General features: G+C 39.8%; 2 protein-coding genes and 1 long non-coding RNA gene across 17 annotated transcripts; 1 reads left to right on the forward strand and 2 right to left on the reverse strand.

Moving 5' to 3' along the window:
- Positions 1 to 5,676: 5,676 nt before the first annotated feature.
- Positions 5,677 to 19,924, reverse strand: PPM1K (protein phosphatase, Mg2+/Mn2+ dependent 1K). The gene is made up of 7 exons (XM_048942791.1): positions 19,682 to 19,924; positions 16,512 to 17,005; positions 15,840 to 15,940; positions 8,630 to 8,795; positions 7,987 to 8,131; positions 7,152 to 7,286; positions 5,677 to 6,833 (listed from the first exon to the last, which is right to left on the reverse strand). The coding sequence occupies exons 2-7, from the start codon at positions 16,949 to 16,951 to the stop codon at positions 6,702 to 6,704; spliced, it is 1,119 nt and encodes a 372-aa protein (XP_048798748.1). The 5' UTR covers positions 16,952 to 17,005; positions 19,682 to 19,924; the 3' UTR covers positions 5,677 to 6,701.
- Positions 17,012 to 218,564, forward strand: LOC125692373 (uncharacterized). 15 transcript variants are annotated; one of them, XR_007376620.1, is made up of 8 exons: positions 24,600 to 24,691; positions 25,169 to 25,259; positions 118,811 to 118,901; positions 182,428 to 182,484; positions 192,253 to 192,427; positions 197,798 to 202,563; positions 203,173 to 203,427; positions 218,270 to 218,564. XR_007376620.1 is itself a non-coding variant. In XM_048942792.1 (7 exons), the coding sequence occupies exons 3-7, from the start codon at positions 24,377 to 24,379 to the stop codon at positions 171,046 to 171,048; spliced, it is 606 nt and encodes a 201-aa protein (XP_048798749.1). In that variant the 5' UTR covers positions 17,012 to 17,352; positions 21,956 to 23,347; positions 24,264 to 24,376; the 3' UTR covers positions 171,049 to 171,264. The 15 variants fall into 15 exon arrangements, 2 of the variants coding, with proteins under 2 accessions (XP_048798749.1, XP_048798750.1); XR_007376617.1 differs by lacking the exon at positions 218,270 to 218,564 and adding an exon at positions 158,197 to 158,235 and having other exon boundaries at positions 203,173 to 218,248; XR_007376615.1 differs by lacking the exon at positions 218,270 to 218,564 and adding an exon at positions 189,027 to 189,154 and having other exon boundaries at positions 203,173 to 218,248.
- LOC125692374 (uncharacterized) lies at positions 175,143 to 181,967 on the reverse strand. The gene is made up of 3 exons (XR_007376626.1): positions 181,930 to 181,967; positions 181,073 to 181,185; positions 175,143 to 175,907 (listed from the first exon to the last, which is right to left on the reverse strand). It is a non-coding gene; the product is annotated as an uncharacterized LOC125692374 (long non-coding RNA).
- Positions 218,565 to 288,358: the final 69,794 nt, after the last annotated feature.

Raw genomic sequence — 288,358 nt, forward strand, 5'->3', positions numbered from 1 at the left:
TTGATGTGCTTGGTTCTGTAGCAACAAGTTCACCAGCAAATGCAGTAGTAAAAACACTGCTTTCCATGCAGTGTTTGTGAAATACATTCTGGGATTGCTCTTTTTAGCTAACGGGCACAGAGAGAGCTGTGCATTGAAAAAGCAAACTAAGTTTCAGCGTGAGCCAGGTTGTGGCCACGGGCAGTTGTTACTTACGCAAGCTTTCCAGGGCTTCCCAAACCTGTCAGAAACCACGTGTTGTCAACTTTTAATAACTTCTGGATTGGCTGCTGCCTTGCAGATTCTGGGAACTGGAGACTTTGACAGATTTTATTTCCTGAAGAACAAAAGCCCAAAGGCTTACTGTAGACACTCTGCAGTCATGGGGTCTGCTAGTTATAAGTGATTTACTCATAATGTCCAAGGAGGAGAGATGTCTTTTGATCTTCCCTGGAACTGGCTCACATCCCTAAGCAACACAGGACTGTATCTTCACTAGTAGCTCATACTGGCACTTGTTTGTTCAAATAAGAAGGAAAGGGTTGGAATCATAGAAATATTAGAAGCAGGAACGGAGAGCAATTTTACGGAGGAGATGGTCTTAGTAGAAATTTGTATTGGTGCTGAATTGCAAAGAGCCATTTAATATATTTACAGATAACTTGTGGGGTGTATGTGTTTAAAAAAAAAAAGAAACAATATCCAGCACTGGGGAGTCTCTGTCAGATGTTCAGTTTAGGGGAGGGCTGCAGAGGTCTTAAAGCTTCTCTGAGTGCCCTGTGCCAGAGCATGCATTGCCTTCTATAATGCCTGGCTGCTCTCCTCTGCTTGTCCTGGAGACATATGGCAGAGAGCTGCCATGCTGCTGCCAGCGCTCAGCCTCTCCCCTCCTGCCAGTGTGAATTAACCAGCAGGTCACAGGGGCACTCATTATGGGACAAATGTTCTGATTACAGAGTAACCTTTGCAGAGTAACCTGGTAGCTATTTCCCAACTGCTGCCAAATGGTGAGGAAAGGGCAGCAGCTTAAAGCTGTCCAGCAGGTTTCTTCACATGCTGCCTGAGCTCTGAAAATTCACCTACAGAAGCAGCAGGACCCTTAGCACTGTGTATTCAGTACATGTGGGTATCTTAAAACTGATAAGGTCCTAAACGAGATGAGAAATGGAATGGCAATAGAGGATAACAAAAAAGGACTTGCATTAGTCCTAAATGGGAGGGAAGTGTAAGGACTTTGTTCAAGTCTCCTTCAAAGAAAGTGAAGGTGAAAGGTGAGATTATGATCAAGGTAGATTTGAGTTCAGCTGTAGGAAAAGTAAAAATCAAAAATAAGTTGTCGCATTTCCCACAGTGTTGCTTCTGCAGCAAAACTAAAACTCTCGGCCAGTCTTTGCTTCCCCACCTTTTTTTTTTTGCTTTTGAGTAACTGAAAAGTTCTGAATTAATAGAATAATAGAATCACTAAGGTTGGAAAAGATTAGTAAGATCGTCAAGTCCAACCATCAACCCATCCCCACCATGACCAAATTGATGTAGAAGTCAAAACATCTTCTTGTGTTGACTGTGTCGCAGAGTGAAATCGCTCTCCTTGAAAGCTACTTCAAGTGCTTTCCTGGTTCACAAAATTATATTTCAAGGCAAACTTGTATTTAGAGAGATGGCATTTTGATTTCTTGGTATTGTAATACATGAAAGTATACGAGTCTGAAATATCAAGTTAGAACACATGGCCCTGATGAAGCAAAGCTGTAGTGAAGGCTGACAGAGCACAGAGATGGCTACTTCGTACCACTGACTGCTGGTGAATGCCTTTGTGTCGTATCATATCATACCACAGAACTACAGAATGGTTGTGATGGAAGGGACCTTAAAGCCCGCTCAGTCCCAACCCCCTGCTGTGGGCTGGTTGCCCCCCACCAGGTCAGGCTGCCCAGTGCCCCATCAAACATGGCCTTGAGTGTTTCCAGGGATGGGGCATCCACTGTTACTCTGGGCAGCCCGTGCCTCAGCACTAATTGAAAGGCAGAGCCTTGATGAATGTGTTTATGGCAGAGGTAAAGGCCTGAGGCTCACAGGACAGTCATGGCAGAGCCTGAGAAATAAAGTTTTGGTGGTTGGCAATGTGCTTGGAAAAGAAAAATACATTCAGAGTGAAAAGCCGATTATTTATTTAGAGGTCTTTATTTAAGCATTTCAGTACAGCCTTATCTGTCCCACTGTAGATTTGAGTCACAAATTTGAAGACAAACGAATGTTTAAAAAGAAAGAAAAAAACTTCAGTAAAATGAAGTAGTAGATTAATTATGGTCACTGATTACACCAAAAATAAACATCAGGAATTATAGACTGTCCTAAGGCAAAGTATGCAGTGAATGTACACAATTGCACTTCAGTCTGTAAAAGTTATGACACACTCCACTGCCCAAGCACTTAACATGCTGGGCAAAGGGGAATCCCCATTAGTACCTCTGCATTAAGAGCAGGAGAACAGCAGCTTCAGAACTAGGAAACTGCAGGGGAGTGCTCTGCCATATGCTCAGCTTATTGGGTAAGTGACCAATGGACCTAGAAGTTCCTACGTGATTCTATTCCACAGAAATTAATATTAAACCAGAGTAACTGGTATCTGTTTTGTGCTACTGCTTTAGCTAGAAATTCTGTGCCTTTGAAAACAGCACACTGTGTGTTGAGACAGAAATGCTGATCCAGTATCTGATTCCTCCATCAGCAGAAATCTTGCAGTGAGCCCCAGATCTTCAGAATTGGTCATTTCCCCAAATTGGTAAAAAGTGGTAATAATGCCAATTTCTCACTCCGCCCTTATTCTCAACCACAAACTCTGCTACACAATTCTTCACCAACCCCGAGCTTTTCAAACCAAAAGGGATTGACTAGTCAGAGGATGCCGCATTAAAGCTGTTCCAGCCCCTTCCTCCTGCGGCACCTCTACCATGAGAAACAGCACTGGTCCAGAAGGAGTGTCCAGGTAAGGAAATACTTTTAATAAGCTGTTTCCATTTGCCTTGGCATGGCTTTACTCCTTCAACTTCATACTTCACACAGGGAATGCTGGTGCCATACACCTACACTCATGGCTCACTCTGCCAGTGTCAGTGCCAAAACAGCCCCATGACTGAAATGCAATTCCTGTGACTTGTCCTAATGCTTCTTCATTAAGAAGTATCAAATGATGGAAAAACCAATCACACAGGAAAGTGCAGGTTTTTCCTGGTGACTTGGAGAAAAACAAGGCTTGGTACAGATAAATCTAAAGGGAGATTACTACATATGCAAGAAAAGGTGAGGCTGTTGTTTGGGAAGAGAAAGATTTTGGTAACAGAGGGTCTGCACCAAACGATGTTTCTGATGTACTCAAAGTCTGGCAGTGCACAGCATGAAGGCAGAAATTCATACGAACCAGTGAAAGCGACACTTAGCAATAGAAAGAGGAATGGGCAGACTAATGGGCCACTTGGCAAAGCAATCTGCCTTCATTAGTAGCTTGTTTACTTCAGAAACAGATGCAGAAAACTGTAGGGAACAGCCGGGGAATAAGAAATGTGTCTTTGTAGTCTCCTGTCTTATTGCTTTTTAGAAAAACCAGCTCGTATCTGTTAGATGAATGTGCTAATTTATTTGTGACATTTATTAGTAGCCATACAAAGTACCTGCAGGTTTTCACCTACTGGTAAGCTTTCACCAGAACACATTGAAGTTGGTTCTGCAGGCAGACTGCTCTCATGCCGATCTCTTTCTTCCCATCCCATTTCAGTCTATAGTCCAGTGTCAGTAGATGCACGCCCCTTTGCTGCAGCACATAATTCTGAAATGAGCCCTGCTTTGAGCAGTAGGCTGGATGGATGACATCACCATGTCCTTTCCAACCACAGCTTTTCTGTGATTGTTTAAAAGCAGTAATAGGAACTGCCAATGTATCTTTACCTAACTGCCTTCTATTTTGCAAAGCTTTGTCTTATCCCTTCCTTTCTAAAATATATGTGCATCTATAGGTGGATCCTTCCTCTGAGAGGACAGTCAGTCTGCTGGAGGAAATAGAAGCACTCAACCGCTTCCATTCTCTATGAAATTAGGCTACCATAGCATCATAGAATGGCTCAGATTGGAAAGGGGCCTCAAGCATTACCAAGTTCTAACCTCCCTGTCACAGGCAGGGTTACCACGTGTGAGATCAAGTTGCCCAGGGCTCCATCCAACTTGGCCTTGAACTGGATAGGGATAACACAAAAAATATGCTCCCAAACTCCCTCGAGTATAAAGATGACTTCTTTTTACATACTGATCAGTGCTCAGAAGATACTCCATCAGCCCAGGCCATTCCTCAGAGCACCTGCAGGTGCTATTCATTACCACCCTGCATTTGATACCACGTATTCAGGTTGGCGAGTACCCAGCACAGCTCAAAAAAATCAACGTATACTTGTTATAAACACCTCAGGGGAGGCCTGATATCTTGTCTGGCTAGCTGGATGGATGGCCAAACAGGAATGAGCAGCATTTGGCACCAAGCAGTGTTGATGAGACATGTCCAAATCCTGGCTCTGCTGCTCATGTTTGTCTGACACTTGAAACTAAAGCTGGCTATAGCCCTTCTTTGGCCCAGAATAAGGCTGTGGTGTGGTTAACCCTTAGCTAGGACCACTTGCTATTTCAGCAGGAGTCAGCTGTGCAGTGCAAACAGGTCATAATGGCATTGCTGGAACAGCTCACTGAGTCTCTGTCAGGTGCTGCCTCTCTGCAAGTGCTCAGGAGAGGATGCGTTCTGCTGCTTTTGCTACAAACAGGTTGTGCAGGGTGCAAATTGCAGGTTATCAATTAAAAGTGCCTTTTGCCTCCAGTAAGCAAGGCAGAGACCAAGACTGAAAACTTTGATCTCAAGTGAAGATAGAATTGGGGAAATCTGGAGAAGAAAGAAGGTATTATAACTGTAAACCAGTGATGGATGTGCTCATTAAACGTGCCTGCCTGGGCAACAGCGCCAAACACAATAGAGATTTACAAATATTGAGTCACAACCTCTTTATACTCATAAACTGAATATGCACATTATGTGCACCATATAGATACACCAAGTGATGGGACACAACCAAGGTACTGTCTATACTTAGAGCATTAATGCTGTCAGTACAATGCTGTGACCTGCAGGGTGTTCCCAAGCCTGTAGCCAGAAGAACACATGGAAATGACTGTGCTGTAACCATGGGCCTGGAAGGGGCTAGAAAAAGATGTAGATGACACACTGGAAAATGAGAATCGGACTTTTGTTCTTGTCAGTTGGCTTTTTTCTTCTTTTTAAATAATTGTGCTGTTGGAAACATGGAACAAAATCTACATGGGAAAAGCCTGACTTTTCTCTGCCCATATTTCCTCACAATGGGGAAATTTGGAGGCTACAGGAGATGCACGACTGATTTTGAGTGAGGGAGAACTAGGGCCGAAAGAGGTATGTGGAAAGCTGGACCTGCTGTTGATGTGTCACCAGCAGTTTGTATCACAGCAACACCGAGCTGGCTCAGGGCTCTGGCCTTTTGTGCCCCATTGGACACAGACTCCCACCAGAAAGAGAAATGAAATCTTTAAAGCTACTATTGGTGACCAACTATTTGATGCCTGGTGGAAACAACACCCAAAACTTCACAAAAATTGCCATATGTTATTAAAATATTCTCTTCTTTCTCTAGCTTTCTGGCTTTGGGCATTTTACAGCTGTCTTTATGCCAGCAGGAGACTGTAGCTAGCTGAAAAAAAAGGCAGAGGGCAGGAAAATCCTTGCATATGAAGAAATAAACTCTACTGCCTCATACATCCAAAGAATCTTGAACTGAAAGCTCTTTGAAACAGTTTCCTTTTCTTAGGAAAAAAAAAAAACAAACAAACAAATATTCAGATTGATTATGGTCTCTGAAATTATAAAGTGGGCTGCTTTTTTTTCTCCTCCTACGTGCTCTTTTCAGGCACCATTATGCTGAAGGAAGCATGGTGCCAGAGGCTGCATGGTCCACTGCGACTGTAGGGGCTTTGGGCCCAATGGGTTCCCATCTGTTCAACAGCACGTGGCTCCTGCTTGCTCTGTCTCTTTGGAGCTGAAGGATCACAGGTAATACCAGAGAGAGCCTAAAGCCCAGCAAAGTGCTCTATTGGGATGCCATTCAGCTACATGGAATGCCCCTGGCACCAGAACATAACCACAGGCTAATTACTTCTGATATTTCCCCCTTGTATTTCACCTGTTTCTCATGAAACATGGGGGAGCTGTGGATGGCTACATGACAGAGGAAAACAACAGACTCCCTTTTTGTCTTTCTAAGAACACTGCGTTTGTTCCCCTGTGCATTAACGTACAAAGAAGATGGCGCATGGCTCAGTCTCGGACTTTCACAGCTGCCAGGTAACTGAGTACTAGGTAACAAGAGTTGGGATGAAACTGATGTGTCATAACTCAAGCCCAGAGACTTATCCGTGCAAATGAAATGATGTGCAGAACTGCTGGGCCTAGAAACCCAATGCTGATCTGAATAAATAAACACAGTAAAATGTGATCAGCTGTAAGCAGCAATTACGCACCAAAGGAGCGGTTGCATCTTCCATAACTGGCAACAGAAAAGATGGACAAGACACTGAGTCAACCTATGAACAGATGGATGTGTTCTCTTATAGCACGTTGTATCCGTGTTATTGCAGGAAAAGATAGCTGTGTCAGGTCTTCACGCCCATCTCCCACTGGAGGCAAAACTGCGGCTGAAGGAAAAGTTGATCTCGCCATTTTTATACTTCCCCCACGCTCCAAATGGCACTATGACAACCGTGCTGTTATCTTCAGTGCCATACTGCATTGCCTGAAGGAAGAAATAATTTGTCAGCGTCACAGTCTTGCTCAGAAAGAGAAATAGCTCTCTGACTCCACATGGGACAGCATGCTCTGAGACTTCATTGCTTCTTCCCAGCTCCAACACTGCAGGCTCTTGCACACCTCAGAGCTTTCCATGGATATACCACTATCCAAAACCTCCAATATGAAACTGGTGGTTTCTGTCTACGCTGATTACATACTCAGCAGGTCTGTGGACCAAGAACTAAGCACATTAATTGAAATGATGTCCCTGTGTCCTTGCAAGGATCTGGCACTTTGATGCTTCAAGTAACCCTAGCATTACCTGCTCAGTAACAACGTGGGCAGCTTCAGTGGGATCGTGGCACTGGTTGATGAAGTCGCAGATCTCTTGACTGTTCACCATGAAGTTAATACCGTCTGTAGTAAGGACTAGGAAGCCGTCATCTGCATGGTGCAGCTGCAATAAAGGTAAGAAGTATGCACAACAGTGAAGAGAGTGCTGCCAGGTAAAACTGCTGCCTTGATTTCTTTTTTCTTTTTACCCTTTGTTGCAAAGTATTTTTCTCTGGGAGTGCTGCCTGTTCTCTTGCTTTTTGTATGAGCACTATCCTCATCCATTAGGGGAAAATGTCAAAACATGTGAGTTGAGAGGAGGTACTTTTCTTTTTTTTCTCTTTATGAAAACATGAATGCAGTTGTGCTGAATACCTTATGAGTGGTTGATCTGTTTCCTGGACAATTGCAAAGCTATGGTAAGATGCATGCAACTGCCCTTTCCTTCCCCCTTCCTCTCAAATATGTAACCCGCCACAAATTCTGCTATCCTTGGTGACCCAACTCTTCCAAATCCCACATAGTTCTCAGTGATTGCTTTGTACCAATATTAACATTGAAAGTAGGTTATACTGTGATAACAGGGATTCAGAAGTTAACCTTCTTGACTTTCCTGTCAGGACTTGATTCTCTTCTATCTTATTAGTGTCAATCTGAGATAACTTACGTAGAGCTGGTTGTGGGTTATTTCACCACAAGTGAAAACCAAAGCTTGGTCGTGTGGTTTCACCTGAGCAAACTGTGTGGGTACCACCACCTGCTTCAGATAGCTTTGTTGCCCCCTTAATCCAATTGCCGTCCCTGTAAACCAGGCTTTCTTTTACCTGAACCCTTTTTGTTTCTGGCTGGGCTATCACACCACTGTTTTTAAGATCCAAATCTCCTATGCTCCGCGTCATTGCAAGTCTACCATTCACATGAGGTTGTCCCAAACTGTTCCAGGCAACGAAGCCACCGCACTTCCTAATCCTGTCCGGAGGCACAAGAGAGAAAGCAAAGATGAGTTACAGATTCAGACCATTCCCCCTGTCTGTAGCTGCAGTTTCTACCACTATCTGCTGATGTGAGATGGAGTACCATGGACCTGAGCTGAGAGGCTATGTTTGAAGGGTTCCACAGAAGGGATAGGATTTAGAGGGCAGAGTGCTGCCCTGGGAACTACAGCACATTTCTTCACATCTTGGATATCTCTTGGAACTCTTGGATGAGTCTTTGAACCATGTGGTTACAGCTCAATACCCAGTCCTAGCTCTGCTGGTTTTACTGCAATGACAGTTTATGTTCATGTAGGCCTTTATAAATCCCCAGTTCTTGAAATGAAAATAAATGACTTAAATGGGGTTGTGCCACTTTTTCCAGCTTGGACTGTTATGTTCAGCTCTAGCCTTTTTCCCAGGACCAACCTGGCAGCAGGATAGCCTGACAGAGGCTGTTCCCCAGAAAGCCACAATACGAGCCAACAGGTACCTTTCCTTCTCCTCCTTCCTTTCTGGTGTATGGTCAATGGTGAGTTTCATGGCCTTTCCTTTTCGACACAGCAGGGCACGGCTGTCACCCACGCTTGCCACTACCAGCTCAATACCATCCCGCAGCAGGGCCACCGTTGCAGTGGTCCCAGAGTTCATCAGAGTTGCTACAAATGTCATATCAGAGAGAGAGGTTTTATCACTGCCTCAAAGCACAGGACCATTTATAACAGAGCAACAGTGTCGACTGGTTAAGACAAAGACAACTTGTGCTCTACATTACTAGTAAGTAATTGTTTTTAAGTTTAAACTAAAGCTATAGATAAGGATTTAAAAAAAAAAAAGCAAACAAACATGCATACAGGACTTGGGATGGGGAGACAGAGAGGGAAAAAAGTGGAGAGTGTCAGTGTTTCTGTGCAACAGCATGGCTCCATGCAAGAGGGCGAGTGGAGTTAAAGCAGGATGAGACACAGTGGCTTCTTTTCAGGTTGTAGCAAATAGCTTTTCAGTCCCACTAGTTCCTCTGAAGGTACAGGTTCTTGTCTTTATCCCTATGCACAGTGAGCTCATTGATAGCCCACCAGAATGCTGATGGTTCTCCCCTCCTGTGAGGCAGTGAAGTGGGTGGCTGAGTAATTGCAATTGGAGCTGCATGTAGTTCAGCAGAAGAAAACCTCCAGATCACTTCTTGGCCGCAGTCTGTGGGGTTCTCCTGTTGCTGTTGTTATTAATAATCTCCCTCTCATTCCCATTGGCTTGTCAAGAGACAAAGGGCTCTGCCAGCGAGTGCTGCCCTTTTTGAGAAGGGGACTCTGCTCTCTTACAGCCCTGCAGATTTGTTGGAGGTTGCAGCACTAAGGCGAAGCTGCATTCTGCCTTGCCTTGCATTGCAATGCAAAATGAGTGCAAGTCACCTGGCAGCTGTGCTTGCTTCCGGGTGATCTGCCCTTGTATGCTGGTGGGATCATTTGACATTTGCTGCCTAGAGGGCAAGCTGAAGCCCTAGCTGCTGGCTTGCTCCTCTTGCAGGGCACGGGAATGGTCTAAGCTGTCTGTTTTATGGACCTGGTTGCAGTGACTACTGCAAGCAAACTTGCTTAGGGGAAATAAAACCCGTGCTTAAAAAGAGGAAAAACGAGTCTGTCTGCCTGTTTCAGAGAAGTTGTGCAGATTTATCCGCAGTGAAAGAAATGCCAGAAGAACTGCCTAGCCCTCATTTTTTGCTTGCTTACTGTTTAAAAGGAAGAACCTACTTTTGTAGGTAGCATCTCCTCCTGCAAAACATGCTGCACTGGTTAGGGAGAGCAATCTCTCTGCTGGAAAGCACTAGCTCCTACTAACTTGAGTTTTTATAGTAAAAAGCCAAGTTGGGAACAAGTCTTGCCCAGAACTCACAGTCCATGCAAGTGCCTCTGAAAGGCCCTCTGGAGGCTTCTTGCACACTGAGGTGTTCCAGTAACAGGTTTTAAAAGCTAGCTTCCAGACAGAGGTTTGGGTCTTAGCAATGAGAATCCCTAGCTATATTGCTATTTTCACATGAGTAACAATTGAAGATCTTCCCACCACCACTTCTGCAGAGCTCTTCACTACACGTGCTCCTGCCTTTGGCTCTGTGGCACTGACCTGGGATGGTGGAAGGAACTGGGGTGGGCAGCACAACGCCCTGATGGGTGCATGGAGCCTTGCTGTCAGATGAAAGCAGTGCGTTGATGAAACAAAAAAAAATACCTCACAAAGCCATCTAAACTAAGCTTGTGTTATTATTAAAACAGGTATTATTACTGCTGCGGTGACTTGGTTAACTGACTTAACTAACAAGTCCACAGTGAATGTTCACCATGGTGACACAGGATGCACCTTGGTCTATGTTACAGCTGTGATACAGACTACAAGATTCAAAACCACGTAGATGCCAGTAGTCTGTTGAGCATTCAGGTAAGCACTGACATCTTGTTTCTACTTTAAAGCAAGGACTATGGAAGTACAGGCTCGTTTTAAAGTATTTTATAAAATAAGATAATAACAGGTAGTGGTGTGATCAGAAATTTTAGTAAATTCAGTAAAATACCTGTTTTAGCCAACAGCTAAAAGAAGTAAAATGAACTTAAAACTGCCTTTTTTACTTTGTAGAAAATATATTTTACTTAAACATTAAAATTAATGCCACTAGTTTCCCATCTCATCACTTGTTTTGGAACTATGCTGACAAACACATAAGGTTTCAGAATAGGTTGATCTGAGGTCTGTAATTTATGACTGAGCGCAAACATTTGGTCATTCTGGTGAGCGTACATCTTCACAGTGCCAAACCAGAAAGCCAACAGGCCTGCTATCAGGAAGCAGAGGATGGTACTGAAGACCCATCAAAGATACAACAAAGAGCTGTGGTAATGGCTATACCAACTTCTGTCTTATAAATGTTTGCTTCTTAAATTGCACTCTGAGGAAAACAAATGCCGCTCATGCTTTCTTCTCTGAAACTGAATCACCATTCACATAGGGATGAAAGAACATGGATCTGGTCAGACTGAAGGGATTATGTGACTTCTCTCACAGTTCCAAAACACAGCAGTGACGATGGGATAACATTTCTAATGCTTTACTATGACTGCTGCTAGGATATTTAATAACACAAAAATATATTGCATCAGCACGTGTACTCAATTTTAAAATTAAAAGAGTTTATCTTGTTTACCTAACAATATCACTATAAAACTAAGATCTTTCAATAGGTTCTTAACACTCACTGGACACTTTTTACTGCAAGTCATCTCAACTAATGTGACAAAGAGGATGTGGGAACCTTCCAGTAGTCCAGGCTAGGAACCGCCGGACTCCTTCACCTGGGACAAAATTAAGCAGATCTCTCTTTCCACTGAAGCCCAGCATATAGTGTCCAGGGCCTCCAGTTCTAGAGCTGCTGACCAGGTACAGTGTCTGCCACAAATAACACGTACACAGAGGCAAATAGGAAATTGACCCAGGGACTTTGTTCAAACAAAATAAACCTGCAACACTGGAGATGAAAGGACAAGGGCTGCAAAACAGGGCACATAGTCATTTTGGGTTTGCCCACAGTGTCTTCTACAGAGGAAGGGCCTGGATGAGCTGTGTAATGTTCCATTTGGCCATAGTAGAGACTGCATCTTTGGCCACAGATTTGTTTTGCGGGGCTGATGACAAGTGTCCAGTTAAAAAGTCATCCAAATAAACGTACTGATGCCAGATATGACTGTCTCATATGACAGCAGTCACCTTACAGAAAATGTTCAAAACATAATGTGGCCCAAGGTAGTTTGTATATGTAAATATATATATATAAATGAAATAAAAATTGAGAGTTCAAACCTGTGCCAACTAAAATGAGGCCATTTTAATGAAGACACTGAGTGACCCCTTCTGATCCATGGGCAAACATGCAATAACACCCCCATTATACCGTAATTAGTATCATCTAACTTGATTTGGTAATAATTGAGACCTTTGGATAAAAAAGTGGTCTTTGTGACATTGATGGCATTGTGAAATACGTAAGTAACCATTTCTGCAGCTCTCCCTTTTCCTCAGTGTTGCAGGTTAACATATTCAAAGAAAAAGTAATCACATGTTCAAACAGTAACTTAAAAAAATCTGAATACTACTTTGTAAATATAATTATTTTAAAAATACTTCTGCTGTTTGCTCAGCACATTAAATTTCCAGGAGGTCCCTTCAATCGTAGACACATCAGGTAACACCTGGCTATGTTTTAACAAGATGGCTATTCCAGAAGTGAGTGGTCAACGTGATTAGAGCTAGATGCACTGAACATGGAGGCTGATGGAAACATTGCCTGCCTGTTATTTTCCCTCAGTGGTGGATGGTGCCTGCGGTGAACAGAAGCAGCAGCATTTACACTTCAAGACCACCCTAGGCCAGGGCAGGGTTTGTTTTCCATTTCTCCAGAGCAATGTCCTGTTTGCCTCGAGCATGATAAGTTGTTTAGATCCATCCTTACTTAAGAAAGCTATTCAGCTTTTACATTTAGATTTTTACTGCTGGTCCAATGTAACAGAAAACTGTCCATCTCTGTTAGCGTTTGTTCCCTGGATAATAATGTATTTGTTGATTGGGAACTTCCTTTACTGTGTCCTGTATGTTAATTTGGCAGTGATTTGACAGTGACTGGGTACATCTGAATGTGTGGAAGTGAATGAAAATGAGTTTCTGAAGAGATATCGAACACCATGCTTCAAGACTCAGGCATGTCTCTGACCTCTTAATGATTAGAAATTATTTCTGTGGCACATGGCTTCAGAAAGAAAGTTTCTTATGCCTTTGTGTGAAACTGTCAGAGGGGATACAGGAACAACCTGCAGGTCAATACAGCAGTCCAACAGCACTAGTGAACGCACACAGCGAGCATGTAGCAGTACTGGAACACATGCATAGACCTTTATTTTTATTGAGAACTCAAATGAGGAATTATTCTACTTGTTTTTCAAATCTAATTTCAAATATTTTTCAATTGTAAATCTTCAGTGTCCTGGAAGACAAAGCTATGTTCTCCAACAATTCATGTTCTAGTCCTGTTAAATTTTTGCCATATGTTTTTTTTTCCCTCCAAATATCATCATAAGCATTGTGTTAGCCAAAATGTCATGGATTTTTGTTACAGGGATTTGTTACAGGGACTCCTGTATCTATGTCCTGGCAATTATGTTTCTTCAAACACCCAGGCATTCATTTTCAGAGCTGGTTGTGTGTTAGTAAAGATCTGGACACCCTGACCATCCACCCTGTCTTTTAAAGAATACAGAGAAAGGAGCCCTGGCAGGGCTGTCTGTGGGAACAAAACTAAGTAAGTTATTTTTCTGCACTTCATCAGCTGCGGCAGGGATTCAAAAGGAGGTTGGCCTTGAGCATCCAGTGTATGACAGATAACCTGTGTTACACCACTGACCACCATCTCTGAGAAACTTTGACCATCACATCTAGAACAGCCACAATTATTCAGAATTTTTGCTGGCAAACTGAATCAATTTGGAATTAGTCTTTTAACAAGGATACATGCAAAACATTGAATTTTACATAACTTTCAAAAGAGCAGCAATGACAAAAATATCCACACCAAACAGTCAATCAAGCATTTAATTTTTAATTTTTTTTTAATCAGCAGATACGCAAAAAGCTTGCTTTGTTCAGAAAACTGCACTTGTCTGCGCACCCTGTTACTCCACTCTTTGCCTTTTAGCTTTATTTTCAGCTGGGCAACCAGACAAGAGCACTGGGCACTTTTAGATCCCACCGGCTCCTGTGGGAAGAATATGCAGGCATTCAGCCTCCCTAAGAAACACTGAGTACTTTGTAGGACATGGCCCCTGTAAATGTTCAATGATTGCTTTTCCCTTCTATTTTGTTTGTCCTCAAGCTTTTTTAATGCAGAAGGCTTGTTCAGTATCTTGATGTTACATAAATTTGCTGGCATTTGCATTACGTTTCAGTGAGCAGCCCCGATTAGTCAGTTAAATGGTATGATAAAATCCTACAAGGAATTCCAAAATGCCCAGCTTGCTGTACAGCTTGTTTGTTAAATATTTTTCTTGTTCAGTTCATTATGTCTCAAGTACAGAATGCTATAATCAGAAACCACATTCAGAGTAACAGAACAGTATACCCAGTATGGTTCCCAAACATCCTTCTCAAGGAAATGCTCTGAAATTTGAACATGAGCAAAATAAAGAGCTGTCTTAACAACAAATAGATTGGGCAGGGTGCAAATAAAACAAATCACAGAAAATAAGAGGTCGTGATCTAGGGAAGCACATAAGCCTTCAGGTGCTTGTTGGTTTGTTGTTTTTTTTTTTTAAATCTGGGCTTACAAGGAGACTCTTGGATCCAAAGCTCATCTGCTCTAGTGATATCCCTATCATTAGCTCAATTAAAACTGACTTCACAGGTCAAAAATGACTTTGGATTTTTTACCCCATTATTATTCTTTTTAAACAATAGGACTGGTTTTCCATACCTAGAAATAAAATAGGTTATAATAGAAAAATGAGCTTTACAGATTAAATTCCTCCTTTTTAAAGGCTGTGTTTCAGAACTTGAGTCATTGTCTTTTCTGATACATTAGCTCTTACCATGTAAGAGGAAAGCTGTACATCCCTCACAGTGCTGCAACAGTCAGGCAACTTGTCCAGCCAGGAAATACTTGAGCCTAGGTAGGTTTGGTTAGCACTTTAAGAGCAGGAAACCACTCCATTACTAGACTGTTTTCACTGATTGTTTAAAGGAAGTGGAAGTAGCCCCAAGGACACAGTGCAACTTCATTCCCTAAACGTCCTGTTGCATCGCCAGTATCTGTAGCAGCACTGGGACAGGTTGTTTGGGTTTGGTTTTCTTTGTATTTATTTAAACACTAGGTGAACTAACTCCTCTATCTCCTTCCCAAATTACACCCTATAAGCTCCAGCTGCTGTGACTGGAATTTCAGATGTGCATAGTCTCTCTCTATATGTACACAAGAATTTGGTGAACAGCCAGGACTAAGGAAATCTAAAGGGGCTGGTGCCAGCTTTACCACAGCGAATCTTGTTTTCCTCTTGGCTGTTGTTTCCCCTTTCATGCTCAGCTGCTCTGGAGATTCTCTCTGTGCAGAAGTGGTACCGTTTGTATTACTTCTGGCTTATATTCCTCCTCAGCTGCAGCAGCCAAGTAAGAAAGGGGAACTTTGGACAGTGTTCCTTTCCACTCAAAGGAATAGCAACTTTTCAGAAAGAAAAGTTGGTTGGACTAGATGATCTTGTAGGTCATTTCCAACCTTATGATTCTATGATTCTATGAAAACAAAACAAAACAAAAAACAACCCAAAGAAGACAGTGTTTCTCACACAGGAAGATTTTGTTCCTTGCCAATTTAAATCGCTCCTTGCTAACTTGACAAACACCTTTCTTGACAGAATGATGTTAAGATAAATTCAGTGTGGATTATGCTGAAGCCCAGATTAATAACTCCACCAGTAAATTTGACCTAGACTTTTTAACAGCTTTTTCGTTTTTAGGGAAGTAAAGAACAATTGTTTAGTTTGCGGTAAGTGATTAGAGCAAAAACCTATATTAAGTAAAACAGTTTTCAGGCTGTTTTCGGAGTCTTAGTACAAAAATACTGAGAAATAACCAATCCCTTTTTCCCCACACACATAAGGGTAGAATATTTTTTTACCTACCATCAGCAGACAGCTGAGCATGCCTTTCGTATGCTTTGTTTATTTCTAGAAAAGCATCGTTCAAAACTTTTTCTAAGTTCTCTTCCTGAACAGCAAATTCCCTGGGTACAAATAATGAAAAAAAAATTAGACTTCTTACCAAGAAGCGTTCACATTAATCAATCTCTTTCATAGACTTATTTCCTCCCTGCATGCATTGAATAGTGCTAGATTACAGTAAAAAAGTAATACTGCTTTATTAATGACTTCCACTGAAAGCTTAACACTCTGATTTTGCGAACAGATAAAGTGCCTCTTCTAACACTCAGGCAAGTACCGGAGAGCTAGGGAGGAGTGTCAGCAAACTCCCAAATCTGTGATCACATAACCCCCATCTGACAACAGGCAATTCACATGCTCTGTATTCCCTGCTCTCTCCTGCAATCACATTTTCTTTTCTTGTCTTTCCAGGCTTGCTCCCCAGGCAGGGAACATACAGAGAAGTACATCACGCCACATCTGTTGTAATGGGAATTATTCCTTTGCTGTGTTCCTGCTGACCCTGTTGGAATAGACGGCTATACAACCTGGGACGATTAGCAGCAACATATGGTGCACAGATTCCCTTTTTGTTGTAAGGAGGGAGGCTCTACTGTAAGTCATTAACCACGCGTTCACTTGACGCACACTTACTTGATATATCTTTCCATGTTCTTAGCGCAGAAGTCTGCTGCTGCCGCCCCGCCATGTCCATCGTATACTGCAAAGTACAGGACATCCTCAGTCAGCTGAGCGTAATCAAAGCGGTCTTCATTTTCCTTCCGCTTCCCAATATGACTGGCACAGCCCACTTTGCTCAGGCTGACTTTTGGAATCGGCTTTCCATACTTTATGCTAGGTGGGAGGAGAATAGGTTCATCAATGCGATTGTCCCAGATGCCAAAGGTGTCCCACGTGGCGGGCCGCCCGCTCCCGTCCGGATCAAAGCGGGATGCCCGGCGTTCGGAGGTGGAAATGTAGCACTCGACTGTCAGACGCTTGTCGTCTTGCAAGAGGCGGGATGTCAGCAGGGCTCTCCTTCGTACTTGAGAACCTCCGTTTCTTACCAAATGGATTAAAGCAGCTGTTGACATAACTTGTCTTCGCAGAGATTCGTAGGGATAAAAGAGATGCAGCAGCTGGAATGTCTTCAAGAACAAAGAGAAAACTGATCAAGAATCAGCACAGGAAGGGGGACTATCAGTTACATCATTCAGGAAACAATTTCACAGTGGGAGCCCGCTAATCGTGCATAGCACAGCACTGCCTAGAAGAGGCTACAGAGCCACTGCATGACTCATCGAGAAACAATCCTGCACAGACCAGCCCACAGTTACAGTTCTGATGAGGAGTGCTGCAGATAAATTGAGGCAAGGCAGCTCCACTGGCCACCTCCATCGTGATACCCCTATTTTCAGAGGTTGCAATGGAGCTAATGAGAGTAATAATGACTTTGTTCTATCTCATCAAAACTAAGAAAATGTTGAAATATGAGGTAAGGTCGTTGAATGAGTTTATCATGCGTACAGCTCAAGCAATTGCTAAAGCATATGTGCTGTGAATCGTGGAGAGTGGGAAAAAATGGACTTGCTTTGATTTTAAAGAGCTGAATTCCTGCACAGGAGACATGATATTCAGTTCTGTCCCATTTCATCAGAACCTGAATAAGACTTCTCAAAGCAGAACTGGAAAGGGAATTATTATATATATATATATATATATATATATATACATATATATATATATATATATATATATATATTTAAGGCGAAGAGCAACCATTAAGTCTATCTGTAGATATGCACAATTGCTCACTTTAACTTCACAAAACACTGTCCATGCAGCTTTTAGCTATTCTGCCTGGTGTTCTTCACTACCCAACCCTGAAATCCTTGAGCTATCCCTGGAAGCAAGATCTTCCATTGACATTTCAGATGCCTCTTCCAGCTTGGATGTATTAAACACAGAAGTTGGCTCAGCACAGATACAATTCACTGACACTGATCCAACTAGCAAGCTGAAAAATGTAGAGCAATTTGCTTAGTTATTTGCAGAGTAACAGCCTAAATGATGAAACTTGAAAGAGCTGGGGTGCATTTGGTAGTAAGCCCATGTTGTTGCACCGGACAGATTTGACCTAGACCTTCAGATCGCTGTAACTAACCATGCTAAGAGTTAAGTGAGGGATTGCTCTTGTTATTGCTAAATGTTTGCTTGTACTGGAGAATTGCCAAGAGCAAAACTGTAAGTGAAAAGTATTCAATACCATAATAAAGAGATTAAGAATACATAAGATGGCAGAAGGCAGATGGTCTGACATAATCCAGCAGCAAAGAGTGAGCAATATGCATACCCTAAAGATACATAATTCTGGACTGGAGTGCCTTGCCATTGTGTTTTCCGGATTCAAATCATAACTGCATCTGTATTTTGAAATATGGCTTTACTCTAATTTCTTTAAATCACAGACAAAAACCGGGCGCTTGCAAAAACATTCATAAAGGTAACTTGGTGAGCACTTGTTTAATTAGAAAGTGGCTGTGATGTGAACATTCTGTAGGCATACAGTAAGCTTGCACAGCTCAAAGCACGTTGTTTTGGATGCTCTTGGTTTATCTTTAATGTAGTATCTTAGGTGAGGAAAGATTTGTTTATTTAGCATTTACAGACGAACAGTCAACTCAGTCAATGCCAAACACGCTGGGAATCAATATTGTTGCACTGGATGAATTTGGCCTAGACACCATGTGAATGAACTGGCACGTTTCCACTATGAGTGATTTTCCATTTTACTCCTGGACGTCTGCAACATCTCACCCTTATTACACTATACTCGCAGGTAGTTAATAGCTGATTTTCTTCCTTGAGATTTTTTGTTTGTTTGTTTCCTGTTGCCCTTGACTCGCAGCAAGAGCACGTTCATTTCCTCCTGCCAAGCACAGCTCAACAAAACTGAAAGCCTGCCAATTCGCAAAACCTGCACTTCTGTCAGCTCGAGAGATGAGGAAGAAACACTAACTATATTTAGAGCTCCCAGAATCCGTAGTGTGAATCAGAAGATACATCCAGAGCTAATTAACGGGTTTGTTTCCATCAGATATACCTCCTAAAAGCCCTTTTCCACCTTACTGGTGGTCGTGGTGGGGATGGGCTGAAAACTGGACTAGATGGTCTTAACGGTCTTTTCCATCCATAATGATTCTATGATTCTTGAACCCCAACGGTGCTTGGGCTCTTCAGCTGTCTCTGCAAGGAGGAACATGAAACCACGCTGTGGCTGCAGTGATGTAAATAGTTGTGCTTTTGGCTGGGGACAGCTTGTCCAAACCGATATGCCTACAGACACTGAGAAAGGCCAATGTGGGAAAAAAAACAGGCTGTGGGTGCTGCAGCCAAAAGGAGCCGGCTGCGGGGGGAAACCTGCTGCGAGGGGCTCCGTCTGATCCCGTCAGCCTCCGAGTATTTAACCTAAAGGAATGGTTTGTATACATAGACGAGGAAACGCAGCGCTTAGCGTTAATGATTAAGCCGTAGACCAAGCTGTAGGGTGGACCCTCTTTTCAGCGAGGCTGCCTTATGGGAGATGGAAACGTTCCATACCGAGAGGAGAAAAGAGCAGAAGCCTATTCGTGCCCCGGAGGACGCGCGGCTGCCGCCCCGCAGCGCGCAAGGCACGCTGAGCATCCAGCACAGCGCTATGGCCGCAGGACGATACCACGCCCGCCCGCCCGCCGCACCCGTTAGAGCTGCGGCCAGCGGTAGGGAAGGAGAAACGACGACCGAACCCGACTCCCTCCTCCCGTTGCGCCGAGGAGAGGCCTTACCTTCTCCTCTGCGTTCTCCTGCCGTACCCGGGAAGCCGGAGGCGAGCGGCGGAATCTCCCCAGAACCCTCCGGCCACTGCTCCCGCCCGCCACGCCTCTCCTCTCCGCGGGGCCGCCGGGCCAATGCGGCGCTGGGGGCCGTCCCGGCGCGGCCCGGCCCTTCGCGGGCCCCAATGGCGGCGGAGATGGCAGCCGAGCCCCCCCCGCCGCCCTCACCCCGCCCTGAGGGGAGCGGCCCGGGTGCGGGGCGGGAGGAGGGCGACTGTGGGATGCCGCGATGCCGTTCCCGCTGGCTTCTGCTCGTGGTTGACGCGGGTATCGGATCCTGGCACTCCGAGAAACACGGAACGTCGGGTGTTTTCCATTTCCATCCGACAGTCTCGCAGTGGAGCCAGTATTTAGACAAAACCTGCCTAGGTCAGGGGCCTTCTTAATCTTTCAGTTAATATTTATTCATAGAATCATAGAATCAAAGGATAGTTGGGCAGAAGGGCTCTTAAAGCCAGCCAGCCCCAACCCCCGTTGTGGGCTGCTTGCCCCCGCCAGGTCAGCCTGCCCAGCGCCCCATCTTCTGCTCATCCAGAAACTTTAAATGGCTTTGATTATTCAAGTAGTTTATTTGGAAACAGAAGTGGATTTTTGCTGTGTGTTTTGTTCTCTCACTGAAGGATCTTAGATATAGAACAAAGTAAGCCTAGGACAGAACGTTCCTAGTGGCTCACGCTGTGCTGCGAGCACTCTCCATTTATAGCACGTGAGTGACGCAATCTGAATTTGCCCTTGAACTGGAATCATTGTGAAGCATTGCACATTACAAGTTGCAATACTTGAAAACATTCACTGCTGTGCTGCGCCTGGCTCAGCTGTGCAGCGCCAGGCATGCGAGTGGAAATAATGCTCTGGTTGATCACAGTGCCCTGCGGGCCCAAAGATAGGAGTGAGGAGCAGCAAGGCTGCTGCCAGGCCTTCTTGCTGACACACCTCTTGCTCCTGGCAGAGCATAGGAGCCCTGATGGGTGGAGGAGCTGGCACCACTCACTGCTGGCTGTGTGCTCTCTGCAGCTGTGAGGAACAGGGTTTCCCCTTTCTTGTGCACCCACACGCTTCAGCCCAAAGGGTGGGGAAATGATTGTGGCTTTTTAGAATAATCAAGTACAGTTCTTATTCCTCTCTTGTTCTTTTCTATGTTACTTTGGGTACCACCTCCTACAAAATGTTAAGGATCAGCAGGAATATAGAACACGAACAGTGCTATCGCTGGAAAGTCATTTGCAGACTCATAAACGTAAAGAAGCACCACTTCAGCACTCCTCCAAAGCTTTACAACTATTTACTTATTCCAGTTTGGACTGCTTTTCCTGTTTGCTATGGGCACCTGGGATTTAAGACTCAGCAAAGAACCCGTCCTTTGCTCTGCCCTGGCTCACCAGATGCTTGGCTTTATGCATGAGGTGCACAATGCCAAGTGCTATCAATAGATGACTAAACAAAATGAAATCAGGGTGTTGCTTTGAGAGTCTGGCAGCTTCTCTGTGCCTGATCTAAAACTGAGTAGCTATTCAATAAAGAAGGAATGCTAGAGCCCATGTCTCCCAGACTCTGTGCTGTTGATCTGAAATGGCTCATGTGTTGAATTTCAGAGCTGGGCTGCAGTGGTCTTGTGTGGCTTGGAAAACAGAGCAGTGAAGTGAGGCAGTCTGTGGCAAGCATCCTTATGGACTTTAGAGCATTCTGATAGTGTATGTCCATAGGTGAGCCTGCTATCAGGATTGGTAGGAGCAGCTTCTTGCTAGCCTATACTTTACTTTTTGTAAATCTCAAGATAAAGACTTAACTAGCACCTGCATGGAATAAGAGTGTGCTTTTTGACAGTAGTTACTGTTTGCCCTCACTATTCATGCTTTTAAGTAGACCTGTGCAGATACCAGTATGTTACCTGGTCATTATTGTGCCTACTAGCAAATTTTATTTCCTACTGATACTGTTTCATCTTTGCTTAGTTATTGTTAATACAAACAAAGCCTGCTGTTATGGGAAGGCTACTGCTTCATCTTAAGAGCAAATAGGAAGAAAGGATATAACAGGCACGGAGCATTATAAACCCATGCCTCTCCTCTGAGAGAAAACCTGAGACAGTATTAAAGTTAGAATATGTCCTTAATAAAGAAATAAATACACAATTAAAAAAAAAATTACTGAATTCAAATGCAAAATTAGGTCTTATATCATAATTTGTAACAGATTTAATTAAATTCCGCTCCCATCTGCTTACAGAATTTGATCTAAAGCACAGTGAAACTTCTATGAACCTTCATGTCAGTCCATCATAGATGAGACTTGGTCTACAGGAAGATGGAACACTTTTGTGCACCGGATGAAAGCTTCAGCAATGTGTAATCTTTGTTAATTAGAAAGTGTTTCTTGTGTGATCTTTGCCGACTGTGCCATTAACATTCTGTATGAGCCCACTGAAGTAACTTAGAATCTGGGGTGCAGAGTTGTTGCTGTGATTCTGCCTTTGTAGACTGTGTGCTGCTAATATCTTCTGCTATTTGTGATTGTTTTAAAACTCAGATCAATCAGTGCATTAACTAAATGCTAATTCCTGGGGACAGCGTGAATGGTAGGGATGAGAAGCTGGATGCATAAAGAGGAACAGTGCTGAGAACAATCAGGACTGAGTCTGCCAATGAGATACAGGTAATTTAAGGAGGACTGCTCTTCTTTTTATTGAAGATGTGTATTTTGCCAGTTCAGTTGCAATGATAAATTCTTTTTCTAAGTTATCAGACATATGCTGTATAACTTAAATTTCCTTTGGTGAGGCAGTGCAGACCTGTGGCTGAGTCCTTGCTATACTTCTTAGTCATGGCTTTATCTCTATTTTTTGTCTGTGAAGTGGGGGCTGATGGGAGCAGCCATAAAGTTGATCTTGTCTTAATGGGAAAAATACAGAAAAAGTCTGAAAAAACCACCATCAGAAGATACCCTGTCTGGTAACAGGGGAGCCTGGCTTAGCAATCAGGAGAATCCTTGATATGTGCAACTGGTATCTTTGAAATGCAGCAGGATACCTAAAAATTCCAGGTAGTGATGTCCTATGAAACCTGTAATACAGAAAGGACTTGCTTTCTACCCAGAATGAGACCTCTCTCTGAGGCCTCCCTGTGCACAGAATTTTTAGATGTTTCTAAAACAAGACAGGACCCCTGTTGGGAATGCATGGTTGACTCCCAGCTTAGTGACACAGGTCACCTTTGGAATTAGTTTGTTGTTGATTGGCCCCACTCTTGGGACTGGCTTGGTGAATGCTATACCACTATTCCCTTGGCATACATGCACATACATATCTAGGTAGTCATATTTGTTGCTTTACTAATGGTAATTTTCAGTATAATATAGAAAGCTATATGCATTGTTACTGTGTAAATACATTTGCCTTCTAGGAGTATCTTGTAGTAACTTGTTATAGGCTGTGTGTTTAACTGTAAGTGTACTTGCTTTACTTATAGTAATTTGTAGTAATCTGTAACAAAAGAATTCAAGAATAAGAGCTCCACATTATTATGTATTACAGACTGCTGTTAGCTCACCATGCAGCCTTATGGAAACATAAAGGAGTTTTCCTTGCTGCTGTTTTTCAAGAACAGAATAAATGCCTCTGAGGTATTATGGTATATAATTAACGAATATTAAGATGTTACAATTACAAAATAAGAGAGTTTGGCAAATCAGCTAATGATAACAAAAAGAGAATAGACAGAAAGCTTACCCCTATCCTGGGCTCACTTACAAAACACCAGCAAAGCAGATCTCCAGAAGAGATCCTTCCCCATTGGTAGCCAGCTCTTAAATAGGTCTAGGAGGGGTGCAGCCTCTGGCAGCACAGCTGAATTGCCTTCACCTGTGCTCCTGTGGCTGACTCATTGCTCGCCTCAGGTGATCAGAGGTTCAGGCCGTGACTCAGCAGTTCCCATACATACGGTAGTTGTAGTACCAAGTAAGAATGCTTGCTCGTAGGCAAATAAACCCCCCAAATTGTACTGAAGCTAGATATACTTGCTAATGGCTAGGATAGCTTCTACAGAAATGTTTTGTCATTTTCAGAAATGAATATTCAACCTCAGGTCCAAATTCCCTACTGATGCAAGCACAGCTCTGCTGAAATCATCAGAGCTCCACCCCCTTATCTCAGCAGTAAATTAATCCCGTTTCTGCCTTTTCACTTAATTTCTTCAGCACAAGCAAACTAAACATACTATCAGCCTTTGAAGGAAAAAAGCTGTTTAGTTTTTGTAACAACAAATAACTCAGCAAAGACGAGCTTCTCTTAGCTTTGTCCAAGGGCTGGTGGGAGTGCCACAGTTACACTGTGACATGTCATGCTGTGCTCACTCAACTGGTGTCTATTTACCTGTGCAGGATTAAAGACCTACAGTGATACCATTTAAATATATTCAAGGTGAAGTGGCTTGTAATTCAAAAGCCAACTGTGAGGAGAGCTGGGCACATGACAGCAAAATACTGATGGAAACAAAGACGAAGAATGTCTCATTGGTTTTTGGCTCTCCTATGCCGACAGATGACAGAGCTTGCCCGATTCTGCCTACACCCAACGGGCACGCTCATCGCAAGGACGTCAGCACATCCATTCTGCAGCCTGCCGCGTTTAAAATCTAGGCAGCCCTTGCTTGGATGCAACCCTGGTTGAACACCACGATGCGAGAGACGGTGAAACCTCGTCAAACAGAAGTCCTCCCTCGTGCCCCCGCACGAGCCCCACAGCCTCGGTTTTCTACCCGCGGCGGGCGCTACGTGCCCAGCTGCGCTCTCCCTTCTCCTGCACGTTCTGAGAGCGCCGGGGCCCGGAAGCGGAAGGAAAAGCAGTGGCGGCGCACAGGGCGGAGCGCCGCGCCGCGCGGGATGCTGGGAGCGGTAGGCCTGGGGCAAGTCGGGTGCCAGTACGCCACGTTGGGCGGCAGGGCGTGCAAGGGAGTGCCATTTCTCAGGGTACGGCCGACACTTCTAGAGGCAGGCTGCAAAGCACAGCCTTTCCTACAGCCGCGGCAACTGTGTTAGAGCGGGGACGAGCGCGTTTATACGCATTTGTTGAGGTTTTCCGAGGGGCGGTCCGGTCGGAGCCTCGTGGGGCCCGCTCTTGCCGCCCGCTGGCTGAAAGGCGGTACTGCAGCTGCTGGAGGCGCGCGTGGCTCTACCAGAGTGTCCTGGGGCCCCCGGGCGTCGGCATGGTGCGCTGCACCGCAGCTCTGGGGCTGCCGCCTCTTCAGTGTGCTCCTGTTGGTTTTGCAAAGCTTCCCTTCCGTGTCGGAGCAGAACCAGCTCTAGCTGGAAAGGCTTATTTTGTCAATACAGCAGGAGAGAGAAATAGGGCTAAATTGCGTGGAAGGGATGTAGATTTTCCACCGTTGGAGGGTTGTTCGGATTTGTGTCACAAACAGCCTAAACAGATCTTTCTCTTCCTAACAGGGAAGGGGTGTGCTCTTTGGGATATCTTTGAGTGAAGTGAGATTCTCCATAACATCTAAGCTGTGGATCTCACTGCTGCAGGAGCCTGCAGGTAAATGAAAACTAAAGAGGGAGACAAAAAATGTGACTAACACAAGATCATATTGCAAAACCTATTTATATATGTAAAATAGTTGGGTGAATTCATTTTTGGGTGTTTTGTATAGGAAAAAAAAAGCCTACCAAATGCTAAAAAGATCATGAAACTCATATGCATGATGGGAAGATTGAGGAATTGTGTGAAGCAGAGTAAAGCCAATGCAAAGTGGATGTAAACCCAATTGAGATATGAGTGGATAATCTCAAGTTAGCAGACTTTGTAACACTTAGTGCTAACAAGAAAGGATGCTTCAAAGAAAAGTATTTGAGCAAAATGAAATATAAGCTAAATCCTGAGGTCATGAAGAGCTCTCACAAAGTTCCCAGAGTCCTCCAGCTCCTTCCAGAGCTTCAGGGCTTGAGCTCTGTGTCAGTCCAGTGTTTCTTTTCTAGGCACTGTACCAGGGACATTCCCAGCACTATTAGTCATACAGAGGGCAAAACAAACCCTCTCTTATACCCCAGCTCTTTCTTTTCTTCCTACCTGCTCAGTTTTGCTCCGTCCACACACGAAATACAATTGAGTTACTCTGACAAAAAATAAGTTTTTAATTATTATTATTTTTTTAATGACCAGACATTTTGTTCAGGTCTTGCCTGCAGCTTTGCTAAGGTATTTACTAAGAGGCTATACCCAAGAGGTGATGACTTCACTGAAGTTGCATTCACATGTGTTTCAAAAGTCAGCAGTTTGAAGTGTTTTTGAGCCAGTTTTCAGAACCACCTTGACTATGGGGTTATGAATGAGCTTGAAATGTGGGTGATGAGATGCAAGGGCAAATAACTTTGCTCTTGAACACAATGTAGAGAACCAAATTGTATTGCTCGAAAAGTACCGTGTTCTTCTAGATGACCCACTGAGTGCCTTTAAAAGTTGCTTGTTCAAACCTTCTCTTTGGTAGGAATAGTAATGTTGGGATCTAAGTTTTCCTGGAGGTGTGCTTTACTTTCTTACCTACGGGGTCCAGCTGCGTATTTCAAGCAGCATAAATATACGCAGCTGGCATTTTTTGGCTCAATTTCTGGCACAACTGGAATTACTTTATTATACAAGCTTTTGCCTACAGTGCTAGTGTTATATGTATTCATTAGATGCTGTTTAATTTAGAACCCATGTCCTTCTGAAAAACAATTCTCCTAAAATGGCTTTCTATTTTTTTAAAGTCTTCCCTTTAATTCATATTAATGAGACAGAGCCCTTTGGGTTGTATATTAATATTCATATGATGAACCTCGTAGCTAAAGAAGATTAAATTTAGATCTGTTAATAAAGAAGTATAACAACTAATATAAAATCTTCAAAGATGTCATTATCCTCCCTGAGAGTGAGTACTGCTGTACATATGTTGATGCTGAGCAAGAGAACAATATCAAATGAGTAAGCACTGTCATTTAGACCATCGTATCCACAGGAGAGGTTTGAGCATGTGCACAGAGATTCTCCTTTTAGGAAGATGTCTGGTTTACAAGGCGCTTTGGTTGTTTTGTGGCATTGTCAAAGAAAGAAGGATTTGGCTGTAAGTACCATGAAGTCCATGTGCGTAGATGAGATTATTCTACTGGATAAAACACTGAGCATTTCAGCAGCTGGAGGCTATTTAAATTGATTGATCAAATGGTTACCTTTTAACCACATTTGTATTTCTGTTTTTTGCCATATAATACTTTCTTTGGGTCGAATCAGGTATCCAAAAACAAATAGTAGGTGCTTCCATCCCTTTAATTACTTACATTATGAAAATTCTCTATAATGAGATGACATGGTATTTTGCATGGCAGATCCAGTCTCAGCCAGGGAACATGCTTTTGCGCCAATTCTATCTTCATTAAATTAGTGACTTCAGGTTTTACAGCCAAGACACATTTAGATTGCTGACACAAGTTTAAAGCTCTCCAGCAGCTTTTTATATTATATAAAATAATGATAGTCCCCACAGCAGCCTTGGCAGCCCTGGTTTGAAGGGGACTCTGCTGCCACTGTCTTAGCAGTGGGCTGTGGTCAGGTGATACGAGTCAGGCATTTGGGCTTTGTGCTGGAGCAGGCTGGGGGCATTCACCCTCATTCCTGGTGCTGCAGTGGTGAGGGGTCTGTTGTAGCTAGATCCAAAATAAGCTATTTGTCCTTCTGAACATTTGTGCACTGCTACAACTGATGTTCTTATTGTCATTACTGGTATATCTTTGCTTTCTTTGCAGAGTACATGTACTATAGTACTCCGTAGCAGAGGAGCAGTACTACTGTACAGTACCAAACATGCTGTAGGGAGTTTGTTTGTGCTTGGATGATGACAGTGCATGGAGAGAGAGAGACTAAATGTTTTAAGTGCTTTCCCACTGTGTAGTGCTGTAGTACTGAGTTTTCTCAGTACTTAGTATGACAGCATACATTCTTAGAGATGGCTAAACTCCTCCTGAGAAAACTTTTCCATAAAAATCAGAAGGAGGTAAGCAGCAAAGCAGGCTAAATTCAACATTACAACATGACAAAGTAGTAAGCTTATCAATTTGGGATGATAAGTCAGAAAACTGAGGCAGTCTTTGCAGGCTTTTGTATTATTCCTAGGGGAACACCAAAGTCAGACAAGAAATAATTACTGTATTAAAATATCCTCCAAAAGACCGAAGTGACATTTAAAGTCACTCAAGTTGCTCTTATATTTTGTCTTTCTGCTATTTCCCCTGACTCGTTAACAAATGATTAAATTAATGAAAGGTCATGATTGTAATTTCTGTTTCCATATATATGCATATGGAATCTTTGGCTTACCCATAAAGCAGCTAATAAGTACCACTATCATTAACAGCAGAGAATATATCCCCATACAGGAAACATTTTGGGAGAAGTTGAGAGGCCACATTCAGTCATTCGCCCCCTTTAATCCATCATTGCCTTCCCACTGCCTTGGCAGTCTGCCTGCTGCTCACTTCTCTCATTTTTGAGCTCCCAGATCAAAAAGTGTTTGTCATGGACATGCTTGGACTTTATATCACAATCCAACCATTTTTCTTCATTCTTCCTCCATTGTATCTGCCTCTGAGAGGAAACACTGATGTAGTAGTAGTTTCATTGATACTTTGTAGCTTTTAGTGGCTAATTCATATTTGTTCAGTGTCTTTCAGTTACTGTCGCTGCTTTCTACTCACTTTTTGTTCCTGCATCAATGTACAGGGCTTCCATAAAAGGGCATGCAATAACCTGTCTCAGTCACTTGAATTTGTCTCATAAAATTCTACAAGACGGTGCAAAATCTTCTGTTAGGTGATTATTCTGCAGGAAATGTCTTTCGTTCCATTTCCATGGGAATAGATTACATTATATATTGCCCTGATGAATTAAACCTTCTTAAGCTTCTCCCTGAAATCCATCACACTTTGCTTCTTTGTTGGTCTCTAGACAGCTTTTTCATCTGATACACCGAAGGCGGATAAGGGAAGACATAGTTTAGTAATATCAAAATATCTTTCTATCTCTTCTGTTTCTTTTTCTATCTCTTCTGTTTCTTTCCTCTGCTTCCCTTTCTGCCTGTGTGGAATGTGGTGAACTGAAAATGCTTTCTCAATACCAAACATCTTGCAACAGAATGAGGTTTTTGAAGTTGCTCAGCTTTGCAAAGGGATGGAGAGCTGTAGCTCAGCAGCCATCAACACCATATGTTCTCTTAGCTTTGTGGTGTGAGCTCTTCTGCAAAGGGTACTTTCCTCCAGCAAGATGAGGAACACTATCAAGTTCAGAGCAGGATGGACCAGAATTGCCAAGGGAATGAGGGTTGAATGCAGCTATAAAGGATGCCATTCATCCGCAGAATGCCACTAGGTGGCAGCTTGGCTTGCTGCTGTTGTTCTGCTAGATAATGGCCTGTTTGTGTAATACACAAACTGTATACCCTCAGAAACTGGGAAGCTGCTTAAAAAAAATGCATGCTCTCCACCTAGAGCAACAACACAGCAAATCTCTATGTGTATACCTGTATCCAAAAGCAAACTTCTCTTATTTTGTAGTGCTGTGAAGCTCATGCTTATTATCCAGAAAACAGATTATACTGGCTAGATAATGTACTATTTATTGCCTGCCGCACCAAGATTTGAGTTATTATCTGACTATTGCTCAAAATTTCTCCTGGCTGTATTTTCCTAAGTGAGGAAACACAAGCTCTGTACTTTATAGAGAGAATGTTTGCAAAATAAGATGTCTACAAAGGCAGTAGGGAGTTTAGAAGAACTGATAAAGGAACAGTCAGAAGCCCAGGTCTGTGTGGAAGTGGAATTTCTGAATGGTTTGTGCTTTCAGTATTACTAGTCCCTCATTCAACTTCTGATGTTGGCAGAGCAGTGCAAGAGGAAATTATTTGAACATATTCTACCTAGAAATAAAAATGGGGAGCACTGATATGGAGTCATCTAAAGGTATAGAGGCACTTGTGTTGCCTTATTATAAGATACATTATTACTCAAACAGACAGAATATTGGTGGGTTTTCATGTGTTAGCTTTGTAAAGGTGGAGTTCGTGTCACTTGAAGGATGGGCTGGAGAGCCGAGATGACCCCTGGAAACAAAAACTAGATCATAAAAGGCACTTACCTACACCTAGAGCAGGTCTTAGGAGGAACTGAGATGGCAAAGTTCAACTTCATCATTTTAACCAAGGAATGTTCAAGGAAAATATCTAATCCTATTGGAAAAAAAATCTTTTTTTTTCTTGTCAAAACCCTTGATTTTGCTCTTTTCCAACACAAAACAAAGCTAGTATTTTTAGCTAACAAACTGGTGTGTTCATCCTGATGGGCAACTGAACTCCACCACACCTCTCTTTCACTCCCCCCTCCTCAAAGGAAGAGGGGGATAAAATATTATAGAAATGGGCTCATGGATTCAAATGAGGACAGGAAAATTATCCACTGTCCTGGGCCAAACAGATGCAATGTCGGGAGAGTAACGTTATGTATTGCCTATTGCTAACAGAATAGAGTTGTGAGAAACTAAAAGCAAACTAGAACACCTTCTTCTCACCCACCCTCTTCTACCTCCTCTCCCCAGAAAGTGCCACAGGGGAACAGGGAATGGAGGCTGTGGTCAATCCATAATGCTCTGCTGCTCTTTCGCAGTAGCTCTCTGCCTGTGCTCCACTGTGGTCTTCTCCTGGGCTGCAGGGGACTTCTGCTCTGTGTCTAGAGCATCTCCTGCCCTTGTGCTGCAGTTTTTTCCCGTAAATCTGCTCTCCTGCAGCTTTGCTCATGGCTCAAGTCTGGCAGCGGTGGGTCCTTTATGGAGCAGCTGAACATAGGGCAGTGCTGGGCTCTGCTCACAGAGGCCACGCTGCTGCCCCCTGCCACCAAAACCTCTCCACATTAACCTAATAGAGGAACAAAGTGCTGTAACATCACGATAGTATCTCCTACTTTGAGAATTCTCTGGGGTCTAGGCTACCACCATGGGTTACATTATGCAGTATGCAACAGATTTTCAGGTTGTTGCTACTCTGTAAATGGAGAGAATAAAACTTAATTTCTTAAGCACAAGTTGTCTTTGTTTAACTCCAGCCCACTCCTCCACTTGCCAACTCCTAAGGATACTTATCAATTTCCACAGCCTCCAGACAGGAAACTTAATCAGGTTTGATATTTTGATTCTTTTGTGTCTTTCCCTGCCTTCTCTCTCCTTCTCTCTCATGCTCATCAGCAGCAGATCTCTGCTGTGTGGGAGCAGTGGGCTGACTTCCCAGTGGTCTGATGTAAGTTGTTTGGCAGGCTCTGGTGTTCCCAGGCTCCTTTAGCTTTGATAGTTCTCTGTGGTAGCTCTGCAGGTTTCCTTTGCACTGAACGTTATCCACCTTCCCTGCACTTGTCAGGGGTGTCTCCAAAGTCTCACTCACTTCCTATGGCAGTGAGCTGTTCTAACAAATCACTGACTCTATCATGAGGAGCACCAGTGCTCTGAAATCTTCCCCTGCCTTTGTATTTCAGTGGGCAAGTTAGGCCACAGTAGCTGAAAGTACAGTCTGAAAATTTTGATTCAGACACTCCAATGAATGAAGCAGGGCTTTCCTTCATTTGGCTGTGGAGACAATTACCTTGTGTGGTACTTATTGTTAACACCTCTCTGCCCTTTGCTACCCCAGGTGAAATTGCTCTCTGAATAATCTCTCCTGTCTTTCTAGTTATTTCTCTTCAAACAAATCAGATCTCTGATGCTGCTTTTCTTTGACTTTCATAAGGAGTTGGCTGAAGAAACGCTCAAGAGAAATGAGGAGAGAGAGGATGTGCTGTGTTTTCTGCTAATCACCTGTTCAGTCAGAAATCTTTGTCTGCTAAGTGCCATGTATTTCAGTGAAAAATGTGGAAAGTACATTTTAAAATGGATTAGTTTTTGTTGTTTCAACAAAGTGATTGGCATCTTCTTACTTCTGACTTCACAGAGCACTTTGCTTATTGTGGGTTTCTGTTTCCACACTCCGCCTCCCCACCAATTCACAACTGCTCATGCACACATAAAATAGCCTATTAATTTTAGTGTTGACATTCACACTGATGTTGTTAGGATTCTGCCAGACTTGGTTAAAAACCCATACCTGCCTCCTACTGCTATAGAGAAGTTTAGCAACAAATATGGCAAAATTAGCACATTTTTTTTTAGCAAGCATATTTGTGCACAACTGTGTTCAGGTAATGGAAAAGGGATCCTGAAAAATGAGAAAAGTTGATTTGGTAATCCCATAATTCAGCAATGGTTTGTACTGGAGATGAGGGATTATTTATATCTGGATGAGAAAGGCATGGGGTGTTTGGCGTTCAGAGAATCAGTGAGGTACCACCTCACTGTTATTTAGAAACAGCTTTTTATGGTCTATGTTACATTTTTGTTCTGCGTAACTTGGGGCTTCACCATGAGTCTGTCTTTGTGGGGCATCTTGAAATCTTTCTGTTTTCAACAAGTCCATACAAGAACAACTGTTTTGTGCTGAAAATGACCTTGCAGTTGTCATCATTTATCCTCCCAGGGTGATGTTCTCCTTCACTTGCCACCCTTTCTCTATTGTTCTAAGTTCTCTGTGCTTTACATCAGAGACACAAAGGCCTCTTGGAGGAAAGGATGTGGAGAAAACACTGTTGTTTTTCTTGGCTTTGTATTTGGAAATGGCTGAATGACATCAGCCTAAATGAGTCACCTTCCTCCCCCGAATAAGCAGTCTCAGAAAGGCCCTGAAAACTATCCTGCCAAATACTCCAGATTTGGTAAAGATGTAAATGCTTTAAGATGGGTTTGTAATGGGAAGTTTCAAATGTCATTCTGTAATAAATGCAGTATGCATAATTGTAGCATCATACAGATCTTTACAGAGGAGACTGCAATGATGCTTGGAGAGATGTGCTGTCTTCCTGTTCCTTCATGAGGAACATCTCATCTTGCTGAGGGCAATAACTGCTTTTGGTGGAAGGTGAAGCACAATGTCTTTCCTCAACGTGTGCGGCACAAATTTATGAAGAAAGACTTCATCTGCCAGGCTGATTTTCTTTTTCTTTAACTGTTCATAGAATTTTCTACTTGGATAAAAAATGGTGTATGTTGAGTGGAGCCAGAAGAAGAGATCAGGATCAGGAAAAGCCAAGGTTCACACATCAAAAGGAGTGGATGGGAATGTAGCAGATCTGAACATTTGTTTTTCTTCCTAATTTTGTGGGCGCTTTAGTGTGAGTTTTCAGTCTGCGATTTAACCATAGAAGACCGAGGCTGCTTGTGCCTTAAATTTTTCCCTGCAGCCCTCTAACCAAGTCCCACACATTGAAATCTTTTTTCTCATTGTAGCTTTGATTAGTCATGCCTATTTATCAAAGAAAGCAGCTTTTCAGAGAATGTATTTTAAAAATATAGATTAGATGTTCTTTTCCTAGATATTTCTTCTGTTAAAGCCGAGGATTCAATTCCACGTGCTATTGACTTTGTTTAGCATAGTTATTGTGCGGAGAGGGCTGGATAAAGGCATTAAAAATACTAAAAAAAACACCCAACTATCAGATAAACAACGATGACAACCAATAAGAATAATAACAAATTGCCAGCTCTTGCATTTTTTAGCATTAACCTTTGTAATCTGATTGGAAACCTTGAGGTAGTGGATACTTTTCTTGAAGTCCTGGTTACTGGAGTTATTTGAGGAGGGTCTCAGAAGTTAGATACTGGATTTTTTCAAATATACACCTGTAATAGGACTGCAGAAGGTACAATTTGCAAAGTGGTAGTCATTACTTTGGAGGAGCATGTTACTTTTTTTTATTATTATTTCTGTCATTTTTAAAAATTTTATACATTCAAAACAGGTTTATCTTCATAGAGGTCTTGATGGTACTGAGGCTTGCTTCATAAGGAGATACTCACAAATATTTAGTGGCACCAGGTAGAGAAATCATCTCAAATCCCTAGGTCCCTAATTCTTTTAGCTGTTGGAAACTTTCAGCCCTTAGATGTTGAAATCAAGGTAACTATGGATAAGGTAGCTCGGAAGTAGGACTTTTATGTGGTGTGAGTCTTGCTTCTGCTTACTGAATTCTACTTTGAAGACAGCCTTTTACCTTGGTAACTAAGGTGATCAAGGTATGTATATTGAGCCAGAGGTTGAATGGCTCACCAAAATTCATATTTTGCTTCAAAGGCACACATTATTTATCCACTTTTCCAAATAAACTGCATGGAAAAATGTAAATGAAGCATAAAGCTCTTATGAATTGAGCCCTAAGCATTTTTCTTTTTAGCATATAAACTACTAGTCAGGATGTGATAGGAATGCATTGAACGCTTTTTCAAACTGTAATTATGTTTCCCCAGTGAAACTCAAATACTCGATACGGTCCTGCTGCAGCTATACTAGACAGGTAATAATTGGAAAATGTAACTCAGAAGTTTTATCTCTTACATAGTAAAAGGTAAGGTTACATGCTGCATACGGAAGAGATTATGTTAAGTACAAAAAACTGTGCTATGTTAATTTTACATTTGTAGCCTGCTCCAGAGCTGTATTTTAAGCTGCTCTTCTGCTTCTTTTTCTTTCTTTGAAACTGTATGTGGTTTGGGTCCATGCAACTGCTGAGGAGAGAAATGGGGACAAAGGGGAGACGCTGCCCAAGTGTCCTCTATGAGGAACATAGTTCATAAAGCTTCTGCCTCCAACTGTACTGGTGTTATTTTGTACTTGGTGTCATGATGTTCCTAACAATTATGGTGCTGAAATTTAGCTAGTTCATTTTGTGCTACAACCAGGAAGAACTGTAGGCTATCTCTTCTAAACTCCAGGAGCCAAACTAAACAGGAAGGGGCCTTTTCTTTTTTTTTTGTTGTTGTTGTTGTTGTTGTTGTTATGGTGGGGCTTCGATGAGAATTGTTTGTAAGCTCTTTGCTGTACTTGGATGCTGCCATTTGGACTTCAAGTACAAATCAGTCCACAAACTTAAGCCTGGCTAAAGTAAGTTTAATTTTAATTGATGAATTTAGTGGGAAATCTTGACTTTTTGGTGAACATAAGGTCGTAATTTATTTGAGGTGCTTATTTCATTTGGTCTGCAATTGTTGGCAAATATCTGGTTAGTTGCATGTGTGCAAATATGAGAATGCTATTAGACATGAACCATTGACCAAGTCTAAGACTAAGGTTGAATCTAGCTGCACTTAGGTTCTGAAAGGAGTTTAGAAAGCAAGAGAGTCCATGCCAAATCTTGTGACTCAACAGGAAGGTTTTCCTTACCCTTCATACCTCCAGACTCTTCCACGCTAGCCAGAAGAGTCTGACCTTGCCCAGAATGGCCAGATCAGGCAGAGGTTATTGTGATGTTAGCAGGCTTCTGTTGTGCATTGTCTCCTTCCTTGCCCCATAGTCACAGCATATGCTACCTTGGCATTACTGAAAAGCAGGTGTGGCAACTCTGGGTAGGTCACTATTTTCGTGTGAGTAAAGCCTGGATCTGACTGAAACACAAGCTGGTGCCACTAGGTGGGTCACCATCTCAATGTGAGTAAATGATGTGTCTGATACCCTGGTGGGTATGCATATCCTCAAGATTAGCATTCCCTGAAACTTAACCCTGTGGTGTATGTGTGTGTCTGTGTGTGTGAAACTGGATATAGATGGGGATTGGACAGTCCAAAGTAAATAAGGCTCTCCTTAAGGGAAGCCTGGCCCAATTTATTTACAATTACTCCCATAAAACTTGCAAGCTTTTAGAAAACTGAAATTACAAGATCCATTATGAACCCACTACAAAAATAAAATAAAAACAAAATAAATTAACACTTTCAATTTTGATTTAAAAAATGAAAGAAAGAGAAAAAACAAACCCAAGTTATTAAAGACTCAGTTGCAGGACCCTTTAGGTGTTGATACAGTGAGGCTTCTAAACAGTGCACTGACTCTTAAACTCAGGGCCTAACAGTCCCCCCCCACCAAAAAAAAAATAAAGAAGTTAAAAGTTTTGAAGGAGAAATTAAGTTATCAACAAACCAATCCACCTCAGCATTTATGTCTTTCTGTTACACATACTGCTGAACTAATAGAACTAGATATTGTGAATGACCTTACTCATTTAGGTTATTTTTTCTTGTTGATCGCTGTATCTTCTGGGTTACTTGAGTGAACAGGAGGAGGAAATTGACTCTACCACTAGCCTTAAGCGTAGACCTTATCTAAACTGTCCTATTGCAGGAAAAAGTAACCTGATAGGGATTTCTTATTCTGCTTTATGTGCCTATGACTTCCCAGACATTATATAGTGTTCTGAAGTTATAAATGCTGTGGACATTGCAGGACAAACCGTCCCATATCCTGTTACAACTCTCCTAAGTGTTTCAATTGGTCCTATATCTGATTGTCACACTTTTTTCTCAAGTCCTACTGCTTGGTCCTTCAGATGAAATGTTAATGATATGCCAGAGACATGGCAGGATGAATTTATTTCTTTCTTTCATCTCTGGGAGTTTCACCCTTCATTGACACTGATCCCTCTCTAGATTTTTAACTGTCTCTCTCAATCTGCATCATGTTCTCTTTCAGAATTTTCATTATTGTAGCACAACACACTTGGACCTGAGAAGGACTTCTGTCTCTGCAGCATTTGGCCAATTAACACTCAGATTCTTTATGGCATTCTGGGTGTCTTCCTGGCAGCACTTCACTGTTTTACCCTAGCTTGCTCTTCTGTCACACTCCTTGGAACACACTAGCAAAGAGGGGATGATTGCTGCAATGACAGTGAGATCTTCCAAAATTTTCTATGACACACATCACTTCTGCATAACCATTCCCATTTGCCTGACCTGTAACATTGGCCATCATATATAAAGCAGCCCCGCAGCAGATCCCAAAGCCTGGGGACCTTTTACTAATCTGCAGACAGATTTCATCCCAGTGCCTATGTACTTGTAATTGTTGACATGTTTGCAGAATGGGCTGAAGCTTATTCCTGCTTCAGAATTTCAGAAGAGACTTGGTGTGCTGATTTGGCATTCCTCTTACATTAGGTAGTGCATGAGGCACTCATTTAACAAGACAAGTGATTGAAGATATTTGCAAAGCTTTAAATGTTAAGCAGCACCTGCATTGTGCATTGTGTCTACCATCCTCAATCCAGCAGTGCAGTAGAAAGAATACAGTCTGGACTGACAAAGAATTGTGCTAAGATGTGAAGAAACAGCACTGGAATGGACAGATGCAGTGCTGCTAGCATTGTATTATGTAGCACAGCAAATGGGAAACATCAGCTTTCTCTTCATCATATCCCCGTGAGGTGGCCTATGCTGTATGTATTCCTCACTCACCACCAGAAGCACTGCATAAATGTGAATTTTTATTTAAAAAAGAAGTCATGTCTGACTCAGTAGTCATTCCTGCCTACTGTACTTAATTTCAGACTCCGCTATCATAGTCTGGTTTCCTATCATCATCCAAGAAAATACCAGATCTTGCTGTGCAAAATATGTTGTAAACTCTTCTCAGCTGTCAAGGATGCTGGATGCTCTGTAAAGCAGAAAGAGCAAGGAGCCATAGGTGATGACTGGCAGGGAAGGGACCTCACCAGCCAGGGATCAGCCTACAGTGACCAAGCAAAGTTAGCAGGCCTACATCACAGAATCATAGAATCATGGAATGGCTTGGGCTGGGAGGGACCTCAAAGAATCATGAAGCTCCAACCCCCCTGTCGCAGGTAGGGCCACCAACCTCCATATCTAATAGTAGACCAGGCTGCCCAGGGCCCCATCCAACCTGGCCTTGAACACCTCCACAGACTGGGCATCCACAACCTCTCTGGGCAGCCTGTTCCAGCACCTCATCACTCTCTTGTAAAGAACTTCCCTGATATCCAACCTCAATCTTCCCTCCTTCAACTTACAACCATTTCCCCTTGTCCTGCCATTTTCTACCTTGCCGGTATCGTCTGAGCATCCAGGCTGCTGTACAACTCTGAGATAATAAGCAAGTTAGAATGCAAGTCTGTGAGTTAGGACTGGGGCCAGTGATAAGGTCAGACACAGTCCAGAGATCTTCAGGCAAGCCTGCAGTGATGGGTCAAGTCCAGAAGTGCACCTGTTGTTCAGAGGCTGGATCAGTGGTGTCCATGTCTCTCCTGGGCTCAGCTGCAACATGTCTGAAGATGTGCCCTCCAACAGTGCTGCTCAAAGGAGTGTTCAGGCCTGTGGGGCTTGTAGGATTACGGACAGGAGGTGGATGGTGGCCCAGGAGGCTAATCAAGGCTTTTGGTGTCCCCCTCCCAGGTCCTAACATCAGATTGTCCATTAGGGCTCCTGCTGGCATCACCTCTTTGCAATTACAGCTGTGCCTTTCTGATGTCTGAAATACCTGACTTCATATGTTGGTATTTAGTACCAAGATAAAGGCAGTATCCAAGAGTGAACTGAATGGGGAGTTGCCAGCAGCCTTCACTGGTAGCCTTCCCCTTCTCTGCTCGTCCTGTCTTGGCCCCATGCAACAAGTTAACACAGACAAAACCTCAAATGTGGATGAACAAATCAATATGTCTTAAAAAATGTTGCAAAGTTTATATTTTCTTTAAAGTAGAACGAATTCCCTGATCGGACTCCCTTTACTTGAAGCTGAAGTGCTGTAGCTCAGGGAATAAGCTTTGTAATGCAGAAATGTACAGTCACACCTCAATACATATTGCTCACGAATTCTGTAAGTGAAACTTTACAAGTTATGACACTAAAGCTTCTATGTTAAAATGCACGTACTCTTTTGGAAGCAGAATAATGGCAGTACAGTCTTCTTAGGGTATTTGAAACAAAAACATTAAGTGTCTTTGAGACTTGAATTTTCAAACTTAACCAAACTGATAATGTTATTGTATTTGTTTATTTATTTTACTGGCACTGAACTACTTCTTTCTTAGAGTGGGAGGAGGATTGAGAAATTTCAGCTTGACAGTTGAAAGGTCTGGGTGAAATCCACACTGAAAATATGGCTAGAGGGGAGCTGGAAGACTGCTAATTACTTGACATCACCACCAGAGGATAATTTTGCTTTGCCGATTTATTCAATCTGAGGCAAAAACAGATGTAACAATGACAATAAAAATAGCAGCTTCTCTCCTTGACTGTAATATTAGTAGGAATTATGTTGATTTTTCTGCACGGGTGTACCTGGCAGGTTTGGTCTTTCCCCAGAGCTGCTCCAGAGGGCACTCTTTACCTTAAATTCACTTATTGCCCAAGAAAAGCACAGAACTTTAGTAATGCAGACTTAAAAGTCTGTTTGCCACTGAAGTGCAAATGTCATTTTATCACTTCACTGGTCACAAAACCCTCTCTGGCCTTTCTAAGAAACAATATATCCCAGTGTTCCTTCTTTCCAACATATGCTCCAGAAGGAGCCAGATGTTTATTATGTTTAGTAAGATTGGCTGGAAGATTGAGATTGCTGTAGACAAAATATTTCAGAGAAAGAATTAGGTTGCATTTTAGCTGGAAAGTTGTGATAGGGTATGTCATAAAGAGGTTTTCTTGCTTATTTGTTTCCCCACCATTCAGGGCTGAGTGCTTAAGCCAGCCTTCATTCTGGCTGCATATGGTAATAGCTTCAGCTCTGTCTTATTAATAGGTGATGCCAGGAAGGGAGGACAAGGCAGAAATAAGTTGCCTGGTGCAGTGAGCTTTTTTATCTGTTCTAAAGGTGCCCCGGGATAGAGCGGTGCTCTGTTACCTAGATAGAAAAGAGGGATGAGTGTCCATAGGATGGCACTAAAACACAGTGTGTTTCCTAAATGTATGTGTTGAGCTTAAAAACGGATCATGTGGCTGTGACACACAAGCCTGCATTCAGCTCCTGGACTGTGTGTAAGCCCACAAATAAATTCTTTATCCTGTCAGGGCTTTGCTTTTTTGTCTGTGATGTGTATGTGTGTGTGCGTGCACAGGAAGGACATCTCACTGATCATTCAAGAGTCAGTGAGGATAAATGTTGCTGATGGAGTGCAGTAGCTGGGTCTGCATCAGGGGAGGATGTACACTGCAGCACACGGTACACCCAAACCATTTTTGCTCTCATAGGAAGTCTAACTAAACCTGTTTCCCTCTGGGAGAATTGCAAGAGTTTTATTTCTAAGTCAGTAGCAAAGGGGCAAATTCCTACTGTCTGCTTTTGACTTTGGCAAGAACGAATAAGCATGGGAGAAAGGGCATGCTATCGACTTGACAAACCTGAGTCCTGTCCACACACTCTAGCAGGAAAGTGCCTGACAAATGTGTTCTTTATTTCTTCCTCACCCCAATGTTGTGCAGCTGTTCTATTCCTCCAAGCCCAATGGCATGGTGGGAAAGAAAACAGCTCTCCCAGGGAAGGAATAAGGAACACTCTGGGGCAGGGACTGTTATTTTTCTGCATGTGTACTCATGGAGTGCTGTCCCTAGCCCATGGGGCCCAGGTGCTCACTGTAACAAAGTCGGTTCAATAAACCTGCCAAAAGGCTGGAACGAGCAGACAGAGGTATCAGGGCCATATGGGTGGTCAAGGGGACACTTAAGGGCTTGAGAACATTATCATCCATGCTGATGTCCCTAAAACTAGGCTCTGTCTCCCGCAGTCCTTTTCCCACCATCGGTGCCTTCTATCCTAACAGCTAGGAAGGCCTCCTTGGCCACTGTGTACATAGCAGTGAGTGGTCCCTGCCTCAGCTGGATGGAGAACACTGCCTAAATAAGAGAATACATAGGAAGAACCATGCAAAACAAACACAGAAGTGGGATTCCGGTAAACTTTGTGGTAGAAAAAGTGAGACGAATAGTGGGACAAGGAGGAAGAAGGATGGCTGTTCTTTGGGAAACAAGAAGTTTGATGTATAGGATTCACTGCCATACCTGGAACAGCCCTGAAATAGTGAATAGTGCTCAGCCCTTTTATGCTTAGTCCTGCTCAAGACGCCAGAATTTAGGCAGCAAGGTTGCCAGTCAGGAAACTGAAGTGTTTGGATCTGTATGGTTTTCAGGGACATCAGTGTGCAATCAAAGTGGGGCTTTTGTGCTCATGCAGGTACATGCAGGGAAAGGTACGTTACCTCACCCAGAGATTGAGTCTGGCAGCCCTACCATGCCCAAGGACTGTCCCAGTGAGCTGCCCCTGAATTCATCCTAAAACTAGGAGATTCACCAGGAGAAGCTGAATATCTGTTTGAGACTTTGCATCAGGGCAAAACATCTAGCTGTTTTCAAAGACATTAAGGGGTGATTTTACAACTAAGCTGGTTGTTCATGAGCTGTTTGCTTTGATAATAGGCTATTCATAGGGCGTTTCCTAACTTGTTTTATCTACTGCCTGATTTGATAATAGTGTTTTAGAATAAGAAAATTAATGACTAGTGGCTAATACACACTCAAAGGATGATTTCTCTGGAGAGTATCTTATGAAAGAATCTACAGACTTTGTTGTTTTGCTATTCCTTGCATTTTGTCTGCGTCATGCATCTGTGCTTCCCACGTAAAGGTCTTTGGAGACAACAAAGTCATGAATTCCTTGGTATTATTTGAAAACAAGAATGCAGGGATGTGGTAGGAAAGACAGACCTTTGCTTGCAGGAAGCTGCAGAATCTGCAGGGAATGTTGATGTCAGATGAGATGCAACTGACTTAGTGTGGCAAGAGTGTGCTGAACAGCAAGCTGTCTGGACTGATTGGCAGGGCTTTGAACTAGATTAGACAGGAGAAGGGGATGTACTTCTGAGTGAGAGAAAAGGAGCCAATGAGTACTGACATTTTTGGAAGCAGCAGGGAAAAATCTCTGATTTATCCCAGAGGAATTAGGGAGTATCCTCTAGAAGGGTAACATGACTTCTAGCCCAGCTGAAGTGCCTCTACACCAATGGGTAATAAGTAGGATGAGTTGGAAACCATAATGCAATTAGAAAACTTTGATTTAATTGATATCATGGAAATGCATTGGAGTACATCAAACAACTGGAAACTGCAACTGAGGGCTACAGGCTTTTTAGAAGAGAGAACCTCCAGGGAGAGCTCACTGTGGCTTATCAGTGCTTAAAGAGGACTCATTGAAAACGTGCAGACCAGCTTTTTACAAAGTCTAATAGTGACAGGACAAGGCTTTAAACTAAAAGAAGGGAGATTTAGGTTAGGAGGAAATTCTTTACTGAGAACAATGAGGTCCTGGCACTGCTGCCCAGGGAGGCTGTAGATGCCCCATCTTTAGAGACACTCACTACCAGGTTGGATGTGGCCCTGGGCAGGCTGATCTGGTGGGGATGCAACCAGTCCATGGCAGGGATTTGGGGCTGAGTGCACTTTAGGGTCCTGTCCAGTCCTATCTGTGTTTCTGTGATACTGCTAGAATTCTGTGATACTCAAGAATGCTGATCTCCAATCAGTGATCAAAGGGTAAAAGAACTATGTTTGTTCTGTCAGAGATTTTGGAATCTATCTCCAAATTTTTCAGATAGAGTTTAAGAATAGAAAACATCAGCAACAAAAACCTATTATCAGAAGTATGGCAATTTTGAAACATTATTTCTTTCTTAAGGGATCTTTACAAAACATTTAAAGAAGTTTTTAGTACTCTGTTTATCAAAGCAAATACATTAGAGGATCAGAACATTGCTGCTATTAAAATCTATTAATGATAAACAACATGAAATTAAAGCATTTTTCATGAGATATATCTTTCTGAGGGATGTACTGGAGGTACTATGCATCTGAGAGATGCTGCTCCACAAGCAGGAAGCGTTTGGCAATTAGTGGATGAAACCTGGAAGGCAGTGCTACACTTTGCTCGCTGCAGCACCGTTGAGAAATGTCTGCCAAGTCAATATGTTGCCAGAGTTGGGAAGCTTTGAAAACCAAGTTCTACAGCAGGCAGGAGGTTATCAGTTTGAAAGTTCTTCCTCTTCATTGGTGTTTCATTTTTGGCAGAGTCTGGTGTGCCAGTCTTGCTCTGGCAGGAGTTGGTGCTGCCTTTTCTTTCTCGTAGGGGTGTTTGGGGAGTGGGATCTGCCCTACAAAGCGCTGTGTAGAGCTTTTACACTACACTTGAAAGCAAAACCCAAAGATTTTGGAAGTTGACTATTGTCAGCTGAGGGCATGAGCATTATGTTTCAGTTTTCACTCTTGGCTTGTGTTATCCTTTCGTATTCATGAATGTAAGACCTGGTGGTATGTTGCTGAATAGTCAGATCTTTATTGCCAGTGTTCCATGCGTGCTAGTGGCAGTTCAGCTCATGAAAGGAATGCATCAGTGACAGGCCATGTTTCCCACTCTATACCTGTTACCCCCTAAGAATTTGATTCTGTCAAACATTCTGTATATATGAAGAAACTCTCCTGACTTAGAAATGCTTAACAAATACCATTAGACAATGTACACACAACTTTACTGACTGCCAAAGACAGGCCTCCAATCAATTGATGGTTTGACTCTTGATATTACAAAATAGGATTTGGGGAATGAAGCTCAGAGAGATGTTTGAATTAATTGAATAATTCATTTTAGCATTAACATGATGAAAGAATAGATCTCCTGTTGGGAATTAATGTATAATGCATACATGGAACTTTCTGTATGCCTTTTATCATTCAGAGCAACTGTAGGCAAGATGGTAATGTGGAAACAATTAAAATTTAAACAAAGGAAATTTTTGTAAAGATTTTTTTGAAGGAGAAGTAAAATTGCAAATATTTCATAGGATTTACGAGAGAGAGGGTTTTTTTTTTCCTTTTTTTTCAAAGTGATGCAGAATTCAGAACATATACGTAACCAATCTGTCTTCCCATGGGAGAATAAACAACTGTGTTTCTTATACATAAGAGAATAAAATTCCAACCAGCAAGCGAAGAAGACATATACTGGATTTTTTTATTTACATAAATTACATTGCTTATAAGAGTCCTCTAATATAACTTGACATAGGTATAATGTTGGTTCAAATTGAGTGGAAGGGTGGGAGTGAATAGCTTGCTATAAGCCAGCTTTGTGTTATCATCTTCTTCCAATTCTCGACCTTGGGTCTCCAGGAAGAAATGTGTCCACTCTGTAAGAGCTGACTTCTGGAAAGCAGTAATGGAGTCCCATGCAAGCTCTTCAGCCTGACTCAGGCCATCTTTTCTGAGGGCAGTGACTCATCAGCATTGGTGGCACCTGCCAGTCTCTGGTTGGAAGTTTTCTTCATGTAACAACCAAATGAAAATGTCAGCAGTGAATCTAGGTGCCAAAACTTGGCTTTCCCTGCTCCTTGCGTGATGAGGACTAGACTCTGCTTATCTTAGAAAGGAAATCCAAAAATGGACCTTAGATCTGTGAGTTATTCTTGTTGTTAATAGAAAAGCACCAGTGCAATTTTTCTTTCTAGAGCAAACTAGTCCACAGGGCACATATGTGTAAGATTGGTTCTGTTACAGAAAAATGACTGTAATGTGAATTCAGTTAGTTAATAATGACATATTTTGATACTGTTTTGAGTGTTTTCTGACATTTCTTGTTTGTGATTGGAACTGAGGAAGAGAGAGACTTTCCAGCCCGTAAAAATGACTTTCCTGAATATAAAGCACATGCAAATAATGCAGAAAAATTGAGATGTAATGATTTGTGTTCTTTCACTCCCTATTCCTATCCACCAAACAGTCCTAAAAACTTTCTGTCTGAGAATAGTGATGCATTTTGATGCTTTTTAACAAAATACTTCTAGACTTCTGTGCAGAGTTATTTAAAGTGATTTTCCTGAACCATTTGACAGAACTCCATTAGACATCCCAAGATCAGTCTAATTATTAATAAAAGGAGAGCTCCAAATGCAGAAATAGAGATCTGGGGCAGCATCTGCAAAACGCTCAGTTTTGAAAACCAGGCGAGTAAATTTTAGTCTGCCCTCATAGGTCACAACATTTTGGATGTGAATTTGGCCCTGACTAGTTCTAGCTTGCCAATCCCTTTAACTGTTGCAATTGTTGTAAACTCAAGGATTGTTATACAGCAGCTCTGTGTACCTAAAACAAGCAGTGTCCAGGGCTATTAAGATGCAATCTTGCTGCAAAATGTTTGAGGCACCTGCCTCAGAAAACCCCGTGAAAACTCCTTCTAGGTTTGCTTCCACAAATGTTTATTAATGCCAGCTTTAATTTATGCTCCAAAGTCCCATATTGTTCAGTGTTCAGAGAAAGCAAGCCCTTTGCAATGAAATATTAGACATGCTTCCAGACTGCAGCTCCAGGAGCTGTAGTTGCATGCTGGAGAACAGATGTTCTCCTTACTCAGTCTTTGGACTATTTGCATTGTGGTGTTTGTAATTCATGGTCTAATGATGTAATGTGTTTTGAAATTATGCTATAAAAAGAGGCCTTCCCCACACAGAATTCAGCACCAAGCCAGGAGCTGTGGTGGCACCATTTTATTACCCAGAGCTAATTCCTGGTACTTGCTTTTGTACAGTGCCTGACTTGGGCCCTAAACAGTATTTTTCAGTTGGAGAAAAACCCCTCATGCACACATATATTATGAATGTTTACACTAAAAATGCATGTATATGCATGGCTTGTACTACTGGAATCTTTTTCTCTATTTCTTGATGCTAAAATAGTCACTGGTGAATTAGATAATGTACCTATTTGGGGGTTGAGTTTTATTGAGAGAAAGATGATCTCATTGTGATTGTTGAGTGAAGGGCTGAATTCAGGGTCTTTTGGAGAACAGGTCAGAGCAACTTATTGTAAACTGCTTCTTTTTGGAAACTCCTCTGGCTTGGACTAGATGCTTAATCTCAGCAGCTGCTGAATTTTTTTCACAAGAATATAAAGGCAACAGAACACTGCAAATTCCCCATGAAGCTAATTCTCTTAAATTCCTCTGTTACTGTTTGCTAGAGAAGGCAGTATTTCTCTGCACTGAAGGACTGCTGTAACTTGGATATCATTATAAAGGAGGTTCCTGAAATGAAATGAAATAAAAGCAGCAGCAAGAGCACAAATCACTATTCTGTTTCAGTCTGTCTCTCTGGATTAGACTTTGCAGAGTAATAAACCTAGCAGGCTATGTCTTGATCATGGTGGGTGTTTATTAGGACGATGATTGCATCAACAAAACATGAAAAATTAAGTTCAGACTTGCTTTGGTGTGGTGTGCTGTACGTATATATGGTCAGCTGATCTGGTAAAATGAAATGCAAATCTCCAAATACCATGGTTACTAGAGAAATTGTTGCAGCATTACTTTCTTGCAAGGGCTCAGAAAATGATAGATGGATTGAATGAAGAGTTTTGCTTCTGGAGGTATGCAGAAATATACGGTGAGTTCAGTGTCTCTGCTATAGACTATTATCACTGCTTCTCTTCTCAAGCTGGAATAAGAAGCTGAAGAACAAGCTGCCTGTTGAGGAGGAGATTATACACTTCACTTGTAAGAGAGAAGCATCAACTTAATATTGCTATTAAGTTGTGATTTAACAAAGCTTACATGACTTAACAAAATTTGTGATGACAAGGTCACCTGGTTATGTACTGAATAGAGAACAGAGTCACACAACTGTTAGGGAGATCCTCCCACTGAGTCATGATGTTCAGAATAAACCCCTTGTCCCGTGGTTTATGTCTAAAGGATTGTATGCGCAGTCAATCCTTTGTATCACTCAATACCATATAGCAAGTTATCAAGCTATTTGCAGATAAGAAGTCTCCCAGTCTTGCAAGAAGTAAAATTTCAAGAAGCTAGCTATTAGTCCCATACCAGTTATCTGTAGCAGGTAAGGAACCTCTTGATCTCAGGGAATAATGTGGAGAGGAAAAACTTGCTCAGAGGACAGATCCCAGCTGCAGCCTAGTGCAATGCAAGCTCCACAGGCTCTGGGCTGTCTGCTCTTTATGGAGTAAGACGATTGACTACTGATCATATTTGCATACTAGCCACATTGGGTTGGTGCTATCTCCTCTGAATCTACCTTGAGCCTGGTTCAGCTATTACAACCAGACCTGAGCATGACAACCGCCACTGGTGGTTATCACCTTGGCAGGGTTAGGGGTCAAATGTCAGTTTTGGAGTGGGCCAGAGGGAGTATGCTGCCATGCTGCCGTTTCAGTTTGTAGCATACTGTAGACAGCAACTAGAATCACAAAGTCATAGAACTATGGAGCCATTTGGGTTGGAAAGGAGCTGTAAAGATCATGCAGTTTAAAACCCACTGCCATTGTCAAAGACATCTTCTACTAGATCAGCTTTTTCAAAGCCCCAGTCAACATACTCTTGAACACTTGAGCATGTAGAAGAAATGAGAGCATACAGGTCCACCCCACAAGCTCATTCTCCTTGTGGAGAAGGCAGGGAGAGGTGTCCTTTTAGCAACAGTTACTAGAAGCTGGGGGAATTCAGAAGACCTGTTTTTTTCCAAAGTCAGTCACACCATGGTGGCATGGTGACATTTCCTCACTAGCCTGAAGCACACAATTTTAGAAGTCAGTGAACTTTATCTGTATGTTCTGGCTAATCTTATTTGGATAAATAGATTAGCTATATCATGTTTTTTGAGGTACTAAACTGTGCTAAAATTTCAATAGGTAATTATCACCTTATCAAGCCTGCTATTTTACTAGAATTTTTTTGTAAACATTGTGGCTGTTGCACTATAGTAAAATAGATTTTATTGAGTTACCTATAATGACAAGTTGCTGACACAGTGCACCTTTCACTTCTGGACATTTTGTGATGTGACTTTGGAACCAGTGTTTCAAAGAGAGTGCAAGATGTCTCTGATTGCCTTCTCTGAACAAGCTATGAATTACTTCACTGCCTCAGACACCTTGGAAATATTTCTCTTTTCTTATCACTCTGGAACTCTGAATAGAAGTCACGCAGTTAACAGGAAGGGGAGAGAACTCAATATCTTATAGGAATTAACCTGGCCAGCAAAACTTGTGCAAGATTTAAATGCTAAAAGAGGGAAGTCATATTTTTATCACTGTGCAGAAGAGAAGGCAGTGGTGGTGGAGTTAGTTTTTATTGAGTCTTTCTGATGAAAGATTTTAATAATACCTGATAAAATTACAGTATTAACTACTGCACTGTAGCATTTGAAACACTAAGGCAAGCTTTACTTTCCCACTAGTTTTTCTGCACATTAATAGGTGGCCTCTGCTTACCACTGCTGATTAGTTGCTTCAAACATGTTTGAAACTGCACTGAAAAAAAAGATAAAAACAGAAAAAAAAGGGTAAAATTAGCAAAAAAAAGCAGTGTCTGGTTGACATTTTTGTGTGTGAAGTATTGCACAGGTGTCAGGGTTATTTCCCCAGAAAGGACAGGACAGTTGCTTATTTGTAATTAGGTTTCATTTGAAAAGTTTGAAAGAAGGAGGAAAAAAAAAAAAAAAATCCCTTAGTCAAGTTGTCCTTTCTGGTAACCTGTTGGCTTCAATGGAGTTTGATATGATTAAGCAGAGATGTGCCAGCTTCCTTCTTTCTATGCTTCACACTGCTCAGTGGAGCACGTTTGCCAGGAGCTTGATTCGTAGTGTAGCCTTTAGATAGGCACAGATGGAAACGAGCAGGTTTCCCCCTCCCCCCCAACTGATTTCAAGTTCCAGCCATTCAGCAAGGTCTTTGGGACTCAGCTGCATTTGGTTTAAGGTAGAGCCACACTGAGGCATTAAACATGCTTACAGGTGTGTTATTTCACAGCTCGTGGTGGGTGCAATAGGCTAGGATGCTAGTTTTATTGGGAACGCTCCAGTTACAGAGCCTCTTGATGGTCAAAAGACACATACAGTTGTCTGGCTTTAGAAAAATCTAGGTAACAGAGGTGACATAGCAGGTAAACAGGTGGTGGGAACAGATCACAGAGAATCATGCTGAGGTTTCACTTTAGGGTATGTTTTAACGTTGTGGTCAGGATCTGGGTCACTTACTTGGCCAGGCCTGAGCATGGTTATGGCTAAACTGGAAACAGATAAATGTAAAACGTACCTCTAGTAGGAACTGAACCTAGTTAATGGCTTAGAAATTAAAACTGATTTAATTGAGCCTCTGGGTCCATGAGCAGCTGTGTGGGTGGATGCACAGGTGAAGATGATTGGGACCATTAAGGGCACCTGTTAGTGCCCTAAGTTTCAGCTTTAGTTAGCATGCAAACGGTGAACTGCGAGTAGATAAAAGGTTGCTTCTGTTCTGACCACTTCTTGTGTAATTAAGATAATTTCGTAGTCTCTTCTGCTCAATTTGCTCAACTTGAACAGTGAAAACTTCTGAAATCTGTTCTGTAGGAATTAAGGTAGGTGAAAATATTTTTTATTTGACTCTATCAGAACTGCTAAGGAGAAGCTTTTGGCTGTATGGGTGGAATGGTCAGATCCTTAAAGATGAGAAAGAGAACAGTGCCTGAGGAGGAGTTCTGTGTAGCAGGCAATGTAAAACTTTCACGTACAAATTCTTTGTGTATCTATAGGTAAAATATTTTACATTTTCCTAATGGGTTCTAGGTTTTCATTATGTGTAGAAATAGCGTTTTGAAGCATTGAATCCTTTTTCTTAACATCTAAAGATTGAATTAACTAATGCAACAAATTGCTGTTTTGAAAAAAGCTAAAAGCTCCTTGCGTGCTGTATCACAGTGACCTTGTGCTATTGCTCTTGCAAGGGCAATCTGAAACTGCTTTTTCCTTGTGCACCAACCTCCTGTGGATATTGAAGAGTAAGAAATGTGAGCTTTCCTGTTCTGGAAGTTGAGCTAGAAATACTGCGGCATCAGGGTTTCTTGAGAGGTTTCCAGCATGTCTTGTTTTGGACTAGCTGGACATATGGTAGGAACAGACTTTCGTGTGGTGTTTGAGTTGTGTTTTTCCACTGATATTCACTGATAAAACTAGCAAGGGCAGAGGGATGTGAAAATAATTAAGGCAACAGATAAGAATAATTTGCTTTTTCAGAGCTCAAAAGTTTGCTTTTGGCTCAGCAGAAGCTTTGAAGAAATTTCAAACTAGAATTACAGCTTTAGCTGGTGGCATATATATATATTTTTTTAAGGTGTTGAGTACGGGTTTTAATGTCTGTCTCTGTTATTATATTAGCATTTGCTAACCTTTGTGAATAGATTCTGATTGAGTAAATAGTGAAAGAGGACTTTATGATGCTGGGAAAGTTGGTTTCAGAGTCTGAAGAGAGTGGTATTGACCAGAGAGAGGAAATAAAGAAACAGAACATAATGAGAAGATAGAGCCACTTGAGCCTTTGGCCTTCTGAACATATAAGCTTGTTTAACTTATCCATTACTTCTGTTTTGAGGGCTCGTGTCCTACTTCCCACTTTCATTTGGTACTGGGTCTTTTCTGTCTACTGTTCTCAGTAGGAAAGTGTGGGCACAATGCTGATTTCCTAAGGCTAGACCAGTATTTCTGGTTAGGGACATTAGTTACTGCCATCCTGGTTTGCAACCATTTATGCAAGACAAAGGCATTGCAGATTGAAATCTTAATCTTGCAAGCCTTTGCATGTGATAATGTGTTGAAAAACTTGCATATGAAATGAATTAACTCACCCCTCAATATAAATCTTTCCATTTCTATTGCCTTCAGCCCTTCCTATCCTAGAATCACCAGCAGTAACCAGCTTTTCATGGGCTGATGTAAACAGAGAACTGCAGAGTGTCTCTGGTCTCTAGCTTTCCACATGCGTAGTGGCACAATTAATCACTTAATAAGTTTTACAGTTAAAATTCAGTTATCAGCTGTCTTTGGGGATCCTATATTAGATGCCAAGTGCTTGTGAGAGTCTGGGTCAAGTGAGGAGTTCCAGGTGCTTAGAAGAGGCATAAAAGAAAGCAGCCAAACTTCACAGCTGGACTGTTCTTATTGACTTAAAGGTTTGTTTGAAGGTACCAGAAAATTGCTTAAAAAAAACCCAAACAAACATGTTTTCAAAGAAAGCAATCATATACTCCAGTCCCTTCTGCAGAAGAAAAAATTATGCACCCTCTGGGTTTCTGTTTGTTTTTCTTAGCAAACCTTGAAGCTACATTAACTTTAAACAAGTACATGCTGCTCCCCTTCACAATTCTCTTCTTTGAAGCTATTTGAGTTAATGTTTGTTGGGGGACCTGAGGAGGAAAGAGACAGAGCTGGGTCTTAGACATTCTCTTCACATCAGAAAGGTGTATGCTTTTATACCTGTGTTCCAGGGAGAAAATTACATATTGCTATGCTATATAGCCTGGATCTCTCATTTATTTACAGCGACATACCTATGAACTTAGCTTTAATTCTCTGGGGAGATTTTGGTGTTCTGATTATGCATTTGATTCCCTGCATTAATCTTGGGAGCAGGTGAAACCATCACCCGCTGAGGGCTTTTTGTATTCATTTAGTGCTTGGGAGCTGGAATGCTTCTCTTCCAGGACAGCTCATATATTGGAGAACAGGGAGGAAGGGTGCAATGGATAATAAAGGATGGAATATTTCTTGCTGGGAGAATTTCTCACATATCTGAGAGGAAGATGCCAGGTCAGACAAACCATACAGGTTTTCTTCAACTGTTTTTTATTTGTTTTTCGTTATTAATTGATAATTATAGCTAAGCCTTGTCCAAGGATATAGGTGAGAAACCAGGAACCTAGTGGGAAGTTCTGTTAATGTTAATTTTAATAATATAAAAGCTAGTTAGGGCTGACTGGCAAGGGGTGAGTACGTCCCCAGAAGCTGTATCTGGCCTAAATAGGCAAATGGGAGCTGGGTACAGCCCAGCCATAGTCGAGGAAACCCATTCCAGGTATATGGACAAGAGCAGCCTTCAAGCCTGATTGCCCAGGCTGTGATGGAGGTGCTCAACACTGAAGGGGCAGCACAGCTGGCTCTCAGCTCCTGCTGCATGGCTTGAAGTGGTGAAGTTGTTAGGACTTCTGTACTGTTACTTCAGATCAGGTGTGATTCCAGCAAAATCAGAGTTTGGGCAAGGCCAAACCAGCCTTATTTTTGTGCACAATATCTGCAAGGCCTTCTGAGCTTTGGATCTGCACTCTCAGATCATGACAAGATCCTTGCTTGCAGGGAGGACAAGGTTGCACAAGGCAGTATGATGACCCACCTGACATTCAGAGGGCTTTTGTGACAGTAGTCAGGGAGAGGGGTAGCCCAAGTTTCAACCCCTTGCTCCAAGCGTTATGTGTTTTTTGTCATCTTCTGGGCTGATACTTTATATGTCATGCTTTGCCTATAGTGTAGTTTCTCTTTTCTACCTGAACGTGCAGTTAGGAGACACTGAGGAGATGTCATGCATATCTGCATTGACCATTGCAGACCTTAAGGCACTTGGAGAGCTCTGCTCTGTAAGAGCTTGTGGTGAAGCAGAACTTGAAGGGCTTATTGCCTCCTGCCTTTTCTTGGCTGTAAAGTTAAGCTTGTAAAGTGATCTCAGCCTTAAGGGATGCTCTCTGCCATACTTCCAAGTCCCTTGCACTTGGTGTGCCCAAGAAGTGGAAGAGGAAGAGCATAGCTTGAGAACTCTGCTCTAGAAGAATTCTGATGTTTTAAGCATCAGACATCTGCGTATTTCTGTTTGCCTTACATTGGGCTAAATATTGCATCCGTTGGTTCATTAGGAACCTTTCTGTAGATTTGGCTATACATTGGATTAGTTGATGGTTTCTGGATTAAGCAATACTTTAAGCATGTGCTTTGCACTTGAGTTATTTTCACAGGATGAATGCACTTGGAAAGAGCCTTTTTAGGAAAGGATTTTAGCATTTGGGTATGCTGTTTGCTGGCTGAGATGTGGGGCATTAACTATATTGCTCCTTGTGAATAAAGAAGCTCATTTAGATCTGCCCCTGAGGATTCTATCCAGTCTCCTATTGCCATCTGTTTTAATAGAGGCTGGGAATTTAAATATCTATGTGGATCAGTTTGTAATTCCTGCGTGTGTCAGTATCCCTCTGTTGCTCTGTAGTGTCAGTGACCATTGTATAACCCGTGTACTCTCATGTTGAGCAAACACTGCAGACATTTAAGACATAGAGGAGAGAGTGACATAGAGAAGATAAAACATGGATTCCAGTGATTGTAATTTTGATTCCAATGGCAATCCTAATGTTGACTAATCATCATAGATTGTTTACTTACCATTTACTGACATGTAGTATAAAATAATAGGGGGACTTTTGCTACTGCAGTATTTCCCTTCGTTTCTGCTAAGCTACTATTTTTTGGGGGAAAGGACTGTCTCTACCTACATGTCTGATTCACAGTAATAGGTCACCAAGTTCCAGTTCAGAGAAGTAACATAACAGAACTGAAATCAGCCATGTGAGTCAGAGTATATTATTAACACTACTTTGGTTTGAGGGGCTGTGCAGCCAATGCATTAGGCACTGGAGAGAGATAATGGGAAATGCACTGGCATTTTCAAAACAATGCAGTAAGCACTTAGAACTTGCCTAAGCCATTAGAGGACTGTGGTTGATCTTAAGTGAAACTTTTTCAAACATCTGTTCCATGTGTAAGGAAATTTAGATTTAAAATTGTTATATTCTGTTGTACTCATAATGGCACTTAGGGCATATAGCTTGGATTTCCAGAGGTATTTAGATGTTTAAAAAATGTAAGCAAGTGTCTTGAGACGACCTCAAAGCTGTTGAAAATCCCACTGGGAATCTCTTGCCTATAGGAGTAGACATAGGTTTGAAAAGGTAATGCTGACGACTTGCATGCAACAGTATTGCTGTTTCTCCTGTGCTCTTAGCCCTTACCCTCTCTCTGGGTTATGAGTATTTTGCAGCATCAGGCAAGAAACGATTTTTAAGTGAAGGAATATTACTAGTCAAATGCTATCATTGTGAGGGAGATTGTTTTACCTCTGCTGCTTTTCAAAGTAGCAGTGAGTGAGATAGGAGAAGCCTCTTAATAATCTGTGATTCTTATTGCATGAAGCAGCAGTTCTTTAGGAGGTTGTTTTCCAAACCAGTGGTCATCCTTTGGGCTGAAAGAGGCTTTTTTTTTTTTTTTAAACTCTCAAGTGCCCATCTGAATGGGAAACTGTGTGTTACCATGGGAAGTTCATATGAAATTTGCACTACAGAAGCTGTGGCTTAAAGGGTGGTTGAGAAGCATATTGTATGCATCTGGTACGTTTTCTTTACCCTGACATCAGACGCTATAAATAAGATTTGTTTAGGGCAGTGTGTCTCAGTCTTGTTGAACTGAAAAGCAATGCAAGCTCTCTGAAAAAGGTTCTGTGTGCTCTTAAAAATCAGTTTTTCTTTGCAAGCAAATGTATATTGGGTCACATCGTATGTACTTACTCCTTTCATTTCTCTACTTTTTATTTGCTCATGTGCACTTCTAAAACTTTTGGCTGTTGTTTCGTGTGCTGTTTTACATCAAGCTGTTTTAGCATGTGAGATTTAGGGCTGGGTTCAACCATGCATTTAATTTCCAGAAAGCCCTGAGTGATTCAAGCTGATTGCTGCCTACAAGTACTGACCATTACAGGTGTCCTATGATGAAATTCCCATAAAAGGGAACTTAAGGCTTAACTGCACTCTTTTCCTGAAGGTCAATCATAGTATCTAAAGAGCTAGGAAACTAGTTGATGAGGCTGCTCAGTTGAGCACTACTGTATCTGGTGCAAGCAGTGCATCAGGCACTTCTCATCAGGGGTGTACTGAGATGCCCTGCATTGGAATGAGGAAGCTACAATTGAGTTTCATAAAAACTGATTTTCTTCTGCTGTCACACAGGAATGTTGTATCAATGCTTACTGTCCAAATTGGCTGATTTTGTTGTTTTTTTCCTCCTCCTGTGAATACTGTCACTCTTTCACTTATGCTTCAATGTCACTTCACTTCAGATTTTGAAACCTGAAAGAGTCATTTTATATTAACTTCTGACAAGAAATGACAGGTTTCCTGTTGATTTCAAGCACTGGGATTTTGTCTATTTCTTTATGTAGGCTATAGAGACAGAATTTAATAGCATCTTGTAATGTCCTAGAGTAAAACAAAGCAAAATATTTGTGTCAGATTTTGAGAGGGAGGTTTGAGAAGCTGGTTAATTAGTTGAGACTAATCCAGCAGCGAGGCTGATGTTTGGATGCAGGTGCCTGCGTGCCATAAGCTTTCTCCTATCCTCGAGGCCTCTCACACTCTCTCTGCCTGAGTGCAGATCTTTCCTTGTCTTGGGCTGATGAGCAGTTGAAGGTAAAGGTATTTTGGATAGGGATGAGCATGGGATGAGGGGAGTGCTGCTTGGTGCCTTGGGAAGGTGAGAGAGCTTTGCGGAGTCCATTCTCTTGTGCTTATATTAGGGAAAGTGGTTGACAATGGATGTGAGTTTTTATTATGAACTTGTGGTATCTCTTACTATATGGTAATTAATTAAAAGGTTATTGGTTCCATCAGTGTATTTTTTACTCACTTAGCATTTTCCTTGAAAAGCACTCTTCCCTCAAGGTTTGATTTTTGTACTGCTCTTGCTGCTTTGAGTTGGAGTTAGTAACAGCATCAGACAGCTGCAGCCTCACAATTGTGAAGAGCTTGACAAAAATGACTATTTGGAAATAATTAGAGGTGAATGTGAAAAGACATAAAGATGTAAATGTGACTTGTACAAACATAAATTTGCAGGTACTTTGCTAAATTGTAACCCTATGTCATGTTCAGTAGGCTTATGGCAAAATAAACCATGGGACATGGGTTTGCATGGTACGAGTTCCACACACTAACCTAAAAAGCTTGTCTGTTCCTGGCAATGGGCTGGAAGATGATCTGTATTGGCTTTCCTTTTGTTCTGAAGCCCTGTCTACAGATGAGTGAGCCTCTCACTGAAGACTTCATTTTTACCTGGAATGTAACACTTGTTCTTGTAATAAGGGCAGGTAACATCCAGATTTTAAAACTGTGTGGAGCAAGGAGCGCTTTACAAATCACTGTGCTTAGTTCAATTTTGGATACAGTTGGAAGGTTATGCTGGCAACATTACTAGAATTACAAACACAGCTCTAATGAGGTTATGATAATATGTGGCTAAATAGCAGCTAAAATGTGCTTAGCTTATTTAACAGAGCTGTGATTTTGTTACATTAAGGGCTTAGGTTTTTCTTTAAAAAATGATTTTGTTTCTGGTATAAAATGAGAGGGGGAAAAAAGGCAGAGAAAAGAGTTGCTCTGTTGGGATTCATAGAAATTTGATAATAACCTGAAATTATTAAGTGTTTGCAGGCAGGTACGTCTGTCTACTCCGTGACTAACCAGCTCAAGATGGAATAAGTCCCTCTGGCTGGGGATGCTTATCTTTCTGATCCAGTCTTATTAGCAGAAGGGAGACTCCATGGATTTTTAAAGTGGTTCTTTGGAAAACATGATTAGATGCCTGTTCCACCTTCAACTTTCTTGGCCAAAGCTACATCACTGAAAAGACTGTACTCTCAGAGGTGAAAAGATGCCCAACTGCCATTAGGATTTTACTAGTTATTCTGCTGTTATTTCCCTTGTTAGAGGGACTGTTCACACTGAAGCAATGAAGTTACCCTCTCTGGGAGGTGTCATTTCACATGGAAGTTCCTGTGCATTATAACATATGTGATCTGGAAAATCAAAAGAAGTTCTTGTGCTGAAAATACGTAAAGGTGAAACTTGGGGCAGTGTATTCAGGAATTTTAAAAGTTCCTTAGAATTTTAAAGTAATTAATTTTTGATTCATGTAGCTATTCTGCAGCTCAACACATTTAAAATCATTTATTAAGCAAATGTGAGTAACATTCTGGAAAAAGATAAACAAGTGCTGTTAGCGATTTTACATTTTAAGTGGAAAGTTGAAAAGCAAAATGATTTTCAATCTAAAAGAAATTAATATTATCTAAGTAAATGTAAAAGTAAGGGGTGAATTTGCTTAAGGTTTGATGTTAAAGGACAGATTAATGATGAAAATCCTTAATTGATTGTATGGAATTGAGTGGAAAATTACTAATGTGTCCTTTCATAAATCTTTAATGCTTAATTTATTACTTCAAATATAAAAATGTAATCAGGAGACTGTAAATAAGCTATATTGCAACCTTTTGAGTTGAAATTTGTGTTCCTGCAGTTTAGAACAGCACTTTGCTGAAGAGGGATCTGTACTGACCCCCCCAAAGTTAATTTATTCAGCAGATCATGCATCAGATGTGCTGAAGTCAGGTTGGCTATGGCCTATCCTGACACTGAACTACAGTGGCAGTGCAGCCTCTGCCTGCAGTATTAGTGCTGTGCCCACAAGATCTGAGTGTTGCCTCAATCTGTGAAGTGCCCATGCCAGCAGCTGTAGGGCAAGCACTAAGGCTGCTGCTGTCATAACCATGATGGATGACAACACTGTCTTGAATATCAAGCTACTTCTTCTTGGCCCTGAATGGGGACGTAATTGTGCCGAAGTGATGGTTTTCAGACTGCTATTCTTGCCCAGCACAGCTGCTGAACAGAAAAACCAAAGTAACTAATGCTAGATTCATAGGGAATGAAGGCATCTCTAGAAAATGAAGTCCTGAGTGGCGCATGCTGACCAGAAAATGCAGTGTGGGTAAGGCTTTGTTTTAGCATCAGCACTTTGGTTAGTGCTAGCAAGGTGTACTGTAGATAAGACATTTTATCTACATTTGAGAGGTGGGGATATAGGAAGATCTGCTTTGGGCCTTCCAGGGTCAGGCTTGGATTTTAATCAACATGTGCAATAATATTACTCAAAATCTCTAAGTATTTTTGGAGAAGATATTTTAAGTGGCTGGCAATAGTCTGGAGAACAACAGATGCTAACAGTGGTAGGACACAAATAATACTATTTGTGACAGCTCATCGATTTCTTTGTCAAATCCTCAATAGAAGAATGAGAAATGAAGCTATCTCAGTAGCATTTGGGAATGCAGTGAAGCTTTTTTTTTTTTTTTTTTAAAGCAAAAGGAAGGAAAAGCTCTTGATCAGAAAAAATAGATAACCTTTTAAAGTGTAATTATGGGTTAATCCACCTTAATTTAGAAGGAGGAAGAAGCATAAAGAGGCCAAAACTTGGGAGCAGGAGACGAATATTTAGGAATTCACATCTTGGGGAAAGGGAGAACAGTTCAGGGAAGAGCATCACTGTCTGTCTTGAGACATACAAGGAATAAGCAAGCACTGAGGTTACAGACTAATTGGTGAGTTCACAGATGAAACATCAGGAAGTACAGGGACTGCCAAGAGTCATTCTGGGTTAGACCTTGAGAAAAGATTGATGCTGGTAGTCTAAGCTTCACCCTTTTTTAAATGAAAGGAGAACAAAGATAGCGATGCTATTGAGGCAGGAGATAAATTTCAGGTTGCCTGATATTCTGCCTCAGAATATTTTTTAATAAAGATGTTGAACTAAAGCAAATATTTTAAATGATAATGAATAGGCACAAAGTAAATGTTCGTGCTTGAGGAGGGGATGAGACTTTGGGATTTCAGTGTACATTGACTTGAAGATAAAGGGTGAGCTGATTTGCTCTGTAAAAACCCTGAGCATCTGGCTCATGAAACTGCCAACACAGAATCAGAGTTTTATTTTTAACAAATTTCTCTATTTGCCTAGAGAATAGCTGAAGAGATATTTAAACTTAAGCAGAAGGAGGCTGAAGTGTTCTTAGGAGAGCCACAGACCTCTGAGTGTGACCTTAGTTAAGATTTAAGAACATATTTTGGGGGAAAACGTAATGAGAGACCTGGAAATGCAAGTTAGGGAAATAAAAACAAGGATAACTAGAATCCATGGTGAGCAAAGATCCATTATAACATTGCAGTAGGTGACACTAGATGGATGTCAGGCAGAATTGAGTTTGGACTTAGGCCCAGAAGACATCTTGCTGTATGTGTGGACACTGCATTCAAATTTTGGGATGGCGGATTTCAAGAATAAATGCTCAATTCTGACCACTGTGTATGCAAATGGATTTTGTGGTTCTCAGCTCCTGCAGTACTTCTGTGGATGAGACTTCACAGCTGCTGTTAAAGAGGGGAAAGAGCAGGGCTGGTTGAAAGCCAAGACCCTTGCAGACTTTATTCCCTTTTAAAGCAAACTGAAGACTTTTTTGTTCTTTTTGTTTGGTTTAAGGATCCCTAGTAGGAGAGAAAGATAACTGGGAGGTGGCAGCATTTAGAGAAGTGAGAATGTTTTCATTAGATTGTTCTTAAATGATACTGAGCTTGGGAGCGCAAGGTGATAAGTGTCCTGTATTCTTCAGCTTTTACAGACTGAAGAAGCACTAGGTCCTCACTTCCCTCTGTAGCAATCCTCTTGTGAATTTCTGATGAAATATGATTCCAAAGGCAGCAGGTTTTTTTTTTTTTCTTAAAATGTTTTCCTTAAAATTACACTTTTTTTTTTTTTTTTTTTTTTACACCCTTGACATTCCTCAAGACTTGGATTTTGATATACTAAGTCATGAAACAGGCTTTGGCTTCAGCTCTGCCCCCACTAGGCATTGCTTGCAACTTCTGCAGGTGATTCTGGAGTTCAAGCCAGTAGGTTTTCTGTGAATCGAATGATCCAGTTCTGCTAGAACAGTCAAGGATTTGTAAGATTCTCTGTGATCAGCCCCTAAATGCATCGAACTGCTTCTATATCTCTAGCAAGGCTGGTCGTTGGTAAACTTTGGCTGGAAGCTGAAAGGAAGTTCTTGAACTTCTGAGGACCAGGAACAGATGTCAGTTTTCCCGTGGGGGATATTAAGTCTTAGTTATTCAAGCAATGACATGATTTCCTTTTGCTATATCCAAGTCTTCTTATGTGATGTTCAACTCCCAGAATTTTTCCCAATGAGTAGATAACCACATGGTTGATGATGTTATTCTAGAATCACAGTAACAGAATCAGTATTTTTCTTGCATCCCTCAGAAAGCAGTGTTAGAAAGTAGAGTGCCTGAGGGGACCATTACCATGTGCATTCCTGGTGGCATGTGGTGGCAATACGAATTGTGATAAACTCACATCAGATTGAAGCCATCTCTGGAGACCCACCACTTTCTTCAGAAAGAGAGTGGGAATGTTTCTTCAGGAACTTCTTGATACGGATCCAAACCAGTGCCTTTGACAAAAGAAGAAACTATGGACTCTTCCCATAATAGTGTATACCACCATGCCATTGATTACTTCTCTGTTACCTCCAGCAGCTTCCCGGACTAGATGTTAATTGTTTTTTACTTGTCATAATCCTTCATTATCCATGCTGATCTAGTTAACGAAGAAAACCAAAAGCTGAATTTCTTGTATGTGCCTCTGATTCCTGAAACTGAGATATTAGATTAGGTGCACATCTGTCTTCCTCATGTCTACTCTGCAATGATAAAAGTTAGGTGTCTTTCATCTGACTACAGGTGGGTGATGCAAGCTCTGGCTATAGATTGAACTCTCATTTTTTTGATCCTTCTCTGTCTTGGTCCTGAGCCAACAAAATCAAATGTGAGAATGAGATTCAACTTTGATACAGTAGTTCACATTCGAAGCTAGAATTGCTAGAATTGTATACTGGCAATCACTTTTGATTAGAATTATTATTGTAGCACTGGGAGATGATCTGCAGATGCCAGGTAGCATGACTATAATCTTGATGTTCCTCCTGCTCTCTTATGTGTCTTTGCTGCACGTGGGTTTCTGAATGCAGCCTGGTTCACCAATAGAAAAGCAGCTGTCAGGTGGTGCAGAACAGTGTTTTTGCAGCATATGGTCTGCAGCAGCACCTTTTAGATCTTGCTCAGCAGTCCCAAATTGTAGAGCAAACAAGTCACACAGAGCCAGCAGTCTGGACTCGGGACATTTAAGGTTACTGCACTGCGTTACAGATGGACACCATTAAAAAGTCAATTGGAGTGTTGCTTTGCTGCCAATGTTGCGGTCAGGGTGGGAGTTTTCTACTCTTGACAGCATCACTGTCCTTGCCAGCTGAAGGCTGTGCCCTTTCATGGCAGCTTGCAGCGGTTGCTTGTGGCAATTCTGGAGCTATTGGACTCTAGAGTAGATCTGGCCAGAGGTCCAAGGAAGAGAAAGATCTGAAGTAGACAAAGGAGTAAGGTCTCTTGCGAACTACATGTTCAATCATTGCTATGTATTCTTCAACTGAAAATTCTACATTCTGACCATGAGTTTCAAATGTGGCTTTTCAGAGTTGGAGATAGGACTACTTTTTTTTCCTCTCGCCTCTCTTTTTCTTCCATTTTTTGTAATAGACATATTTTTGCTACTATCAGACTATGATGATGTTTTAATCTATGGCCCTTTCCCAGTTGATTGCTAAAATTCCTGGTTGACTTTTAAAATGCAGAGTTTGTGTTCCTGTGACAAGCACAGTTTGAAATCTCTGTATAATAAAAGCCCAGCTCAAAGTTCTGCAAATAAATGCAAATCTGTATGCAAAAGATAGGTACTCAGGACTATTTGATTTGTATTATCTGTATTGTGTCTTTAATTTAAAATAACACTGTGGAGATGATATTGAAAACAACTTTTGCCCACTGTAAAATATGTGGGGACTTAATTTCTTCTGTATCAGGAGTTTACTGTTAGGTGAGAATAGGCACTATATGCATTCACTGAGAATGAAGTAAATTAATAATGGCAATTAGAATTAATGCTTCTGGTGAGAAAATGAAGCAGCTCACATCATGGTGTCTTGACTCAGCAGCTGTAAGGAGCAGCTGTATCTACCCAATTGAATGACATTTTTGTGGAGTGTGGTGTCATGGTGCTCTGAGCATTGGTTCGTGTCTGAAGAGGGTACAAACTCTCAGATTTCCTTCCTTAGTTGGGGCTCTTCTATTGCTGTAACTTCTTTTATGTCAAATATTAATGCTCATGGTTGCCTTAGTATTAAGCATTCGTTTAGATTTTACTCTTAATCAGCTGCCTATTGACGTGATTTAAAAGGAACTCCATTTCTTGGAACTTCAACTCATCCGTTAAATTTGCTTGAAAAGGAGGCATGAAATCTGGAGTGTCAGGCAGACTGCTTCAAAACAGAATCTGCTCTGAAAATTAGACTAAGAAATAAAGAAGCACACACGCTACTTAAAAATGTCACAATAATGTATGTGTGAGGTAACCTTTGGGGATTTCTAGTCTAATCTCTCTGTTTCAAGCCAACAACTACTTTCAAAAGTTGAAGTCATTTCCAGTGAAGTGCTGCAGAACTCCAAGAATGGAGGTGCCACCACTTTCCTATGTCTCTGTTCCAAGGCCACACCACTCTGTGTATTGTTTTTTCTCCTTCTATCCAACTTGCTTTCCTTCTTCCCAGAGGATATTCTAGCATCTTCACCTTTCCTTTATTTCTCTGCTTCCCTTGCCTCTTACATGTCCCTGTTCAGTGCTGCCACACCTTTGCTTTATGGGCTGGGCCCAGTGGCCCTTTGTGTGAATGACAGTAAGCTGCACATGCTGGCTGGCTGAGTGGCAGCTACCTGCTAACCAGCCAACTGTAGCTTTGAGAGAGAAGAGGTTGAATCCAGTCTGCTTTTCCATTAGTACTTTTTAGCCTTTCTCCATCACTCATACTGATTTTTTTCTTTTTTTCTAACCGGCTGTAGAGTATTTGTTACTTCCAAGCCTCTGTCAGTGCTGAAAGGCCAAAGTGGGAAAGAACTGAGAGTCTGGTGGGGAAAAAAGGACAGTTGGGCAGACATGCACAATGGAAATCAAGCTAGAAGTTAGGTCACATTGTCATTCTACTACTTATGGCAATGCAGTTTCTGCTAGCAGTGAAAGGGCAGGAGGTTGGTTGTCTTGCTGGTTGTTCTCTGGATAGGTGTATCACAAGAGTATGGTCTTGACCCTTCGTGTCAGCACTGTGCAGGGAGCAGGGATTCCAGCAAATGAGTGTGACATGCTTTGCAAATTAGGAAGGGAAGCCCAGCAACTGAGAGCGTTGTAGTGGCTTTGATCATCAACACCAACTCCTCTTGGTGAGTTCCTCAGCAAAACCATCTGACAGGAGGCTACCAGCCAAGGCTGGTTGTCATGGGAGTGCTCCAACTGACAGCTGGAGTCATTCTGCTCTGCTAATTGTGATTTTAAACCATACTGATAAGCTTGACAGATGGTATCTGGCTCCAGAAGGCCCCAATCCACTGCTGGCTTAGATCAGATTCAAAGAAGATCTGGTGTTTGATGATGCCAAGAATGGCAGAAGCTCAGTCCTCCAGGAGTAATCTAGGTTGTTTTTTTTCTGAGAGGCTAGAAAGAGTGGCAGCTGGCACCATGCATTAGCAGAAGATACTGTTGGCTTGTGTGCCTAGACACAGCTTACTTACATCACATGGTGCCAGGGCTTGGTACCCTCTAAAGTGCCTTTGACAAGCTGCAGATGTGAAAAGGGGCAGCCAACAATGATTAGGTGATTAATTTGACTTCCTGGCCACTAGTCCAAGCAGTCTTGGGCTGAACAAGCATCGTGTGGTTTCCAGAGTAGTTTCATTATCCAATCTTTATAATGTAGTTAACTGCCTTCTCTATGTTTAGTCTGCTGTGGTTGGCCTGTTCTGGAGTTATGTTAGTAGACAAAGGAGTTGGTGTGTGGTTGTTTGTTTGTTTGTTTTTTTTGAATGGAACTGTAGCATTTTTGAGGGGGAGAATGGTGTTTGGCTTGGAACAGTGCTTCTGTAGTGTGCCTGGCACAACAGTCATGCTCCTACCACTTCTGGAGGAAGAATTCATGTTTGTTACCTCTGTTTGTTCTTCACTCCAGTTTCCATCTCCTGATTGCTGTTGTGGACCTGAGCATGGCACTCCTCTGTGCTTGGGGAAAGATGGACAGCGTTCTGAGGCACATGACTGCATACTCTTTTAATAATGCAAAGGGACATCCTACTAGTGCAGAGCCATCTGCTGCCCTTCTGCTGCAGCTATCTCAGCTGGAAACCTGTCTAAGAGCATGACATTGCTTTGAGTATTATCTAAACGTTGCCCAGATTGCTACTGGTGGCTGCACATCTCTGCAGTCTACCCTTCCCTGGTTAGAAAGCTTTGTTAAGAAGCCAAAATGCACAAATCTCCTGTGCCATTGTATGCAATGCCTGTTTGCATGGCTTAACCCATATTAGGGTTCTTTGTAGGGCTATGTCCTTAGCTAGATTTCTGTAGCTTATGGTACTAGTTGAGGTGGCTCTTAGTCTGCTGCTGCTAATGGCCTCCTACCAGTGCACTTTTAACATAATTTAACAGTATCAGATTGTGACTGTGTGGATCTTTGATGCACAGTGAGAATTAAGCTGCTTGTTGGCTTTTGATTTGTTAGCTTTCATTGTAGTTATTGCCTTACAGATAATTTTGTGCTAAGCTTTTATTGACTGTAGACCCTACAGAAAGGAGTCTGAAGGGTTTCCGGCCTTTATTTGCTGAGCTTAGGCTAACAACACTGTTAGATTTGGTAGACTAAGAGCATCTTGTAATATAGAAATTAAAAGCTCATGGAATATAAATAAAAATAATAAAAAGCTGTGTTCCAGTTTCACTTTCCTTCCTGTAGGAATGCTATCTGTTTTATCCGAAAGTGTGCATGGATCAGAGTGCTACTGTGATCTCTGTCACCTTTAAGAAGGCAATGTGCAAAAAAAAAACAGGGTACAACATTGCCAACCTCCACCCAGTAGGTTTTCCACGCTGTCCTGGCTGTGATGCTTCTTGAAAAAATTTTGGAATCATTTCCCAGGAACTTTTCTTATGTTTAAAAAACAAACAAACAAACAAAAAGATTGTTAGAATTCTTATGTCTCTGTTCTCCAGTCCAATGTGCAGTCACCTAACTCCATGTGCCATTAGCAGTGGACCAATAAAGACCCTTCCCAAGGTCCTTCAGAGCCCAGAGAAGGATACTGGGAAGAACTTGACAAGAGCAGAGTCTTATGACATTTGTGACCTATTCAGTAAATGGTTGTGTGCTCTTTGTCATCTGCAGGTGATACCACACACTGCTCTATGGAACACGTTGTACTGTGGTAGATATTTCACAAAGCTGGAACTAAGTACCATAAAACTATATGGGAGAGGGAAAATTGTCATAGGAGGTCTTGTATTAAGGAATAAATCATATGTGTAGGAGTAGCCCACTAAAACAGCTTTTGTGCAGGAAACTAGAAACCTGGGAGATGTGCTAATGGTATCTGATGGATGCAACATTGATTGTAATAGATCAAGGTGAGAGGAGGGCACCGATGAGCAAGGATTAGAACTGAAGCAGTGATTGGCTAGAAGGCACTAAGCAATGTTGTGGTTGCCAGTGATGTTTTTCCTTTTTCTGTGGTTCAGATGCATACTGAAGCTGGCTATTTAGTTTAATGTTCTGTGTTGAATTCGATGTTTCTCATCTTGCATGATATTTCAGTAGTGGTGTGTAGGCTAATAGCATCTAGAATCCCAGCCAGAACAGTGATCTTATCCAAACAGTCTCTGCCTTTAGCCAATGCTCATCTAGTTAGACAGGGCTGGAGAAGCAAATGGCAGTAGAGCACATCTGAAGGGTCACGAGAACAGCAAAAGAATTCTACGCAGGCTACTTATACTTTTTCTTGCTAAAAGCGTAAGAACAAACTTACCTATGGTAACATGTTGGACAAGGGATTCATTTGGCCCTTGTTGCACCAAGATGTCCTTGTGGAAAACAAAGAGGAGAATATCATCAATAGGCATGTGTCAGTGTGTTGCAATGTCATCAAGCATTTAAAATTCTTCCACTGAGAAAAATTCCCAAACTGGCCCTGAAACGCTGGGGAGTTGGAGAGCTCTCAATGATTATGCTTTGCAACCTTCCCCTTTGAAATGTCTTTCTTTCTTTGCAATGAAAGAGAAAATTCTCAAGCTGTACTCTGGGGGCTGATACCCATGCAAACTCTACAGGGGGATTAATGTCTCCAGCTTCAGCCAAAGTGAAGCATCCTGTGTAGATCCTCTTCCCCAGGAGGGGCACAGATACTGGTTCTTCCAGAGTGGAATTAATTCCCTTAATTTATATGCTGCTTGTAATGTGGGACATTGTTCTCTGGATTGTCCTCCTTCTCAAGATTATCTCTGCACTCAGTGGGACAAATGTTTTTCCTGCATGCAGTTCATCTCACTGGTCTGAGGCAGTCAGCTGAGAACAGGATAAACTCTTCCAAACATGTCCTGCCCTAAAGACTGTGACAACAGAAATAAAACTGTGGGAATTAGCAAATCTAGAGTTCTGTACTTGAGAATTGCCCTCCTGTAAGCCTTCTCATTTTTGAAAGTAAAGTTTACTGAACTACCGGTCTTTCATAATTGATCTATAGCAGGACTTTTAAAATTACTTTTAGTAACAGTATCTCCAAGTTTTTGGGTAAAGAAACTACTGCTGTTAAATAATCTAGTTATTTTTTTCCAATGAAAAGATGCTCTTGGCTCTTCAATGATGCAATTCTGCAAAGACAAACACCTCCTTGATTTCATTTTTGAGTACAGTCTCATTAAAATCTCATTACTTGTGGGCCTTGGAGTTTCGAGAATCAGGCCATTAAAGGTGCTTGCATGTTGCTAATTAGTAGTAGCAGCCAATAATACCTTCTTAATCTAAAGCCTTGTCAGGGCTTACAAGAAAATGAAAAATCAATTATATGAAAACCATGTATAACTAATGAAGAAGTCCTTGTTCTTTCTTGTGTAAATATCACTCAGTCTGGAGGGACTACTTACAATACTGTCTGTTGCTTAATTCATCAGCATTAAAACTAAGAAAAGACTTTTTGTTTTATATTGCATTCTGCTCTCAGCCATCCAGGCACACTTTGCAGCTTGCTTCTCTAACAGACACTCAAATAGGTAGCATGTTCTTAAAGCAGCAGCAGAATTCCCTTGCATTTTCTGTCTCTCTAGGATTCATCAATGACAAAAAGTACTGCTGCTTATCAACAACTGCAAAACTAAACTTTTGGGTTTTCTTTACTCACACTTCAGATATTGCCAGAAAAATGGTGGCAATGCAATTATTATCTTCCTTAAGTGCCTTCAATCTTCTTCTAGTTGTTGATGCACCCCTGTGTGTTGGCACTGCCTGCCCTCTCAGAGCCAGGTTAGGCAGAGATACCAGCTGCCTCCCTGTGTTCCCACTAAGCAGACAGGGAGCAGGGCTTGTCAACAGGGAGTAAGACCAGACGTAATTCAAAGCTTTGCAGCAGTCTAGGCAAGTATCAGCACTGTTACAGTGACTATTGGAGTGTTTCCTTCTTGTCCCTGTTTATGCATCTCCCAGGGATGCAAAAGACATGAAGATGCTCCCAGCTTTCTTCTGTGGCAGTGCAGGGCTGTATCTATTATAAACTAATTTAAGTTGGAAAAGACCTTCAAGATCACCAAGTCCAGTCATCAACCTGATCCACTGAGTCCCACTACCAAACCGTATCCCTTAGTGCCATGGAAGTGCATCTCTTATGGATGCAGATTCTATCACTGATCTGGGCAGTCTGTTCCAATGCTTGGCCACCTATTCTGTGAAGGAATTCTTCCTGCCATCCAATCTGGACCTCACTTAGCCCAACTTGGGATCATTTCTTCATGTCACTTACTACTTGAGGAAAAGAGACTGACACCTTTTTGTTGGAAGGAGGCTGTGATTAACTTCTGGGACAGCCAACCTCATTTCTTTGTGCACAGAGAAGCTGTATGGCACTTAAGTGCTTACATCGGCACAAATTGAACCCTTCATCTGTCAATGATGCAGCTATTGTCCACAGTGTTTTCCTATGGAGACCATGTAAACAGTGCTTCCAGTTGATCCTCTCTAACAACAATCTCAATTCTAGACAGTCCATTTCTAGATTGAGTCCAGCTTCCTAGACCTCAGAGGAAATGGCTTTCGGACTTCCCTCCAGCATATGTAACACAGTGTACTGGCTTGACCTAGTAAGTCATTTGTATGTTTGAAGTTTCCTACTCTTACTGCCTGTCTTCCTCCTTATCACCAAAGATTCATACTGTGTATCTTTACAATCTCTCCTGTCTCCCCTAGCAAATGGAGAAAAGCATTTCAACTAAACTAAGATGGTTCTGTCCTTCTCTGATGCAGTGACAGCCCTTCCACAGAAGTTGCAAGTTGTAAGTTGTTATAGGGAGATGAGGATGCTAAGGATTGCCAAGACCAACTCTGGCAGAAGCCACAAATTCATTACAAGTTGGCTATATATGTCACTCAAGTCTATGGAGACAGGCAGGTTCTTTCTAGGGTACTGTGCCATAACAAAGACTGGCCATAGGGCTGTGCTACAATTAGAGCTCTGCAGTAATTTGTATGCAGTAAGAACGAGTGTAATTTGTTTTCCCACAATTTCTAGCAATTAGCATAACTTATTGTTACATACGTTTTTTTTACTCTTTACTATAGTTTTCTTATTTTCTGGAATTCCTAGTTACCTAGCCTTCCAATATTTAGAGAGGGATTATAAAAAGGAGAGGAATCAACTTTTTACTCAGGTAGATAGTTATAGGACAAGGGGAATGGTTTTAAGCTCAAGGAGGGAAGGTTTAGATTGGATTTCAGCAGGAAGCTCTTCACAGGGAGTGCTGAGGTGCTGGCATAGGCTGCCTGGGGAGGCTGTGGATGCTTCATCCCTGGAGATGTTCAAGGCCAGTTTGGATGGGGCCCCGGGCAACTTGGTCTAGTGCCTCATCTGGAGGTTGGACTTGGACTTGATGATCCTTGGGTTTCCTTCCAACCCAAGCCGTTGTATGATTCTGTGATGATTCTAGACTCTTAAATCATCTGGATTTTGTGCAGATTGGTTCAAATTCTTAATGAATTCTTAATAATCAGCATGGGGTAGAATAATAAGGTACACTCTGTACAGAAAACAGCATAAGTCACTCAGCTCTCATGAGGAAGCAATTGCAGTGGAGGTGTCCATGATGGCAGAGAGACCATGGAAATTGTCATCCAGCAACAGCTCTAATTTAAGTCCCAGAACCTGCTGCTGCTTGATTTTTATAGACAACATTTTCTGTTGTTATGCTTCCTTACACCATAACAGGTACCACTGTATCCTCTCAACCTATCACCTGAGTTCTGATAATGCTGATGGACTTAATCACAAAGCCAGTTGGAATCATGGCTGTTAATGGGTGTCCTGCATCCTGGTGCTGGAAAAGAGAACCATCAGCCTGCTTACACGTTATGGCTCCTTGCCTTCTAATATAGCATTAGTTATGCTAACCACATTACTGGGGATTGAGAGTAGAGGATATTGGACACATCTTGTCATGTGACAGAGAGGTGGGAGCAGCAATGAGCAGGCCCTTCTATCTGTTAGAGCCATGGAAGCTGACACTGCCATCGCATTGACAAATTGATATCGCATTGGTGCGAGGGGGTTAAAACTGAGAAAATAGGCAGCCTTCAAAAAATGAAAGCAGAGCGTCAGCAGCTCTCACAAGGAGAAACGTTTTGGGAAATAAACAAAAAGCAATTAAGAAAAGCAAATTGACATATTCGCCTAGATTCACAAGAAGGAAGGGAGAGATATTACTGTGTGTTTGGACACTTTTTTACAACAGCTCGTCTGTTCCCCATTTTTTCTTTTATTTTTTTTAAAGCAGAACAGCAGTGGTGTAATCAGTTGGTCAATATTTAGGAGAAAGAGCCAGAGGGAAGAGAGGCAATCACTGGAGATTGTTCTATATTTTTTGTATTTATGCCGTGTTTTAGGGCTCCTGCTTAATGTTTTACAGCCCGGGAAGATGATGTGTCCCCTCTAGCTTCCTGTCCTTTATATGTGCTTTAGGTGCAGCCTAAAAGCAGAATATAAACATATACTGCAGCTAGTTACCTAAACTTGCTCTCTCTACCCCAGTGGTGCATCACTGTTAATAGGGCACACTGTTAATTGGACGCTGCCTTCATAGAGTAACTCTCAAGTTGCTTGTAAAGGCTGTCTGCTTCCTCACCTCTGGATGTAAGATGATATATTGTGCTTAATGTGGAAGATACTGAACTGTCGCTTCTCCAGCTCTCATCAGATAGCTTAATACTCAGTGAGTCACACTGTTAACTCGGCAAGTTCAGAGAAATGAAGATGCCAGGAAGAATTACTTTACATCATTAAAGGACTTAAGTGACATTAGCTTCCCCACCGATAAAACTGAGATCAAGTTTCCATGCCAAGTCCAGTTTTGTTCCCTGCTTCTAATTATGTCTGCGTTTTTAGCTAGGAGTTGGTCTTAGTTTGAGCCTCTATACAGCAAATGCCAAAAGACACTTGGATCTCCAAAGTGTTCCTTAGCCACACCTTGCAGAGAAGGGGCAAAGTTGGCTGAAAGAGTCAGATCACAGAAATTGAAAGGCTACCTAGGAATTAATTATTATAATTGTACATGAGTTGCAATTTTCATACTTGAGTTTCTTGAGATTTGTCCGCAAAAGTCTTAACGTTGACAGTTCTCATTTTGAGCTGCTTACTTTCTTTTGTAAGTCAAGAAAAGTTTTAAGTCAGTTTTGATGAAAATAGTGGAGATGGGGTTTACTGGATGGGAAGTGGTCAGCAGAAAACAGTGTGTGGGGATAGTTAGACGGTGTCCAAACCAAGTTTTGGGTTGATTAGTGGAGCAGCATACAAGGATGAACAAATGTCCTAGGCACAGAGGACTAACCAGCATCTCAACTCATCTCTGCAGCAATGCAGAGGGAGTGCTCTGTGTTGAAGGGCATTGAATACCAAGTACCGTGAGACCAGAGATGTGCTCTGAGTTAAGTTCTAGCACATGAAGATGATTAACACACAAGCTAACTCAAGCAGCTATTATTTGCGTGTACAAGTATACTATGCCTTACTTTCTCAGGGCTTTACCTATTATGTATGCTGTAGCCCTTGATCTTTGAATTTTTGATGGCAGTGGAAGTAGAACTGATTAACAGCCTCATTATTTGTATCTGTTAGGAATTTATGTAGTGGAAACATCTTAGCCTTGATTTCATAGCCTAATTTTGCTCTTAGTGTTTAAGCTGTTGTTTAAGATTTTGTTAATACACTAAAGTGGAATGGGTTGCTCAGGGAGAAGTGATGAGTCCCTGTCAGTGGAGGTAATTAAAAGACGTGAACTAACAGATGTGGCTTCATGATAGGACTTAGTAGGTCAGGTTGATTTTAGACTTGGTGAACTTAAAGGCATTTTCCAAGCTAAATGATTCCACGATTCTAATACAAACATTTCCAGGAAGTAAATGTAGACGGCGCTAGCATACTCAGCATGTTGTGTCTGAGAAAGTTAACTGCTGAGATTACTGAAAGAAAAAGCCTGGGTGTCTACTATTTTTAATGTCTGTGGAGATGTTGCACCCAGAGAAGGATTTATTTCAAGTTAGTTGCTGTGTCCATTCATAAATCTCACTCAGCTGTAATGTCACTGAGTCTTGTATCAAACCAGGTTGTGATATTAAACTAAGTACCCAGACAGAGGAGACAAGATGGTGCCATCCTTTTCATTGTGCAGAACGCTAGTCTGGATCCACATAAGCATGTGTCATAAATACTATCCTGACAATGCAGTCTGGGTCTCTGTAGTGTGATAATGAGCACAATTTGGAAGAGCTGCTTTATGAGGTGCAACTATGTGCTGAAAGCCACGGAGAAAAAACAGATGGATAATTTTTTTTTGGTGTGAAACTGTCTTAGTGATGCCTTACCCACCTCATTCTTTGCTTGACTTTGTTTCAAATTGCGTTTACAAGTGATAAGACATTTCTGAAGTGATTGTCTGTATTTGCATGAATTCTGGGACTTTTAAACAGACAAAAACAAATCAGAAGTTTGAAGGGACAAGTGTCTGAAGACTTGTACCTTGAAGGGGCAGGACAAGGAGATATTGTGTATACCATATATGCCCAACCTGCTAGTTTTGTTTTTGTTGCCCCTTTTTTAAAGTAAAAAATATGTATTAAAAAAAAAACCAACAACAACAACAACAAAAAACAATAACATAAAAACAATTAAAAGAGCTTTTGTTACTTATATACTTTACTATATAATTTCTACATGACCCGTGACAGTTTCTTTTCACTCAGTGTGGCTTGAACAAGCCAGAAGGTTGGACACCCACGTTACAAAGCATGCAGAAAATGGACTGCTGGAAAAGCAACATGTTTGTGTATCTGTACAATGTCATATCCAACAAAACATGCAGGCAAGAAAGATCATCAGTTCAGATAAAAATATCCACTTCTTGCCTGCGTGCAAGTCTGTACCTGCTTAGCTGACAGCCTCAGCATTTATCAACTTATGGAAGTTGATGTCATTTTTTTAGGCCTTGAATATTGGTTTCGAAGTGACCTGCTGCCCAAAGTGCTTATCAAAAGTATCTGTCCCATCTTCCTCTGTGGGCAGAGCTCACAAAGACCTATTCTTATGTAGATATCATGGGCTATGCATGGTAGGGGCTTTGAAAACAATAGCATGAAGTATTCTCCCTGAAGCTGGAGGAGGTAGTTACCCCTGGTAGGCTGATGAAGAGAGTTCTGATGCTTCTCCTTGTGTTTCTTGGTGTGGGGGAGAAGTTGTTTTCCCTGACGTGTCTCTGCTTGCTCCCTTTGCTGGTCTCAGCATCCCAGTTAAGCACACATCTAAAATGCCAAAACCTGCCATTCAGCAAAAGCATTTGACCTCTTGCTGATAGCTGTGCACAGGACAGCATGTATGACAGTCAAATTGCTGTGTTTTTCATTGTTGTTTGTTTCTTTTTTTTTTGTTAACCTTAATATACTATATTTTTATGGTGTAGATCTATGACAAGTGTATTTTCCCACTATACCTTGGATCACATCAAAGGCAATCTAGGGTTTAGGTCCCACAAGTGTAATGTTGTATAGAACTTGCTAATGGGAGACTTGATCAGCAAATGCTCCAATTACTTGAAGTACTTGTTCAGGTTTCTAGCATATGCTTAATCTAATAGGAAGGTGTTTTGGCACTGAAGTTACTCTTCAGTGGCTTCATGTACCCAGTGGGGCTAATTGCAGAGAAAGATGACATTCAAAGCCATTGAGCCAGATGGGCCATGTCTACAAAGATGCTTGGTTGTGAGGACAGGAGCAGATTCCTTGCTGTGGTTATAAAGATTCTGTTGCAGCTTGAGCTTGGCAAGTTCTCCCTTGCTGATGTCTGTGCTGTTTTGTGGGGCTGTCCAAACCTTAGGATTTATCTGACATTGCATTACAGAAAGTGGGATATTTGGAGAAATCCTGCAGCCTTCAAGGATTGCAAGGGCAAATAGGCTACAAAGGGAGTGTAACATAATAAAAATAGCAGGAGCCAGCAAGACATCAGCAGGCTGAAGAGTAGGTGAGTGTCTCAGGCTTTAACAAACCTTCAAGACCTTCCTCCACAGAGGCTCGTGCTGGCTGTCCATTCTAGTCAACTAGATGGCTGGCAGCCCTAGTCCTCCTCTCTGCTTCTTGTGTCACTTCCTTTCTCATTTCCTCTTTTAATCTGGTGCAGAGAGGTAAGATGGTGCTAGCTGGGGTTTTCCAGCAGCCTGTGCTCACGTGACAGTACCTTCTTTTTCACTAGAAATCAGTGTCACAATAATTAGTGAGAAATCAAATGTGTGGTAACTAACCTGTCAGCAGGGAACCTGCTGGAAGAGGCCTACCTGTACAAAGCAAGAGAACACAGTGAAGTTCAAGTCAAATGAAAGAAAACTAACCCCCCCCCCCCCCCCCCCAAAAAAAAAACAAAAAACAAAAAAAAAAAAAAAAAAAACAAGAATGACCTCTCTTGTTATATTGCAAGCAAACCAGAGTGTATTCCCTTTAAAGACTACTTCAGGTTTTTTTTAAAGCATTTTTTAATAAGCATTAAAGTCTGAATAACATTTTGAGAGTGGTACGGCTTTCAAATGAAATCAAAGAAGAAATTTCAGCTCCCAGTGGAAATATAAATATGCACAGAATGAAAATCTAAAATTCCCACCATCAGTTCGTTTATTATAATCTTGCAATGTTTCCGTCAGTAGATCATAGAATGATAGAATCCTTGGAATTGGAAGGGACCTTTAAAGAAAGACATCTAGTCCAACTCCCCTGCATGAACTTTGGCATGCACAGCTACAACAGATCAATCCACCCTTGATCAACCCTTGCCTTGAAAGTCTCAAGGGCTGAAGCATCAACCACATCTCTGGGCAAACTGTTCCAGTGCCTCACCACTCTCACTGTAATTACATATAGAGAAACTGAAAATGCCATGGAATTATCCATGGAAGGCTGGAGTTATGAAAGATTAATCTAGCCTTGATATTATTCCTTAATTTTCTTTCTTTCAGTAAATTAAGATATTCTTACATGTCAAATTACTTTCCAAAGTTCAGTTACTACTGACTGAACAGTCTGGATAATAAAAGGTAAATGGAAAAAAAAAAAAAGAGCTTTAATCATTCTGTGCAGTATTCTTCTTTCAAACCTGAAGCATAATTTTCCTAATGAGATGAAAGGAGTCTTTCTACAACTGACTACAGAGAAAGGCAAACAATAAAGATCCAGCAGGCAAAGGCTGAAACAAACATCCTTCAGCCTAGGGGCGAAGTTTGCATGAATAGTGAGATTTCTTCTAAACAGTTTTCTTCCTCTCCAGTCTCTCTGGCTCCTAAATTCTTTCTGTATCCTCCTCACGTGGGGATGACCACACTACCCTGGAATGTTGGTTTCCTGGTTAGGACAGTTTGCAGCCTCTGTGAGGTAAATAGTAAGATGCCTGGTCTGAGTGGTATGAATAAGCACTTGTATGTTGCTCGGACTTTCATCCATAGTTTTGGACAGAAACTATGAGATCTTATGCTTCTGGCAGGGCCTAGGCCATAGATTTTTTTTTTTTTTTCCCCTCTGCCTTGAAGCAGTGATTCAGGAAAGTACTCTGCCCAGATTTGAAGACAGAAGAGCAGCAGGATCTACCAAATCTTATGGAACGTGAATTTCAGTCAAGTGAGTGACTGTGATAAAAATCCAGTGTATGATGTGAACTCCTAGGGGCACAGATGTTGTATGGCTTGGTTGTGCAGGTGTAGCTAGAGGATTTAACAGGAAAGGTATCACATTCTGATGATGTTTTCCTCTAGCAATCTATGGCTATGAAGCCTGGCCCTTTGCTGTAGGGCTGCATGGTAGTGGAGGGTGAGCAGGGCCAATGCTCAGCAGACCCCAAAGGGTTATTCATTTGCTACGTGACTAGGTGCATCTTCCAGGCTCTTCAAGCCCACCTATTTTGAAAGTCCTTATTGCCCTGCGCTTGTCATGTTTCTAAGCAAACATCATGCAATAGTCAGGCCTGCTGCCCTTCCTCTAGTGAATCATAGCGCTCATTTCTCTGTGATCTGGAAGAAGGCAAATGAGGTTGGCCCAGAAAAAATGTGTTAAATGGTAAGCCCAAAGCTCAGGCTCTTTTATCTGTCGTTGGTATAGCTCCTGCTCCTAAACTGGTTGCTTGTCATTTCTAATTAGGAATGAGCTGGTAGGCATATTCTAAGATCCATATGTTCACAGGTCAATTATCAGAGTGCTTCATGAACATTTTGGCAAGTGATCTGTCCTAACGAAACTGGGGTTGACAGCATTGGTTACTGTGGGTAACTGCAGAAAGTTTGTGAGTATCCATGTCACTCTGCAGTCTCCAGCTGCAGTCAGCAGTGAAATATTTACCTCAATCCTGCAAAAAATGTCAAAAGGTACCTTTGAGTCTAGTCTCTTCCTTGATTTTCCCAGAACCCATCAATTTTTTTCAGTTATTATTTATTTTTCCTCCAATCCTTATATGATCACTGAACAAAGAACATCACATTTGGATGTGAATTGGACCTCAAAAATTAAAGACCATACCTAAAAGACAGACTTCAAAAACAAGTTACGAGTCCCCCAGTAAGCCATCTCTGCCTGTATTCACTCATACATTTTTCATTTTCTCATGGTTTTTAAACCTTAAATTTTTGTTAAATCACAAAGCTCTTCCAGGAGAGGCTTTAAAATGGTAGAAAAACTTAGGGTGGTAGTATAACAGTTGGCAGTTCTTCCTCTGATCTTTATTATCTTTATTCTCTTTGACACTTCCTTTGCTGCAATGCATGTCCTTCTGTGATGTGATGGAGAGGGATGAGGTTTTCTTCTGGACTGGATCTCTGCCTTCTTCCAGCCAATTTCGGTCATTTAAAAGGCAAGCAATTTACTTAGCTCAGGGTGGGTTTACCTTTTTTGTTGCCAGCCACAGCCTGGTCCCCCTCCTGATTTAGGCCCTGTTATACCCTCAGTGAGTCACTGCACAGACAGATGATGGATATAGCTGCAAAACCCCTTCCTTTCCACTCTATAAATCATGTTATATTGTGTACACTTCCAAAATAGCAGCACACCAAACCAAGAGCAGCCAAGCTGTTTGGAGCATCAGATGTGTCAGCCTTGCATGCTGAGCTGATCTGTGGGGCTTTGCAAAGCTGCTTTAACTTGAAGCCAGACAACCTGCTGATGGTGCAAAGGGTCTGAATGCAGGACCTTTGTGTGTACTAAAAATGCTCTCTGTCCTCCAAAAATGAAAATGTCTTTTCTATCCCAGCCTAAGCAAGCCTGGTTTCTCCACCCTCCCGTCCACCTTCCATGCCTAAAATGTCAATAACAATTTCTGTGCAGTGCATTTGTAAGGAAAGGCAGAGTTTACAGCCATAGGTATAGGTGAAGGCCAGCAGTTCTTTGCAGGTAGCTTTAATCCTTAAGAGATGATCTGTACCTAAATCATTAGTGCTTAAATGAGGAATTTTCTCCTGGCCTTATTTGAAATGCTGCAGCAAGATGTGAATTAATACCTGAGTCAAGTCTCCGAAGAAGAATTTTTGTATGTGTAATTGTGTATGTGTGTATATATGTGTATGTATTTGTTATTTTATGCCCCCTACTTTATCCATGCTGTTGAAATAGCTCAGTTTTCTTAGTGATAAGACTAGAGAGTAGATTTCATTGTTTTCTTCTCTTCAGTATTTGGGGCAGGTTGGGGGCAGCAGTTGTTATGATAACTACCTCCTGTCTTTGTATTGCTCAAAAGTTTTCATGCTTCAGATGCTGTCCTGATGTGCACTGGTCTGATTTTTGGGTGTTCCTGTGTGAGTTAGGAGTTGAACTCAATGATCCTTTGAGTCTCTAACTTGGGATGTTCTATGATCTACTCTTTTCTCTAGATCTTACTTTTCCATTCCTGCAGCCTGTTTGACTAAAATAGTATCTAGCAGTGACAGCAGATAGGTAGAGGAGATTTAACAAACGTGTTTAAATCAAGAAGTACATTGTTAAAGTTGTTCTCTCATATTAGAAGAGAATAAATGGGTCACTGAATGAAGTTAATGGCTAATGCATTTAAAACAAATTAGAGGAGGTACTTCTCCATGTGGTGTGACGTCAGCCTATGGAATTCATTACCACAGCAGGTCAGGAAGTCAGACATTACCACCGGATTGAAAAATGTGCTGGATAATTTTATGACCTATAACAACATTTGTAGCTATGGCTGTGGGAGTAGTGAATGACAGTGTTCTCAATATGCACTGATGGTAGCAAGAGCAGATATGCAGAGCACTTACCTCTCAGTTCTGTTGAATGAAAATGCTGCTTCTTTCTGTTGACATCCTGAGCGGTGCAGTGCAGGAATATCTTAGAGCCATTAAGATTGGAAAAGAGTGCTAAGATCACCACGTCCAACCACAGCCCATCCCCACCATGACTGCTAACCACATCCCTCAGTGCCACATCTCCATGATTCTTGAATACTTCCAGGTGTGGTGACTCCAGGCAGCCTGTTCTAAGTGCTTCATCACACTTCTTCAGAAGAAATTTTCTCTTAATATCCAGCCTGAAAGATCGACCCATGCTGCTGCTTGCTTTGGGTCTAGCAGGTTGCTTTTGCTCTTGTTTGCTTGGGGGAGTAAAGACTGAGGAAAAGCTAAAGCTGAGCCTGAAGCAGCAAAGTTTGGACCACCCAAAGAATGTGTGTGTATGCATCTTCACACTTGTTATGTAAGGACAGATGTGCTGACTGGAAGTGATGGCACAGCTCAGACCTGGGACAAGGGTAGAATTCTGCTGGAATCCTGAACCAGTTGCTGCTAAGAACAAACCAAGAAATCTTGCAGTGGTCAGCTATGTTCCCACTGACAGAATTTCTTACTGTTCATCACTGAAAGTAAATAACCTCCTTTTCTGTTTCCCAAAGGGCAAATATAATGTCCTTGAGAGGCATCTAGAACCATGCCAGTTATGCAGGCAGTAATGTACTGGTATGTCAAGTGGAGAGGAGATTTCTTCGTATATTCCTCTCCCATGTTCAGTTTTTTTCTTTTTCTTTTTTTTTCTCTTTTTTCAGTTTCTCTTTGACCCACATTGCTCTGTTCTCAGGTTTCTGCTTGGTGTGTAAGTCAAGTGACAAGTTTGGGAGAAGGAAAACAAAAATGCTGCTGTTATCCAGGGACATAATCTCAGTGTGCAAAAATAGCTTCATAAACTACTGTATTTTGTGGGTTCAGTTCAGCTCTCCAGCTTTTCAGCATAGGCATCTAGGGAATTTAGTAATGTATCTGCTTACCGGAGTGGGCTTGCTTTTTGTTTTCTGTATCAGTGGGGCTGTAGAGAGACTTACCTTACAGTACAGCCCCAGTGACAGCTACTTATCAAAGCTGAAATCTAGAGCTGTGTGCCTCTCTTAATCCGAGGTAAAGCAGCCCAGATGGAGCCCAGCAGCTGAGAATCCATAATGTAGTCAAAACAACTGAAGTAATTGGAAGATATTTAAAATATTTGTATATCTCAAATGCATAGGGATTGAAATGCCTTTCAAATCACAGTTACAAGCCAATGTGTCTGTTTTTCAGTGTTCCTGGAGGTCATGATTTTCTTTCTTTTATGCTTTCTTAATATTAGAGCACTGAAGTTTTTCTTCAACAGGATGAACTCTGCCGGGCTTATGGAGTCGGCAAATATTTTAACTCAATCAGATTTCTGGACGGCTAGAGAATGCTTTTAATCTCTGGAATCCCACAGCTTGTGCAAATGCATATACAGCCACATCTTGTACAAACTGTTCAGTGGGAAAGGATGGAATGTCAATAAATCAGGGCAAAGCAGCTGCTTCTGTCATGGGAAATTAGGAATTTGAGGAATACTTGTTAGGGCAACTTTGTTACAATGCTAATATCTGCTCTATCACACAATAATTTCTATGTCATTATACGTGGAGTCAGTTCGCATCTGTATGATACAGCAACCTCATCAAAATACCTCCATGTTCTTATGAGTACCTAGAATCCAAAGAAATGTTTCTGTGATCTCTCACCTATATTTTCTCTGAAAGAGTCCTGTTCAGTACCTTCAGATAGAATTCATTCTTCTTGTTTACTTACAAGTGACCCCAATGCACTGGAAATAATTCCTCAGCTCAGTTCACCCACTTACTCCTCCCATGCTTGACAGTCTATTCCCTGTTCTTCCACAATTCTTTGTGGAGTTACTGTTGGGTGACAGATAAGCTGGGATCTCAGTGCTAGTATTCTGCATGGCCTTTCTTGGTAATAGATAATAGATAAGGACCTCATGCTGATCCGTAGGATCAGACCACACAAATGCTCCCCTGACACCTTTGGAGTTGTTTCTAGACTAATGCATAATAATGACTGGGATCTGAATACTGTTATGCTACCTGGGTATAACAGTAATGAGGCAGAACTGTTGTCTCAAATGGAAGAAGGACAATTAGTGGAAGAGGTTCTGCAGCATTAGCAATTGTGTCTTAGGTCAGAGCTGCATACACTAAGCTTCATCAAGTCAAACAGAAAACTCAGAGTGCAGAAACCAACAGAGAATAGATGCATTCTGCAAAAGAATGTGCTACAGGGTAGAAGGTGTGACCTGTGGGACTACATTCACTCCTAGCATTTAACATCTCTGCTTCAGGGAAGGAGTATCGTGACCTTTACCTCTCCCAAGCCTTCCAAGCCCTACTCTTTACTGTGAACTTCAAAACATTTCCATTTGGAAACTTAATATTTTTGCTGTATTTGGTTTTGTTTTCCATCTTCCTTATTTACTTTTTAATTTTTTTTTTTTTTTTTTCCCTGGAGTTGCTGGGCTCTTATTAGTCCAAACTGTCCACCCTTGGGAAAGCTTGAGACAGATGCTGTTTTGTTTTGTTTTCCTGCAACGGAAGCTGTTTTCAGTGTGTTAAATGCATAATAACTCCAATCACTTCCATCACCCGTTCCTTAGCATAATTTGTATGAGTTCATTTTGTAAGCAGTGAGTTACAGAGCTCTAATACTTGCATTGCTATTAGTTGTACCATCAACAAACGTTCCTGTATTTTAATGATCCCTGTATCTAGCTTGCTCTCATAGGAGTAGTGCTTACAAAGTGTCTTGAAACATTAGAATTGAAGAGCCAAATCAGAGTCAAGTTTAACAAAATCTACTTAACAGGTGAGAAATGTGTAAGAATCTGGTAATCTGGTTTCCAAATTTTTTATTTATAACTAAAAATTAGGTCCAAGTATGATACTTAATCTCTTTCACAGTTTTTCTTACTCTGAAGAATGATAATTCTGAAGATTCAGTGTCCAGGTCTGGAGTTCCCAGTACAAGAAAGAGAGCTGTTGGAGAGGGTTCAGAGGAGACCACAAAGATGATCAGGGGACTGGAGCACCTTCCCTACAAAGACAAGCTAAGGGAGCTGGGCTTGTTCAGCCATTAGAAAAGAAGGCTGCAGGGTGACCTCATTGCAGCCTTTCAGTACATAAGGGAGCTTATAAACAGGAGGGGAATCAACTCTTTGAGAGGGTAGATAACTGCAGGACAAGGGGAAATGGTTTGAAGTTGAAGGAGGGAAGATTTAGGTTGGATGTCATGTTTACTATGAGAGCGGTGAGGTACTGGAACAGGCTGCCCAGAGAGGCTGTGGGTGCCCTGTCCTTGGAGGTGTTCAAGGCCAGGTTGGATGGGACCCTGAGCAGCTGGTCTAGAACTAAATGTGGAGGTTGGTGGCCCTGCCTGTGGCGGGGGGTTGAAGATTCACGATCCTCAAGCTCCCTTCCAACCCTGGCCATTCTGTGATTCTTAGCAATGACGTGAATTTTGAAAATTTTTTTAAGGCATGTGGCTTGAAGGATTTCTTCTGTTATTTTTATTGACTGCTTATGCTTTGGGACAGAAAATACTTCAATTTCTAAATTCTGAATTCTGTTTACCTAAGCTTTCAGCCACTCTTCAGGTTCCTTACTCTGTCAACTTTTTCCTGTTTCAGCAAGTTTGTACCTCTCCTTGCTAATGGGATTTATTTAAGTTCATGCAAATTGCTACTTAAGCTTAACCTTTAAAAATTCCTAAGCGTAATAACTGGCAATGACATTAATGTCTTTAAAAAAAAGTTACAAAAATCCCCACCTTCTTTTGCAGTTGTTATTTGCATTATTCCCTGAAGCATGTACAATAAGGTGTTAAAAGCTGGTAAGGTTGTCAACCAAGATTCACTCATCTGACATTTTTGTCACCTCAAATTACTTTGTTGTTTGTGCTCTAGCTCAAATTTCAACATGTTGCTGGTTAATTTCCCAGTCACTCAGATGATATCATAATGAATTTATCAACATTTTAAATAGTGCAGTGTCATGACATCAGAAAGGAGTTACAGCTATGCTCACACTTGATTGTTTTTATTAAATGTGACATACAAAAACACAGATGCAATTTCAAACCTTTTCCCCCTTCCGTAGTGAAGACATAAATAAAACTCCTTTTCAGGCACACTGATAATGTAGGCACTTGAAAGCATTGTAATGTTTATGATGTACAAGTGTATCATAAAATCAACGATAAATCAGGCAAAATGAAAGACCTATCGAGTGAAATTTATCAGTAATACGCACCAACTCATTCAAAATCCATTACATTTGCAAACCTGAAATGCTTTGGGAATAAAAGGAGTGAACTCGAGGCCCAGAAAGATGTTCTGTCACCAATGTCTGTGCCATGTTGTCTGTAGACACAAGGGTACAAAAGCATTTAAAAACTTTAGCTATTTGCTACAACTAACTTCTAACTGAAGAAGTGATCCAATAACAAAGCTAGAAGAGAGCAACTAGTTGCTGTCAGTGAAGTCAAGTTGTGGTGAAGGATTTTGTAACAAAAGGTAGTTCTCAGTGTAGCTTAAACAGTGTTGTGAATCCTCACTTATTCATGGTCATACGTACATGTGCCTAGCAGAGTTATTTCTGCAGTGATTCAAAATATTTATGTCTCTGGAGGGTGGTTGTCTTACGTTATTCAAGGCAGGTTCAAGAGTTTTCATCTGTTTGCTATCAGTGAGAAGCATCATTTGAATGGGCAGGACTCTGAGAAACAGGGCCATGGCTACTGTACGTGTGAAATTGTGGTCATTGGTTTGGTGCTTTTTTTTTTTTTTTTTTTTCTTCTTCAATGATTCCCAGCATGCAAACATAGTCTGTGTCCTATAAATCCAAATTTCACCTTCCTGTAACTTTATTCATGACTGTAGCAAGAGAGTTAACAATTGGTCATTTGCCAAATGACCATCCCATTGCAGAAAACTGTCGTCTTATGTGATTCTTGACAACTTGTAACCATCTGGAGACCATCCTGAAGCACCAACTCAGGCACAACACGTGAGCATTCAACAGATCCAGTAGATAACAGTCTTCTGGATCCAGGAGAAAACAGTCTTCTGAGTCTTAACCCACTCTTAAAAGGGAGACATAATGTTTTGCAAGTCAGGATGTTTTGGATTCTCTCATTTGTTCATGGTTCATGATTTGTAGCTGCTGGGGTCATGCTCCCAACTGTGGCAAGGAGAAGACTTTGTGTTCTGGATGAATAAGTCACTGCTGAATCTTTTACATAGATGTGTGTGTGTGTATGTATATTTAGGCACAGGAAACTTTTTCTGTTTGTATTTGTTAAGATGGTTGTTAAGATAATAAGTTCTCCAGTCTCAATATGCAAATACCAGTTAAAACTCAGAAATTTTCTTCTTTCATGGTCGTTAGTTTTCTGAAACAAAAAATTCATTTTGTATTTGGCTCCTGGAAGAGCTTTATGACTTTCAGTGCGTGAGAATAAGGATAAATATCTTTGCTGCTTAGAGGATTGTTACTGACTCTTTGGGTTCCTGTTGCTTTTTGGACCAACTCTAGTTTTTGAAAGCTTCTATTGTTAGGAAAGTTCATGTCTTGCATGGTTGTTTACATTACGCCACAATAAGTTTACAGTTTCAGCAGTCACTATCAGTGCCAAAACCTTTCTCCAGCATGAAGGAGTAGCATCAGAACAGATTTTGGCAAACCTAGTGCCCCATGGGGAGTTGTTCCTCTGCAGAGGACAGAAAGTAGGTCATCATAGTACATCCCGTTGTAATAGCCAGGAGTAGCATTTACAATGGGCTCAAGCTTTGACAGAGGTAATGGGACTTAATACCAGAGATCTATGAGAGCAATCCTACTCTACTGGTTATGCTTGAGCAAAACCTACCCCATGGCCTTTTCTACTGAATTTTCTGTTCCAGAGAAGGGAGAGGGAGGAGGGTTGCTGTATGCTTAGGAGGAGCTACTGATCAGCAGATTTTATGAGCACATATTTCACGTTCTTTATTTCTTCCCTTGACCCATTCTAACAGCTGAAATATTTATGTGCATCTCACCATGCACAAGAAATGAGACTAGTGGACCATGCAGATTTGTTTCTGAGTGAGTAGTAGAGGGATGGAAGAAGAAAGGTGTGGTGTGAGTAAATTATTAAGTCAAATGAAAAACCAGTGACATCTTTTATCAGATGCCATTAGTGTGTACCTCAGAGTGTCGGGAAAAAGACATCTAGAACATTTGGTGTATTCTGGTGAATGATAAAACATGCTTTCTCTGGAAGTGCTGAGACGAAGGAATCGCTAGTTAAATAAAATCAAGCATGAGGCATGGATTAGAGCTCAAATCAAGATTATTCACATTGCTGAGCCCATTAAGAGCCCTGCTCTTAATAACTAAGCCTGTTTGGTTTTTGAGATTATGTATAGAAATTTGATGAAGCCAAAGAAATTAAATGTACTCCTAAAATGATACTAACGATCTGTGCAGTCTTTCTGAGGTGTGCTCTGGATCAGCACAAAAGACATGTGGCTGAGTTTCACCTACTTTCTTCCTCCATGGCATCTTCATTTCCACCTTTAAGCTTCCTTTGGTTCTGCCAAATGCTCATCTTGGCTCAGGAGCCTTTTTGAGATTTGTAGGAGGCCAAAGATTCCTGAATTATTTTGCTATCTGAACATGTTTTATCAGGAACATTGCTTAGAGAGGATGCACTGAATATGCAACATATTCCTGCTTCTGGGACTCTTCAGCCTGGAGAAGAGAGGCTCCCAGGAGACCTTATAGCAGCTTTCCAGTACCTGAAGGGAGCCTACAGGAAAACTAGGGACGGACTGTTTATAAGCGCAGGTAGCAACAGGATGAGGGTAAATGGTTTTAAACTGGAAGAGAATAGATTTAAATTTGATATTAGGAATATCTATTAGGAATTAGATATTCTTTACTGTGAGGGTGATGAGACACTGGAACAGGTTGCCCAGTGAGGCTGTGGATGCTCCCTCCCCGGAAGCATTCAAGGCCAGGCTGGATGGGGCTTTAAGCAACCTGGTCTAGAGGGAGGTGTCCCTGCCTATAGCAGGGGGTTGGAACTAGATGGTCTTAAAGGCCCCTTTCAATCCAAACCATTCTACGATTCTGGATATCTTTCTGAAATTGACAGAAAGACAAGACTACTGGAAGAAAAGAGCATGTCAACTAGAAGTGCTTCTCTTCAAAGGCCTCAAAGGCGTTTCACAGAAGCTCACAGCAGCACTACACATCTCGATAAATTCTGATTACTTTTCATTCTGTGTGCTTATGACTCAGACAGTGGTTTGGTCGTACTAGATCTGTGTATGATACGTAAGGTTGGTGCCTTCACAGCACCTTAAAATATGAGAAGAGTAAAAGTGGCTTATCAGAGAGTATAGATGAATGCTTGAGCACCCCAAATTCATCCTCAAAGGAAGTTGTTTTCTCAGACACCAGATAAAGTTGCAGCTGTTTAAACAGTTACCATGTACCAGCTTGGTTGTAGTACAACTGTGCATGCGTGCAGGCAAATATAAAGTAAAGCTAAGTGTATGTTAAGATAAACTTAGATTTGCTAGTGATTAAAGAGGATTACTTTAAATTGTTTCACGTGATGGGAGCTGAGTGTGCACATGAACAGTTGTGCTCAGATGGTACTTGGTAACTCCTAAACAGGCTAACATAATATCCTTGTCTGTGACACCAGAATAAAAGTACATCATTAGAATTAAAATCTCTTGAATTGATAATTGATAAGGGAAAACGTTTCCCAAGACAAAAAAAAAAAACAAAAAAAAAACCTTGATGGATTTACTGCTGCAAGTTATCCTTGTAGTAATAAGAAGCTTAACAGGATCCAACAAAGGATTAGACATTTATTTGAATAGTACAACAGTCTGAAGTTATTCTAATGTCAAACAAAATGCTAAGTGAGATAATTATTTTTTTTTAAACATGCAAAAACTAGAAAGGATGCTTTAGCAGAATAGTTCTCTGCAGATAATCTCCTATTTTGGAAGATTTCTGCCTGTTGGAAACCAGCATTAATTAAAGCTTAAACATCTCATGGTAATTCCTGTAGACTGATATATGTTCTGCTCCAAACAGGGCATCTGAGTCATGCACAGTTTGTGTCTTTACTCCTCTAATTTTCTTCTTCAGAACAGAAGTTACTTTAAATATCCACCTGGGCAGATAGGCACATGTCCATGCAGGGGCTATTCTTGTACTGGAAATAATCCTGTCTAGGAAGTCTCTTCTTGACTTTTATTAGTTCTGTATTGGGAAGGCAAAGACTCATGTAAAGGGAAGTGTGTTGCTGTGCGGGATCCCCTATGTCAGTAGCTCTTCTGGCTTATTCTTGATGCTCCTGCTTAACTACTAAGCATCTAGGTCCAAATGCTACCGGGATCTGTCACAGAGTGCCCTCTGCAGCACTTGAAAGAGGCCCCCTCAGCCAGTCTGTGGGAATGGCACATGTGCTGTCTGTACCTCAGAGAGGACAGCTGGAGTGACGGAACATTTTCAAGGCAGAATCTTGTGAGGATTTGGTTAACTCCCAGATGTTTGTGAACATGTACAAACTGAGGTTTTGTCCAAAGCAAGGGAAAACAGTTGCTTAACCAGACAGACGTCCTCATTCTTTTTTTAAAAACTGACCTCAGTTACTTAGAAATGGATGCTATTCTCATCCTTCCCTTATATGCTGGGAGGCATTTGATGTGGAAAACACATCTGTGGGATATAACATCTAGACGCAAAAGAAAATATACATCTAAAATAGAAGGGCATCTGACCAACTGCATTTCATATCTTGCAGTCTGTTCTGCTCCAGTCAGCATGTTTGTACGTGTTTCACATTAACAGGTAAAATGGGTCTAGCTCTACAGGGCCTGCTAAAGCTGAGAGCTGAGTTTGTCACAAGTGGAAGTTTTCTCCACTCAGCATGGAAGCATTCAGTAGCTGAACCTTATCTTCAGCAAAACCTCCACAGTAGGTAAAATTATTTGCCCTCTTTATGTGGGGCCATCAATTAAGACAATAGGCTTTGCTGCCAAACATATGATCCAAATTTTGTCAATTGTCGACAATAATAAAATCATTCTCTCTAGCATAAATTGGTCATAATCCCATGTTGTTTGTCAAGTCTGAGCAGGTTATCAGTTGCAGTGTGAATACTCTCTTTCTTAATTGCCTGGTGTATTCCCAAATCCAAAGCAGCAAAGCAAAGACAAAGCAAGATTTGTAATGTAATGTGGACTTGCAAGCAAGAGTTCTTGGGAAATTGTTGCTTCACCACTCAAAAATGCAACACTAATTAAAAGCTTATTGGGGTAGTTTCTAATGAGAGTCTGAAATATTATTTTAATTTAGAAACCCAAGTAATCTTTTACTTCCTGGTATTTGAGTATAATTTCGTTATATAACAAAAAATGTTTGAGTTACCAACTAGGCCAGAAATGTGTACAGTATTGGAAATTGTTTTTAGTAAATGGATGTTTGAATTTAACAGACTGAGATCTACTGGTTACCCTTTATTTGTGGCTAAGACATGGATGAGTATAGCTTTCTCTGTAGCGAGGGTCTGTGACCAAAAGTCAATGAAATCTGTTGACAGGTTGAATCATTAGTTTTCTTGGCATGAATTCATCATCTTGGAGAACACAATAAAAAAGCTGTTCTCAGTTAAATGATATAGAACAAATGCAAAGAGATATGTGTGATTTCTGAAGGAGAAAATTTGATGTGAAAAGTCTCATAACTTTACAAAATATGAGTCCTAGACAGCCATTTCAGATGACACTGTGATATTCTCCTCCTGCTGAAAAATGACTAGCACTGGAGTGTTTGCTGTTCCCCAGAGTAATGAAAATGGTTCAGGAATCTCACACACACACACTCTGCTGTCCAACTAAATGTCATAACACACATGGTGATGCAGAAAGTTGTATTTAATCAAAAAATCTGTTTTCATGTGGCTACAAATAATTTAAAAAGAAACAACAATACAGCCAAAATCCCAAATGAAGTGTTTCCAAAATACTCCCTTTCCTTTTTTTTTTTTTTCTTTCCAGCTGATTTTCCCTTTTTTTTTTTCTTTCAGTGAGCACCAGCAAAGATTGCTCAGTGCTGTGCAATTCTAACACTTAACACACCTTTATCCAAAGCCAGAAGATGATCAAACTGGTAAAGCTCCTTTAGCAACAGACCATCTTCTCAGCTCATTAGCTTTATGTACAGAATGTAACTCAGATTTTCAGACTTTGGCTTCTAGAAACTTTTTTCTACAGTTTTTCACTGTTTGACAGCTCTTGGCTTAATAGTCTGAACTTAGAGTTTGTAAACCTGAGCTATTTTCTTTTGACTCTATTTTTCTTCCCAATGTAATGCAGGATGGTTATTTTACAACATATAAATGTGAATCTGTCCATAATGTTTGCAGAAAACAAAATAGCTGTTAATTTATGGGAAGATTCCACTAGCTCCATTGCATGCATTCTCTGAAAAAAACAGGAAGTATTTGGACCTTGCCTTGAACAACTTAGTTGTTCAAACAGGGCTTTAATTCACTCAAATGGTAAACATATCAATGTAAGAGACGAGGAACCTGGCAATAGAAGACAATAGAGATGGTGAGTGTGTGAGGGACTGATTAAAAATAATAATAATAAAAACACAGGAGGAGGAAATTACAGTGAAGAGAAAGTTGGGAAGGCTTGTTGTGAAATACTGGAATTTCTAGGTGAACAAACAGTCCTAATAAACTGAGACAGAAGAAGAAGAAGGTGGCGTTATAGAAGAGACATGTCAGCACAGCAAAAGATCTAGGAGCTCAATTTATGATAATATTCAACTACACAAGCCAAAGAACAGGAGGCTCTGTATTGGAAAATAAAAACATGTCAGCCAAACCTGAAATCATATGTTTTTCTATTGAAAAAGAAAAATAACAAGTGTTTGTCAAAGAAGTAGCGTTGTAAAGAAATTCAATGACCTACTTAAAAGAACCCATTTTTTCTTGCTCAAACAAGGAAGTTCAAAAGTGTAGTTTATGAGATCGTACATTTCAGAGTCCCAACTACAGCATGTGGAATAGAGGCTTATGTACGTAGCCAGAATAGCAGAAGTAAATAAAATAGACTGAGGAAGGATGGAGTAGGGGAGAGGATGTCTGTGTGAAGTGGTGCCTGGACAAAGGTCTGAATGGGACATACATCACTGTGCAGCATCCTCTTGCTTTTTCCCACAGGCTTGCAAGGAACTGTCAGGACTGAATTAGGTTTCCTGCTCTCTTGCTGGGAAATGTTTTTCTTGGCTCCTAGAAGCCACTTGTCAGATCTGTCTTGCTCAAACTGCGTAAATTCGTTTGTGAAGCTTTTATGTTATTATTTTTAAAGACTGGCCAGAGCTGCTTTCCCTTTTTTCTTCACATTATACCACTAGCTTTTCTGGGTTATACTAGTTAATTCCTGGTACCAGGCTGCTCTACTTGCTTCTAGGATATCCTTGCTTTTGAAAACACAGTCGCACAGCTTTACATTACAGTAGGAGAAATACTAATGACTTCATGCTCTTTTTCAGATGGATGAGGTTCAGATTGCTAGGAGCTTTGCCAGGGATCTATGCATGGTATATAGACATGACAAGAAACTTAGGTTAGACAGTGGTATTGTGTTGATACTGCACAACTTCATAACAGGTTATGTTTAGGGGACCTGACCTGGACCAGCAGGAATATTGTGAAGTTGAACAGGGAGAAATACAGAGCCCTGCACCTGTGAGGGAGCCAGCCCCTGAGCCAAGACTGACCAGAGATTGCCTGGGCAGAATCTCTGCAGAAACTAAGTAGAGGTCCCAGAAAACAACAGAGAAAACTCTGATAGGTCAGAAAGAAATAATTCTTTCCCAGGAAAGTAACAGAACTCTCTGAAGTTCAGAATGATGGTAGCACCTTCGCCAACTGCAATTGTTAACCCTTATCTACATGTGAGCAACTCAATCTAGTTATAACAGTAGACATCGAGAGAGTCGAATAGTGATTTCCAGGGCTCCCTACCCACCTAAATCTGCCTGGGCTGTGCTTGCATGGCTTTTTTTTTTTCTTTTCCCCATCTTTTTGACTTTTTGATTGCTGCTTTCTCTTCCTGACAATGTGCCTGACTCTTTTCAGATGGAAGACAGTCAGCCTCAAGCATGTAGAGATGCATCTCTCTCCTAATCCTCAAAAAGAGTTGTAACTTGGCTTTTCACTCACCTCTGCACAAGGGAGGGTGACATATATTCTTCTTACTGCCTCAGTCCAGTTTTTTCCTGTGATCACAACTAGAAAAGTCAGCTGAAAATGAGCAAGAAGCTCAAGATTGTCTTGCATGTATCAAGACTTTCAGTTATTTTTCAGTGGTGATATTTGTAAGCAACTAAGATGTGGATACCTATGCTGTGCTGGTAACTCTGCTAATGACTGAGAAAACTCTTGCCAAAGCAGAACTTTTTGTAGCTTTATGTGACAATTACATCTAAGGCCTTTAATGCAAGCTATTAAAGCCAATCTTACTTTCAAAATATTTCAGAGAATAGTATACTTTCTATTTTTGAATCTGGCATTTTAGATGGTACATATGTAGACACTGTGTAAGAATTTTGAAAAGATGTCAGTGTAGTATGCTGTCATAGTGCTGTGAATATGAAGTTATATATCCTTCTTTTTGTTCTCATGAAGGATTGGAATACATCCTCAGCAAATTTACTGATTACACTAAACTGCGAGGTGCTGCAGACTTCCTGGAGCGATGAGATGCCTTACGAAGGGATCTAGATAGATTTGAGCACTGGGCAATTACTAACAGCATGAAATTCAACTAAGGAAAATTCCAGATTCTGCACCTAGGATGGAGTAATGCTAGACATAAGGGGATAGAACTGGAAACAAGTGGCTTGAAAGCAGCTCTGAAGGGAGGGACCCTTCGTGTGTTCAGCTCATAGCACCATGGCAGCTTACAACTCCTCACAGGGGGTGAAGAGGCAGCATGGATCTGTCACTGTCACCAGACAGCAGAGGACCTGAGGGGACAGCATGGAACTGTGTCAGGGATGGGTCTGGGTGGGTGTTAGCAAAAGGTTCTTCACCAGAGAGTGGTGAGCGTGGAACAGGCTCCCCAGTGCTATGAACAGTGTACCATACTGCTGGAGTTCAAGGAGCATTTGGACTAAGCTCTCAGACATAGGATTTGGATTTTGGGTGGTCCTTTGTGGAGCCAAGAGTTGGATTTGATGATCCTTATGAGTCCCTCCCAATTCAGGATATTCTATGTTCTCTTGATTCTGTAAAGATTAATGTAATCCTTCTCTACCTGAAAATAAACCACCTACTCTGACTTTTGAGAAGAGTTCTCTCCCAATGGACTTTGTTATTCCCTGTATGGTTGGCAATACTGCTATTGAATTTCATTCTGTGGAAGAGCACTTTGTTTATGACAATTAGTGTCTGAATGCTGCAGAAGATGTACTGCCAGAAAACTTTGCAGATTTCTTTCCAAAAGGTGACATTCACACAAGGGATATTATTCACTTCAACAGCAGCAAGATTTATAAACCTCTCCAGAGCTGTGTTCTGCAGTGCTACAAATTACAATAAAATGCATGGCAAACAATCAAGAAAGCAGACAATCACAGCAATATCAGCTGCACTTATGATCACGCACACATTTTTAAATGGCTGCTTCAGAGCATGATAGGATATTATTCAGTTGTTCAGCTATTTCTAGAAGAGCCACTGAAAGTATTTATCGGTAAGGCAGTGAGCCATCTGTCCAACTCTTTAAGCCAGAAAAGCAATTGTACAATATTTGGATCCCTACAGTGTGTGATATCTCTGGAATCTCTATCAGGAGATCTCTATTTTGATCCCTTTAATCATTTCATCTGTATCTTGTATCGGAGAAGTCAGGCTGATTCCTGGGGGGTGGTTCTGCTTATCCTGTGAAATGAGATGTTGAAGAAATAGTTTGTCAGTCTGAAGTCTTTAAATATGTAATGGCCTGTCCACTGGGCCGTGGTATGAGAGATGAAGACTTGGGTCAAACAAGAAGAACAAGTAAATGTTTTTTTCTTTCTGCTATGTTTCTGATATGTTGTTCTAGTGCTGCTCCACTTCAGCATCTCAGGCCGTATGTTTAGGAGTCCAGATACAGTTAATAACCCCAAGAGTAGGTTTTCACTTTTTAGAACAGCCTTAAATATGTTGTTGACGTGCCACGGAGTAATTTCTCCAGCAAGTGTTGGAGCAGATGTCCCTACTAGGGTAGAGGCTTCAAAACAGACTGCATCATATGACAGATTCAGCCCTCCAAGTCCTGGACTGCAGGAATGCCTTGGATCTCTTTCTGATGCCAGGGGAGATGGCCCTTTGTCCTGCAGGATATGTGCTGTTTTGGAGGAGCTGTAGCACCAGCTGTAGGAGTTATGGGGAACAGTGATCAGGCTACAGTATATTACAGAGGATGAAAGGGGCAAGATCTTTTCTTACAGCTTAAAGGCTCTGAGACCCCAACCTCAAGAGAGAATAGAGGGAGCAGATGCTGCTCCTTAAGGCAAACGTAGTCTGTAGAGAAGGATGGAAGCTGGCACCAAGCAGAAGGACTCCTCTTAGGCATTAATTTTAAGGTATTTACCTCCGTTGCTGTTCCTTGCTGGTGAGACAGAACAAGCAGACAGAATTATGTGCTAAATGTTGAAGATCAAAGGTGATTATTATTATTATTTTTTTTTTTTAAACCACCTTCCTAATTGAAACTTGAACAAGGACTTTGAATTTTGGAAGTGCTTATTTGCATGTTAGGCTTAAATATAGTTATGAGTGTAAGTTCCACTTTCGACAGTTTAGGTCTACAGAACTTCCAGGTTTCTTTCTGCTAAAGGTCAATCAAGTCCTCTTAAGGATTATAATGAGTCAGGATGCGGAAGGTAAATTCATCTTTCCATCAGTAAGGATCAGCACAGAAAACCGAGGGCCTTATATCCTCCCAATTCATGAATTTTAACAGCTTGAAAAGCTTTTTCCCAGCTAGATTCTGTTGCCTAATGTCCTTTTCCCAGAGTAAACAACGCAATCAAAGTCCCTGACATATACATTTTTCTCCCACCTTAAATAAATAACAATGCTTACATTTTTATTGTTGTGTCTCCATTCATTTGACTTTCCTAATGGATGGAAAGTGAGCACCTGCTTGTGGTATGAAACATTGTCTGCTAAGATTCTTTAGTGAAATGATTGTGATAAATCACCTTTGTCAGTGATTTCTGAATGAGACAAATCCCAAACTAATCTGCTATCTGCAATCCAAATATAATGGACTCATGGATCATAAACCTTCTGCAGGGAAATATGCTTCCATTCTGTATTAGTCAATAGACAGAAATGTTATTCATACTTCCTTGTACAGGGGCTGTGATGGCAGCTATAATTAGAAGGTGAGTGAGAAAAAGGGGTAGAATATGAAAGAAGCTGTGTATAGCTGGATTCAAATTGATTTTGGGAACATAACTGTTATTTACATGTGGCAGAAAGCATTATGCACATTATAGGTGCTATGCAAGTTCTTCACAACAGCATAACGTGTTTGGAGTGTATTGTGAAAATGATCGGAGGTGGAAATACCAGTCCGAGCAAACAGGCCTATGTGGATCTTACCTAGAAATACTGTCACAAGTTAGGGATGTCAGGATGAGTGAAGAGTTTTAGCCAGTCAGGGACCAGACAAACTAAACCTCATCACTCTTCAGATAGCCTCTGAACTGCAAATAAACTGCTCATCTCTGCATTTAAGTTCTAAGTCATAAACATCACGTGGACACATCAAATGGGTGGGGCATTCCATGGAGGAAAGAGCTGTGGCTGTTTTCTCTGGGAGATGGTTTTGTTCCGCATTTTTCTATGCAAATGTGTGTGTATGTGTGTATATATATATATTATATATATTATATATATATATATATATATGTATTTTTTCTTTTCCTTTTCTTCCCCAAACTCAATCCCGTGTCCAAGACCATGACAGGACTATTACATCTGTGATATATTTCATACCTTCAAGCACTTACAGATGGCTTATGTTAATTTTTCTTTCACAAATTGTACTCATAGGGAGTCAAAGTAGTCAAATGTCTGCAGTGTAGCTAAAGTAGCTAGTAGGGTCTGTGGTGAAAACAAAAGCAAGGCTGCACCATTTGTATTTTCTGTGTGGGTATTAGGAAGGACAAGGGCTGTTAAAAGCTTCTGAAGGGGTCTTGGGAATGGGTAGTATGAGCTTATACTCCAGTGCCTGGAGAAAAGAAGAAAACAGACAATGGAATATTGTCAGGAAGGTTCAGCATCTGCTGCCATACCACTAACATTGACCTCTGATGTCGTGGGCCACCTTAATAACATAGGAGGCACTGCTTTTGGAGCAGCCCTTCAGAGCACTCCTCTGAAGAGCAGTGTCAGTTGCAGAGTGCCAAATTAGATCACAGTTGGTTGTATTCATTGTGGTGTGGCTTCTTTTCCAGTGACAGAAAGGTATTAAAGAGCTGAAAAAGAAAAAAATATTTTAACTTGATTAAAGGGAATAAGCATGGAGGTTTTGGAACAGCAGATGTTGAAACTAGCACAGTGGGATGTTTTATCTCTTGTTTATCTCTCTGACTTCCTGAATAAGTGCAGCAACTTCTTGTTTGTCTTTTTGTTAAACTGGAAGATATACAAGCGCAGTTTGAGTTATGGAGTCTGCTTTTCTTCTTGCTCTTGTAAGCATTACATTCAGCAGCAGATATTGTGCAGTAATACACAAGTAGCACCTTACCTTTCTTAAGCTTTGCATATAATTTAATGGGTAGAAACGTAGTTAACATATCACAAGAGTTTTTTCACTCCTAAGCATCTATTGAGATGCACAAATACTAATGCAAGAACAATGAAGAGAGATGCTAAGTCATGTAGCTGCATGAAGTTCAGTTCACGCTCATTTTTGGTAAAGATATTGGTTGTGTTTTTGGTGCTTCTCCTTTGAAACCTGAATGATTAAAGTGAACATAGAATTATGTATCAGCCTTCCCTCCCACTTGTTCAAGTAACACCTCATACAAAAGCCAGGGCAAATTTTGTTCAGTATCTCCACTTCTGTGATGAGAGAGCCAGTGTGAGCTTTCTCCATATTACTCATTTTCCTTTCTTGTTGCTCCACAACTTTGCATCTCTAAGAAACAACATCTTGATGCAGCTTTTTCTTCCCAATGTTGGGAGATACATGGGAGCAAGGAGACACAGAATGATGCTTCTGTAGAGGTTGTCCCTCTCCTGTGCAGATCTCTTGACTGTTTCAACATATGCTTCTGCTAAATTACTGTGAGCAAAAGTGTAAAGCTAGATGCATCTAAAGCCAAAATTGCTACAAGTATTTCATGTGGCAGAGCTGACACAGCTGTGTTATTGAAATGAGTTAAGAACTTGAATATCTTTCTGATGTAGAAATAAAACACAAACGCTTGAAAAATAGGCACGTTTCAGCTATGCCATCCAGTGATCATATTTTAGGGAATTGTTCTTAATAACAGTTTTGATGCAGTTCATAACACCTTGGTTTTAGAAATTAGGTTACCAGCTCTTTCCCTCTACAACCGAAATAAAATTCAGTTTGGAAGGATTTTCTTAAAATGATTGTTAATCAGCATATTTCATCAGTCCTTCCACATCTATTCTCGGAAGAAGAATATTTTCCTTTCTAACAGCTTAAACGGAGGTGGACATCCCCATAAGCATCTGAAAAAGGAAAAAAAAAAAAAAGGGGGGGGGGGGTTATATTTTTACAGAAATAATCTAACCTTCCATGGCATTTTGCCCTTTCAATGAAGCTCACAATTTCCTGAGAAGTCAATATTTTATTAGAAGAAGCAGTTCAGTCATTAAAGTGACTGTTAACTGAATCAAAATATGAAAGCAGGTGTTTGACCGCAGTGCATGTCATGAAATGAGCCCCATTTTTATTTTTCAGTTTCCCGTGGCATACATTTAGATGTGTTAGAGACGTGACAACGTAATTAGTCCTGAGTTCTTTGTTGTAATTTCTCTCACGTGGAAAGTCCATGTGAGCCAAACTACTAATACTGGTTCTTCTTTTATGTGCTTTGCTTCTTCTTGTTATTTTCTCATAGCTAGTGAAATTTGAAGTTGTATTTGGTCAGTACTTTGCCAAAGTCCTAAAATTTCTAATACCAAATAAAGAAAAAGAAGTGATCCAGGAATCAAATTTGAAACAAGTATTCTTGTTCATATTTTCTGTAAATATGCAGACTATCAGAAGGCAATGCTAGTGTTATAATCAGCAGTGTAAATAATTAAATTATTTAGATTCCTGTATACTTCTAGAATATGTGAATATTCCCCCAAGTAGTTTTATTACCATCTTGAAAATAATCAAGTAGGTAATAACTGCTTCCCCTTTTAATTGTATTATCATCCAACTTCAGGGACATCTAAATAATTCCAGAATTTGTGGTGTCACTAGCTATGAACTGTAGCTGTGTCAGGTCAAGTTTGAGGAACAATTTCTTCTCAGAAAGAGTGGTGAGGCATTGGCACAGGCTGCCGAGGGAGGTGATGGAGTCACTGTCCCTGGAGGCAGTCAGGAAAAGTGGAGATGTGGCACTTAGGAGCATGGTTATAGGGCATTGGTGGGCATGGGTTGGTGATTTCCAAGCTCAGTGATTCTGTGATTCTCTGATTCTACAGACAGTTTTCATCCACATTCCTACTACTTTACAGATGTGGGCAGCGCACGTGCTTGCTATCCCGCCAATCTTTATAATCTATCTTTATAATTATGGATCTTGGATGACTGTATTAATCCAGTGTTACAATTATATGAATTATAATATTACTGTGCAATTTTTGTGGCTGTCACTTTAATACTGCTACACAGAAAAAAAAAACAGAAAAAAAAAGAAAAAAAAAAAAGCTGCAAAGCTGTTATGATTTCTGTGGTGCTGTCATTGTTTTCTCCCTTAGTAGGCAGGGGTGGTCTTTTTGTACCTCTATAACATTGTTTGGCTGTGTACCACAAAAAGTGTGACCTGTGAAATTTTAATCTTCTGTGTAAACTGCAATAATCTTTACAGGAATACCTGCTAGTTTTATTCATTTATGTAAATTAATTCCTTCATTTGTTCTAAAAGTGTAAAGTACATTTTAGAAGACATACATGGTCTCACTGATGGGTTTGTCTCTGCGACACTGACTGCTTTAATTGCAGCGATTCTGAAGGATGTGTAACTCAATCAAATGACTACATACAATGAAGATTCCCATGTCAGGTCACTTGCAGAGAAGTCAGTTAGTAAACAGGAAGAGCTTTCCAATTTCACCTCATATTGGAGTTGCACCGATGAATGCTATTCATATCTGTGCTTCAAAGGAGCTGGAGACAGCTAACAAGTTACCCCCACCTTATTGCATACAGTGGATGGTCACGTACAAGGAGGCAGAGAACCTGAAAATTATGAAAAATGAACAGCAATATTACTTCTGTATTACGGTACCAGCCCAGCTAGATCAGTACCTTCTGTCTAATTAAATCAGCGTTCTCTGGTATATAGGGGAATAAATCTTGAGTGTGACCTGTTCGAAATGGAACTGCAGTCTCTGTACTGTGGAATTATTTTAATCTATCTTTATGCCTTTAAATTGATAAGAAAAGGTAGGGAGCCTATCAGGTGCTCTTTCCACTTTAATGACCACAGAGTTTATTTAAGCAAGGAAACATGAAATAGGAATCTTTATCAGCTGTTATTACAAGTGTTCTAGTCATTATGTATGAAGAGTGGAACTAGATGTATTTTAATTATGGTGTGAAGGATCAGACCAAGCAGGAGAGCTCACTTCTGACACAGAGCAGTGCATAGCCACCATCTGAAGTTTAAACCAGCTGGACTGGGACAGATTAAAGGTCAGTCCAATCAGGGCCGAGTAGACACTGCTAAAAACAAGATGGTACGGGTAGTTCTGTCCTACTGCTAGCAATCAGGCACTTAAGGACTTTCTAAGACAGGGATTCACGTAGATGTTAAATGTGCCAACAGAGAAGGAAGCAGTGGCAGACTTAGTAAAACAGAATGCTGATTTCCTCATTCATTGTTCACTGCTCGTCTTCAGTGGCAAGTCAGAAATACATGGGAACAGACGGCCAGTCAGTGCTTTTAGCTCTGTTCTTTGCCAAAACGAGCTGCCACGTCACTTGAGAGCATTGGTACTACCAGCAGCCTTATAAGGATTTCCCAGCATACAGCTGCATCCTGTCTACCAGATAATGACTATGTGCTGACCAGGAAACCAACTTTATTAACAGAGGTTTAAGATTTTTAAGCTTCTTAGAAGGACTGTTTTCTTATGTGATAACAATGACTTAGTTCATTGCAAAAATGATGAGGAAAAAGATTGAGATACTTTTCCAATTATGCTCTTCTAATGTGGTTTAGACTTCATATGAAACATCTGAGTTTCACTGTCTTTCATCTGTCAGCCATTTATATGTCCTCTAAGAAACTATAAATTATTATAGTCATATTACTAATGGGAACCTATCCAAAAGCAATGATTTAGAAGTAATCAACCTTCAAAATACACACACCAGGACCAAGCTTAATGGTGACCCTGTGCACGTGGATGGAGGCTCTAGGAGTGGCTGGCCATGAACATTCAGGGACATCAGTGCCGTCTGAGACCAGACGCTTGTGGTTGCGCTGCCCAGAAAACACTTCAGAGGAGAATTCATTCATATTCAAGGACAAGAATTTATTTTAATGAAACTCGTAAGCAAAACCCATTAGTGCTATAGTGTCATCTGTAACCTGCAGGTAACACATAATCAATGCATGCTATTCTAATACGTTACATCAGAATGTGAGTGTTGCTATATATTAGGTCTATTTTCTGTAAATGCTTTTATCAAGGTTGTATTTACAAAGAAGAAAGGCAAATCCTCAAATGCTATGCAAGACAATCATTCTGCAGTCTACCTCCCCCAATTCCATTAATGGTCCTTTTTAAAATAAACATGTCATTGCATCAATAGTTTTCCCTATGGGTGAAACAATTACTGGCAATTAATATTGTCTAATTTACGAGTTTTCAGTTTTCATGAAGCCATAAAGCCTTCTTTGTGCTGTATTTCAGTGAGGGTGTGAGTTCAGTTGTTGGGCTTTTCTTTTTTTACTTTTTTTTTTTTTTGTGTGTTGTGGCAGTTGAAAGAGAACATACTATATATACATACGATGTGCTCCTGCAGCAGTATATAATGGAAAAGTTTGTAGGGTTTGAAGGCTGTTTCCCCAGCTAAAAGAAAATAAATAGAATTCTTTATGTTCTTACTAATATTGTCTGACAGATGGTGAAATTGTGCCAACATTATGTTTTCAGGTGACTAAAGCCACTAGAAACATTGATTAATGTCCCCTGACTGCCCAACTAAGCCAGCAGTGGTAACTGTTAAGTAGATAGATACACAGCCAAGGATGAGCAGAGCCCAGAATATCGGCCCCAAATAATTGATGTTAGTTGAAATCCTGACATATTTTATGAGATGCAGAAAGCCCTCCTCAGAGGGCCAAGCAGAAGGGCAAAATGGAAGGTTGGCAGAAGTCTGCTCCGTCAACTTCATGTTGTTATTCCCCTGTTGGCCAGGACAAAACCCTTTTCCAGCTGGGAAATGTTGCACTGATGAACAGAGTTGTAGTAGGCTATTTCAAAGTGCTTAACAAGGCCAGTGTGCATGGCTATTTCTGAAAATCCATCTGGTGGACGATGTTCTTGGTAATATAATGCAACATGCCTCCAAGGTTTGATAACATGTGAATTAATAAGGTAATCCAATTTTAGATAATCTTAAGTTTATCTTGATAATAAGTGGGGTTGTGCCACTCTATGCATGTGTCAGTTAAACTAGTTAGGTGTATCCTTATTTGTTCAAAGGCATCTCAGCACTTCAGGTACACTGATGACCATGCTGTTATGTAAAAGGACTTGGCTGTCTACTGCTCAACATGGCAGGAGTTTGATGGGGGAAGTAGGCATCCTCAAAACTGTGGGATTCCTTTCTCTCCCTTCCTTTGTCCCTTCTTGTCTCCCAACAGAGCACCACTGAGCAGGTTTTCAGCTGCTCCAGGGAGTGATAAGTGCTGACAGAAGTGCCCAAAGTTCTCCTATGCTTCCCTTTCACTTTTTGATCCCTTTTTCATTTGCTTCTCTCACAAAATGTTTGTCTTTGCCTTGGAATCATGCAAGGTCAGAACCAGACTCACTTGCAGTAAAACACATGCAGTCTACACACCCAGTTTTTACTGTACTAAACCTCTGTGTCTTTGTGATCTGGAACATATGCAGTAAGCTTTGAGATTAGCTAACAGCTACACCATTACATTGGGAGTGTTAGAGAAGCACTTGGGCCTGAAGATTAACTAGTACTAAATGGCCTTATCTGTGCTAGTAAAGTATCATTTCCTGAACAGAGAGAGGTTGCAGGTTGACTTAACTACCTGGGCCACAGACCATGTCCACATGGGAGAGTGCTCACTGACATGCATTGAAGGACTTCCAGGCTAATGACAGAGCAGTAGGATAAATTCAGAGCATTTCTGGTAGCAGCAGCACTTGTTAAGGAATTAATTACACAGAAAGAAGAAAAGCAGTTTCTGAAGGTGCTACTGTAATAACTAGCGCTGTCTCTGGGTGGGAAAAGGCTCCTTCCTCTTAGACTGTGCTCTTGGAGGGTTTATGTAAAGCTGACATGTTCTTATGAATCCAGGAATTAAAGCCTTAGGGTTATACGGTACCAAGGCAGGTTCTGGGGCAGATCCATGTTGAACTGCCTGGGGAGACTGACTGGACCTACCAACCATGAAAAGGCCAGTATTGTCCTGTTGGGCATGACAGTGGAATGGGTTTTGTCTGGAAAGCAAAATACAGCTTTTGAAGATGCAAAAGCACAAATGGGTGACATGTAATCTTCTCTTTGCCAATACTTTATGAAAGGCCAATACATGATTAATTCCCATTTTAGAGTGTGTGATGGACAGATGAGAGATATATTGTTAACTCTGGTTTTTAGCACAGTGGCAGATGGTGATGGAACTGGCTGTAGGCCATAGTCATACTTAGCCAAGTGAGCTATAGGTGCGAAATAATTGATTAACCTTCTATTAGAAGATCTGTTAATTACTTATGAACCCTTTCTAATTGTCATGTGGAATAGCCCCAGTTTCAGAGGGGCAAGTGCAATTTAAATGGGCCATCCTCATCTTCCTGTCACAAGATAGAAATTCAATGAAGGGGAAGTACATAGTTTGAATACCTGTGAATAAAGTAAGGAAAATTGCATGCCACTTCTATCAGGAAGTGCATAGGAGCAGCCTTGTGCTCAGGTCTCTTGAAAATAGACTTGATTTTGAATGTTGGGCTCCAAGATGAAGAAACTCCAGTGTTGATAACTACATAAGAGTCATGACTGGAATGCAGCAGGGAGGAATTCTAGGAGTGTATAAGTGTGTTGGGGTGTATATACGTCTGCCAGTATGGTCAGCCCCTATAAGAGAAACATTGCTAGGCCCTACCAAACATAGTGTTATCAAAGCCTCTCCGCTGATTTGCAAAGAGCAAAACAAATGTTAACACTTGCATTGTTTTATCTTCCTGGCAAGCACCCAGACAAAGTGCACCTCCCTCCTCCCTGCTGTGTTTTCATTCATTGCACTGGCCTTGATAGCATCCCTTGGGAAAATTAATTCCCACTTCCCAGTCACGCTTACTCCTTTCGTGTGAATGCATTTCTTTCACTTACAGAGGTGAATAGTTTGCCTCTCTTCATAATACAAGGTCAAGGATATGAATTAAGTCTAGGGAATGACAGAGCAGGGAGCTGCTAACTTCTCATACCATTGTGCTTCTCAAATGTTCAGCAAGTAGCTGGGTTTTTGTTTGTTTGTTTGTTTTGTTTTCTTTTTGTTTTTTACTGGTCTTCTTAAGATGCCTTCATTGGGTAGAGAACAGTGTTATTCACAGCTGATTACACATCTGACTGATAGCCAAAAGCCAATGCACTGGATTAAATTTCCATCCCAGTCTGACATGAAATCCACTTCTCTGGACTGATATGAGCCAGGGAGTAACCACGGGAACTCAAATATTTTCTGTCCCATGAATTCATGTCTGGGCTTCATTAAACTGCCTTTACTGGCTGTGGAGGTCCCTGGAAAGTACCCTCACCTTCTGGTATGGTATCTTAAGAGTGCTGCATCTAGTAAATCTGTGTATTTCATAGACAGAAATGATTTTAGAAGTTATGGCATTACCTGTCATTTCTCTTTCTGGAACTCTGCAACACAAAAAGCCAGAAGGATCTGGTTCTGGGCATTGCTGTCTTTCTGTGCTTAATGGAGGCTTATCCAAGCATGATGGATTTGCAGATTTAATATATTCTATATTTTGAAGATTTATTTCAAATCTTACCTTGCAGTAAATATTTGGAATCACTCTAGATTATTAGTAACTTAGCTAAGTGGCTCTATTTGATCACACAGAGCTCTCATTCAGGTGTCTAAGTACCTCGCTCCCAGTGAATAGCACTGAGATTTAGGAATGAATATACCATTTGTTTTAATAGGAAAGGTGTCTGTTTTTTTCTAATTCTTGCTGTGAACAAGTTGGAAATGTAACCCAGAATGGAAACTACTTAAGCTAAAAACCTATGTACAAGGACTGCAATTTATTGTAGTGTGACAATAAATAGTACTAATTTTTGGATCTGAAAATCTTTATCTTCTCTACATCAATATTAGATCTGCAGTTTTAAGGTTTGAAAGCCGAGCCCTTTGCTTTCCTGGAAGGGCATCCCTTGTGCTATGCATGTTTGCTTCATGAACAGCAATTCTAACTTCAGAACTAGATTTCTGAATTTCTCTGTGTTAGCAGTATTGAATTAGAGTGGCTCAAATACATTCAGTATTTAAACACAGAAGAAAAAAATGCAAGTTTGACATTGTCATTGTCTTGATGAAGTTCATCAGCAACAAAGACTGCTATGCCAGAACAGTGTCTGCCAGCATCCTACAGTTAGTAGCACTGTGGTCAAACCCGTTGTCTTCCCTCATACAGGAACACAATTGGTGATATTTTCAAAGATCTCAGCTCAAGGACTAATATTTCAAAGGTTACTGAGAAGTTTTGTGGCAAGGTGAGGCTCTTAGAAAATGCCAGTTCAGAGAGCTTGAAATAACTGATGTAAACATTCTCAAGTTTTAAATATTAAATTAGTGTTGAGATGGGCTTATGCCCTATATAACTAGTCTGCTATCAGAAGAATAACACATGCAAAAATAATAGTACAAGATAATGAAAGCCAAGTCATAATGAACTTAAATTAGAATTTGAACATTTCTAGTCAAATTCTTAATAAACAATTTTAATTTTTATGGAAAAAACTTCATCAGAAATGTCCTGTTTTTCAATCAGCGCTACTGAAAATGATGTTTAGAAAGAAGCAAGAATGTTCTTGCTCCAGAAAACATCCAATATTGTCTGACACGGCTTATGCTTCTGAATGCTAAGTTGCTCCTAGAAGTTTTTAATTTAATGTTTTTAATTTAATGGAGACTGAGCTTAAATAGCAATAGTACAAAGGAAAGTTTTTTATGTGGATGATTTGAGTTCCGTGTTCTCTCCACCACATATTTTGTTTCAATCATAGTTACCTTTTTGAAGTCTTTCACGTTCGTTTTCTTCATTGTTCTTCCTTGGAGTTGCAAAATATTGTCAATTCAAAAAATTTCTTCATGGGTTGTTAAGACAGCTTCTAAGAATGGGGAACCATTGCTATGGTGCAATGCTGCAAGGACTGTATTCCCATATTTTAAGGAGGATAAGCTGTATTTGCTGTGCCTTTGTCAATCAGACAGTGAGCTGAATTAAATACTCTCAAAGCAAGAGAAAAAGGCATGGAGAGAGAACAAGACCAGCAGGAATTCTCTTAAATAATTTATAACATGAAAGAGATATCTTTTTTTAAGGAAAGGGACTCCAGTCATTTGATGATAGATTCAGTTTTCTTTGACTTTTTTTTTATCATGGCCTTCAAAGTAAAGTGTCTTTGAAGTGTGTCTTTGCTGTGACATGAAAACAGAAGTTGGCTTAAGCCAATAAGCTTGTTGAGGTGAGTGTACTGAGATGCAGGTGGAAATCAGGGGACTTCAAGCATAATGAAGGGTTAGGAAATAAGGCCTGCTGCTGTATCCATAACTGTTATTTTCTACTGAGATAAGTATACTGATCCTGTATCTTCTGAATTGCTCATTCTTTAGCATCCCAAAGGGGGTGTTGCCATGGTGTGAAGAGCAGTAGATAGTCAAGAAGGGAAAGGATTTAAATTTAAGAGTACAAGTCTAAGTTTGAAACAGCTGATATTGAGGATCAAAATTCTCCTTCTGGCACCCATGGACAGGACACTGGATTTGCTGAAAGTGAATTGTGGGTGCAGTCTGATGCAATGGAATCATGTGACTGCCTTTATTTAAAAAGAAAATAATGTCAACTTCCCCTACTGGGAAGCTGCAAATCGTATTTACAGCAAACCGTTTGCAAAAGCAAATATTTATGAAGTAAGAGCTTATGCATGTATTCACACAGATAAGTGTTTGATGATAGTGCTAGACAGATTTCTTTTGTAGATAGTAATCAAACTCTTTTCGAAGTAACTTCATTTTTTTTCTCACTTAATTCCCATCTTGAGATCCATCTTAAGGTTTGAGAATGGGCTGATCGCTGCTGAAAGAACACTTACATGTTTAAACCAAATAATGAGCTTGGCCTGTTATCTGGAGCATGCCGTCAGCTTTCATGGCATTGCAAGTTTGACAGCTTGATTTTGTGACTGCTTTTATAGAAACTTCAGCTCTCCCAGGGAAAGCTGCAAGATCAAAGTTTGGTTCCTGCTGTCACATAGCTTCTAAATCCTGGGAAGTTTTTTCAGTGTAAAAATAGGGTAAATTAGATCAGAGACAGGCCTCAAGTGTTTCCTTGGACTCACAGTAGTTAAGAGGAACTAGGAAAATGCAGCTTGATTATTCTTCGGGAAGGAAGCAAGCTTTCAGTTAGTATTAGGGGAGGTAAGAGTCAGATCTGTTTACCAGGTGATGTAGTCACAGGACAGTAAGTAAATAGTCTGCAAGCTGGGACTCAAGCTGAGTAAAAGTTTTCATAAAGAAAAGCTCTCTTTGGAAATCTGGTCCATTACAAAGAGCATGTAGAAAATTCAACTTCTGAAGCTGCCCAGGAAATTGCTTAATTTCTCTGAATAAATACCACATAGGTTTTTAAAGACCAGAACAGCTCTTTAGCTTTCATTCTTCAGAACAGAGGATTTTGGAAGAAAAAAATTATCTGGTTTTGAGAGTGGAAGCATTGCCTGAAGGTGGAAATTCTGAAGATTAAGGCAACATGTTAGTCAGATGCCTTCAAGGTGCTGAAATTTCAGTTGATCTTTTTCTTCCCAATCATCTACTAATAACTGTCATATTAAAACTGCAATTGGCATGAGAAAAATTTTTTTGCAGTATTTTCAAAGTAATTCATAGGAGACAGAGAACAGAAAGGGAGAGAGCTCTTAATACCTATGGATGTCTATTTAATTGCCTCTCTGAAACTCTATAGGTGTATTTAGTAGTAGTTACTCAGATCTAACCCTGCAAGAAGGTTGCTTTCATATGGACAGCTTTCAGCAACTCCAGGGTTCCTGGTTTATCTTGAGGGACACCAGCCCAGAGGAGATTCTGAGTGTTTTTGCTCTTTAAACCTCTATCATTACTGTTGATTTTCTCTTTTGAAGTATCTTCCACTGGTTTACGTCTCAGAATTTCCTTATTGGTTAATAGCCACATTTCATGGATCAGAACACCAGAAGAGACCACTAAACTGTGCATAATACATGTTTAAAGTTGTATCCAAGGCACTGCAGTTCTACATTCCAGGTGATGGCAGTTTTCACCAACTCATCTCAGTGGAGAACACTATCAATAATTTCTCTCTATATCAAGGAATAACTTTCGCAGTGCCAACTTTACTGTGCCAGGACTTTACTGTGTTTCCATTGGTCCCAAACCAATTTTGGTTTTTCAAGAACTCCCTATGAATGTTATTTTCAGGTTGACTAGATTATTTCTTTCAGCTTTTTCCATCCCTATTTTCTACAAATCTGTAAAAACTGTCATACAGCTGCATACATTTCAGTGTGTAGACAGATCTTGAAATATTTACTACCCAGCTTTGAATACTGCCCTGCTGATCTAAAGCTGAAACCGGTAAGGAAATAAACCTCTCTAACAGTGTAAGAAAATGTAGGAATTCTGTTTAAGAATTGCTTTTGGCTTCTTTATAGTTGAAAGGGGAATCTGGTTTTAATTTTTGAAAATCTATGGACTTTCAAATGATTATAAACAGTAAAGCAGTCGTAACTTCTATAAAGTGCAAGTGATATGCCTTTCTGTCATCTCAATGTTTCGAAAGCCCAGCTGTACAGAACTAGCGTGCAATTATCGTTAGTGAAACAGGAAAGCTCAGATGAGATCAGGCCCTAGACAGCATGAAGTCTACCTGAAGTTTGTAACTTCAAAACTGCCTTTCACTTTTGTTGACAGATAGTGTAACCAGGTTTTCTGTAAAACAGGCTTGTACTCGGCAAAGCAGAAGCCAGAGATGCAATAAAACTGTGGTGGGGAAAAAAAAACCCACACGCAAACATAAAACAACTTTTCCCATATTTTGGTAATTAGAACATTTTGCAAATAGCCTTTTCAGTTCTTTCTTTGGAATTGTTGGGTGAGGAAAGATCTGTGGGATGAAAATTAGCTGAAAATTCCTGGTCATTGGAGGAAAGTGGAGTCTAAGCAACAGGTGAACGAAGCTTTTAAATGTGAGTAACAGATGTTACAGTGCCTATTTGTAACCTGATAGTTTAATTATGTGAACAGTAAATACATCCATAAAATAGCCCAGAAAAACTGAGATTTCTTCTGCAAGAATCCACCTCAGACAACAGTGACAAGGTATCTTTTATTCTACTGAAAAGTGCACGAGTGCCCAGAATCAATCTTCTAGTCTTCTTCTTGGTCATACTGAAGCAGACATAAAAATCCAGACTGAAAAACACACATGTGCACGGTCTGCATGGGTAGTTGCTCCCAAGGTCCTATTGCAATATGCAAGTCCCAAGGTTAGGTGAACATGCAGACAGTATCCTTAGCAGCACATATGTTCTAGGGAACCTTTTTCTTTCTTCAACCTTTTCAGGCCTAAGATAAAGTGAATAACTCATGAAACTCATAATCTATGGAGATAAGTTATTGTTGTTGCTGAAATAAGTTATTGTTGTTGTCAATACAGCAGATGCATGTAGAAATGATCTTTCAGCATTTCACATAACTGGATGCAATAGTCCAGGGCGTTAACATATAAAGAGGGGAAAGCCAAGGATTCTCAGAAGAGAATACAAGTTATTAACTTCCAATCCATCAACAGTGGTTTCAAAAAATCTGAGAGACTGTTTAAAATCTGGCAGTTTTAAAGATCTTATGGGACCTTATGGGATAAATCATTTAAAGAAGTTCCACTTGAGGAAGTAGCTCTTAAAACTTTACTTACCATGAAGTAATTACTTAAATGTATATCATCTCTTGCCTTTGCATGTTATTATGGCTAATGATCAGGGGGAGAATGGCTGACAATGTATACCCACTGTTCTTTTTCTTTTCTTTTTTTTTTTTTTTTTAAAGAATGTTTCCACCAGTAAAGACAAATATTTTTCCTTTAAAAAATGATTCGGTAACAATGGAATAAATATCACCTACTGCTTTCCACCTACCTCTTGTCCCTTTGTTTTTCTTTAACTTGTAGTGCATTCTGTTTCTGCATTTTTGAGGAAAAATGAAAGTGTTTTAACTCCTCCATGTTCATCTGTTCTGTTAGACAAGTATAAATGATTTCTTCTGCCTTTTAATCTATAATCTTTTTCCTTTAATGTCAACTTGGATTAATTTTTTTTAGTCAGGTATATTCCTCTGTGAACACAAGGATAGAGAAGATGATATGCAAAACATGTATTAGGATTAGTCAATGAATCTCTTGCTCATATAGCAAAAGTATAGTCTCCTTTCTAACTCATGGAGAAGCACACAAGCACATTCTTTTACAGTGCAATTATCAATAATGAAAATAAATAACAAGGTCCTGGAAAAAAAGCAATCTGTCTATATGGTCTTCACATTCAGAGCTTGTCCAAAAACTTGAAGCCAATTGACTGTAGTTGCAGTGTTGGTTTTTAATTAGTGGGCTTTTTGTACATTCCGGAAAGGCACTGTGTGAACTTAGAGCAGCAAGACATCCCTTGTCTCTCCAAAAATCCATTTAGCATGAACCTCCATTTGTCATCTGTCTTGTCAGTGCAATCTGGAAATATTCTGAACAGCTCCTCTTACTCAGGCTTCTCTCCTGACTGATCGACTCTGCTTGCCCTCTGTAAAGGTAAATGTAGATTAAAGGAATAGCTGGAATCCAATCTTTACCTTCTTCAATATTTCAAGTAGATTTACTATCTTCCAACCCATTCATTTGTCACTTTAATAAGTACCTGAAAAGTTAATTCATTAACAGGAATAGCCTGAAAATTTCAGCTTCTTCATTTATTAGCCAGAGAGCAATTGTAATTCAGGTAGCAATAAAGGGTTGGTGAAGAAAGAGTAAATGCTTGAATGGCACAGTAAATGTTATTGAACTCATTTCATCTATGGGTTTTAAAATAATTAATCTTGCATTGTTAATAGCTGGAGATGGACTGATCAAGTTTTGTGTTCTTAGGACATTTCAGCATGAGGCTATTTATGGCTTCTCACTGTGGAAGGGCAATACAAGGTTAGAATAATAAAGATTGTGAGTGAAACTAAAATGAATACATTATTTTTGATGTATTGAAAAAAATATTACTTTTCTCCTTTCTATCTCTTTTTTTTTCTTTCTTTTTTTTAAGGAAAAAAAAATGTAATTTGAGTGGGAGAAAGAATCCCCTGTCTTCTTTGCTTAGAAAAAGCACACAGAGGAAACAGAAAATTGATGTTTATTGTTTCTGTGTTCCAAGCTGCAGAAATTAAAGGCATGTTGAATTTTATCACATGAGAAGGCATGGGAAGGGAAGAGAGGAGGAAAGAAAGCATATTTGGAGGAATAGTTTGAGTTCAAAAAGTTGTGTTCTTCTTCGCAGCTTGGACTGAGCATTCCTTCTTCCCAAATCCTTAGTAGCTGAAATCTAGAGCTGTGCAAGGGTAAGTGCCGGATCCTGCACATGGATCACAAAAGCCCTGTGCAGTGCTACAGGCTTGGGGCAGGGTGGCTGGAAAGCTGTCTAGCAGAAAAGTGCTTGGGGTGTTGGCTGAACAAGAGCCAGCAGTGTGCCCAGTTAGCTGAGAAAGCCAATAGGTCTGGTTTTGTATCAGAAATAGTGTGTCTGAGAGAACTAGGGAATTGACTGTCACCATATTCTCGGCGCTGGTTAAGCTGCACCTCAAGTACTGTGTTCAGTTTTGGGCCCCTCACTACAAGAAGGATGTTAGTCTTGAGTTATAAGAAAACTTGTGAAGGGACCGGATTTCATAACCCAGGCAAGCATCTGACTTTCACCAAGGACTTCTTGGTGTCTGTTTTGAGATAGGTATTTCCTGCTCACAGCATTTTTATGCCTCTATCCTTGCTGCTACTGAAGTGGCAGCACATTCTGTGGCTGGAGGTAATTAACCTCTGTCTTACTCAGTTTCCTCACCCACAAAACAAGGGAGAGCGTGTCTGGCCAAGAATGGTTTCAAACTTTGTCCAGCCTGCCATACCACCAATAAAATGTTGTGTACGGGACATCAAGTGCACCCTATGATGGTGCAATTTGCTGACAATGAAATGAGAAATGAGGCTGTTTCTCTAGTCCTCTGCGTTTTTTTTTTTTAATTTATTTTTTTTACTGCAGTTGAGGACTAAAATTAGCACTTGGAAATGCTTCCTATTTATTTTATTCAGGGAGTCTATTATACTGAGCACAAGGAAATGCTAATGTTAGAGTTATGGGAGGATTTGCTCATTAAAAAAAAATATTCCTCAATGAATGAAATATCTGTTCATTAGCAATTACTTTTTTAGGTGCCAAATATGACCAAAAAAAGCACTGTTGAGAAACATTGCTTGTATAGAGAAGAAATAAAACTCCATCTGATTTATAATGAAACCAGTAATGATATCAGCCATCTGAGAACCAACAAATAATTGCATTTTGTGTACAGGTAAAATACATGTTTAGTTTGACTGAGCCTTAATTATTGTTTTTGTAGATGAATATATCATTGCAAAAGGCATTAGACTTTCAACCAGAATTTGGCACCAAGAGCAGGACTTTTCAGTTTAAAAAAAAAAAAAAGGGGCTTTTTTTTTCCCTATATTCCCAGAGTTATCTCTATTTTACCCCTCTAATTTATGTCACATCTCAAGAATTTCATCGATTCCTACTTTGGCATTACTTTAATAGGAAGCCTTGGATTGATTGTGCCTAGATGGGGTACAGAAATATCCTAAAAACACGGAGTAAATTTTCAGTGATGTCCTCAGCTCAACAGGATCAGAAACTCCAGATAGAACGCATTTTTGCCTCCCCCTCTCCCCTACATTTGTGGTTACACGCACATGCACATGGCACTTACTTACACACAAACATTACTTTTTGGGCACACACGAAGTATGGGCTGCACACAGAAGGTGACAGATCCAGCATAAGCGAAAGTCACTAAAAATCATTAGAGTCACTTATGAAGTTTAGCAAATATCAGAAGCATCACCATAAGTTGAAAGCAGTGACCAGTAGACATGTGAATTTGTAAGCAATACATACTCATAAGACAAATATTGCAGTTGTTCAAACACCTGAATACATCTCCTGATCCAAATCTGTGTATGCACACATAAATGTTGGGCTTCCAAGACAATGGCATGCATTAAAGTGAAGGATGTTGTAGTACTGTCAGGCTTTCTAATAGTAATGTCAGCTCTTACTGTCATATTCAGTTTTTTTTCTACTGAGATCAGATATTTGCATGAATGAATGAATCTCAGATTTTAGTTTTTTAAAAAAAAAAGTATGTTGCTTTTCTTTGTGGATGCAGAAAAAGGCTGAAATTGTTTATTCCAGATTTAACTAAGAGAAGCCCTAAGCTTATATTTATTTGTGTATGTTTTCCAACTGGCTTGTTTTTAAGCATGTCACATCTTAAGATCATAGTGTTGTTGTATTTGGAAAAACAAAGGTAAACAGTGCTGAAGTACTTTGTAAAGGCATTTCTTCACCTTGTTTTGTCATGCTAGCATTTGTGCAGAAACCTTGTTCTGCAAAAGACCACAAGTCTCTTGGTGTGGGCCCAAGTAGGCTATTAAATTGTACGAGCACTTTGCAGAAACAATTTGCTTTCTGATAACTTCTTCAATGAGAAGCATGAAAACCTCATTGTGGCTATAGGTGATATTGAACGGATGCTCTCATATAGAAGAAAAGCTACTCTGCTTATATGCCACACAGAGGTGATCCCCGATTCAATCACAGAATTACAGAATTGCTCAGGTTGGAAAAGACCTTCAAGATCATCAAGTCCAACCACAACCTAACCATTCTACCCTAACAACTCTCTGCTAAATCATGTCCCTGAGCACCACATCCAAATAGTTTTTAAACACATCCAGGGATGGTGACTCAACCACCTTCCTGGCTGGGAGCCTATTCCAGTACTTAACAACCCTTTTTGTAAAGAAGTTTTTCCTGATATGCAACCTAAATTTCCCCTGGTGCAACTTGAGGCCATTTCCCCTCATTCTCATCCTGTCACCTGTCAGCAGTGAGAAGAGACCAACCCCACTCTGGCTGCAATCACCTTTCAGGTACTGGAAGAGAGCAATAAGGTCTCCCCTCAGCTTCCTCTTACCCAGACTAAACAGCCCCAGTTGCACCTCATAGAACACATTCTTCAAGCCCTTCATAAGCCTTGTTGCCCTTCTTTGGACCTGCTCCAGCACCAGTCAGCCAGTCATTTCAGGGTTGAATTGATTTCCCTCCTTGTGTTGTGAGTTGAATGAGAGAATCAGTAGAAAAAAGTTCAATCCACAGGCCTCTCTATACAACCAGGAGGCTAAAACAACACTTTTTTCCACAAGGGTAAGAAGAGCTGTGTTGTGAAAGAACAGGGTTTCGTAGCTGTATGTTTGTCTTGGTCCAAAGGTTGCTCTACCCAAACAGGACTTGGTCAGTTCATAATTTCTACTGTCTGTGTCTCCTTCAGTAACAGCCTTCCCCTCCCCACACGTCTCTCCTGATGAAAGGAGCTTACAAGAGGAGGGGAATCTACTTTTTACTGTTCTGATAGCGATAGGACAAGGGAAAGAGGCTTTAAACCATGAAGGGAGATGCAGGTTAGATGTTAGGAAGAAATTTTTTAATCAGAGGGTGGTAAGGTGCTGGAACAGGCAGACAGGCTGTGGATGCTCCATCTCTGGAGGCATTCAAGGCCATGTTGGTTGGCATCCTGGGCAGCCTGATCTAGACATTGGCCAACCCTGCCTATTGGCAGAGGGGTTGGAGCTAGATGATTGTTAATGTCCCTTCCAACCTGTGCCATTCTATGATTCAAGACCCAGAACCATGGGATCCGATGGGGCATATGCTATTTCTCTGTTTCCCACTTTCTTAAGATATCAGGTAGTAGACAAGAGCAGCAAGCAAGCATTGGTGAGAAGGTTGCTTATCTCTCAGAGAATGTACAAATTTCAATGTCACATTAAATTAATATCTCACTTGATAATAGGGGAACAAGAGATGGTAAGTATGAATTTTGAATTGAATAATTGATTGATTTTCCAATCTTTAGTTAGCGAAACTAGTAGTTGTAAGTAACAGAATGTTCTGTGAAGTAATTACAATCTGTTATAGATACTTCAGGAAAAAAAAAGAAACTGAAATGTATTTTGGATAATGCAGTCGATATACGATGTTAAATAATCAATACTGTGTAAAAATTTACATTTCAATGTCATTACCATACTGCACATTGAATCAATAGCCTCTTATATAAATAATGGGATAGCTCATTGCTAAAATATGCTATCTCTAATGCTTATTAAACTGTCAGAGTCAGGCTTAATAACATATGAAGGCTAGTTAAACATTCTATGTACTGTAAAATTCTCAGAGATTTAGTTTATGTGAGTTATCAGCAGGAATACAGTATCAGCAGAGTAATGTCTCCGAGGAAAATGACAAGCAGGACAGGAGTGGGTTTACCTTTCTCAGCTGAGTAGCTGCCTCTAGCATAGAGACGATGCTCACCGAGGTCAAAGTGAGACATGTCAGTCATAGATGGATTCCTTTTCCTCTGGAAATTGAGGGAAACAATAAAGACCAAGGATGTTATAACTGTTGTGATCTCTTAACAATTCTATGGTAATTATTTTCATTTCCTCCTTGTTGCATTAGTATTGGTTGGAAATGAATGGTATAAGGCACTTCTGCATTGCAAAAGCACATTTATTTTTTGAAAGTCAAAGTGTCAGGCACGAAAAGGTAAATGATAGCTACATGCTGGATTTTGAAAATCCATTTATTTTGAAACATTTCTTTTTCCCTATCTCCCTTTCGTCTTTTCCTGCTTGATGTTTTCTACTCTTTTTGCATTAAAAGGCTATAGAGTTCATCTGCTTCAGCTACTTATGCCTATAACTGAAGTCACAATACTGTATTTTTGACATCATAATTATTTCCACTGCAACCGACTGCAATTTTGCAAATTGACTTCAAGTAGCAATGTAAGCAGCAGGAACAGATGAGTCCTTAAGAAACTATGATTCTGTCCTTGAAAATATGGAATGACGATGAACTGCAGAACAATTTGTAAGCAGAATTATTGGGGAAAAAAAGTTTCCTTTCTTTTCTATGCTGATAAACATTCAGGCTACCTCTCTGTGAGTTGGGAATGGACTCTTGGTTCTCATTTAGTAGGATTGATCAGGATGCAGACCCCGTAATTCGGCATTCATGCTCCCCTAAAACCTATAATAACCACTGTGAATGAATTGTGAAAACCTTTCATTCCATCAGACTTGACAATCTGAGAGGTACCTGGGCTGCACCTGTCCTTAAGCCACCAAAAAGCTTCCAACAGCAAGTCATTAATGACATTGCAAGATGCCTGAGAGGGACGTTTCAGCATTTTACTAGAGTATACATCTCAGCAATGAGATGTGTAAGGAAGGCAGGCTTTTCCGTGATAACTTGCCTTGGGTTGTGGTATAAAAAAGCAAGGTTGACTGACTTTAATAACCTTCAAAATGTTATATGCACTTAGAGATATTCTGTCTAGGCTGTGGAATTGCTCTTAGGAAATGCAACTTATAAATAAAAACAGAGAGAAGATTTACTTAGCATTCCAAAATTTAGATTGGTAAAAATGTATTCTTCTTCGTCTTAAGCTACAGTGGAACTGGGTTAATCAGTAGGAAAGCCAGTGATAATGGATTTTATCTTGGTGTTACAGGAAGATGAAAATCTGGCCTCAATTAAAATAGAGACAGAAACCAGTTAATACTATTCTTTTGTGCATCATGAATTGCTTAGTTTGTTTAATAATAACACACTCAAAATACAGCTGGGAAAGTAAGCATTTCAGGTTTTTCAGGCCGGTTAGCAGTAGGCAAATGAACAATGGCTAGATGTAAAATCTAGTACATCAGTATGACACACTTGCAAAGAACAGATGGTCTGAGCACCGGACCAAAGCATTTTCATTTCATAACTTGTGAGACAGTTTAAGCAACAGTTGCCTAGCTTGCAGGTTTCACCTACAGCTTCCTTCAGACATGGAAATTTAACAGAAATCACTTGTGAGCCTACCCAGGAATGCCAGAAGAATTAAACTCAGTCAGTCTGGCAGGCTGCAGAGGTGAGTTCTAAAGCAGTGCTTGGTCAATAACTAAATCCAGGAACAGTTGACCTAGAGAGCTGCTCACAACCTGTGCCTGGACACACACATTTCCTGTGCTGAACCTTCCTATTAGATTCAGACCAGACTTAGACCATGAGAGGTAAAGACCATGAGCATAAAGATATGCAAATTAGGAAATTTTGTGTCCCAGAGCCCACCAGGAAGGGTGAACATATAAAATCCATTAACATCAAGTGGAAAGGGTCTGCTTCTTTGCAATAAAGTCTATTAGAAAATTCCCAGGCAGAAAAAAAAAGTCTCTCTTACTTGCAGATGCTATAATCATATGTTTCCATGGAAACCTCCTTCTCTCCTGATATCTCCAGTGACAGCTATGCACGGGAAGCATCACTGGCAAAAAACCATGCACAGCCTGATCTGGGATCTCAATGGAAGAAGGCTTGAGGTTTTTTTTTAATCTTTTTCTGTGGTGAATGGTGTTTGGCAGGGGGAAAGAGCAGCTTTGCATCCTGACACATCTCAGGTTGCTGACTGCTTTCTATACTGTTCTCACAGTGCATTACAGTCCTAATCTTAGTTCTTATCCCAGTTGGAACAAATGTAGTAGGTGACAGTGATAAGGGAGCAGTGAATGGGTAAATAAAATGATCATCTGCCCAAGGTACAGTTTCAGATTTTTTTTCTATCATCTGATATTTTTATTATCTTTGAAAAGAACTTTTCTTTCCCATCTCACTCCCTTAATTCATCAGTTGGGCTTTGGGTAATTGTTGACATTCCAAAACAAAAAAAAATAATTCAGAGGAAAGAAGCCTGACACACATAGGAATGAGAAGGGATTTTACTGTGCTTTGACCCTGGTAAAATCATGCATAATCAACAGAGTTGGGAAATTAAGTTTGATAAGCAGATGAATCAACTAAAACTGAAAATAAACTGTCCTGTATTATTTGCAAAATTCACCCAGTAATAACATTCAGTAATAAATACATAACACCTAGGTAAATACCAACAAATCTAGCTGCATCTGAATGAGTACGAAGGAAAAATAAGTTGGTAGAGTGAGATCTAACACTTATACAGTTCACACTGCCTTTGCTGTGTGTAGAATTCAGGTAGAATAGGTTCCTTCCAAGGTCATTTACAGTGAAAGAAAGAAAATTGCTGATTGATTCTACTTTCTGTTTTCCAAACGAATAGACTAAATCATGCCTCAGATTTGTTTCAGATCACCTTTGGTTTAACAGTTCTTCACAGCTACAATTTCATTTTCTACATCTTACTTGCTAAGGGAGAGATGCTATTGTCCAGGCTGTCAAGCATAGATATCTTTAGGCTTTCATTTAACATCATAAATTATCAGCATAATTTTCTTGGCTACAGTGAAAAGTTAATCTGACAGGAATTTTCTTGCTTTGTATTATTTTACCCTGAGCTCTCTTTCTGAATACGTATCTGTGATGGTGGAGAAAACAGCTTCTGCGTGAGATACAGGAAGCACACTTTGAATATTGAGGATTAAAGCTTCTATATAGGTTTTCTGTATAAGAAAGAGATCCAAATTTCAGGTATGGTTATAGCAGTCTATATTTTAAATTTGAGTTTGTACTTTTGCACGGAATACTAATTATGCACATGAAAATAAGCACAAATTGAGCCATAACCTTTCAATTTCAATATACCAGTAATATTCCAACTCAGCAAAGTACTACGATATGTGTACTTAAGGCAAAAGACTTGTAGCGTGAGAGTGGTCTGCTTTGCCCTTCATGAAATGATGTGGCTGAATTACAGAGTAATGAACAACAGCAAGCGGTAAAATCTGGTATCTTGGCTGAGTGTCTTCCCTCCCTCCTTCCATGCAAGCTGTCACAAAAGATGGAAAATAGGATTAACTCGTGTGGCTAGAGAAGATGTCTAAGTTCAGTTTGTATCAGTCAAAATTCCTGTACTTTTCTCATATTCTTTTGATAACAGATGCTTTGGTTTCTACAGATGTACGATATCAGAAGACTTTTCTATAATGAAATATACCCAAAAACTGCTTGAAATGAGTGGAGGCCCTTGTGTTGGTGCCAGTGATCAGGGTGAGGGGATGCTGATTGGACTATTTTAAGGAATAGACTTTAGCCATTTAATGAAGTTTGGAGTTTTAGTAGTGAAAAAGCATTTGTTGTGAAGATGTGTTAGAACTCATGGATCTGTGAGCCAGATGCTGTAATGTCTTAATGGGCTCCAGAACAAGTTGCTGTCTGAGGAAAGCTTCTTATTTCCATCCGGGCACTCATTTCCATCCTCACTGATGGAATGAGATGCTTTTTGGTAGCAGGGACAGCTACTCTAGTTCAGACTTATTTGAGTCATTATGAGACACGTTGCTCTACACATTCAAACTTTTGCTTTTAAACTTTGTGTTCGGAAGTGGCAAAAGGTTGTGTTTCTTACCTACTCTGTGATTATTTTTTCATGTGAATTTCAGTTTTAACATAATTGATGCTCTGACCACTGGGGTATTTCTGGAGTTAGTTAAATGATTTTTTTTTCTGATGACTGTGGTGTTCAAGATCAAGGGATTAAGAGATCTCATCCTCTCAAATACTGTGCTTATTCTAAAATTAGAGAGGAAAACAAGCTGTCCTGTAGTTATGAAATCTCAACCGGTTTTTTATCACAGAATGAATTAATCATCAGCCTAGCCTATTAAGAATAAGCTTCTGTATGAAGCTGCTTACGAAGTTGTTATGGTACTTCAGCAATCTTTGGTTCCTGTGTTTAGCAGGAACCTTTTAATGGTCTGACTGTAAAACTTATGTCAGCAAATATATGCGTTATGGCTTTAAACATTATTTTGGGGAAACAAGACTTTCTATTTAAGACTTTCCTATTTAATGGTCATTCTTTTCTCTGTGACTACATAAAAACTGTTTTTGAGGCAACAATTCTTTCCCTACTGCTTTCACATGGGATATTTCTACTGCCCAGCCCCTGGGGAAAGTTGTATGATGAGCTACATTAGCACTGTAGGATCTAACGCAACTTAGGTCCCCTCCTGACATAATTATAGAAAACGTGAGTTCTCCTAGCCTGAATGCAATGCAAAGACAACACAACATCCACTATCTAGGACGATCAGGACACAGAGTATATAACCCTGGAGGGAGTTCAGTAAGACACGTGAGAAGAGTGTGTTTACAAAAGGAGCAGAGGAGGGTTGTCGTACAGAAACAAGTACATTTTGGTAGGAAAAATGGTTCTCTGGCCTGCAAGGGTCAGGTTTTCTTGCCCTTTCCAATGTAGCAAAAACGTGTGCTATAGGCAGCATTCCTTGCCATACCGGTATAGCACAAGTGAATGACAGCATGCATGAAAGATAATGACAACATATCCATTGAAATATTACTGTGACAGCCTACAGGAGATGCAACAGGGAGACAATTTGTCCGTTAATGTTACTGGTTACTTGTTTCTTCCCTCAGAGAAAAGTGAGTCATACAGCAAGGAAAACATAATCCATTTAATGAAGAAAGCCGATGCACATATCCCTAGGCGGCACAAGCTTTTCTGAGCGCAGAAATCCATAATGGTGGGCTCAGCAGTAGAGAGATGAAAGATCCATTGCCAACTCCCTGGTGCCCTTTCATATTTCTTATTTCTTGTACCACTCATCTGCAGCCCTGTTCTGGATGCAATTTAATTCTGTTTACTTTATTGAATGGCTTTGAAAAGCTAAACAGATAATGTCACCTTTGCAGCTTAGTGAGAAGTTATGCACAGAAAGTAAAACTTGAAATCTGCCTTGTCACTTGTATTGCAGTGTTTATTCCAGCCCTGCTACTCCTGTCTTTCTTTCCTACCATGAACTAGCTTGATTTTGCTGTGAGTGGAAAAACCTTCAAAAGCTCATGAAAAGCAAATGGTCTTTGCTTGATGACCTGACTGTAAAGAAAGTGCAGTGCACTCTGCAGAGCTCTTGCTTTCTGTGGGGGAGCACTGGGCAGGGTTCAACAGAGCAAAAAAAGAAAAACAGAAAATCCCAGTGTAAGACAAATCTTAAACCTACCTCAGCTTACTCTGCAGACTTCTTAAAGGCCAATGTAGTTCAGTTTAGAAGTTTTAGAACTTCACAAAGACAATTCTATTCACTTTGTTCTAATAAGGAATGTCAGAAGAGTTTATTTGTGATTTCTAAAATACTTTTTCAGCTCTCTGTCAATCTTTGCCTAGTGAAGGAATCAATATATTACAAAATCCAGACAGTGGATTAAATTAAATCAATTCTCATCCGAAAATTGATGCTTAAAAACATTTGTGATCTGTCTTCCAATTTCAGATAAACAGAAATTCTTGGCTCGGCAAGTCAAACTCGTATTCACTAGATACTCTGTCCATGGCCAGGGATTCGAAGTGTTTCAGCACCATCGGTAAGTACAGCTGAAATATCTCTGCAGACGTGTTTTCAGATTTCTCACAGAAGGTACGTGGCTGTAAGGAACAGCCAAGAAACAATGAGGAAAAACTCTTTTTCTGTCTCTGCTGGGCTCATGACAACTGACAAGCTCTGGATCAAAAGAAGGAAAAAAATCCTTTTGCTTTTCATATTGAAATTGGAAACTGCTGTTCACCACAGAACTTTTTAGAGTTATTGCCAGAGTAACTTATGGTACTGTCTTAACAGTGTGGAGGACTTGCACCTATACATTCTGTCGTCTCATTACTTCATACATGTCTTCTTTCTACTCACAGTGTTGCTCGTGCTTTAGACCATGAGGTAGTTGCAGCCCTGATCTGGCAGAGAGTAAGGGAGAGTTACACTGTTAGGACTTCTTCCTCTTCATTTATCAGAGGGCTGGGGCACCTCTCCATGAAGAAAGTTTTAACAAGCTGGAATTAGAGAATTCTAATTTTTCTCTTCTGGAGAAGAGACTCTTGTGAGGGAATGTAGTGCTGGGACAAGAGGGAATGACTTTAAACTAAAAGAGGGAAGATTTATGTTAGATGTTAAGAGGAGAGTCGTTACTCAGAGTGTGGTGAGGCACTGGCATAGGTTACCGAGAGAGGCTGTGGATGCCCCATTCCTGGAGGAGCTTGAGGCCAGGTTGGATGGGTCCCTGGGCAGCCTGAGCTTGTGGCAGTAAGTTGGGGCTGGGTGGGTTTTAAGGTCCCTTCCATCCTAAGCCATTCTGTTATTCTGTGGTTCTACATGTTGAATTTCACTGTGCATCACATGTGATCTTGGCACATGCAAGTTTGTCCTAGATTTCAAACATTCCTACTATATACTGGGCTGCTAGATATTTGATAAGTCCAGGCCAGTGCACTACAAAGATTGTAGGAGGATTAATATTAAAGCTGTGTAGTCTTCCATGGTAAATCTTTACTGTGCATTGTGCTTTGGTAGAGTCTGGAAGTGGCAACATTCATGCTTTGCACGCTTCTCTGTTGCACAAATAAATCCATCAGACACCTGGGGAGTCTGACTCTTTCTTTGTTTATTCACTCATGGGGAAATTGACAAGCAGATCAAACAAAGGGCTGTATGAACTTGTTCTGCTAATGCCGAGACAAGGTACTCAACTAACTATTGTGTTATGCCTTTTTCTTGTTTTTTTGAAAGTATTTGGGAAAGAAGAGGAAAAACAAGCTTGCCTACTGTATGAAAAGTCAGAGTTGTTGACAGATACAGGGACAGGCAAAATTGCAAGGGTGAAATTAATTTTGGCAAAAAAATTGAAGAGCTAGTCCAGGAAAAGATAAGGTGATTATTTTTTTTTTCCCCAGTAATTTGTTGAAACAAAATAAACGCTTGAGAATTTGAAAAAATAAAATAGAATTTTAAAATATATGTATTATCTAAATAACCTTTTTTTTAGTATTCTTCAATGTTTTCGCTTACTTCTATGTTCTGTAATTCATGTAGTTATTATCATTTTGACTTTTACAAATTATCAGATGTCACACAGCTTCAGATAGTTGAGTAAACTTTTGCAACTGTATGTCAGGTAGACACTGACATCCCCATGAAGAGACAGACAGGGGCATAAAAATGTCAAAAGAAAGTTTGAACTGAAAAAGGGAATTTTGAGAAAGGGGACATCAATGAAGGAAGATCAGAGAGGGGTTTTTAAAAAGAGTAGAGAGAAAGAAGAGGAAAGCAGCTGCTGAGGCCCACATGGGGAAAGGCTGTTTGCAAAGGCTCACAGGTGAGGTGCTAGGCAGTAGCTGCTGTCTGTGGTTTGAGTAAGTGCTATTGGTCTGACACAAGAAAGGGAAGTGAATGCTTCTCCAGTGCTGCCAGAGTTGTGTATTAATTTATTTGTGTATTAATGTGTATTTGACTGCTGCTGTTTGAGCATGCTGAACCCTGCTTTTGTATACCTGGCATAGTCCTGATCTCCAGGATGAAAACTGTGTAAAATGGAGAGCCTGTTCACATTCAAAGAAATGAGGTCCTTAGTTTCCTAGGGTCTTTTGAAACTGGAACTTAAATCAGCTACAGCCATCAAGCTTGATCTTTAGCATGCCAGTAGATCTGCAACAGAGCTTTCTGTGCGATTCCTCCTTACCCCACATGCAGTATTCTTCTTTGTGTGGCTGGCTTGGAGATGGTTTATTCAGCATTTTCCGTATTGACTGAAAACCTGTTATGTTCTGCAAGAGCAAAAGCTTTTAAACATGCATAACTTCTTTATCAAAGAGGACCATTTCTGCAGAAGCTCTACATTAAGCACTCATTTTGCCTGGAATTGTATCAGTGCTCTGCCATTTTATCCAAGCTGCATAGGAGATGAATACTTGCTAGTTCCATTTTAATGAAACAGAAGTAAGAGCTAAACATGACAGGCTGTTATTCCTGTAAGAATGTAGTGTTTTTAATAGACAGTTCATTGCAGTTACTATCATTCCTTCAGGTGGAAAGCAGGACTTATGTTTGCCAAGTTTTGCTGTAGTGGATGTCTGGTGTTGCCCACTATGACTCAATGAAACTCTGCATTCTTTTTTTTGCACATACTGGAAGGGAGAGCTGCATGAAACTGCCAGTTTCTCTGAATCCTAGCCCATTCTTGTGTGAGGTTTTGTAACATGATTTGCCTGAAAAGTTACCCTGAGTAAACATGCAAGACAGGTGAGCAACCTATTTTTGAAAGACATATTTTCGGTAGACTACATCAAAGCCATGGAGGACGAAGGTGCTGTGCTGTTGAACCAGGCAGCTCTTGGGTAAACAGCACTTTTGCAAATCACTTTTATCATTGTATAGTGAAACAGTACACTCGGTTCTTCATTTACAGCATGTTTCTCTCTCTCCTTTGCTTTCAGCTCCACTTCAGGGCTATTTGAGCCTGACAGCTGGTTTTGTTTTGTTTTGTTTTTTATTTCACTTTTTTTTCCTCCCTGTGAAATTCTAACATACTAGTTTCAAAGAAAGACATCTGTTACCTTTAGCGTGGAGCAGTAGTGAAACAAACTGACTGCTATTCTGTGCCTTTGGAATAGTTTTTCTTTAGTTTATCTGCCACTTTTATGAGTCCGGATAAAGGCTTTCCACATCACAGCTGCTCATGAGCTTTCTATTTCTTCTGCTGGGAGATTAATTGAAATAAAATAAACTTAAAATCTCAGCCTGACTGCAGAGTAATATATACCACAGAATTATGAGCTGCAGTGTCATGCAATGCCTGATGGCTTGCAATATCATGTCTCATTGTGAAGATACTTAACTGGGAAGATGCTGAAATGTTGTCAGGGCTGCACAAAGTAATGTTATTAAAACATATTTGTTTTATAAAAGGAAGTTAACATACCACCAATGGCAAGATTTTCTTTCTTTAAACTGCAAGGGGAAAAAAAGGTGGAGAAAGAAATAGGAAAAAATTGTGATGATTCATCTATATATATTTTTTTAAACTATCAAAGTTTCCTCAGGTTGAAATTTAAAATATCAGCCTACTGCTCAGTTTTCCATGTGGAAACTTTTTATTTGAAACATTTTTTACTTAGATACGGAGAACTGGTAGCTGTTCTTCTGGGTTCAACTAACTGATTACCTGTTTGGGCTTGTGGCTCTGAAAGTAAATTATTTTGTGGTAAAAAATGTTGTTTGTACAGTATCTTGCGAATAGAGACTGTTCTCTATGCTTGGAATTCCTGAATGTGACAGCAAAAATAAGAGTATAAATGTTAAGGCTGTTCACAGGAGATGTGTGGAGTGTAAAACCTATATTCCCAGTGGCATTCAAGGCCAGGTTGGATGGGATCCTGGGCAGCCTGATGTAGTGGTTGGCAACCCTGTTAAAGGCAGGAGGGTGGAACTGGACGACCTTTAAGATCTCCTTCAACCTAAGCCATTCTGTGATTATTCCATTCTGACTCTGCTCTGTTGAGCCTTATTATCATTTTTCAACCCATCTCCTACAGCCCCCCATCCTCACTGCAGTACAGGATTTAATATTTCTCTTCATCCTCCTTCCCCATTCTTTCAAGCTATGAATAAACTTCTGCCCCCTCCTCTGCTGCCCAGAGAAAGCCTGCAAGGAAAGTTAGTGCTTCCATGGTGTGGCTGAGGGTCTTTGTTTACAGCATGCTTCTGTCTTCAACACATTTAATCTCCCAAATCCTAGCTTGTGTATAATGGAATGGAGCATCTTTACGAGTTAGTCTGATCTCACGCAGTTCACATCTGAGTGATTAAAGCAGAGTATCTCAATTTGATTTAGCACTGTGAGCAAACACCAGTACAGAGAGGAGGAATCTATATTTTTCAATTGTTTTTTGTGGTAAATGGAGAGGGAAGTGCTGCTCTGCCCTGCTATGAATGTCTTCCCTAGGTCTAAATCCTCTTCAGTCTTCTATTTACATGCAGGAAATCTTTTTGTTCTCCTTAGCTTATCCTTGGCCCTATTCACATTGGTAATTCTGCCTTCCAGCAAAAAATGTCTAGAAAAATTTACCTATCAACTAAACTCCTTCTTTTTGGAAGATCCTAGTGTTTGAAGCTCAGAACCAGTATGAAATCACATCTGTATTGGTGGGTAAAAATCTAAACAGACAGGCAGAAGAAACTTTTTGAATTTTAGGTAGGAGAACTCTTCCTTTCTGCTGTGGAGTAAAAAGTTAGATTTTCAGGGAAGGAGTCAATTTTATCTTATTTTTACGTTTTAATTTTTTACTCCTGTTGGATAGAGAAGGAAATTAGTCTAACCTTGTTTTTCTAGTGATTAATTTTCTTTCATATTGAAATGACTTACAATAAGCAATTGTTATTTTCAGGTCAAATATTTGGATCTAAGGTTCTGGACTATTTAACTGTCAAGTTCTAATCTATTATGACTAGTACAGACAGCCTTGAACTTACATCAAGGTATAAATAAGCAAACATTTCATTAAAGATGAGACAGTTGATGACAATACCTGTTCTCCCAAAATGGAACCACCTGAGCTTTTCTAATAGCTGGTGACATCCATTAGCAGTTCTCTCTGAAATTGAAAACATTTTCCATCTGTTCATACGCACTCATTACAAAGAATTTAAGAGCCTATGGGATCACAAAGGCACACATTTGCAAATTACTAAATATCAAAATGAGTTATTGAAGAAGCAGGAATGACTTTGTAATAAGTAGCTAAACCTTCAACTTTTTCTTTCCTCAGTCACTGAGGACATCCCATTAGTTGAAACCTGTCTGGCCTGTGCCTCTTTTGATTGTGATGTTTTGTAACTGATGCCTTGCATCCTCAAGAAGGCCTGAGCCTGCTCTGCAAGCCTGCTGGGTCATGCTTCTCTAACGCTAAGCAAAGATCAGCATCGCTCTTTGGCAGGAGACATCACTGAGGCTAAGTGATTGAGAGAACTTCAATGATGGAGAAGCATTTATAAAGATAATGAGATCAGCAAGTTATATGTTAATAAGAATTTTATAACTCCCTAAAATTCACGAATGATGGGGCTTGGCCTCTTCCATGCCTGAAATGATCTCTAACTGGGAAGCCTGCATTGGCTCTTCCTACAGAAAGCACATTGGGTATGGACGTTTCTCATAATTTCTTCCTGTCCTCTCCTGCTAGCTGATGAGAGGTTGATGAAAACCTGCCAAGGCTTCTAACTGCTTATAAAATCACTTATTTCAATTTGGAAGAGTCTGATAGCATTCACAAACCGTAGTGCCATAGTATTGCTATTTGCCCTGTCACTGGAGGTGTTCAAGGCCAGGTTGGATGAGGCCCTGAGCAACATGATCTGGTGCTTGATCTGCAGGCTGGCAAACCTGCTTGCAGCAGAGAAGCTGTAACTAGACGATCTTTGAGGTCTCTTCCAAACCAAGTCATTCTATGATTCTACGATTATGGTTTACTACTTGGGTAAGCATTTCCATAAGGTCTTGTACCCCAGTTTTTTATATACTGTGCATTCTCTGATCTGTTCACCCATCATCTGCTGCTCAGTGATCTCTGAGATGAGGAATGGCAGATACATAGCAATCCTGGGAACTGAACAGGAAATCTTGACCCCCTCAATGCAGCATGTAGCTGGGTTATCAGGGGCGCATCAGGGGTTTTCTTTCATTACTTTCTCAAAATTCTCACTGAGGTCTTCTTTGTTGCAGCAGAGAAAAAAGTGTAGGAAGTTAAGGGGAATTGTTTGGCCTGCTACTTCTTCCCAGCTAAAACAGCATACACTACTGTCACTAAGTCATGAGAAGCCACACAGTCTCAGTTTGAAAAGACTAAATAGTAAGTTGCTTATTCTTCTTGGTTCACTGGTTTGTTTCTCTGAAGCCTTAAAGCACATTTTCTTGGAAGCTTCCATTGCATGTGTTCACAAACTATCCATCCAGGGAAAGCAGTGACAGCATGAGTCATAGCACAGATCAGGTGCCATGCAGCAGCACCAAGTGATCAGAAAGTCACTGCAGCTTTCTTCCACATCCAATTTTATACATCCTTTCATCATCCTCTTTCATACATTCTTTGGAGTATTTTCCCTTGTTCCTCTTGCTGTTAAGAAGGTGTCCTTCTTTTAGCTGGGATGGAGTTAGTTTTCTTCCTAGTAGCTGATATCATAGAATCATAGACCATGTTTTGGATTTAGGATGAGAATGATGAGAATGCATTGTTTTACTTTGTGCAGACCAATGCTTATGCTAAGTCAACGATCTTTGTAAGAATGAGATTCTCCAACATCTGGGCAAGACAAGAAAGATTTTATTTTGTACTAGAAAATGGGAAATTACCCTGGAGGTACTGTATTTGGTGGGAGTTGCTTAGGGAGAGAATAAGTTCAACATGATGAGAGTATAACAGATTTTCTATTTAAGGGCTAATAATGTCAGAGTGTTAAAGTAACAGGAAAAAAAAGAGAAGGCAATGGCTATTTGAATTTAAAAGAGAGATGGCCACTAAGGGACCGTGAGAGAAAGTATAATCCTTCTGTTTTACCTTATGACTCTTGTGTCAAGCTATTTCCCTCAAGCTTTTTTCCTTCAAAAGAGTCATTGGCAAAATGTAGATTGGACTGCTTAGATTTATCCAGCTGCTAGAAACTGATTTTAAAGAGGCTTCTTGTCCCTACTAATGAGCTCAGAGACTGATTTTCATTCTGAAAGAATGTGCTAACAACATGAAAACTGGGTTCTTCCTGAAGGATCTGTGGGTGTTGATTAGTTGTCAGGCACCCTTAAAATCAGAAATACTGTTGCAAAGCAGCAGGGTGTTTGGTGTAGCTATTTATCATTTTATAAACGGACACCTTGTTGCAGTTTGTTGAGGGGGTAGAGAGAACTGTTCAGTAATGTCTGAGGCAGCCTTGAGAGAGAGGAAGACAAAGCTGTGCCCTGTGCTGATTTTGCAAGAACTTGCATTATGGTCATGCTAACAAATGGGTGGCTCACGCACAAAGTGCCTACTCAAGCACATTTGATGTTGTTCCCATCAGGCACGTAGCAGCAGGGATGATGGTATAAGGCAGCTCACCTTTCTCATCCTACAAAGTTGGTGCTGCTGAGCAGAGCACCTGCATATTTCAAATGCTCCTGGAAGGGAACGTCAGCCCCTGCCTTGACCTACACTTCTACCAAGTAATACACATCCCTTGCAGAACTCATGCATAGCTCTTGGATCATATTCCTTTCCACTGATCCAACCTCAAAAATCCCAGTGTGATTGGTCACTTTTACTGACGGAAGGGACGATGCAGCTGTGCTGTTAATGGAAAATATGTCATTATTTTTGTCCTGCTCAGAGGCAGAGTTTGGATTCTTGCTCATACCTTCCTGCTCTGGGCCTCTAGGCCCTTTGTTTTTGTCTCCCATTCTGGTCCTCTCCTTGTCTTCCACAGCGGTCTGTCTGAACTTATATTTGCTTGATCAGACATGGGGTAATAGCAATACTTTTCCAGAGACTGGGGCCTTTCTTCCTTGGTGTAAATTCCAAATTCAATGGAAATTCAACTCACGTGACTTTTTGACTAGTGGTATGTTACATCAACATCAGATGAAGAAAGAGCCAAAAGAATCTTTGAGAGATCCTAGCCTGTTTCCCTACATTTCCCAACATGCTTCTGTAGGAACCTTCACCAACGTGAAGGATCAGGAGCAGCAAAGCATGGCATGGAGCTTCTGCAAGTGGAGATATGTTGTTGTCCTTGGCTTGAGCTTCATGGTTGCAGTGCTTGAGTCAGTGGAGCAAAAAGGAAATGTGGTAGAACCCTGATGGTTGTGGCTATGTGGCTGGGTGGATGAAGATGATGATCTCTGGGTAAGCTGAGAAGCCCAAGAAAACAACAATGGAAAGGAGGAGAAGGTGGAAGATATATGGTTTGTTAGAAGTGCTGGCAGCCCTCCCCTAGTCCATCTGACTAGCTAGGCCTCCTATATTTAAAGAATGAGAATAAAGATCACGTGACAGAATTTTCTTAAACTTTAGCAGGGATGGGAAGAAGCGTTGCTTACAACTGGTCCTTTCAGCAAATCAATCCTGGCAGTTCCACACCAAATTCATGACTGGCTATGAAAGAAGCAACCACTTACTCATGCATACAACTGATGTAACTGAAACTGAGCCATCAAGTATAGGTCAGTCATATCTACTGCCACAGCAGCCAGAAAACTTTCTCTTTGCCAGCATCACGGATGAGTTATAAAACTGATGCTGACAAAGGAGAAAAAAAATACTCAAATTACTTGCTAGATAATCACTACCTACAACAGCTTGATTCATTTCACAGAAGGACAAGCCTCTCCTTTCTATAGATTCACTGCCTGGCTGAATGAGGAGTCAGTCCTCTTTGGTCTATGTCATTTTTTATCATGGTTGATGTCATAAAACCATTGAATTATTCAGTTCAGAAGGGACTTGCAGGAGTAATATCAGCTGTACTTCAGCCTCCCTGGTCATTATGGACTGTGTGCAGTTAAAAGTCTGGAACAAATATGGTAGAATTTTGGCCTGAAGATTCAGGCAAGTCAACCCAAATTCTGATTGGAAGTTTTAAATTTTGCTGTACTTTCTTTTGCTTTCTAATCCTGTCTTACATAGTCCATGACATCTTCTTTTCTGGGCTACTTGGTTCACAAGCTGAGTGGGAAATGAGTCACACAGCTGTATGTTGAGTTTCCTTTTGAAGTCTGTAACCTGGTGAGTTACCACTGTGCCAAAAGAGAAATTTTGCCCCATTTATCAACCTTAGGCAAGGCAGGCTGATGAGAGTAATGCAAATTATCGTGGCCTAAGTATTTCTTAGAAGACAAGATGAGCACGGTAAGGTCTGACCTTGGCAGCAGACAGTATACTTGTATTACAGGTAGGGAACTGAATCTCCCAAGGAGAGACAGGTGAGAACGTAAGGAGAAAAGTGGGTGTCCTTTTTTGTACAGAGTTTGAAGTGTGAACTGTGGGCATGTGAGATCAAGGCATTGATCCATTTTTTTTCAAGACCCATGAAGTCCCGGTGATGTTAACAATATTGCTAGCTGCTGCTGTTGTGCCAGGAAAATTGAGAGAACATGTGCTGCGTGTAGGTCCTGGGAATGGTCAGAGGAAATGGAGAGTTTGAAAATACCTAGTATGAATATTTCTAACTGATCCTGTCTTTTGTGTGGTAAAGCCTCAGGTTTTACAGCTATTTGCTACTGTTGACATTTTTTCTTTGAAAGCTTCCACATTCGGTAATCCAAACCTGGGCAAATCTGGTTTCCTTGAATTTTCAGGGAAATTGTTTATTTTACAAGATTTTGTGTTTAAAGGGAAAAAAGAAAAAACTGTCCACTACTTGTGGGCAAATGATGTTTTGAATTCGGTGCAACCACCCAAATCAAGTTGATTCAGGATTATACTTTTGCTCAGCAATTACCACGTTTAAAGTAAATGTCATCTCTGTCTGCATGTTTAATAAGGTCTTAACCTTTTTAGTAGGTTTGCCATTGAATTGTTTCCTTGCATAGAAATATTGGAAGTGTGCATTACTTTTCCTTAGAAATACCTCTGCAGTTTTCCTGTGCTTCCTACCAGCTGTAAAAATAGATAACACCTGAGCTGTGTGTTACATTAGCAAAAACTATGCTTATCTGTGATGAAGCAAAATTTTGTTATGCTGCATGAAGAACAGGCCTCCTTTTACCTAAAATAGACTTGTTTTACAGGCAATGGAAAAAGCCTTGACAGAATCAGAAAGATTTGATTGGGAAGGATGGAGGACTGTAGTTCATAGAGCTTAACTGGGCTTTGTCCCAGCAAGTGCTGAAGATATCAAAGTCTTTTTTGTTGTTTCGTTGTCAGGTGGCATTCATTATGTGATTACCATCCTACAGCTGAATCACAAACAAGCAAATGCTCAGCAGGGCAACCATTAATCAAAAGTGAAAGCAGTCTGAATGAACCCTATTTGTTGAACCTCCAAATGGTTGGAGGTATGAACCTCCAAATGAAGTCAAAGGTTTGAAATTCTACTCACAGTTCACCAAAGCTTTTGCCACTTCCTTTGTGACCAGTATTGAAACTGTCCCTTCGTTGTCATGAAAGTAAAAGTACAGGGAGGACAGACAGAGCAAGAAAGAGGGCTCTTAGTCTATCAGTAGAGAGAGAACCTCACTGATACTGCTAAATTCATTGGATAGCCATGAGACTAACTTCAGAGCTAGAAAACTACTTTGCAGTGAAAGATATAAGGTATTTATCTTAATATATTTTATTTTTATATATTTTTTTAAAAATGAGTTAGGATGATTATTTATGAGTTAGTTGGTTATATAATATTACAGTCCTAGCAGGAACCACAGTTGAGTGTCATGACAGCATGGTGCTAGGATACAAAACACACAAGAAGGCATTTTCAGGCTTATAAAGAACATTGAAGTATGCCATTTTGGTTGACTTCAATTCCTTGTTTTCTCTCACACTCCCCAAACCTTGGCACCTGGCAACACCCACTGCAGAAAGGGAATCAGCAGTCATGAATCCCACCTGCATCATATGCAGAGCCTTTTCACATACATGCAGAAAAAACATTCCTCTTTATCTAGTGAGGATGTATCAAGCTGTAGCCCAATATGTGGTATGAATTTATAATTCATTTCTGCCACAGTGTTTCTGAAATCCTAAGATTAGCTGATCAGTTTTGTTTACATGGTATATTAAAATAAAAGCAAAAAGTTGGCTGAGCTTAGATAGATACGTAATTATGTCTTTGCTTGGAAATGTTTGTTAAAGATGTACATTTTTCCTTTCCAAATGTCAGTTTCTCTTGAGCAATACATTCTGCTGTTGTAATGGCATATTAAAAATTTATATACACTGTAAGCAAGTCCAAGAACTTAGTTGATTGCATGTATTTCTTTATCTAGCATTTGTCTTTGCCCAGCAAATTTGGCTTCTGTCTAAGAGACCAAATGAACTGCAAGTGTATAATTGATTACATTGAGCCTAACATAACCTTAAAAATCAAGATATGAACTCTTTATTTGAGTTGTCAAGGAAATTGGACTTTTCAAAGTCTAAAGTCAGCCTGAGTCCTAAAATTAGTCTTTGTTCAATGTATACTGAAGCTATGTGGCTTAAATGATGTCTGCATATGCTTAAAATTCACTGTGTTAGGTTGTTTTTGATGAGTGAATTTTGCGTAGTTATACTTAGCTGTCTAGTGAGTAAGGCTTTTCCTTATTTCCTACTTAGGGCACCTGAATTAATTCCCCATCTAGTGCTTTTTCAATAAAAAACAAGGCAATGACGTTGCCATTCCATGTTTTTAATGTCATATTACTCTTAGCAAACATGGCAATTCATATGCTGGAGAAAAAAGAAAAGACCTTATGCTGTTCTGCAGATTTGGGGCCCATTTCTTAATTGCCCTTCTTATTACACAGTCAAAGTTCATTTACCACAACTGCAAAGTAATTTCATTGATGAACAGTGTCTGCCAATTCCTTTTTTCCATAGTACTACCAATAACACAATTTATTTTATCTGTTTGAGTTTCAGCTACAATTTTTATTGAGTTATATATGAAAATATTACTGATTTTAGGTTGTTACTTGCACCGTACAATGAAACGTTGCCAAGAGCCATATTAAATCCACTGAGTTAATAAAGACAAGCACTAGTTCACTTTTTAGCTTACAGATTAGGAGTGCTGAAAATGAAAGCTCATAGTCATAATGATTTCATAGTAATTTCTAATTCAACTGTCAACAGGGAAAGTGAAGAGTAAAACATTTGGTTTGTAGCTGGAATTAGTTAGCCAATGGCAGAAAGAGATTCATTCGTCACTTTACCTGCAGAAAGTTGTTACATAAGACCAGTATATGAACAAATCTGTACAGAGTCTGGCTCAGGTGTTGAGACTTAACTTGCTGGGAAATAATTGATAATGCTAGGAAGAAGGAAACCGGAAGTCCAAACTTGGACTTTGCCTTCACTGTCCCAACACTTCTCTAGTAGGTCTCAGTCCATCGTTTCCTTTCCTTCTAGTGCCAGTCCATTTTCCCAACCATTCTCAGTACAGTTCTCCTTACGTTTCTCACCAGTCTATTGACCCAGAGTCATTCAGAGTGCAGGAGAGATGGCATACCAAGCGCAAGTTCTAGGATACTGCCTCGCATTCTCTAAAACCTGATGCCATGCCTAGTTGGATCCTTAGAAAGCACTATAGGGAGATAGGACTTTGTATTGCTCTTACTTTCCTTCTTGGACCTGCTTTTGGCTACTAGTGGAAAAAAGGATAGTATGGAAGATAGACCTTGAGGACATATGAAGCATATGTCTATGCTTCTGTTCTTAAGTCTTGTGCCTACCCACTCTTTCCTAGATCAGTAAGTAACAGCCATCCCAGTGAATATCCTACTTTGTCCCAGGGACTTTGGTATATGTAGCAAGTTTGCTCCCTATATGCGTGGAGGATTCTGTCTTCCTTTTGTCTTTTAAAACTGAGAAATCTCTGTTCTATATGTTTGTCCTGCAGCTGGTCCACCCTCCAAAGTTACACAGCATCAGACTGACCAAGAAATGGGGACTAAACTGCACTTAATACATCTGCTATCCAATCGTACACAGGATTAATCAAAATGCCCCTGGCTTCTGTGGGTATTTCTTCCTTGCAAAAACAGAGTCAGTATGAAAAAAGACATATTATGATTTTCATGGATAATTAGAAAATTTCATTTGAATTATGAAAAGCCACAAGCAAGCTGATGTTTTAATGAAACACTGTTTTGAAAGGGAAGAAAGGAAGGCTGAGATATTTTTGTTAGTCTAATATTTTCATTATGGTTTAACATTTTGCTACGTGGAGTTAATTTCATTCACTTTAAATTAGTTGTTATCCAATAGGATTTGTATATAGAGAAATGATATGCTAGAGTTTTTTCTACTAAAAAGCATGGAATATGTGCAGAGAAACTCAGGTATCATTGTGGTGTTCAGCAGATGTGTGAGATATTGAGGACTGGAGTCTTTTGACGACAAAATGAAATGATGAGCAGGAGCAATCCTACTGATCTCCACAACATTAGCACTAAGATCAGCAAGAGCACAAACAATGGGATTCATGAGATATTACTAAAAGCAATTCAGTATGTGCATAGATTAACTGTATTACCTTTTTAAAAACTGCCAGGAGCAGAGTAACATTCATAAGACAGATTCAATTAACAACTGTGATTGTGATTAAAAGATTGTGTTTTGAGGTAAGGGGGAAGCATTCTGATTTATTTGGAGCATGCTGTGGCCAGCTCCATCTGAAAGTGATGGAAAATAAATTGCAAATAATTTCTTTTAGATAGACAAGCACTATAAAACCATAGGTGCACATTACAGTTCTTACAAAGCCATTTGTTCAGAACACTGTTTAGTCATACAGGCAAACATGGAGCTGGTCTTAAGCAAGACAAGTTCCAGCCTAGATAAACAGAGGTGGTTATGTCCTAAGAAATAGAACAGTTATCAAACAGGAGTTGCTACTGCTGCTACCAGCAAGCCAATAGACATGCTGTACTAGAGAGGCAGTTACCTGTTCCTCTGTGTCTCAATATGTGCTGTGATATTGGCACATAACATTGTCATCTCCGCTAGAACAGAGGTAGTGGGACTTCTTATTCTTACTCTTACTCTTACTCTTACTCTTTATTCTTATTCTTTATTCTTTATTCTTATTCTTTATTCTTATTTAATACCACTCTGAAGTAGCTCATGGTATGCACCACCATTCTGCCTAGATGGTTGGAGGCAGAGAAATAACTTGTCTTTCTGCAGTACTAGTGGTTTGGTTACTCTGGCCCTGGATTAGCTAGCTGTTGCATTCTAACCCAGTTTGGATAAGACTAGTACAATTTGGAGTGAGGTGTTTTAAGATATTCCACAGTTATCTTTCAGAATTGCCCATGTTGCTTTTTATAGTCAGTTCTTATTAAAGTTTTCAATAGCAGAACTATGTTACATTCAGAAAAAATGCTTTTGATAATGAGCTGTGTTCAGTGCAGTACATTAGGTGATAGTGTTGAGGAGGAGAAAAAAGAAAATGAGCTATTTATGCTTCTTTTAATTTGTGGACTTCACTGACCTTCTGAAAACAGTTAAAATCAGTTGTTTGTGTCATGCTGAGAATCTGCAGCCAATATATGTTTTTAACAGCATTAGGAACAGTGTTTAAATTATACTGTCTTTGATTTAGGCTAACTTGTAGTGGTAAGTAACTGGCTTGGGAATAATGAAATGAGGCATGTTTCAAGTATTTCACTAAAATCAACGCAAGAGAGTAAAAGATATGCAATAAGCAGAGGAGAGGTGAATCTACAGATAAATGTTTCATCCTTTTACAAAGGAGAAACCATAAATTAAATAAGACATTTTAATGTTGAAGCACAGGTTTAATTTCTGAAAAAAATACATTGATTTCAGTGGTGGGATTCAACCTTTGGTTTCCACTCTATTGTCACCATGTCTAGAACTTGCTAAAATCCTTGTCTGGTTTTCCAGTCTTGGTTAACATAGGTGAATTTAAATGACATCTCCCATTCAAATCACATTTTCCAAATAAACTGCAAAGCAAATTCCTGTAATTGCAGTCTCTTTATTCCCCACTCTGTGAATCTTCAGGAACTTCTAATTATGGATAACTTAATTTTTTCACGCTAGCTTTGAATCTCTTAGGATTGGAAATGCTACTGACAGAAGCATTCTGAACAAAATGCTGTAGAACTCAGTGCTGGGGGACACACATACACAAGCAGCAGACTGAACTCAGTATGTTGTGGATGCCAAATTTGCAAATGAAGTGAGGAAAGCAGTTGAACAAATACTTCAAAGAAATCTGTTGGGGTTATTTGAGATACTGCTGCTCACTCAGGAATTCCCTGAGCTGTACATCACTAGCAGCTGGGAATTTGTGACTAGGGAAGCACTACTACGTAATTTGCCATAGTATTTTTCCACCAACCGTTCACACCAGTACACTACTGGAGGCATAATTTGAATCTAGGTGATGCAGTGTGGTCATATAAATGGAATCTAATCAGCTATGGGGTTGAGATACACATTGTATGAGTACACAGAATGGCTAGCTGTATTGTTTATGTTATTCTTCTGCTTGCGTGTCAAAGCTAAGCAGACTTATTCTAATGGGTTCTAATGGAACATTTACCCAGAATAGATCCCAAATTCAGCAAGTCTGGAAAAGGTGGGATTGAAGCCAGGGCAGTAATTTGACCTTGACTGTATTCTTTACTCTGTTTCTACCACCAAACTAATTCACTCCCAAGCCTTGTACATCAGCCCTAGACCAACTGGCATGTAAGAACTCCGACTGGGCCCAAGAGGGTCACTTGGATGAACAATGATGTATTAAAATGCATTGCTTCCAGCAGCTACAATAGAATAAGAAGCAAGTTTCTGTGCTACGCACTGATGTTATTAAAATCACATTTGTAATGAAAAATAAGTATGGGAAAAGGGGAGACAGGGCAAAAAGAGTAGCATGAGATAAATAGATTATTTTTAAGTCACCTTTATCTATAATTTTAGATCTTTTGCTTTTTAAAAAATATTTCCCTTGCCTTGGACAAGGAGAAGATTAAATAACATAGATTGGAGAACCAATATCAATTTGTCATTTTGCATGCTCTCCTCTAGTATCAGTAACTAATTGTCATACTCGTGCTAGGGCATACTGTAGGGACAACTGAAAGCACATTAGAGCACGTAATGTCTGTTGCATTGTTTGGAAATGACTCCTAGCAGGCTCTTTCCACTCCATATGCCGTGTTTATCTGTTTGAAAATAGTTTCCATGGGGATGAGCTGATATTAGCATTGAATCTTTTTTTTTGTGTGCGTGTGTGTATGGAGTCAAATTTTTTAACACACTGCTTGTGACAAATGAAGAAAAAAAGGGAAACTGATGTTTCTGAAGATTTCCAGCTGCTTGAATTGCTTACAAGAAAAGCCAAGTTATGTCCACACAGTATCTTATCTTCTACTTCTCTCTGATGATTAGGAAGCTTGGGCTAAATTGAGTATTTGTGTATTTGACCATAGGCTGGTTTGCATATGTCCATCTGAGCAATATTCTTAAACAGGACTGAAGCGAAAGAAAGGCGGGAAATACACTGTGTATTTGTAATACAGGCTGTAATGCAGCATTCACACTGCTCTGAATTAAGTGAAATTTTGAAGAGGACAGACAACATCTCCTCCCACCAGTGTGGGTAGGAATTACTGAATGTTTTTCTGAGTCATATTAGTTTGCTAGATACTTTAATATAGCTTTAGTATCCTGGTTTTCAGTGAATTTAAGCTGTAATTTTCTTGAAATTAAAAGCTCATGTGAGGATGATGTTTTTTGAGAATAATCACATTTTCAGGAGAAGGTGCATGTTTTAAAGGATGTCAAAATCACATGTAAGAAGGGCGTATTCTTTTGAATATGCATATATATGTAGAAATTCAGTGCCTGCATCTGAAGTAGTTCCCTTCAGCTCATTTTTCAGTCAGTGGAGTGCAAGTCAATACAACCAGTGGAGCCAAGGTATGGATTCCTCCCTTCTTATGAGAGAAGCTGTTTGGAGAAGTCACAATTTATTACTTGCTCCCTTGAAAACTAGCTCAGATATAAGATCCCACACTGAACTCCTGGAAACAAGAGACAGTTCCTGCCACAGCTGTTTGTATGTTTCAGTGCTTTTTGTGTCAGTAGAGCATCCTAAACCAAAGCCTCTGACACTGTTATTATTCAGCTGTTATTATTCATATTCAGGAAGTGTGGGCACCAGAGATCACTGCAAAACCAAACTCCCCAGTGAATTTCTCTTCTTTTATGCAGTTCACTGAAGTGAAATGGAAGAAGAAAAGGATTTGATCTGTTTTGTTCACAATTGAGGCCATAAGTTCAGAGGGAGGGAAAATGTGACTTATCTGATTATTTAAAATTGCTTAAAGGGGTCGTTGCTTCCTCTACATGGAATAAATTCCTCACCATGTGCTTCTTCTGTGAATGGTCTCTTTTTTTCTAAAACTGCACTGGGCTTCTTCTGCATCTCTCTTGCTCTTCCATAAAGTGATAATATAGTTGCATAAACAGAATAAATGAGCCCTCTTTATGTACTTCATGGGAAGGTAGCCACTTGGTAGGTAAGCTAATCTGCATCAAAAGGCTTACGTCTGTATTGCCATTGCTTCCTGCCACCTGGATGTGTTAAACCTGTGTTAAATGTACAGTCTATTAATAATGCATTTTGTGAGTGTTACCTGCCATTTTACATCTCCTCCTTCAGCTTAGGAACAGAAACACCTCTACTAACAGTTACAAATCAATCTCTTCAGCTTGTTCAGCCCTTTATTATTAGTTGCTTGACCTTACTACATCTCCTAACACCATTTCCATCTATTCCTCTCTTCCTATCACTTAGATATGTCTATTTAGCCTGTGGTGCATCTTATCTTGTTTGAGTCATAAATCTTTCCCTTTGAGTCTGAAATGGAAGGTATCTTGGTGTTCCATCTTATAGCTGTGACAGTGCTGTTAAAGAATGGACTGTAGTAAATTTTCTGCCTGAGTTTTTTGGGTGGAAAATATATCTATTTTTCCTATATCCATCCAAATATCCATTGTTAGAAAGGGACAGCATATAAATATTTGATTTATAGTCAATCCATCCATAGCACTGAAGCTGAAATTCTGCTCCTGGAGTACTTTATGTCATAGAGGATCTAACTCATTTGAATTCTGTAGCGCGGTGTACAAAAGCATGGTAAGATAAAAACAAGCTATTCGGAACTTACAATTGTAATTTCATCTGAATGTATGCTCAGCTATCTTCCCGTTAATGCTAATTGTTTTGTTGCATGCATACATCAGGCAGTAAATTCACATCCTTACGGCTTTTGACTTGAGAGTAGCCTTGGCTTGAAGCAAGCCTTTAAAGTACATGAGAAGACTGAAAATATTTTAAAAGGGATATGAGACTGCTGGTGTATTCAGCTTATGTGCTGTCTCACCATTTTAGGTCTGACTTAGCCTTCTACCCCACTGCCACCTCTTTGCTTATCTCTTCCTTTCTTAAGAGTATCCAAGACATTGAAGTTAAAGCTACATTATTTCTACCTTAAAGACAAGTTGGAATGAAGTACGCACTCTTCTTTGTAACTAATTTTGAATGTACAAAGTTAGTATCATACATTTTAGCATAAACTAAGCTGAGAGTCAGTAAGAGATCTACAATCTGATTGATACCTATTCAGCGTTGTCAAAAAAAGTTAGCAGGACTTCTGCCAGATTTTATAATTTCTTTCTGGTAAATTCTGTAATTTATTATAATGGAATAAGTACTTTCAATATTTTGTGTTTAAATATATTTCTTTTTTTCTGATGTGATGACCAATACAATGAAAATGTAGATATGCCCTATGTATGAGTGACACTTTTTCCTACACAATCACTGGTCATAATGTCTATGATGAAAACATTGATGGAAGTAACAATACAAATATCTGAATGCCAGTGCCATCACAGAAAAATGAACGGGTGTTCAGGGACAAAGTTGAAACTGCTGACCTCTCTCACTTTTTCATCTGTGTTCAGGCTTATCCAAAGCATAATGAAATAATGGAATAAACTTCCTTTGATTTAAATGGTTTTCAGACAAGGCTGTTAATATCCATGTTAGATAATGTCAAGGTTTAGAACTATCAGAATAACAAAACAAAGTGTGCACATACAGCTTCTGTAATATTCTTCCTCTGTGGGTTGCTGTGCATGTTTCAATACTAATTTTCAGCATCTTGCTGGGAAAATTACTATTATCCTCGTCTCTCCAGTGTGGAATAAACCAAAGCATGTTGAGAGCTAACTTGGGATAGTCAGGGTTCTGCTATGGAATGGGATAAAACTGAAGCATGACAGAGGCTGGTTGGATAGCAGTATGCAGAAAAAAAAGCCATAAAAATATTCAGAGGATGCAAAGCTGTCACCTGTAGTTTATTGTGCATTGAACTTACATGCTGGAGATATGAACAACAGATAAAAATACAACCTTGTCCTTCATTTTGACAAATGAGAACAGTGTGGAAGAGCGGTTCAGCAATAAGAGAATGTGTCCTCAAATATTTGTATAATCAATCCATTTACCTAATCCAGGATTAATTGAAAGGAAACAACTATGAAATTAATAACAGCTATATATGACCTTTCTAATCAGCTTTGTTCTGTTATTTGGACAACAATTTGTTAGCTAGGCCGGTAAGGTATTCCTAAGAAGTCCTATTTTACAGTGAGCAGCGTACAATTTGGACTGATACTGTGCTGCTCAAATATCTATCTTTATAATTCTTTTTATCTTCTGTAATATTCATACAGACAACCTAAAATCAGGCTCCTAAATCCACACTGTTACCTTAGTAAGTGTTCTGATTATCAAACTTCTTTGTGTAATGCTAGAGATATCCCCTGCTACTGATGAGTTATCTTTGCAGGAAATTTGAATAGGCTGAATATGATGGAGGAAGGAGCAGCAGAAGAGGGGAGACCAAGGAACTAGAATTACAAATGTGGCTGTTTAACGGGTTTGTTTCATCATGGCAACACAAGAGTGTTTTTAAATTTAAAGCTGCGTTTTAGTTTCTGTTGCAAGTCCAACGTTCTTTTTTGTTTTTACTAGATAAAATGTTGATAACATTGAGAATTAGATTTTAATCAAGAAAAGCTTACTCCTGGGCACGAAATCTTGACTAATGCACCAATCCAAGTAAACATCGAAGCATGTAATTTTATCACTGCTTGACAATGTACATAAAGTCATGCTTACTGAAAAGTCCCATTGGCTGTTTAATTAAGCATGTATATAGGTGCTCTGCATGTATATACGATGCAGAATAATGCAGTATATGTATTCAGTAGTAAGTAAAATGAAGCCAAGTATGAAAAACAGTAAAATTACCAGTTATTCCTTCCCATTTGCCTTTCAAGTGGCAAAAGTGGCACAAAGTTCTGCAAGCATGGTATGATTTATCCAGAAGGAGCTCATTTTGTATTGACTCCTCTTGTGTCCAAGATGCTGTACAAGCACCAAGCAAGAATAATCTTGCCCCAAGCTGTCTGCAATCAATTTCTCTTGACACTGCAGTGCCTGCCACCGTGCATGTCTCAAAGCAGCTGAATATACGAATGAGATGCCCATGTGTTGGGTGCAGAGTGTCCTGCCCCTCTAGTGAAGGTGGGAGTAAGTTCACACAGCTCATTTTGAGCAGTCCTACATTTCTCTAATGTAAGGAGACTCCTTTGATACAGATAGTCCTTGCAGGCAGCTGTTTGCAAAATGGGGGTTTATTGCTAATAGCCTGACAGCTTCATTTTAATCCTGATGAAATCAAGGAGGGTCTTTCTTTGACCCCTTAGGTTCATTTTTTAAGGCTTTTGTCGGCCAGAGGCCGCAGTGGAGCCAAAATTATGGTGCTTATCCTAAATGCTTTTCAAAGCACTGCTGCATGTATGTTTGCTGGTTGAAAGAAATGTTTTTTTAATATAACAAGCAGAGAAGTATTCTCTAAAAAAGCAGAGCTAAGAATAAAAAAAGAGTACTGTGTATGTTCATTAGCACACACGAGAAAGTGTCCTAGAGGCTTGTCTTTGTTGCACTTCAGTATTTTCGTTAATGATACATGGTTTTGCAACAGAAGCTGAATTTAAATGCTAGGCTGTATTCTTAGCATTGCTAAAAACCCAAACATGAAGCTGAACTCACATACATTGTCTTACAAAGCTGATTAAAAAAATTAACGTGAAATTGCTAAGTACTGCCCAAATTAACACAAATCAGGGTTCATTACATGGCATTAGGAGCCAATTTATTGCAATCATTTTGCCTGCTGTTAGAGAGAACCATATGCCAACTTCAGAAATAACAAGCATTCTAAATCAGGGTCATCTCTGTCATATTTGCATATGAAATTCATTAATTGATCTCCTGTGCATATTGAAATTAAATCCACACTTTTTTTGCTGCTGAATATTCACTCAGAAATTTTTTGTGTGAAGGGCAGTGCTGGCTAGAGAGAGATGTGATGCTTTAGAAAAATACTTATTCCAAACTGTGCTAAATTACTAAGTAATTTCACTTGCTCTGCTTGACTAACTGAGGCTTTAGCCATCTTTTGGTTCATAAAGGAGGAGATATGTGGTCATGCAAGACAGAGAGGTCAGAAACTATGTTATTAGCCATGTCTTATTTTGGTGGTCTTCCAAGACACGTGCTACAAAGGAGACTGCAGCTGTGAGAGCTAATGGGAAATCAGGGCAGTTTTTAGAAAAGCTGGCCCTTCCATAAAAGTGTGCTCCTTCATGGAAAAAAAGAAAAGAAGTGTTATTATTCAGGTACAGAGAGGAAGAGTGACAGCACCGTGCCCTTCAACTGCAGCTCCCAGTGCAAATTTAAACAGTTTGGTAATCAGTAGTAATTATTTTGATATTTCAGGTTTTTTTCTAGAACTCCTGTGTCTTCTGTGGATAAATAATAGGAAGTCCTTGTTTCATTTAAGGAAGAAATTTTCGTGGGATAAAAACAGAAATGCCATTCCTGTTCCTCAAGTGATTTTAATTGATTCTGGACAAAGGCAGTGGGAAACCTGATTTGAGAGCAGCAGTTCCTTCTCAGCCATGGCAAGGCTATGGGAGAGAATAAGGGTGTGAAAAAATGTGGTACAAAAGTCTTCACAGTTAGATCGTGGAGGTGATGTTAGCTGAGTTTCTGGCTCAGAGTCTGTCAGTGTATGGAAGGAAGAGATGAAAGTTGTTGAGAAGAACAAGGAAGTGATTAAATTAGCCAAGTTCAAGACTGGAATTGGGGACTATGGGAAACCTGATACGGGCAGAGATGATGAAAAAGTGTCTGAAAGAACCAGGGAAAGGGAGGTATGAAGAGAGGATGAAAGCAAGTGGAAAGGACCTGAGAAGGATAAAGAAGGGCAGCTGCCCTGTATTGTTTTCCTTCTAGTTGATGCTGGTCATTTGAACACAAAGAATGTCTTCCCTTCTCCCCTTTATCCCTTGAAATGAAAGGGGTTCTTCTCCAGCTGGTATCTGGAACAGTCCATATGGACTTTTGGGTTGGTTGACATTCCTCCTGTCAAGTTCATGGACTGTTCTTATCTGCGCGTCCATTTGCCACATGGACAAGTGTGATTCCTACAGGGCAGCAAGAATGGTTTAAAAATGTAGAACAAATCTATATTGCTTTACTCTGTCCTGCTGCTGTGAGAGCAGATCTTCTGAAGCACATTCTCTGGGATATATAGCTCCAATATAAGCCAACCCTGGCCTGTGCCAACAAGTCACGTCTTTCTACACATTCTTCACCAAGTGAAATACTTTTGTGTAGTGTCTGTGAATTTTCAGTGGCTGTCACCCTTAGCAAGAAAGCCAGAAACAAAAGAGGAATGAAGACTTTGAACAAACAAAATCATTGCACCAGCATGACTGAGGTGGTCCAGAAAGTCACAGTTTTTTTTCAATTAGTGTGCAAATGATTGCTGTCCTAAGAACAGGACTAACGGCTGTTGTGCTTACCTGGACAGAAGGTAACTTTTCTATAATAGTGTGAGTTGTTAAAATCTTTGGAGATTATATTATCAGAAGCAGCAACAGTGCCGCAGCATTTATTATCCACCTACCCTGTTCTTGTCAGTGCAGAGAACATCAACACTCTCTGTGCAGGAAACTGGATGGGTAGAATTTGAGAACTGGGAGATATTAACCTTCAGAAATTGTGCTGATAGCAAATACACTTGAGCATGTGCACAAGGAAAATGAGCCAGTCCTTGCTACCATATCATTCTCTACTTCTTACCAGTGAATTTATCTAGTAATCTCCACAGTAACACCAAACTCAGTACTGCATAGCCACCAAACATCCCAAGCAGCAGGTGGTGTTTTAGAGATGGTAGAGACTAATGCATTGTTATTCCTGTCAGTGGCCTAAGAGCAGCATGCAAATAGTCCCCTTAGTTCAGCTGGAATCTAGGTCTGAGCTACTTCTTTCTTTTTCCATCCCTTCTCATGCCCACAGGGGTAGTATGACTACCAGTAAGGCAATGATGCTCTTCCCTGCAGTTTCCAGCTGTGTCCCAAAGGTGCTGGCAGGCAGGACTCTTGTAGAACATTTTCACTTCCAGACAAAGAAAAAGCTAATAAACTCAACATGCTTTTCATCTGCCTTAATTCTTGCTTAGACCGTATTACAATCCATCTTTGATATATGCATGTTGTCCATATAGCTACTAAAAATCAAGGCATGTTTTAAATAAGTCAATATCTGTTCTCATGTTTTGATAGTCTGAGGCTACTATTGCTAGAGGACTAGATAATTCCAGGATGCAGAGGCAGTCTTTGTTATGGAGAGGGGGAAAAAAAAGGTAAAAGCCAAAAATACAGGAGTTATGAGACATTCTCAGAGCAAATGTCATTGCACTTTAGAGGCATGTTGCTCTCCTAGGAGCATCAGCAGGCTGTTTGGGAAGGGATGCTCTGGTATATCTAAAAGAAGCTGTATTAGCTCTAATAGCAAAGCTAGCAGTGGACATTGTGGACTTACTATGCTGAGTTTTAAAAGGTGAATAACAAATCTTGGAGAGAAGCTGATTTCAATACTTACTGGCAAATTATATAACCCAGAAGGGGATTTGTTTTTCCTTGCTTTTACCCGCTAGATGAATGTGATGGAGTAGTCATTTTGCACCCTTTTTCATGTTCTCTCCTGGTGCGCTTTCACCATTATTTTCTGTCCCTTGCTTAGCATATGAAATAAAGAACTGAGTACTTACTACACCAATATAAGCTCTGTGCTTCTTGTATCCAACCCTGGACTTAGGCCAGGAAAAAGCCTCAGAGCTTGGGTTCCTCCTTCTGTAGGTTGTTTTCTTCTATTCAGTTTCAGACAATAGCAGGTGTAATCTGCCTGGAATAGTTATTAAGATAAAGCATGAACTCTTCAGTGTATTCCCCTTTCTTGTTTCCCCAGCAGCTGTGTATGACCTTGCCTAACAGTATTTCTAAATGCTTGGTGCACAGAGTGCAAAATCAAGGGCTGGTGCCGGGATGTGCATACTTTCTGCATCTAGGGAAACTGATGTTTCTTCAGAAGGCCAGAGAATTGATATAACAGTGAGCAGATGGGCTCAGACCAGAAGTCTAGCGTAGTGTCTTACATCCAACAACAGTCATAAGTAGATGCCTGAGGGTAGGGTAAGGAATGGGGAATGTTTATCTTCTCTTTCTTTCAGGGAATTTGGAAAAAGAAATAATCCCCAAGCTTTTATCCTGCCATTAATGCTTTGGAAAACTGTTTAGTGTCATGTTAGTGACACGATTTGGAAAAATCCCTCACAATCCTTCAAAATTCTGAACCTATCATCTGAATAATTTGCAGTTTCTCTTCACTTCACATAAATACTGTTATCTCTGTCCTATTAACAATGAAGACATTTAATAAATAAGGCTCAGGGGTAGAGCCTTCTGAGGTCTGTCTAATCTAAGAGCAAAGGACTAAAAGACTTGTACCCTCAAAGTGATTTCAATCTCAAAGTGATTTTTCAATGATTTCTACACCTGCCTGATAATATTTATATGTAGAGCATATTTCTTTAGCTTGCTTATGAGAATGTCATATGGGACAGAACTAAAAGCTCTACAGAAGTCTAAATAATTCATCTCTTCTACCTTCCTCCTTATTCATGAGGCTGGTTACCTTGTCAAAGAAGAAATTTACTTTACACCATTTTAAAGGCAAAGAAGCAGCAATACCTAGTAAAATCTCTTGTTATCCTCTTTATAAATTTAGAATACACACACGATTAGATAGGTGTGCGTCCTATCAACCATATTCAGTTCCCTGATGTTTTTTAGCACATATAAAGGAATGTGTTTTTTATAAAGCACAAATTTCTGTCTTAAGCTTTGCTCGATGTTTTGATTTGTAGTTATTATTACAATATTTGTAGTTATTTCAGCAAATGCAGTGAGCCTTTTTTATTATTTCAGAGATTTTTTCTGTTTGCATGTACCTGTCAAACATTTTATGTAGCTTCACAAAGTATGTCTTATAAAATTGCATTATTTTAACAAATAATATTAATCTAGAGTTGGAACTTACCCTAAGGTGAGGAATAAAATGAAGTCATTGCTGTTTAACACAGCATACAGTGCAATGCCCTTCACCAAATTAATACTAAATCAGTCTTTGATGTCTTCTTATGCTGTATGGAGTACTAAAAGGACATGTTTGCTTTTAACTGAGAAACACTTCCTGCAGTTCAATATTTAATGCTATGTGTGATTCTGGAATGCACACAAAAAATGATTTCTTTATTCTTTAAGCAGTAAATATATATAATATATATCTAGAAATCACTTTGGGGCACAAGCGGTTACATACCAACAAGGGAATGAAAGCAATTTTTTTGATTTGTGTATCTCCTTAGTCTTTGTAGAATAAGGCCAAAATTTGATCAATTTTAAAATGCTTTGAAAAATAGTGTACTGAGCAAGACAGCTGTTATGTTTCATAGCTTATTCCACTGGCAAGCATTTTAGGAGGGGTCTGTAATGAGTCAGGGCACAGTTTACCAGCTCTGCATGGGTCCTTGGGGAGATAATGGAGATATGAACTTTCAGCAGTTCTGTTCAACACTGTATGGTTGACCATGGTTGTCCATTTCATAGAAACTCCAACAAGGGGAGTGAGAAGAGCACTTCTCCAACTCTTAGCAGTAGCATCTGCCTTCAGAACAGTTTTGCCTAAGTGTTGTTTGCTATGCCCTCAAACATGAGTTTGAAGCTGAATGAGATCAGGGTTCAAGGTCATGAAGACTTCCATTCAATACCATGGAACCTCTTTCTTCTTCAACGACAAGTGTCTTTGTATGTAAATAACTCTTGAGTCTTGATGCAGCATGTATAGATCATCAAGACAGTAAGAAAAACACTGTAGTAAAGGGCAAGAATAAATCAGCACTTTCTTGCTAAGTCATACTTCTATGGAGATCCAGGGAAAAGCTATTTTATATATGCTTGTAATGCTTTTATTGTGTGACATGAATAAGCAGATCGCTACTCACTAGGAGATGAGGAGACTGACTCCCTAGGGCTTTCATTCTACCAGTGATGAGGAATGGCTGAAAGGACAGAGGTGGTGTCTTTTCCTTGGACCTTAAAGTGTCTAGTTTACACTGTGTTGTAAGAAGAGACTGTATCTCTGTCAGTTGTGCTTTAAAGCTGGAGTATGAAGTTTAACCTAATACCTGTATTTTCCTCTTTAAACACTTGTAACAACAAGAAGCAGGGTGTTGTATGAAGAATGCTGATAGATTTATTGTTGAGTGCATTTTGCTTAAAGTTATTTAAGATATTCCAAATATGATGTACGGTATTATGTGTTGCATCTTTGCACCTTTGAGGTGACTGAGAAATAGTATTGCCTATTTGCCAGTATTTTGCAGAGCTCTGAAAAAAACCAACGATGGATCTTAAAAAACAAACAAGCATTTAATAACAAAGAGTTATGCTAGGATATGTTGAGAGCATAATAAACATGCATGGGATGAGAGTTATCTATGCTTGGAAGTCTTGCAAATTACTAGGTTTATTCCCTTCAGTTATTCTAGAAAATAGTTTTGATATTTGCAGTTCATGCTCTTTAGCCTGTACATTGCCAACTTTACCTTCCAGAAGTGGCAAATCACCCAGTAAATGATCAGCTGGAAAATGCCAAAGCATCTGTGATGAGGGTAGAATAGGGATTTTAAAAGAGTAGAGCATAAACAACTGGAAAGCCTTCCTAGTGGAACTGTTCACTCTGTTGTTGAGATGTTTGTTGCCCTCTGAACACATTATTCTGATAATCTGGTTGGTAATAGAGAGCCTGAATTCCACACGTAAGTGGTGCCAGCATTTTTAGTCCATCAGCATTGGAAAAATCACCTACCCCTGAACAGATTTTGCTGTGCTGTGGAGGCAGTTAGAGATGGCAGCAGAGCTGAGCAAGCCTAAGGAGCTCTTGGCTAAGATTCAGTGCATATTGTGTCTTCTTGTAGTTGAGATCACACCATGGATCATAGGGTCTGTTGATGTCCCTCTGGATGACAGTGTGGCCCCGTGGTGTCTGGAGTTCGCCGTGATATAAAACAACCCTTTCTAGTGCTGCATCTATACTCTGATTGTGCTTGCAAGCCCTCTGGACCTGAAGCAGAGAGGGAATATGTCCTTGCTGCAGAAAGTCATTTTCCATCTGCTACACTGCTTAGAAGACAAGGCACCTGAACCTTCCAGACTGAGATACAGCAAGTGACAGCTTTCAGTTGTGAGTGATTCATTTGATCTGATCTCCTGACTCTGAAATAGAAAGTAATGGATGAAATTACTGGGAGTCACAAAGTTCAATTTCAGGTCATTATATCCTAACATAGTGACTGCTACATGTGTGAACATCAACCTTGTTTTACCTTGCTTTCCTTCTGCCATCTTGCAACACAGCTCTCACTTGAAGGCTCACGGGAATTATTGGTGAGATATGGCTGTTCCTAAAATATGGAACAGATATTGAAAAGCTACAAGGGAGGCTAATCTCAAGCATCTGTGCTTGGCAAGGAAAAAATATTTTGGAGTAAGTAAGCAGTAGGTATCTGTAGAAATCACACTTATAATCATTTGCCACCTTACCTGCGGTAGTAGAGTATGGGACTTGATGTTTTATTTATGGGCAGACAGGGCCAGGTACAGTCAGGGCAATGAATCTTGCATCAGTGCATTGCAGTGGCTGTGCTGTAGCTGCTCAGCCCTCATCCTGGAGTCCTGAAGCTTACAGCTGTCTTGCTGCACTGACCTGTGTGAGACAGCTGCTGTAGTTCATTAAGACTCACTGATCTTCTGTTTGAGTGTAAGAGAGTGGGCCCCTTCCCATAAAAGACAAGGGAGAACTGGCTTCAACAGTCATGGAGAAGGCTGAGGTACTCAACAGGTTCTTTGGCAGGCTTCCTATGCCTCGTATATCTTTGAAACTCTAGGTGGGGGTCAGGGCAGCAAAATCCCTCCCTGTATACATGTACAGCATGTATTGTCCTCCACAGACTTGTACAGTCGTGATGAATGTCTCTAAAGCATGACACTTCTATTTAAAGCTGTTAAATGAAGCCTAGGAGATTTTCTTCTTCTAGCCTGTGTAAGTTATAAGCATTTCAGAGGCAGAGCTGCATCTTTCTGCACACACTAGTCAAAGAGTTCCAGGTTCAGCTGGAGTTATTCGAGGGTCCTCATCTTGCTGCTTAAGTGAACCTCTAGAACTTTGTAAGGCTAGTTTTTAAATTGCTAATAGTGTTTTGAGCATTTTTTTTTAATCTATGCATATATATAAAAAAATCATTTACATAAAGGAATGAAAGTTGAGTAGGGAAGGAGAGATTTGCATGATTGATGGAAAAAATGAATTTCTTCTAGCTGCCCAGCAGTATAGTAATTGGTATCTGAGATATAGCTGTAAGTGCCACATAATAGCTGTCAGTGTCATGTGTAGGCAGATGGTCTCAATGTTTTGGAGTGGAAATAACACTAAATTTTAACAAGTGACAAAAGGATTGGCATGGTGTGAATAGAGCACCACAATGCTTGGCTGAAAACCAGAGCAGCACTGTTGTGCTGTCCTAACTACAAGATGTCCATGACTGTTTCCTGCATCTGGAAAGATGCTGATGCCTCTTGAAAAGAAAACTGAGCGATGAAACCAATAGCAGAGAGATCTATGAAATGCATGTATCTTTTTGCCACAGTCTCTGAGCTGCCTGGGGTTGTTGGGTTTTTGTTGTTGGTTTTTGTTTGTTTATTTGGTTGCTTGTTAGTTTTTCTATTTTTGTTTTAATGTTGTAGAGCCACTTTGGAGAAAAAAATTTTGTTTTGAAGAGTGATGGTGCTTTTTAGGGTTTTCTCAAGGTATCAAAAGAAGAAAAATAAATCTTATTAATTAATTCAGTAGCTCCTCTAGGACCTTTGAGTTGGATATTAGGAAGAACTTATTCTCAGAAAGAACAGTGAGAAACAACTGCCCAGGGAAGTGGTGGACTCGCCATCCCTGGAGGTGTTTTAAGGAAGGGACAGATGTAGTAATTAGGGATGTTGTTTAGTGGACAATATTGGTGGTAGGTGGATGATTGAACATGATGATCTTTTCCAGTCTTAATGATTCCAGGATTCTATATAGCTACCTCAGAGAGTGCCTCTCTTTGCCTTGAGCTGGAAAAGTTGTTAGGCCAGCAGTATGACTGGGGTTACTGCATCCACACTGTTCCCTTTCAGATTCTGCCCCCTCCTGTTACTCTCCTTCAAGAGAAATGTATTGGAGGAAGGGTGGATGTTGTTTTGGTACTTAGTGTGTTAGCTAATGACAGCTTTCTGTCTACATGCTGCTGGAGCTGGGTATCTGGAACGTCAGATGTGTTGGGTGTCTCTTTAGGTTGGTTCTTTGCATCACTGAGTTTCCATGCTGGTGCATTGTCAGTGCTGTGTTGCACTCTAATACCTATTGCTACCAGAGGTTCTGCATACCACACATGTTTTCTTTCAGTGCAAGAGGATAAAAGGCTTCAAGCCTTCAGTCCCTGTGGTTTGAGGTCTGAACTTATTCCTTTTTACTTCAGTATGTGGCAGTCATTGGAAGAACCTGTTTGTGAAGCCTTAAAGTCCATGTGTTATATGGAGAGGAGTCCATTTCAGCAATAACTGGCAAGTCCAATGTACAAGTAGAAAAGCACCACTGAGGCATTCTTGTGCTGTACTGTACAAGTGGTTCAGATCTGAGTCTTTACAGGCAGTAGTGTAAATCTACCACAGCTATCGAGATTGCTTATGCTTTGCCTCATTGTATATGAGAATATAGCACAGCTGCCAGCTTCTTATGGTCTACTGAAATAAATGACGTGGCAGGAGGGGGAGGTATTTTTTAATAGAAAGAGCTCAAAAGTGAGAGTAAAAGGAGACAAATTTCCCTCCAGAGGCAGGTAGTAACGGGAATCATGGAATCACTTCTGATGCTGAGTGAGGTTCCTTACATCTAATTTAGAACCCACCTAATTATATCAGCTCAATCTCTTGTACAGATAAAACTTTTTCCAATGAAAATATTCCTTTTGGCCTGAGTGAAAAACTGCTCCATTCCACATGCTCCCATGAGTGGGGAAAGACAAGACAAAGGGGGGAGAGTAGAACAAATAAAATGTTGCTGCTTTTGTGTGAGTAGATCAAAGCTCTGATTGTGTCCTTAAGTGAGTGACTCAGGAAAAGAATTAGATTCAGACTACCTCTGACAGCTTGGTTAGATGTGGCTCTCAGTCACAAGTGATCGCTCCCTTCAGTCTTGCTCCCAAGGCTGTTTATTTAGCTATTTAGCTTTCATCTGGTATTGATCTTGTCCTTAATCCAGGTTGTGAGCTCCCAGGAGGAGCAGTCTATCCTTGTTTCTCACACCTATGGGTGTGAGAAGATGCACTTATATTAAATGCTTAGATCCTGCTTTTCCCTTGATGAGATCATGAAACCTTTCTTGTAGACGTGCACAGTTTAGAGATGTATTTTATTGTAGTTTTTGACAGCCTACCAAACAATGTGGTAATTCTTCGGTTGGGATTCCATTCCATGATACAGAGGTTAGATTAAACCAGAGCTTTCTGTTAATTTTATCTTAATTCCTTCTGCACAATTCCTATTTTTAAGCTTTGAGGGGCACCCTAGTTTGATAAGACCTGACCAAACATTATGTACAAAACAAAATAACATGTCTGGATGCCTTAATCTTTAGATAAATTTGTTTGCTTGTAATACCAAACATTTATTTAACACTTATTTAGGGTTAATAGATTTTTTTTAATAGATAATAATTTATAACACAAACAAAGTAGAAGTAATAAGGAGGCCTTAAATAATAAAGTAGATCTGTGAAATTGCTTTGTTAACATTCCTACAACATGAATAAACAAAACTGATATGAATAATTTGGAATCAGAGTGGGTCTGCTTTTATGGAATCTGAATTATGAGCCCAACAGAAAGAAATATGCCCTTCCTCTTTTTAAATGTATTTTAAAAGCAATTTGGAAAGCAAATTGCTTAAGATGCTGATTTGTATTCGTGTTTCCTATTGCCAAAACAGTTTTGAACAAACATATTTAGACTACCACCCATTTTTCCAGGAGGACTCAAGTAGGCAGTCATGAAGGAAAGGCTATAACCTGCATTCAGTTTCACTGTTCTTTCTACTAGTTGTGCGTATGTTTGAACTGAGCAGTGCTGGGCTTTCTGCTCCCAAACCACCAGCACATAATGCAAAGTTACAGTAGGTCTCATGCCAGTCCCAGACTAAAAAGAAGTATATGCTGTGCAAGTTTCTGTATGTTTTGCTTTACAGAGCTGCAGTGCAGTCTCTGTGTCTCACTCAGGACAGGTGCATTTCTAGTGCTTGCTCATGTCATTAAGCATTAAGATAAGTATGGATTGGCAAAAACGCTCTGGAGAGTTAGCATGGTGGTGTTGTGGTGACCATGAAGACCAAAGAATGTGAGCAAGATTAAGTTTGATGCATAGGCATCATTCTCCACAGTAGCAAACAGAACCATCAAATTTATAAGCCAAATAAAAGCTGAGAATTGTTAAACTCAGGATAGTATGTGAGAGAAGACCAAAGAAAAGTTGGTGGCAATACCACAATTAATCAACTCTCTCCAACATATCCCTGAGACATTATCAAACATTTCACCTAGCCTGGCTGCACATCCTTAAAGAATGAATTTGGGTGCTAACTCCACTCAGTGTGCATTGCTCGGTAGCCAGCTTGTGTGTGTACTGCACAAAAGTAGAACGTGACTAATAATTTTAGATGGTGTAGAAAAGGAAGCTGAGAGATTGGCTGTCAGAGCTCCTGGACAAGACAAATCTTCCATCCTTCCAAACATGAGTCTTGGTTATCTTTGTTTAACCTGAAGCAAATTTTATTGAGAGACAAAAGCTGTGTAAAAGAACACATCAGCAGATAATTAACATCTCATTTGTATGTTTTTCATACTTCACTTGTTAAAGTGACAGGGACTTGGCACGTCCATGATCTAACATTTCAAAATATGGAAACCACTCAGTGGTTTGACTAGTGAGTGATATTAGGGGAACGTTGTAAAACACATCAATTAAACTAAATTACATTTCACAAAGTCTGTTTCAGTACTTCCAATTTGATTCTGAATAAGAATCTGTTTTTCCATTAGAAGCAGCTGAAAAAAAATTGGCAAATAGATTGTTTGCTAGGTGCATTTTGTATGAAATTTAATTAAAGATGACAGCACCCAAATAATAGTAGCTCACAATTCACAATATTAAAGAATAACCAGTTTGTGTTCTGCCTTTGTTCTGTTTATCTTCTGTAACAAAAATGCTGTATTTCCTTTCCATGCAAGAATGCTGTGACTGTGATCTGATAAAATATGCTCTTCCACACCCTTTTGAAAATGAGAGAAGGAGGAGCTCTCAGCAGGACAAGGGAGGCCATTGATTCTGAAATTCATTCCTTCTTTTCTGTCCAAATGTTGGCATATGAAATTTGAATGACTGAAAGCAGCTTGACAGAATCAGAGCAAACACCCTTCTAGCTTAGCAACCAGCCTATGACTGTGGCCAAGACAATTTGTGTTTAGCCCTGTCTTTCTACAACAGAGCATGTGAGCAGTGCCAGACGGAATGGATATTTAAAGAAATGTAGAAAATCTTTCCAGCCAAACAGTATTATACTTTTGTTTGTCTACTTGAGGATGAGGACCAGATGATTAGAGAGAAGGTTTCTTTATAGATCATTTATTTATAGATCATATATCACTGATGAGTGGTGGTTGGCTAGTTTTGTTCACATCATTTCCAGAAGCATGTTTTGTTGTTAGAAGAAGAGTTTAGGATAACCAGGTGTAGTTTCAGAGATTCTGATGGCACTGGGTTAATGCATACATTTTAGTGCCTGGAGTGTTGGTGGAATTTGCTTTTGTTACATTGATATGGTCTGGCTTAGCCGTACTTGTTCTATGAGAATGTTTCTTCTAGGGAGGAGATTAGTTTGGTGAGATTAGGGATAATTGAAAGTTATCAGGAAAATTTTTTAAGAAATTTTTTCCAAGGTTGTATTTTCTTTCAACACATTCTGTGATTATTTAATGACTTTCTCTGAAATCTCCATTGCAGGCAAGTTACATCTATGCCATACAACGTTAACTGATTTCTTTTTGCTTTGTAAAGCCTGTATTCATGAGAATCTTCCATCATTCAGACTTTTCCTTAGAAGCAGTGTTCTTGATGAGTTTGTGATTGTATTTAAGTTGGTGAGTTGGATATCAAGATGGATTTCCTCAGAGTATATACAATAATATCAAAGAGTTTGGCTGTAGAATCATACAACGATGTAGGTTGGAAGGGATGTTTAAAGATCATCTAGTGAAATCCCACTGCTGTGGCCTAGCACATCTTTCACTAGATCTCTTTGCCCAAAGCCCTTGACCAACCTGGCCTTGAACACCTGTGGAGTTTAGGCTTTTAGAGAGTACAGATTAGTGCAACCGGAGCTCTAGCTGACTGTGGATGCCCTACCATGGAGACATTCAATTGCCAGATTGGATGGGGCCCTGGGAAGCCTGATCTAGTGGTTAGCCAGGGATTGGGACTAAATGATCGTTAAGGTCCCTTCCAGCCTAAGTCATTATGTGATACCATGATATATAAACTCAAATGCTGAGTTGTTGAGTGGTATCTTTGTGGTATGCATTGCTATCAAGGTAACATGAAACATGAAAATGTAGTATTTTCATGTTTGAAGAGTCTCTGTTAATCAACTGATGTTCTTCTTGAGTATCTTTTATTTGAGTTTGCTTTTTAAATTTATTTATTTATTTGTTTTTGGTTTTGTTTTTGTATAGTGCTTAATTGTATTCTCCTTTTATTTTGTTATAGTTGTTGGAATAAGAGATCAGTTCTGTGCTGAGTTAGTCTCTTTGGCAGGAGAGTAAGTGAAGTAAACATCCTTAGGTTTTCCACCATCTTCCTGCATGGCATAACTGAATGTGTATGGTGGCCATAGGACAAAGTGAAAGATTACTGATGTTTTTCATAAAAAAGCATAGGACACAGATGTTTTGCACCTGCTGCAACGGTTTTACTTTCTGCCAGTCCATGTGCTAGGGTCAGAAGTAGATTAAAGACCATTGCTTTGGAATTCCACTTTTCAGAGAACAATGCTGATGCTCTATAGTGTCGTTCTGCAGTGATTTTATGCACTTGTATCAGAGTATTACCCTCTGCCTTTTACCCATGTGACCGTGATCATGTTTGACCCCTTTCTTCCATGAAGTTCTCCAAAAGTAGTCAGATTTCTCTCTGTGTCTCCTCTTCCCACTCTTTTCTGTACCCAGGCAACTCTTCCCAGACCTTCATTCATATAAGCCCTAATTTTGATGGTGCTAGCTTAACTTCTTGGCATGAAAACATTGCCAAATCACATCACAGTCCTGATGACCTTGCCAAGTGTGCTGACTTGGACAGATCAGGCAAGACTAACTTTCCCGTCCCTTCTCGCTTTTTTCTGCCTTTTTGGCTTCGTGCTGACTACTGCTCAAGGATCCGGACAGATGTGTAGACTTTCTTGAGAGAGGTTTCTCATCATTGAGAGAAAAAGTCTACCTTCTGGAGCATGGAATTATGCTGTTTGTTCTTTATTGCTCTAGGTTGCCGTGTTGGTCTTAAATAGAAAGCCACGATCTGAAATTAGTAATCTAACTCAAATTTACAGTTAATACAACTTCCCTCTGGGCTTGTTTATTTTAATCAATATGAGCAGTAGTTCTCTCTTGGTGTCTGCTTAGAAAACCATCTTGCAGTTATTGCTTTCTCTGCAGAGACCTGACCCTGTGGATTGCCTAAATGGGACAGATGGAGCTTGTCTCAGGCTGTATTTCATCAGCCTTGTCCTTGGCAGGCCTCCCATAGACATCAGAGCAGATAGTCTGATGCTCTGTGTTTTTGTAAAAGAAAAAATGAAGGAATATTGAATTTCACGAAAACGACATTGACGTGTTTACACATGGAAAATAGGCTGTCAGATTTAGTAATAAGGAGGTGTCTCTGATGTAAGAAACCTTTTGCCTGCCAGGCTCTGAGAGGCATCAGAAGCTTGCAGGATGGAAAAAACAACTTAAAGTGATAAGGCTTGCACTGAAGGAAGGGGAAATGTGAAATAATCACTGGCTCTGACTGAGAGAGTCAGATCCAGATCTTTAATTTTAGACTTACTATGTGTCTGATGCAGAGTCGTGATCTCCAACATGGGTATTAGCATGGAGGTCTAGAAATGTTTAGTAGGTCCCCCACTGTGATTGATCTCTGTTTTCCAGCTGAAAGCAGCTCTCACAGTTGTGGAAGTAGTAGTAACATGTAGTCAGACAGTAATGCAAGAAACCTACAAAGGTGCAAATGTCCTGTCTTCATATATCAGATGGTGTAACATAAAACTCCTAAGCTTGTCTGTTATCTAGTCTGTCAGTTTGGTTGTGCCCTTCAGAAGAAAGAATGTATATAGGTTACTCTGAAAGTAATGCCTCCTATTTATTTCTGCAGAAACTACAACTGATTCAAAGAGCACAGTAACACTGGTTGATAGAGTGAATTCTCAGCTACAAAGCACTTTTTTTCAACAGTCACCATCATTAGCTATGCATTTCTGCCAGCGATGAACAAGAGCCTGTATGCCATGCTTGTATCAATCTGATGAAGGGCAAACTCAATATATTAAATGAAATGATATGTCAGGTAGAGCTGATCTCAAACCTATTCCAATGTCATTGACTATGGGGACAATTTTTAAGGATTGTGACATGTCTCCTATTATCAGAAGTGCTTGCAGTTTTGAGCTTAGATGATTCCTTGTCTTAGAAAAAATTATCTTATTCAAAGCAAAATGGATCCAGTGCAACTTTCCAGCTTTGGTAATACTGGAGATCAGACTGGAGAGTGGATCCTTCTGGCTGATTTCTGAATTCATGACTATTGGAAAACATCCTAGTTCACGTGTTGCTAGGGAGACTGTTAATGGCTACCTCATTTACCTGGAAACTTATCTCCTTTGCATAGCAGATATATATGGCAGTAGTATTGGGTAGAAGTTTCCCTATTTTGCTGTTCCTGTCAATGTAATAAATACAACTATTGCCATGATCAAGATAGTGGACTTGTTATTCTAAGGACAATTAGATAAAAGATAAAGAAAGGAGGAATTCTATCAGTAAAAGTGCCTTCCCATGTGCCTTCCCTATTTTTTTATGCCAAATTGAATGTCAAAGGAAGACTTAGTGGAGGTAAAGAGCATGACATTTAGAAGCAAATTTTAGATAGCTGCTTATTTTTTGGTTGCAGAGATGCAGGGTGAAATGCACATAAATGTGCTCCAGAAGCAGGGACTTCTTTAGAAAGGTTATAACTGCACTTCACACTTGTGCAACTATAGAGCCTTTACTAGCCTATTTGGCTAATAAGGAACTCGGTTCTTAAACTTGCTTCCCTATGGCATCAGAAAGTCACATCCACCTCTAAAACATTAAGAGCAAGATTTATAATTTATAATGTCTATAACTTAGAGCTCCGTCTCATACCTTGGCACCTTCTATAGCAATCTGACCAGTATTTTGTTTGTCTTCCCGTGCCTGAAGAAGGAGCAACATTCCAAGGGATTTTATTTCTCTTGTTTTTTTATTCTTCTCCTTTCTAGGAAAAGCTTTCAAGACCTCACAACTTTCAAGACCTCACATACCAGGCTTTTCTTCGTCCTTTGATTCTTACAGTTCTTACAGTTCTCTTTTTCCCTTTATTTAAGATACTTTCTTTTTTTTCTCAGCTCCCTCTTTATGTCTCTGCCTCTACACAGAAGAGCTCATGGTTTCAGCTTCACCCATAATTAGCTTTTTCTTTACAAAAGAGAAGCAATCATGCATCCAACAATATTAATATTTAGGAGTGACTGTACAATAATCATACACATGCATCCTTTCACAGGGCTCTCTTTCATTAGAGATTTGATCAGTGGACAGGTTGCAAGACCGTACCCAGAGGGTGGTGGTCAGTGGCTCAGTGTCTAGATGGAGATCTGTGATAAGTAGTTTCCCTCAGGAGTCTGTACTGAGATCAGTGCCCTTTAACATCTTCACTAGTTACATTCACATTGGGATTAAGTGCACTCTCAGCAAGTTTGTGGATGACACCAAGCTGTGGGATGCAGTTAGCATGCCTGAGGAATGGAATGCCATCCAGAGAGACCTGGACAGGCTCGAACAGTGGATGCAAGTGAACCTCATGAAGTTCACTAAATTCAAGTGCGAAGTCTTGCGCTTGGGTTACAGCAACCCCTGCTGTCATCTCAAGCTGGAGGATGTAAAGACAGAGCACAGCTCTGCCAAAAAGGACTTGGAAGTACTGGTAGATGGCAAGTTGGGCATGAGCCAGTAGTGTGTCTTCGCAGCCCAGAAAGCCAATTGATCCTGGGCTGCATCAAGAGAAATGCCATCAGGGTGAGAGGGAGGTGATTCTGCCCCTCTAGTCTATGCTGGTGAGGCCTTACCTGGAGTACTGTGTTTAGATATGGAGTCCTCACTACAGGAGAGACACGGACCTGTTAGAGAACATCCAGAAGGGGGACACAAAAATGATCCAAGGAGTGGAACACCTCTCCTACAGGGACAGTCTGAGAGAGCTGGGGCTGTTCAGCCTAGAGATCAGAAGACTCCAGGGAGACCTGATAGTGGTCTTTCAGTATCTAAAGGGGGGACTATAAGAAGGAAGGGCAGACTCTTTAGCAAAGTCTGTTGTGGTAGGACAAAGGAGAATGGTTTCAAACCAAAAGAGGGAAGATTTAGATTGGATGTAAGGAAAACATTTTTTACAGTAGGGGTGATGAGGTACTTGCACAAGTTGCCCAGGGAGGTGGTGGAAGTCCTATCCCTGAGGACACTCAAGGTCAGGCTGGCTGGGGCTCTGAGCAGTCTGATTGAGCTGTAGGTGTCCCTGTTCACTGCAGCGGAGTTGGACTAGATCATCTCTAAAGGTCCCTTCCAACTCAAAAGATTCTATTGTTCTATATTGAATTTAGAGAAAAGGCTATCATGTCCGAACTGGGAACCTTAAAAATTCCCATTAAGTACCTAAATGGCTCCTAAAGTACATCCCTGCTTATCCTTTCACATATTTTTCTGAATTTCTGTAATATGATTTCTGCATATGATATGTGAGAGTAGTTACAATGATGCTAGTGATAAAATCTGAATATCTTTAATTTCAAATGTCTCTGTGAGACTGTGGCTTTTATGTTTGCATTATTAAAAGAATGCAGGGAAATAATCAGGAAAGATTAAATTATTAATTAAGTTTTTATTAGGAAATGCCAAGTTGAATTGTAAAATCTGGATCTCTTGCTCGAGTGCTGCAGGCTGTGGGAAATGTTGCCAATTGAGCCCTGAGAATGATGTGTGTGAATATAGATATCAATCAGTACAGACTGGTAGTGCACTTACCTTACAGTGAGGAAGTATTAAAATAAATTTACCTGAGGAATAGACAGTTTGGTATCCTTTTTCTGCTTTAGAAACAAAATCTCAAAAGTTGTCTGAGGGAACTGTGGATTCATTGCTTGCCTTTTTCTCTGCAGAGAAATTCATGGCTTTAATTGGACCCAAGGAATTAGGAGGTAAAGTAGATTTGACTACTCTATAATACTCATCTATCATTTCATGAATTTGGTAGTTGTGAACTATACTCTGTATATATTTAGTTAATTTTTAAAAAGTTCACCAGATTTTTGTTTTGTTTTGTTTTGTTTTTTTTTGCCCTGGTACACCATACCTTTCCAGGATGCACAAGTTACCTTTTCCTGTCACCAGTTCAATCACCTTCTGAACCAAAAGGTGCACTGGGATCAATCAGCGTAATGATGATGGGTGGACCAGTCCTTCATCAGTTTATCTTCACTTACTTTCAGATGCATTTATTTTTCTCACTTTCTCTGGATCTTGTGACAATGAATTCAGCAGACTGATGGCAGATGGGGTGGGAAATAGACTTCCTTAATCTTTATTATTACACTTTTTGTTGGGTACTTCCTAGATTTTAAGCTTTGCTTCTAAACAAAACATAGCAATGCTGACACAAGCATCCTGAAAGTGTTAGGAAACTCGCCTATCATACCTAACCCTCCTTGTCCCATAGAAATCTATATAGCCTGCTTTCTAAATAGTAGCCCTAGTTGCCAAGATAATTTGACTGTTCCTTCTACTGTTCCCTTATCTTTTTCTTTTTTTCCCCTTCCATTTCCAAACAATAGAATTTCTTTATGGGCCTGAAGAAAATGCTAGAGATATGTTCACATTTTATTTCTTTATAAAGAGATGAAAAATGATGTGCTTTCTGGAACAATAGCATCAAGAGCACACTTACTATTAGTGACTTCTTCCTGCTAGCTGGCATTGTTCCTCCAGACTTCATCTTTGTTTTTCCTAAAAACTATCCTCATAACACACCTCCAGCAACTTAGTTACAAATAATCTTAAAAGGACAAGGATTATAAATTCTGTACTGTTATACACATTTTACATTTCCTTTAACCAATTTTCTGCCAGTGAATGTCAGAAAACCTACACAAATACACTTTCTATACAATTTTAAAGCACAAACCTGAAGGTCAAAGTAATTTTATTACCATATAAAAGAAAACTGAAATAAAGAGACAAGGCTTTTACTTTATTTTCAGAAATAAAATTAAATGACAAACAAGTAATCCTGCAATATATCACTGCCTTGAATGTGCAGTATTTTCTAGCTGTATGATAAAATAAAAGCGAAAAATGGCACTGTTTTTGCAATGACTTTAAGCCATGGCCATCAGAAATTAAAAATACAAAAAAACTGAAAATCTTCTATTGTGCTAAGGCGTGATGATTCATATAAAAACCCCATTGTTTTTTGTCATCCAAGACCAATTCATTTTCTGAAGCTAGCACCCAGTGTGTCTGTGAAGGAGATTCAGTCAATGCCATTATAAAGTTATCCAAGTCCATGACTCATTCTATAATTCTGCTCTCAATACACAAAGGATATTTCATATCTTTAAAAAATAATAGCAGAGAAGCAAACATGACAAGACTTGCTGTATTTCCCCATGATCTGTTACTGCATACCCTTTGCTCGCCTCAGAGTCCACTGCAAAATCTACTGCTATTTTACAAGGTCTGTTAAACATGAATCTTGAATTGAGCTGTACAAAATTCTTGTTATAAAACCTGTTCACCTAATCAGAAGTTAAAGTTTCTGTGCAACTGTAAGATGATGGCCTTTTGTATGGATTACTGATGTAGGAACTTTCTACTCTGAGACAGCAGATAGCATGAATAGACAGGCAGTGGACACACTCAGCAGCTGTCTGTGTCCCCATCTAAAACCAACACTTACACTTGCGAAGTTTCAGACTATCAATAGTGGAGATATCAAACTGCAATTGGATTTTTGATGTGGGCAAAAATCCACGCAGTGTTGACTTGACTCCTGACGAGATAGCTTGTTTAATTTGGATATCCAGGTCACAGCCTCCTTCTTCAGCAGTACTCCAGCCCACACATGCACCTGGAAGAACTTAATATTATTAATTATATACTCCTGGCTAATATTAATTCAAATTCAGAGCTAAATGGATAGTCTTTTCATTTGTCAAGTTTATATTCCCTGATTGTTAATTAATCATCTGGCAAGGGCAAGTTCTTAGGTCCAAGAGTTAAGTAAGTCTGTTTTCTAGCAAAGTTTCCCATACAACTTTGCTTCCTCCAACCCCTTCTGAGCAGAACACTCCCAACAAAAATGATGTACAGAAGTCATGTGGGACTAGGACTATCTAATTTAAATTCCTGAGGCTCAACCATCTTAAGGCTAGGATAGCAAGTTTCCTTCTAGCAATAATTGAGCAGTGTCTGTTCACAACAATTGACAACAATTTGCTGTTCTTCTATTTGTCATACTTTTTCTACCTAATGAACCTGTGGTCCATCCACACAGACTTATTGACTGCAATGAGGCTTGTGATGGGGATTCTTTTAAGTTTTGCTGAGATTCAAAGAGGGGAAATATAAGTAAAGTGAGTTTATGATGTAACAGTATAAGAACTACACTACCAGCTAGAAAGATTATTATGACCTCATTTGTTAGAAAAGGAAGAAAGTTTATGGTGTTATTACTAAGCTGGAGGGTCTAAGCTGCCTCATAGAATAGGCTTGGTTTTTGCATAGTGTTAAGTGAAACATTAGTATCGCTGTGGTTGTCATGGGAATGCTGTGAGTTTAAGACCAATGAATGTGCAGACTTTGTAAAGCAGAAAATCACTAAAATTTTAAAAATTCTTGAGAAATTACAGTGCGAAACATTAAAGTAGGAAAAAAACATTCTTTTTAATGTAGTAGGTATTTGGGCTTGTCTTTCAACACAGTGTGGCCTCATCTATCAGTCTATTAACACAATTCATAAAAATAGAAGAAGGAAAGCTTTGTTTATAGTAATAACAAGATATAGGATTAGTCTTTGGAGTGCTACTGGAAGTAGCTGGAAACTGCTGGTCATGTATGAATCTGGCAAATATAACAAGACTTAACTGAACTCCTGTGTGATCAACTCTTTGGTTCTAAGCCAACTCTTTGGTATACTCTTTGGTTCTAAGCCTTTCATCAAATGTATTTGTACACTATTCAGCACTGTAGTGGAACATGATCAACTCACGTCTGTCCCCATTAGAAGGCATCAAAACTTTGACAAGCCTTCAGGATCAGTTGTGAAATATCAGGTATATTTCAATGATATCCACTTCTTAGTGCTATTAAGACTCTAGCCTTGCTGCAGATTTGCTCACTCTGCCCTTCCCAGTATTCTTGGTACACAACAAAAGGAAAATATCCATCTTCAGAGTTGGTGTTGTTATATAAAATGTCAGAATAAGTGATTAGTCCTGGCATATGACATGCATCATTAAAGAATAATATGCACCCTGTTAGAGGTTTAAGCACTTTTTCGACAAAACCTGCAAAATGATGATGGAAATTGCTTTAGGTCTTAGAAAGATTAGCTTTTTTTTAAGAATCCAGAGCCTCTTCTCTGCAAACCTGCTGAGAGGAGATTAAGCAGTGGCTGTACAACATCTAGTTTATGTAAAATACAACATCAGATAAAACCTTTGTCCTGTAGAAACTGCAAGAGTGTTATTAATTTACTGATACACCACCCTCATTAACAAAACCCACGTTTCTTCAGAGAGACCTTCTTGTGAGCTCGCTGGCATCATTCTTCTTTGAAGCAATCCTCAGAGCATTTTGCTGCTCTCTGGGCACTGTGAGTGATGGATTGAGCCTCACACAAAGGGCAGAGATTATTAATCTGGTACTGTAAATGAAAATTTGGCAGGGAAAGCTGTGTTGGTATAGTTACTGTGTAGAAGAGGGATCTTATCTGAGATCAGGGAGTGCAAGAGGTTCTTCAAGACTAATTATCAAGGACCAAAAGATTCTGGGTAAAAAGTCTTGTGCTTACCTTTTCCATCTTTCATAATCTGACTGCGAGTCAGGCACTTTATTCCATAAATATGACAGCCTGAATGAACTTCTTCTGATCTCTCCTTGCTAAGTAATTGGTTTCACAGTGGTGATCTTCCCTTGAGCAGGGATGTCTCTCAAGGATACTCCAGACACTGAAGTGAATACTCCTTACCAACTACAGAGCTTTGGTAAGTGACTGATATCACACATAAGTTGCCCAGAACATCTTGGAAAACCCTAAACTGCTCATGAATTTCAGACCACAGGGACATAATTTCTGTGGGAAGTGGATCTCAGTCTCTTGTTCTTCCCGTATTTGCAGCGTGCTGTAACAAAGCTGTCCTCCCATGGTGCAAGTAGTATCTTTAGAGCCAGTCGATTTGAAGGTGAAACCTCTGTGAAACAAACTGCCATGATGAAATCGTGGAGTGATTCCCTTGGTGTAAGTTGTGAACTGGGTTGAGTTGCCCTCACTAGACCATTGAAGGTCATTTCCTTTACAGCTGAGGCTGTGGTTGTGTAAAGTAAGCTGGCCCTGCTGTAGATCTTCAAAAAGCTTTTCCATAGCGTCTTCATCCAGACTTTTCAGGCTAGAACATGAATTAGATGAATACGTGCTTGCACTTACTCACTGCTTTATTTTTATTTGCTTTGTAAAGGACATCCTATTGAGCACATTTAAGGTCAGCAGTATGAGATGGAAAAAGGAAACTTGACATTTATAGATGTGAGCATTAGACACTACGGGTGAAGTTAGTGATAGCATGGTACCAATTAGGATTCATTTCAGTTTGCTGAAACAAAGAGTTTATGAGTAAAGAGTCACCTGCTGCCTCCCAAGTCATGTTGAGAGGCTGGAGAAATGAAAACTTACTCTAAACGTATTTCCTATGATGTCTTTTATCTCAGAAATGGAGGTGAAAAATAACTTCACTCCTTGCGCTATTGAAGCTGGTTATTTCTGGAGTTCCCTTGGCAGGGTTGGAAAGCTGTCCTGCAGTGGCTGATGAAAGCAATCCCATGGGGTGAAAATATCCAGATGCCACTTAGATCTGCAACACAGGTTTCAGTGTGCTTCCCAACAACAAATAAGCATTCAATTAAAGGCTGAAGCAAAGTGCACCACCTCTGCTGTCTTTTTATAGCTGTATAGTGTATATCTAAGCAATGAACAACTCCAGCCTAACAGCAGAACTGCTCTGCAAAGCAGTGGTGTCAGTTTCGCTCAGTAAGCATAAACAGTGTTTCTGCTTAGTACTGCAGAGCCATAATCTGGCTACAGGAAGCAAATACATGCTTGAGGATTTTTTATTTTCCTGACTTCTCCAAAGTAAGTCATCCTTACTTTTTCACTAACAGTCTCTTTACCTGGAAGTTGGATTTGTTGCAGCCAGATCTTGTAATCTGTCCCTCAAGGTTCAAACCAGCAGAGTAGCGCAAGGGAGATGGATATACATAATATTCCAGTCATCAGACTCAGAACTTATCTGCTTTCAGTGGAAACTCTCTAACAGCTTTATGTACATCTGGCTCTTTTTAAGTTGTCAATCTTCTGTTCATCTCTCCCCCAAGAGAACTACTTGGGAAGTATTTTTTTTCTCGTAGAAATTCTGAGGAAACATCTATTAAGGATTTATGCTAATGTTAAATAACAGAGGAAAGATCAGATTTTCCTTGCTCAAGTTTATACCTTGAAAGGCTGCAAAGAGATTAACTTCTAACTAGGAAATTATCCTTTCTTCGAAAAAGGAAGTTCTCTGTCAAAGAATACTTTGTATTCTGCTGAGACTTGGGATTCTCCCTCAGGTACCACTTTTGTCCCCTGGCACTGAAGTGCAGCTTTCAGTAAGTAGGTCATTATGATATAGTAGTGGCAGGGAAAAAAGCTATCCTCTAGTTAATGCCTGATGCTAGGATTTAAATATGGTGCTGTCTGTGTCTTGCTTCGGGGAGATCTCTTGTGTGCCTGTCTGTGACGTGTTTAGGCAAGAGAAAATAAGGTAGACCATGCCAATGAAATCAAGGTCCACAGTCTCTTGGTTATCTGAATATATGTTGGATATTCAAATGTGCAAAAGTATGCAGTGTTAAATAACATAATGGGAGCACTGGCTCTCCTACAAAAAGAAGATGGGCATGAAGAGGTCTTCCTAAATTCTTCACCTCTCAGCTTATTTTTGTCCTAGTTGGACTAAAATGTTATGGGAGTTTTCACTTAACTAAGGTAGTAAAGTACTCTATTGATGGATGTAGAGTTATGCCAGTGCCAAGCTGCATTAAATGTTCTTCTGTGTTATCAGCTTGCATCTTCAAAATATGGGAAGTGAAAAGTGCCCAGTGATGTTTAATTAATTAGCTTAAAAAAAAAATTGCTTCAGAGGAGAGGCATTTGAGAACAGTAACCTACCAAGCATTTCTAAGAGAGAGCCTGGTGAGACCTGCCCATAGACTGTGATGTTTTTGGCATGGTGCCTAATGCTTGGGTTTAGTCCAAATGTTCACTTCCCCACTGCTAAAATCAAGACTGAAGTTTTTTGTTATTTTTTTAAAGGAGTACACATTCATTCTCAACCTATCCTAATGATAATTCCATTCTAAGTCTCAATGGTTTGGAGACAGACCTCTTTATGGGGCTTCCCTTCTGTAGTCTGTACAGCAATCTGCCAGTGGAGAGGCATGTGGATAGAAGATCTCCAGATACAGAATAGCAGCTCATGCAGGAATTTGCAGCTTAACAAGGGTTAGTGGCCTTTTGAGATAGCTAGCTCTTCATATTAATACCAGCAGTTATGATAACTGGATACAAATTAGGGTGTATAAAGTGGCTGAAATGAGCTATTGGCAGATAGAGACTCTCTCTGTCCATCTCCACAGATTTGGCAATGGTGCATCTTTTTTTCTTCCTGGGATTTATTCAGTTTGGAGGATTTGAGGGTGATCTACCTCTGTGTGGTAGGCAAACTGTAATTCAGGAAAACAGTGCAAAACTGTAAAGCCTGTTCTTCATCAGGTAGATTGAAAGAGAGAGGAATGCAGAGCTGGATCCTCTCCAGAATCAGATTCTTCTCAGACTGCTTGGTACATCTGTAAATTGTATAGTATGTGTATGTCTGTTTTATGTAATTTTCCAGAGAGGGAAAAAATAATTTGACCCTGTGAAGAAGCTAAAATGATATTTATCAGCTACAATAAACAACCTTTCCCCAACAGCAACTTTTTAATAGTAGTAAAATGATGTAAAAGAACAGAAATGTTTGAAACTCACTTTAAAGTTAAATTTCAGAAAAAAACCCAGTCAAATATGAAAATCCACTTCAACAGCAATGTATCTTCAAGCTTATGCTTCACTAGAAATAAAGCCTCAGATTTCTGTGAGGCAAATGAGTTGTTTTTACTAAATTACACCTTAATTTTTCTACCTTAATGACTCTTCTTGTAGTTAAGCCTCAACAGTTAATGGGCAGTAGGCTAAAGGCTTCCTGTTTTACTTACCAGACTAAATAAATGCAGTGCAATGAAGAGGTGACATATCAGGTTTACATGAAGAAGTAAGACTGAAAGGCAATCTGAGCAGATGTAAGTGGAAAGCTGACTGTATTACAGACTTCCCCCTTGTTTTGTTCTTCAGGATTGTTAAGATTTACCCACTGGTACTTGTACATATGGCTAACATCTGATATCTGTGGGCTGAGGAGTCACACGGAAATTATAAGTGCTTTCTTCTCACTGCTGTGTAGGTATACTGGAGAGTCAACTCCTGCTCCAAAACCCTAAAAGTTCAGATAGATGGAAGAGGAAACTGATGAGAGGTATCACCAAGGGAGGTATTGACTTTATGAGCTTAGAGAAGATCCTGCTCTTCTCAGCGCTCCTGCAGTGTGATGCCTGAACCTTGTACACGAACATTGCATTTGAAGCCAATGGGACTGTTTTCCCTAAGAAAAAGAGGCTGCACCCAAGCTGTAAGCAGCCAGTTTGTATGTAGAATGTACTTCCAATTAGTTCTTTCTCTCTGAGAGATGAAGACAGGGAGCAGTTCTGCAGGGGAGAACATTTACTGCTAACTGAGGTAGGTAGGCTTCTTGTCTTGGTCAAGTGTAGGGGTCTAAGTGTTGCTTGACTTGCATATCTTTTCTAAAATAGCTTTTTCAGACTAGAGAGGTAACATTACTTGGATTCCCTGTTAATAAGTAGCCCAAATGCTGGTGAGGTTCTTTGGAGTCAGCGGACTTTCTGTCATGATGGAAGCAGTCTGTAGAGCTGTCCAGGTCTAACTTAGGCATGACATGTAGGAGTGGAGCCTGCCAAGGCTTGAATACTCTCTGTTTTCTCGGAGTTAAGATTTTGACTCAGGATTGTGGCTTGCTAGAATGGATTCTGCAGTTCAGCCATAGCTTTTGTTTATCCTGTCATTAAGTCTTCATTTGATTTTCCTATGCTTCTGGAGGTATGTTTATTACATTTTAGATTAAAAAATAATAACGATAACAAAAGTTAATTGTGATAGCATTAGTTACATATTTGCAATCTTAGCCATGGACAATATTTAAGAGAAAATTATGCTTTTAAAAAATGTCTTAAAATGCTAGAAGAAAGAAATTTTTAAAAATCTTATCAATACAGCTGACCTTAAACACTGATGATTATCTCATCACTGTCCTTTTTTAGTTCTGTAATTGTGCAAATCAGTGGAGATGTCTGCTAGCACAGCAGTTTTGATGAGGGAAAAGGAAAATCAGCAGATCTCACTAAGCATCAAGGACCTTGGTGTCTCTCAGGCTACACATAATTGTTGACTGAAACATGCTTTTAAAGTGGTAATGACTGAAGTAGTTCTATATGGTCTCTTCAACATTACAGAGACAACAACCATGTTGCTTCTCAATATCCCTCAAGTCTTAGGCCGTCTGTATTGCTTTTAAGTCATAAATAACAAGACATCTGTACAAATCTCATGTCTGTACTGTCTGTAAAGGCACTTAAAAAAAATACTTTAAGCATAGGTTTTGGAAGGAAAATCCAGCTTTCTTTTTACCCCAGGATGGACAAACTATCCTCAGTCTGAGCTATGCATGGGTATGAAGCTGTAATCAGCTTTGTGAAAAGTGCTTGTCAGCATCCTTATTGATGACTTCCCTCATCTTTCATTCTCTCTTTCCCCTTTTTACTGCCCTTTCTTCTGCCCTTCATTAAAACAAAATTGTAGCCATGCAGCTTAATTTTCCATTAGAGGGGAAATAAGACCTGATGTCTGGTTGTACTTTTATCGTGAATTATTTATTTATACCACATACATTGTGGTTGTTTTACTGAGCATCTGAACAAACCCAGCCCAGGTACCAACATTCACTTGTCCATGAAGCACTCTGTCTCTTTAGTGAATGCAGGCTGGAGAGATTAAGGGAAGAGTTTCTGCAGACAGTGAAATTTCCATCACGTTTCATTTGAAGATTATTTTTTTCCTGACAGACAACTTACTGTCACCTCCTGCAGAGACCTCCTTTTCTTATTTTTTCAAAGACCACTTCCCTCCTTTCTTCATTTGTGTGCAAAGCAATTTCTCCTTCCCTGCATGTTGCCTCGCTTCCCCTCTATTAAGCAGATATCACATGAGTTGATTTATAGATTGTTTCTCCTATCTTGGATAGCAAAATGGAGAAACTACAAATTGATAAGTAGTCCTGCTGAAAATTCTGTGTTTTCTGAGGAGCTCGCTGACTTCACTGTCAGATGCAACTGTACTTTGTGTACACACCATTTTACTAATAATATATCCAAGCCTGTAATTACTGATGACAGCACTAACATGTTATTGATCAAGTCATGGCCATTCTGAGATATTAATTAAAAATCATCTGAAGAGCTTGACATAGCCTGTTTTACATGCAATCTCTTTATTGTAAGATTGTAGAAGTATATTATTTTTAAAAATCAAAATAGAAAACAGGCATTCGCGTGTCTGTGAAATTGAACAGCAAATGTGATGTGTACAGATTCTCTCTCAGGCAAGAAATCAGACAATAACTTTTAATGAAACTGTTCTGCAAACCTTGAAAGCAAATGTATGATTTATCTGAGCACCAGAGACTGGCAACACTACTCATCTTACCAACGGTCTTGATCTCAAGAGATTAATTCTTTGATACATAATGTGCTTCTTTAGCAAGATGACCTATTTTCAGTACAGTTAAAATCATGTAGTCCTGGCACAGTGTATTTGTTTAACAGAAACTCTATGATATTTAGTGTTTTCCTATTATTTCTAGATTCTAGAATCTGAGGATAAAACAAGGATATTTGTTTCTCATCAGAGGAAAGATACAAATTGTAGAGAAAAAGATGTTGCAAAGTGCGACCTCCCATTCTGGAAGGATCTTGAAGTAATATGGAAAGAACCATAGCATTAAAGATGATCTATCTGGTTCTGCATTAATTATCCAGGGCAATAGCACCTCATCTCTCAGGTGGTGCTGTAAAGAGTAAAGAGCTGTATCTGGGGACAGACAAAAGCAAGCTGACTAAGACTCAGTGCAAACAACTTTGTCATGACAAAGATCAAATAAGGAAGCAAGTAGAAAAGCTGCAAGAACGTGATGCTTTTGGCTAGGTGTACATTTGCCAGCTGATACTACTTTGGTATGAGGGACATAGTGGGCATGATGGTGATGATTTGACCGTTGGACTAAGTGATCACAGCGATCTTTTACAACCTTAATGATTCTGCGATTCTCTCATTCTATGATTCTACAGTTCTCTCTCTGACTGCATAAGATTGAGTGATCCTGAAACCAGTTTGCTGACATGATCTCCCTGCTGATGCATGGAGTGCATACATTATCTGTGCTGAGCCCAAGTTTGAAGATAGTGAAGCCCCTTACTAGACCTTTGAATGGCTGTTTATGTTCGCATTAACTTTCCAATAGATTTTTTTTTTCTATAAACAGCATCATTTTTTTTTTCCTTCTTTCAAATATTGCTGATGATTTATTGCTTGCCAGTGAGGTCTGTGACAGCCAACAAAAAAGCTCAAGAGGCTAGAGAAAACACAAACATATGTAAAAATTGCTTCCTTGTCTAATACCACTGTGATACTGTCATGTGTTTATGGGCCATCCTGACAGTTAACACTGGGAAGTGAGAAGTGTGAAGGGGGAGCAGTGAGAATTAACACCAATAAAAATAAAGTTATTCTAAGGGACAGGGTCCAGAGGATCGAGAAGGTGCCACGTGCAAGGCTCTTATTATTATTTATATATGTTTTTATAAAAGCCAAACAGAAAAACAAACCACTCCCCACACTCTTTCATACAGATTCCCACACCGCCTGCACGGTTATGCAGGCTAAACTGGCACAGTGTGATCAGTGTTACTGAGAAATGAAGTCTGGAGGTCAAAGAAAGTGTATGTCTATGTGCGGGTAAAATGGGGCAATGTGCCCAGGCAAGACTGTTGGTGCAGCTTTGAGATAAAGTGATGCTAGTTCTAGTAGGCGATAGGTAACGGTTTCTGAAATTGAATTGGCCCTGGAATTCTTGATTGTTGAATTTCATCCAATGTCTGAAGGAACACTGTGAGGGAAGGTGCTTGAAGCACCAGCTCTAGTCCTTGGGCTATGTCCTCTGCAGGCACTCATTTCCAATATTGCAGACCATCAACCCTGGTAGAATGATGCAGGATGAATCAAATCCCCAAATACTGGAATTTACTGATGAATTTTCATTTCCCTATGTATGTATGCAATTTCTAATAAATCTTGTGTGTAATAAATCAGCTACAGAGCTACAGAGATGCATCTGTGAGAAGAAAGGCACCACCTTTGATTTACAAATGACTGCTTTTCTTGGCCTGTGGTTTAGGTTATGATTTTGGATAGTATTGTTGCATATTCAGATGTGGAAAACATACTTGGCTTTGATTATCCAAGAAGCTGCTCAATATTTTCCCCAGAATTCATGATATAATGTGGCGATGTTGTTTTGGAATCTGCAGTAAAAACATAGGTCCCTATCATACAGTCTTATCAGCATACTGGGAATTGTGGAGTTTCTGTGTGGCTTTCAAGCATGCAAATTGATGAAGACAGCGTCCTTTTTTTCCCCACAGGTTTTCTTTTATCTACTGACCGCTGCTTACACAAGAGAACTAGAGTTTTATTCCTGGCTGTGCCAAAATTAGGTTTAATAGGGGAACACTGAAAAGCAGTAAGAAATATACTTTTGTTTTATGAGAGTTCAAGTCACAGGCATTGAGGGAAAGGTGAAAGGAATTTAAAAGTAATTTTATCCCCTTAGAATGTGCAGTATATGATCTAAATCTTTTCCTATTCTAAATACATTAGATTATCTTGTCTCCACTGGAAAATGAAGGATCTAATATATGGCCTTGCTGTATTGCCTAAGTAACTGAGCTTCCTAAATCATACAGTATAATCTGCTTTATGCTGTGTTGACATGCAGTTGCAGTGACATGCTAGACCTATACTGCCCCGGCTTCTGTGTCTGGAGAGAAGATTGATGTAAGGCAGAGCTTCAGAAAAGCTACAGGTTTTTCAGTGCAAGATCCCAAATACACCCTAGGATATGGACCAAATACTACTCCAGCACACAGCACACATTGAAAGGCGAGGGAACATAGCTTCCTATCTGCTGGGCAGCTGAATTCTCTGCTGACTTCCAAGATACAAGAGAGAAAAATTGCATTAAGCTTCTTCCAGTTCCCATTTTGCATGATTAAAATCATCAGGACTGTTTTTGAATAAATTTTAACAAGTTTATTTCACAAAATGTTCTAGCTCTCTGCAGAAAATGAATGGGACTCTGTTTCTTAAGAAGAAATCAAATGACCAGAAGTATCATCAGCAATTTTATAATAAAAATGTAGATGACATCAGCTTGGAAGTGGCACTGGGATTCATCATATATGTGCCTTATGCATAACTATCCTTGTATGCCAGAATCTCCTACAATGCATCTTTTCCTCTCACCAAGAGTTTAGGTTATGGCACATCGTGGGAGACAAAATCTGGTCTTTGTAACATAAGTTCCTCTGAAGCTCATTGCAGCACTTCAGAAAAAATCTGTGAGGAAATTAGCTGAAACTATCAGTGTTCTCAACACTGTAGTTATCTGAGGGAAGCACAGTATTGAGAAGGATGGGGAACAAGGACTGCTGTGAGTTTCAGCCATCCTGCTCTTTCCAAATTCCAAAGTACCCAAATTGTGGACAAGCCAGAACTGATGTGGCCAGAGAAAAGAGCACATCACTTCCTAAAAATGATATCTTCCTGTCACTGTCATAATTGCCTGTGTCATTGAAATTGACATGGCTCTATTTAATCTCAATGGGTATTCCTACTCTTCATTTCTAAACTGCTGCTTCTGCCTTTTACATTAGAGCTAAAGGCATTTTGAACCTTGCACTTTGCACAGGAGTTATGAGACATTTTAAATTAGGGTGTACTGAGGGATACTTTACCTCTGGCTCTCACATATTTGATCTGAGATTTGTTCTGTAAGCAGCAACAGAGTGAGAAATTTGCAACTTAAAAGGATTGAGTTATATTTATGTTCTGATGTATCCTCAACTGTAATAGACTGAGAAACATTTTATCTCTAGCATTTGCACTTTGCTCTAAGACTTGCACCCTTTAAGGAGGACTGAAATTGCTCTTTTCTCTCAGTGATAAATGGCTTGAGTTTCTGAGATCCTAATTGAGTGCCACAGTGAGGAAACCTTAAAAATAAATAGTATGAGACTTTCTGAGGACTGAATAAGATGTTGACCTCTTTTCATTCAAAATGCACAAGCAGAAAGAATCATTTGGAAAAGGAAATGCAAAACAACCATTATTGTCAGCAATCTCCATCTTTCCAAAATCTATAGCTTGTTCATGCTGCCATAGTTGTTTTTGATAGGACAATAAATAGGATTAAATCAAAAGCAACTGAATGTCGTGATAATACTACTATAATAAATCAAGGTGTGCTGGTCAATATTTTAGGAGCTGTATGTTTCAGATTAGACTGTAAATATGCACAGAAAACATGGACCACAGAACATGATAAATGACCCCCATAAAATGTTGATGTAATTCTACCACAGCAGTGAAAGGCTATAGAAAATGGTGAGGATTTTCTTCATGCTGAGGCTGCATTTGGTAGTGAATGTTTGTTATTCTTTTGAACTAGATAAAACAATCAACACCTAGAGAAGGCAGCATAGTGTTTAATGGGTGATGTAACTGAAGATATATCATGTAATTCAGTTGTCTGCATGCACCCTGAAGCTCTGAAGTGAATGCACAGATAGTGCAACTTGCTTTTCCCCGTGGTGTTTCAGGAGTCTAAAGTAGCTTTGTGAGCATTTCAGGGCTTGAATGTTGCTACAGGGATACGTGTGTCTTACAACTGACACTTCTGATCACCTTTTGGTTTTGTTTTTAATCAACTTGCAATTAGAGCAAAAAAATATTTGGTGCCTGTTAACAGCAAGAAGTGGATCTTTTGCTTAAATTAAAGCTGTAGGCTTAAATCTGAAACCCTGCTCTAGCTGGCATATATTGGAATCACCATAAGTTCAACTTCAGTTTATTCCACTTGTGCCTTTTAGATCATTTTAGTTTTCTGTGTTCAAATAAATACCAGAAGCTGATGATAATTAGCTGGTTTCTCCCTAATAATGCTGCAACTGTGGGATTAACTAGATAACCTGGAACAGGTTGCCTAGGGACGTGGTGGATACCCCATCCCTGGAGACTTTCAAGGTGAGGCTGGATAAGGCCCTGGGCATCCTGATCCAGCTGTGGTGTCCCTGTTTATTTCACGGGAGTTGGACTAGAGGGCCTTCACAGGTCTCTTCCAACTCTTAAGAATTCTAGGATTCTAAATGGAAAAATAGATCAGATGAATAGAAATGGTGATAGGGCCTTCACTGTCACTTTTTTAAGAACTGTATCCAGAAGACAAGGAACTTTGCAAATGAGGAAGAAGCAGAAGTGAAAAGACCAAAGCAGAAGCACAGTGAGAATCTCCAGTAAGATTTGCTGCATGAGGACATTAAAACACCAGACACAGGAACCATATTGCAAAGATGATCAGGGCAAATTAAGGGGTATTCAGGTGTCTGTGGCTGTAAAGGGCTATCTGAGAACGTATATCATCTGACCAGGTATTCACTTGCTGTTCAACAAATTCGTCTTATAATTAGCAAATCCACTTGTTTGGTTATTTTTCTGCTTCATATTCCTCTCATGTAAAATCATAGAGTTTTTTATGAAACTGCACGGCGATTTGAAAATTCATACAAGCTTTGTGCAGACAACTCCAGATAGCAAAATCAATTCTCTAGGAAATCATCAGGACCCCAAATGCCCTTGACTTGCTGGTATGGAAATGCCTACAAAATGTTTGTTTGAAGTGATATCAATGGTCTGGGTCAGCAAAGAACAAGCTGCTCTATGAAACAAGTGGTCAGTATTAGAAGTAGTGTCTAGCGTTAAAGCAGTAAAGCTGACATCCATCCTATCCAATCTGCTCTTTCATTACATGCGAACACTTTTGAGCCTTGTCTAGCATTTCCAGATTGCCAAAGGGTTTTGAGAATTCAATTCCCATTGGGAATAAGTAGGATCTGATTGATAGATCAGAGTGTGGGTCTAGGTTACAAGAAACTCTGTAAAGTAAAACAAAACATGAACCAAAATAGCTTGAGACCAAGAAAAATAAAGTAGGGAAGTCAAATGGGCAACTTGCAGGAAATTAGAGACATACATACACAGATACCAGTTATAACGGGAGCAGGAAAATCTTTCTGCAGGGGGTTCTGTGGAGATGAAATGGCAAAGAAACAACATGTAAACAACAGAGTCTTCTGTGCTGGGGAGCAAAGTTCACTGTGGCTCTTTCAGACCAAAGACTTGTTTGGACTTTCTGAAGATATTACATCAACAGGGACAGTTGTGAGACCTTGGAGGGTGCTGGAGGGGGCTTCTGGTTTTGGAGGACAGAAATGTAAATGGCTGCTTTAGACTTGATTCTAATTAACAGGGAAGAATTTAATGTGGATTTTAAAAGGATAGGTAACTAGGATGAAAATAATTATGGGGGATTGAATTTGCTACTTTAAGGAGAAGAAAATGCAAGATAATTAAAGTCGAGATCAAAGAATTGGTAAGGGCTTAGAAAAAACAGTTCATTCTGAAGAAGAGAACAGCAAACTGTTTAGAGTGGAGAAGTGGGTTCAAAGATGAGTGTGGCCGCAAGAACAGACTTTCATGGCCTGAAAATGAGCAGAGAATTGAGCAGGGAGCAAATAGAAGAATGCACTCTGGATGACGAGAAGAAAATATGAGGGGAGTAGTGGCAGAAAACGTTGTCGCACAAAATAGTTTCTATTAGCAAGAAAAGTGGAAAAAATGAGAAAAAAGCTTAAACAGGGAATTGGAAAATGTTTTCAAGAACTGCTCATTATCAAGGATGGACTGAGAATCTCTCATTTTGCTTCAAAGAAGGGTTGGACTTGGAAGGTTCTTGTAAGTCCCCTTGCAGCTCACCTTTCTCTGATTTATGTGGCAAGGCAAATCAGAATCTTTGCTACTGAATGACAAAGCAGCAGTAATTATACCACCATTCTTTTTACAAACGAATATAATTTCACCTTTGTCTTTAAAGACATTTTAAAAGGTCACAGACATTATATTTGATTCTGAAGATAGCAACATCTTGACTAAATAGCACATTTCTGAAAGCATATATCAGTGTGCTCAGTAAAGACTGAAATTATTGAGGGAGGGCAGGACTCATATTTTTGAACAAAAAACACTGATCAAGTTAGATATAGACGTAAATTAATGCCTGTTGCTGCTTTCCAGGAGATGTATGGCAACTGAGTGCCATTCCCTTGCCTTCCAAATGTGCTTCAAAACACATGGGATGAATGGTGCCCCACTTGAATTCACAGTGAGGGAAATGGCCTATCCCAAATCTTGAGTTTCACCTACTGTGGTCACTGGGTTATGTTACTGTGCCTTGCACGTTACTCTGCTTCTACATGCATTGCTGCAATACTTGATCTTTTCCCATGGAAAGGATCTCCCCTTTAAAAACTAAGTTTTCTCAGGGAACAAATAGCCTCTGGCTGGCTTTTTGCATGTTTTCAGTCAGCTATAACATAGGGAATTGTATCTGTATCAGCCCTCCTCCGTATGCCTTTTCTCTTTCTTTGGGGAAACATCAAGGTCTTCTTGAATGCTTCTGAGTCTAAATGCCAAAACATCTGCGTCTTATCCCATTATATAATGACCAAGATTTATTCACTATTTAGTCATTAGAATAGAATTAATTAAGAGATTGTAGGCTTGATTTGGATCTTTTTTCTCCATTTTCATAAATGCCCTGATGTAGCCTCCAGTTCATGATCTCATTTTGCAGACTCAAGTTTAATACGTAATTCTCTAGTTTTAATTCTGATCTACATAATATTCCTTTTACAAACTTTGAACAATCCACAGTATTCCACAAGTGGTACCTAGAAATGAATGGAAGCATTGATTCTGCTGCAAATCTACCTCCCATCCTTGCCTTAGTTTCTATTCACCCTTCCAATTTCCTACAATGAGCCCTGCAGCAGCAAGTTTGCTCCGTTACAGCTTCGCTATCAAGTTGGGGTGATTTTCTTAGCATTTTTCTTTTTTTCTTCATTTTGTATCCTGCAGGGGTGATGCACTCTTTCCTCACATACTTTCCTGACAGGAAAGTTTATTCTTCTTAATCCAGTAGGAGGATATTATCTTCTTTATCTGTCATAGGAGGAAATAAAATTGTTATTCTTGCCTTAGTAATTTGATTTCCTTCCTTGATAAGGTCACTCTCTTGGTGGATGAAGGGAAGGCAAGAGGACATAATCTTTCTGGATTTTAGTAATGCCTTTGATACTATCATTCACTCCAGCATCCTTTTGGACAAACTGTCCGACTGAGAAACAGGCTCATGCTATGCTGGGACGTGAACTGGCTTGACAGTAGAACTCAAAGGATTGTAGTGAATGAGGCTACATCTGGCTGGTGGATCGTTAGTAACGGTGTTCCTGAAAGCTCAATTCTGGGGGCTATCCTATCCTAATAGTTTAGGAAGAATCTCACCCAAGATGAGAGAGAAAAGGGTAATATTTTGTCTTTTTTCTAAGAGGTTCAATTATTATGTCCCTTGCTCAGAATCTTTCATCCTTGGGCTATTTCCCAGTCTCTCCAAAAATGCTTAGTAAATGTGTTGGGTCTGTAAATCAGGAAGAATTGATCTTGGGACTCCAGCATCGAGGAGAAGGAAGAAAATATCTTACAGCATCTGTGCTTGCACGGATTAGAAACTGAATTTGAGGGAGGCAGCCATACAGGTTTGCAGAAGTGCCTTTTAAACAATAAAACCTTGACTTGCAGAGATAGACAGTCTTGGAGGTTCCTTTATATACAGACTCCAAATTGCCTACTTAACAAGGCACTGAAAGTTGAATTTTGAATTAGGTAGTCAGGGACTTAATATAAATCACACTTAAAGCTAGACTTAGTTCCTCAAGGGCCAGTCTGGAAATGTGGCCCATCAGTGCAAAGTCTTCCATGTATTTCAATTTGGGAGCTAAAGTGCTTTGGATGTGTGAAGTCATTCTGCAGCAATAAAAAAATCAACAACTGTGAGAACAACCCAGCCAAATGTGCTTAGGCTGTGGGCTGATTTATACAAACAAGAAGCTTAAAATAGCTACGATCATCGTATCAGCTTAATTATCTGAGATATGTAGTTATTTAAATGTTCATGTGCATGTTCACACACGCAGATGTATCATACACAAATACATTCATATTTTACTCAGCCTTTTAGAAGATATTTACAGATACTGGAAATTAAATGGGATGGCATATAAATGCATTACACGTCAAGGGTGGTAATTAGTTGCATAATCTTTGATGCCACAGTGGGGCAATCTAAGAATGTCCTGAGCTCTTGAGCGGGTTTCTCCTCACTGAATCTAAATTGGTTTTTTTTCATTACAACAGACTTTTCTCCCAAATTCATCCTGTCTGTTGAGTTTTACTGAATTTTTAAAGAATGAAAAGATTAAAGTGTGTTTTACTGTTAAGGTAATTGGAATAAAAATAAAGGCAAACAATACCTTATATGAAAAGTACTTTAACTTAGAGTCTAATTAGAAGATTTACAAGGAAATTCTCAGAAAATTGAGTCTGTCCCCAGAGTGTAAGTTCTGTAAAGCTGAAGGAGTAGCAAGTACCAACTCTTTCTGTTGTATATCCAAGTGCTATTTGATCTAGAATTATTGCTTCACCAAAATAGTTATCTTGGAACTCTGATGCTAAGATCTGTCAAAAATAGGCATTAAACCCTTTTTTGCTGCTGTCTGTTGTACAGTAAAATACATCATTTGAGTTTGGCTTTTGAAGTAAGTTGTGTCTACAAAACTGTATCCATATTGTTTTTCCCTGCAGAAGCTTTGCAAATATACATACTATAACTACCAAATTCTTTTGGCCAGGCAGCTATAAATGACATTTTGTCTGCTGCCTTTTCAGTGTGGCTTACTCCTGGGAGATGCATTTGAAATCTGATCAAACTTCGCTAGTTATCCATCATATTTTTTACCATTTTCATTGATGCTGGAAGCTTTAGTTAACCCACGGCAACACAGCTACTCATCTCACCTTCTCCTGAGCTTTTTAACTGTGTTTGTTGGTCACTCATGGGCTAACGGAACCTCTAGTTGTGCTCTCAAAAACGGAATTCACTCAAAACAGACTTGTCCAGCCTGTTCCATAGGAATGTGATGTTTGCTCTTCGTTGCTCATTGAGCGAAGTTCATTTTACTGTAGCTGGGCTTTCACTCAAAGGTTAATAGTGCTGAAGAGGACCTATTGATTATAGCCTTTGGTGAGCTTTTGACCCAAAGTTCTAAATTTTTGTCACATATTAACAACCTGTATCATAACTAACACTTATACGACCTCTTCCCAGTAGGTTCTAGAATTGCATAAGCAGCAAACGAGAGTCAGAGGACAAGGCAAAAGGAGACACCATGACTTTTTTTGAGTCACAGAAGTTGCAAAAAGCAGCTGCCAATCATGGTTACAGGCAGCTGTGATCACAAAACATTTCATGGTAGTTACATGTGTCAGTCTCTTCCATCTCATTATGGATTTTAATGTTTAATTAGTTTAGCAATTAATTATTCATTAGAGATGAATGAAATTCTGAATTTCTATCCTCTGAGAAATTCTAGTAATTCAACATGGATTTGTTTGCCAAATTGAGATGAATCATATCACTAAATTTCAGATTTCTCAAGTTGGAGAGCCATACTGGTATGTCTAAATCTATGTCTAATGGTTGAATACAGGGTAGACTCACTCTTGAAAGCTTAGGATTTAGTAATGCTAATGTGATGAACGGATGCCACCTTGGTGATTCAGCACCTGGTTCTCAATAATGCTAATGGCCTTGTCACTCTGTCAGTGACAGGGTATCTCCAAACCCTGGTGCAAAACCCCTGGAGAGGGGAGAAAGAGAGAAGGGGACAGAGGGACACACTAACAGGCTGCTTATTTATTGTGCATTTCACCTTCTTTCTGGTTATGCTAACCATATTGCCAGGGATCAGGAGCAGAGGGGTACCAGTCACACTTGCTAAGTCCCATTAAGACAGGAATTCAATTGCTTGCTGTGCGTAACTCTGAGTATACTGAACTGAGAAAAAAGCTGCAAATATTCCCAGGAGTTGTGGACCCAACAACACCTGCCTTACTGCATATTGTCTTAACTAAGGTCTATCCGATTTTTCTGCTGCTGATACATGGTTGAGTTCACACTACTTTTCTTTCTGGGAAACATGTTTTCCTCTGTCTTGTCACCTGTTTTCTGCAGAACTCAATATAGACTTTATGTTCTACTTCTCCATTAAATCTGGTTGACTTTTGATAACTGATTCCAAGGTTACAAGTAAAGGGAAACTGACAGGAAGTGAAGTTACAGAAACCCTGTATCCTAGGGGAAAAAAAAAAGATACATGGAAAACCAGTTAAAAGAAGCCATCCTGGCAGCTATTGACTCTTGCTGTGCAGTCTTTAATAAATAACGCAATGCAGTGGGGAAATGTAGTAAAAGCTACCTCCAGTGTTAGGTTGTCATGTAACAGTCAGGCCCACATGCAGTGCCACATGAGTTTGATAAGACCAGTTATTAGAAGCTGCAGTATTGAGATAAAGCAACCAATAAATACTTCGATTTCAACTGGTTACATGGGTCCAGGGTCTTACTTATGTACACAAATGTAACATACAGTGAATTGTTGGATTAATTTCTTTGCAAGAATCTTTTCTGTTTGCATTGGGGTAGTAATGAGGAATGTTTGTTTTACATTGACTAAGTAGAAATAGGGATTTTTGCATATTATCAGATATATATTTGGGATTTTGTGATTAGATAATTTATTTGTGATAAATTTGTGATTTAGTGATGTACCATATCAGGATATTGTATAAAGTTAGAGACTTATTTGGAAATTATAACATCTTCATCCTGGCTATCTGGGGCTTTGAATGTTATTGCCCCTGTGCATTGCCCCTTGATCTTCAGAAGGGTGATTCCCATGGCTGAGATATGCAGGGCTTGCAGCTCCAAATGGATCCATCCCACCATAGCTGGCATTGCTCTGGAAAGTCAGCTATTTCCAAAAAGAAACAGACAGCACCACACATCCTTTCCTACCTCATTCCTAGTGCTAGACTTTGGCAGCCCTTTTCACATTTGTTAAAATTCATTTGAGTGAATAAACCTCAAAGCATGAAAATTCAGAAAAATTTCAGCTACCTTTGACAATCTGCCAAGGCCCACAGTCCTTAAACCTCCTAAAGGTAATACTGCTCAGAAGTGCAAGTTCTAAGATAATGAGGAAAGTGAAAACAAGTGGGTCAGAGAACAAGCTTGCCTGAATTATCTTCACAGCTGCTAGCAAGCTCCTACTAAAGCCAGCAAATCTTCTGTTTCTGGCTGAGGTATCTAGCTAGAGGTACACACAGGTATTCTAGCAAACAATCAGCACTGCCTTTGAATTTCCACTGAAATTCACTTTCTTCCTCTTCAGATGCTCTCTTTTGCTACTGAGATTTAGTACCTTTTGAGAGAGGGGAAGATTAAATTACCTTAAGAAACAAGACTGATAGACTGGAGGGGTGGGAAAAAAAAATTCTGTTCTCCAGGGTGGTTAAATTCTACTTTCAGGAAATGCCTCCTGTTAAACCTGCAAGCTGTACTAGGATGGGTCTGTAAGCTACAAAAGGACCACTTGTACTTGTAGCACGTGTATTTATTGCTTGAGGCAATCCTGTATTGAGAGTACAGTTGAATAACGGGAAGGGCTGACAGTGTAAGTATTCCTGCTTTCTCTCCTTATTCCAAAGCAATAGGAGACACCCCTGAGGTATATGATGAATCGTTCCATTAAAGCACTGAAAAAGATTAGCTGCTTTTCATCTAGTACTACTCATTTCAGTTATGGAAGTGATGTCCTTAATTATCTGTACTTTGTAGGACGTTTACCCATGGAGCTGGTTTGGGGCTGTCTTTTCTGGGTGAAAACCTTCTGGAGCCAGATCTTAGTGCGAGCTTGCATGCAGTTAAATTTGCTCAGCCTTACCTAGCAAAGCCAATGTGCCAGACCTTCAAATTAAGGCTACCTGCAGTAGTGCTGAGTGTTTTTTTTTAGTGCCTCAAAGCCTTGGGTTCATAGAATCATAGAACAGCTTGGGTTGGAAGGGTCTTCAAGGATCACGAAGTTGCAACCATGAAGTTGTACACCCCTAGATCAAGTACTAGGTCACATTGCTCAGGGCCCCATCCAACCTGGCCTGAAACACCTCCAGGGATGGGGCAGAACAATGGCAAACTGCAGAGTTATATATACCTGCTTAAATCTTGCTCAGAGAAAGATAGGTTGAGGTTCACCAGTTGTACGTGGAGCAGTGTCAGAACAGCATTCTGAACTGAAAATCTCAATCTGCTTTAATGTTCTTGTTTCTGTTAAATGAACATAGGGTTGATCAGAGCACAGTATGTCCATATGGTCACGGTTTGCTCCAGAACTGCAAGGATAAACACAGGAACAAACAAGGAGACAAATATTTCTACATCTATTTTCTTGTAGATATACACCCTTTTGTAGCAGGTGCATGCTTAATTTTGCAAAAAGACTAAACTGAGAAGGGCCATACTCTGCTAGATGCTGTCTGGTTTGATGTTCTGTGCTGAGGATCCTAGACTCTAGCATTAGGAGCTGGACAAGAGCAAAAATGGATTTAGCAGGTTAGGCAAGCAGTTTAGCAGAAGATCAAGAAGCACGCTACAGATTTCCTACTTCACAACTCAATTCCTTTCCATTTGTACCATTCCACCATCCCCTTTGCTGAACCATGAAGTCAGGAGAAAGCAAAGACTTGAACCTTGTGAAACTTTCCCATTTTAAATTGGGTTTGTCTCTTGAGAACATGTGCAGAACCACTTCCTAGAAAACCTCCACAAACACTGCTGAAGGATGGGATGGCCAGAACAGTACATAAGGTCAGCTTCCTTTGCCCCTTTGGTTGAGCTATACCTAAAAAATGCCAGCTGTGCAGAATTAAATCAGCTGACTCACTTGCAGTTCACAGTGAATAAAAGGAGTGTATAATCAATGGATATCAAGATGTTATAATCACAGTATAATCAAGAGAGTTAGGCAAAGTAGACAACGATAACAAAAAGAGAATAAGTGGAAGAGCTTACCCTTTGGCTGAGCTTACCACAAAACACCAAGAGAGGTGATCTCCAGAAGAGATCCTTCCCCTCTGGTAGTCAGCTCTTAAATAGGTCTAGGAGAGGTGCAGCCAGGCTCCACCCCTTCCAGCAGCACAGGTGAATTGCCTTCACCTGTGCTCCTCTGGCTGACTCATGGCTCACCTCAGGTGATCAATCAGAGCTTCAGGCCATGACTCAGCAGTTCCCATACAAGGAGTAACTGAGCCATTTAGGCTCTAGTGCTTCTGATGTTCTGAAAGACCAAAGTCTGCTGATCCCCTTTTCCTGCTGGAGGAGCATTTAGATAACTGTTCAGTCTACAACATGTTTGGTAAACAAACTTGATGGATTGGGTGGCAGATTTAATTTAAGTAGAGGCATAGAGAGGTGTGCAATTATTAGTCAATTACACATCCATTAATAGGCTACTGCATTGAACTATTAATCATTTGTGAAATTAATTCTTTCCTTTCTTTTTCTTTAAAGGGCAGATACAACTTCTAAGGAGAGGAATGCTTCAGGATATGCCTGTTATCATTAGGGGTAAGTTTTGAACTCCCACGTATAGATGCATTTATCATGTTTATCCTCTAACCTTTTAGTCTTGTTGGAAGTACGGGGTGTCCATTGGCAGTACTGTTTTCTGTTATAGTTTACGTAGTTTTGATAATTATTGTCAGATGGATCTCTGTATTCTGAAGTTCCTGGAAAATGGAATAAGGCTAGTAATTTTTCTCGTTTTGTACTCATATTATTATCTTATTATTCCTTTATTTCAGGCTTTTCTTATCTTCCCCGCTTCCCCCACCCCAGAAATATTAGCATAATTCAGAAGGTTAAAAACAAACCAACAAAAAAAGCTTTGAGAGAAAACTTCATTTGAGGACTTTTGTCAGTAATATTTGTTTTATTTTCTTACCAGCAATAAGTCTTAATGGTAAAAAAAAATTACAAGTTCTAGATACAGTGATGCGGAGGGGACATTTAGATGACTGCCAGCAATTCCTTAAGCTCCCGCTGATGGTAACATCGTTTTTCGAGAGTCTTTCAGGCTTTCCTTGCCTCTTCACGTATTGTGCACAGTGACTGATCTCAGTATGGAGAGTAAATATCATCAACGTCAAGGGGAAATGGAGATGTGTCACACATGTTTTTCTGTGGGTTGAATCCCAAGATTTTGGGGTTTCATATCTCAAAGAGACTTCCCTAGTTTCTCAGGTGAAAGGAAACAAACATTGTTTAAATTGTACTTGGCAATCTGTGATGAACAGCATTCAGAGGAGCAGAGGGCATGTTTTGGCTCTGCTCTCCACTGCATGCTACATCTTTACAAGAACAGGTCTGGAAGAGGTCATCTTTCTGAGTCCAGTCACCTGCTCACATCTGCTAGCCAAACTGATAGACCTAAACTTGAATCCCAGTAATGCTTCATGCTACCATCACATCTCCTGAGCTGCAGACCTGAACTAGAAAAGGTATAATGGTAAGTACATAAACATTGTATTTCAAAACAACAAGGGTAATGTTGCTAGGAGTTGTATATTGATAATTATTCTTAAAGCACAGGCAGAAATGGATGTTCATAGGAAAAATTAGAGGCATATCTTATTAAATGGTAAGCTATATGACATCCTTAAAAGGTCGAGGCCTTTCTGTTAAACAACATGTCCCATGTTTAAAATGGGCACCTAAGTACTGCTTCTGCTTGGGCAAATGTGAACTATTGATGCTGACAACTGCTAACAGAAATTAAGGTCAGAGCTTTGAAACACATTTGTGAAAAATCAGTGACCCCAATCCATAGTGACTCTGCTATCTCAACCAGATCCAATTAGTGAGCTAAAAAAGTCAGAACTGGAAATTAACAAACTGCTGATTTGCATTCAACTTGCTGTTAGCCAGAACCCCCAAACTCTTTTCTACAGAGCTGTTCTCTAGCCTCTCCTTCCTCAGTCTTACACATAGCCAGGGTTGCCCACTCTCTGATGCAGAATCCAGCACTTGCTCTTGTTAAACTTCATGCAGTTGGTGATTGCACAGCCCTCTAATTTGTGAAGATCTCTCTTTAAGGCCTCTTTACCCTCAAGGGAGCAAACAGCTCCTCTTAATTTAGTACAATGTGCAAATTTACTCAGTATGCATTCAAATCCTGCATCCAAATCATTCATAAAAACATTGAAAAGAACTGGCCCTGAAAAGTACCTTGTCACAGTCTGTTAGACATATCTACTGAGCATAGTCCTTCACTCCTAGGTACCACAGGTTGTCCGTGAAACAGAAGTAATTGCCTCCTTGTGAGGGAAGGTGAGAAGGCATGAGATACAATTAATTATGATATATTCAGTACTTGATGAGTCTTTGAGTGCAATTGCCAAAAAAGGGCAGAGCTTTTTTATTACTTATGGTTATGGCGCCCTTTGGCTCATTGACTAATTGTTTCCAAAATTTCCTATTCTCATCAAGTTGTCAGCCAGGACTTCCAGAAATGGCCTTTTACTACAGTTTGAATCATAGGAAGGCTGTCAGGCTATGAGAGCTGGTACATCCTGCACACGTGGCTATTCAAAGGATCAATCCATAGGCCACACTTAGAAAAAGCAGCAGCACTTGCTTTTTTGGGATAAAATACTGCTCTGAGTAACCTATTAGAAGATACATAAGGGAGACCATTTGGATTAGGGAGCTCTTGACATCAGATTTTGATATTAATCTGTCCTTGTGTAACTGATAGAAGCATACAGCCACAATAAAACATGCCAGAAAAGAGAATTAAATCAAAATGAACAGACAAGAAAGTGACAGAGTATTTGAAGATGATTAGGAGAGGAGGGATTCTGTGCCTCCAAGCTGTCTTCTGTTGCTTTGCCACTGCAAGAAGTGTTGAAAGCAGTGATAGTTCTATCCAGTCCTCTCCCTTTCCATTCATGTCCCCATTTGCACAGGGTGCTTGGCTGCCTTCACGTGTCACGGGTACTTCTGAGAGGGTAGGTTAAGGAAGGTGAACTTGGAACATGTTAGAACTCTTTAATTCAAAACTAACAAAATCTGAGAGACATCTGGACTTTAGTTTCTAAAAATCTTATTTTCAAGAAAGCCCAGCATTCACGCGGACAGAAGACTCCTTCTGATGCATTTCAGAAAAATTCTGATGTGTGTCTGTGCTCACCATTAACCAAACACCAAATGAGGTATGGTGTTAATTCTGCCCCATGCTAGACTGGCAAGAGCTATTTTGAGTACTGTTAGTTAAAAGACCTTTCCTTTTTTTCTGGTTTTTTTTTTTTTTTTTTTTTTTTACCTGCCTTCCTCTATAATCAGGCATGTAATGCATTTTGCCATGGAGATGTGGCCTATTAAACCTTATCCACAGCTCCCTTTGTGTCTCTGTAGCTCTCTCCTAATAGCACCTAGTGGTTTTTAAGCCTTTGGATAGAAAGAAGTGCATGACAGGCTGCATGAAGAATAGTTTAAAGCAATAGAGGAAAGAGGAAGAGTTGTAGTGGATGACCAGATCCATTCAGTGCCTACTGTCCAATTCCTTTCATACCGCTTCAACAGTTCTTGAAGAGTTTTTGCAGAAAAACTGCAAAAAAAAAAAAAAAAAAAAAAAAAAAAAAAAAAAATTGGTTCTGGCAAGAGGCAAATCTGTCTGCAGAGGAAAAATCTATGTCAAGAGGATTTTCACATTTATTTTCTGTTATTGGCTCATTGCACTGGGCCTGAACTCTGTGTGAGGAGGGCAGACTCGCAGCATAGTTGTTCATGAGGTAGGACTGTAGCATTTCTGCTCTTCAGAATCTCTTCTCCATCCTGGTGATACTTAGTTGGTGATTAAGCATGAAATGGCATTTGGTTCCAGTGTGATTTGTTACCCTGTCATGCTGTTATCTCTAATAACTTCCAACAGTTACATACTGCACTCAGGAAGGCTAAGAGCTAGGAATCAGGGTGGTCGTTGCATGCAGGATGGCCAACACCTTCTTGTTTGTACTGAAACTTCTGTATGGATCTTGATCAGCTAAGCATCTGGTTCTGCAGGCTCTTTTTTTCTCTGAGGAAAGTAGCTGGTAAGCTTAGATCAACCTTTTTGGTTTTACATGCTGTGTCAGAACAGAGCTGGCCTCTGCTCTAGCTTTCAAGATATGCTGGGAAGTTATCATTTTCTAGCTATTCATGTTAGAAATGCGCAAGCAGCCCATTTCATTTGCCAGCATCCAATTCATTTAATTTGAATTGTCATTTCATGTTAGCTACATAACTACGCGTCCCCAGAGTGGGTGCAGTGCCTTCATAGTTATTCAGGTAAGAAATACCTTGCAATCTTACCCACTGGGTGTTGCAATCAATTTTATCAGACATGTACGTAGCCTGACAGGTGCCTTGATTGCACCTTGAACAGAACGCAGTCCCCTCACCCTGCCTCCCATCCCTTTGTTTCTGTCATTCATTTCTTTAAGCAATTTCACAGCTTTACTGGAACAAGAAAACTGGAGACCAGGACTGATTTCTGCTTTGACATGCAAGTGAATACTTTCCTGTCTTATACCACACAGTAGGTTTCAAGGGAAGTGAATCTCTTCCTCTTTCCTGAGTAGTTCCTCCCCTAGCTGTTAGATGTTGCTATCATAATGGAGTCATCCAAGACTTAGACGAACAAAAGACATCAATTTATTGAGAGCTTTCTTAACAAGAACTATTACTCTAGTTGGAGGTAAAATTGGCTAATTTGCTAATTATGATTAATAAGCTTTACAGGTAAGACAGTCTTGGGCAGTGGCTATTACGAAGTGTAAAATAAGTGACAGCTTCTGGCTTTGGGATTTCCTCTGTTCCTTTGTTCCTCTCCTCTGTTTTCCAGGCCATGCTAATTTCAATTGACAGATAAAAGGAAGCAGGGAGACACCAGCTTGTATCTTACCTTCACAGGATAAATTGGTGTAATCTCCCAATTTCCTGTATCAAGCTGGAATCACATGCTCACAGGCCAAGTGTTCAGCTAATAAACACTCCTGGGCCCTCCCATTTGAAGGCAATCAACTCCAAAGAAATGCTTTCAAATGTCCACAAAGCAGTACTGATTGCCTCACGTTGACATGAGACACTCCTTACCAGTCTCAGTTCCCCAAATATGTAATTGTGCTCACTCTTTGGTCTACTCTGTTACTTCCCAAGACCATGAGCCTCTGAAGATGCATCAGACCATGTAGACTTCCCTGGCCACTGTTACAAGCTGCCATGCAGGAACTGCAAGTGGTCTAAAAAGTTCAGTTTTTATATAAGACTGTGTCCCAATTATCAATGTTCTAAATAGGGTAATATAAGACAAAAAGAACCATCGTGAATGATTCATTCAGATAATAGTCCAACGTAGTGTAGTATCTCTGTTGATACCGAGTCTGCTTCCTCATCTCTATAGGCTCTTCTTTTGTTTCTCAGTTTCAGGTCCATGATTTTTAGCCGCTTCTGCCATCTCTGTTTAACATTTCTCATACCAAGAGTGACAGCTTCATCTTGGAGATGAGGCAGCATGTGGTCAGGTTACCAGTGAAATAATAATGAATCTTTAGTATTCTGAAGCATTCAAAAGCACACTGAACTAGCAGAACTTTTAACTACCATCAGTTTGACAGGTAAGCAAACTCAAATTTTTGAGTTTTTGAGCTATTCTACAGGCAACTAGGAGAAATCTCTGAATTAGTTGCCCTTATCCTTAAGGCAGATTTCAACTTCCATGACATAAATGGCATACACTGCTGCAAGTGTGGAACATGCTGAAGATAACTTTATGTTACAAGAACTCAGTGAGCCAACTGGGATAAGCAACTCCTGGATCTGTTGCTTGAGAGTAGAGAAGGCCTTGTTGGAAGGGTGATGCTAGATCATAGCAGTGGTTATGACATTCTTATTTTCAAAATTCTTGCTGTAATGAGAAAAAATGGTCATCAGAATTGCTACCTTTTATTTTAAGAGAGCAAACTTTAAGCTACTTGGGGAGCTAGTTAGCAGCATCCCCTAAGAATCTGCTCAAGAGGATTTAGTGGGGCTATGAGAACTGGTCACTTTAAAACCCACCTTTTAAAAGCCCAGGAACAGGTGTTCCCATTGTGTTCCAAGTCAAGTAAGTGGGGCAGAAGACCAGCTTGTCTGACCAGGGAACTGCTGGAATGTGGGCAGGAAGAAGAAATACGATCTCTGGAAATGTGGTCAGATTCAGTTTTTCAGATTCACAGATTACAGAACTATGGTTCACATCTTTAGGGAGAACACAAGGAAAACCAAAGCTCAACTTGAACTGACACTGCCCAGAGTGGAGCCAGACAACAAAAGAAGGCTATTTTAAGTATGTCAACAGCAAGAGCAAGTTAGTGGATTTTACAGCAGGACCCCTCTCAATTACATGCCAAAGGTCTTGGGAGTCTGGGGAGGTCCCCATTGGCAAGAAATCAGACAGTGTTTTCCTCATTTACAGAAAGAGCACAAGAGAAGACACTGGAATTACAGACCTGATAGCCTGGGAATCATTTTTAAAGCTGACTTTCATCCTTGCTAGTGTTCAGTGTGTTCAAACACTGATTACCCCATTAAAAGCAAGAGATACTTATGTTTCCTTCATTGCAAAAACTTCTGGAGTTGTTGCTTCCTCCAGAGAGAAACCATCTACATAGGAAAATGAGTCTGCTCTTTTATTCTGTCACAGAATGCATAATCAGTGCTGAAATTCATGTAACCGCTGCAGAATACATAGACACAGACCTGAACAATATGATCATACTGAGACAGTATTCGAGGTTTTTATCTTCCATCGGTGCTTAATTTCCTTTGATTATGACCTGTCAATTCTCCTCAAGTGATTAAATTACTCGCTCTTCTTTTTATAGATCTTTTCATACTTGTGAAACTAAAAGAGTTCTCTGAACTGTAAAGCAGATATCTGCTCTACATGAGCCCTGGCAGGGAGATGTTTTGCTGCCAATTTGCACTCTGCTTGGTTAGAACTTTGCATCTCTCATTTGGCAGGTTGGGAGGTAAGCATTTTGGTTTTTAAACAAAGAATAAACAAAAAGATGAATTTGCTCCAACTACAGGAAAAAAGTGTCTTCCAGCAGAAGGCCCCTGGGAACTGAAAAAAAGATGACATGTGCTTTGCATGGTGTGACAGCAGGAGCGGGGCGTTTGGCTGCAAAGAGAGGAGCATATGGCAGAAGAAGCGAAGGTAGTTGCTGAATGTCCCATTCTCAGGTCACTGTTCGTGGGCATTTACAGGAGGAAAGCAGTGATTAAGAGATGGATGAAACCTATTCAGAAGCACTTTTAAAAAGTCAATGGCAATAGTTCATTGCTTATAATGGAGAAAAGAGCCAGAACTGCTTCCCAGTGCAGCTAGAAGAATCTCATGCTAATACAGAAATCAGAAAGGAAAGATAAGGGAAAAGAGGGAGTGGAAGGAAGTGGAAGAATGAAAAAGACAGATGTTTTTAATGTCCCTTTTTTTTAGTTGTTGTTTTGGTTTGTGTTTTTTTGTTGTTGTTTGTTTTTGTTTTGTTTTTCCCCCATGGGATGTGTGATACAATTAATCTCACTCCAAGGGAGCACTCCCAACTGCTGAGCAGGGAGATAGAAACTGCAGCTCCAGGAAGTAAGCTCTGCTAACCCATTTCCCAGAGCAGAGGTGCTGGCAGGACATGACTCAAACCCAGCAACTAAGAATTAGCCAGTGTTAATTAATACAAATCTGAAAGGGGTCTTTGAATGAGTAAATTTGTCAATATGAGGCAGGGCCAGATTTCAGCTGCAAGTCACATACTGGGTTGAAAGCAAGCAAACAGCCTTGCTGAAATGTGAGCCTGTAGGAGGGAGCGGAGGAGGTGTTTGGTGTGCTGCTGAGCAACAGTTGCCTAAATTATTTGTATTTATTTTACTTGTTTATTTCTGTCATCTTTATTTTTATTCCCCTGCTTGAAATAATCCACAGTCTGGTAAAATACCCTGGGGCCCATTTGACAACTGTAATGCCATTTGTAAGATGGGTTGGCTCTTTTATTTTTTACTTTTTATTATTTTTAACAGTTTCTTATCATTCTTGGCTCTAGAAATAAGTCATGCTGAATTTAGGCTGAGTCAGGGAATTACTTAATTGCCTCTCTTCAACAAAATGGTGCTTAGGGAACCTTACATCCCTTACTGTTGCCGCTTTTCCAGAAGGATTGCCTTCGTTGCTTATCTGTCTGCTCTGCATGGAAATGAGGGGAGATGATTTGCAGAGTCAAAGCTGTTCTAAAAATAAGATTGGATTCGTCTGCATACCATTTCATTGGAAACTGTATATAAGCTACTGCAAATTTTAATGAGGGTGCTCTCTCCCTCTCATTTCTCAAAGGGAGGAGGGTTCTCATGGTCATGACTGATCTCAAATATTGTACGTCTGCCCTGGCCCTGTTTTTACCTCCAAGTAACTTTTGTGACACTGTCTAACTAGCCATGCCCATGAAAAACATACTTGGACAATTAAGACATTTTATAATACAGAATGTAGCCTTTAATTAAGTGTTAATATTTGTCCCTTATTTTTTCCACTTATTTTCCACCTCTCTCCCTGTTCTATTTCTTGCTCATGGAAAGCAGAGTCACTAGTGGATCTAACACAGATATTTGCGGGCTTCAGGTTCAATGAGAAATCAAACTTGTGTGGATTATTTTATTCGTAGCCTAACACATTTGAAGTATTAATGTTCGTAGTTACAGTTTTAGACTTGTTGCTCACTTTTGTAAGTTAAGATTTGCCAATTTACCACACCTTGCGTGTTGCAACACTTAGTGCATTTTGTGACTTGTACCAGCTCATCCTAGTTCACTAAAATCTGAGTAATGAACCCTCTTGAGTTTCTCTAAAGTTTAGATCTTGTGGGAGCACACACGCATCTTGAAGTGCAAGTGCGATAATACAGGTTCCTAATTAAGATTTATAAGTTAGTATTAATGCTTTCTGTTTGGAAAATCTATACTAATGGAGACATGTTGGTATGTGATGTGTATATACAAAATCAGATTTTAATTTCTGCGTCTGAATGGTATACAAGCTTTTAAGTCTGAAAATTTCAGTGTTTTGTTAAATGAAGATGAGGGGAAGCCACTCCTCCAGTCACACCAACCCATCATTCTCCCTGCAAAGATACTGGTGCCCAGGGACTGGGGTCTCTGCCCGCGCTAATGAACACAGTTGTCCCTTTCCCCTCTGCACCAGCAGTAAAGTTGAACATGTGTCCCAGACATACATATAGGGCACTGACATGGCTGGTCTTACAGCCACAGTGCTGTTATCAACATCACCTGTCACATCCCACTGTGTGATTCTGCACAGGGTTATTGGAAAAGATTCTTGCAGTGTCATCATATGACATTCCAGAATGCACTTCTACCTCCAGGTTTGTGAAGTCTGAATGGTTTGAATACCATTTTCCTTCACACCATTACATTATTATTTGTTGCTCTATATCTATGAGTGGGCTGCCGCATAGAAAAAGGGCTACTTACCATCAAAGGCAGACTTGATGTAATGATGAGTCTTAAAGGAGAGATTTAATTTTCTCTGCCTCAGTGGCTTTTTGGTCTTTCTTGCACTATCATTATCTTATAGAAATTTCTTTCTAATTAAAGACAGTGGACTTTTTTTTTTTTTTTTTGTATTTCATGTAGCTTTTGCCTCGGGAAATGTGAGCTGAAGAAAGCTTTATCCTTTATTACAGGGAACTTCAAAATACAGAAAAATCAAATTGCTAGCTTAATTACTAGTACAACGTACATTTGAATAGTCATCTTATGCAGATACAAGACATGATTATTTCCTCACAATGCCTCATCTCTGTGTAGCAATGCATAGTGTTTTGCATCTCATTGTAGCATTTGGGAGCTTTTATTTTTCTCCTTTTTTCTTCTAAAATAGCTGAGCTTTTTCTTTGAAAATAGTTTCCATTTCAAGGAGTGTGGACAAGGGAAACGTCCATATGCAATGAGGAACCAAATCTGGGAGAGGAATTGCTGTGCAAGCTCACTCGTCTTAGAGTAATTCAAATTACTGCACAAAAGGCACATTCACTTTTGCAGAGAGAAGGTGGATCACCAATTCTAAGAACAATTATTATAAATTAATGTTTCCAAACAGCAGGGGAGAAGTCAGAGGGTTGGGGAGCAGGGAGTGAGGTTTTGAAACAGAGCCAAAGCCTCCTGTGGGCACATCAGGGACTAGAATCACACTGTCCGTTCTCTTGATCTTGCCATTTACTATGTGTTGGCTGATTAAAGTTTGTTTTACAGAACAAACCCATCCCAGCAACAGCACCAGCCATTGGAAAGGAAACTTTGCTGTGAAAATCAGAAAGAACACATGGAACAGCAGGGTGCAGGGCAGGAAGTGGAAAGGCAATTTTGCCTCTTCTGCGGTACTGTGGTCGTTGGCAACTGGAGATGTACCCAATCGCTGAGCAGTAAGGTAGGCACATCCTTTGGGATATATGGCACTGTTCAACAAGTTGCTTTGAAGAATTATGGAGCAAAGTTGATAGAATTTAGAAGCTCATATCTCACTGAGAACTAACAATACTGTCTTGTCCTGAATCTTTTAGAAAACTGACTCCTTGGTTTTATTAAAGTAGAGTTAATCTCTTTGCAGGGGATTGTTGTTAATTCTGTAGGCACACATCATCTACCTTTGGGGTGCTAAGGAGGAATTGTTCAGAATTCACTGAATCATGAGGCAATCTATAGCATTTCTCTGTGTATAATCAATGAATATACGGATGTTATAATTAAAAAATATACAAGAAAATTAGGCTAAACAGGTTATCATGCTAAAGAACAATGGATGGAAAGCTTACCAATGTCCTGGGCTCACTAAGACTCCAAGAGGAGTGATCTCCAAAAGAGATCCTTTCCCAGTGGTAGTCAGCTCTTAATTGGGGTCTAGGAGAAGTGGAGCCAGGCTCCACCCCTTCTGGCCAACTCACTGCTCTCCTCAGGTGGTCAATCAGCGGTTCAGGCCGTGATTCAGCAGTTCCCATACACTCTGTGTTTCCTATCTGATGCTGGTTGCTAATAAATGATGTCATAACAAGTATTTTGTAGCATTATGAGCTCCCAAACCAGTCCGTTCAGCTCTGCTCTGTGAGATGCTGTCTGATTTGGGTGACAATTACCGGAGAGAGAACCAGTATGCTTCTTAAAGGATTTACGATCCTAGGAATTTGATGCCTTGGTATTTTGATGCTACTTTTAAAGCAAGTCAGATTTAGAACATATTCATTACTTCTAATCCATTTTCTCTTTTTTTTTTTTTTTTTTTTTTTTTTCCCCCCTACCAAAAAAAGTGTGAAAGAATTGGAAGAGGTCCAGAGAAAAGCAGCAAATTGGCATAGGGTAGCTTTTGTCTGACAGATGATCACATGAGCACAGTTGTTCAGTCAGGAAACAACTGAGGGAGAAAAACAAATGTGGTCTCTAAAATTACAGGTGGCCCAGAAGGGGACCTACTGAACACAGTCTTTTCCAGAATGCTGCACAAAGCAAATAGGAAAAAGACATCAAATTGCTGGAAATATGGCTCCCAAGTATTAGCTGGCTAAGCTATGGAATTCTTTTGAAAGATGTCCTCAGTACTAAAAATTGATGTGGGCTCGAGATGTTGGAAATTCAGTTAGTTCTTGAAGAAGCAATTCACTGATGATTGCTTACTAATACATGGAAACCCACCTCTGAGTTAGGCATCAGTAAGTTATTTCCCTACTACTGTAAGGTAGAGTGCTGTTTTCTGCCTGCATAAGCAGTGTATTTTTTATTTGCTCTTTACACACGAGAGTGTACATTCAAGAGAAGGCGTGTAAAGGCATTATATGGTTTTAATATGTAGAGACATATTATCCACCAAAATCATACAGTTTTATTCTACAGATACAATATGATGTAAAAAGAATTATGTGGCTTTTTTAAACATAGACTTTATCCTGTTGCACCCATGAAAAGAGGGTGGTTGACTTGTGACCAGCAGGTATTGGCTACCTCCTGCTACCAGAGTTTTATAATCCCTGCTATCCACCTGCACTAGAAGAGAACATTATATCCTGGAATCTCTTTCTTTCTTTCTGTTCATTGCCAAATCTTCAAACCTTCAAATCTGCAGCTAGCAAAACTACCCCATTGCCATGTATCAACAGCAGATACTGCTAAGAAGATGTACCTTCTTTTACACTGCTGATGGCAAGCATGTGCAGTCTATGATATGGCCATAGGCTTTCCAATATTGAAAGTGATATTTCAGTCTTTTTTATCCTTCTAAATTAGACAGAAAATTCTATGTATTCAATCGTTCTATAAAAGGAAAGTTCCAAATAATCAGAATCACAAATGGTAAAAGAAAAGAAAAATCAATATATCTTGTTTTCTCGTAGAATTTTTTTGTCATAGGTTTGAAAAATACATTACAGATCAATATTTTTTCACACTAAAAAGTGAGGCCTTCTCCTAGAATATGTGTAAATGTAACCATATTTCCAAAGGTAGAGAAATGTATCCATTTGGAAATGGATTTTTCCACTGAAACTGAGTCAACATTTGTTTTATAATTCTGTCTTTTTATTATTCATGACCTCAAAAGAGTGTGTATGACATTTAGCAGGTACATCTCCACTGATAAGCGTTTGCATTATTAGACTCTTTCACAGGTTTTTTGCACATTTTGATTGAGACCTTTGAAACATCCCTATACACTGAAGCGATTTGGAAGTGTTTTCATCTCAGCACTAAGCATCTGTGGAAGTGCCTGTTAATTGGTTTGGGTTTTAGTTTGATGGCCTTTCCGGATATTCCTCAGAAATGAAATGGGCAATGTCAGATCTTTAGCCATAATGAGTTTCTAGAGAGTGTTCTTCGCTTCCTACCTTTTCTTCGCTGTTATGCTCCTTCTCTCTTGATTTTTAAAGATATTTGCGGGCTGAACTTTTAAGTCAGACTACCTGTTTATCTTTCTCTATCCCGGTTTTTGTTTTATGTTGTTGTTGCTGTTTATTTTCTGGCATGCTTTGTTCTATTTCAGGCTTAACTGCAGCTCTTTTCTAGTTTTTAGACAAATTTTTGTGAGCACTGAAGTATATTTTCTTCTAGTTTCTACTGTAAGAATTTCTCTACATTCTTTAACTGTCACTGAACAGCAGCTGTTTGTTTTGCTTCCTTCATTTCAAAAATTCTTTTCTGAATATTGATTTTACATTGTCTTCAGCAATGACCATCCTACTGACATGCGGAGTCAAACTCTGTAACCCAAATAAGATTACAAAGCAGGTATGGTTTAATAGACCTGTGAATGCTGGTCTATCACACATGTGATCCCTTGAGTTTCACAACACATATATGGTTGCTTGGGAACAGAGCAGTAAATCCCAAGGCTGACTTAAAGGGAAGGTCTCCTCTGGTGGAATTTTTGAGAGAACAACCATGCCAGGGAAGGGTGTCTCTGTGTAATATCCAGATGTTAATTGGAGAGGTTTTCATTTATTCACAGATGTTAGCACCTCCTTGTCTTTTAGTTTATTGAACGCTCGTATTCTTTTGTTCCCATTCACTTTATTTGTGTCAGTTCATGATATTTAGAAGACTAGCTTAATTTTCAGATTTCTTCTAAAAAGAAAAATATACACAGGTAAACATCTGAAGGCAAAAACTCTTTTCCATGCCATTTTCTGTGAGAAGTCAGCTTTTAGAGAACTACATTTACAAGTATTTAAGTTGTGCTTACTAGACCTCCAGTAATCTAAGCTGGCAAATACACATGAAAGCAGGTTGAGCAGAAAATTTACGTTTAAGGAGTTTGTGAAATTGTTGTTGTGAAATAGTGTCTGCTGAAGACAGTCACGACTCTTGTATGTTGGGTTGTTGTTTTTTTTAAATTGTGACCCCCTTGGAATAGAAGGACTTAAAGGCACAAGTGCGTCAAATGGGATCTCAGCATGGAATTTTATTTTGCTTTGCTTCTCTTGAGAGAGTGGGTGTATTTCTGTGACGTGCTTTTGTTTGGGTCAGCTGTAAGGGAGAGAATGAGTTAACACCTAGCGAAAAACAGCACTGTAATAGGCACGTTCCTTGGTGATCTTAGGAATAAGCACATCTTGTTAGTCTCCCTGGTACATTGTGTACAAACTAGTACAGTTCCAGGGGGAGGTTCAGTACTTCCACTGAGGTTTTAGCAGCTCAGATTTTTGACTTTGAATCACCTTGGCACAGACCCTGGTGTATCTACTGCAAAATCAGCAGTTATTGAACTGTTCCATCTCTAAGCAAAGGATTTCTGAATCCTATGCTGTATCTGTGGCATTTTTATTTAGGATTAAAGTGCAGCTTTAAAGTAGCTTAAATGTTTGTTTAAAGATCCCCTGCATGGACCCCCATTTCTACAGTGGCTTGAGCTTCATAATGAAATTTGAATCGTGGGGTGGGATATGGATTGCAAAGTTAAGCTTCTGTAAGTCCATGCAAAAACACTTAAAAATAGCCAACAGGGTAATTCATTTTGTTAACCATGAAGATAATGTTCCTGATGAAGCTATCTGAAGGCTTAGCATGGTGTATAAGTGAAACAAGACATATTAACGAGTGTCACTTGTCAGGAAAGATTCTAATAATGGAAACGGGGAAAAAAAAGGCAATAACTACATCTGTAAAAAGAAACATTTCTTAAAATTGATCTGCTGGGCAACACTAAATTTCAAAAATTCAATAATTGTAAAGTTCATAGATCAATACTAAATGAAACATAGTAATATTCTCATTTGAATTGTTGACGTATGAGAAATTTCAAGTCTAAATTGGCTTTTGATTAAAGGAAAATCAGGGAAATATCCCACACAACTCCCCAAGACTGCAGCTGAAGCTGAAAATAGACATCTGTGTAGTTGGAAGTAGGTTTGCAGTAGGTTATCATTCTTGTTAAATGCTTCTTTGGTACGAGATAAGAGTGCTTTTTCCTGAGTTAAATTTCTGTTGGCTTTGAAAATATTAATTCTTTTCACTTTCAAGAACAAAAGCTGTCAGACTATGGATTGAGGAAGAGACCTACAAATGCAACTGATTCCAGACTTCCCCATTGTAGAAGAAATATGAACAAATAAGAGCTCAACAGCTGATTCCAAACCCTCAATATGAAATGTTCTGATTTGTGAACATAGAAAGACGGACTGAAGGGTCCTTTCAGTTCTTTAAAATCTGTGTATCCCTAATTTAATTCCCATATAGTCTAGTAGTTATGGAGTCTCCGTAGAACAATGCATACTAGCTATATGTGCATGGGCACTAGCTGTGATATTTAATGCTCTGTCCCTTGCCCCATTCTGACTTCACCCAACCCATTGTGTGAGGATTGTTGTTAATGGTGTAACATCTTCATCTGAAGTGTTTTTGCTGTCCATCTTCTCTGCTAATGACTTCAGCAAAGGAATGACTTCAAAGCTGGGAAGGACCTTCTTTGAAATCTTGAAAAGCAAAGCCATGCAGCCTAGCAGGTTTCTGTCTCTTCAAAGTGATTACTAAGGTGTCTAGCAGAGGACATGGAGAAGTGCAATCTACAGCTTTAGCTGTAGCTGTGAAATTTGAAATTTAAAAACAGACAGTAATCTTCCAGTCAAAACTATTATAAAATAGGAAAACTTTCCACAAGGAAAGAGAAAGTAAAAGGCAATGGTTATATCATTGTTTCTGTAATAACATCTTATGAAAGAATGTATTTCTTCCCATTGCAAGCATAAAGGAATCTGTTCTGGGATTACCATCTTTGATTACCAGCCTTGGGCATAAACTGAAGCCTGGATTTCTTTTTCAGGTGAACTTTGCTTCTTCAGCAAGTGTTTCTGACATGTCTGAGTCATGCTGCCAGTGGATCATGTTCTGAAATACTATGTAGTCTAGATCTACACAATGCAGATGTGTTGTGGTTCCTCTGGTTTAGGAGCCATGTTACCTACTGGATTTACTGTCTGCTTGAGGTGCCTGATTCACTCCACTAATCATGGGGAGATCCCCATGACTACATGAAAGGCAAGATAGAGAAGATGGAAGATGTGGTACATGTGGTAGCTGATTGAAACCGTTAAGACGATGGACTATACAAAACATCATTCATCCCTATCTGTGGTTTCTTGAAACCTTTTGACAGACCCCTATTTCTTTCTATGCAAACTTGGTTTCAGTGGAGGTGAGTGCCTGTTCCTTTTCTTATTAAAAATGAAGTTGGGAGAAAGCAGCAGATGTCTTGACTTTGCCCAAAGACCAGTGGGAAGACATGCACAATCTCTTCAGGTGTCTTAAAACTGAGGCCAAGTGGGGTTTTTTTTGTTATGATTTGCTAACTGTTCTGGTTCATCTTTGTCCTTCCTCACATGAACTTTAAATCTTCTACTTTAGAGTTGAAAGTCCGGATCTTGTTCATTTTCAGCAGCATCTACCAGCTCTCATTCTGTTTGTCTTTGTGATTTTATAATCTGGTTTCTTCACCTCATACTGGATTTTAGACCCTTAAAGTGGTGGCTAATCAGTGGGTTAATTAATTCTGCATGCTCAGATGACAAGAACATTTTTTTCCACTAAATTTTTATGCAGGAAAGAAAATACACTAGTCTAAAGAAAGGCTAGGATAAAGAATATTTCTATCCTAACACTTTAGTCACATTCTACCCATGGACTGTGGTGACCCGAATCAGTGATACAGATTTCCCTCTCTCTGATGCCCTCTGGCATCTGGGTTTCTATCTTAGAAGTGTAAATAGGTTTAGAAATGGCACTTGGGACAATACAGTATGGTTTTCCTTTCAATTCAGGTGAGTAGCATTTCAATTCAATTCAGGTGAGTAGCATGATTACTGGGGCTAGTAATTTCCTTCTTATAGTCACAGTCGTGATGGAAAAATTATAAAAACAAACACCTGTAATTCCTGAACTGTCAGCTAAAGAATCAAATATCAATAGATTTGGCATTGGCAACTCAGCAAATGTATGAACTAATCTTTAATACTTGTGAAAAGGAATCTCATGAGCTGTGAGAAACAGGAATAACATCATATCCGCACTGCTAATGGGCTGACAGATTCATTGTCCTCATTGCAAATGTTTGTAGATGTTAAATCCAAGAGTTGTTAACTGTCAGAGTTAACAACAGGAGGAGCGACTATGTCAAATAACCATCAAACTGACCAGTGTAATCCATTTTCCTTCCTGCAGAAAGATTGCAAGCTATAATGTAATGTACCTCCTGTTTAGTAGGCACTTCATGGACTATTGATTTTAGTTCTAAAAAGAGTTTGCATGCTGTTTCCATTTGTCACCTTTGGAGATCACCAGTACCAAAAAGGTAAATTGCTCCAACTATTTAGATCCATTATACTATTGAAAGAGCAAAGATGGTTTCTGTAAAATAAATTCTTTAGCTTTGCTAATTCTTTTTCTTCCCACAGTGAAGGCCCTTCCTTTTATCATGGAAGACGTTGTTAAAGCATCATCTGTTCTCATTTTAAAAGACTAGCTGCCTACATGGTGTGGAATGAAGGAATATGTTAAAACTATGAGCAACTGCAAATAAAACTACCACACAGTCACTAACTGAGTGAAAGGCCAGTACCTGCTATGGCAAATATGGACACATCTGTGGCATAAAAGATCTGATTTTTATTTGACTCCTCCAAGTCAAAATACCATTTCATATGAGATTTCATTTTTCATTCTGTCTAGATACAATGCAAGAGGGCCAGAGAAAGAACAGCAGTCTACAATCAATTCTTTCTTGTTAGAGCATTTCAAAGGCAGAATTCGATGAGCTGTACCTAGTGGGAGTATTGTAACAAACTATGTGCACAACCACTGCACTTGAGCATTGGGTAAATGGTTTCCTGATTTATAGTTTCACTTTTCTTCTTAGTCATACATTATCAGTCTGAAAGAAGGTACGACAAAAGATGTTTGATTGCTCTCCAATTAATTAATGTGCATCCTTCAGTAAACGTTTAGTTAATCTGCCTGCTTGAAAGGCAGAAGGAGGGAGATAGAATATTTCTGTTAATGCTTGCTGGTCTGTGCCTGCTATCCTGCAAAGAATAAGATGTTGTGGTAAAACATTTTTGAGCTACTGAATTAATATCTAACGGACAGATTACGACAGCACTTCTCTGTTTGAATAAACAGCTAGAACACTTCAATTTTTTTTTTCCAGGGGCAGACCAATTTTCAGCATATCCCATTTATTTAATCAGTTCACTAGACTATATCAAAGGACATAACCAGGCAGGTCAGGAGATAGCTTGAAACTTAACTATGCTCTTCTTTATTTAATTCACTTCTACCACCTCCCCCAAGTTTCAGACTCTTCTTTCCTGCAGCTTACATGAGTGCAAAAAAGCAGGAGAAAACATAGGACAAGACTGTTCCTCAGCCTATGTGAGGTATTGCTCCACTTCTCTTTTCTTCTAGGGCTTTGTTCTGTTATTTCTGATGTAACAGGTTTTGAAGCCTTGGATATTCATATCCTTATCACAGCAAAAGATAAGTATGCTTGGGTCAAAGCACAAAGGTGCAAGGCAAAGCTGTAAGCAAACTAAAGAAGCAACTTAAGTGCTTGTAAATTACCTGCAGTGTGCTGTGCTTCATTAATTTTTGCTCTTTACATGCCTCTTCTCATGTCTGTCTTTGAAGCACTGGTGGAAAGTCACAGTGCTGTAATGAATAGGACACAGTGCTCTACTTCATGCACTGCATGTGTGTCTTTCACAGGAGGGAGAATTTTGCAATCCCATCACTGCGATCACTGCAATGAAGAAACGTTACTATGTTGGAATCTTGTGAAACGAGTAACAACACTGACAAGAAAGAAAAAAAAGAAGCTGATTTTTTTTTTTTTTTTTTTTTCTAGTACTTAAAATTTTTGGCAGACTAAAATCTCATTTTCTTTTGGTTTCCAAAACAACGCTGATGTTCTTCTGTCTTTTCCCTCTATTCAGGTAAGATTGCTGGTGATGTATTGGTGAGGACCACTGACTTCTGGGATTTTGCCTGGAAGTCTGAAGTTCATATAGCTCCCTATTTTATGTGCATTTGTATTAGCCACTGCTGAAGTACTTATAATAATAAATCCTATGTTATTGGCAATTAATTCAGTCTTCAACAATTAATTTAGAGTCTTCAGTAGATTGACATTCTGCCTAGGGAAGGTTGTTTTTCCTAAGTAAACCAAAAAGTAAAGTCTCAGCATTCCACAAGCTGTGTACCCTGCTAGAGCTGTTAAAATAGGCACCATAACAAAGTTGTTGTGAAAACTAGAAGCTTAGTGAGCACCTGATTTTTTTGTAAACAAGTTTCTTCACCAAACAGGGAAGCTGACCTACTTTGCATGTGACCTTTTGGCAGGATAGCACCTTCCAGTGGAACCACACCAGCCACCAAAGAACCTTAGCAAGAACCTCACATTAACACAGTGCATATATAGCGTGAAATTCTAGTATGAATAGCAATTCTGAGAATAGGCAGGCACTAAAACATCATTGTTTCATCAGTTCTTGTTTAGGCCTGAATGGGGCATAAATATGTCTACTTCTGGATAGAGATATAGTAAAGAAGTTATGAACAAATTACACCTGTAGACAGAAAAATTCAAGTACATATCCCTAAGGACAAAGCCATAGAGGCCCAGGTCTCTGTGTTACAGGAATCACCTTCTACTTCTTCAGCTATTTCAGATTCAGAAGACATGGTAACGCTATTGTTATGGGCTGGAGGAACCTCAGGATGATCAAGGTGGACCAAATGTGTGATTGTACTACTGTAGCTGAACTCCAGACTGGTCAGGAAAAAACATTCAAACTGTCTGTGCATGAAAGGCTGCATAGTGCCCTGGAAGTCCTGGCACAGAGACTGAGATTATTGAGAGCACTGGAACTACTAAAAAGAAAAAAAGTCAACACATGGAATGACTCAAAATTTACATCTGAAGTAGTGCATGCCCGTAGAGTAATACAGAAGGAAAGAGGATTGCTACCCTACCAGGGATTACAAACAAAGTATGGACCCATTATTATAGAATTACTGGAAAGTGTACTGCCTCCTCAGAAAGTTGCCATAATGCATTGTAAAGCACATCAGTTCAATAACACTCCAGTGAATTACAGCAATTGACTTGCCAATAGAGCTGCTGAAGTAGCTATGGAAGGAACTCTTATTTATCGCGGACAAATACAAATAATTAGGAAAAGAAACCCCAGATTACCAAGCTAAAGATGAGAGACTGGCAACATTATGAAAAGTGGTTAAAGACAGCAAAGTGTGGTAGATAACTCCAGATAAATAGACAATTATCCCTCAATCTCTTATGAATAAACTGGCAGAAGATTATCACTGACACACTGGGGAATAGAGGCAACCACCAGAAGTATGAGACACCAAGTTTTAAGTGTGTGAATGGCAGGAATCATAGTGTTGTGAAAAGATGCGATCTGCATTTGAAAAACAATCCCCATCCACCTAAACAACCTCCACTCAGAACAGCTAAGAAAGGAAAGCATCCAGGAGATTATCAGCAGATGGATTTTTGTGGATTACTGCGGTGATGTGAGTATGGGTAACATACTGGTACTAGTAGAAACTTTTTCTCAGGATGGCCAGACGCTTTTCCCTGTTACACCTACAGAGCTCCTGAAGTAGTAAAGGTTTTATTAAAAGAAATTACACCCAGATTTGGAGTACCTGCAAGGATATCTTTAGATACACATCCACATTTCATGACAGAAATAGTGCAAAACCTAGCTAGAATTATGCTAAAATGCAATCACCATGCTCTGAGGAGATCTCTGTCTAGCGATAACGTAGAAAGAACGAATCAGAGTTTAAAAAGCCAAATAGGCAAAATATGCCAAGAATCAAAATTAAAATGGCCAAGTGCCTTACTTGCCTTACTAAGAATCAGGATGAGGTCCACTTCTAAAGAAAAGATCAGTCTGGTCTAGTACCAGATCTGGAGGTTGGTGGTCCTGCCTGTGTCAGGGGGTTGAAACTTGATGGCCCTTGGGGTCCCTTCCAACTCCAGCCATTCTATGGTTGGTCTCTGTGAGATTTCATATGGGAATCTATAGGTGAGGGAGGTGATATTCGCCTCCTTGAGGAACAAAAGGCTAAAGAATATGTGATATCTTTGAGAAGTGTTTTGTCTTTTCTCTGCAGGTACGTTGTACGTGCACGCTTACCGCTGGATGGACCTGTACACTGGTACCAACCTGGAGATTGGGTGTACCCGACAACATAGCTAGATGAAGAGAAGTGGAGAGGACCCTTCCAGATCTAATTCACCACCCACGCAGCAGTCAGACTCAATGGAGTCAGCCTATGTATTCATTACAGTAGAGTCAAGCCACTTGCAACATCAGGATAGACTGTCAAGAAAGAAGGACCATTGCATTTGCAATTAACTCAGGCTGTGTAAGACTAGGTTCTATGTTTCTTATAATGATAAGTAATGCATTTATTTAAAGTGAGGGAATTAATATGAAAGTGAAAATCTGGTTTTAACATTAATACAAGGGTTTGGTGGGATGTGCAATGTCACTAGCATCTGCATAGTGGTAATTATAAGAGGTAGAGGACTCTGTAGAAGATGTATTAAAAGGTATTTTGAAAGAAATATGTAAAAGTAATTAGAAGAACTAACTACTTCCCAAGGGGTCAATTGATACCTGGCAATTAATTAACCACAGGCCCTTTACAAGGACCCCATACTAACACAGAGCATGCATAATATTAGATTTTAATATAGCAATTCTTGAAATAGGCAGGCACTCCACGGAAAATGTATGAATATTCACACATGTTCAATATATATAATCTGCATGCTTTTAGCTCCTGGCTATGCACGTTAGGTGGATCCCGTGCATCTGGTCACAGTAACAAATGCCTGCTTTTTAATGCTACATTAGCATTAATGAGTTTTATTCCTGATTTCAGTGACAGAACTGGTGTTATTAATTGCCTTTCCCTTCCACCTTCCCTTCCCCCCCCCCCCAAACAAGTATGAGGGCAAGACATTACATGGATATATAAGGCATCTTTAGATATGCAGTGAGACAACTCAGACACTAGGCAAAACTATCATCTCTGGATACTGTCTGCGTCTCCCATTTTATTTAAGTATCTTTCAGCTGCTGCCATGAACGCAGGATCTCTGTTTTCAGCTGGCAGGAGCTGACACAGCAGAAATAGCTGTCAAATATGATAGAGTTTCTCCCTTCTAATGCTCCTTCTTGCACCGTTCTTAGAACAGTTTAGAGTACCAATAGAAGAAATGAAGACAAACAGACATCAAAGATACTGCGCAAGGTCAGTCAGCACCGAGAAGAGCCATCCATCCTTCTATATCTGATGCAAAGTGCCACATCTTAGCTCTGTGTTCTTTTTCTAAAACTACTGGAATTTGAAGAGGTTTTAAAACACCAGTACATTATTTGAATAATAGTGCTTATATCCAGGGTAGGGTTCAAGGCATGTATGCCACCCAAAACAACTGGTCTGTCCCAGAGAAAGAGAAATAGTACACTTCTGAAACAGGGAAGAAAAGTCTGACTTCCACTAACTTCAGTCTTCTTTTGCAAGGGGAACTTCCCACTGAGAATCTAAACATGCATCAGATGTCTAGAAACAGTAAATCATTTAAGGTTTTAACCGGGAAAATAGTTCAGCAACCCTTAGGAACTATTACATTTTCACATTATTGCCATTAAAAAATCCACATCTTCTCAGTGTTTGCATAAGCAAAGTGGTTTGCCTCAGGTGAATGCAGGTCTGCTGAAGAATGTGGTACCCACTCTGTGCTGGTGCTCTCTGTTCCAAGGCATGCAACTCTGCCAATACTGCAGAAATTTGAGAATGCTTTTCTCTGAGGCAGTAGTGTTTAAAATTTCACCCCATCCATTAGATTGCTCCAGAATTAGCCTTGTAAGTACATCCGAGTTCTATGGCATAGTGTTGCAGTAAAAGCCAGTCTCTGAGATGAGGGACTCTGACAGTTTATTTATAGTTCAGAAGGTCAAACAGTTGCCTTAATTGGAAAACATCGCTCACCAGTCTCTGAGCATATTGATGTACTTTGCATTCGATGCCATTAGTTACTTGTGTGAGTTTCTAATATCACCTTTGTTAATAAGATACATTCTCCATAATGGGCTGCCTGCAGGTTCCAAGAGCCATTTATATGCTAAGTTTGACAAGTTTGATGATGCTAAACCCATGCTGAAAGCAATAGCTGTCAGAACTGTACCTGGGTGCCAGGCAGAAGTCTGTGACCTTCAAACTGTTTTGGGATGGGATGTGCTAAATCCCAGTTGTATGGTATGTGACCAGGCAAAGGTATTTCTTCAAATTTGTCTTGAATTCCTGCCAGAAAAGTTGTATATAAACCACACAGCAAAAGTTTGATGGACTTGGCTTGTAGTAGAAGGAAGGTGAAATAAAGTCACAGAATCACAGAATTGCAGGGGTTGGAAGGGACCTCAAGAGATCATTGAATGCAGCCCCCTGCCAAAGCAGGTGCCCTGCAACAGGTCACACAGGTTGGTGTCCTTACAAGTCTTGAATATCTCCAGAGAAGGAGAAGTCAAAGTGCTCCCAACAAGCGCAAATTAAAGCATACAATAGCAAACACACTGAGTGATTTGACCTAAGGATCTCTCATCCATACAGCTGCAGACTAGAAAAAAAGAAATCCTCTCCTCAAAGCAAAGGAAACTATCTTATTAAGTCTAAAAATTCCCTCTTGGTTTTACTTCTGCTGTTCCCAACCTCTCCCTTGCCTGCGGTTGTTGCTGAAAATGACCTTGTCAAATTTTACATGTAGCATGGCCCAGTAGACACATGATCTTAACCATAGGAAGAAGGCAGAATGTTAATATTCATTGTTTGAATCTAACTCCTCCCTACCATTTTGCCTATCCAAAACAAATTATGAATGAATACATGGCCATATCCTCATCCTTACATGAGGCCTACAACCCCTCCAAGACTCACAGCCACATGGTGACTACTAGCCATTTGACAAACATGGCACTGCCCTCTACAACAAACCTAAAAGAGGAACTAACCATTGTAATTGTGCTGTTTCACTGATTTGCCTTCACAATTGTTCTAACTGGAATTTCAGCCCTGCTGAGTGCCACTTATGCTTTATATATATTACTAGTAACCCAATGAAGCACCCTACCAGCCCACATCACATCCATCCAAAACTCTGTCATTTATCATAAGCTTCATAAATCCTCCTAACCTTAAAAATAGACCTACACTCAGTACTATTTTTTCCAATTGCGTAATTTGTAACTTGATCTATCCTGGAATTTGTAACACGATGCATAGCCTCAGAACCAAGTATCAGATTCTTCACCTGTCTTCCTTACTTCCTAATTGCCACACTAATGCTAACCATTGCAAACAGCATATACCTTCTTTTGTAAGCTGAGAGAAATTATGTCATTCCTATTTATTGGCTAATGACAACAACAAGCCAAAGCTAACACAGCAGCATTACAAGTTGTAATCTACTACCAGATTGGAGATATATAAGGCAATGTAGTGTAACACAAAATAAAGATAAGCATGTGATTTTTTAACATTTGAATTCAGTACTGTGCAGTACGAAAGTATAAAGGATCAAAGTAGAGTAAATCAATTTAAGAAGGTAAGTGGTTTTAGTTAGTTTAAAATGGCAGGCTGCAGTATTTATTTGATAAAAAGTTATTTGAAGTATTTGACAGAAAGTCATAGAAATAAAAAAGCTAGGCATAACTGTTTTTAAAACAGCATAACTATATAAAATGGGAAGAAGGGAGACTGAGATTGTACTGTTAACGTTTTCATGAAAAAACAAAATGCCAAAATTAAACAAGCAAACTCTAGTGGAGGAAATAGAAACCCTATTTTCTGAAGACTGTGCAGTGAGACATAATGGTTGTATAACTTCTAAAAGTTTATAATTTAGTGATGCAGGCTCAGAATAAGAGAATTCAATAGCAAAATGAGTCAACACTTAAACCTAAATTGTAATTTATACGAGACTCTCTTCTCACACAAATCAAATTTGGAAGCAGAATAATGTCTTCTGATAGCGAGGCAGTATTGCTGAATGTGCTGGGTGGCAGTTTGCAATACACAGTCATTTGAAATTACATTTATAAAATAAATGTTCAATTCAGAACAATTTTTTGCCTACTTACTGGCACATAATACAAAATTGTTGCTATACTATATATTTCTTCATATAAGGCATTGCAACATGCAGACAGTAATGAAAAATGGAGGCAACAGAAAGTTCTCTTGCAAATGAAAGCAAGAATGTAACTGTTCCTTCCTGCTTCCCACCAGGGAATGGTGGCTTCCAAAACACTGGAAAACAAGGCCGTTGGTGAGAAAGACTCAGAATTGACTCCATGTGTTTAAAAAAAAAAACAAACACCACAAACCAAAGCCAAGAGTAGTCACTCCCTGGCATGTGCACTGTGCCCAATGCTTCTGGGAGGACAGTCACATGGGCCTACACATCACTGTCTCTCTCCTTCATTCTGCATCTGCTGGGACAGATACCACAAAGATGCTGCTATGTACTGAAGCTCTGCTCTTCCAGTGGATCTCAGCAGAACACACGCTGAAATTTCTCATAACTAATATACTCTCCTCACTGCTCAGAAGCCCTGCTCACAGAATCACATAACAGTTTGGACTGAAAGGGACCATAAAGCCCACTCAGGCCCAACACCCTGCCATGGCCTGGCTGCCCCCACCAGCTCAAGCTACCCAGGGCTCCATCCAACCTGCCCTTGAGCACCTCCAGGGATAGGGTGGGGCATCCCACATACACAGCTTCTCTGGACAGCAGTGCTAAGGCCTTACTGCCCTCTGAGTAAGGAATTGCCTCCTAACATCTAACCTGATTCACCAGTTATTCAGTTCAAAACTATCACTCCTTGTCCTATCATTATTGCTGCAGACTGGCTGAGTGTGCACTCAGCCCCACTGTCCATGTCAACAAGAGATGTTCAGTAGTGCTAGTCCCAACACAGACTCCTGTTACGTTCCTCCACCTAGACATCAAACCACTGACTGCAGATCTTTGAGCACTACCATCCAGCTGATTTGGTCTGCAGCTGCTAGTATTTTTTGTGTATCCCCAGTAAGTTCATGATCCATACCGAGACATTCAGATTTAGATTAAGCGTTGCAATGCAAATCTAGGACATTAGTTAAACTGAATTTGTGTATGAAATTAAATAGCACTAAGGACACTGTTTTGAGTTATTAAGAACTTTTACTTTCAAAGTTACCTGAAGCTACCACATAATCTTCAGGAGCATGCACCACAGTGCTGCAGGAACCATGAACCGTTTTAGCTAAACTTCAGAATAGCATAGCATACGCATAGCATAGTTCAGTTGGAAAAGACCTTGAGACATAGTCCAACTGTCTGATCTCACCAGGGCTAAACAAGAGTTAAAAATTAATGAAAGCATCATCCAAAAGCCTCTTGAGCAGTGATACACATGGGACATCAACCACCTCTCTAAGAAGCCTGTTCCAGTGTCTGATCGCACTCACAGCAAAGACATTTTTCCTGATGTCCACTCCACCCCTCCCATGGCACAGCTTGTGCTGTTCCCATCCAATTTCTAGGAGTAGAGCCAGGTAACTCTCTCTCCATTCCCCTCCCCAGGGAGATGCAGAGAGGTCACCTCTTGGCCTCCCCTTCTCCAGACTGGACAGTCCAAGTGTCCTCAGTCTCTCCTCAGCACATGCCTTCCAACCCTGTTACCAGCTTTGTTACTCTCCTTTGGATGCTTTTGAGGACCTTACCATCCTTTTTGTATTGTGGAGCCCAGAACTGCACACAGCACTCAGGGTGAGACCACACCATTGCTAGAGGTACGGCGGGATAATCAGCTCTTCTGGCCAGCTGGCCATGCTATGTTTATTGCACCTCCAAGGGAGGTTTACCCATTTGGCTGCCAGGGCACACTGCTGGCTCAACAGTGAGCCTGCTGTCACCAGCACCCCCAGGAACCTTCCTGTTGAGCTGCTCTCCAGCCACTCCTTTCCCAACTGTGCCTGGGTCTGACATTGCTCTGTCCCAGGAGTAAAACTCAGCATATTTCCTTCATTGAACTTCATGCCATTGATAAATGCCCAGTGCTCCAATCTATCTAGATCGCTCTGCAAGACCTCTTGCCCCTCGAGGGAGTCAGTAGGACCTTTCAGTTTAGCATCATCAGTAAATTCACTGAGGATGCACTTAACTCCTACACCCAGATCGCTGACAACAACATTGAACAAACTGGCCCTAGACTTGCACTATCATCTTCCAGATAGACATAGACCAATTCACTGTAAATTTCAGAACTCCACTAGCACAGTTTACTCCCCAGCACAGCATACATCTGTTTGTCTCACCATTGGACAGTGTAATGCTATTATGTTTACAAAAGTACAGCAATAATAGTAGAGTGGCACAATCCTAAGCTGCAGCAAATGAGAACAAGCCCAAGTACAGCAGCTGTGGACACAGAAATGAAGGAAAACTGCTTACCTTTAAAAGGCCTCAGGTAGGCATGGATCTCCAGAGAAATATCCTCGTCTCCTCTGCCAACCCTTAAATGAGGAGTGAGAAGGGGTGGATCCTGACTACATTCCTTCTGGTCACTTAGCTGCAGTACATGCACCTGAGCTCCTTTGGGTTGGCCCTGCCTTCCCACCAGGTGTTCAATCACTGCTTCAGGCCATGACTCAGCATTTCCACAACAGACAGGTTGTCCAGAAGGATGCCATGAAGGACAGTATCAAAGGCCTTACTAAAATCCAGAAAGATTATGTCCGCTGTCTTCCATTCATCTGCAAAGCAGGTGACCTTATCGTAGAAGGAAATAAAATTACTAAGGCAGGACTTGCTCTTAATGAGCCCATGTTGACTATGCCTCATAATAGCTCTGTTCTTCAAACGTCTTTCAATACCCCCAGCACAATATTCTTTGTATTTTTTATAAAGACTGAGGTTAGCAAAACAGGTCTGTGGTTTCCTGAGTCTTCTGTATCTTTTGTAGTTGTTTATAGCACTGGCTAGCTTCCAGTCAGCAGGGATGTTCCCAGACTACCAAGACCTTGGTAATTTGTTGAGAGGGGTCCAGCTATAACATTCATTAATTCCTTTACTCTGAAATGAATACCATCAAGCCTCATGGACTTAAGAACATTAAGCTGGTGCAGATGGTCCCTCACAATTGGGTGACCACAAGTATGTAAGTCTCTGCTCCCCTTGGCTGCAATTTAGCAAAATGATTCACCAGACTTCCCTCAAAATAAAAAGTTTCATGTTACCTTGTCCTCCAGGGGGCACTGCCTTCACTGTGACCTTTCAGTGAAACCCTGGTGCCTTCCCCCCTAAATTCTTACTTATGGGATGAGCTAAGCTGGGCCTTGAGTTAGGTCCATACTTTTCAGGTGCCACTATGGAAGAAAAGATAAGACAGGCACCTGAGTGTTTTGCTGGATTTTCCTAGACTCTACAGTTTGTTTCTTTCTGTTTCAAACAAGAGTGAAGTATGTGGAAGCTTCAGGAAATGGCTCCTGAAGTCAAGATCTACTTTCTCAGGCTTTACATTAAATGAATCAGTGAGTGGCAAACTGCTGAGACTACAGCTCAGGATTCTTAACTCTTTCAAGTGCTTTATCCATCTGTCTTCACCGCCTGCCACGGTTAATTTTTAACATCTGCAAAGCTGTAATGAAATCATTTACATGCTTACAACAAAATGTACTGTTTGCTGGATTCTGCCAGTGTTGCTTAAATTTTACTTATACAGCTAAACTGCAGAAAAAAGTGTCTCAGGCAATATAGAGAACAGGTGACACTTGATAGCCACAGTTATCATATTTGGATTCTTTTTTTATTGAGAACAACACTTCAAGGACAGATGGATTATTACCTTTCCACAAAAGTACCCACATTTCTGCTGAGTAACCTTCTTATCATCTCCTTTTATTACTGAATCTTAATGAGATAGTAATATAAAACATAATTAATTTTATCATCATTTTAAAATTAATGTGATAATCAAAGTAGAATTCCATCTGCAGAGCCCATTTTGGATCTTTGGTCTTCTAAAAATTCCCCAGAGTGCCCACCCCACTACCAAAGCTGATGATAAATCTGGGGATAACATTTCTGGACAACAGAGTGAGAATGATACTCTTGTCAATAGGATGCCAAGCAGTTAGCAGGCAGTAAAAACTAACCAAGCTCTTATAACCAACAGTAGAGAATGATGGCTTTGCATTTAATGGACTGGATAGGAAGCCTAAGATCACAACTCAGTTTGTCTCTTAAGTGTACTCAGCACCTATACAACACATACACCCCTTACAGGCCTATGATTGCACACAGTCAAGAAGCAATGGCTTATGAAAGTGACTGTAGCTAATGAATTTCACTTCACAGCCCAGGGGCACACACGTGGGCTGCTACTCACTCCTAGTGTTGAACAGTGCTTTATTAAAATCCCATGACTTGATCATATGCAGCCCACATGCTCATGCCCCATTTCTGAGATCAGTAGCCTTGGAGAACTAGGTCTGTAGCCCCAAAATCAGAAATTATTTGATGACTCCTCAGAACTTAGCAGTTGAACCAGCTGCACTTGCACACATGAAGGAAGTGACTTTGTGAACCCCTGTCAGTGATGCCTGAAGTCATCTTTGCCTTTGTTTCCTAGCTATAGAATACAATCAGGAACATAGATCAGTGTAGGCTGTGAAGCCCTTTACCTGTTTCATCCTTTGAAGCTCCAGTCCTGCAGCACACACACACACACAACTTAATCACTGTGAGTGGAGCTGCACTGGGAATGAAGTTGGCAAGTTCATGCTTACAAGGTCATGGACTAATAAATATTTGGGATGAGATTTATTCCCCAGTCAAGGGCCCAAATGGCGCACAGGCAGCAGATCCTTTTTTCTCCATCATGAAAGCATGTAGTAATAATAATGAAAAGTTCTATCCTTTGTCATTTCACAGAACTGTCATATTTCACATCTGGTACCATGTTTGGCTTTTCTGTTAATTCATGATATCCATAGAAATGCAGACTTGGAAGACGGATTGGCCATTTTTATAATTATACAATTATACAGTGTTATACAATTGCTAATCAAGAGAAAGGAAAAGAGACCTGCTTTGCAGAGCTCTGGATTTCTAACATGCAATTGGCCCAACGGAACATGGACGTTTCAATCAATAGCACACTTATTTACATGGACTGATGTAATCCAGACAGGCAAAAAGAAGCATGAAAGACTAAGTAGCTAAGCACTGCTGCCCTGTTTTTATTTCAGTTCCTTTCCACAAGGCTGCACAGCACTATTATCAGGTGAGAGGCGCTGAGCGGCATCTCATGTATTATTTAAGAGAAACCACAGCTGTTTTAGAAGGTAAAAGGGTGCAATGTCAAGTGAGTATTATCCGTTATTTTCACTTGAGCTGAGAAATGTTTTAGCACCGTTTCCTCTCTACAGGGAAACCTGGCTAGTGGGTCACTTCTCACTCCTATCGCTGAGAGCTGCTTTAATGAGTGCTAGCTCCCCGCTGATTATTGATTCCATCTGGCTCAATGAACAGGAATAAGTAGTTCCTAATTTGTTGTGACATTGCATAGATGTGTTTATTTATTAAAGGAGAGAGCTCTGGCAGCATGCATCCCATTCAGCACCAGTACCACAAGCTTGGTATTGGCAGGAGAGAAGCAGATCTCCGCCACTGAGTGGCAGGCCACGCCAGGTAGCCAGCATGGTGAGATGCTCGCAGTTACTGCCTCTCAGCAATCGTCAGTCTCTAGCCTCCCTCTCTCACATCTGATCACATCTGTCACCAAAGACATTTCCCATGTCAAACTCTTTTGTCCCACTCACTGAGGTCCTTGTCCCTGGCACTATAGCTGCATTTGTGTGACTCAGTGCCCAGGAACACTCTGATGCTACTATGATCATATTACCCGACAGCCCGAACTAATTCAGGTATAGCCATACAGCCCTCCAGCGTGCTAGGAGACTATGTGGTCACTTTTAGGACCTAAAAGTCACTGCTATGTCACTACTTAGACATCTTGACATTGAATGTCTTGACACTAATTTCAAGTTCACAGAAAAGCAAGATCAGTCTGAGACCAGTTCAAGGTTGCAAGGGGTAGTTTACCCCAGGTTAAAACAGATTTGTCTTCAGGAAACCCATGTTCCACCTTAATGTGTGTTACCTGTGGGAGGAAACTCCACACTATAGCTAACCTACTGATAAGGTGAGGTCTAAATTGTTCCTTTTTCCTTATCTGCGTGCTTTATCCATGGACATTCAACTGTTCAGGCCAGGGAAAGTCTCTCACTCCTTGTTCAAGCCAAAACTTTTTCCTATGACAACATCTGGGGCCTTTAGGCACCTCTGTTACAGAAATAATAGCAACAAATTTCATCCAGAGGTAAAAGGCAAAGAATTATGTACAGTTTTCCTGAAAGCACTGTGATATGCTGCAAAGACATTTTTTGCCCTACTGTAATGAAACAAAAAATGGTACAACACTGAATCCCAAATGTGCTCTTCTTTCAGTAATGTAATATTACAGAACTCTGGCAAGGCAACTGATGTTTCTTTCCTCTCATTTATTTTCTCTAAAGATAGTTACTCAGCTCTGTGAGTTGGAACTGAATGTTCTCTACTGATGATTAAATAACCCAATTAGTCCTAGGTTTTAATCACTAAATATTCTTGTTGGAGTATATTTGGAATACATTCTTATAATTCTATTGGCAATTTCACAGGCAACAAAGAAGAAAGTTGGAAGACAGGGTTTGCCTTCTGTCTATACCCAACAGTATTGTGTTTTCTGACAGCTGTAGGCCCTTCATTCCCAGAAATTACTCTACTTTGTCATTCTTACTCCAGGGAGGGAGAAGTTGTGTCAGAAATCTAAGCATGAAATAGAGCATTTCAATGGACAAAGCAATTCCAGGAGGGAATTCTGCACTGAATGAGTCATCACCTCTACAGTTCACAGCTTGTATATGTGTATAAATAAGTGCACAATCCAGGAAAAAGGATGCCTCTTGTACCTCACTAAGAGCATGCATATTAAGATCCTCATCAGACCCTCTGCTCTCACACATGGGACTAGCCTACTCTCAGCTGCTTTGTTCAGAAAATCTTGTGAACAGAGTTTTGTTAGTGAGATTCTTGACATCGTCTACAACAGTATCTGATAGTACCAACTCTATTAGCCTAACTTTAACTGAATGCAAAGGATACCACATAAACAAGAAAGCACCTAGAAATGCTGGGAGTCAGACACACTTGTCTTCCTTTCTCATTACCAATCAATGCCCTTGTCACATTGTTTGGGTCAGGAAGGACAAGCTTGCTCCTTTCCCTCATCCCTACCTATGGGATCTAAGAGAAGAAAGGAGAGCACAGCAGTGTTTACGCTTACCCCAGGCCACTCTGAGGCCCTGAGAGGGCAAAGTTTTCTCCCAGTCATCTAGGCTTGATGCTGAGACCCATCACACACACTGAGTTGTTACTCCAGGGCATGGAAACTAGCACATGAATGCAACTCCTGAGTTGCAGATGAACTTGTGCAAGTACTCAATGAAGCAAAGCGATCTTACTTGCACATCCGATACGCACCAGAGAAAAATAATTCAGTCAAAGCAAAATCAACAGGGGTTTACAATAATTCTGGATTAAAATTTGTGATTTTTAAACAGACGTATCTGATGCAACGAGAACAAAAGGTAACACGCATTCATTAAGTCACATACAGAATCAAAAGTAATGTCTTTCGACTCAGTAATAAATCAGAACTGACAGTTAATAAAGTCAGTCTCACAGTGTTTCTCATTTGATCATGGTCACAGTGCTTCAGGAAAGCTGCTAGATGTTTTGCAGTCACTTGTGTGTTTAGATATCAGTGGCTGCGTTTTCTCTTTTTTTAACTGCAATCTCGCCTGTTTTGTTACTTTTTTCCAATGGTTACATTTGACTGAAAAAAGGAACTGCCATCCAACACACTGAGATTTCAGAATTCTTTAAGTTGGGGTTAGAATAAGACATCTTAGAATCACCTGCAAACAAAACACTGAGAAATATTTTTTTCATACATTTTCTTTCTTCCTTCATTTCAATGAAGTTGGAACTGGTAATCTATACTTGCATTATGTTACACAGTCAAAATAGAAAATAGGAAATAGATGCCTGGACCTTGCTGAAATTAAACATTGCATCTTTCTGTTAGAAAGACTTAACAATAATTATCCACTGAGAATTTGACCAAAAATGACATGTATCTGTCTGATATTTTCATTCTGTAGCATTGGCATTTTCCAGTTTCAACAAGTAACCTTTGGAAATTTTGAACTAGCCTTATCTAGCAAGTTAAGCTGCATTGTCATTACTATGTGGGGCTCTGTCATTTGTTCACAGGAAGCAGTACCTGCAGAACTTATCTTTGAATTTAGAAGGCAGGATTGTGCATCGCAGTATGAAGTATTCATGAAAGCAGAAGAGAAATAGGGGGGACAAAAACACAACACGCATATTCAGGCACAACATAACAGAAGCAGAGTGCAATGGAACGCAGAATAAACTGTTGATATGAAAATGTGTTGCCCTATCTATAAAAATGTTTACAACTTGTGAGGCCATCAGTAGATAACACAAGAAGTGTAGGAGCTTTTTGTCTAGAAACTTGCTTGCCTGTGATTTGGTGTGTGATGCTCAATGCTGCAGGCAGATGTGTAGAGGATTTTAGAGTGTTAGGGACACAAATATATGGTAATTGTGGTTTCTCTGTTGTAATACAATTGAACAAAATTGTCTAATATTTGGGAGAGCACTTCTGAGACATCTCTGGTACTTGCACAGAAGCCATTTGATTTCATGTTTATGGCTATGCATATATATACATATCTGTGGCTCCTGGTGACTTTCTTGTTCAGACTGAACCACAACAGATTCCCTTTCTCTGTAACTACAGCGCTTGAAGCCTCATTTGAAACCTTACATCAAGTATAGAAAGATATTAAGACAGCTTCCACTAAACTGTTTTCCACTAAATCAACATCCAGGAATACTGTCAACCGCACAGACTGTGCTCCAGCACTGGAGATGGATGTGGAAGGGATCTGCTTTCCTACCTCTCTCCAGCCAAGAAATAGGAGGGGCAGAGAAGCTGCATGGGGCCACAGGTTCCCCAGAGAGTCTCATGAACTTTCTTCTTCCCTGTCCCCTTGTCAGAATTTCCTCTATTGCTACTACACTTAGTGGCATTAGGATCTTTGAGCTATTTAGCCATTGGCTATTTATATCCTTGTTATGAAAGATTCAAATGATGTTGCCAGTGTCACCTTTATAGCACTGTCCCCAAGGTCCTTCAGTGCCCTGACACAGGAGTACCGAAGCAGAGTCATGAAATAGTTAAACCCAAATTATGAGGTTATCTCCACTAACTTCAGGGTACAATCCTACACTTACAGGCTAAATAAGTTCCCATGCAATTCCTGTGCTGCAAACTGAATCTTAACATTATCATTATTTATTATAACAGTTTAAAATGTACAGGAATTGTTAAAATTCTTTTTTTTTCCCTCTGGAAAATGCACTGTAAAGAGATTTATGTATAAATAAGGAAGCACTGCAAAGAGATTATGTATAAATCTAAATACAGGGAACAATATATTAAAATGTCAGTATGACTTTTCCTAAGATTGTGTAGCAGGAATCTTTTTCAAGGATACTCACTTCAAAGGGCTGTATGAGTTTGACTCACACTTCTCTTTTTCTAGTTTTATGCCATTCATATCAGAATACACTATAAATGCAATAAAACTTTGCAGCTAAAGAAGTATAAACATATTTGAGGAGTATTTGTATATATTTATATTAATGACTTGCGTATATAGTGCCACATTTATTGCATTCAGGATCAAAATATTCTCCTGCTCTTTTTTTTTTTTTTCTTTTTTTCTTTTTTCTTTTTTTTCCAAAATGCATCCTACATTGCTCTTCATTCAGCCCCTGTTCAGGAGAAGCATCCCTGACCAAAGCACTCATGACCACAGTTCCAACATCTGCAACTTTGCACAGATAGGTAAAGGTTCATTCTTTTTTGGAGTACCCACTCATTTGTCACAATGCTTATCTCACCACTGTCAGCACACATGCAATATCCATGCTACACACAGAGGATAAATGAGCATAAGAGTCCAGAAGTTTGCTAGATAACAACAGGAGAGGGGAAACTGGGAATGCATGGTTACCAGATGGTGAGAATTGCTGATGATTGAAATGGGGACTCTTCCCTACCAGAACTGTAGACCATCTTGGAGGAGGTGTTGCCCTCCCACTAATATGTAACGTGGTGGGAGACCAAAGTTCAGAAGTTGGTGAGTAAAGCAGCCACTGGGCAGCTAAACATGGTCACCTGCCCTCCTTCACCCTGAGCAGGATTATGTTCCATAAAACCTTCTCTCAACTTGTGTTAAAATCCCTGGGCTGCAAGACTCTTATTCCCTATGAATTAGGGATATAAAAATGTGACCTCTAGTCATTTCTCCGTTACAGCATAGAAGTTTTCATACCATGTCTGTTTGAATAGATTCCACTGTATTGCATGATTGCAAGATTATACATAAATACCGTTCATACTCTTCTTCTCTTGCCTTTTTTTCCTTTTTCATCCCTGTACTGTTGTCTTTTGACTCTTTCTGTATTATCTGAACATGATGGCTCTTGCTTGTGTGATAATGCAAGTATTAAAAGATAGCAACAATGATAATAATGTTATCAGCATTGCTAGTTATTTAACATTACTGCAGTTTTCCAGATTTCAAACCTGCGAAAGATCCTGCCTACACATATAGAAGTACTGCTTGTATCCCTTTGACCAGAACTTAATTGTGCTTGTGTCTTGCATGGGTTTATCTTAACTAGCTATTTTCAAGGACAAGGTTACAATTACCTAGATCTTTAAAGCATTCTTAAAAATAATGCTGACTGAATAAGCTAGTGATAAGGTCAATTAGAGCTCAATTTGATTAGGTCAGACCACAGGCTGTCGTGCTTTCTACTGTATCACCACATACATGCTTGGTGAAAGTGCACTTAAGAGCTGTAACTCCAGTTTTATGTCTCTTAGGGGCTTCCTTTGCAAACTCCAACATCACCTCAAGTTCATGGAAATGCGGTTCTGTTTTTTAGGAATCTTCACTAGCAAGATCAAAGGACGGACTTAAAGATAAAGAGGTCAGAAAAGAGAACATGGGACAAACTTGAGAAAACCATTCAGAGAGAAAGCAACACTGAAAGTTCCATGAGACTCTTAATGCCTGAGCTGATAGCATCTTCTTATATTAACCCCTCTTATGTTCCAATGTTGGAAGAGTCAAAAATCAGAGAGGTAATTCCCTGGTAGTGGGTCAGGTTGTTGTAGTGATCTTACTTTCTCCCCTGAAAAGGTAAGTTCTGCTTTTGCCTTACTCTTCTGAAAGTCATTTTTTGAATGACAGTATCCTGTTGAAACATGTTTTCTCTTTGTCTTGCCTGGAGATATGACACATGCCCTTAGGTACTGTAGTTAGGTTGGAGCAGTTCTTCATACTCAACACGCTGTCCAATAGAGCATACCTGCCAGCTAATTATTCAGTGGGCATAACATACACATAACATTCCTCCATCTGGAAAAGAACTTCATTTTAACTATAATGGCATCAAAGTGACTTGAAAAACTTCTCAGTTGAAGTCTGGCCTCCAGAAGCAGCTTTCTTCCCATCTGAAGATGAACAGCAGACTCTCGGCTGTCCCACAGGGATGTATAGTTAGTGGCAGTCCCTTGCCAGGTAAAAGAGATGTACTCTGCAGAATTACCTTCAGACTGAGACACTTCTGCTGTTTTCAAAGTGCAAATCCAAATATGAAGATGTCAAGAAACTGACCAGGAAGGAAGCCAGAAAAACATCTGAAAGGAGACTAAAGAAGACAGTCTGCAAGACCATTGTTTCCCTTAGTACAGCCTACTAGTGGAATTCCAGAAGAGAAAAAGAAGATAAAAGATGCTTCCTTCACTCAGTAGAGGCCAAAGAAGTGACTGTAGAATGCCTATGGGAAGTTAGCTATCACCCTTTCATCTGAGCTGCAGGAGTAACTTTGTAACTGCTGACAGAAACAAAAATATGTTAATGCAAAAACATGTTCTACCAGTGACTCATATTTTGGCTTCCTTTAGTACATACTTATCACTTGTTTGTGTTTAGGGTCAATAGATCATTGGTAACTGGTATTTTTTATAGTTCTGTCAAAGCAATCTCCTGAATATCACACAGACTAAAACCTAAAGGTCACTGAGCACATGCCTGAAAAAGATGCTGCCCAAAATGCTTAAATGATACCAGAAACAAGCCAGAATCCAAAAAAAAAAAAGATAGTTATGAAATTGTATCTTGTCCTGCCTTCTCTGCCTACAAACATCCCCTCTTCAGTTTCTGAATCATTTGACTTGTATTATGTAATTTAAAGACAATTGAGTATACAGAGAAATAGAAAGTTCAGTTTTTTACCATGGATCTGAAGTTTGGGATTACCAGCACTCTCAGTGATTTTTGAGTTCTCAAAATAGGGGAAGAGAGGAAAATATTGGCAGGGGGAGCAGTTGCAAGTAAAGGTTAGAAAACTTCTTCGAAGCTTATCCATATTTCATCCATGGATCAACATCCCTTTGAACACAGAATCTATCGGGACTGCCAGATTTGCAAGGGTTTCATGAGGGCACTGCTTTTACCAAAAGAACAAAAGGCATCATTCAGATCAATACAGGCACCATGGCACATACATGAATATCGTATCTGTATACATACAGGCAGCTCAGTAACCACTTGCAGAAACACTTTCCTAACAAGGGAGGCTTGAATTTTAGAACCACAGAATCATTAAGGTTGGAAAAGACTTTTAAGATCGTGTAATTCAAGTACCAACCCATCCCCACCATGCCTACTGCCTCAGTGCTGTATCTCCATGTTTCTCGAACACCTCCAGGGATAGTGACTCCTCCACCTCCCTGGGCAGCCTGTGCCAATGCCTCACCACTCTTTCTGAGATGAAATTTTTCCTAATATCTAACCTGACCCTCTCCTAGGTGCAGCTCAAGGCTTTTTTGTCCTGTAGCTGTTACCCAGGAGAAGAAGACAACATCCACCTCACTATAGCCTCCTTTCAGGCAGTTGTAGAGAGATATAAGGTCTCCCACAAGCCTCCTGTTCTTGACAGTATACAATCTGTATCAGCAATCTGTCACACACATGGAGAAAAATGATGCCACAGTGGCATCACATCATCACATATGAGGTTTTTATGTTTTCTCTTTTGTGCGGACACAATGGAAGCATTCTTACAACTTTTAAGGAACTTCATTTTCCTTCTTCCCATGTTCAGGTGAGCAAGGAAAGTACATTATTAGGGAGGACAGTGCTCTGCCTCCTAACTCAGGAGCCACAGGTAAATTTGCTTTCCTGGATCATCTCTGATCTTTCATCACAATCACAAAATGAGAAGACAATATGCTCCATGCCTTCTATGCAGTCATAGTAATGACATCCTAAACAGGTGAAAGGTGACTGAAAAAAGAGGGAAAGAGCTCTGCCTGGCAAAAATTTGCTTTTTTCCTGCTACAAATACAAGTAGAGATACAAAGAGTATCTGCAAAGAGCATCTACAAAAAGCATGAGCAGCACCAGGTCAATGCTGGAATTTGTTCTCCTTGGAAAAAATATTTGATGATACATTAGCAAATGACTAGCACTCATTAGACTTAGTTTTTCCCCATGCACTTTCCACTGCCTGTCAGCACAACTGAGTCAGACTACACAATGTTCCTGTTCCTGGGGGCCAAAGGATTGCTCCAAAATCTGATGCAGAAGGAGCCTTGCCACAGAAGACTTCCTTCATCTCTTACTTCAGTCAATCTAATCTTGATATTCAGTTTTGGCACAACCTGGTTGAACTCCAGAGAAGCCAAAGTAAGCAATTTCTTATCTCTAAGAACTAGCTTCTCCTCCACTCCACAGACTTAAGTTAGAGTTGAGATTATGTTTAAATTTTACAGTCACATCACATGCCCTTAGTTTGCTGATCAATGATTAACTCAGCAATAGGTCCTGAACATAGCTGGACTGTGTTAAAAGCATGCACCTCCTTTTGTCTTCTCAAAATTAAATCCAGCACTTGCCAGTATTTGGAATGAGGATTCAACTAACTGACGTTACAGTTCTCAGCTCTTGGGACTATTGTGTCATCAGTATGGAGCGAGTGCCTTCTGCAGAACTGAGTATGTACAGCAAAGGCTTTCCAGCACTGAAGAAATAGCCTCTTATTTGCTGGACCTTCTGCTGGCCTTTGTTCCCAGTTCTCATCACTCACAGTGACTGAACACTGGGCTCGTAAGTGCAGACAAGATCTATACCTGTCATACCAAAAGTCAACTACTCAAGGTAAACCTGACATGAGTAGTGCCATCCAATATAAAGATCATAAGAAGTCAAGAGAAAGGAAGGTTACTTCATTTTTTTCTATTCTTTCCAGTACAGCATAGAACATTTTCTTGTCCTCTCTGGTTTAGATTCCCAAAATACAAAGCATGACAGCTTTCGGGAACCAATACTTAGCTTTACCTAAATGTCCAGCCACTCTGGACTGCTTTCCCCTGGCTCATATTCAGACACCATAACTGCAGTGGTCTGAAAAAGAGGGAAAGAGCTCTGCCTGGCAAAAATTTGCTTTTTTCCTGCTACAAATACAAGTAGAGATACAAAGAGTATCTGCAAAGAGCATCTACAAAAAGCATGAGCAGCACCAGGACAATGCTGGAATTTGTTCTCTTTGGAAAAAATATTTGATGATACATTAGCAAATGACTAGCACTCATTAGACTTAGTTTTTCCCCATGCACTTTCCACTGCCTGCACAACTGAGTCAGACTACACAGTGTAGTGTAGTCTACACAGACCTTATGTCTTTGGTTCACTCCTTTTGGCAGTCTCCTTTGAAGGGGCAGAAATCCAGCTGCTCAAGTCTGTTCTCACACCTGCAAGCCTCAAGCAATGTACAACAGGTCAACTCATATCAGTCACTCACACTATGCTCTGCCCATGCCCCTTACAAAACAAAACCAAACAAAAAAAAACAGTTCTTCATGACCATGAAATTTCAAACATATATAAATGGCTAACAATTTTTACTGTAGTCCTATACAAACCATAGCAGTAGTACCTATTTAATTTGGAATCTTGTGAGAGGTAAAGAAAGCAGAAAGCCCTGAAGAGCAAAAGTGAACCTTAATTTCACATTGTCTTCTATTACCCTCTAAATGATATCATCATTTTTTTCACGAACCTCATGTTTGGCCCTGATGAAATAAACCTTATGAAACTTGTCTGGTCCCAATAGTTTCTGTGAGACTATTCATGGTCAAAGCTACACATGAATACAGGACTCTCTGCCACCTTTTCTTTTAGCATTATTTATCAAGTTAACCCAGAAGATACTAAATTTCAGGAAAGAGTTATTATATAAACAGCTACTTAGATATTTCACCAAACAAGTATGAGTCTCCAGGACCATGAAACACTGTAAATCACAGAGCTGAAATAAACAGACTTTACACTTTCTAAATAACAAGAAAAGTGAAGAAAATGTGGCTAGAATAAAACAACAGAAGCCAAACCCTATATTCAAACAGCACTGAGCAGCCACTGAAATCATTCGGTGTTTTTTTATGAGTCTAACAAGGCCAAATTCACCTTGGAGAGCAGACAACGTGTTTACTATGCTGTCTAGACACAGCAGAAAACATAGCATCATAACCAGTAACCAGAAAATGACTGTTTCCTGCAATAAACACGCTGCAAAAGAAATAAATAAATAAATGAAAATCATCTCCTGTATATTGCAGTGCACGTCAAGGGTAGAAATGCAGTTCCTTTAATCATCCTGTGCACCTTCAGGAGCTGCTTACAGCTCGTTTGCTTGTTTTAACTTTGTTTTAATGTTCCATTGGATGCATGGTTTCTTTTGTTTGGTTGGTTCAAATGGGAAAGATTTTGAAAAGAAGGAAAGATTGATGTCACTGTGGTAGGATGAAAATAGGCCAATAAACAGGCAGCAGATGAACACCAGTTGATTTCTGAGCTTCAGAGAACTTTTCTGAGGAGCTTTCAACTGATAAAAATTCAGGAAGTCTATTATATAAGGTATTTCTCTCCAGAAACATTTCTTTCAACTGAGTATTCCCAGCACAGACATCAGGCTCACAGCTCTCACATTTGAAACTCCAGTAGCATCTGCATGATTGGGACCTTCTGTACTTTTTGCCCCAAAATTAGTACCAAGTCTAGTGATGAATTTGGGCAGAACTCATTGAGCTGTTCCAGCACTTAAAAGCCAGCAGGAAAAGACTCAGCAATTGAAACAAACATCAAAAGATGTTATTTGGACATATTCACTCAGAAAATATGAACTTTGGAAATGCCAAAACATTCTTCAAATGATGTTTGCTGACGGAACAGTTTGTGTGGTCATTTTTTTCTGTACTTTAAAATTTAACAAACTCAGATGGAGAAAAGGCTAAACAAAAGGGATTTGGGAACTCTGAAGAATCGCTTCAAAGGACCTTGAGCTGAGTAGAAAATGCTGGTCGCTTCCAGCTGAGAGATCAAGGATTTGGGGGGCATGAAGAAAGAACATAAGACAGAGGAAATGTTCACATGGAGTTAAAAACACAGCACCACCACTATAAACTTTTAGAAATCTCGTATGATAGAACAGTTCCTTTCATCTTCTCCTGCAACCAGGGGTTTTCTGTGGCCAGTAGGAAAGCCACAAACAACACTCTGCATCCCTGTAAGCTTCCAGTATGTTCCTTCAGGAAGAGAGCCCTCTTCTCTTTCAGGGTCTCTTGAGGCACCAACTTCATCACACCTGTTTCTTACAAATGCCATTGAGATCCTGCTTGGCCTCAGTTCTGCACTGGGGCAGCCTTTCTGCATACAGAATGTCTCACTGTACAGAGACTGAATAGTGGAGTTAAAAAAAGCAGTGTCAGTCCCTTGACCTCTGCTGAGGTTCCTGTGGTCAAAATTAGCTCCCTCTCACCCTCATGAAATGGCCCTGTGAATAAATTGTTATATAAACAAATACATGTGCATTTGTTTTTCATAGATATATTCATGCATTTATTTGTTCTAGTGCAAAATGTATTAGAGAAACAGCATTGCTAGATACAGGCAAGCAAAACCAGATTGATGGTGTTTGCTTTAATCGTGACAGTAGGTGAACAATTAAAAAAAAAAAAAAAGGGATGGGATACAGGACTGTGTGAAGCCTGCCCAAAGGATCAAACTAGAAGGTACTGGACAGGACCACTGAAGGGCATCTCCAAGCTCCACAGGGCTCTGCCACCCTTGGGCAATGTTGCATGGAGGTTGGTGGTAACTTTCTGGGCTTCTCCAAGTAGATACTGAGGTCTGAAACTACTTCAAACTCCCCGATTTTAGTGAATCCCAGAGAAGGGCATATATATGGATTTGTTTTTTTCCCTTGGTGGTGCATCTTGGCTTCCTTGCAGCCATAGACATCAATGTTGGAAGAAGGCCATGCAGATGAGTAGCCTAAGTCTACTTTCACTGTCAGGAAGTCAAGTAAAAAAGGATCTCTTTATGACAGTGTTGATCTCCCCAGCGACCTTTTACTGAGCGCCTGTCCTTTCTTGAGACTAGAGAATTAGTTTCCCTTCTATTCTTGGTTTGAAGTGATAAGCTTGTTCCTTTGCCCTGGGACTGGACAATGGACAAAATCAATTCTCATTTAAGAAGCTACAGCCGTTTGCCTTTTCCTTTTCCTGCTGCCTTTATTGATCCCCTGAGCTCTCAGAAACACTATCAATTCTGCTGAAGCCCAGCTTTATTTGAAAAGGAACTTTGACGATGGCTACAGTTCCTGAGAAAAGTGTCCTCTGTAGATTCCTTGCTCTTCTGAGAGCCAAACGAAGGCCATTTATCCCATCTGTGAGAAACTTTTGAGTTTGGAGCCTTATGCCATGATTCTACTGAGTTCTTGTCACTGTGACTCTCATCGCTCTGAACCAACAAAAGAAGAAGGAAATATACTCTAGAGAAGAAAGAGAAACATGACAACTTTTTCCCAGATGGCATTTTCAGCCTCTGATTCTATGACTATCAATTGCTTTGAGATAGTCAGCATGTCTGTAACAACCTTTCCAGATGCTGCATCCACCCTGTCCCATAATACATTCTGGATTAACACAAGGAATTGGAGCATTAGCTCATACTGAAACCCCCACTGCAAATGACATCTAAAACACTTTTCAGTACGGTCCTTACATTAATGTAAAAGACTATACAGGGTAGGAGAGAGAACATAAAGCCCTCATGATTGCACATGTATATCTTAGCAGATATAGGAGGTTTCTTGATGTCGTTGTTGCTGTTATTCTTTACCTGGTAACTTACTGTTCCAGCAGAAACAACATTAGCCCACTAATAGACTTGTAGATTAGATGTTGTGTCTAAATTAAACTGGGGCTGGAATCAGGATGATATAGTCGAGCTCTTTCCAGCATAGATTAAGCTAGTGTGAATAGAATGGAAGAAAAAAGTGCCTACATAGATGATATCAAACAGGCAGGAAGAAGTGCCTGCCTGCTCAGCAGGACTATTCCTCTTACGTCTGCAGCTGCTTATTGCCCATGCACTGCCTGCAACCGCACAGAGGGATAGAAGAAGAGCTGCATCATTTGGAGATGTAATGCAAACATTGGTAGGACAGGTTTCTTGCGCCAGAGAATACTATGTAGCTTCAAGCATGCAACACTAATGTACTCGGAAAGAAAGCACCATGTGAAAGCACCATACAGCCTCCATCCTCCTGCCACAGCCATGTCTGCATGTCTCCCCTCCAGAAAGGAAAAGATGATGGATCAACTGAGCCGTAGGTGTGCTAACATTGCGGTTGTATCTACTTGAAAAACTTAGTTCACAGAACAAAAGAATCATTAAGGTTGAAACAGACCCGTCAGATCATCCAATCCTCTCTATGTCCATTAACCACGCCCCTTAGTGCTCCATCCTCACGTTTCCTGAACACCTCCATGGATGGTGATTCCACTACCTCCCTGAGCAGCCTGTTTCAGTGCATCACCAGTCTTTATGAGAAAAAAATGTTGCTAATACCCAGCCAGAACCTCCTCCATTCAACTTGAAGCCAATCCCTCGTCCTGTCATTGTTACCTGGGAGAAGAGGCCAATCTCCACCTTCATACAGCCCATTTTTTAGGGAGTTGCAGAAAGCAATGAGGTCTGTCCTGAGCCTCCTCTTCTCCAGATTAAACAATCCCAATTCCCTCAGCTGTTCCTCATAAGACCTACGCTCCAAAAAAACCCCAACACTTCTAGTATGTCCTTATATCCACTGTTATCTGTACTCGAGTCTTTCCTTCTACTTGCCCTTTATTGCATGCCACTGGGGATATTTCAGAAGGATGTGTTAGAACTTTCAGCATCAGCTCATGAAACATATGAGTCATGTATCAGGATGCAGTTATGGATACACAGCTTATCCAGATGGGTCTAGACTCTCAATACTGATCTCCCATCCTGTTTTTAGAACTGCCAATTTTCCTCCATCTGATCTGCATTATGTATCATCTTAAAACCAGTTTCTTTATACACACAAAATAAGCTACAGTCTTCATTTACCCAGGTGATGTTGTCAGGAAAAAAAATAAAAACACCAGGGAAATTACATCATGTGCCTGAAGTGCATGCCATCATTCTGAATTTATTTATAAACCAATCTGTAAAATATCACCCATTGCATAAATCTCCAGACATGCTTCTATCTTTAAGAACAAGGCCATGACTGCAGTGAGAATTCCAGGCAGATTTTCTCCAGGCTTCATGGATGAAAACTACGAAACTGCCAGTGAACATGAAACTAACACCAAAGGTTCAACAAATTCCGGCTAAATATCGATGCAATAAGACTGTATGTAGATAATCATCTTGAAGGATCTGTCTGCCCTCCCTGTAGCTGTTCTAATCTGGCTTTCTTAGACCTTACTTGCAAAAGTTCATGTTATGAATTTGCTAGTTTATGATGGCTGTTTCCAGGTGTTGCATGTATAAGCTCAGTGAAGTTGTTTTGAATCAAGAAAAAATAAGAGCTGGTAGCAAGCAGTCCAAGGCCACTATAAAATCCAGACTTCTGGTGCTAAATGCAAGACAGTACTAAAATTATAGAAGTTGTCACTGTCTGAACATAAGGTTAATCTTCCAAACCGTTCCTAACAGCATGATAGCTTCTTATTTGAAAGTGGGCACTAAGTTTTTATAAAATAATCATTAGTATGTCTAGAATAAGAAAATACAAATGGTGACCTTGATTCCCTGCCCAAGTGTACTAGGTTCACTAAGCGGATATTGGTAATTAGCTCTGATTTTTCCTATGTCTGAAGCACATTTATTATTTAATAAGTTTTGAAGTGCCTGAATGTGCTTCATTCTCAATGAAAAATTTATGTTATGGGTCAATCAACAGTTTTCTCTCTCCAGTCAATAAGAAGGTATTTATATACATATGAAAATAATGTCAAGCCACGGGGAAGCATGAGGGACAGTAGTGTGCATGAGAGGATGTCTCTCATTTTCTCTTATTTGAAATGTGCAAAGCAACTGCTGAGTTGAAGAAGTTAGCAATGGAATCTAAGGAATGTGCTAAGAAACTTGGAGAACATATTGGGAAAGAGTTTTTGAAGACTTCCATTTTGTGTTTAGATCCAATGCATATGTAGAGCTACAGATATAAGTTTAAAGGCACTAGGAACTAACAGTATTAAAGAAAGTATTTGGCTCAGCAATTAGCAAATAGAGATAAGTTTTCTGCTAATTAAAAATAAAATATCCTTGCACTTCCTTCTGCCTACCATAATTCAAACAAACTCTGCAGCTAAACATAAATGGTTTTTGGCAGCAGGAAGCTTAAGCTATCATGGTCTGTGTAGTTTTATGCTCCAGCTGTAACGTTTTGGGAAGTGATTAGCTATTCATATTCTTTACACTCAGGAGAATGCCCTGGCACAGGTCTAGGGGAGTTGAAAGAGCCAGAGGGAAATGCTGCGTTCTCCTTGGGAGTGCACTCCAGCTCACAAGGCCTGCAAGGATCCACTGAGATGGGTGCCCTCTGCCATGGTAGATGAGCCACTTGATATCCCTCTTGGAAGAGCCCCAATAACTCCTTTTGCAAGAGCAGGTGAGAGGTGAGGTGTACGCAGCCAGCGCTGAGTCAGGTAGCTCATGGTCTTTCCAAAATGCAGTGTGAGTGGGCCAGATGTCTACTCTGGGTTAAGAGTAAGTGGACAAATAAAGGGTAGTGGAATCCTTTGATGCTATGAAGTGCAAAACCACTTGGCTTAGAAGTTCCTTGGCAGGAAGAGCATACCCAGGAAATATAACTAATACCACCCTATAACCTTTTTTTTTTTTTTCCCCCATGCACACTTGCTTAGTGATAGCTATAGATAGCATGCTGAGGCCAGAAGAGCAAACACAGTATGACCATTACCATGTCCTAACATTCAGCCTACACATGCATAAGTAAACTCAAATCAAGATACTACCATAAAATTGTATTCTGGTTACAAAATGCTGAAGACTTCAAGCAGTGAATGGATGGGTCACACACCCAAAACCATATTAAGCAAACCAAGTTTAGTAACTACCCTGAAGTTCCTCCCTGGAAGAAGTACCTTTTCTGAAAGTCCTCATCTCCACAAACAATGTAGTGAATGTACATTTTGTCTAATTTTGACAAATTCACAGTTTGTTATACAGCTCTGATTCTAGAACTTCAGATTATGTTTCCATCCATACTGTAAGCAGTGAAAAAGTTCTGAGTCAATTTCACATTGAGTTTCATTAGCATGTAACTATTACCAGCAAAACCCAATCAGTAAAAATGAAAATGCAAATAGAGGGCTCACTTGCTTGGAGCTAAGATTGTTTCTCTTGAAACGTTCAATATTATTTCTTCAGTAGTTGGGGCAAACAACTGTCTTAACAAGACAAGCTATTTTGAAAAGACCTTTAGGGAAAGATTTCCAAGTTCAAAAGACATAAAATCAGTGCTAAACATAACAGGTGAAGAAAGGATTCCAACTTCACATATGGCAAAGAGAGAAGCAATCTGCAGAAAGCCTGTGCTTAGAGCTGCCACTGTGTGGGTGAACAAGATGAAGAAAGAGGTATTTTTATGTCCATCACTGCAGTTGCACAAAGAAAAGAAAATAAACAATGTTTTAGTTTACTTGTGTTTAGAAACAGAATGCACGCTCTTTCCGTTGGGAGAAAACAAACCAGTTACTTGGGCTTCAGATTAACTCTAGAAATCCTGGCGACAGGAATGGCAAATTTTCCCTGCTTTCTACCCTGCTAGCCAGCTTTCTAGCAGTACTGTCAATGTGAGGTGAATTGGGACTCCACTTCCAAAAAACATATGTAATTTACCCAAGAAAAGTAGAGCTGTAAAAATTTCTTATTTTGCAAAGCACATAGTCTAACAATTTAATTTAATTAGGTCAGGAGAGAATAGGCAGTGGCAGCCAAGCAGATCTAGCAAGATCTTTCCTAGTCAAACAGCAATCCCTAGGAGAATTGAAATATCATCACCAAATGTTACATCCCCAATTATAATATCAGATTACTATAAAAATCAACAATGTTGTAATTATGCTTTCAGTAGAGCAGTAAGTATGTTCTGGTGGAAAACATACTGCTTTGTTATGTGGTAAATTCATTTTTTTGGCAGTGATAGGTTTACTCACTATAAAATACAACTTAGTTCTGAAAATGTTAATTTCATTAAATTTTAGTGAATTGAAGTAGGACCCCATGAGGAACTACTGCAAACTTCCTGTTAATTGTTTGACTGGTGCCCAGGCAGGAAACAGAAATGAAGTAATTAGTGCCGACATCAATGTCATTGAAATATATTATTTAATGCATTTTGAAGAGCTTAACTGCCTTTTCTTAAAAATAAAATGCAATCTCCAAACCTGCATTGCTTGCCAAGTAGCTGGGTTTTTTTTTTTTTTTTTTTTCAGAAAAGTGTTAAAGTTCCTATTTTTTCCAATTCTATGTCCATCACTAGCAAAATGGCAAACTACATATGAGGTCATTTGCGGGCAATCACTGCTTTCTGTGAAACCGAAGAATGAAAGAACAATACTGCATAGAGAGTGGTGATCTGCTAGAAGGGATATGCAGCAAACTGGAGGTATGGAGTACCCAGCCTCTCTCACCTACACACACACACAGACTCGGCAAGAACTTATTTTCCTGGAAGTTGATGAGTGTGCAGAAGAAACTGGTATGGGAACTAAAAATTGTTTCTATTGAAAAGGTAAGAACATATAAGTACAAGAAACACTTAAAAAGAGACCTTTTTTGGTAAAGTATGACAGAAGTCTGCAAGTCTATCTCCCAAATAGAAAACCAACCATATCCAAAGCCAACCATATCCAAAGCTCACTTAGGGCTCTTGCAGGTGATCAGCCCTAGGTCACCTTTTCTAGGTCTCAGTGATTCAGGTCACAGGTGAAGATTAATTGAACCTTTTTATTTACTGTATGTGTTTTTAAAAATCTTATTGTGGGGAGAAAACTTTGGATAGTCATGGGTAAGATAAAAGTCAGAAAACAATCTTACATGTTCCTGAAAGTACATGAAGCCAGAACTTAAATACCTGAGTCCAGTGTTTTCCATTCAAAGAATTCTTGGTATAGCTCCCTCTGCAAAAAATACAGAACAACCTTTAAGTCATTGGCGATGAAGACAGATGAATTTATCCCAAACCATACTGGGCACTCCTCAGTCCAGTTAGCTGCACTATGACAGAACTGGCACAACCATTGCCATTTTTCATTTATTCATTCAGTGGAGTCAATGCCTAAACTCAATTTTCTGAGATCATATTCACTTTGTCAGCCTTATCAGAAAGGCTTTTGACTGGCTGCTTTTCTATGCATGGCTGTCATACCAGACCGCTGCTCTAGTTAACTACCAACAGAAGAATCAATTACTGACAGAAGATACCATTGCTATCCATTCTCGCTTGTCTTTAGGAACACTTCCCATCCCCCTCCCCTCCCCACACTTTAAAATAGGTGACTATTCCACAGTCTTTCAATACGAATGGTCAGCAGACAGCTTTAGTGCTGAACATGCTTTAATCATGCAAGACTTTTCTTGTGGTCCTCTGGAATTTCTATCACATTAATCTCAGCAGAAGGTGAGAACATGGTATCCTGACTGCACTGCATAACATCTAGCATTGATGACACAATTGATGACATTGATGCTTCCTGACTGCCAGATAAAGAGACAAATGTCCTGTTTAACAGTGTCTCACTGGAAACACAGGTTGGACAAGCCTTCCAGACTTGCTTTTGTTCACAACTGTTATTGCAGTGTTTTTAAAGACTTCACTTATCCTATGGACAAACTGCATCTTTATAAATGTTTTGTAACAAATTATCATTCCAGAATTGCTTCTTGTGAAGGATAGTGAACAATTTGAAAGAGTTTATCATCAATTTATCATCATCAATTTAAACAGCCAATTCCCCTGTTGCCCATGCTAAAGACAAAAGGGGATCCAATTTAATTAATCACAGCCTGAAGGAGCATAATTAATTATAAAGTTTTACCAGTATCAACTTCCTGATCATAAGAGAGCCTGGAACACTGATGTCTAACCAAGAGAACAGCTCTGTGAATCTGATTGTTTCCCTTGTTCTTTAAGTGATGGTTAGAGGAAGGAAGAAGGAAGAAGAAAGTTAAACCAGTGTATTTGATTAGCATAGTAGACAAATCTGCCAAAACAAACAACAACAACAAAAAAAGCAGCAGTAGAGAATGTTCTTTGAAATTCCTTCCGGTTTCACATGTAAATGCATCTTTCCTTCTAACCTGATTTTGTTACGCAATTTATGGCAGTGACACCAATTATAGAAATGAAGAGCTGCAAAGGACTTCAAGAGGTCACTTAGACTGTCCTCTTCAATCTAGGACAGAATTAATTCCACCTGGATGGACAGACATTTTTAAAACATATTTTAGAAGCTCATGTCGCCAGATATTCTACCACTTTCCTGCATTTCCTACCAGTTTCGAAAGAATGTTTTCCTAATACCTAACCTTATTTTCTGAGCTGTAAATTAAGCCAATTATTGTTTACCCTGCCTTTGAGGAAGAACAACTGATTAGGAAGTCACATTTTTACTGAGAAGCAAATTCCAACCTCCAAAATCAGTTGGAGCCAAAGTGCCATCATTTTCCTCAAAGTAAAACTGTCTTACCTCAAATTAGGATGATCAAATAGATTTGAAGAACATCTAATCACTTGTCTAATTAATCTTTCGTATAATCAGCTAAACAAAGAATCTTAATGTAATCATTCAAAGAGGATCTTTTAGCCCTACCAGAATGGAACAAGAGGACTGAAATGTTTCCTCTTTCATGCTAGTGATAATTTACATGCCTACGACTTGTTCGGCTTTCAAATAAATTTAAATGAAAGCTTTTTAACCAAATCCTTAGTAAGTTCCAGACAGTAGCTTGCCTACTATTTTGTTTGTTCAGAAGGACAGTCACTTTGGTTGACATTTTCTCTTAAAAGAGAAGCCCTCCTGTTATTTGCAGTATGAATGTGTTAAAATATTACATGGAAATCATTACAGAATAAAATTTTCATTAAACTATACCGAAGTTCTTTTACCAATATCACAAATCACTGAAATAGTTTTGAGATTAATTTAAACACATGAAATGGGTAGAGAGGAAATTGTTGGGGCACCAGAGATCTGTCAGTAATCCTCTCAAAATCATAGGTATTGCATTCTTTGCTGAGCTACTTGAATTAAACATTAGGAGGGACTGGAACTGGAGTGGGTGGAAAAGCAGATCTGCTTTCTTCCTTTGAACTGTGAGCTGAACACCCTTTACCTTTTATGGGTATGCCCATTATTGCACATAGTGGAGTATTACTAGTGAGAGATGGGCACAGTCTTTCTCCAGGAATGCACACAGACATTGTGAAAACCATCTACAAATTAGGAAAAGGAAAACCAAAACTTTTTTTTTTTTTAAATTCAGTTTAGCCAACTGATGAAAACAGTTTGCAGTGTATGAACACATAAGAATACCTATATTTAGGCTGAGGAAGACTGTTAAGCAAAACAGACCTGACTGGCCTGAAAGGGTCAAACAGGGAACATGCGGCCCCTCCTGAAAGGGAAGGACTGTCATGTGAAACTGGCAAGCATAAGTTACAGCTTCTTCATTCCGTGACCAAGAGCAGAACATGTTCTGTGAATAGAACGCCTTTTGATCATAATACACAAAAGAGTTAATTAAATAATGATGTATTGCTGTCAGCTGCATGAATGTTATCTGATTTAGGTATTGTATACTCGCATAGCAAAAAGATATAAAATGCTTGTAACAACAATAAACTTTGCTTATATGCCACCAGAGCCTAAGCCTGTCTGTCCCAGGCATCTTGAGCTGGTCTCCGTCATTAGGCCGTGATTTCTATGATAAAACTGAGAGTCATGTGCAGTAGAATGCAGTAGACCTCAGAACTTACAAACCTAACCCTTGGCTGGGACTTCCACAACACATGACTAAGTCATGCTTGTTGCTTATTTCTACCAAACAAGACACTTGATACAAAGGGAGACAAAAATAATGCCCTGCTGGCATTGCTGCTGCTTGATGAAGCTGCATCTCTGAATCCTGATCTGAGGCTGACTTACTGTCTCTAGAACTGCAACATCTCACTAGAGGAACAATGATGGATGTAGTAACCAGAGTAGTATCTCCGGTAGCTGAGGAAACTAGATGGCTTCTTCTGTTCAAATTACAGAGTCTTCACAAAGCCATTAAATGAAATACATATTCCAGCCTGACAACTTCTTGGTTCAAAAGCACACATCAGTAACAGTTTCTGACAAATCAAGCACACAAATTTCCACTGACTTCCAGTGAAGTCTCCCTCTGTAAAGCACTGCATCCTTCTACACCACTGTTGGCTGAGATGAGACACAACATCGCCACATCACAGTCTAACCAGGAAAACAAAAATTATCTCTTGTGCTAAAATTCAGAGATTTTTGACTACATCACACACTCAGTGAGCTGTCACGTACTGGCTGGTGGTAGTACAAGTGAACACACAATGATAAGTGTTAATGTATAGGAAGTGTCAATACTCCTAGGTAACAAAGATTGTTATCTTCGTCTCTAGCAAAGGATGTTATAATAATTAAAAAAAAAAAAAAAAAAAACACAACACAGCCAGGGCTTCTAGAACTCTTTGACCAAATTTCAGCATCCTCTTAAGATTTCCAGAGTTCAAGTGGCTTCAATTACATTCAGTTTTCAGTAGTAGTTTACAGTTTTCCTGTGCTAGTGGTAACATGTATGCTTACTGGGATTTGCCATTCAGTATTAGTTTAAAAAAAAAAAAAAAAAAAAAAAAAAAAAAAAAGGAACAAGAGCCCAACTTAATGACAGCCAAAATATATACTTGAAGAGAACTTCTAAACCAGCCAAGAGGCAGCTAAGCACCTAACTTCACTCATTTCCAGTGGCAGAAATCATCAAATTCTCAAAAGTGCCTTAAAAACCTTTGGCTGGTTTTAATCTGTGATTCTTAGTCTCTTAACCTAAGCTATTACTCAAAACAGCCAAAAAAAACGTTGCTTAACCCAAGTTCTGTCTTTGCTCTAGACAAATTTCCTTTCTTTTATTGGAGTTCAAACCACGTGTGATGATTTAGACTATACTAAGTCCATCTGTACACTCATTTTTCACTTGTGTTAAGGGGCTCATTTCTCCTTCCAGGGAAATACTAAATTATGTGTGAAATGAAATACCAAACTATTGTATGTATGAAGAAAACGAGTCCCTCCTGGCCTTGTGTTCCCTTCTTGCACTATATTCACTGTAATGTTTACTGAGCACATACATAACTTCCAGAGCTAGACAATTTCACGCCCTATTTAGAATTCTCCCTATTAAATAAAATGATTGGGAATTTACCTTCCTTGCACAGAAGCCTTTTACCAAGCTGATATATTCTTTATATTGCATCTGTGGAAAAAAAAAAAAAAAAAAAAGGTGAGAAAAATGATAAAATTTTCCTTTTCACTTTGATTCTATTTTTGATCTTTTTTTTTTTTAAGTCATCATTCTCTTTTCACACTAACAGGGGACATTAATTTTCATTTTACCTGCCTGAATTCTGTCTGCTCATGCACATTCTATCAGGATAGAAAACACCTGACATTTTCTTAAGGATGAGAGTAATGGAGTCCCAACATCATGTGTCCTTTCTCTTAAGAGAAATCATTTTCTGACCTGCTATCTCACAAGATGCATTTTAACTGAAACATGTTTATCTTAAGAAATTGGTCTCTCAGTCCTGAAACTCAGAAATATCCTTAAACTCAAGTGCAAATGAACATGCACATAAATTCATGTCTGAATATATTTTTTTATATACACATACTAAGTCAATGTTGAGATTTTTAAAACAGTTGTGGCATGTATAACCACAAGTATACAAATATCTTCCTAAGCCCCCAGGGTAACAGAACTTATGTGTTCCCAGAAAACTGAAAGACAAATGATTTTTAATAAGGAAGGAAAAAAAAAAAAAAAAAAAAAAAAAAAAAAAAGAACAGCAAAACCTGAAAAACAAAGGAGTAATTTATTCCTGGACTTCACAAGTCAAAACTTTATAAGTAGGAAATGGATTTCAATAACAATGTAATGATGCCTAAGTTCTGAAATGTCACTGACTTAAAGTATTAAGAGCGGAAGCCATACAAATGTTTAGGACTGCTAACTGTTCTTCTTAAAAACGCTGGACAATTCATACATATTTTTCCAGTGGAGAACAGTCACCATTCAAGCAAGACACCATGTGAATAGCTAAATTGAAAGGCAAAAGAACATCACAGTGATTTCTTTGACAAATAAATATCCACTGACTACAGAAGAGCGCTTGTCTAAAGCATTTTCTCCACCCACAAAAAAAAAAAAAAATAAAAAAATCTATACATATATATAGATATATATAGATATTGTACAGTCAATTTATATACAGATGGTATAGCGTATCCAGGAGTCTAGCTGATGCAATTATTATACTAGAGTAGGAAATAAAAGGACACTCACCCTACCCTGGGCTCTCATAGTAAACTCCAGCAGTATGGATCTCCAGAAGAGAGCCTTCCCTGCTGGCAGTCAGCTCTTAAATAGGTCTAGGAGAGGTGCAGACAGGCTCCACCCCTTCCAGCAGCACAGGTGAATTGCCTTCACCTGTGCTCCTGTGGCTGACTCATGGCTCACCTCAGGTGATCAATCAGAGGTTCAGGCCACGATTCAGCAACCCCATACAGATGTCCATTTATTTATATCTAACCTACAAATTTTGCTCTAAGAATTTTAATGGTTGGACTTTCAGAACTTTAAATTGCTTAACTTTTTGATCCTCTATCTTAACAGCTGAATTGTCTTCAGTAGTTTTACATTAAAAAAAAAAAACAAAACTAATGTTCTGTGACCTCACTGGCAATGTTGATTTACTGAACATTGTAAACACTGCTCATTTCTTTTCTCTGCATGTGCAACGTTCCGTGAAAACAACCATGTGAAAGACAGGGAATAACCAGCAGTTAGCTTGTAAAAATTAATCATAGAATATCCCAAGTTGGAAGAGACCTATAAGGATCATCAAGTCCAACCCCTGGCTCAACACAGAAGAGTTTCTAATTTCTTATTCAAACCGTGATTTCTTATTCAAAATCATGAAACAGAAGAATGTTCTGTAACCCACAGTTCTCTTCCTCCAGCTTTTTAACTCGATGTATTCTTTTTCCACATCTTTTTTATATGCCTATAATGTTAATTATAACAGACACACTATTTCAATAATTTGTCCTTAAGCCATTTCACACCTAATTTAATGAACATGAGATATGTTACTTAATCTAAATGTGTCTGTATGCTACCAAAGATCTCTGAGTATTATAAGAGAAAATTATTTATACTACTACAGTGGAGAAAATAAACAGCCTAGTGACATCTGATATACTGTACCGAATAAGATATGCTTAGCTGATATAACCCATTAAGCCAAACTTCCACCAATCACATTTCCGAGTTTTTCCTGAATAGTAAGATTAGTGACTTGCTTGCCTCTTCTAGCACACTCTAGTAAGGTGGCTTTGGGCAACCATCCAGATTCCTCCCCTAATTCCCATTTATCAAGCTTCCACACCCGGTTGCAGGAGTTGTCAACAAGCTGATATTCTAGTATTTCTTTTTTTATCATTAGCAAAAGCTGAACTCTTTACCTCTTTCTCTCTGCATAGCATTACAACATCCTGCATTCTTCACTGTCCTTATCTTTCTCTTACAAGTCTTTCTGATTCGGTACCCGCCTCCTGACACAATACCCGCAGGCAGTGGACACCAAGAAATCTGCTTCTGTGTCACTTGGATATATTTGCTTTCTGCTTGTAATTCTATCTACTAATTATCTGCTGACATTCAAATCTACAGCACCTTGGATAATTTTTAAGCAATAGCAGGGAAATATTTCAAAAAAATTTTGGAGAAAGGAATTAAAGAAGGAAGAGAGGATGTCTTCTGTTTTCTCCATTGGTCTATAGCTTACATTTCCACTAAGCATGTATTCCAAAGTCAAAATCATCAACTCTTGAGAACTGTGGAGTTTAGTAAGGGAGTTTGCATCTGGGATTTTCTTATTGTCTCACATACTGAAGTCTGACATGTCTAGATTTCTGGGGCAGATATAGCTAGGCTGCTTTATGCCTGAGCTATGAATCTCTTGCATGGGGATGAAAGGTCACCAAACCACGACTGCGAAAGGTTACAGGTAGCATGCTTGACATATACAAGGAATATGCTATGCTGACTCCAATGAGCAAAGGGTCTTGTTATTTTGAGGCTGATATGCACAAACACTTCTGGTGTGCTGTAAGATTGTAACACAGCTTGTGAATTTCTTATCAAGGCTGGGATCATCATTACCAGGCATCATTTTATCCAAGGCCAAAGGCCTGTGTTTCTAAATTGGTATAGTTATGCTGCAGTGATGGACCTAGACGAATTCTCTCTGAAGTGTCTGCTGATGTAAGGTGAGGTAAAGATTGGGATTTTCCAAATCTACAGTCAAAGTGAGAAACAGGACTGCACCCCTTTTTTCCTTTCACTGTAATTAATGAATTTGGAGCAAACTGAAAATACGCTGTCAGTATATATATATATATTATATGTTATATATGTATTATAAACCTATCTGATGCAGATTCAACAGGTAAGAATTAGACATTCAATGTTCTATCCTGAAACACTTTTTTCAAAACCCCTTTCCCCCATAGCTTTTTCCTCCTTTGTTAAAGGTTGATGTCCCAAAAGCATGATTTGTGACATGCTGAAAATGGAACTGGGTGGAGGGCAAGGGAAATGTTAGGTAATAAAGTAAATACCCCACATTCGACATTCACCATTCACTTCAAGCTTCTGCAGTTTTCTTCTCCAAGAGTTAAAGAAGTTTATAGCATTAACTCCAACCTGCAGCAGAAGTAAAGTTACAGAGCATTTATTACTTTGTATGTTTAGTGTACAGCTTAGGTCATCAAATTCTAGGTTTTTCGAAGTTACAGATCAGGACCTCCGTAATTAATACAAAGACAGGATCTCCAGAGGTGATGAACCTCATAGATTTCACATGCTTACTCAAACACAGAATTAACAACGCTCTGGAAGTCTCTACTCAAAATATAATGAGTCTAGACAATTGTTTTAGACAGTGTGCATAACTTATGAAAGGCTAAGTTTGGCTTTGATGGATGTCACTATCATTCTGTAGTCCAAGTCTTGCATACAATTAGAGCACTAAAGGAACTGAATAAAAAGCATCCATTAATGTTGCATTTGCCATCTTCTGTCTCTAGTAGATGATGAACAGAATAGATTTTTTTTTTTTATTTGAGGTAACCCTTAACTTAAACAAGTGGGCAAAATATTCCAGACTAAGCAGAACTTCACATTTGAGGCTTACTGCCATTAAAAGACTGAATATTTTGCCCTGGAATTCCACCATCAGGGTGAACCTTGCTGCAGTAACATCAGTTCTGGCAGCTAGTGTTCATGGAAGAATGGCTAGGTTTGCTAAGAGCGGTAGCAGACCACCCCATCCCGATTCTACAATTGCAGTTTCTGATGATATAATACAATTTTGTCTATAAGGTACTGAGCCATGATACATTTTTGTCTTCAGTGCCGAAAATTCCCTGCAAATATAAGAAAATACCTCCTATTGATAAAACATTGCTGCACTATGAGTAATGCGCCTACAGTGGCCACACAGGGGGCCAGTACAATTACCTCATGGTTAGACCACTAAAAGTGAGATGTATAAAGCTCAGTGAAGTGAATCTTACTTATGTTTCTAAATCAATATCTGGCCGATTTTCTACCAGGGCAGCACTGTACATGCAGTTACTGAACATGTGGGGGCAATTTTTATTTTCAACCTTAAGTTTGAAGTACACTCACTGGTGTGACACGTATCACTTGAAGAGAGGGAAGAAGTCAGAACATCCGCTGATAAACATTATTTTCAAAATAAAAGAAGTAATTCAGACTTTAAAAATGGGGCTGGAGGGGACCATAAAAGGTCCAAGATCCAATCTGGTGATTAAACGCTAGAACACTCTGATGTAATTCAGACCTGACAGATACTCATTTCTCTTGTTCATTACAATCCACTCCTTTCACAGGCAAATTTGTTTCTGCATCAAGCTCTCAAGTCCTTCTCTCATGTTTGCTATTCTTTTACAGCAGGGGAGATTTTTTGAACAGTACCAACTAAGGCTTTCCCATGGCTACTTTTATTGGGATTCAAATGCACTGTGTGATATGAGTTACCTTACATTGATAGAGAAAAATGGAGTGTGGCTGACATAGTTAGGAAGGGCAAAACAATTCGAATCAATCATGCAGCTAAATTCTGCAACACCATTAAAGCTGATGAGTACCTTACAAGCACTACTGATAGAAAACTGTAAAGCACTCTGCAGGTAGGAAGTAAAATCAGAGAGAGACTAACATCCACCTTATCTAAGCTAAAGGAGATGCGATTCATCCTATGTTAATTCAGGTGCTTAAGACAGTTCAGGTGAATCATTTTCAGAAGATTATTGTCTGAACAGGATGTCTGAACACTTAATTGAAGTTTTCTGAATCAATGTAAAATGAGACACTAAACCTTTCCCTGATTAAAGAAGCGAAGAACCCCTTCCCCTGTAACTTCCCGAAAGATCACACCAGAGGTCTGAGATAGAGAGCAGATTAAGCACAACTCTCCTGTGTCCTACATGAGCTCTGTGAACACCACCTCATCCTATCTTCCTAAATCAGGTGAGAAACTGGAAGTCCTGACATCTAACTGCCATGCGTCAGCCACCCTGCAGATAGAATGTGTCAGTTGTCCATCAGCAGAGCCAGCAATGCTGGGAGCACTCCAAGCAGAGGTCTCTCTAGGGCAGTACTGGAAAGTGAACTCGTGTCTGAATTTTACAACTCCTGGCAAGCAGCAGGAGTAGCTCTTCTTAAGAATGCAGAGGAAGACGACAGTGTGTCATTCAAGATTCTCTATAGTCTCCAGTAGATAAGCTGCAGAAATAACAACTGAAATGAAGGGAACATGCAGGGTTTTTTTTCCTTTTTTTAAGTTTAATTGTATTTTAGCCTCAAAGCTCTCCCACTCCTCTTGGAAAGGAAAAGCAAATACCACCCTTTTTTTTTTTTTTTCCCCATATAAGGTCTCTACCACATCACATCTTTGTCCACAGATTTTGGTAGCAGATAACTAGGGAAGTCACCTTCCCTATCACATCTATTGGCTTACTGTGTGGATTTTTTTGAGATTTGGGAACCAAATCATTTTATTAGCATTAGGTAGATAGACATCCCTACCTAACAGAAAGATAGTCATTATGAATGCAAAGATCATTATGAATGCACAGATTACCTCTATAATGCGTACATAATGAGAACAACATATCTGCATGGGGCTGCATAAATGCTGTGAGATTGCATGGTGACAGAGACCCAGATGCATTAAGATCCTGACTGGTTTTGTATTTGATCTGAAGCCTAGAGCAGCTTCCTCAGGACTAACACAGTGCAAAAATTGGGGCTGATGAATGTGTTTGTGGGAAACTTTTTTCCACCAGACGACATTTGTCTTTTGATCTCCCTATATTAAAAGCCTACAGCTGAAGCTGTTACACCTGGGAAATCTCTTCCAAAGTTATACAGACTGAATAGGTAACTCACCTGAGTTCTGATTAACCAGCTGCACTGTAAACACAAGAGGTGGCTGTTGTGTGAATACAAAGATTGGATTCGTTGAATATGACAGATATTCTGCTGGAAAGCAGAAAAGGGAGGCCTAGCACTGTGCCTGGTTCTCTTTTCTATGGCTGCTGCTGGCTCTGCAGTTGAAAGCAGTCTCACTATTGTTATGTAACTGCAGTGTGCAGTTTTGCTTTCAGTACTGTGTGCCGGCAAAGAAATCATGATCATGATAATGGTGATCCTCTTAGCACTTAGGAGCATTACACTGAAACCAGACACCACAGTAAATATTTCCACCTTGTTTGATTACGCTTTAGTTGAGGGAAAGGTGCTGCAGAAACAAAGTGGTTGCACACAGGTACCTTAAACTGAAGCAGGAAGAGATGTTCAAACCTGAAGTGTTAACTACCCATGCTGTCATTAGAGTCCTGAGCTGATCTGCACAGATCAGAAATTATGATGAAACTGTGCATGACAGATGAGCATCCCTAACTACTATGAGCACTTGAGGATGAAGGGTTCCTTATAGCACTCTTAAGACTTCTAGTAATTAATCTACGTCATCTACAACAACAACAAAAAAACACTTTACATAGCTTTGTCAACTAGTCTATGTTAAGTTATTTCAAGTCTCTCATTTTTTTTTAATTACATACACGACCACAAAGTGTGCTGGGTGTATTTGATGTGAACTGCACACTTAAGCACAAGCAGCAATTCATACTCTATTTGCCCTGCTAATGATGGGCAGTCTGTAAGCAACTAAGTGCTTGTAACCTTTCACCTCCTTGTCACTTCACTGGCTGAAATCTTGACCACGTGCAGAAAGATTCTGCAAACAGGAGAAATAAAGGTGAAGAACATTTACTGGCTGATACGCAACTCACTGGGACTAATGAGCAACTTGGCTGAAACTAATATGCTTACCAGCCTAATGCTGCATTTTTGCTCATCAGGTAGAGAAGAATCAACGTTTGGTGCTTCACAGAATGGGTTAATGTTGCTCAATTGCTGTCTTCCATTTCTCTGCTGGAAAGAGGGAAAGCTTGACAAATAGCTATCATCTCCACCCATTGTTCCCTGCACCAGCAGCAGAGAAGTAGCCATCTGATGGACCTTCCTGTTTATTTCTGAAGCCTTCCACAGAGTCTGCAAATGCTGTGGTTTAACAAGCACATGCTATGGTTTAGAACACCAGTACAGCTGGGGATATAAACCCCAGTATTTTCAGCCTCCATTTAAAAACTTGACTGTCAAATATCCATTAGGTTCAGAGGGATGAAGCAAAATGGAGTGAATAATGCCTAACTATTGAACGCAGACAAAGGTTATCTATTAACAAACCTTGCACTTGCAAATATTAAATACTCTTCATTCCATTGTACAGAAATGCTTTACCATCCTGGATTTGGTGACTGAATCACGGTTTTGAAGAAAAGGTGAAACGATCCAGTCATTATTTGAGTAAAACAATCTATTCAATATGTGCTTAAAGCATAGTGAAACCACGCTCTTGAGAGCTGAGTTACCTAAGAAGACTTCAGGGCATATTTCCTTGCACTAAGAACTTTTTGTTTCTTTTATAAATTCTCCATCAAGACAAAAAACATGCTTTTTCTTGAAGAAGAAATAATTGCGTAGGCGAAGCAGGAGAAGACTTTTAAAAACAATCTATTACCTTTACTTTTAAAAACAGTCTATCACCTAAGTGACCTTGAATGCATCTACTAAAAGCGCTAATGTGGAAAGATCATAATTATAGAAGAGTTAGAAAATAAAAGAAAAAGATAGTTCTTAGAGAGAAAAGTGAGTTCCTCAAGATTCTTTTAAACGATTTGCTAAAACACATGGAACTGCTGACCCATACAGAATCTACCATCTCTCTGAAATATTTCAGGTGAATTCTTGGTTATTTGTGATTCACTGAGCAAACAGACACGAGTTGACAGCTACTGTGGGGGAAAATGAAAGATGTAAGAAGAATGCAAAGACCTTGTAAGAATAATATCAACCATCCTCATACAGCTTACAAAAGGATTGCTATTGAACTGTGACATTGTCTTCCTTATGAACAAGCTGTCCTTTAAATCATTTCAATATACTAACCATTGATGCATCTATACCATCATTTAAAAGTGAGCAATCAGTCATTTTTCTGAGCCTTTCTGAAATTAACTATTTTTCTGTCAATGATTTGAGTAGGTAAGGAAAACTAGGTTGAGGGGAGGTGGGGTTATTTGTTTGGCTTGTATGGCAAAGGATTCTAAAAAGTGAAAGAACAATGGAAATAATATCGTATGTTGAGCTGTTCTATTATCAGCCAAAGCATTTTTACAATTGTATAGAAACAAGAAGATTGCTGAATCAGTCCTTCCTTGGAAGACAAGAGATTAATTGAAAATTACCACACTCACTAGAATTGGTTTTTATAATCTAACTGGCTTTGGCTATTCTTCCTTTCTAAAGGAGAGAAAAATATATCAAGATTCTGAGGGCTCAGGCCAGATACAACTGAGTCAACTTTTGATCTTGGACCTCTCAGTGACATTTGAGTTGCCTTGAACAGGTTTCAAAGCTGAGGAACATGAAAGAGACAGAGTTGGATATAACCCCAAACGTTCTGCATTCGTTGGAGAGCATGTGTAATGATGACAGGCTGTCCACTAGTGGCTAATTCTCGGCATAGCCTGAGACACTAAGCATTATCTGAATTTGAATTTGTATGTATAGATAATAACATTTCTAGTAAGGGAAAGCTGACACTTGCTCAAGAGATATAGGAACAAATATGACCAGAAATTCCTTTTCATCATTCTGATAGAGCTCTGCACTTCTCTTTGTGCTTGCTTATCAGGAGAAAAAAATCCAGCTGAACTTATAAAAAAATAAATGACAATGCCAGGTTCAAATATGGACTCAGCACCTAACAGGATCCTAACTTTTTTTTTTTCTGGGAACAAGATTTTTTTGAACACTGTGATTCTTTCAAAATCAGTCTCTGCCTAAATCTACTTGGAATCCAGGCTCTGGACATACTCCTGGGCTTTGCACCACAACAGGTTTGGGTTTTCTGGTTTCCCAGTTAAATTTTTGATTATCTAAAAACAAAACCAAACAAAAAAGCAAAACTGAAGGCCTTCAGACTCTTGTCTCATGATTTCTGCATTCATAGCAGTGTAAAGAACAGCACTTAAACTGCTAATAAAGAACTTCTAAAGGTTCATTTCGACTTGGACAGATGCCTTCAGGCAAAATTAGGCTGATTTGTGCATAATTTAGCATACTAAGTTGCTTTATAAAGTATGTATGTTGTAATTTGTGAAAGGAGATTTTCAAAGTGCTGTAAAAAGAAAGAAAAAAATACTTTAATGCTGGATCAGAAAGAAAACAGGCTGTAATAGGAACTATCAAGGCATCTGCCACTAAAAAAAATATCACAGTCAAATACAGAGGGCAGGCAAACATCAAGGAGAGAAGACTGGTGTTGTAAAAATCTGTTTATTCTAGCAGCATCTGCAGAAGCTGTGGCATGAATGTTACACTGTCTCTGAGGCTTTGACAAAGGCTCAGATGAAGAAAGGAAAATAATTTTTTGGCTTGAGAACCAAAAATTGCTTCAAATCTTCAAATTGCAAGCTCATGCCAGAGAAGAAGTACTGACTCAGCCCATAGCTGGACAGTTTAATTACTATCAAGTGAAGTCCCTGAGCAACTACATCTCTCATGGATAGTTTCTTGTTGAAATCCTGCATAGCTTGCTCTGATATTTGTGATAGTGTGTAGAGTACCTAGAGTCCAACTCTGTAAGTGAATGGCCTTATCTTGTGTCTATCAGCAAGGTTCTTCTGCAATTGCTGCAGATATGCTGACTGCACTAACCTTCTCTACTGTAATTCAAGGCTTGCCTGTACTCACTGAAATGCTTTTGCTTTTTTTTCTGCAATGATTTGTACTATGCAACAGGAAACTACTCTGGCATGCACCTATATACAAAGGCTCACACAGTGTGAGTAATTGTAGTGTTTTTGCAATTCTCGTAATATAGTTTAAAATAATTTCATTTCTCATTTGAGCTTCTTACCCTTTCCTTAAGCCTAGATTTACAGAGCATTTTAAGCAATGGCTGTATCAGATTCTGTTTCATTTAACCTCCCAGATCTTCCCTCCATCAATTAGATCAACACTTTCTGTTTAGTGTTTCAGGGAGGGAGTCTCTTTCTCCAGCTCATTGTCACTTGCTCTTAGGAGGTAGATAGTCCATATGGCTCCAATTGAGCCAAATAACCAGAAGGCTTCCTTATTTTAGAGTCATAAACAGCTTGTTGTCTGACATTAGCAAGGACATGTTTTTGATCATTTGTGCTGTTAACAACAGGTAACTCAGCAGAAAAGAGGAGGGCATGAAAGACAGAAAGCAGCATGCACAGCCAGAGGGAAGACCAGATTCTGCCCTCTGTAACAGTAAAATCAAAGAATATTTAGCAGTAGCGTATAAAGAATAAAATTTAATCAAAATATAGCGAACAGAATGCAACCAGAAATAATAACCATGAAGCCCAATCCTTCTCAACTTCCCCCTATGCCTGATTTTTCCTGTTTTTGTCTCCTACATTATAAACTCCTTAGAATAATGACTGTTTTCAGTACGCATGCCTTCTGTAATGGTGAATCAATTAATAACTGGCTAATTGCAATTATGCTGGTTGACAGTTATGGAAACTCAGCAGTGTGTTTTATCAAAGCAATCCTTCAGCTGTTTTATCACCCAATTATTACAACGGGAGAGAGTTGACAATAGCAGAGATGCTAAAGGAGATTGAGTCCCTCTAACAAAGAGCCATAGATAACTAATCAAACTTATTGAGAACAACAATTTCAGTGATATTTTCAACAGTTTTTGCTTTCTGAACATATATCTTCCCAAACAGGAGCTGTTAGAGAGCAAACTATTTTTAAAGTTCTGACTATAAAAAAAATCAAAATCCACAGAAGCAGACCCATTTTCACCAAAGTACTTTTAGCATGTGCTCAGGTTTAAACCAGAGAATTCCCTTGGTAAGCTTCACTGAGACTGTTCACGTCTTTGAACCTGAACAATCGCTGTTTTTAGTGTGTTTCACGTCAGGAGAATTGTTTCACTAGCATTTTCCCTACAAGAAACATCTGTGTAAGAGACAAAGGAAAGAGGAGTATCTGGAATTTATGCTATAGGTGGAAATATCTTTGCACTTATGGTACATTTAAGTGGTGGGCAGACAAAAGTTGTGAGATTTGCTTTTATATTGTTCTGCTGGTGAAGGAGGCATATAATTTAATGTAATACATACTCGACCAATCAAAACCAAGAATAAACCATGTTGTTGACAAGGAAAGAGTTGCTTTCTGAAAGATCTATGATTCAGAAGAACACTTAACCTTGTGCTTAAATTTAAGCCCAACCCTAGAGTTAAGCATTTATGCAAATTCTCTGCTGAATCAGGGGCTGTATATGTAATTCATGGACATATTTATGAAGTACAGCGATGCCTGGGCAGAAGAAACAAAGCCTCATTTTCTTGATGTAGGTCTTTTAGAGAGATCCTGCTAGCCTCACACAATAACTTTTTTTTTGCATACGCATCTCAGGATGTTTTGCGTCATGACGCCGTTAGGATTTCTACAGAGCTTAAATATCCTTGTTATAAGTAGTTAGTAGGGCAATAGCCTTTTCACACATAAGCTTGCAAAACTTGAGTTTCAAAACTGGCAGTCAGTGTTTCTCCTACCTGGTACAAAATGCTGAAATTATGCATTTAAAGTTCTACAACATGTTTAACTCAGTCTCTCCCTTAACATTGTGAGATGCAAAGGATACATAAGATGCATGCAAAGGATGCAGAAAATCACAGAGCTTGAAGACATTTACCGTCTGTTCAGATGCTGGATGTCAGGTTAATTCCAATTGTGAATTTGCCTAATTGTTTATAGCTGTCATGGAACTGAATCTATTATAAAGTCAGTGAATGGAAAAGAAGGGGAAAGGGGAAAGAGAAAACAGAAAAGGTAAGAAGAGGTACTGTGATTTTATTTCTGAATTTCAGTTACAATTTTTCAAGCTCTTTCTGTCACAGAAAAAAATATTTCCACCATTTTCTGATTCTGGAAATCAGCTCTTGTTATGAAAAAATGCTGAAAGGATAACAAAATCAACAGCTCTAGCAAATTCTTGTGCCACAGGAACTACAAACCATTCTAATTCCTAATTAATCTTTGTCTATTACATGAATGTGAATTGCATTTTTTTGCACTCAGACACAATGACAATTTTCTGATCTAAAAATTTGAGGTGTATTTTCCTTGAGGAGTATAGACCAATTACTATTTAAATTATTTCTATGAGTTTGTTTTTGTGTTTAAGAAATAATGCCCTTCTTCACCTCACACTTTCCAAGCAGTTAAAAACCTCTGATAGAAGAGATTCTGTTTCATCTTATTTTTTTCTGCATGTGAGGAGGATGTTTTCCCTTCTCTCTGAGAAATACTGCAGAAGAAAAACTGCCTAACTAAAGAGATGCATCTATTACAGAAGTAAACTTCTGTCACCTCATTCGTAGGAGAATGCCAATTTAAGACTGAAATAAATGTCACACATCAGCTTATAAATCTGAAACATATTTCCGTAACTATCCTCAAAAGCAGGTTTTCCTTCTTTATCATGCAGAAAAGGCATTCACTATACAATTTTTCACAGCATGGGCACCAGGATAATATTACACTCTTACAGATGAAGGAAAATGGGCTGCAGGGTCCATACGGCCTCATACCATTCTCCCAAGTTTGCTGGAGGCAACAACAATCTGTTATGAACTCTGGGCTAGCCATGACCTATATGGGATGGCTTCCAGTGCTGAAAACCCCAGAGGTGGGTTTGCTGTATGGGCTGATGCAGGAACAGTTTGGGAGAAAGATAAAGTCATTCAGGCAAAACAGATCGCAGTGAAGTCAGGCTTTCATCATAGAATCATAGAATGACTTGAGTTAGAAGGGACCCCAAGGATCATCAAATTCCAATTTTATGCTCTGTAGATTTTTTTTTCTCTAAACTGAAAATAAACAATCAGGATGTGATCAATCCAATTACAAACCATGCACTGGATGTATTTCCTTCAGCAGACTGTCCTTCCTTTCATAGTACTACCACGACTCTTCAAAGGAAACGAATGAGCAAGAACACTTGCTGTTGGTTTTGAGAGTCCTACAATATCCAAGGCAAAGACACTCAGAAAGGCTGTCAAAAAATGCTCTGAGTTGGCCAAAGATTTCCTTTATATTACTACTATTGGATCATTGCTCCTAGAAATTTAAACAAAACATAATTACATAAAAAAAGAGATTATCACTGATACACTAGCAAAGTTGGTAGGAAAGTACACTGAGGATTGTATGCTTGCTGATTTCAGCCTCACCTAAAAACTCTTAGAACGGAAAGCACTAGAAAACTAGAGTAGTGGAAAACATTTCTGTTACTGGAATGAGCTGCAGTATTCAGACTCATTTGAAGGGCAGTTTAATTTCAATTGTTTTTCTAAAGGTTCCTTTCAGGTGCTGGAAGAGCTGGCTGAATGTTATTTACTGAATAATTCATTGAGTGTCATTTTTGAAACACAACATGCTTTTCCTATTAGAACTGCAGCTAATAGAACTGACCTAATATTGTCACGGATTTGATTAAATTATCTCACAAATTTTCACCAAAGGTTTTGAATAAAATATTCACACTCTAGCAGGTTAAGATTCCATCCCCAGCTGTCTCCACTGTGCAAATACAGAGTGAGGAAGCTAGAACTGTGGATACTGACCGCTCCCTTCCCTTAGCATTGGGAAGATTCCAGACCCAACTTTCCAGAGATCTCAGAGATCTCGCTTTGCAGTACTTGACTTACAAGCAGTTGGAGTTATTTTCAAAATGGGAAGCAGTGAGCTGTCCTCACTGTTTCACCCTCAGAGAGACAGGTTGCTTCTCTGGGCATACTAATATTGAAGTCAGAATAAACTTCTTGACTTCTGGGAGTGTTGGCTCTAAATTCATTTTACCCTAATGTGGTGAAAAGAACATGTCTCATTTAAGTGGCTGAAGCCTTGGGAGAGAAAACCTGTCTCTGTCACCCTTCTCCTTGCTGGTTGCTTAGTCACAGCATGGTCACGGAGGGGATGCTGCTTGAAGGAGCAAGGGCTCTCCCGCACATCCTGGCTCTGCTGCAGTCAACTGTAGCACTAAATTTTTAAGGCTGCTCAGAATTTCAACAGCAGTGCCTGACAAGCTGTTCAATTACTTGCTCTGAAGTACTGCAGGGGAGCAATGTGCTGCTAAGACGAGCTACTTCCCTCTTTCTATCGACAAGGCTACAAATCCCCATATTTATGATGAAACATTGATCTTCTGGCGGTTTAGAAATTTTCCTGCAACTCCAATGCAAAGTTGAAGAAAGGGAAGAGGCCCTTGCTATAATTAATTTAGTTACGACCTAAGGCTCTGCTGTGAGAGCTTAAAGGAGCTGGGCAGATGTTGGCACAGGTTCATAGAATCATAGAATCACTTGGAAGGGACCCTTAAAGGCCATCTAGTCCAACTACCCTGCAGTAAACAAGGACACCTACATCTCGTTCAGGTTGCTCAAAATCCTGTCCAGCCTGACTGTGAGAGTCTCCAGGGATGGGGCTTCCAACATCTCTGTGGGCAACCTGTGCCAGTGCCTCACCACTTTTATTGTAAAAAACAATTTCTTTATATCCAATCTCAATCTCTCATCTTTTAGTTTGAAACCATTTCCCCTTGTCCTGTCACCACAGACCCTGCTAAAGACTCTGTCCCCTTCCTACTTATAGCCCCTCCTTAGAAACTGAAAGGTTGCTTTCATGTCTCTGTGGATCCTCCTCCATGTTGAACAGCTCCAACTGTCTCAGTCTGTCCTTGCAGGGAAGGCGTTCCATCCTGGCATCATTTCTGTGGCCCTTCACCTACCCATGCAGGGGAAACAGCAGATGAGAGACTATGGTTCTTTTCCTAGCATGATGCAGCTGAATCTCTGAGTAATTTTACACTGATTTACAGCATAAAGACTCTGACCCTGGCTTATTGAAAATTATTCATTTTTTAATATTTTTTTATATTTTATTTTTTTATACACTCCATTAAGATTTCTAAAAGCTGTTTCCCAAAAGTAACAATTTATTAACATTCATGGTCATGTTCTCCCATAACTGTAGAGAACCATGTGCAATGATAGAAAATAAATGTTGTAAGAAATCATGGGAAAAGGATTTTCACCATTAAGATTTGTGAGGGAAATTAATGGGAGAAAAATGATGACTAGCAAGAACACTCTTTTCTTGACTAAGAGATGTCAGAGGTGAGAGCTTCTCAAAAGATACAAGTTAAAAATAACTCAGCATCTGATAGGATTAACAAGGAAGGAAATATATTTCTTTATGCACTATTGATCTGCAAGAGGCATCAATGAAGAACTTTCTGCAGAACGCAGAACATAACCAAGAAGAAAATTAGAGTTACCTTTTGTAAGAAAAATATTGGTGTGACATTTAGAAATACCTCTGAAGAATTTTTAAACTACTTCGGAACTTAACATTTCTTTATGTTTTTTGCTATTTGTTATGGAATGCACAAACAAACCCCAGTTTTTCTCTTGTGGCTCAGACTTGAGAGTTTTTATCGTGGAAAAAAAAAAAAAAAAGGTGTTGCTTGTTATCTACCATTTGCTTCAGTACTCAGAATGATTTTGAGAAAAAGAGTTGCGTGTAATTATAACCACTTCAGTGTGAGTGAAATTCAGAAGGTCAGAATCATTACTGTAAAAGAATTTGACCCATTGTTGCTACAATGCCTTTTAATTATAGACCATACAAATACAATCAGTCTGAATTAGCTAAAGTTATGTTTTTGCAGCCAAAACCTTATATTCTGCATTTTGCCTTCTCCACAGTTACTTCAGTCTTCTTAAATGTTTTCTGCCCAGATTTCCCCTTTCCCTTTTGAGCTCAGCCACCAGCACCTGCTTATTCTTAATTCTCTCGTACTGAGAAAAAAAAAAAATAGAACTGTTAAGAAGAGGAGAAAGCAGTTCATTCACCCTTGCTTTACGGAGACAACCACAACATCTACAGCAATACATAAGTGCAAGACAGAAGAGTTTAAATATGATAGACAGATGAATAGGAGGAACAAAATGGCTGCCACTGAGGCAGGCACAGTGATTCAGTACATCACACATTAAAATTAATTCTGTAACAAAGATACGAGCAGGCTCCAAAGTGACCTGAGACACACTTCCTTGCTCTGTTATTCTCTCTTCTTTAATAATCGAAGAGGAGCAAACCTCACCCTCAGAAATCACTCCGGCTAATCTTTCTTTTTTTAAAACAATTTTGCTTATTTCTTATTAAATGATTCTTTGACTTCCTTTTGATTTCAAATAATTCTTGTATTACACACCCTGCAGCAACTTAATCCTGTTATCATTAAATGGATAAGTTTTGTGGGTATCTCACCTTACATCAAGTGATTCAGGGAAGTGGCAATAAACATTTAATTCAGAATGAAAGAGAAATGCATTTCCCTGGTCTGTCCCTTCTTATTTGCCAAATGAAGAGCCAAAAGAAGCTAGTCTAGGTGCTTCTTGCTAAATTTGAGAAAAACATTCCATAACTTTCCATTCTGACAAATCCTGTATCTGGTTCTGAATGGACATTTTTGCCCCCACAGTAAATGTTCCAATTTGAAAGGAAAATGTATTCAGTCTGAGCAGCTGGGGCATTCTGTGTTCCACATATCACAACAAGGGTTTTGAAGAGAAAAACTACACTCTCAAAGATAAAATGGAAGACTTTCCATTTGACTCAACGAAGAACTCATGCAGTTTCAGAACTAAATAATATCATAAATAAGTGAAGTGCTAAGCATGTAACAGCCCGTGCATTTAAGGTTAAATACGCAGTGTGAAACTGCATTTGAAACTCTCATCTTTGAAAACAGTATCTCCATATTTCCTGAACTAAAGCTAACTGACCAGACTCATGGGTCTCACCACAACTACCAGCACCCAACAAGCAGCTAATTTTGGTATTGGCCCTGCTCTCATTCTGCCACGTTAAGAGCTGTGGAAAAGGAAGGAAACAAGATAGCACTCACAGTGGGCAAACTCAAACTGATACTTAATAGAGTTTCTGTGCTATTTGTGTTTCTACTATGCCATTTATTTTTCTAAAGCCTCGGGATGCATTTTCCCATAAGTAAATATTTTTGCCTAGAAATCTTTCTATTTCATCATTGACTTGCCTCTTCTGCCTTTATAGCTGTATTGAGGCTGTATAAATATTTGTGGGAAGTAAGAGCTTACTTTCCTCAAATGTCTCTCAGAAATGTGGTATTTGAGGAGGGATTAGTGAAAAATCTTTTGCATAAATCACTTCTGATTTTTTAAAGGCCTTCACATTGTGCTGCAGTGAGCTACTGAAGTTGTGCAACTCTCTGATAAGAAAAAGACTTCAGCTTAAAAAATAGCCTTGAAGGCATGAAGTCTAGAGGATGCTTGTATTTCCACAAGACAAAATCATCTCAAGCTTATATAACAATAAATAAACAGTCCCTTAAAGACACTGGGCTGAAGTTACCCACCACAGAATTAATGGCCTACTTGGGATGAGGACTTCAAAACTAAGATGACAGTAATAAAACCCATTTGAAACACAAATATTATGCAGAAGACCTCAAAGAACTCAGGAGCTGGATACTTTTATAAATAAACAATGCTACAAAGAGGAGTGGGAGAAGGACTGTGTTCCCAATCTCTAGACAAATGAGAGCATACTGTTTTTGGAGGATAAAAGTGTTTTTAATATCGTGCAGTAGGGTGAAACTGAGGGTTATACGTCTTTTTATTATTAAGAGATCCTGCTTATGCAGATAAATTTGGAATTATTTCCTCTGATGCAGAAATACAAGGGTAATAACTCAAATAGCATACTTGAGTTGGTGGAAGGCAGAACCAGGAGTAGATCTCCTGTGGGATGGGAGCAATCCAGCTCCAGCTGTGCAGAAATTAGCATCTTGTACAAACCTCACTTCTGTTTCCAAAACAAAGACCAATAACTCACAAGCACAATTTTCCCCACCTTTCTTAGATTCATATACAAGGACAGGAAGAATCACTACATGAGGTACATTTCCACCCTTCATTGACTAGTGGGATACTGTGCCATCAGGGTAAATTAGATTGTATATCTACAGATATTCAGAGCAAGACAGCAAACTCTTCTGTTGTCCACTACACCCTGATCAAAGCTGCATTTGTTTGATGAGCTTATATTAATGTGAGAATGGAGAAGCAATTAAGAGAGCAAATCTTTACTGAGGAACTGTCTTGGTAGAAGACATAGAAAACACAATAGCAGAGAGTCCCTTGGAACTGACATCTTTCTCCACTGCCCTCAAAATAAACATCTCCATGTATGAATAAGTTAATAAACACCCCCTAAAGGCTGCAGCCATAAAACACTAGTCCTCCTGTGCTTACTCTCTCTTGGGTACTAATTTGTGCAAGTCACATCACTCCTCTGTTCCCCTGACTGATGACAAAGAAATCAGGAAGCAGGGCAGTGGCTCTTCCAGTTTCATATTCTTTGTCATTTGTGTAACAGTGGCATTTAGAATTTAGAAAATTCCATATATAGTTTATTTCCAAAAGAGATTTCTCCCCATAAATGTTTCTGTTGGCAGTTTGTTCACTCTCTTATTGTTGAGATGATAAAGGTCTTAAATTGTTTACATGGAAGATTAGGAAAAATTTACTCTGGACTTGAATTCATGAGAATTTGCATGTTTTTCTTTTGTCCAAATCCATTTGCCAAAAGCAACATTTAGATGGTTACAAACAGTTCATAAAAATTACAGAAGCCTTAGGCACAGTTACCGGGCAGTATATTTTTGCTCTGGAGAAACTTCAGACAAAAGACATGACAAACTGCATTTTTTGCTGGCAGGATCCCGTACAGGCAGACTCCAACTAACAAACCAGCATTTTTAAAAACATGATATTGACTCAGCTTTGTTCCACTATGAAGAGATATCTGTGGGCAAACACTATGAACCACTTGGAAGGACTGTCTCTACTTCAGGTCAGAACTCAGTTCGATCCAAATGCTGAACTAAGATTGTGAGGAGATCTATGGCTAGTGCTGCTCACAACTGACAATCATAAAGCAAAGTCTTACCCCTGAACATGTTTGCTGCAAGGCTGGTAAGATCGACAAAGATTCCTTCTTCTGTGATGAGCACTGCATCAGTCCCCATCTCTCATGTTGTAATCTGATGATGATGCTGTTGTTTTTACACAATGGTAAACTTCCAAACCATTGTGGCTGATCCCACATGCTGCTCTGACAAGTTTCCTCTTAGAATATTAAATTAGCTTGAGCACTGTAGTGCTTTGAAAGTCAGTTATTCAAAATCTGGCAGCAGATAAGGAGAATCAAGTGATTTTCCTAATGCATTTAAAATTAAAGTCATAAAGAAAAATCTCTTTTATGAAGTGCTTGAAGGGTGCTTTTTTTTCCCCAATGCCAGTTCCTTTAAAAATGTACGTGCTGACTGTATAGCAATATATTTTCATAAGGAAGACCTGTCATATGCTATTAGGTAAATTTGTTTTTGTAGCTGAGGAATCAAGGTGGTCATATTATTTGTTTCAAGTAAATTATGCAATGAATCTCTTTTTTTATGACTACTTTATTTCTGACTGGGACCTGTCATTATTTGACTGCTTCTGCAGAAGGCAAATATTTTCCATCGTTTTTCACCACTGCCCTCCCCACTCCTTCTTCATCAGCTGTCAAACAAATTAACTGGCATATTGTATTAAGCTATTTACTTCTCTTAAATAATTTTAAGAAATTCATCTCTTCAAAGGAGAGCTGCACAGAAATTCCCGGAAATACTTTTGCTTTACAAACCAATTATCTTTTGGTTAGAGTTTTCTGCCTGGTTGTAGCATAGATCACATATATTTTTAATGGAAGTCATGCTCAGGTAGATATTAGGACACAGAGTTAGACTGGAGAAAGGATGTGGACAATTAAGATGGCTTTCACCCCCCACTAATGGCAGCAGTTTTGTAGTTGGGCACTGTGACTAAGCCAGACACACGGACTTCCTTTGTAGTGGCACCTCCCACAACAACATGTCTAAGAAAAGATAGTTAACCTCAGATGTTTCTCTGTCCACTGTGAATAAACTCCATCTCAGCCAAAACAAGTTGCAAGGGATATCATCTCCAGTCTTGAACTTTCAGATTATCTGCATTCACAGTAACACATGCACGTGTTAAGGGAGATGCAACAAGGAGATGGAATGTCTGTACCAAGCAACTTATCTCTACAGAACACTTTACGCTGTTGCTGCCCAGTTCCTGACTCTTAGAACAACTTGATATGGAGGCAACGTCCAGCTTGTCGAGGGATCGTGTGCTCACAGGGGTCTAATATGGTTAGATCATGTATTTCAATCTCCTGGTATTAAGAATCCCTTCACTTTTCTCATCTTTTTTTGAGCCTCATCAGTGAGCCCAAGAACTTGTACTGAATTGCACTACATTTGAAAGTGTTTCTGGTTTTGCTCTGACACCTTGAGTTTCAGAGCCCCTCTTTCCCCTTAGTTTCTTCCTTATGAAACTTATATATTGCAGTCAAACACCACTCCCCCTCCTCCTTCCCCTAAATCTTCTTTAGCATAACAAAGTGATTTGGAATTTTAAATGTCCAAATTTATATTTGGTGGTAAAGGTTCAGGGAGCAGATAATAAAATGTAGAGTAAGTATGTATATTAATCTGTTAATATACATCTGTAAGTATGTATATTAACTGTTGTTTACCGAAGATAACAGGATTATTTCATTCGTGGCTGCACTGGTCCTTCAGCTTTGCTTCTCAAATTACTAGCCCTGAAAACTACACAGATGCAGACGGGTCTTACGCATTACAGACACATGTCAAAGGAATAGCCTAGAGCAAGCCTAGTTGCCAAGAACAAACAGCAACCAGAAGGTCTTCCTGGCCTGTAGCAGTTAGCACATGGATTCATTTGCAGTTCTGCATCCTGAGCCACAAGCTATCCTACCAAAAAAAGAAATGGATCTTAATTTTACATCATGTCTACACAGTGGTATGGTAGAGATACCTGAGCTTTGAGCACAACACCATGTCTATACAGTGTATCGTCATGCAGAAATGCTTGCGTCAGTTCCATGAGGGAGCACAGTGAACACGCAAGGCACAGAGCTAGGTCTCATCACAGTCTGTCACTACTTACTACTACTCTCTACTGCTCCTGCTTCCTGAGATGGTGATTCAGCATTCACTCCACAATTGTTGCATCACACTATTCTGCATGACATCAGTACTGACGTTCCCTCTTTGTATCGGGGAAAGTACCACAGCTGCATCTTCTAACAGTTCCTGATCAGTGTCCCAACTTTGGAAAGTGAAACAGCGCCTGCTGCACCCTTCACCCTCCCTGAATTATTCCTGCTACAGGAAAAATGAAACTACATGTCAGACAGCAATACTACTCTGCCCACCCAGGAAACAGTCTCTCAGCTAGAGGACTTCTCCATGCCCCTTCTCGCTTGCACTTCCACCAACTATATTTGCACAGATAGCTGTTTTGTTTACTTCATCTCTTCTTCTTATCTCACAGACCACAGCCATGTGCTCCTTAAAGAGCAGTTTGTATTGACACAGCCCTGGACTACTCGCTCCCTTCACCTACTTTTTCCCTGCTTACTCTTTCCTAGGCAGAGATTACAGTTAGCTCAGAATGGATGATCACGACAGTCCTCTCTAGCACTAAAATCACGTGTAGAAGAACAAGAAAATTTAGAAGTTTTCTATGCAAGAGATGCTTATTCTTGGGAGGTTATCTTTCTGTTTCACACACGTGCTCCAGATGCTTACTGAATACAAGCTTTCTGTCCAAAAAGGGACAAGGGAACATACTGTAATTGGCAGCTACTGGCCATAACTATACTTCTGTCCCATCCTGATGTTCTGCTGTGTTTCTTTGCTGAGGAATGTCACATCTTTGAATTGTATGTAGACACAGTTCTGCTCCCCCTTTCTGAGCAATGCTATCTCACTGACTGTATGCAGGTAAATATCCTGGCAGCTTTGTAGGTTAGCCAAAGCATCAAGAGACTACCCTGACCATTTTTATTTTTGCTTGCAGAGTCCAAATGATTTTTTAATGTTCTCCCTATAAAAAAGCACTCAGTGAGTCTTTCTTGAGTATTACATTTTGTAGCTTCCTTGCTACAAGTTTAAAGTTATTTTCTATGTGCTTCAGCTGAACATAAAAAGTCTTAAAAAGTCAAGGACAGGAGATGCCACAGGAGTGTGCAATGACCAGGTTTTTCAGGAGAGTGCATGGGCCAGGAATGACCTCGATTACAAACCTGAGTTCCCAGAATAGATTTAGTGGTTATCAATGGGTAAGCAAGGAGAACTATCCCAGTCTTGCTGCATGCAGATCTTCAAGCTCTTGGAGCTCTCAAAACTGCAAGTCTAACAAACTGAATGCCTAAATGCATGTCTGATAGACACTGAGAAAACCACCAAACATAGATAATTCGGGTATCTTGGATTTTGTTTTTAGATCAGTGCATCCATTCCAACAGAAACGTTGTTGAACAGTACTGCCTCTATATGCCAAATTATAATACTTCTAACCCTTCCAGAATAGCACATCTGAAAATTGGACTAGATCCATGTACCCAAATGTACTGAGTGCTGGGTTTTTTTTCACACTCCTCATCCATGCACTGAGTTAATTCTGTTCCTTGGTTCTAATACTAATTGTTTTACATTCAACTTCCCTTTCTACTGAAGATTTCCATTAACTCCTGTCTTGAGTTAATGTACTTGTACTGGTTCTTACTTGAGATAGGTGTTACTAAACAAGTAGTGCCTTTAAAGTGAATGTTGCACAGAATTCTCGTTTTTCAAAAGAGCCAAGAAATTACTGTTTTCCAGGCTTGTACTAGTGCTGCTATTTCTCCAGTCTGTTTGCCAAGAGAGAACACTGCTCTTATTTGCACTTCCTTTGTGAAAAGTGATCACATCAGCCAGGGTATTTTTTAAGCCCATCCTCTCCTAAAATGCAACAGTATTCAGTGCTGCTTATGTTCCTACCTTGATCTCTGATGTTCCCAAGTGCAGGAATATAAATTCTTATACAAGAGGATATCTGACAGAAGAAAGCCCTTTAATCTAGCAGATGAAATTCTAACAAGAATCAGTGGGTGGAGGCTGAAACAAAAAACTAGACAATATGAAAATTAAAAGCTCAGGTTGCTGTCTTTTTAATTTTTTAAGAGGAAAATTAATCATTTTAACATCCCGTGGTGCTGGTGGTGGTGATGGTGAATTCAAACCTAGGCAAAAAAGAAGCAAGGGTGGGTATAGAGGGCACGGGTCTCAAACCACTTTATCTTATGCATGCAATCCAAGAGCCTAAATGAAGTGATCAAGCTCTCTAGAGGTCCTTCTAAAGGCCGTGGATAGATTGATTCAAGACAAGGGAGATTCAAAGCTGAAGTCTTTTGCTGAACAAAAATTAACCTGCTTTTTTGCATACAGCCACTCTCCTTGTCCATCCCCACTATCACAGTACTGTCTTACAGCTGATGGTGAGCCAAAGCTGGTCCTCCAGTGAAAAAACCACTGTTTCACAAGCATAAAAAAGATAGGCAGGAGAAGAGAGGTGAAATGGTATTTCTTGTTATTGGTTTGGTTTTAGAGTATGACATTAAAAGGAAGATTGAATTTTCAAAATTATAAATAAATTATGCTTGAAAAATACTTTCCTGAAGAGTGAGGAAAGGTCAAATCATAATCTAAATTTCTTGTAACCCCATGTGAGAGATTAGATGTAGGAGAGAAACTTAACTGGCGTAAAATAATTTTGATCTCTTGCCTGAAAAGGAGCTTTGCTGCTACAGCATAGTTGAAGATAGGCCTAGAATTTCTGTGGTACATTTGTGATTCATCTGGAATTTTTATGTTCCATTTCTGCTCTCTTTGTGTCTTAACATCACACTGCTTATCTCTGGAAGAAATGAGTCTTCCTTAAACAACATCACATTGCTGGGGATTGTGTTAGTCAAACTGTGCCAAGTCTTGGTGGCTTGGGCAGAGTCTTACAAAGCAAACCACAATTCCAAGCTTTGTCTCCATCTGTCACTGGTGAGAAGTTTGACTTCTCTGGTTCTGCCTGGTCTCTGAAGGCCCAGGAACTGCTCCAGCGATGATATTGTACACAACAGACCTACGCTGTGTCTGGAGTAATTTGTTCTTGGCTGACTGGAGGCCAGTAAGAATACAACCTCCTCCAGAGTTTGGAAAGATGATGTCTTAATAAACAAATAAATAAATAAATAAATCTAAACAAATAAAAAACACACATGAAAAATAAAAATGAGGGGAGAGAGAAGAGGAGGATGACATAGAAAGACAAGTACTCTGATAATAAAGGGAGGATGAGGCTGGCAGGCAAACTTAGTGGCAGTGAAACAACAGATGGGCTATAATTTTAGTGACTCGTCCCACAGATGGTTTAGCAGATGGATTCTGCTGGGTTCATACAACTTAGGTGGAGATCTCAGCTGCTAATCATGACAGGCAGAGCAGCTTCAGCAGAGATAGGACCGCTACTTTGCTTTGCTTCATGCATGTACTGTTTTGATACAAACTGGCAGTGCAAGGACAGTGACAAGTGCCACTCTAATAGGCAGCTTTTGCACTCTTTACATGCCACTTACATTCAGATTTGCACTGTTTGTTTCAGGAAAGGTTTGCTACAAATGGATTTGCCTTCTTATTTCTTCCAGTTACCAGCAAATACTACTCTATGGAAAACTAAGATGTCTGCAAATTGTTAAGGGCTCATAAATTGTACTGTAGATTTTGGACAATGATACAAGTCTCAATGTTATTGAGAAACATTACCAGGAGTTTAGCATTATGGAAAGAATATCAGATATAAACTGAAGAAAAAATGCTATTAATGAGGTTAAGACCCAGATATGCCTGGAAATAGCTGATTTACTTTGTCATCGCACATTCTCCAAATCAGCAGGAGAAGTTATGTTAGATTTTGTTTTGGTAAAAAACTGAAGTTATTGTAAAAGCACAGGTCAAAGAAGATAACCTGAATCTAGTGATCATGAGTTGATCTTCTTTAAACAGAAGGATAAACAACAATCGTCCCAGGATAACAGTTTGCAATTTCAAGAGGGCAAGCTTTGATAAAGGGAGAGGCCTGACCTCAATGGCATGCACAACTTCAGAACAAATATTAGCAGAAGAAAACATTAACTACATGGAGATAAATGGAAAACACATTGAAATGTAACACAAGATTTTCAGAGAAATTGTATCAAATCTACCTCATGAATATTGTTCTCTTTGCACAAAAAAATAAGATAATGTAATTGATTGAAGCTTCTGTGAAGTATTTCATAGGCGCCATGTGAGAGAATCTTACTTAAGCTGAAATAGATGGGGATTAATATATGAGGAATAAGACAGTGTAAAACATAGTACAGCTATATATTGCATTGAAAGAAGAAGGACCGGGCTGAAGGGAAGTTTCTAGTAAGGATCTTTAGGGACACATTTTAGGACGAATTTCCATTAATGATTGCCTTAAAAAGTAATGAAATGTTAGCTACAAATCTCACAGGCTTTGTAAGTGTAGAGGAAGAGTGAGATAACAAGACAGATGGACTGGATAACCTTGAGAACAAACAGTGGAAATGCAATCAAATTAAATAGTGCAAAAGAACTGACATAGAAATAGCATGGTCATATGCCAAACATTAGCATTTCTGAATGACAGACAAGCAGCCAAAGGGATACTGCTGAGAAAAAGGGAAATGTGACCCTAGGATGCATTTTTGGTTGAGAATCCAAAAGAGATGTGCCCCTGGAATACTGCACAATTCATTTCTATTCATAGAACTTGCTGTGGGATAAGAGTGAGATTCTACACTGACCAAAAAAAAGCAAAGCTTTCCATGTGAGAGAGGATGAAAAGATCTGTTTAGTTCAGCAAGACAAAAGATGTGAAGAGAGATGACTGTTGTCCTTCAGGGTGAGGAACAGTTACCAGAGAAGAAAAAGGGCTGGTTGTACTAAGGCCAACATAGGCAGGAGAAAAGCTGGTCCATGTTAACTGTGAAAGTGAAGAAGTTAGAAAGGAGCACCTTTTTATCAGAGTGGGAGTTCTGGGTCAGCGTTGAGAATGAGAAACATGGGAGCAACTGCTCAACTGAGCAGTAAGATAGAGAAAGGTACATTTAAGAACTGCCTTGGGTGATGTAGTGGTCTACAATAACAAGCAGGCTTATTATTGGCTCTGTTTTATAATGCTGTACTTTCCCTCATAAGCCAGTGAATTTTCTTCCTGTGGTCCTTTCACACTGATATGTAGTTAAGTTCCCACACACACATCCCTTACTGCCCGTCCTCAGAAGTACAGGGAAAAGAAATGATGAAAAAAGCCTTGTAGGTTGAGATATGGACACTCACCAGTTACTGTCATGGGCAAAAAAGAACTCAGTCTAAGGAAGATTAGTATAATTTATGGCCAACTGCTACGAGTAGCAGTGGGTACCTTTTGGCTTCACTCTGACATGGGACAGTGCTGGGCTCTCCTCACAGAGCCCACTCTGCGGCATCTGCTACCTTGCCACAGAGACCCAACACAGCACACGAAGCTGGGAAGGGACACTATCAGTACAAGTGACCCAAAGGGACCAAAATATTGTGCCACACCATATGATGTCATATACGCAACAATAAAACTGCAGGGAGTTGGCCAAGATCCAGGGGCTGCCACTGCTCAGAGACTGCCTGGGTATCAGTTGGCTGCTGGCATACAATTGCACTGTGCATCATTTAACTATTTTTACTTCAATGATTTCTTTTCTCCTTAAACCAGTGAGTTCTTGCACTTTCTTCTTCTTGGATTCTTTCCCCTGTTCTGCTGTGGGAGAGTGAGAGAATGGCTGTGTGGCATTTAGCTGCCTGCCAGGTGAAACTGCAACCTGCAGTTATTCAAAAAGAACCCAAAACAAAGACGGGAAAGTTCTGAAAGTGACTTTCCAGTTAAAGGACACGTTGATACCATTTTCCCAGAGGGAGAGGAGTGCAGCCACAGAGCTAGTGAGTAAAAGCCAAGCAGAGCACCTTCTCAGGAGTGAAGGAAGTGGCAGTCCAGGGGACATATTCCTTCATCAAAACATAACTTAAAAAAACTCTGCAATCTTGGCCCTATGAAGCGAATCTCATTCTATTCTATAGCTCAGATGCTTCTTTTTGATTCATTCAAGAGCTGATCTGTCACTTACTACCTTCACTTTCTCTCCAAACCACTGCTATTCTGGGGCAGAATTGAAATAGTTCCCATGTACATGCATCTCATCAACCAGACACACTTATTTCAGAGATGCCATGCATCTCCCTGAAAACAGCATGGAACACACATTCATTCCCTGTTCCTAACACAACCTTCAGGTCAGCAGTAAATCAAAACACCATATTATATACTGTACAAGCTACACATTGGTCTAAGGCTACAGCATTTCTAGGCACCCACCACCCTTGAAAGCAATGAATAAAGAGATTTTTCACGAAAATGCAAAAAAGGCCCTGCTTTAAGAGATGTACTATGAAATGTTCATGCAAGTGCTTGCAGACTGGCTGCAATAAATCAGAACAAAATAAAATATTTAATACTTTCTAAATCACCAAACACAAAAATAAGATCCTTATGTCATGATAGGACATAAAATCTACACAGGTATTCCTTTTTTCTGTTTGCTTAGATCTCATCTCCAATTAACACTGATCCTTCCATAGTTGTTCTTACCTGACAGTAGTTTATATTACATTTTTGTTAACGCTCAATTAAGTTGGACTTATTACTAGGCTGTATTTCTATTTCAGGATTGCCTATTTTTAACTTCTATTTGCTGTTATAGCTAGAAAATAACAGGAGTTTGAGAGTTACTTGATTTTTCCACCAAATGCAACAGCTATCATCGTCACTGTCATACTGATGCTGTATTCATAGTCTATGAAAATGACACACAAGTATCAGAAGGTACATGAATATGTAAATATTTTAACACACCTGTATCGTATGAAAGCAGCAGAACAGTTAGATGCCATCAGATATCCTCAGCCACTACGGCCTGCATCCGATTATTTGTACAAAACTAATTTGTATCTGAGCTAAAGCATTCAGAAATTTGTGATCATTTTCAGTTTTTGAAAATGTATATATGGCTACATGGAAATTTTCAAACTTGAGGTCATTTCATGGTTGAAAACTCTTTTTTATCTTAAAGGTGGGTATTGTCTGTCACTTCATCAGAATCCAGGATTTCACCCAGAAGGTCACATGCTGCATAAAGGTACACTTCAAAATCCTCCTGTCATTTGAGGGTGGCAGAAGGACATTCTCAAAAACAGGATTTATCTAATTCCAAAGTGAAGAGTACTATCATGAATTTAAGAGGTTTTAAAATCCCTTTTCACTCCCCTAACATTTACTGGAGTTGGAGAAATCCTGTTAGGTTGAGGAGGCCATGGTTACACACGGTTACTGGATACATTCTTCTTTAGCAGGCTACTCTAAGGAGACAGAAAAGAGCTATGGCGTGTTTAGGCACTCAGAGGTAAGTATTTAAGGCTGTTGGCCACTTAAGCATGCAGACTGAGTCCTAATGTAGATTTTAGAGTATGCTGTGAGTCAAAATGTCATTGAAGAACTGTATCTATGAAAATCTCGTTAGGTTTTTATCTGCATCTTTAGGTACCCAAAGACCTCTAAAATTCCAGCTCCCTCTGCCCCCTCCCCCCCCCCCCCAATCGAATGCTCCACTGTCCCATAGAAGAATACTACTATAGATGAAAAGGCTGTTTTTTGAGATTTTTTTTTTATTATTATTATAACTGTGCTTTCCCTGTTCCTCTCTACGCACTACACATAAAACAGTAATCAACAGTTGCATAGCAGCCCTTTATCAATTCAGAAGGGACTGAGAAAGCATTAAGGATCATCTGCTTCAACTTGTGTGCTTAAACTTTCTGTCCCTCTTTAGAAAATCTTGCAAACAGAGACAATATTTAACCACTTTTCTATTTTGAGAATGCACTTAATCAGAATATTTTAGCTAATTTCTACCAGGAGAAAAATGGTAACTGAATCACCTACATTACTGACTTATTTAATGAACATGAACCACTATCTATTACTCCCACCTTGAGAAAGCAGAAAGGTTTTATGACTCCACAGATTCCGGAAAAAGTAGCCCTGCTGAGTTTTAAATCCTTGTTGTGTATTGTGGCTGTCAAAGATGCTGCTTTGTCAACTACTGAAGCTTCCTGGTCTCCTGAAGAGCACACAGGGAGGATAGGTTTTAAAAGTACCTGAAATAAGCAGTACCCACAGGCAATTAAAACATTCCCCCACACCTTTCTTAAGTTTTTCATCATCCCTCCCAGGAATTGCAAAAAACATCTTCATCTTCACTCTTTTAAGAGTGTAAAACATCACCTGTGGCTGTAGATGCTCTCCAAGTGCTTCTCTGGTTACCAGGAAGAAATAGTTTTTGGTGGATTTCCCTGACTTGTGATAATACATCCTTGGCTTGAGTTTGTTATAAAAAATGCAGTTTTGCTAATTCTGTACAGGACATTTCAAGGAAAATAGGGAAAAAACAGTTTTAAACGCCTCTGAAACAATGTAGAATTTAAAGTAAACTGCAGAAAACAGTAGAATAGCACAGTTATCCTGCAGCTTATTGGTGCGTTTGTGCTCATGAAGGATGTACAACCGGCAATGCCTTGCAGGCATTTGGCACACAGCCCGCCTGGGGCAGACGACTGACAAAAAAGCCAGGCTGCAAAAGTCAGTCCCTGCAGCCCTTGTACAGTGCTGTACTTAGTCACCCACTCATTTTGCCAGTGTTTGAGGCACATCTGAGAAAAGGAATCACATCCTGTTCTCTTTCTTTTTTTTTTTTTAACCTGAGACCTTTTCAGAACGATACGAAAAAGACTCTGAAAGCGACACCCAGATATCAAGTCTTTCAGCAAAAAAGCCCCTTCACACTGCATAGCATATTCTCCAGCCATGGCTCCTCATGACTCTCTCAAGTGTCAAAAGTCATCTTCTTTTGTCCTCCTAGCTTCAACAAGGACACTTCAGCTTGTTTTCTTAGAGCTCAGTTCCTCACTCTGCAATTAGCAATGAGAGCACTTTCTTTCTGTTAATCTCATACATTTTCCCCAAGCAGATGTTAACTTCAGGGCTGAACCTGCTTCACTTTTATACAATGGGGTATTGAATGCCTTACAATGTTGCATTGTAGAGATGATTTTCCATTAAAAAGATGTTCTATAGTACAGTTCAGTTCAACACTTAAAAGTTTGGATATCCCTGAATTAACAATTATTTTTGATATCTTAATTTGCCTAGTTTTATGACAATACTTACTAGCATAATGGTATAACATTTGGCTCCCCATAAATCTCTGTTTCACTAGATGGATAGTCCTTAATTATTTCATTGTTTCCTTTCATTTCAGGTATGGCCTGATTTACTGCACACCAGTTCTTATTTACTGCACACTCCAAATCTTCATCTTGGGACAGAATTACTAATTCTGCAATGTTTGACATCCCTATTCAATTGGATGGGTGCACACAATGAATATTCATTAACCCACCTTTAGAGCACACTTGTGATGGGAAGCAGTTTCACTGCTCACAATCACCTCAATCACATGATTGGCAACACAGGATTTTTGTTTGCCAATTAGGGAGTGCTGCCAAGCACATAAACTCGGACTTGATTTTTCCAAGCAATTCTTACAGGTTGCTTTCTTTTTTCCTCAACCATGTAATAGCTTGGTAGACCAAACTGTAGGCTTTTCTTAGAAGATGCATTTAAAAATAAATGTGTTATAATGAATGAATTATGATTCTTCTCAGGTCCACAATAACAACAATAATAATCTTTTTTAAAAAATGAGCAACTCAGCATCTATATGTCTGGTATTGTTCCATTACACAGGAGCTGGAAGGTAGCAAAACTCCATAGGAGAAAATACTAAACTTGCAGCAGAGGTGGTGGGAGAAGGACTGCAGTGACTTTTTACAAAGGCATCTTTGAGGTGGAAAAGTGTCAGCCTAAACTGACAGCTTTGCTTTTCAAGGACTGTCTTTAAATTAGTTGCCAATACCATTCAAGACCCTTTTTCTTTCTTTTCTCTATAGCCAGTTTCCTTTATTGTTTGGCTCTCCTTTCACAAAATTTTGTTAATTTGCCATGCTGCTCCAGGCCAACTGGTGCCTCCCTTAGTTTTTGGTAGTTTACACCTAGCAGATGGAGGAGAATCCCAATGGATTAACTGGAAAATTACAGTTAATCTGTCAAAGGCATCATAAATCTCCCAGTGGTGTTTTCTATTTCTCCTTTTTAGTCCCTCATCTCCTGTATGTGCACCTGCCAGATTATCCATCCTTTAACATATACTGTAAATTCTTCAGGTGAAATAAATCAGTAGTCCATCTGACTCCCAGATTACCATGCTATCTAAGAAAAAAAAATCCCATTTTCCATTTACCACTGTTATGCCTTCAGCCATTAGTCTTGAGGCAGGGGACTCCTTCATATGGCACTGGAGTTAGAAGGCATGCTGAATCCCAAAGGCATATGGATGTGTTTCCCAGTGGTAAGAGAACTGCTGGACCCTGACTGCTTTGCTGAGTTTTGTCTGTGCAAGTTTGCCTGTGCAATCTCCTTCACTCTGGCTTTTTACATGCATTAAGAGAAAACTACCTGTATCCCCAACTCCAGAAACAGCTGCTAGGCAAACAATACAGCAGAAGTTTTCAATAGACACTTATTCAGGGTGACTGAACGGATGGATGAAAGGAGACAATTTTGAGGATAATGACAGAAGAACAATGAAGCTCAGAAATCTGAGCAGAGGAGGTTAAGGGCAAAAGACCTGGCAAAATGCAGATTTCATATACGAAGAATTGGTAGCTATGGTATCTCAGGAAAGAAAGAAAACATAAGTGAGCAAGCTGCTGTATTAAAAGGCTCAAAGGTAAATTCCTCAGCACACAGGAAAGAGAAATGTTAATGAACAACTATTATGACTGCAATGAAAATCATAAATGACTTGGAAATTATAGAGGAAGGGTATGGAAAGCAGAGATGGTACACATCTGAGGCTGGTACGAAGGAATGACAAGCTCACAGATAAAACCAGTACCATGCAGTATAAGTTTCCAGTATCCTTAAGCATGCAGCTCAGCAGGATATTAGTTGTATAACTGCAACTAGCATATCTAGAGGGCAAAGATCTGTTACTTGGTGGTAAGCAAGACTCAAAGGAGCAGGCCTGCTTAGGTCTATTTCCAGATAGTATTTCAGCAGGGCTGAAACTTCAGCTTCTCAGCCTCTCAGCAAGACTTCTGCCACAGCAAATATATGGTCAAAATAGTTACACTCCTTCCAGATTCAAGGCTCTAGAATGGCAGTACTACTAAATGCAAAGTTATAAGTAAATGATACATATTGCTCAGCTTTACAGTATTTTGGGCTACAGCCAGAAAACAGGATATTGAATCAGACTCGCAACAGAAAAGGAATAGGACACACTTGGGTGAAGTGTGCATACCCAAGTGCAGGACAGAGAGAAATTAAGCCTTCAGATGTTTCTTCTATCCTACCTATTTATGCTGTTTGTCCTTTCTCTTTTTCTTCTCCCCATGTGGCAAAACAATACAAGCAATATTTTCTTCTGTTTTATGTTAGCTGGGCTACGTGTTTCACTATTAATAATATAAAGTTTACCTTACATGATCTGAAATTTATTGTTGTGGGCCTTTTTACTGTTGTTCAGTTTTGAATTTTGACCTCTTGGTTCTACCAAAGCTACTTTTCCCCAGTACATCACATCATAACCATGTCTTTCTCAAAGCTGTCAGCAGCACTACCCACAGCTAAGCTGAGTTAGAAAAATGAATCCACTGTGCAAGCTACCAGAAGCAGATTTGATGATCTTGTAGTTTCCAGTTGAAAACAGTCACAACACAGGCTACAAATGTTTCAGAAACTTGCCCAAACTACATACAAGTTATCCAGATAAAGCAGTCTCTTCTTTCCCTGTTGGACACCTGCAAAACTCTCACAAGACAGTGCCTCACAAGAAAGTACATCGCAATTTTTTATCCTACCTAAGTATTACAATCAATCAACTATTTTTTCAGTTCACCTGGGAGTATTGCTACAGAAATCGAATTTGAGATGTAAATTATGTAGTAATGGCTTCCATAGCTTTATTCCTATCAGCATATGTTGGATGCTTTCCACGCAGCCATTTATCATGATGTCCATTCAGAAGGTCTATTGCCTGCTTCAGATATCAAAGCCTTCTAATTTTTTCCCTTGTGTTTGAGCTCTGGATGAGGCTAACTTGACTAATGTAACTTTTGTTAACATTCTCTGATTAGAGCTATAACTGCTGTGTCGAGCAATATGCTCTAGCCTTTCACGCTTATTTCTATATAGAGGTTTTGGCTTGCTTTCCCTTCATTCTGTCAAATGTCCAGCTGTGTAGAGATGGCTGGCTAGATCATATGTGTCTAATAGGGATTGTCTCTGCTCCAATTTTACTAATGTTACAGCCAGGAATCTTGACTTTATGGATAGAAACTTTCATGCCATTTTAAAGCTAGTTTTGGTTCCTGTTATGGTGCAGCAGAGCACTCTCTTATCTCTCTAAAAATGATGTTATGTACACTGTTTGCCATTTTGATCTCTTCAAGATGACTAACAAAAACGGAAAAAAAAACAGGCTGGAGTCTTTTTGCTTTTTTTCTTCTTCACTCATGATAGATAAAGAAGTACTGAAAACTGTTTTCATTTTTACAGATTTTTCTAGCAACTTAGGCTATATGTACTCTACACCATACACTAACTGGGATGTACATGAAATAATTTCAGAATAACTTTATAAGGAGAAAGCAGCTACAAGGAAGCTATTTTAATCAGACTTATTTGAGTTCTATTTGTCAATATTCTTTCCTTCATAGTCTAGATAGTATTTTGGACAAAGGCTCTGTATGTTGAAGGCTAAAGACATTTGACCTTTTCAGACAAAAGACTTCATGTTAATTGTTTTGAGGGTCTTCTTTCAACTTAATTCAGAAACACTGCGGAACATTCACATTTCCTTTAGTGATAAAAGAACAGCCAAATTAAGAGGAATTACTCATAAAACATCATCATTATTAATCATCATCAAAATATGAGTAAAAGAATCAGACTGTCTGCTTAGCTGTGTAAAATTGAGGCTACAAAATTGCAGATAAGGTGCACTGAAACCATCACGACAATTATGCATTCATGACTTTTGGAAAACAGTGGAAAACAAGTGTAGTATCACAGAATCACAGAATTGTAGGGGTTGGAAGGGACCTCCAGAGATCATCGAGTCCAACCCCCCTGCCAGTAGTACTCAAGTAACTTTACATAATTAATGAAAAGTAATAATATGTTCATTCTTCTAAAATAAAAAAGCAAGCTATTAATCAAGATTTCTCAAAACAACTGATTTCTCAAACAACTTTCTGTTCAGTTCTGATCCTGGAAATGCAATATACCAAAACAACTTCTCCCACCCACATCACAAGATTTCAGCCTATTAGGACTGGACAGGACCTCAGAAGGAATACCAGGTAGGAGCAGCTGTGCCAGAAGATCCACAAGCCTTTCTTTCTCAACAATACTGAACTTCATTATTAACAGCAGCATTAAGATGATGCTCTCCAGTGATCTCAATTTAAGGGTCAATAATAGTAGTCCTATTAGATGCTAAGGCAATATATCAACACCACATCAGTTTTGTGTCTGCGCTATTTTCAAGGACCACATTCACTTTTTCCCTCTTGTTAAGCTGTTTAATCTAAACAACTGACAGCCCACTTTAGTGCCACCACTCCAAGACAATGCCTTATCTCCTCCAGTTTTTCTGGATGCCCATAAGAAAGAGATAGAAGCTGGTATTAATTCCAAAATAATGGGATTTCATGGACATAGGCTCCCTTCAATAGAGCACAAAGGTCAGCCTAAAAACTGCTATATCTAACCATTCACCAATGAATAAAATGTTTTAAACTGCTACACAACATAGGCCCTTGCATCCTCTTCACAAACTGGGGACGTTCTAGTACTTTTGAAATGCGATCACCACTTAACTGATGCACACAAATATACTCCCACAGATATAAACTACAAAACCACATACTCCTTCAGGTTTAGCCAGAGCACAGTTATTCCCATACTTCCCAAAATGTTGATCAAAAAGAGAAAAAAAATATATGCTACAGCTGTGATATTGGTTCGCACTAAGTGAACATTTCTTGCATTTGAACCCAGTAATCTGGAGTGAGAGTAGTTGAATGCATCAGGAAAACAAAACAAAACAAAATGAAGCAAAACAAAAAATCTAAAGCATATTAGTTTCTGCAAATATTAACTGCACATAAGCTCAGTGAAATTAATTCCCATCTCTGTGTGTTTCAGATGCCCTCTGCCCCCCTACAAATTGGCTTGCAGACTACTGTCTCTGCAGAGATGAATAACTACTTGTAGCAAATGACTTTACTTGTGGCACCATGAAGCTATTTTTGAGTTAGTCTCCATTTTTTAATGGCAATGAGTAGATGTTGTTGACTTTAGGCACTGAACTAAATAATTTAACCATAATAGCACCACTAAACTTAGAATAATTATGTCATGTTAAAAATGCAGGGTAATAGTCTGCTGTCAGTATATCGTAATTCAGGCTGTAATGACTCCTCTGCCCTGCACATAGGAAAAGCAAAATAAAAATAAACCAGAATTAATTTATAAACTCTTTGTAGCACCAAGGGCGCATCACTAACAGCTCTGACTCTATTTCTTCCCAAAATGAGTTCTAAATGAGGACCTGCTATAGGACTAGAGACATTGCTACTGCAGCAAAGCAACAGTGGAGAGAAACTGGTTTCACCAACATGGATTTCAGGTGAACACAGGCATCCACAGATATCCCATGACAAGGAATAACTAGTTTAGTAGCTTTCTCTCCAAGGTTCAATCCCTTTGCCTGATTCTTAGAATTTGAGGTACTCAGTCTCACCATTCTCTGACTGAGAGCCCACTGACACACAAAACATTAACTGGGTGAGAGAGTGAAGCTATGCATCCTGAACACCTTCTTCTCCTCTCACCCCTCAATATCTGTAGTCCAAATATTTATGAAAACAAGCACCTTCCTGATGCCCATAGGTTAAGCTCTACAAAAGATCTAAGTCTACAAAATTCTGTATAAGCACTGAATAGGTACTACAGTGATTCTGACAGTCTTTCCACTGGGCAACATGTGTATCTTCATCTACTCTAAAGAGCATGGTATTTGAGAAACCTGGATACTTTACAGATCTGGAAGAAGGCAATCCCAACAAACTTGTGAGTGGCTTTGCTAGGAGACTCTTAGCACCTAGTAGATTCAGGCTTCTGTGAAGGAAACACTAGTGAAAACAACGAAAGATGGAGATCAAGAATCAATATAAAGTTTTAGAGATGTGTAGACACACTGCTGAAGTGTTAGACTCATGAATGAAGAAGGATACATTTTTCATTGCTTCAAGGCAGCATGTTCCTTGAAATCAATGATCTGCATAGGACTCTGAGTGATTTAGCTAAGAACTTGAGTACCCTGCCAGTGATCTTTTTCTACAGCAGTAAGAATAAATGTTCCATGGCCTCTGGATCCAGATGAGATGATTGTGAGGAAGTAGAAGGAATACAGATGGGCTCCAGTGAGAGACTCTTTCCTCTTCCCTCCTGCCTGTCTCTAAGACATGTCCTTATTACAAAACATTTGAGCCCACTGCTATACAGCAGAGGACTGTTCTGAGTTCATGGGTATCTATCCTGGAAAGTAATTTGGGAATCACAGGGAATTTTGAAGGGAGCAAAAAAAATGGATTACAAGTAGAGAAATACACATTTGCTTTTCAGTGTTTCTGAGTAGAAGCTTTCTCTCTGCTTCAGATACGCCCCAACAAGCAAGATACTTGCCACATACTTGTCCAGTACTGAATAGAATTGAAGTCCTGACTTTCGTCCCTTGCATTGCTAACAGATTGAAAAGATCCCCAACTCTCACAGCTACATGGCTGGCTGTTCTTAGTGTAAGTAATATTGTTTCATGATGTTATATATCAGCACACAGGCTAACCTCGATAAAATGGCTTGATGGATTCTAATAGGTTTGCTCTGTAATTCTTTTGTGGTGTGGCTTGTTAGGACTTTTTAATATAGCAACAGTACATGAGTTGCCACAACTGGCCAAAATGTATCTGGCAACACAGCAGTGCCTAACACTGAAACATATTATCAATGCAGACAGCATGTTTCCTGGGATTAAACCATATATTTTCCCTCCCCCTTAAATGAAGCATAATCCAGAAGGCATAATTGACTAGATGTGGAGTAAACTTGAAGCTAAGCAGGTCATAAATCAATAAATAACTCAGCCTGCAGCCTCATGGTTTATTGATTCACAAGCTGTTTATCCCCCACCTCCCACCATACACTCTACATCAAATGCAATTACTGCTTAATTATCCTTTTTGTGCATGTACAAAGACTTAAATACTTCATCAGACTGAGCAGACACCAGTTGTGAAGCTACAATAATAGCTGGAGAACTTTGCTGCTTTTTATTCACTTTTAAAGCATATTAAATTCATTTGAGCCTTATTCAACCCTTGTCCAACGTACTTGCACACAGCTATTGTCATTGCTCTGACTATTTAGGACATGATAACTGACCTGGGCATAACAGACTGCTCAATATTAGGCATTTTCTCACCAGGGGAATGAAACTGCTCTGAGCAAACTGCAGGCTGAAACAAAACTGGTGATGCCTCTGAAGTCAGCCTGGGTACAGTTTTCAGAAAGAGCTCTCAGTAAAGGAAATGCACTGTGTGCTACATATGAGTACTTAGTTTAGAGCCATTTAGGCAAGTAAAAAGGACCTTCTTTGATATCTGCTTTGGATTTATGGTCTCAAACCTCAAGAACTTTCGGGATCTGAGGAGCCGAATATCTCCATATAATGAGAAGGTGCATTCATAAAAACATGCTGACTGGTTCTACCAATTGTGAATACAAGCTGTTTTTATGGCCTATTATGGGAGATTGATTTATGAACAAAGTTGGTCAGAACAAAGCCTGTTTTAGCTGCAAAATTTGTGGTGTTATTCTCTTTTGTTCTAATTAATACATTGTGAAGATTCATTTTATGACTAACATGGCACCATATAATTGACAAGCAGTAAAATATTTTTTCTTCTTTTCCCCTGGAAAAGATAAAGAAGTCATTACTCAAAGGAAATGCTTTCACATGACAGCAATTACAGAAACTTGCACTTCATTGTCAGAAATGCAGGCACTGTGAACATGCTTGTAGTTTCCAGGTCAGGCTGTTTTCTGGAGAGGTGGTTTCAGTTGAATTTGACACGTGAGCATAACTTAAATTTCAGCTTGCAAGTGTTCACCTTAGACTCAAAACCAAAACATGCTGTGCAGTATGAGCTACCTGCTTTCATGTTGCTGAGTTTTCAGTAGGACGGCACCTTTCAGAGTCAAAGGAATTACGTATTTAAAACATTTGACTAATTTAACAGCCTCAGATTCTGTCTGAGATCTGTGTTGCTACATTATTTACCCAAGTCTGTTATAAAAAAAAACCAAAAACAACACAAAAAAACCCCAACAATAACAACAACAAAAGCAACACTAAGCAAGAGCTGGGAAGCAAGCACTCTTCCTGTATGTTTACTGTCAAAGGGTGATTTTTCAAGTGCTCCAGGAAAAGATCTCCAAAGAGAACTCATTTTCAAAATATTTTAAAACTTCCCAAACTTTTGAGAGAAAGCATTTCAAATAGCATACAACATCTAAGAAAGAAAGAGGGTTATGAAAGATTATTTCTGTTCAAAATCAAGGGGAAGGAACAAGGTTCCCTTGGCACTTGGAGATTTTCCAGTTGTCCCAGTCCCTAAATTTAACAGTGCAAAGATTAACAAGTTTATAAAAGAGAGATTCGAAACTTGCTGCAGGTTAAGCCAGAAGTGCTTTGGAGGGTGCCTTAATTTACACACTTAAACTGTTTTCTTCCTTACAGTGCTTTTCATATAACTTTACAAAGGGCAGGAGGTGTAATATACCTAGCCAGGCAATGATCAAGTTATTCATAAGAAGACATTAAAATATTTCTCTTGCTTCCAGATATTCCTTAAAATCTCATTTCAAAGATCCCCATATTTGCAATCAAACAGGAAATTTTTGAGGAAAAAGATCTGTTTTGTCAGTAAGAAGCTTTTTAAGGCAAAAAACAATAATAATTATTATAAAGTATGTGATAATACATACTTCCCCATTGGCTCTTGCTTCCAGCAAACAGAGCTGGTTGGAAAAAATCCAGCCCTCACCATTATTGCCGGAAATGAAGAGGACTGCCCTTAGAATTGGCTTTACATTCTTTCATTAAAATAAATCTCTTTTTTCCCTCCTCAGATTCGGTAATTATCTCCCCTGTTTTTTGATCAATTGGTGAAGAAAAAACTGACCTGCTCTCTATCCAAAAAGCCCATTTGCAATATAGCAGGAGCAGCAATAAAATCCCCTGCTCTAAGGCACCTTTGATTTAAGCATATACGTATTTATTCCCTCTGAAGAGCTCTTAACGCCTCTATCCTCAATCACTGCAGTAATTACAATGATTTAGATGCCAGAATAAAATTAACACGGGTTGTGAAGAGCTACCATATGCCACATGCATACACTGACCAATGAAAACACACACGGCTATAACCAAACTCAGCTTTGAGGAGAGAAGTATTTCACGCTACAGCTATTTAAAGGATTTATTTGAAACATAGCCTGGAGCTTTAGATCCCATCTTGTAGTCCATCATAGGTGGAACACAAGCAGGGATGGCAATGCACCAGCACCTCTGAAAATGAAGCTACTTCTATAAGTGCCTATACAGTAAACACCACGTCAGATAATGTCATAACCTCTGCGAGACGGTTTGTCAAACACTGTATATCGTTGTGACTCCATTAACTATAGCAATTTTCACCATGCAAGGATCAACTCCAGTGTGTCTGAAGTGATCCATGAATAATCTCAACAACTGTGTAAAGTAAATGCTTCCTGCCATATGACAGTGGGAAGCAGGGAGAAAGGGCCAGTTACTCAGCACACAGAGTAGTTTGCTATCAAATTCTCACTGATTTTAGCAGGAATTAAGCATCTAAGTATCTAATTTAAGCCTAATATTCTTAATATAATTAGAGGTCATTAGTTGAAAAGCAGTAGCCTGGAGCAAAGCACAAATTAATGCATCCACTATGACTGTAGAAAGTATGCTGAAATTTATTATTTAAATGTACCTTAGATCTTGACTTCTTAGATTTGGACTAGTTTTTAAAAATTCATCTGACAGTTGTTACAGTGATGGTTTGATAGTTGAAGCCATTGCAAAGCAAAGAGGCACAGAAGAACACATGACAAGTCCCAGCGTAATCATGCCTTTGTATGCAGTCACAGTCCCCTGTCACACATTTGTGTAGATTTATGTACAGGAGTATATGATAAAACCAGTATTTTTCATTACTTTCAGATTGAAAACATTAGGGCTTTAGATGCTCTTTATGAACAAAATGCAGAAGCAAAAAGACAGGTTATAACTAAACATTTCTCTGGGCTGGGGAGGAATTATTCACTGTTTTCCTAGCAATGACATAATTTCTATGCAGTGGTATCACTTCCACGGCCCACTGACTTATATAATTCATTGTGGATGCATCAAGTCCACATTAACTATTTTCAGATGTGTCAGCACAGATCTCAGGAACGACATGATACAGAAAGCTCATCCTAGCTATTATGGCTCCTTTCTCATAGCTAAAAACCCTCTCACAAGAAGAGTTTTAAAAGCTGAAATAATGTGGGTGTGAAGGATAATGGTGTTTCATCAATGGATAAGAAACAATGACTGGCACTGCAATTCCCTGAGATTACCCAAACACCAAAACTTCCATGTATAAATACAACACATTTAAAAATATAATCCTGACCTACAGCATTAGCAGGTATAGAAATGGCTCCTGGTACCCAAATAGTTCCACAGACCTCTTCAAGTTATTAATGGAGTGACTTCATGACTTGTCAGAATATGTTCCATATAAGGCTCTTTACATTGTTGCTGAAAGTGTTTCTCTGATACCATAGTTCACAATGGCACGAGGCTGAAGAAGCTCCTCTAAGAAAAGACATATGCTGGGAGGTGTCTGTTACAGTTTCTTCACCTGAACACTACAGCACTTACTGGAGCATCAGAAATGGAAATGAGAAAGCCTAATTACTGCTATTAATGTACATCCTCTTCTCTCACCTCTCCTGTGCACTACAGAAAGCCCCAAGGGCAGCCAGCCCACACTTACTCCACCCAGGGCTTACAGGAAACAGTAGCGGTTTCATTCAAACTTTTAGTAAGACATCTGCCACTCTTGGTTGATTTATCATGAAAATTATCCTAAAATTATTTTTCTTTATGTTTGTGGTTGAATTGTAGAGAGACACTGCCACACATTGGTATAAAACATCGTGTCACTCAGTGTACCACGCCTGGCTCTCCCAGATAAAGAACTGCTATGGAAGAGGCGGGAATTGCAACTTCAACAAAAGGAAAAAAGACCCAAAAACTAGAGATTAACTTCCCATGATGCTAAAAGGCAGCTCGTCTTGCAAGAACTCAGTGGCAGATTTGTGACTGAACTGAGACAAACCTTTGCAGAAAATGCATTGGAACATGTGATAAGGCCTATCTTTAATTGCTTGGAACTGTGAAAAACTTAGCTTATTATTTATTCTTAAAGCTTTAGCAAGGAGTGTCGGGATTCAAGGTTCAGCCTAGAAAAAAAAAATCTCAAGTCAACTGTTGGGTGAGGAACACTGAAATTCTAAGGCAGGTGTTTCTGTACGTTCATCTCATCATGATCTGAACTCTCATTTGATACTTTGCCATTCACAGGAAAGATGTCTTGCTCCAAGCTTCCACACCATGCTTTGGGAGACATATTTGCAGCCATTAGAGAATCTATGCTGTCACAGTTAAAGGCAACAGCACAAAGTTACTGAGAGAAGGAACTGATTGAAAACAAGAAACCCAACAACTATTGTTTCATCCCTTTTCCAAACCACAACACAAGTCTCTGCACTCCTGCAAACTCATCAACAAAAATCGTACTATATTCTATATTGCAGAAAAGATAACAAAATCTCAAATACTCTTAAGCCCAAGAACCACATCAGACCAAATACTGAGAGCTCTTCCAGTTTCAACTGCATAAACATGAACTTTCAGTTAGTATTTGAATGGCATCCTGTAATGATAATGAGGATTAACAGATCTGCAGATAAAACCATATGATAGATACTCTAACTTCTAGTTTGTCATCTTGACAATAGATGGCAATGAGAGCAGCTGTTGTAGTATAATGCATTGCATGCCATATCTTATTTAATTATAAACCATGCACAAATGGCTACGCTTTTACTGATACAAACATTCCCATTTATGAAATTTGTATGACAGCCTATGGCAGTGGGCTGAGCCCAAGAAGCAGCAGGTGCTATACCTGCTGTGACTTCTTTTGATGGATTTGAGATCTAAGAGAATGAAAGAACAGTTTGCAGAAGATTCTGCATTGCCTGCTTTTCTGGGCAACAGAAGCAACTCAGGCATGAGGGCAGAACACTCATGATAAGGTGTAAAATGTTTATAACAGAGGCAGCATAATCAATTGCCCAAGGGTGGGTGCATACAGCTGGTCACCCTTCGTTTTTACAGAGCATGGAATAAAAGTGTAAAAGTTGTTTTATGGAAAGGGAAATAAAAAAAAGCAGAAAACACAAGCTCAAGGACACAACAACAAAAGAAATCAGGTCAAGCATCACCTTGTGAAGTAAAGCTGACGATCACACAGCATGATTTCAAGAGAACTGCCACTCGCCTTCCTGAATCACAGGTATGGAAGATGGCATGCTTATAGGCTCTGTGTGAGGCCAGGCAGATGCTGAGCATGGCTGCCCAGGTGACAAGCACAGCACTGCACAAGTGTGTGACCCAGCAGGGCAGCTGCTGCACATCATGAAGAACTGCTGCAAAAGCAGAAAATCAATAACTTGAATACATCATGTGAAATCCATATTGAGGTCAGTGAACTTTATTAAAAAATTGGTTATGCTCACTACTTTCTCAATTAATTTCTATGCACTTTAAACCTTGTTTTATATTTCTTTCTTCTTAAGGGGTAGTACCACATGCAACCAGATCACAGCCCTTTAGGCAGACCTGCAATATCAACTTATTTCATAAATTCTTTCTGCCTCAAGTATTGATTGTTATACTCCATTCAAAGCATTGACTATGTATATTCATTGTCATCTGTACTCTGATATAGTCAAACACTTAAATATTACTGCTAGAACCATGGTATGTTCCTCCAAGCTCGAACATGAACATTTGTCAGTAGTTAGAGCCTGTTTCTGCATAAAGAGTCAGAGCATTAGAAGAAGAAATGCTCAATGGGATTGTTCAGAAAACCTTTATCTCCCCAGTGTAGGAGATGGAAGCAAAGGGCACGTAAGGAATGAAATAAGAACCAGTTTCTAAATGAACATCCAATAATTCCACAATACTCAACAACATTCTTTTGAGACAGAGAGAGGCCTACACATGAGTCTGATTCACAGGGTCAAACATTTTCTATCCAGTTGAACATTATTATTATTACTCCCAACATCTAGAAAATTTGCTTCCAAAACCTGTAACTGAAAAAGATCAGCAACCACAAGCCTGAGGTCAGTCTGAGAATCATGGCGCTTTTTTTTTGAAAATTTACTCCACTGGAACAGACTATGAAGAGGAAAGAATTATTAAAACTATTGAAATTTTCATTTCAGGACTAGGTCCCCTTCTGGGAAGACGTTTCACTAAGTCACAGGACTTCAATCAGAAGCAGTTTGGTCAGGTCCTCAGGATCTAGTTCAGTCTTTCCTACATCAGCCTCTCCGGTGGAAGGAAAATACCATTCTGCCTTTCCACATTATTCACTGCAAACTTCAGAGCCCCAAAAGCTTTTAAAAATTACATCAAGCTTACAAACACCATGTGAAGCTTATTAGAGCCACCTTCCAGCTGTGCTATGCTGATCCACAGAGAGGGCAAGGAAGAACAGCAGACCAAAACAAAACAGCATCTAGGCTTTTAATTTTCTCTCCATGATGAATTGAGATGGCCTCCTATAGAGAAGTTGCTATTGATAAAAGCTGTTCTAGCCTTATGGGGTCAACAAGGCCAGCAGAGATGGTGCCATTATTCTTTCCTGGAAGGGAAAATCTCCTCTTTGGAGGCTGTCCTCTTTGGGATGGATTAGAAGAAAAATTCTGAGAGGGCTGTATTTAATCTCTCCAAAATGTCTGTGCTAATATAAAAGCTGGAAAAGAAAAAAGGTGTTGGACTGATAGGAAAAGATGCAGTTCAAAGCCTTCATTTTACAGAAGCATCAGTAGAAGGTTACAATTTTTCCCCTCTGAGGCAACTCCTGTTGGCTGGATTGTCAAGCTGTTTTTTCCCTCCTCAGCCATTCAGGTGACAAAACTGCATGCCATTTACTACCTCTTGGCTACAAAGGCCATTTGGAGGAGTCATTTTTCTCCTGTATGATTTTAGGAAAAATCTCAAAAAGTTACTAACTGACTACTAGTTTTAGGTATACAATCCAAAGTATAATAACAAAACCCAGCTTGAAGAATAGAAGCCCTTATCAACTTCTTGACATCATATGCCTCTCAGGTAGCTAAAACCAAGCTGCCAGAAAGAAAAAAAAAAATGAAGATCTGACTTAATTGAACTGTAGATCCCTCTGTAATGAATAGATTCAACAGCTAGAGAGTAGCCCTTGTGGACTTTATCTGGAGCCAGCTGATTCTGGAAGAATTCCACACATGTAGTATTAAGTATCAGTATGCTGGTACAGATTATCATAAAGACGAGACAAGGGATAAACACGTCAACGATGGAGATTGCTTTGGCTTTTTTACTAGCTGTATCATTTTGAGTTATTGAAAGAATTTAAATAAAAATTGCAGATATGAATCACAATCAAGCTAAATTTCCTATAAAGAAAAACAGCTTTATGCACCGTGATTATATATGGGTAAGATAATTAAGAAACAGAAAACGAGTAATCTGTAAAACTATACAACTAGAGAAATGTAGAGATTGAATAGCATTTCACCTGCTTTAGCAAACGATCACTTGATGTCTGGTACATATCACACAATTAAAGCAAAATAAAAGTGCTATGGAGAGTTTGTGGGTGATGTTCAAACACTACTGCATGTATTACATGATAAGTCATCATAATTTATTCCACTGACAGCACCCTAGGATCATTTGCGGACTCACAACAGTCTGGCATTTCCAAGTTCTGTTAAGCATGCCCTCCAAAACCCATCTTACTCCTGCCTCCATCATTCACACTTCTATTAACTCCATAAATACAAGAAATGAAGAGGCCAAGATGCTCAAATCCATGCTTTTGAACCACTGATGTTATTAACAACAAACACACTGCCAAAATATCATGTGGTGCCGTTTCCCTGATACAAAGTCCCAATTCCACATAGCAACTTCACTGACAACACTTGAAACTAGCAAAGGAAAAAAAAAAGAAAAAAGAAAAAAAAAAAAAAAAAGAGAAGAGAAGAGGCATATGAGTTAAGCTGTGAAACTCCTTGCAAAAGGGGGCTGTAGAAGCTAAAATAGTATGTGGCTTCAAGAAACAATCAGATAAACCCAAGGAAGGAAAGCCCATAAGAGCCATTACATGTAAAGAAACTGTCCCCTCCAGGATATGCCTACAACACCAACAAGAAGGCAAGGGAAGTACTCCGGGGGCATGTGAATTTACACACCGCTGCCCTTTAACTCCATCAGTTTCTGCTACTGGCTGCTAGTTAGCAGCTTCCAATCTGATTGACTATTCTTTCAACTTTAATGAACAAACCATTATTGTCCTGTTTCTACCTTAAATCACTCTTAAGTCTCATTCTGCTTCTATGTATGTTTTGCCCTAGTAACCTACATTTATATAATGCTGGTGCCATAGATGACCTTGGAAATATCTGGGCTACAGTGCTGGCTGCTGCAAGGGAGCAGTCAGGCAAAAGTCCTTTTGATATGGGAGATCCCCAAAGCACATTGTCATGGGGCAGCTGGAATCTGGTGGCAGCCAAAGGCCAGTCTACTTCTGGACAGCAGATGCTCCACACATGCAGTTGCAGCATTAAGTACTCCACGGATGAGGCTGTGGGTCATGGATCTCCTACAACCAGAGTTTTAAAATCATAGAATTGTTTGAGTTGGAAGGAGCCATTAGAAGGTCCAACTCCCCTGCAGTGAATGGGGATACCTATGGCTAAATCAGGTGCTCAGAATCCTTTCTAGCCTGACCTTGAATGTCTCCATGGCTGGGGCATCCACTACATATCTGAATAACCTATCGGAGTGCTTTTCTAATGCTAGGATGAGGTCTGCCCCCATAGCACTCATGGCAAACTCCAGTTTTTATTCATACAAATGCAGGGACCTACCAGATGTAAAAAAATCCTCCTTCAAAATCACTAGTAGTATACAACATTGCTTTATTCAAGTTCCATCAAGACCAATGGACACAGTCCCAGTTAATGGGAAGGTGTGCAATAATGTAGTCAAAACAGATTTATTAGGCTTGAAAGTACATTACCCAGAAAATAGGAAGAAGAGCATGAGTGTGAGGCCTTACAGTTACCTGGTAAATCCACGTCCTTCTCTGTGCCACAGTACATCAAACTTAGTAATAAAATGATGGAACTACTACTGGCAGTTTCTACCAGAGAGCTTCCAGCAACAAATAAAGCCAGATACTCCCCTCTCCTATGCATTTACAAGGATTACATTCAGGTGATTACTTCAAATGAGATGTAAATAGAATTGATGATGTAGCAGGGCCTTGAGATAAGTATATATACAGGACTTTACTGCACTTCTTTAAGAGAAAGTCTAAAAGAAGAATTTAAAGGAAAGGACCCTTTGGAGACATAGCTATAGGTAATGCTTCACAAAATTTTCCTTCTCAAGAAAACATAGAACACCACCAGAAGGGAATATGAAGTCCCTTATTCCTCAATAAAATTCTAAAGGAATCTATGACAGACTGAGTTCCTAAATCTACATTTGAGACCTGGTAAGACCTTCTTTCTTTGAATATTCTCCGCTTTCCCACAGAAGCTGGAAAATAAGACAAACATTGGAAAATACGGCGTTTGAATTGTGATAGCTGTTGAAAGAAATACCTCTGTTATAAAGAAATGGAAAGTACAACTCTTAAAATCATTTGCTTAACCTCAGCACTGCTTGGGTGGCAGCAGTGTTAGTGGAAACTTACCACACTTTTATTAGTAAATTGAGAAGCATTTGGATAGCAATCACCATAATAGGCACTTTCACAAAGCCCTAGAAATTGTAATAAGCTTTTAAATAGCAGCTGGCTTCACATCCTAATCTATAGAGACTGTGTTTAACTTACCCACACAAAAGCCAGAATTCTCAGTCACTAAACTTTTCATGTAGAGTTTGACTAGAGATAACCAGGCCTTCCAAATCAGTCATTCAGAGAGATGTCCTTGCATTCCTTCCACGTTCCCCTCAGGTAGTAACTCTGCCTCAAGAATTTTACTTAGCTCTGTCCCTGGGAAAATTCATGCATCTTTGTTGTTGTCGTTTATTTAAAAGTACCATGTTGTAGTTGGAAAACTTGTTATCTCACCCCGAAGAACAGCATACATGTCTTCCCATTTATTTTTATATTTTATATTTTTAAATATATTTATTTAAATTTAATGCTGGATCGATAAGGCAGTGGTAGCTTACTTAAGCTACTTCATTCCTTCTGATACACTACAATTTTCTTCTACAATCAATAGCTAAGAGGATGTAAACAATAATTCTTATTAAACTGTTCACTGTCTAATTTCAGGCAAGAGTTGAGTGGATTTTGCTGGCTAGGGTAGTTAGTTGGCTTTTGGTGGTGGTGGTTTTGTTGTTTCACAAACAAAACCTGAAATAAATGAACAGCAATAGCATGTTCCTGGATTTTCCCCGGAAAAATGACCAGTGTCATTTCTGGGCTGACACCAGCAGGTGGAGCCCCGTCAGCTTTCTATGCAGCAGAAATATTTCTTCTGAGCAGCTTTTGAAGCAGATCAGGCACTTATGTCATGCACGTATTTTTCATCTGGACAAAAAGCACCTGGCTTTTCCTGCACAATCTTCAACCATATCTCACCATTATCACTGCGACTGTATTTAGGCATGGCAGAAAGATATTTCTGCGGGAAATAGGCTAGGTATTTCACAGCAACAAATCTGTCAAAAGCCTCAGCAAGAGCTCTCCTTAGAATTTGGTGCTGGGCTGGATGGAATACCTGGCCTTCTAATATGCGTATCATCCCAGATCATCCAGCTAGGCTGAGAAGATTCAAAAGTGACAGAGAGGTGAGGTTTTCTGCACACTGCTGCTCCATACCACCGCATGCCAGCACCCTGCTCTATACCAATGCACACAAGATCTATGGGAAACTTGATCTCTCTCTTATGACACTACAAGGCCAGGAGATTTCTAACCCTGGTGAAAGAAATCAGGGGTGGATTCTTAGTGCCCACAATTCCGTACGAATCATGACCTACATCTGAAACCTGCACACAGTAAAACCCCTGGCCTTTTGGGCTCTGTACAGGAACACAAGCAAAGGTTAGGGATGGGGGACCTGAGCTTTGTGGCGGTAACATCTCTGCCAGCTTTAAGAGCCTATAGGGCTTCTTCTACTTTGGGGACCAAAATAGAAAGTTGATTGCTTCAACTCTTCATCCTCCTCAAGGGAGGATGAGATCTGGTGGTCACGGTGAGGCAGTCTGCCATAGGGTGATGCTGTGTTCAAGGGAACCAGAGTTAAAGTCTTCGGTACTACCCACAGTTTGGGAGGGAAGAGAAAACTGAGATTTAAGGCATGAGCTCTATTCCCTCATGGTAATGTGGTCTGAGCCCTTTGAAAAGAGGGGGAAGGTGTTTCTTCAAATAACCCCTCAGGAGGAAAAACATTACCTTTTGCTTATCCTGGATCTAAATCAAGGCCCAGAAAAGGCACTGTCCAAGCTTCCAGTTCCTACAACCCACAGTAGGATCACAGATATCTAGTTGTGTGGATGCAGCAGTAAAACCAAGACATTTTTCCTGAAGTTGATCACAAAACTCCTGTTCATTGCAGTGAAATCTATCAAGTCCTACAAGGATTTTGTAGCACTAGATAAAAATCCCACAGATTAAACCTCAAAGCTGTGAGCCATCCAGCCCCTGTAGCAGGGAGCTTATTAACTCAATGGCATGCTGGATCCCAATGCCTAGAAAATATGCTTACTTTTATATTGGTTAGCCACATAGAATTTAATACTTTGGACAATACGTCAGTAGTAAATCAAATACTCTCCCCTGTGTCACAGGGCATGTTACTGTCTGACAAGAAGCAAGACAAATACACCTTTCCATTCCTACCAGCAACCCACTAGCTTTTATGAGTGCATGATTAAGAAGGGAATAAGAAGCAGCTGATTTTTCTAGTTAATGTCAAAATACAGCAGGCCAAACTTCACTGTTGGGAACTTACAATTTCAAGCTCCAATCTTAGAGAATATAAGATATGAATAATAAAAATAGGGAAAAAGGAGTGAAAATAGCAACTCAAATATCTCTCTCTGGATCATCTGTGTAATCAGGAAAGGTAGTGAGGATCTGTTCATTGTAACAGGTTACTCCTTGGAAAAACATGGGAAGATATCAGGTTCCCAGAAATAACTGCATTTCAAGCAGCATTTGAGTGACCATCTGTGCTGCATGTACTTCACAGTATGTTTATTATGTTTGTTTAAAGCATATGAGGAGAATTGGAGATACAATGCGCTGTATAATATTAGTAGCTACTATTTTCCTAGCTTGAACAAACCAGCATGGTTTAATTGATTTCGTCCAATTCTTCAACCCAAGTTTTGTAGTGAGCAATTTCAGCTGCTAAAGATCTAACTTCATTCAAGTATCTTCTGCACTTTCTGACTGTATTTCACTGTACACAAGTCAGGGCTGCACTGAGAAGGTAGAAGTCATCCAGCTGCCAAGTTTCCATCTGAATGCCAAATACACACTCTCAGGTTGCTCACAGCTTAACAGGTACTCTGAATTACTAGCAACACCCCACCTCACTACATTAGCAGTTGAGGATTGTTTCTGTGCTAGAGATTTATACAATGCTTTCTCCTCCAAGATCCAGCTTCCCTGGGAGACCAGCTGATCAGTTCAGCTGCTTTCACTTCATTAAATGAACTGGAAAAGAAGCTGAAGTGCTCAAAAAGGGATGTGCCGTGCTGCTTACCTCAGTCTATGCCCGAGCATTCCAACATTTTCAGAATTAGCTGTATCAGAGAGGATAATTTCAATAATTTCCTTATGCTGTGTGAATTATAAAACCAAAAATAAGGACTGAAACAGCACATAAATTGTAGGTTATCTGCATCTATCATGTGCTGACCTCCAATGCGTAAACAACAGGGAATGCTGCTGCACCATTTTTTGTCTGGATGCTAATTTACCATTTCACATGGATGAGACCACACCTGGAAGCAATCCAAAATAATGGCAGAAAAGGACCAGAAAGATGGAACATTTAATCATTAGCTAATCATTTCACTATCCTGCAACTTTTTGAAAGGGATGCTACTTCACTTAAAATGTCACAGCTCTGGGTTTCCAACATACCTGCTACACATCTGATGCGTGAGGTAAACTTTCCTGGTAAGCACTTAGTATGCTTGGGATGTAAGTCAAGGTTTCAACATGCACATCCACTCATAAACACAATCCATTACAGTGCCTATAACATATGATTTCAGTATGTAGATTTGGATAGTTGTATAAAACATTCTTGATGTGGCTTACTTTGGTACACTACCAACAAAGACATGTCAGTTCCAAATCTACTTTATCCCTAGTAGTAATGCTACAATGTGATGGGAAGTACAGCAATAGTAGTGGGTAGCACAATCCTAGGCTGCAACAAATGAGAACAAGCTCAAATGCAGCAGCTGTGGACGCAGAAACAAAGGAAGGAAAACTTCTTACTTCTGGAAAGACCCAGGTATGCAGGGATCTCCAGAGAAATATCCTCACCTCCTCTGCCAACCCTTAAATGAGGTGTGGGAAGGGATGAACCCTGGAACCGCCTCTTCTGGTCACTCAGCTGTACTGCGTGCACCTGAGCTCCCCTGGCTTGGCTCTGCCTTCCCACCAGGTGCTCAATCACAGGCCATGACTCAGCATTTCTGCTACACTAGTGAAAGCACAATGCCTGTTCTGTAGCTAAAACTTTTGCTTTTTCCAGTTTCCATTGTCCTGCATTTCCTACCACTACATACATGGATTGATTAATAATACGTATAAAAGCACAGTGTTAATAATTTTTTTCTGTAAGAGACAAATTGTTGTGTTATCTTTAGGCATGTAAAATTCACTGTCACACTGTTATTTGATCTCATATAAGACAGAGACCTGTTATATACTCAATTTGATATCATGGCTGACATCATTTGATAACATTCTGGTTCATTACAAAGGTCAACCTTTCAAATCCTCTGCTTCTCCAGATCTGCTCCTAGTAGTATTCTCATTAAGTAGACACAAAGCCTTCTCTCCTAGTTCTCATTAATGATAATAAAAATGAAGGGCATTCCCATTAGAGGTAACTCCAGAGACAGCACTGGACATGATCCTGAAACATGATCAAACTCTCACCAGCATCTCCAGTTCAGGCAGCTAGGTGGGGTGATGGGAGAGAATAACTATTCTTTGGGATACCAGGGTACAATCCAAAAGAAACTATTGCTAGATGACAAGTCTGTATTATATATATTATAAGAAGGTCTCAGATAAAAATAATACATATAAAATGACAGAACTGTTTACGTGCCTCATTAAGCACCAATTCATCCTGCTATCCAGCCATTTCCACTTGATGATACTACTGTATAAGGTAGAAAGACCAAAGCACAGCACTTCTGAAGAGGCTTATTTTGCCTGTATTTTTTATTGCTAGTACATAGCAGTTTGAAGTAGCATCTGTTCACTTCTTATTTGCATTTGAGGAACACAACAGGTAGCATTATTAGTAATTTTTGAAAAGTAGTATCATAAGAAACAGGAAAATTGATAGACTAAAGAAGTCCATATAGAAAAACAGCTTAATCAAAGCATATAAAATAGCACTGTTTCAGACAACTAGAAGAAAATATTTTACACTATATATTTCATCACAGAATCCAATATTGATATCTAACAGATGGAGAAGAGAAATCTTAAAGCACA

Source organism: Lagopus muta, chromosome 4 (genome assembly GCF_023343835.1).
Source record: "Lagopus muta isolate bLagMut1 chromosome 4, bLagMut1 primary, whole genome shotgun sequence".
NCBI lineage: Eukaryota > Metazoa > Chordata > Aves > Galliformes > Phasianidae > Lagopus > Lagopus muta.

What these genes read in the sequence shown, in the direction of transcription:
- PPM1K (XM_048942791.1), bottom strand. Translation starts at nt 16,951, where the DNA reads ATGTCAACAGCTGCTTTAATCCATTTGGTAAGAAACGGAGGTTCTCAA. An exon ending in AGGAAGGAGGAGAAGGAAAG is followed by an intron (nt 8,132 to 8,629) that starts GTACCTGTTGGC and finishes GCCTCCGGACAG; the next exon opens with GATTAGGAAGTGCGGTGGCT. An exon ending in CCCACGTTGTTACTGAGCAG is followed by an intron (nt 6,834 to 7,151) that starts GTAATGCTAGGG and finishes TTCTTCCTTCAG; the next exon opens with GCAATGCAGTATGGCACTGA.
- LOC125692373 (XM_048942792.1), top strand. Translation starts at nt 24,377, where the DNA reads ATGCAACCCTGGTTGAACACCACGATGCGAGAGACGGTGAAACCTCGT. An exon ending in CGCGCGGGATGCTGGGAGCG is followed by an intron (nt 24,617 to 25,168) that starts GTAGGCCTGGGG and finishes TCTTCCTAACAG; the next exon opens with GGAAGGGGTGTGCTCTTTGG. An exon ending in ACTGCTGCAGGAGCCTGCAG is followed by an intron (nt 25,260 to 118,810) that starts GTAAATGAAAAC and finishes TTCCAATTTCAG; the next exon opens with ATAAACAGAAATTCTTGGCT.